Source organism: Natrix helvetica (assembly GCF_964273705.1).
Source record: "Natrix helvetica genome assembly, chromosome: 11".
Lineage (NCBI taxonomy): Eukaryota > Metazoa > Chordata > Lepidosauria > Squamata > Natricidae > Natrix > Natrix helvetica.
In genome coordinates, this window is record NC_138562.1 from 121,094 (window position 1) to 409,451 (window position 288,358).

Below are 288,358 nucleotides of genomic sequence, written 5' to 3' on the forward strand. Positions count from 1 at the left end.
AGTGGCTAAGACGCTGAGCTTCTTGATCAGATAGTTCGGCAGTTTGAATCCCTAGCACTGCGTAATGGAATGAGCTCCCGTGACTTTTCCCAGCTTCTGTCAATCTAGCAATCCGAAAGCACGTAAAAAATGCAAGTAGAAAAATAGGAACCACCTTTGGTGGCTGGGGAATTCTGGGAGTTCTTACAGGTCTTAAAAGGGCAGAGATTGGGGGCAGAGAATTCTGGGACTTGAAGTCCACAGGTCTTAAAGGGGCAGAGAATTCTGGGAGTTGAAGTCCACAGGTCTTAAAGGGGCAAAGACTGAGAAACACTGATTTAACTCAAAACAAAAACAAAAGGATTCTTATAAAAAGAAAAAAAAAGGAAGAATGAAAGAAATTGCAATACCTTTGTCTCCAGGCAGGATGGAGCGATAAAAACGATCTCTCCTTTTCTTTTCTTCTGGGTTAGGAGGCAGGGGTTTCGAGCCATGGTTGAGGGTACCGACATCTTTGCTGCTGGAGCAGATCATGGTGCTTCTATTCCGCATGGGAGGGGCCGGCCGCTTGTCTTCTGGGTTGAGGCCACTGTTGGACATCTTCAGCGGCACCAACAGCTAGGATGGAGAAGAAAGGACGTAAAACGAGGACCAAGCCAGGCAAATGCTGTACTTCCAACCGGCAGCAAAATTGGACAAAATGGGGAAGGAATTGGCGTTTCTCACACCCCCACAGGGTCTAAAAATATTTAAGTGTGACTAACAGGTATTTCATTTTAACTTTGGGCGCTGGTGTTGTGGCCCGCCAGCAACAAGCGGATCTGGCAGCAGATTCGACAGTGAGGAGGTTGGGGGGGAAGATGCACCAGTCCTGGAGTCTGGGGAAGGCTCTGATGAGGGCTCTGTGCCGGAGGCAGAGAAGGAGCCAAGGCCGTCCGACAGTTATCAGCTGCCTTCGGAGTCGGAGATCAGTGGGGCAGAAGAACAGCTGGAGCCTGTTTCCATTGGGCGCTTGTGCAGAGCTGCCGGGAGCTAAGGAACAGGGGTCGACTCGGGAGTAAAGGCACAGGTGGACAGTGAATGGCCCCTCCCATAGGGAACAAAGAGGAGCAAAAGGGGACTGGAGTTTGCAGGAGTTCAGTTCATGAGGGTGAAGAGCTGTTCCTGACTTCTTGCCAAGGAATTGCTGCTACAGCATGGCATTTAGAAGATATCGGCCTGGCAGCTCTCCAAGCCTGATCAAGGTCTGTAGTTGTGAAATCTCACGAAAGAGACTTTGCTGGAGAGGAATTCCCTTTAACCTAAATAAAAGAGGTTTTATCGGGACGAGGAGTCAGCTTTATGAACTTGGGAAGCCTTGGTCAGAATAGCTTGGCAATTGACTCACACTTATGACGGTTGCAGTGTCCCAGGGTCATGTAATCCTCTTTTGTGACCTTCTGACAAACAAGTCAGCAGGGAAGGCAGATTCATTTAACAACTGCCTTGCCTTACATAAAAACAACAATGATTTGCTTAACAACTGTGGCAAGAATTTAACAGTTGTTAAACTAGTAACCCAGTTGTTAAGTGAATCTGGTTTTCCCAATCACTTTGCTTGTCAGAAGATAGAAATAGGGGATCACCTGACCCTGGGACACTGCAACCGTCATAAATACCAGTCAGTTGTCAAGCATCCAAATAGTAAATCATGTGACCGTGGGGATGCTGCAATGGTCGTTAAGTGTGAAAAACAGTCATTGGCGACTTTTTGCCATGGGGTGGTAACTTTGAACGGTCACCAAATGGACCGTTGTCACTCGAGGACTATCTGTATCTGCTGCGAACTCCAGGTAAGTGACAGGAAGGGCATCCGGCCAGTAAATGCTCAGCTCCATCCAGTCATCCCGACTCCACCACAAGTTAAGGAGAGATTACAGAAAAAAAATTGAATCCATTCTTTGCACTGGCTTTTTTTGTAGAAAGTAAAACCCATTTTCTGGCAAAAATATATATCCCAAATTAAAGGCACGGTCGCCGGTAGCTGAATGGCCGTAAATACTTGACACACACCGAAACAACACCTAATCAGTGGAACGCCTTGCCTCCAGAAATTGTGGGTGCGTCACCACTGGAGGTTTTTAAGAATAAACTGAACAATCATTTGTTCGAAGTGGTATACGGTTTCCTGCTTCAACAGGGGGTTGGACTAGAAGACCTCCAAGGTCCCCTCCAGCTCTGTTATTCTTAAAGTGGCTAATGGTTAGGGCAGTGATAGCAAACCTATGGCACGCATGCCAGAGGTGGCACGCAGCCATTTCTGTGAGAACACACACGGTTGCCAGCTACTCTCCACGGGCACTGGAGCACCAGAAAATGGCCTGAAAACGGCTCAAAAACGCCCAAAAATCAGGTCATTTCAGGGCCATTTTCAGGCTGTTTTTCATGCCGTTTTCAGGTACCAAATTTTTTGGAGTATAAGACGCACCTTTTTTCCTCAAAAAAGAGGCTGAAAATCTGGGTGCGTCTTATACACCGAATACAGCATTTTTTGCCTCCCGAAACCAAGCCCCCTTCACCAAAATGGCTGTGCATACCCTTATGGAGGCTTTCAGAGAGCTCCCGGGGGCTGGGCAGGGCAGAAATGAGCAAGAAACGAGCCGTTTTTGCCTCCCCCCCCGCAGCACTCTATAACCCTCCATAAGGCTATGCATGCATTTTGTGGGACAAAAAACAGCTCCGTTTTTGTGAAAAACGGGCTGTTTTTTGCCCCCCCCCACTTCAAGGCTATTCATGCCTTTTACCGGCCCGTTTTCGGGAGGTTTGCAGAGTGCAAAACCTTTTTTTCCCCCTTTTGGAAAGCTCTTTAACTGATTGATGAGAATTAGATTGATCAAGTGCTGTGCCAGCAGAAACACCTACCTATTTACTGTATTTCTCTCTCTCTCTATTTCTCTCTCTCTATCCCTCTACCTACCTACTCTCTCTCTCTCTCCCCCACCTACCTACTGGATTTCTCTTTCACTCACTAGTTCGCTCTCTCTCTACCCCTTTATCTACCTACCTAACTAACTACTCTCTCCCTATCTACTGTATTTCTCTCTCTCTATCCCTCTACCTACCTACCTACACACACTCTCTCTCCCTATCTACCTACTGTATTTCTCTCTCTCTTTCTCTCTCTATTCCTTTCTCTACCTAACTACCTCACTACTCTCTCCCCCCTACCTATCTACTGTGTGATTGTGGCTGGCTGCCACACTGCGACCTCGTCTGCTTTGGGTGTGGACCTTTGCAAAGGTGAGCCAGAGCTAGGCATCGGGACCCCCACAGGGGTGAGCCTGAGGCAGGCTATGGCTAAGCTCGGCTATGGGACCTCCGCTGGGGTGCGCCTAGGTTAGGCGGGTCTGGTACTGCCAAGGAAGAACGGACTCCATGGTGTGTTGCAACGCACCAACCAGCTCAGCGAGATCAAAAGACCTCGACCGGCTGATTGAGACGGTATTTATTGAAAACATACAAAAGGTTTCTATCTTACAGCGTGTTATTGCATGATTGGTTAAAATACTTGTTACTGGGCAGGCTTTGTTCACTTGTTACGTATACTTATTACTGAGCAAGCTTATTCACTTGTTACAAAAAGATGTTACAGAAGAATGTTGCATAGAAATGTTGCAAAGCGAAGAATGTTGCATAGAAATGTTGCAAAGCAAAACCTTGAGCAGGCTTTGTGCCGGCTCAACAAGAATGTGATGCAGCTAGCAACTTTAAACATGATCGCTACATCTCTGTTTTTACTTTATTAAAGCTGAAAACATGGAGCTTTTACGTCCATGGAGGTGAGTGCTATTTCAGGTCGCGTGTTGCCCTCCGACCCCAGGCTTCCTGTGTCCGCACCTACCATTCTGTCAGCGTCATCTTCCGAATCGTTATCCGAGGAGAAATGTAGCAAGGGTTGCTTACTTTCATCTGTTGGTACCAACATATACGCATTATTCTCAAGCATCATATTAATTTGTGCAGTAGTTTTTGCTTCAGCAATGGCATTCAAACTACGCTTTATCATGAATACAAAAATAGGCAATAAGCAGGGTAATAATATGCATCCCATAGCAATCATTGCAACAAATATAAAAACAGCTTTTAAACCTGGGAATTTGGGTAAAATACCATCGAACATACCTCCAAAATCAAATCCATTCCATGTTTGCACAGGAACATGGGCAATTTTCATCATTTTGTCAGTAATTTCCTTAATTACTTTACCACTTTCATCAATTTCAATACAACAATTAGTTAAATTGAATTTTCCACATACTCCTCCTTCTTTAGCAAGCAGGTAGTCTAGTGCAAGTCTATTTTGCATTATGTATGTTCTAGATTTTACACTTTCTTTGGCTAATTGTGTCAGGCCTTTGACAGTCTCATTTGTTATTATTTCTACTACAGCTTGTAAACGAATAAGTCGGTTTAATAAGTAGATGGGTGTGCGGTATCCATACATACCATCTTCGGCCCATGTGGCAGGGCCGTATACTTGTATGATACGTTCAGCTGGCCATTCATCATTTCCCCATGTGCCTTGGTTCCCTCCCACGACAACTTTACATATTGAGGAAACAACGTCCTCGCGCTTTCTGCGGTGGTTCCCTATTTCGTCGTAAACGGGGACCCCTAAGACTTGTCGTGTGTTTAGTGGGAGGAGAAAAAACCCAGGTCTAATAATGCCCAAGACACATGTTCCGCACCAATTAGCTGGGAGGTGTCCATAGACCATTTTTCCACATATCCAATACAGCCCATCGGGTGCTAACCATGTGAGTGATTGATTGTTTGGGTTTGTCAAGAACTTTTTCATGTTTATAGAATAATTCAGTTCTTGGGCTTCCCAGGGCCATTTTCCCCCTATGTTGGTTCCCCCATATACAAAACAATTAATAACATTCAATGTGTTAGCAATGTCCTCTGCTAGTTGGACAAAGGTGTTAATAACATGTTGTGGTATTTCGGGGATATTCAATTTCTCAATTTCCTGATAAAATGACCAAAAAGGTCCTTTAGTTGTTCGCAGTTGCCTAGTTTGCTTGGTTACTGTCCAGCGTAACGCAATGTGTGGGTCTCTAATGTCCCACAAGTTGATTTCCAACAGTTGCGATTGATTGCTAAACAAGCGTCAAAGCTGAGGCGGACTTGTGTGTTGAGGGATTTAAACTCAGTTTTGTTGAGTAATTCTTGTCTACCGCATTCAATGGTGTAAATGGACATTACATATGCAGTGATGGTTTTCGCTTCTTTTGGGTCGTAACATTGAATCTTGTTGTTAAGGGTACACATGTGATAAACAGTATTATTAACTCTACAAATTGATGGACTAGTGATTTGACAATTTGATGGTATGATATATCATTGTCTTAGAGACCTTGCCACTGTGTATTGTGGTGGTGATGCAATCACTACAACTTTGATTGTTAGATGCAAGTGAAGCAGTACGCCGGATTCGTGGGGAATAAGAGGATCGTTTCTGAAACAACAATAAGGTCAATCTGGCAGAAGTGGCAAGTCCTTTGATCATTTTGGTAATTTTACACTGATATAGTCCCAAATCTATTGCCTTAGGATTTTTGACAGTCAATTGAGTAGTACGGAAATGAAACGTTTGTGAATAATGTTCTGAATCTTCAGGAAGCCATGTGTTGTTAAAAAACCATCGCCAAAAAGTACCTTTTTTCTTGATAGGAGATCGTTGTCGACAAGACATGGTGGGAGCATATGGCACTCCTTGTATGAAGGTGTAGCGTACCTGGTGTGTTCGTATGAGGGAATTATATTTTGGAAAGTCAGGTGCGTTTCGGCGAATCCTTGCTCCTGGGAGAGGCTCGCTTACTCCTGGTGCATCTGGAATTTCTTTGGCTTTCCACAAACAAGTATTCACATCGCATGGCTCTGGAAAACAGCATGAAAAATGGCGAAGCAAAGTTCTTGAAGAGGGGTGAGGAGAGGTGCGGACAAGAGTCATCCAAGAAAGAAAAATTGAGGATAATGGAGGATAAACCACAGAGGGTGTTGAGTAGAGATAAACAGTTTGGTTAAAATAGGTGTTATTGGACAAAAATCCGATGCACGAGTAGGAGCCAATAGTTTGAGGAGTTACTTGTAAGGAAAGACGAACTTGACAAGAGTCATGATATAAGTATTGAATTAATATAAAAGGTTTTAAAGAAGGGAAAAGAAATTGGCCCTGATGCTGCAAGGCATAGGGGCAAGCAGTGAGAAGAATGTCTTTGAACACAAAAGTCACATGAGTGTCAAGAGGTGCAAAGATCACCTGAGGGTGAGCAACAAATCGAGCAGAGGCATAAGATAACAATGAGAGAAAGAGTTTAAAGAGAAAGGAGTGATATGTCAGGGGGAGAAGAAAAGGCAGGGTCATCTTGATCTTCTTCTGGTATGCGGTGATACGGACGAACACAACGAGCAGGAACCCAGAGAGTCTTGTCATCAATTTGTACCGCTGCGTAGCCTTTTCCCCAAGTGATCAATTGTGCCGGACCTTTCCACTGTGGATCCGGCAATTGCCTGTAGTAAACAAGAGGTCGGGAGGCAGGGAGAGGAGGTTTAGAAAAGTGACGAGAGGCTGCAGAGGAGGCAGGTGTGCCAGTGAGGTTGAGAAAGTTGATAGTATAAAGGCAAGTATTTAGAATGTTTTGCAACATCGGGAGATTGGGGGGGTGTAACCCTTTTGACCCCATATGCCGATCAAGAGCTATTTTCAAGGTTTTATTTGCTCGTTCTACTATTGCTTGTCCTTTTGAATTAAAAGGAATTCCAAATTTGTGAGTAATGGACCACCTATAACAAAATTCAGCAAAGGCAGAGGAGGTATAGGCAGGACCATTATCAGTTTTTAAAATTTTTGGACACTCCAATGTTGCGAAGGATCGAATACAGTGATTAATTGTTTGTTTGGTATTTTCACCCTTTTGCGGGGTTACCATAATAAAACCTGAAAAAGTGTCCACAGAAACGTGAAGGTATTTCCATGGGGCAAAGGGAGAATACTGAGTGACATCCATTTGCCAAGTTTCACAAGCCTCAGTACCCCTTGGATTTACTCCTTGCGGGATACTATTAGCTTGGAGACTACACGTGGGGCATTGTTGAATAATGGCAGTTGCTTCTGCCATTGATATGCCAAATTGCTTCATCAAGGCTTTTTTATTTTGATGAAAAAAGGTGTGACTTTCACCTGCTGTCAATGGGGCAGGCTGAGGTGAAACAATAGTTAGAGGCATCATTTTGCAGGCCTCATCTGCCATGTGATTTCCTTCAGATAGGAACCCAGGCAGATGCTGATGACTACGAATGTGTGCTACAAACAAAGGTTTAGTCCTTGCGTGTAGTACTGTTTGCAATTGTGTAAACAACATCAAAAGGGAAGGTGTTAAAGAGGGTGAGATATAGGCATCAAAAATGTGCAAAGTTAATTGAGCAACATACAGACTGTCTGTGATGATATTTAGAGGTTCGGAAGAAAATAATTCCAAAGCCAGAATAAAAGCTGCCAGCTCAGCCTGTTGTGCAGATGTTTGTGTATCAGTCAATTTCTTATGCCATATCTGTTGTGTATTCCAAGTACATGCACCATGATTTTTGGACCCATCTGTGAATACGGTTAACGCATCTTTAATGGGTTGTGATGTTATTGGTGTATAAAATTGTATCGGAATGGTCTTAATAACTTGTAGCCTTGGGTCAGCTGGCAGATGACATGAAATTTGACCAGGCCATTCCGTAAGTGCATCTTGGAGAAGAATAGAATTTTGAAAAAGAGGTTCCCATTGAGATAACTTGAAAGGGAGGTAAAGCGTAACAAAATCCATTCCCATTAAGGCACGGGTTCTTCTTCGTGCCTTTTCAATGAGCAAAGCCATTTGGGCTGCTCTGGGTGTGAGTGAGTTACGAGGTGTATGTGCTTGATGTAACCATTCTAAAATATAAAGTTTAGGTTTTGGGATCAGCACTACTTGTATGTCAAAAGTTGAGGAGTTGTAAGAAGAGCTAATGAAAGGGGATTGAATCATCCATATGCCAGAGTTCACAAGTCCTCACATACACAAGTCCTCACATATTCATTTTCATGTTCCGTCTTCAAAAACATATCTCTGAAAAAACATATCTCTAACTTTCTTTCACTTACTGAAATCCTGTCTTGCAATGACCAGTTGCTGTACAAAATGCACATTGATTTGGTCCCAAAATGACCTCACCAACTGCCAAGCTTCAACTGTCCTTAGCGACTTGCCTTTTTCCTCTCTTTTGTTTCTGCAACATCTCCAGTACCTTCCATTCAACAAAGCACATATTGTTCCTTTTCCCACGTTCATCCTGACTTCCAATTTAGGTCAGATGCCTTTTACAACATTCTCTTCCCATCTATATACAAAGTAACCCTTTTCTGGCTCCAATATCTGATCGTCCCTCTAAATGTCCGTGTGAAACTGATCTGGATTCTAGCAAAAATGTTCTTTCTAACTGCATTTTGTATTTTTTAGGTCATCTCTGTTAAAATTCTAAAGGGGACAGCGACCAGTGCTGCCGACAAACAAACAGACAAACAAACAACCAACAGACCAACAAACAATTAAACAAACAGACGTGACATCTATTAAGCATACAAAGTGCGCGCAAACATAAAAACATAAAAAAGAAAAAACACAGCTTCAAAAATAAAACAAACAATTAAGATAGTTTGAGTATACTCTGAAATAGAAGGCAACGTTGCATTGAAACTTCAAATGCAGGCATCAAATATCACCCTTAACCCCGCCTTTCTGAGGCTGGCAGGGAGAGGAGAGGAAAAAAAATGGTGAAAAGAACACAGCCCCCCTCCTCCTGCCTTCTCACCAGAGGCAAAGAGGGGGGTGAGAGGAAAGGAAAAAATGTTTTGTTAAAACGACAGGCTCCCTTTTCCTGGGAAGACAGGGAGAAAATAACACAACACGCTCTGCTTTTTCAGCCAACAAACCTTACATTTCAAGCATCCAATACTGACTACATACACACCCATTCACACCTGTAGTTACATTTCTTTTGCAATAAATCAGTCATTAAATTTATTTCAATGAACTAGCTTACCCCCAAAGCAGTGAAAACCCAGGCAGTAGTTTTAATCACAAAAGTGATAGGACTCTTTAACGACCGCCTGTGTTGGCCTGCCTCAAGGAAAAAGCACATTCATTTTGCTGGCCAGCAATTAATTAATTAAATCACATTAATTTTACACACTATCATTATAGATGCAAAGAACGGTAAGTCAAAGGAAATTAAATGCACAGTGGGGGAGGATTGCAAAAGCAAAAGTCAGGAAAGGGGAAGCGAGAGTTGTATCTTTATTCCAAGGCAATTTACAATCCATAGACACATAAATCATTTTGTACTAGGGTTTTGATCCCTGATGAAAGAGAGGGCAAGATGTTACAGACATGCCCCTCCTTGGATTTTTACACTCCCTTTTAAAATAAGACTTTCCTTGAGGTTTGCTGCCTTGTAATAAAGCAGCTACTAACAAATTAGTTTTATAAAAAGATATTCTTATGTCCTGACACACTTTAATCATATCTACCAAATATATTTTAAAAGGTAAATCAAATTCTTTTTTGATATCACAGGCAGGACTTTCCCATTATTTTTAAAATCAGCCAATTGTTTTTGTTTATTGGTGAGTTTGCCATGATTAAGAAAGAAGGCCAATTAATTCCTTGTTTTTCAAATGGGGAAGTGTTTTTCCGCCATTAGAAGAGATTTTAAGGCAGGAGGCGGTTAACTCTCTCATTACCTTTAGGTGCGAGACCAGATAGTGAGAGAGTTTTCCACCTATACTCACGATTATCCAACCGTGTTTCAGGCAGGACGAAGTGCACATGCTCGTAGATTCTTTTAAAACACGCAGTTCAATGTTGGTAAGGACAGGGGGGCCGGGGGCGCCCGGCACAAAGGTGAGAGGATAGGCGGCAGGGAGATCGGAGGAGTCAAGGGAGAAGGAACGGGAATGGAGAAGGGAGGAAACGTGACCGCCCTGGGAGGGAGAGGGGAGGCAAGGGGCAGAAGAAGGAGAAGGGGGAGGAGGAGGGTAATCGGGAGCCGTAGGTGAAGGATGGGGGGGGGGAGAATCAACAGTTACAGGGGCATACAAAGAGTGTTTATCAGAAGAAGAAACAGAAGGGGGGGTGTGGGAGAAGGAAATGAATCCTTGGGATAGACAGTATTGAGAGCTGCCATAACGGCGCGCCAAGAGGACATAACACCAAAGGGGGCACGAGGAGGAGAGTGAAAGTAAGAGCCGAGGCGTTCCCATGTGGAACGTTTGAAAGTTCCAGTGTCGGGATAACCCAGGCAGTGTTGATAGACATAAAAAAGAAGATGATCAATATCAGATTTAGAAAGAGGGTAGACAGTAGTGCCGTTAAGTTTTTGCAAACTATAGGCCTTCTTGATTAAAAGTGAAAGTTCATCCCTATGCCCAGAATGAGACTTTGAATGTGAGGAGCCCATAACTTACGATGCGCTTGCCCGCCAGGTGCGTAAGATGGGAATCAAGGCACCGAACACGTAGACACGGGACTCGGCATGGGACGTCCAAAAGGCAGTTCGGCACGTCGGGGTCACCAGTTGTGATTGTGGCTGGCTGCCACACTGCGACCTCATCTGCTTTGGGTGTGGACCTTTGCAAAGGTGAGCCGGAGCTAGGCATCGGGACCCCCCCGGGGGTGAGCCTGAGGCAGGCTATGGCTAAGCTCGGCTATGGGACCTCCGCAGAGGTGCGCCTAGGCTAGGCGGGTCTGGAACTGCCAAGGAAGAACGGACTCCATGGTGTGTTGCAATGCACCAACCAGCTCAGCGAGATCAAAAGACCCCGGCTGGCCGATTGAGACGGTATTTATTGAAAACATACAAAAGGTTTCTATCTTACAGCGTGTTATTGCATGATTGGTTAAAATACTTGTTACTGGGCAGGCTTTGTTCACTTGTTACGTATACTTATTACTGAGCAAGCTTATTCACTTGTTACAAAAAGATGTTACAGAAGAATGTTGCATAGAAATGTTGCAAAGCGAAGAATGTTGCATAGAAATGTTGCAAAGCAAAACCTTGAGCAGGCTTTGTGCCGGCTCAACAAGAATGTGATGCAGCTAGCAACTTTAAACATGATCGCTACACTACTGTATTTCTCTCTCTATCTCTTTCTCCCTCTCTCTCTATCCCTTTCTCTACCTACCTACCTAATTACTCTTTCTCTCCCTATCTACTGTATTTCTCTCTATCCCTCTACCTACCTACACACTCACTCACTCTCCCTCCCTACCTACTGTATTTCTCTCTCTCTCTCTCTATTTCTCTCTCTCTCTATCCCTTTATCTACCTCCCTACCTCCCTAATTACTTTCTCTCCCTACCTAGCTATCTACTGTATTTCTCTCTCTCTCTCCCTCTCCCTTTATCTACCTACTTAACTACTCTCTCTCTCCCTACCTACCTACTGTATTTCTCTCTCTTTCTGTCCCGGTCTATCCCTCTATCTACCTACCTACTTTTTTAAAAAAATGCCTCTTCAAAACCTTGGTGCGTCTTATACTCCAAAAAAGATGGTAGTTTTCAGACTATGTTTGGCCCAAAAATGGCCCCCAAAGTGCCCAAAAAACCAGGCATGCGTGCACCGGCCAGCTGGTCTCTGGGTTTCCGGCATACGCACGCACGCATATGCAAATATATTCCGATTTGGGCACTTGGTGCCAAAAAGGTTCGCCATCAGTGGGTTAAGATAATCCTGGCTTAGGGCGTCCCTGCGTCATCCCTGAATGTAAATATTAATGGTGGCTTTGGCGCAATGCCATCCTTGTGCCCGTGCCAACATTGTGCGTGGTTGACTGCCTGGCCAAACCGCAGGATTTCTGACAAGCATCGCTGCCTCGGTTTACCTGCCTTTTTAGCCTGAGTGAAGATCCGACCAATAAAACGTCCAGAATCCCCCTTTCATATCTGCCTATCCTGGCAAGGGCTTCCGTGCCTCAGTTTCTCTTTTTCTCTTTTATTGTCAAGGTTGGAAAGATGGATGCGCATGTAGCCCCTCCCTCAGAGAGGGTCTGCTGTTTGTGGCCTCATATGGCAGCCATGCCTTCTCAAGACAAAATTTTAAATTAAGGAAATGTGCACAGCATGCCAATTTCCTTGTATTTCCTTAACTGGAATATTTATCTTTCTGGGCTCAACAAGCAGATCCTGTTTCTTGTCTCTCTTCCTTCCTTCCCTCTCCTTTCTTTTCCTTTTCCTTCTTTCCATTTTAGTAATTGCTCTGTTTTCTGGGTTTATTTAAAAAGGTGTTCCTTTACCTTCTTTTCCTTTCCTTTCCTCCTTTCCTTTCTTTTCCTTTCCTTTCCTCCTTTCCTTTCTTTTCCTTCCCTCCTTTTCTTTCCTTTCTTTTCCTTTCCTTTTCCTTCTTTCCATTCTAGTCGTTGCTCTGTTTTCTGGGTTTATTTAAAAAAGTGTTACCTTCCTACCTTCCTTTCCTTTCCTCCTTTCCTTCCCTCCTTTCCTTTCCTTTCTTTTCCTTTTCCTTCCTTCCATTTTTTATTCCTTCTGATATTATCTAGCTTGTTTTTTTTTTAAAAATACTTTCAGTCATTGCTATTTTATGGGTAGATGACAAAGCAATTTTAAAAAAATAGAAACATTCCATCGTCATACAATGTACGCACAGTAACTTTAATTCAGAAAGCACTCTTTTACATCACACTAAAGTTCGTGGTGTGGCAGGGAAAGTCCTGCGCTGGCCCCAGGAGATCCAGGTTCGAGTTCTCCCTCAACTATGGAACTGTCCTACCTTGCAGGGTTTTCTGGGGGCGGGCAGGGGGGAGGGAGAGATAGGATGCTACAAACATTGGTCAACTGGAGTTCCTGAACAAGAAATGTGAATAAGAATATCACAAATTGATAAGTAAAATTAATGGTGTTGAGGGGTATTTTTTTTTATCTATCTATCATCTATCATCTATCTATCTGTCTATCTATCATCTATCAATCTATGTATCTATTTATTTCTCCTCATCTCTCCAACTCTCCTCTCTCTTATCTCTCCATCTATCATCTATCATCCATTTATCTATCTATCTATCTATCTATCATCTATCTATCTATCTATCTATCTATCTATCTATCTATCTATCTATCTATCTATCTATCTATGTATCATCCTATCTATCTATTTCTCTTCATCTCTCCAACTCTCTATCTCTCCTCTCTCTTATCTTTCCATCTATCATCTATCCTCGATTTCTTCTATCATCTATCTATCTATCCATCTATCTATCATCTATCTATCTATCTATCTATCTATCTATCTATCTATCTATCTATCTATCTATCTATCATCTATCTATCTATCTATCATCTATTTATCTATCTATCTATCTATCTATCTATCTATCTATCTATCTATCTATCTATCTCTGCTCATCCATCTATACAATAATACAATAACACAATAATACAATAGTAGAGTTGGAAAGGTCCTTGAAGGTCTTCTAGTCCAACCCCCTGCCTAGGCAGGAAACCCTATACCATTTCAGACAGATGGCTATCCAACATTTTCTTAAAGACTTCCAGTGTTGGGGCATTCACAACTTCTGGAGGCAACTTCTGTTCCACTGATTAATTGTTCTAACTGTCAGGAAGTTTCTCCTCAGTTCTAAGTTGCTTCTCTCCTTGATTAGTTTCCACCCATTGCTTCTTGTTCTACCCTCAGGTGCCTTGGAGAATAGTTTGACTCCCTCTTCTTTGTGGCAACCCCTGAGATATTGGAACACTGCTATCATGTCTCCCCTAGTCCTTCTTTCTCTTAAGCTAGACATACCTAGTTCCTGCAACCGTTCTTCATATGTTTTAGTCTCCAGTCCCCTAATCATCTTTGCTGCTCTTCTCTGCACTCTTTCTAGGGTCTCCACATCATTTTTACATCGTGGCGACCAGAACTGAATGCAGTATTCCAAGTGTGGCCTTACCAAGGCATTATAAAGTGGTATTAACCCTTCACGTGATCTTGATTCTATCCCTCTGTTGATGCAGCCTAGAACTGTGTTGGCTTTTTTGGCAGCTGCTGCACACGGCTGGCTCCTATTTAAATGGTTGTCCACTAGGACTCCAAGATCCTTCTCACAGTTACTACTATTGAGCACGGTACCACCTATACCTCTATCATCTATCTATCTATCTATCTATCTATCTATCTATCTATCTATCTATCATCTATCTATCTATCATCCTACCTACCTACCTACCTATCTATCATCTATCATCTATATCTATATCTATCTACCTATCTACCTACCTATCTATCTCTATAGTCCTCGACCTACCACCACATCTGAGCCCCAACGTTTCAGTATTTTCTTTCTTGCCACACTGCAGTGAATCACTGCAATTCTTAAGCGAATCTGGTTTCCCACATTGATTTTACTTTTTCGAAAGCCAGCTGGGTAGGTCGTGCCAATCACATGATCCCAAGACAGTGTAACCATCATAAATATGAGTCGGCTGCCAAGTGTCCGAATGGCGATCACATGACCATGGGAGAATGCTACGACGGTCGTAAGTGTGAAAAGTAGTCCTAACTCCTTTTTTTTCAGCGTCATTGTAAGTACAAACAATCTCTCAACAAAAGATTTTAAGTCAAGGAACACCTGTATAAAAGGTAAAGATTCCCCTAGCACATCTGTGCTACTCATTCCCGACTCTAGGGGGCGGTGCTCATCTCCGTTTCAAAGTCAAAGAGCCAGCGCTGTCCGAAGACGTTGCCATGGTCATGTCGCCGGCATGACTCAATGCTGAAAGGTGCACAGAACGCAGTTTACCTGCCCACCAAAGGTGGTTCCTATTTTTCTACTTGCATTTTTTACGTGCTTTCGAACTGCTAGGTTGGCAGAAGCTGGGACAAGTCATGGGAACTCACTCCGTTATGCTGCGCTGGGGATTCGAACCGCCAAACTGCCAACCTACTGATCAACAAACTCACCGTCTTAGCCACTGAGCCCCTTTTACTACCTGTATACGTTCTGCAATTTTACTACTTGTCTACTTTTTGCAATTCCCTTGATCTTCTATCTTATTTTTCCTTCCAAATTTCTTTCAATTTCCCTCAGAGTTGAGCGAAATAAGGGAAAGCAGAGGCCGCAGACGGCTGGTGGTAAAATGCAGGAATTTTTTCAACCTTGCACAAACGGACACGACACTAAAAGGAACAAAAAAACAGGGCAGAAATGCTACACATTCCACCTACGTAAAATTCATCCAAATTTCCCCTTTTCCTTATGGGTGGGAGAGGGAAAATCTCAAAAAGTAGATGGGCTTTGATGAAACCGAACGAGGTAGGGAAGAAAATGCCTGAGTGTTGCAGTAGTATCTGATCCACCATTAAGGGCTAAACAAAAAACATGTGCTCAGAAGAACTATCTCTGGTAATTTTCCACTACGTGTAGGCCTCTGGAAGGAGGCTGAACCACGTTAGGAGGAAAAACAAAAGAGACAAAAGGATCTCATCACCACAATGCCAGGATGAGCAGCCAATGTAAACATGACCAAATATGGTAGTAAACCTATTACAGGAAGCATGACCAAATATGGTAGTGTTAAACCTATTACAGGAAGTATGACCAAATATGGTAGTGTTAAACCTATTACAGGAAGTGTGACCAAATATGGTAGTGTTAAACCTATTACAGGAAGTGTGACCAAATATGGTAGTGTTAAACCTATGTATGTACCCTTTACTCCGCCCTTCCTTGTTTACCAATAAAAGAGGTCCCCAGAGGCAACTCTGGGTGCGGCTTCATCCCGAGGAACCCTGCGTGGTGTGTCTTTACTCTCCATCTCATGAAATCGCCCCCCGGAGAAGGCCTCTGGCCCAACCGGGAAGATTGAGCCCCGGTTTTCCACAACTGGTGACCCCGACGTGATTCCGCGGAATACGTCTCGGACTGCCCACGCTTACCCGCCTGGAAGAGGCCTGCGCATTTGACCTGTCTGAAACACGACGTGGTTACTCCGTGAGTATGGGTAGAAAATTCCCTCAGCCGCAAGTTGAACATTTGCATGAACTAAGGGAATTAACTGAATCTTCTATAAAAATAGCTTCTCAAGGGGGTAAAACTCTTCCCCAATTAAAAAAGGAATTAAAAATTCTTTCTCCAAAATTATCTTCAATTGGTCTCATGGAGAGGTTAATTTTTCTTCTCCTCCACGGTTAGAGGAACAATTAGCAAAAGAGGCGGGGAATAAACATATGTTTTCTGTCTCTCCACCTAAATTGATTCCACAAGATCATGAAGTAATTAGTTTAAAGGATTGCTTTTTTTCTATCCTCCCTTACCCTGCTTTGCAAGAAAAGTCCACTTTCTGTGTGTCTGCTTCTTATCTCTTCCCCCCTCCCCCCCTCCGGGATGTCTGTTGCTTCCCCCCCACGCCCCTCCCTTACCTCTAATCCTCCAACAATGCCTTTTCTGTGGGGGAGGGAACCTTGTTCTCATGTGTTTCAGCCCTAGAAGATCTTCAGGTGAGTATAGATTTGTTTTTCCCTTTTGGGGGGAGGAGGAGAGTATTGCCTTGTGTGTGCATGTATGAAATGAAGGAAATTCCTACTAAAGGTTTGCCTTCAACCTGAGTAAAAACCCTTTGCACATTTTTCTGACCAACCTACTCTATTAGTCCTAAAGTAAAAACCTGGCCTCCAGAAGGCAGTTTTGATTTAGATTTTGTCAACAAATTTGCTGATTTCTGGCCACCATCTTTTATTTATTTATTTATTTATTTATTTATTATTCATATTTATAGACCGCCCCCTCTCCCGAAAGGGACTCGGGGCGGTGTACAGTCACTAAAATACGTTATAAAATACATACAAAACAATTAAATTAAATAATTAAATACGTTAAATACATTAAATCTAATGAATCAAGGGCCCCACCCAAATGCAAACGATGTGTTAATGAAAGTCTCCATACATCTTGGTCTTTAAAACTATGCCATAAATTGCTGGGAGATCAAGATAGGGTTTGGATCTTTAAAAATATGCCAGCGTGTGCTGGGAGCGCCAACCTAGAACCCTGGCTGAATGCAAACAATGTGTGGACAAACATGTCTGTACATTGTTTCTATACATCTTGATATTTAAAAATGCCAGCGCGTGCTGGGATATCAAGATAGAATTTGGATCTTTAAAAATTAGCCAGCACAGCTGGCAGGTCCAAATTAGAAACGAACACCCCAGGGCAGAGACAGGCATTAACAATCTAGTGCTTAAGGAAATAGAACAACGGGGTAACTTCAAGCAAAAGTAAGAAATTTAGCAGGTAATAAGGTAAAACCTGTCTGAATGGAAGACCTAGGTAATTGGACTTGATTAATTTGATGTAATGTCTGTTAAGAAATTCTTAGGTGTGCATCTAGGTGTGCATCTCCCCCAGGCCTGAAAGTGTTGTTCCATGGTATTTGTGCATGTATGTGTGTGTGTGTGTGTGATCATTTCCAGACCTGGAGGGAAGTTGAGATCCTTTAATAATAGAAAATGGAGCTCATTGGCTTATGTACAGCTCCCTGAAATAATTGTAATAACTGCTTTGCATGAAGAAAGAATGAAATGGGATTTTTGTATGTGAAATTAATGATTGCTGTGCAAATGGGAGTAGGTTGATGGTAAAAGTTGGTATGAATGTCGTTTGATTCCCTTTCATATAAAGAAGCAGTAAGTTACAAGGTTGTTTAATGGTATGTGTGTGTATGCATGTGTGTTATCATTTCCAAACCTGAAGGGAGGGTGAGATCCTCTAATAAAAGAAAATGAAGCTTGGTGGCTTGTGGGGGAAAAAAAAGCTTCCTGAAATACCTATGATTGTTTGGCATGAGCAAGCATGAAGGTCTGATTGCAGTATGAATGTGAGTATATGTCCCCCATGCCCCAGGGAGTGATAAGTGAATGGATCCAGAGATCCACGTGATTGCCTGTGTGAATTTCCCCCTCCCCCCCACTCTTCCTTCTGGGTCATTCTTTGGAGGGAAGCAGGAAAAGCGGGGAGAATGAGTGTCTGCTCATTTTTACCATGAGTGTGTGTATGAAACGCCCCAGTGATACCTGTGAATGCCTCTGGGCATTCCCCCCCCACACACACACTTTTTTTTCTATACATTTACTTAGTTCCTTTTTTTGATTTAGATTTATGTTGTAGAATTGAATTCTTTGTATAAGTGCTATTCATTGGCTTTGGTAAATCATTATATGGATGATATTTTGATTGGAGCCCCAAGATATAACCTACCGTGTTTCCCCGAAAATACAACCTGTCCCGAAACTAAACCCATGCCACATTTTTCGCGTGGGCAAAAATATAAGCCCACCCCCAAAAATAAACCCCCCCTCCGGCCAGGCAGAGCACCGCTCACTGACCTAGCGTTATTCCGAAAGCGCCAAGTCGCAGGGGGGGGGAGCGCTCACGTTGCTTGCTGCCTTCGGGATACCGCTAGGTTGGGGAGTGGCGTTCTGCCTGGCCGAAGGGGAGAGTTGCCGGGCGGCTGCTCCCTTGTGAACTGGCTCCCGAAGAGCCGGGCACAGCCTCAGGGGCGAAGCAGCCATGAGGTAATCATGCCCACGAGCAGCCGCCTGGCAAATCCCCTCTCCAGCCGGGAAGAGCGCCATTCACTGACCTAGGGGGTAATCCCCAAAGTGCCAAGCCATGTGGCGCTCTGCCCGCTCCCCAGCTCCTGCGGCTTGGCACATTCAGGATACCCCCTAGGTCAGTGCATGGAGCTCTGCCCGGCTGGAGAAGGGGGTTGCGCGAGCGCCTGTTCCGCTCGCAGCTTCACCAAGCCCTTGCCAGGCTCTCCAGGCCACCGCCGCTGGCTGCTGCTGCCCGCCGCCGCCGCCGCCCCGCTCCGCTCCGCGCAACTTCAAAACTCGGGCCGAGTCTTTCAGCATCGGCCGCTCTAGGAGTGCTCTCTATGGTGGGCCGGCTGCTGGAAAACTCCCTGTCCGGCAGCCAGCCCACCATAGAGAGCACTCCTGGAGCGGCCGATGCTGAAAGACTCGGCCCGAGTTTTGAAGTTGCGCGGAGCGGAGTGGAGCGGGGCGGCGGCGGCGGCAGCGGCGGGCAGCAGCAGCAGCCAGCAGCGGTGGCCTGGGAGAGCCTGGCAAGGGCTTGGTGAAGCTGCGAGCGGAACAGGCGCTCGCGCAACCCCCTTCTCCAGCCGGGCAGAGCTCCATGCACTGACCTAGGGGGTATCCCGAATGTGCAAAGCCGCAGGAGCTGGGGAGCGGGCAGAGCGCCACATGGCTTGGCACCTTAGGGATTACCTCCTAGGTCAGTGAATGGCGCTCTTCCCGGCTGGAGAGGGGATTTGCCGGGCGGCAGCTCGTGAGCATGGTTACCTCATGGCTGCTTTGCCCCTGAGGCTGTGCCCGGCACTTCGGGAGCCGGTTCACAAGGGAGCAGCCGCCCGGCAGCCCCAAAACAATAAGCCCTCCCTGATAATAAACCCAAGGGCATATTTCGTGGGGCAAAAGAAAATAAGCCCCTGGCGTATTTTCGGGGAAACACGGTAATTGGCTTTCAAAAATAAAAAAATGATTTTTTTTACTGGAAGGAGTGCAGAAAAGGGCAACAAAAGTGATTGCTGGAGACTAGAGCATGTGAGGAACGGTTGCAGGAACTGGGTAAGAGAAAGAAGGAGTAGGGGAGACATGATAGCATTGTTCCAATGTCTCAGGGATTGCCACGAAGAAGAGATAATCAGGCTGTTCTCCAAGGCACCTGAGGGTGGAACAAGAGGCGATGGGTAGAGGCTGATTAAGGAGAGAAATGGCTTGGAGCTGGGAAGAGATTTCCTGGCAGTTAAGAGCAGTTGGTCAATGGAACGGCTTGCCTCCAGGGGTTGTGAATGCCCCAACACTGGAGGTCTTTGAGAGGATGTTGAATGGTTATTTGTCTAAAACGGTATAGGGTTTCCTGCCTAGGCAGGAGGGTTGGACTAGAGGACCTCCAGGGTCCCTTCCAACTCTGCTATTGTATTGTATTGTATTGTATTGCAGATTGTTCCAGAAAAAAAGCATAACTGCATGAAATGTTACAATCTTTTTTTTTGTTTAAATGTACATGGAGGTATTTTGCTAATTAATTTATGGCAGCTATTGGGGAACCTTTATTTGGGTTCGTCCATCTGTGTCTGCCGCTACTTAAAGTTTTTTATTTGATTTATTATTATTTTTTCTTTTTCTGCCCTTGCCACAGTTGAAATGATTAATGAGATTTTGAGCATTCCATTTGTGGTTTGCGTAACTTGTCAGCTAATTCTTTTGATGTTTTTTTTTTAAGACAACAGACTCCATTTTAAAATGTTTGCCATTATTGTTTTTTTTAGGCAGTTGTTGAATTAATAACCTTGGGTTTGTTGTAGAAATTGGACTGATTTACTTAATATTATTTTTCCTATTCCAAAATTTACCTTTCAATTTTATTTTCAGAAAAACTTATCTTTCTTCAGTGTGCTTTAACTGACTATGTGATCTGTATTTCATATCATTTGCTTAAAGATCCTTGGCTTGCGTGTTTAATGAATCTTCTTTTCCTACCTTGCAATACTGTTGTTCTTGCAACACTAAAATTGTCTGTTGCTACTTTAACTTTTCACATCTTTTCTTAACAAGCTTTTTAACTACATTTCTGACTTTCATTATGTGTGTCAACTTATTTTTAATTTTCTAGGTATTTTTTTAACTACCTTTTTTCTTCAGATTAATTTTTTTTGATAATTTTTTCATCAAAATGCCTGGGGACTGGCACAATATTGCCATATGCCACTCAACCAGGTCAAGCAAATTGTTTCATCTTGCCCCCAGTGTTCTGGGGCATCCCCCTTTGGGGACACGGAAGTTAATCCCCATGATCTGGCCTCTAATCACTAGGGCAAATGGATGTCGCCCATGGTTTTTTTTGGCTCCTTAGAAGTAAATTCATTTATCTAAATTTTTTTGGCCACATTTTAATGAGAAGAAACAGCTAATCATGTTTTTTTCTCACCTTTTTTCAGCCTTTACTGCCTTGGGCAAACTTTTCTTTCTAAAGACTGATAATGGCCTGGCCTATTTTTCATTGGCCTTTTTGTAATCTTGTACTAATTGGCACATTGTTTTAATTTTTGGGTTTTTTTCCTTACAATTCCACAGGTTAAGCCATCGTGGAACGTGTTAATTGGTCCTTTAAGGACTGTTTTCTCAAACAAATAAAAAAGGAGGGATTTTGGGTACCTAACAATTTGGTGTACCCCAATTTGGCTAATTTGGCATAGGTAACATCATAGATTTAAAAAGTTTGTTTGCCTCCCCCGCAAGGGGGACGAGGACATGCTGTGCTTGCTTCTACAGATCTTTGTGGATTCTAGCATGTGATGCTTGTCCAGCCAAAAATATTGTCGTACCAGTTCCCAAATCCAGTTCCAGAGATGACCAAGATGACTTTACAGACAGCACAGTGGCCAATACGATCTTGCCAAAACAGCTGTCCAGTGATGTGAAAAACCAAAAACCACCAAAGCAGTGCTGAAACAACGACATGTGGAACTAATGCGCTGCCATTTTTGCCAATTCCCTAGTCATCATTTGTTTATGTTTACTTGTTCTGTCATCTCACCCAAAAACTCATTTGAACAGTGACTGAAGTAAAAATCTATGGGTGCAACTAACATCACACACACTGATTTGAACTGTACATGAAACATTTACTTTCTACATGTTTGGCTCCTGCTTGAATCTTGCCTGCAGTAATTCAACACTTCATTGGTTCGAACTATAAGACTATCTTTTATTGGGGATTAATTGCTTATGATCCTCGCCCTGATGGCAATCTGGACTGCAGAACACAATCAACATGTGACGGCCGCCGTGATCAACCAGCCACCACCTCCACTGATGTTGATGCCGCGGATTGCCACCGCTCCAGTTAATGGGACCACGTCTCTCACCTGCATCCTTACCATGAATGACCCTGGACCAATGATTTTAACGTGGGCCCGGAAAGGCAAGGAGGAACATCAGCTGTCCAACTCTTCTACCATCACAATTACCTCTCGTGTCAACCCTACCTCATCCACGCTGACATTTCATCACGCCCGACTCTCAGACTCTGGTGTTTATCGGTGCCAGCTTCTTCGTACCTGCCTTCCCACTCGCCAAGTCATTTCTTCACTTGACGCTTTTCTTAAAGTTTCTCACCTGCCAAGACGAAAGCGAGCAACCACCCTTTCTCAGGATTGTGCGGAATGCATCCAGACCACAAAATCAGGCACTCGCACTCGTCAGACATTAATCTACCACACACTGAAGCCTGTACAAAAGACCTAGGCTCTTGCACCCAAAACAACACTGTGTATGCCCGCTGCACCACTTCATCAGGAACTCAGTGTTATCACCCGCACGCCCTGGGCCCTGTTTATGCTTCTATTCACATATACGGGTATAAAGGGGGTAGTTGGCATCCGAATGCCAAATTTCAAATACCCTCAACTCTCTTTTCCCTTACCCAACAACGATCAGGGTATGTTGCTCACAATACCTCCCGGAATCGCCCCTCAAATAACCAAAAGGGCTCAGTTTCTGTTTGTTTTGACGCTTGCACAGCCATAACTAAGGGGCAGGGTGATGGGGCTATGGGGGTCACCTGTGGCTCCTTTTCATGGGAGCAATCATACTTAACTGTACAAAAATATCTTTTTATTCTTCGCAAGGTACAATCCACTGGGCACGTTAGTCTTCAAGAGGCTTATAACTATTGGTACACAGGACCGATTGGAACCATCCAATCTGGCCCTGGGGGTTTTAACTTTACCTTAGGCCCGGCTGCCACCACGTGTTCCACTGGCCACTGCAACACTGTTTGTTTATCAGCCCCTACTACGCACTCCCCTTCAACCCATTATTATGGATTTGGTCTTGGTATTGATGTCACTGGAAAGGACCCTTACGGGTACATTGTGGTATGGGTTCAAACCCACATACTCTCCTCTTCCTCCCTTTCGGTGTTTTGGGAATATGAGGAAGAAATTTCAAAACTCAAATCAACTCCCCGCTCCCCCTAAAGCCCATAATATGTTTATTAGTTTGGCCGAAACTATTGCGAAAGAGTTGGTTGTAAAAAATTGTTTTGTGTGTGGTGTGACTAATATGGGAGATCAGTGGCCATGGCATGCCAGAGAGGCCAATTATACTGAACTCGCAATATGGAAAGCAAACTATACCTATCTCCAACGAGCTAATGAAACTTGGCTATTAAGTTCTAATCTCGTTGGACGGGTATGCTACCAAAGAAATAATGCTTCTGACAGAGTCCCAGTGGGAAATCTGTTGTGTCTCTCCACCTGGAATAATAACACATGGTGGTCTTCTACCAATGCCACTGCCCCCCATCAATTCACTCGCATCCATAGAACACCTATCATATTTACAGGACCCTGAAAATGACCTTTTACCATGGTTTTCACCTGACGGGTTATACTGGATTTGTGGCGCTTACGCATATAATGTCCTTCCCAAGGGATGGTATGGCTCTTGTGTTTTAGGTGTCATTCAACCCTCCTTTTTCCTTCTTCCTCTTAAACGACGCCAAATACTTGGCATACCTTTATATGATGAAATAGGCCGCATACAAAAACGTGACATTTCTAGAATTTCAAACAATATTAACATTGGCAACTGGAAAGATAATGATTGGCCCCCCGAGTGCATTATCAATTATTATGACCCTGCTACATGGGCCCAAGATGGCACTTGGGGCTATCGCACACCCATTTATATGCTTAATCGCATCATAAGACTCCAAGCAGTGGTAGAAATCATTACCAACAAAACAGCTCTTGCCTTAAAACAACTCGCCAAAGAAAGTGCTCTTTCCCGCACATACATTATGCAGAATCGTCTTGCCTTAGACTATTTATTAGCCAAAGAAGGGGGAGTATGTGGAAAGTTTAATCTATCCAATTGTTGCATCCAGATAGACAACAGTGGAAAAGTAATTGAACAAATAACATCGGATATGGTAAGAATTGCCCATGTTCCCATCCAGACATGGTCTGGGTTAGATTTCAGAGATATGTTTGGTTCATGGTTCCCCAAATTGCCTGGCCTTCAGGCCATTGTTGCACTCATTGGTATGACTGCTTTAGGATGTATTGTATTGCCTTGTGTCTTACCAATTTTTGTAAAAACTATTTCCAATAGTCTATCACTGATTGCTGAAAAGCGTGCTGTCGCTCAGGTGAATGCATTATGGCACAACAAGGGATATTCCTTGGTACCTCAAGATGAATCTATCCAAAGCGAGCTCCCGGATGCCTTTAAAGGCAGCGAGGAAGAAACAGACAATGATATCATCACCATTAACTATGATAAAAAACCTCCCATCACCCTCAGTAGTGATGAGGAGACCATTTCAACATCTCCCACTTTTTAGCAACAAGTCTAAATATTCTGCCTTTTAAAACAAAAAACAGAGGAGATGTTGCAGTAGTATCTGATCCAACATTAAGGGCTAAACAAAAAACATGTGCTCAGAAGAACTATCTCTGGTAATTTTCCACTACGTGTAGGCCTCTGGAAGGAGGCTGAACCACGTTAGGAGGAAAAACAAAGGAGACAAAAGGATCTCATCACCACAATGCCAGGATGAGCAGCCAATGTAAACATGACCAAATATGGTAGTAAACCTATTACAGGAAGCATGACCAAATATGGTAGAGTTAAACCTATTACAGGAAGCATGACCAAATATGGTAGTAAACCTATTACAGGAAGTATGACCAAATATGGTAGTGTTAAACCTATTACAGGAAGTGTGACCAAATATGGTAGTGTTAAACCTATGTATGTACCCTTTACTCCGCCCTTCCTTGTTTACCAATAAAAGAGGTCCCTAGAGGCAACTCTGGGTGCGGCTTCATCCCGAGGAACCCTGCGTGGTGTGTCTTTACTCTCCATCTCATGAAATCGCCCCCCGGAGAAGGCCTCTGGCCCAACTGGGAAGATTGAGCCCCGGTTTTCAACACCTGAGCCAGCACTGAGGCCGAGCCTCCCGCTTTCCAATTATCTGCATTTCCCCCAGAAGACCGCGTAAAAAGGTGAGCATTTATAATTCATGGGAGTCTCGGAAAGCAGGCCTTTGTAGGATTAAGTCGGTATAAATTTCAAGGGAGGAAAAAGAACCAGGCCGCCTGTTAAGGAAGGAGTCAAGAAACCTTACAGAACAGAATACGGAATAACAAGAGTTGGAAGGGACTTGGAGGTCATCCAGTCCAACCCCCTGCTCAGGCAGGAGACCCTGCACCATTCCAGACAAATGGCTGTCTTCTTAAAAACACTTTGGTGATCGGCAAGATGTCGGCAAGGAAATAAAAGAGAAGCGAACGGGGAATGGAGTTTGCAGGAGACCATTAGTTCACTTCATTGGTTCGTGACTCTCCGAGACTCCTTGCCAAGTTCTGCAGATATTGCCCTGGAAGCTCTCCCAGCCAGATAAGGTCTGTGACTTGGAGATCATCCAGTCCAACCCCCTGCTCAGGTGGGAGACCCTGTACTATTCCAGACAAATGGCTGTTTTCTTGAAAACACTTAGGTGATCAGCAAGAAAATAAAAGAGGAGCGAAAGGGGAGTGGAGTTTGCAGGAGACGATTAGTTCACTTCATTGGTTCGTGACTCTCCGAAACTCCTTGCCAAGTTCTGCAGATATCGGTCTGGCCACTCTCCAAGCCAGAGAAGGTCTGTGACTTGGAGGTCATCCAGTCCAGCCCCCTGCTCAGGCAGGAGATCCTGTACCATTCCAGACAAATTGCTGTCTTCTTAAAAACACCAGTGATCAGCAAGATGTCGGCAAGGAAATAAAAGAGGAGCAAAAGGGGAGTGGAGTTTGCAGGAAACCATTAGTTCACTTAATTGGTTCGTGATTCTCCGAAACTCCTTGCCAAGTTCTGCAGATATCGGCCTGGCCGCTCTCCAAGCCAGAGAAGGTCTGTGACTTGGAGGTCATCTAGTCCAACCCCCTGCTCAGGCAGGAGACCCTGTACCATTCGAGACAAACGGCTGCCTTCTTAAAAGCACTTCGGTGATTGGCAAGATGTCAGACACTGCCCTATAGGCTGGCCTCGACTTACGACCGAAACTGAGCCCAAAATTGAAAGTCAGAGAGCCAGTCTAGTAATTAAATCACCGGGCTAGAAAGCAGGGAGATGGTGAGTTCTAGTCCCGCCTTAGGCATGAAAGATGACTTTGGGCCAATCGCTCTCCCTCAACCTAACCTACCTAACAGAGTTGTTGTTGTGGGGAAAATAGAAGGTGTGCTGCATATGTTCGCCCCTTTGAGTTATTTGTAAAAATAGGCAGGATGTAAATCAATAAAATAAGAATTCAGTTCTTTCCCTTCTTGCATTCTCAGCTCAGAAAGTGTTGTTGCCCGCCAGGATGCAGTGGCAGACAGTGAGGAGGTTGGGGAGGAACCTGGGCCAGTCCTGGAGTCTGGGGAAGGATCGGACGAGGGCTCTGTGTCACGAGGCAGAGAGGGGGCCAGGGCCGTCAGACAGTTATCAGCTGCCTTCGGAGTCAGACATCAGTGAGGCAGAAGAAGAGCTGGAGCCTGTTTCCAGTGTGCGCATGCACAGAGCTGCCAGACAAAGGAAATTGCTAAAGAACAGGAGTAAGGCCACAGGTGGACGATGAATGGCCCCTCCCTGAGGGAATAAAAGAGGAGCGACAGGGGAGGGGAGTTTGCAGGAGTCAATTAGTTCCCTTCATTGGTTTGTGACTCTCCGAGACTCCTTGCCAAGTTTTGCAGAGATCGGCCTGGCAGCTCTCCAAGCCAGAGAAGGTCTGTGACTGTAAATCTTCCCTCTAAAGATTTTGCTGGAAGTGAATGAGCAGAATTCGCAGTCAATTAATAAAAGGGGTTTTTGTTGGGACAAGGAGTTTGCTTCATGCTCTTGGGAAGCCTCAGTCAGAACAGAAAGGGCCCAGTTTCTCTAAACCTCAAAAAGATCTAATATCTATAATATAAAAATAATTCGGCTTATTTTTCATTCCCTTTGAGTGTTTCTCAAACTTGGCAACTTTCAGAATGGGGTGGACTTCAACTCCTAGAATTCCCTTGCCGGTATGCTGGCTGGGGAATTCTGGGAGTTGAAGTCTTCCCATCTCAAAGCTACCAATATTGGACACCAGGGATCTAAATTAATCAACCAAAGAAAAAGCATGTGCACTAAAAATCAGTCGCTTGATCAAAATTCGGACACTCGGTGATGAACTCATATTTACGATGGTGGCCATGTCCCCGATCTCCTTTTGTGACCGTCCGACAAGCGAAGTCAGTGGGAGAGCCCAATTCACTTAGCCATCGTGTGACTAACTTAATGACTGCAATGATTCACTTAAGAACGGTGACAAGAAATGGGGCCAAACTCGCATAACGAACATCTCGCTTAGCAACAGAAATGTTGGGTTTAATTGTGGTCATAAGCCGAGGACTACCTGTTGGTGAATTCTCCTCAGTCCCTATGTGTCAATTCTTCCAAACAACACACAAAGAATGTGAGACTCAGCAAAAAATAAACTTAAAAAATCAACCCCCTCTTTATTTTCCCCCATCCCAACTCCAAAAACCCGCCCATTTAGCAGAAAAGCAAGTTTCTAGTCCCTCCCACCAGAGAGGTATGCTTGAGTGCCTCTGGACAATGGCACCCAAAATCCAGAGGGAGAAGTGACCGCAGGCGAATGTCAGCCGCTACCAGCAACTTCTCATCTCGGGGGATCTCGGGGGATTAAAATTAGGGGCGTGAGGGGTTTGCAAAGTCACTGCGGATGCAAAATACATCCAATTAAAGACTTGTGGTAGCGCCGAAAGAACTCTGCTAAAACAACACTGTTCAAAGTTTTTCAGACCGTGGAATTTGTTAGTTTAAAAAAAAAATTATGGAATTTCTGATCCATTGTTTTTATGATTGAAAATTAACTACATTTGAGCGAACTTTTTTTTTTTTTTAAAGGAGATTATTTCAGAATAGGATGGAGTGGAGTAGAGCAGAATCTACAATAGGACAGAATAGAGTAGAGTAGAGTAGAATATGGAAATAAGAATAGAGTAAGATGTATATGTGGTTCGGAACCGAGCTCTGGGTCAAAAGTTACGTTTTCTGGCTGAATTGTTCCTTTGCCAATTGGGAGATGAGCTTTGGTCTAAGTCCTCAGGGAAAGCTCAGATCAGCGAATGGAGTGGTTCTTTAGCTTCCCCGACCCAGGACACAACTAAGATGTGTATGTGGTTCGGAACCAAGCTCTGGGTCAAAAGTTACATTTTCTGGCTGAATTGAGTTCCTTTGCCAATTGAGAGATGAGCTTTGGTCTAACTCCTCAAGGAAAGCTCAGATCAGCGAATGGAGTGGTTTTTTAGCTTCCCCGACCCAGGACACCACTAAGATGTGTATGTGGTACGGAACCGAGCTCTGGGTCAAAAGTTTACGTTTTCTGGCTGAATTGAGTTCCTTTGTCAATTGGGAGATGAGCTTTGGTCTAAGTCCTCAGGGTAAGCTCAGATCAGCGAATGGAGTGGTTCTTTAGCTTCCCCGACCCAGGACACCAAGATGTGTATGTGGTTCGGAACCGAGCTCTCTGTCAAAAGTTACGTTTCTGGCTGAATTGAGTTCCTTTGCCAATTGGGAGATGAGCTTTGGTCTAACTCCTCAGGGAAAGCTCAGATCAGCAAATGGAGCGGTTTTGTAGCTTCCCCGATCCAGGACACCACTAAGATGTGTATGTTGTTTGGAACCGAGTTCTGGGTCAAAAATTACGTTTTGTGGCTGAATTGAGTTCCTTTGCCAATTGGGAGATAAGCTTTGGTCTAACTCCTCAGGGAAAGCTCAGATCAGCGAATGGGGTAGTTAGTTGTTTAGCTTCCCCGATTCAGGACACCACTAAGATGTGTATGTGGTACGGAACCGAGCTCTGGGTCAAAAGTATCGTTTCTGGCTGAATTGAGTTATTTTGCCAATTCTGAGATAAGCTTTGGTCTATCTCCTCAGGGAAAGCTCAGATCAGCGAATGGAGTGGTTTTTTTTTAACTTCCCCGACTCATGACACCAATAATATGTGTATGTTGTTCGAAACTGAGCTGTGGGTCAAAAGTTTACGTTTGAGTTCTTTTGTCAATTCTGAGATACGCTTTGGTCTAACTGCTCAGGCAAAGCTCAGATCACCGAATGGAGTGGTTTTTTAGCTTTCCTGTCATGGGACATAACCAATATGTGTTTCGTGTTCGAAACTGAGCTCTGGGTCAAAAGTAACGTTTTCTGGCTGAATTCAGTTTTTTTTGCCAATTCTGGGAAACGATTTAGTCTAACTCCTCAGGGAAAGTTCAGATCAACGAATGGAGTGTTATTTTAGCTTTCCTGATGCAGGACACCACTAAGATGTGTTTCTTGAATGAAACTGAGCTCTGGGTCAAAAGTTTTTGTTTTCTGGCTAAATTGAATTCTTTTGTCAATTCTGAGATACAATTTAGTCTAACAGGGATAGCTCAGATCAACAAATGGTTTTTTAGCTTTCCCGAGTCACGACATCACTAATATGTGTTTCTTGTACGAAATTGAGCTCTGGATCAAAAGTAACGTTTTTCTTGCTGAATTGAGTCCTTTTGTCAATTCTGATATACACTTTGCTCTACCTCCTCAGGGAAAGCTCAGATCACCGAATGGAGTGGTTTTTTAGCTTTCCTGTCATGGGACACAACCAATTTGTGTTTCTTGTTCGAAACTGAGCTCTGGGTAAAAGTTACATTTTCTGCCTGAATTGAGTTCTTTTGTCAATTCTGAGATACGCTTTGGTCTACCTCCTCAGGGAAAGCTCAGATCACCGAATGGAGTGTTTTTTTTAGCTTTCCTGTCATGGGACACAACCAATATGTGCTTCTTGTTCGAAATTGTGCTCTGGGTCAAAAGAAACGTTTTCTGGCTAAATTGACTTTGTCAATTCTGAGATACAGGACAGAACCCTACCAAATGCTGCTGACTACAGAAACAGCTGTAAAGGTTGCAGAAAAGGACTCCTGGATTCATTGGACTCACGTCAAGCCCGCAGTTATAGACCACAGTGCTGACATCCCACCGATTAAGGTAAAAAAGAACCCAGAAACTCAACAGTGGGCTTTGGAGGCTTTCTTCCATGAGGAGGAACAGGAAACTGACCTAAAAGACTCATTGGTTAAATCTTTTAACTCCCCCCCCCAAAAGAGGGCGCTTAGCTTAGAATGGGAAAAGAAAATATTGTGATAAATATTGTGATGGCAGAGACAACACATGAGGGCTCCTATGACACAGACTGCGATGATTCCTGCCAGGAGTATTTTAAGCCAATGGATGTCTGGAGCCAGGAATAAATCCATGACCAGTCTATAGAGGGTTCGTCCTGGCCTATATTCTGAGCCAATTGTTTTAAGTGGTGATGTCCTTCTCTACAATTTCAGAGCTTTGATCTAGATCCGTGATGGCGAACCTATGGCATGCGTGCCACAGGCGGCACGCGGAGCCATTTCTGAGGGCACGCGAGGCATTGCCCTGTCAGCTCCAGTGCGCATGCATCCGCTGGCCAGCTGATTTTCGATAGTTTTTTTTTAATCTCCGGAGGATTCCCTGAAGCCTCCAAAGGGCGAAAAACAGCCCAATGCAAACCACAAATGAGGAGAGAGCTGCCGGAACGGGGGAAAGACAAGCGGCAAGAAAAGAGGCTTCTTTCACTTGTGCTGGCTGCTCTGTCCCCCTGCTACTAAAAAGGATCCTGCCCGATCGCTTGAATCCACAGGGAAATGAGAGAGCTGCCAGCACGGGGGAAAGACAAGCGGCAAGGAAAGAGGCTTCTTTCACTCGTGCTGGCTGCTCTGTTCCCCCTCCCCCCTGCTACTAAAAAGGATCCTGCCCGATCACTGGAATCCACAGGGAAATGAGGAGAGCTACCAGCAGGGGGGAAAGACAAGCAGTAAGGAAAGAAGAAAAGACGCTTCTTTCACTCAGTGTGGCTGCTGTTGCCCTTTTCTCCATTTCAGTTCTACGGCATTGAGGTTTCCCCACCCACCATCGCCCAGGTCCTCGCTTCTCCCAAACATTTCTTTGCCTACCTGATTTCCAGCTCCATCGCGTTTCTTGCCATTGTGTACTGAGAAACAAAGTTTGTGGGACTAAAACAAAACAATCAATTACAACTTGGGGGGGGGGGGGCGGAGAGATCTCGCAAAGTTGGAATTGATTGATTGAAAGGAGTTTTTTTTAGTCCCACAAACTTTGTTTTCCTGTCCAAAACGGCAAGAAACACAATGGAAAAATGCTACGGAGGGGAAATTAAATAGGAAAAGAAATGCTTGGGAGAAGCGAGGACCTGGGCGATGGGGGGTGGGTCAGGCTCCATGGAGTGGTGCTGAAATGGAGAAAAGGGCAACAGAGCAGCCACCTTGAGGGGAAAAAAGCTGCCTTTCCTTATTTCCTTGCTGCTTGTCTTTCCCTCATGCAGATAGCTCTCTTCCTCATTTCCCTTTGGATTGCAGTGACCAGGCAGGATCCTCTGTGCTAGCACGGGGGAGGGGGGGGAAACAGAGCAGCCACCTTGAGGGGAAAAAGCTGCTTTTCCTTATTTCCTTGCTGCTTGTCTTTCCCCCATGCAGATAGCTCTCTTCCTCATTTCTCTTTGGATTGCAGCAACCAGGCAGGAACCTCTATGCTAGCACGGGGGAGGGGGGAAACAGAGCAGCCACCTCGAGGGAAAAAAGCTGCTTTTTCTTCTTTTCTTGCTGCCTTTCTTTCCCCTGTGCCAGCAGCTCCCTTTCTCATTTGTCTATTGACTGTAGTGCCCAGGATCCTCTTTAATAGAAGGGGAGAATTTAGCAACTGGACTCACACCTGCCATTGTAAAAAGGGCCCAACCTTTACACAGGAGAATGATAAGGGAAGGTTTTTTGACACAGGAGCACACTTGAGCATCCCCCCACCCCCACCCCAATCTCTGCCTGTTAGTGGCAGAGCAACTTCTCCCCTCACTGGGTGTTATCCAAGGGGAAGCAGCCAGAGCAGGGAGTGGCGAGGAAGCCTTGTGCAAAAATGCACGGTCCACACAGGTGAGGGGGGACATTAATTTATGTGGGTGGGCACTTGAGTTTGTGTGATAGCGCGCACGTATGTGCTTTTGGCACTCGAGGCGAAAAAGGTTCGCCATCACTGATCTAGATTGAAGCAGCACAACCCTCTGAATTCTGCGCATCCATAGTTATATTTATGTTGTTGTATAATGTTAACTGTAACTCAAGTAACTGCATTTTTAGAACCAAATCTCATCCCAGAGAAAGGAAACATCTGGGAATACTTAGCAAGGGAAGTGCTTAACACCACAGACTTCTGCCTAGAGGGTGGGAGATCAGTAAAAGATATTTTAAAAACATGCCTCATGAGGGTGGCAGTGGGACCCCAAGCCATTCACAACGACACTAAGATTGGAGACATCCCCATCACCCCATCATATTCAACCATTTATGATTGGGGAAACGTCACCAAGACTAAAAAACTTAGACATGTACACTCTACACATAATAGCCGTCTCATCTTCACCCTGGTGTTTTAGGGTTGAGCACAAAGAGGGGTAGGCTGCACTAGCATCAACAATACCAACCTCAAATGCAACCATACAGAAAACATTCCCCACTCCTATAGCTACATGAGGCTAACCCACAGATGGTTTATACTATGTGGATTACAAGCCTATTCATATATACCGGCCAACTCCACAGGGTGGCCGTGCACCCTGATAAAGTTAACCATGCTCATGCCTTCCTTAGAGAGGCGACACAGAAGGGCCTTTCACTCGCGAGATTCAGACTGCGAATCTAAAGTATCCCTACTGACAAAAGCTGAATATGTTTCATTGGCGGTATCACTAGTGGGAGTGCCAGGGCTAGCAGTGCGAAACTCCAGAAATTTGAATAGCCTGGCATGTACCCTAGCAAATGGTTTAAATTCGACTTCCCATGCGCTAGATGCTTTGAACAGAGAGCTGCAACAAGTTAGAGAGGCCACCTTGGAGAATCGCGCAGCAATAGACTTCCTATTATTGAAAGATAACTATGGATGCGTGGAATTCAGAGGGTTGTGCTGCTTCAATCTAGATCAAAGCTCTGAAATTGTAGAGGACATCCACCACTTAAAAGAACTGGCTCAGAATATAGGCCAGGACCTACCCTCTATAGACTGGTCATGGATTTATTCCTGGCTTCCAGACTTCCATTGGCTAAAAATACTCCTGGCAGGAATCATCACAGTCTGGGTCATAGGAGCCCTCATGTGTTGTCTCTGCCATTGTATTCCCCCTTGTCTAGCCTGCTTAAGGACCTGCCAACCCACTCAAACCCCACAAAGAACAACCAAACATCGCCAAGCAGCCCTCATGATGATCCAGATATACCGGGACTTTCAAGTATACCCAGATGAGGCACCAAACGATACTGAGGGGTGAAAATAATTAACATCAATTATTTTGCCCCAGTTCAGAATGAGGGATTGTAGTAAGGTAACAGAAATAACACAGAGCTGTGTTTCATCCTTCCTGTCCCCTTTTCTCTTCAATAAAACTCATAACTTCCAGGCAGCTGTCTTCACGAAACTTTCTTTTAGCGTCGGTGGTGACTCCCGGCTGGGAACTGACCGGAAATCTTTGCCTTCCAACAAAACAATGTTGCTTTTCCCAAATGCTGGAATAAAACAGCTACCTTGCTTCTCCCTTTTTTTATTTTATACAGCTGTTGTCTGTCTTTTTTAATATATTCAGCCAATAACTTTGTCATAGTTTCCCTTAAATCTTCATCATCAGCCTCAATTACATTTTGAAATCTAAGGAAAAAAGACATCCTTTCAAACTCCATTTTTATCTGATGGTTCTCAAGTTCTTGGTTTCCTCTCTGGACCCCCCTCACCTCCCCCCTCATCTCGGCCGTCCCCTCCTCCAAAACTTCCAGTCTTTGCGTATTTTGAGCCATACGGTTTTGATTTTCTCTGAGCTGTTCATTCATTTCTTTTAGTTGATTCTTCAATTCCTCCTGCCACTTTAAGATCTTTTGTAGGCATCGAGGAGCAGTCTTGGAGGGCGCGCGTGCGTCTCGCTTAAGGCTGATCGGACGATGCAAAATTGAAGGAAGCAGCGGCGGTGTGGTGAGGTGCTTCCTCTCTTCATTCCCTTTCTTTTGACTTGATGGACTTTTCAGCAATTTAAATCGTTAAACTCTCGGATTTCTTTGGAGGTGCGGCTGGAGGGAGGGGGATTTCCCCCCCCTTGGACAAGCAGCTTGGAAAAATTCTGCTTTCGCCCTCAGGGGAAGGAGGAGGGGGGAGAGCCAACCAATGATGCCTCACCCCTGTAAAAGTGATTTTCACTGGACTTAGCTCCATAGCTTATTGATGACCTGAGAACTTTGTCAACTTTTAAAACTTTAATATGCCTCTGAGCCCTAAGCTGGCAGGGCAAGATGGCACACTTCCGTTGTCTTCATGAACTGTGAAACCTGACTCCACCTTTAAAACTCAGGCTTCCGGTCTTTGTCTCCGTGTCACCCAGAAGAATCTCTTGTGGATTGTTATTTTCTTGAACTCCCTGGGGGAAAAATTTCTCTCTATTGCCAGACTGACTAAAGAATCTCCCCTCTGCTTGGATTTTCTGCCTCCTGGACTCATCTGTCTGCCCTACTTCTCCAGCTGTCCATTCTCTATACTGACTGATTTCTCTACTTTATAAACTATGTCTCCAAAAAGACCACCCCCTGGAAAACCTGGCTTTGCTACTTCTGCCCGACATCTGCAACATCCAGTCCTGCCACACAGTCAAAGATCACAGAAGTGATGCAACCTAAGAGTACAGAGATGGATTTGCAACAAATGCTTCAGCAACTCATACAGGGCCAGGAAGAAATTAAGAAACAATTAAAGGAAATGAAGGAAGAAATTAAAGAGAATCAAGTCCAAATTTATAAGAACTCACAGAGACTGGACCTTGTGGAGGGAGGGGTGGCGGAGGTGAGAGTGGGGGTAGAAGCAGTGCAGAAGGGAAACATAGAACTTGATATCCAGCAAATGAAAACAGAATTTGAGAGAATGTCCTTTTATCTTAGATTTCAAAATGTTATAGAAGCAGATGGGGAAAATATAAGGGACATTATGACTAACATTCTAGCTGAATACATACATAAAGAAAAACAACAGATGGAATGGGAGATAGATCTGGTCTACAGAGTGAATTCAGCTTATGCCAGAACACACAATGTACCTAGGGAGGTCCATATTAAGTTTCTTAGAAAAAGCACAAGAGACGAAATTCTGGGTGTACAAAGGGGGCAAGCATTGACATATCACGACAGGGAGATAACCATCTTGAAGCAGATCCCCCAAAAAATTAGGGAAAAAAGGAAAAATTATTCGTAATTGGCGAATAAATTATACCAGAAGGGGGTGTGGTTTAGATGGTTGATGCCTGAAGGTATGCTGATATTCTGGGAGGAGACAAGAATTAGAATCAATACACCCATAGAGGCACAGGCCTTTATGGAAAAAAACAAAGCAAACCTAGAAAAAACAGAAGACTCTACAACGGTTATGCAGGACACGGGAGGGGCCGGAGCTCTGCCAGCGGGGGGAGAAGGGGCAATACCAAGAAAGCTCAGATCACAAAAATGAATAAGAAAACCACATTGTTATAAACAGACCGAAAGTAGTAATGAAATTATATGTAGATTATATATTATAATATATAAACTGATTGAAAAATTTTTTTAGAATTAATATGCTGATTTTATATGATTATGTACTAATGTTTTATATTTAGATGTATTTTATGAGTTTGGAGGGAGGGGGCGCCTGCCACACTTGCAACTGCCAAAATTTGTACACCCTTCCATTTACCCTTTTCCCTATAAATGTTTAAAAAACCAATAAATTTTTTTGGGAAAAAAAAAGATCTTTTGTAGCATCTGTTGGGTTAGATCCTCCTCCAGGGGCTTGGGTTGTAACAGAGATGTTAGTGTCTGTTGCCCGCTGGGGCTGGATGTTGAGGATGTTGGAGCAGAACCCGCAAAGCCTGGTTTCCCAGGTGGTGGTCTTTTTGGTGCCATTTTGATAAAGAGAGCTCAGAGATGTCTGTGTCAATACAGTAAGAAGGCAACTGTAAAGGTGGATAGCCAAGAGAGATCACGAGGCAGGCAGTCCAGGCAAATAAAGACCTTTTCTATAGTTCAAATCCAGACAATAAAATCCATTGTTCCAAGTCCAGAGTATAGTATATCAAGAAATATCTCTAAGTGTCACGGAGACAAAGACAAAATGCCAGCAGTTTCTGTGGTTGGAGTCAAATTTCAGAGTACATGAAGACAGCGGAAGTGTGCCATCTTGCCTTGCCAGCACCGGGATCAGAAGGCAACAAACCAAACATTTTTAAAGTTTTCAAAAAAAAGTCAGATCATCACCTCATTTTCACAATTGCAGCAAAGTATTCATCTGCTGTTTGCTATGAGTGTGATTTCATTCCAGAGCTCTCCCCCCCTCCTCCTTCGGGGGTAGAAAGCAATTTAAAGCCACTTTTCCAAGGGGGGGGAAATCCCCCTCCCTCCAGTCACACTTCCCAGGAACAGATTGAGCGTTTTAAAAAGCTGGCAATTCTTTTTTTTAACAGTCAAAAGAGGGAACGGGGGGGATTTCCACCTCACCACATTGCAGCTGCAGCCTTCCAATCGTCGAATTCGCCCAGCTGCCTCGACGCGAAAGCGCAGAGGAGCATAGGAGCTCCTCGCGCCTCCCCTTTTGCCTCCTGGTGCCTAGGGCAATGCAGGAAGCCCCCCCGTGGCCACCGCCGACGCAGAGGACCCCCCGCTAGCTGCCCCTTCGGCAGGGGCCCCTACAAGGCTCCCTGTGCCCCCCCGATCAGGGGGGAGCCCACCAAGAGCATGCGGGGCAAGCAAAGCACGCCTGTCGCGATCCACAGCCGGAACCGGAAATCCCCTTGCTTCTCCCTTAATGTAAAATCCCCCCAATCCCCAAGTCTACAACAAGTGCCCCCTTTTTACTGAGCCAAAGCGGCTGGCTGGATCAATTCAACTCATTTCGATGCTTTGAAGTGAAGCAGAGCAATTCAGGCCCATCTCTAATCCAGGCAGCATGACGATCCAGATGAGAGAGAATAATACTTTTGTTGAAAGAAATGTCCTTCTGGTTTGGCTCCAAGTGGGGAAAAAGACACTGAAGACATGGAGGCTGCTTGGAAAGATGGTTTTAATGGTGGACAGGACCACATGGCTTGAGTCCTGAACAGAAAAGGTGATCACATGCTTCAATGTTGGTGGAGAAGAAGAGAGAAGGAAAGGGAAGCGGCTTAAGAAGGGCTTGCAGGGCTTTTTATAATCTGTTCGGCCCCACCTATCTGTTTCCTGTTCCTGTGTAAGAAATGTATTCTGATTGGTTGTCAGACTCACCTGGGCCCATGCAAGGGCAACCCTCTAGGCTAAATTTTGAATCCAGGTTTGGTTGAGTTCTCAGATGCCATGTGGTGAGTTGGGTAAAAGGCAATATTATCCTGCCTTAATCCCATCACCCTGGAGCTGAAGAGGACAACTCTTTATTATGTAAAGTGGTCTAGCTTGGCCTTTAATGGCTCATGGACAAAAGGTGGGGGCAGGAAGCTGCAGAGAGAGTTACCTTGTCTTTTTGAAACATGTTTCTTTTCACATCCAGAGAAATATTCTGCCTTTTCAATATTTCCTAGGATATTTCATTTTTCTGGGGGAGGGCTGGGTGATAACTTCCTACAATCACTCCTTTTCTTTTCAAAATATGTGAGTGGAACGCACATGTTCTTGACTAAAGATAAAAATTGGTCAAATTAGGGAGGCTTAATTTTTCTGATGGAATTGAGAGAGACAGCAGAAGGATCCCTTCAGTGGCTCCCAGAGAGCTTTCAACCATGAAGGTCTAACAACCAGGGCACAATTTCTGGAAAGAAATTTACAATATCCAATTTACCATGCCAATTATTTTCAGATGTTTGATATCACTTTCTGTGAGCTTCCAGACAGGTTACAAGCAAGGAGAAGTCCCAAAATTCTTCACAGCCATGCTTTTCCTTTAAGTTACAGACTGCCCATTTCAAAGGGAAGGTTCTTGAACCTGCCCTAGCTCTTATTCAGGGCTCAGGTTTTGAAGATCTTTTCTGCTACTCTTCAAGTGGGGGAATTGCCTGAGAGGAATTCCCCCATGGGATTAAAAGGGAGCTATCACTGTTTAGGCTTTTGTGCAAGGGCAAAAATCAACCTAGGAAAAACTTTGTGTGGAGTTAAGTCAAGGAGATAGTTTCAATCTAATTCTGAATGCCCCCCCTCTCTCTTTCTCTCTCTCTCTCTCTCTGTGTATGTATGTGTGTGTAGCTGCTTCTACAATATAGAAAATACAGACATTTTGGACAAATTTTCCCTCTCACTAGATAGAAATCTAAGGTATTCAGAACTTGCTGTGCTAGCCATTCTCAAATACAATTCTTACATGAATACATTCAACTGATTACAATATAAATGAGACAGGAAACAAAACCTTCTGTGAAGGAGGCAAAGAAAGAAAACTTTACAATCAATTTCCACCCTCCCGATAGTCTTTACAGCTGTCTTCTGGGGATAGAAGAGAGTCTTTTGGTCTTTACTTCTTCATCTCCTTCAGGGTTCTTTCATGTCTGCTAGGGTGGCATGCTTGGTTTGGTGGTAAGGCTGGTGAGTTAGGCTTCACTCTGGTTGCTGGACATTCAGTGGAGGACTAGATCCAAACCCAATTCCTGGCTCAAATGGATGGCGGGTCTCCTCTAGAGGCATCTGGATCCATGTGCTCTGCTCATCTGTGCAGGGCTGAAAGACATGAGAACAAGGTCCCCTCCCCCACAGAAAATACATTGTTGGAGCATTAGAGGTAAGGGAGGGGCGTGGGGGGGGGGTAGATAGCTTGCAGGCAGAGTTTGAAAAATAAAACCATCAGTTACTAAACAGATAAACTGGTAACATTATGAGAATATCACAGATGAGAAATGGGGTCTGGATTCACATGCTTCAGGAAAGAAATGAACAGGTAAAATAATTTAAACACACAATAAATGCAAGGATGAAACCTTTCTTGCAAATGAACTTAAAACATTTCCTGGGTTGTTACTTTAAGGTATAGGAAAGAAAGGAAGAAAAAAAACTTCTCTTTACTCTGTTTCTGCTGGCCAAACAGACACAAAGTAAAGACTCCCCCATCTTCACTTAGTTTTCTGGGCCCAACAAACTGAGTGAAGGCAATTTCTGCCAGTTTACTCTTTTCTTTCTTTGAACACTTTAAAATTCTTGTCTTTTGGATTGGAGACATCTTAGTTACAATTACCTTGAGGTTGCACAAAGACTTAGACACACATTTACAGAAGGACAAGGAGAAAATAAAAGGGGGGAAAAGAGAATTCTCAGGTTTACACATCCTAGTCATTCCCAGCACAAATCTGTTAAATTAGGGAAGGCACAAATCTTAACAAACAAACCACGTGGTTGCATAGAAGACAGAGAAAGAGACAGAAAAGAGAAAAAAAGAAAGAAACCCCAACATTTTCTTTTAAGTACCTTTTATGTAGCCAAATTAGTTTTTCCTGTATCATCTTTCAGCAAAGCCCATTTTTCTACATATCTGTTTTGCTTTCCTTTTCATTCCGGCCAGGACAGGCACCTGCTTTTCGTCCCAGGCCCCCAACAGCTCCCCTAGGGGGGTTTTTGTGGCCACCCGTGAGCTACTGCTTCCCATGATCCCGCTCAGATGTGGGGCTCACGTCGTCCTAGCCGGGCTTGCCACTTCGTATTCCCCACTTTGCGTCCTTAGAGGACCTTTCGTGCCCTTTTAAAGGGACTTTTTTCTTGCCCTTCGGAGGGACTATTCACACCCTTCGGAGGGACTTTTCTTCGTCCCCTTTGGAGGATCTTTTCGCGTTCCTCAACGCAGGAACCTTCTTTCGCGCCCTTACACGCAGAGACTTTTCTAACAGTTTTCAAGTCTTGGGGAGAAACTCGGGAGGACCAGCTGCACAGCTATCCATGAGGGGTCCTGTCATCAGCGGGTATGCGCACCTCCTCTTTTCCTCTCTCTACGCACAATGGGCATTTGCTTTTTTTCTCTCCCAGGACAAAAACAGCAACAACAAAAAATAAAAAAAATCATTCACTTTTCCATCCATTTTCACACACACTAGTCACACACATTCAGGCATACACACATTTCCCACGCTTTAAAATTAATTTTTTTAGAGAATTAAAATTTAGAGGTACTCACCTTCTTTCCAGGAAGCCTTTGAGTTCAAACTCAAAACCCCTTTAAAACGTAGATCCAAATGGCTAAGGCCAAGATAAAGTCCACCCACAGACTCAATGGGGTCTGTGCCGGCATGGGAGGCTTACCTGGGCCATATCCATTGGTTAGGCTAGCTTGGAGTCCCATCTGGGGGGTGCCAATTGTTGAAAGAAATGTCCTTCTGGGTTCGGCTCCAAGTGGGGAAAAAGACACTGAAGACATGGAGGCTGCTTGGAAAGATGGTTTTAATGGTGGACAGGACCACATGGCATGAGTCCTGAACAGAAAAGATGATCACATGCTTCAATGTTGGTGGAGAAGAAGAGAGAAGGAAAGGGAAGCGGCTTAAGAAGGGCTTGCAGGGCTTTTTATAATCTGTTCGGCCCCACCTATCTGTTCTCTGTTCCTGTGTAAGAAATGTATTCTCATTGGTTGTCAGACTCACATGGGCCCATGCAAGGGCAACTGTTAGATATTAACACAGGCCACTGTGGTTTCCACTCCAGTCCTCTGTTTAGGCAGGAACAGAGGTTCAATCTGATTGGTTGAGAGGTCGGACAGCTCCCTATAAAAGGAGAGCTGTCAGACCTAACAGTTGCTGGATTGTACATACTTGACTGTTGAAATAAAGATCTGTTGTTGCGTTAAACCTGAGTCTGCCTTCTCATTGCCCTATCTAACACTGGCGACGAAGTTGGGATTGAGAGGCAGATAAGATGAAGAACGAGCAACGAGTCAATCCAGCAAGTGAATCCAGCCCGGAGCATCAAGCAGCCATTTTAAGCGGCAAATCGCTCCACGTCAAAATGGCCATGCATGCCTCGCCAACTCCGTACGACCCAGTGGCCGAACACTGGGAATCCTACATGCTGAGGTTCGAATGTTTTTTCGAGGCAAACGACCTCATGGGGGTTCCAGACTCCCGAAAGAAAAATCTCTTCCTGGGCTACTGCGGCCGAGATGTCTTTGAGACGGCAAAGGACCTATCAGAGCCAACGCCGATCCAAGCAGTTACGTGGGCGGCCCTGCACAGACCCTAAGAACGCACTACGTGCCCAAGCCTTCACGACATATTTGCTGCCACGAATTCAACATGCGGAACCAGAAAGAAGGTGAATCCATCAACCAGTACGTTGCGGCTCTGCGAAAGGCAGCAACGCACTGTGACTTCCGTGACCTGGATGACCAAATCTTAGATCGCCTGATCTGCGTCGTGCGGGACATCCATCTGCAGAGACGCCTGCTCACAAAATCTAACATGTCTCTGCAGATCACACTCGACGAAGCCAGAGCGTCGGAATCGGCCGACAAGACCACGGAAGCCTTGCAGCGCCAGCACAACGCACCACAAACCAATTTGAAGCATGCGCCCGTCCATCACAAGGCCGCAGACCAAGGAACCTCTGACAGCGAATGCGATGACAGCTACCGCATGCGCAGTAGTCGCACAAGGCCGGCGCAAAAATTTAACTCCCATTTGCCACCCTGTGCAAGCTGCGGAGGGAACCATGCCCCGTCTATCTGCAGATTCCGGAATGCAACCTGTCAGCGTTGTGATAAAAAGGGTCACATCACAAAAGTGTGCCGGAGCGAAGTCCCTGCCACCACTTGGCAGCCAAATTCAAACCGCCAACAGAGGCCCAACCCAGGGGCCTGGCGAAAATACCAAGGGCACCCAGAGAGAGAACCCAGGGAGAGAGCCCAGAGAGAGTACACACAGAGAGAGTACACACAGAGAGAACCGTTGATAACCTATCAAACCACAATAGGGCAAGTCCACACAAGGCGGCCAAAAAAGCTGAAAGTCACGGTCCTCATTGAGGACGCTCCCTGTGAGCTTGAAGTCGACACTGGATCGTCACTCATGATCATCTCCTGGTCGACCCTGAAGCAGGCCATCCCAAGCCTAAAAAAGCGGCAGCTTCCCACGCCAGACATCATGCTGCGCGACTACCAGGGGAACCGAGTCCCCATCGTGGGCCAGGGCACCTTCCGAGTCCAGTTCAAGGGCATCACCACCAAGCTGCCCATGACTATGGCCAGTGCACCACTACAAAGCCTCCTGGGGCTAGACTGGTTTGGAGCCCTGGGCTTGGAAGTCACCGGCATCAACGCCATTGCGAATGGCGGCGCCGAGCCGATATTTAAGGAGTTCGAGGACGTCTTCAGCTCCAGCCTCGGTAAGTATGTGGGGACGCCAATTTCCTTTGTTTTGGACCCCAACATCGCGCCTATCAGGCTAAAACCCAGGAGAGTGCCTTTCGCCCTCCGCCCTAAAATTAATAGGGAAATTGACAAACTGGTGAGCCAGGGGATCCTAGAATCAGTCGACCATGCTCGTTGGGAGACCTCTATAGTGACCCCGGTCAAGCCGGATGGGTCATTCCGCATCTGCACGGACTATAAATGTACAATTAATAACGTGCTGCAACAAAGCGCCTACCCTGTGCCCATGGTACAGCACCTACTACATTCGCTAGGGCCAGGAATTTTTTTTGCAAAATTAGATATGGCACAGGCATACCAGCAGTTCCTGTAGATGGTGCCACAGTGGAGGCCCAAACCATTGTGATGCACAGGGGTGCATTCAAATGCAACCGCCTGCAATTCGGAGTTAGTATCACCCCTGGACTGTTCCAAAGTGTCATGGAACGGCTTTTGCAGGGGATACCAGGGGTCGTCCCCTATTTCGACGACATTTTGGTATCGGCTGCAAAGGAGGCGCAACTTTTAAAAAGAGTCAGGGCTGTTTTGACCAGAATTCGCGAAAAGGGCCTCTGACTTAAAAAAGAAAAATGCAAAATTAATGTGCCCAGGGTAGAATTCCTAGGGTACATGATTGATGGTTCTGGGATCCACTCAACATCCCAAAAAGTTAAAGCAATCCAGGACGCCCCTACACCTCGCAATCAGACCGAGCTGCAAGCCTTCCTCACACTCCTTAACTTCTACAGCGTTTTTCTCAGACAGAAAGCGACCGTCGCTGAGCCCTTGCATCGCCTCCTGGCTAAAAACGCCAAATGGACCTGGGGACAAGCTGAGGCCACCGCATTCACCGGAGTGAAATGCCTGCTCATGGCCGACTCCCTGCTGGTCCAGTACAGCCAAACCCTACCGCTGGTTTTGACATGCGACGCTTCTCCCTTTGGCGTCGGCGCTGTCCTCAGCCACTGCATGTCCAACGGCGCGGAAGCCCCCATTGCTTTCTACTTGCGAACCTTGTCTCCCGCTTAATGGAACTATAGCCAACTGGACAGAGAGGCTTTGGCTACAGTAGCGGGAGTCAAGCATTTTCAAGAGTACCTCTAAGGACGCGATTTTGAACTTGTGACGGACCAAAAACCATTGCTGGGGCTGCTGGCTGGGGACCGACCCACCCCGCTTTCCCTGTCTCCGTGCATGACCAGGTGGACTGTTTTCCTGGCTGCCTACACGTACAAGCTCGTCCACTGCCCCAGCTCCACGTTGGGACACGCCAACGCTTTAAGCCGTTGTCCCCTACCAGAACTGTTGGCCGACCCCACTCGAGAGACACCGGCACTTCTGATTGACTGCCTGGACACTGGACCTGTCTCTTCCGCTGACGTTGCCCGCTTTACCGCAAAGGACAATTTAATCAAGCAGGTTCTTAACTGGGTGTGGAGGGGGTGGCCCAAGGGGCCTGTTGGGGCCGATTTTAAAATGTTTTTTATGAAACGTGATGAGCTGTCAGTTATCAAGGGCTGTTTACTGTGGGGGGACCTGGTGGTTGTTCCAAACAAACTGCGACAGGCAGTATTGGAGGCATTACATGTGGGGCATCCTGGCATCGTCAGGATGAAGGCATTGGCTAGGAGCTACGTCTGGTGGCCTAACATGGACAGGGAGATAGAAGAATGGGTGGCTACCTGCGCTCCATGTCAGGAATCCAGACCAGCTCCCCCAGAGGAGCCCGCTAAGGAGTGGGAGCGCCCTCAGGCACCCTGGTCTATGGTGCACATAGATTTTGCAGGCCCCGTTCATGGCCAAACGTTCCTAATAGTTGTGAACGCATATTCGAAATGGCTAGAGGTAGTCCTGATGACCTCTACCACGGCAGAGGCGGTCATCAAGGTGCTACAGAGACTTTTCTCCACGCATGGCCTGCCTGACGTCTTGGTCTCCGACAACAGGCCTCAATTCACGACCATGCAATTCGAGACCTACTTTAGCTAGCCAGGGAATTCTGCATGCCCTAGTCATGCCATTCCATCCGGCCTCGAATGGACAGGCGGAATTAATGGTGTGATCAGCAAAAGAGGCCCTCGCCAGGATGGGCCCAGGCGATTGGCAAACATGGGTTGATCACTATTTGCTAATCCAACATATTACACCTAGCGCCACCACCGGGAGAAGCCCCTCCGAGCTTCTCATGGGTCGCCGTCTAAGGTCCCACCTAGACTGTCTACACCCAAACTACTCTGCCACATCGCCCCCAGACTCCACAAGCAAGATTCAGAACTTTAGCATAGGGGATTCAGTATACGCCCACAACTATGCCGGGGGAACTCTATGGATTCCTGCTACGGTGATAGGCATCAACGGGCCTTGCTCTTACTTACTAGAGCTGGAGGATGGTAGAAATTGGAGGAGGCACATTGACCAATTCCGTGATCGCCTCTCCCACTCCAATCTTAGAGTAAGAGACGAAACTCTAAAACCAAACGGCCAAGGCCCTACCCAAAAGGAGCAAACATTCACTCCTTTTCACAGACTACTCAAACCCGAGATATCCGGCACACTTATCTGAGTTTGTTGCAAGCCCACAGCGAACCCCGAGCGAGCAAACTCAAAGGACTCCAGCCGCGGCCTGGGGTAAGTTCCAGCAGCTTCCACAAAGCGGAGCTGGAGAGCACACAGGTCCATCTGACCTGCCTGAAGAGCCGTTTCCAAATGAATTGCGCAGGTCTGTCAGGGTAAAACAAAGACCCGCCTACTTAAAAGACTATGTCACAAATTGGAACACTCAAACCAAGAGGGGAGGGGTGTTAGATATTAACACAGGCCACTGTGGTTTCCACTCCAGTCCTCTGTTTAGGCGGGAACAGAGGTTCAATCTGATTGTTGAGAGGTCTGACAGCTCCCTATTAAAGGAGAGCTATCAGACCTAACAGTTGCTGGATTGTACATACTTGACTGTTGAAATAAAGAGCTGTTGTTGCGTTAAACCTGAGTCTGCCTTCTCATTGCCCTATCTAACAGCAACCCTCTTGGCTGAGTTTTGAATCCAGGTTTGGTTGAGTTTATTTATTTTATTTATTTAATTAAATTTTTAAACCGCGCCCTTTCCTAAACAGGACTTCTCAGATGCCATGTGGTGAGTTGTGTAAAAGGCAATATTATCCTGCCTTAATCCCATCACTCTGGAGCTGAAGAGGAGAACTTTTTATTGTGTAAAGTTGTTGGAAGAAATGTCCTGGGTTCGCCCCCAAGTGGGAAAAATACACTGGAGGCATGGAGGCTGCTTACAAAGATGGTTTAATGTTTTAATGGAGGACAGGACCGCATGGTTGGAGGTCCTGGGGAAAAAGGTGATCACATGATTCCAGGTGTTGGGTGATGAAGAAGGGTCGAAGAAGGGCTTGCAGGGCTTTTTATAATCTGTTCGGCCCCACCTATCTGTTTCCTGTTCCTGTGTAAGAAATGTATTCTGATTGGTTTCAGACTCACATGCGCCCATGCAAGGGCAATCCTCTAGGCTGAGTTTTGAATCCAGGTTTGGTTGAATTCAGATGCCATGTGGTCAGTTGAGGCTTATATTATCCTGCCTTCATTCCCATTCCCCTGGAGCTGAAGGGGAGAAGTCTTTTATTATGTAAAGTGGACTAGCTCAGGCTTTAATGGCTCATGGGGGCAGGAAGCTGCAGGGAGAGTTACCTTGTCTTTTTGAAACATGTTTTTTTTCACATCCAGAGAAATATTCTGCCTTTTCAATATTTCCTAGGATATTTCATTTTTCTGGGAGAGGGCTGGGTGATAACTTCCTACAAAGTGATCTAGCTTGGCCTTTAATGGCTCATGGACAAAAGATGGGGGCAGGAAGCTGCAGGGAGAGTTACGTTGTATTTTTGAAACATGTTTTTTTTTCACATCCAGAGAAATATTCTGCCTTTTCAATATTTCCTAGGATATTTCATTTTTCTGTGGGAGGGCTGGGTGATATCTTCCTACACTTCTTTGCACAGGACCAGATTCACGAGTATGTTTATTGCTACCAACGTGATTCACTAGTGTACAGAAAGAGTTCCTCTGAGTTCTTTAGATTAGAATAGAGCTGGAAGTCTTCTAGTGCAACCGCCCCACCTCAAGCAGGAGACTCTATTTCATTTCAGTAGCTGTCCAGTCTTTTAAAAAAAAAACCTCCAGTGATGAAGCCCCACAACTTCTGAAAGTAATCTGTTCTACTTTGTGTTTTTTGTACTAAGGTGTGTGTATGTGTGTGTTATATTACATTATTGCCTCTGCGTGCGTGAGTGTCTCATGTGTTATATAATATGTAATACTGTATACAATATAATATATACAATACCTGCAAAATATTATATAGATATAAGATTGTAACGTAAGACATTATACTTAGCTTCGTTTTGCCTTTAGGCTACAGGGGACGCTCGCTCGGCGTGAAACAGCCGGAAGCTCCTCTCCCGAGGACTATCTAGGCACCGCACTAACCGTCACCAACTTCCGCTTCCACTCCTGCACACGCCGCCTCGAGTCCTCCCCGATTGGTTTCTTCTCTCCGCCCCCTACCGGGATTGGCTACCTTTCCTATCCCTCCGCCTCTTCCTGCGCTGCCTCTGCGCCGCCTCCTTCCCACAGTTTTCTGCTGTCGCTGGGTCGACCCTTTTCCGGCTCTGGTGCGGGGTCGCCAGGCGCTCTTTGTGCGGAAAAGGCCAACAGGCGGCGAGTGCGGGTGATCGGGCTGGTGCCCACGCGTGGCAGTGGACGGAAGGGGTATCTGCCGAAACAGGCACGTGCGAAATGGGCAGATGGGTGTATGTGACATGAGAGGGTTTTTGTAAGGAGAGGGGTGTTGGCACTTGTGACGTTGGTCCCTGTGCAGTTTCGACACGGGGTTTTGGACTCAATTATGGTTGTATGTTTTGGGTTGTATGTTTTGTATCTGTAGTGTTTTCCAAATCTGGCCACTTTAAGATGGGCAGACTCCATTCCCAGAATTCTTCAATCAGTTTTGCTTTGCTGGCTGGGGAATTATGGGAGTTGAAGTTGGCCCATCTTAAAAGTGGCCAGATTTGAAAGAAGACTGATATTATTGAATACGTCTTTTGGTTATTCTGCAACCTGGTGCCTTTCAGATTGGCTGGGCTACCGTTTTTGTCCATCCATCCATTTGTTTGTTAATTTGATTATGCCACGGATTTCCCCTATAAGGTGAGTTTGGGTGGCTTACAGGTTACAGATCCATGAGCAGGAAGAGGAGAGCAAAACCTGTGTAGCTGGAGCAGGAAAAAGGCTTGTCAGGGGCAAGTGGGGAGAAAAGATGGTTACAGTGTGTTTCACTGTTGCATACTTTGAAGAATGTTCCATTGCTTCTTGTCTTGCCTTCTGGAGCTTTGGCAAATAGGTTGACTGCCACAAAGAAGAGTGGGAGGAACTATTCTTCAAAGCACCAGGAGGCAAGACAAGAAGCAACGGGTGGAAACTAATCAAGGAGAGAAGCAACTAAGAAATTTCCTGACAGAACAATTAACCAGTGGAAAAGCTTGCCTTCAGAAGTTGTGAGTTTTCCGTCCCTGGAGGTTTTTAAGAAGAGATTGGACAGCATTTGTCTGAAACGATATATAGGATCTCCTGCTTGAGAAGGTGGACTAGAATACCTCCAAGGTCCCTTCCAATTCTGTTATTCTGTTGATGGTGTGCCAGAAGAGTTTTGCAGAGGGGGCCTGGAGACCCCAGGGTGATACAGCACCCATCAAATGGTTGGTTTGAATGTCATCACCAGGTTGGTGAGGGTTTACTGGATTTTGTATTGGGGTTTTAGTTCTGTAAACCGCCCAGAGTCACCATCTCATTATTTTTATAAATAAGGCAGTGAACATACCTTCCTCCTATTTTTCCCACAACATCAATCTTGTGAGGTGGATTTGGCTGAGAGGGAGGGACTGGCCCAACATATTTTCTCAGTGAGAAATAAATAAGTATGAGAACATTTTGTTGGGAAAGATGAGGGCACTGATCTTCAACAAAATAGAGCATGAGGAGATCTTACTTGGTTTTATTTAAAGATTGATCTTGAAGTGTGTTCAGGATTTAAATACAGGTAGTCCTCAACTTATGACCACAACTGAGCCTAAAATTTCCACTGCTAAGCAAGACAGTTGTTAAATGAGTTTTGCCCCATTTTACAACCTTTCTTGCCATAGTTCTTAAGTGAATTACTGCTGTTGTTAAGCTAGTAACATGGTTATTAAGTGAATTTGACTTTCCCTTTGACTTTGCTTGTTGGAAGGTCAAAGAAGACAATCATATAACCCCAGGACCCTGCAACCATACATGCCAGTTGCCAAGCATCTGAATTTTGATCTTATTATCATGGAGATGCTGCAACGGTCGTAGTTGTGAAAAATGATCATAGGTCAATTTTTTCAGATCTATTGTAAGTTCAAACATTAAATGAATGTAAGTTGAGGACAATTTGTAGAGCACTTGGGAATTAGTTGGTGGAGGTTCATTTGTGGCTGGTTTGCTTTCTTTACATCTGTAGCACCAGATTCTGGAAGCTTGAAGAAGGGCAGAGCTATAACAACATGGCTAGCAAGGCCAGAAACCAAAAGCCAGGATGGAAACTGGCAGCCAAGGCATCTCAGTTGAAGAGACCACAGAATGTTGTTCCTTGGCAGAGCAAGGCTGAATGGGACCAAGTGATGGTGGGGCTGTATTGTGAAGACTGCCAGACACAACGAGATGCACTGGACAGAGTGTCTGTCTGGAAGAGCAGGTGAGAAGAACATTTTTCCTTCAGCTGCATCAGTATAGGCCTTTATCTCAGGTAGTCCTTGACTTACCGCAACATTTTGTTTCTGAGTGAGACTTGTTAAGTGAGTTTTGCCCTGTTTTATTACCTGTCCTGCCACAGTTGTTACCGCAGTTGTTAAATTAGTCACCTGGCTATTAAGTGAATCTGGCTTCCCCATTGACTGCTCGTCAGAAAGTCACAAAAGGTGATCACGGGACCCCGGGTCACTACGCCCATCATAAATATGAGCCAGTTGTCAAGCATTTAAATTTTGATCAAATGATCTTGGGGATGCTGCAATGGTGGTAATCATTTTTTTCAGTGCTATTGTAACCATGAATGATCATGAAATGAAAAGTTGTAAGTCAGGGATTATCCATAATAGGTATTCAAGGGTTCCATGTCTAGGTCATTTATTTGCCAGATGTATTCAACTTTATAAATATTTCCCCTTAGAAGTTCTTTACATATTAACTTTGGTACAGAGAAATCCAGTGAATTCCTAATCATTGCAGAGAAGTTTGGGGTTTTCTGGTTGCTGTTCAGCAGTATTGTGGACCGCTGGCTCCCAAAATGAGTTCAGTATGTCTAAGAAAGCCCTTCATTTCTGCTGCAGAGAGAAACTCTATCAGAACACTGAACTTCCACAGTTGATGTTTGTAATCTCAAAAGGTGTTCTAAGTTTGCCGTAGAAGGACATACCGGTAAATCACTGCAGAAAATCACTGCAGAAAATCATAATGTTACTGTGTTTCATTCTGAAATTAGGTTTGGGTCCAAGATGCCTTTAGCTGTGGAATGCACTGCAGATCTGATCCGCTGTAAGCTCCTAGATGCCTCTGGAGTTCTGAAATCCCATGAACTGATTCTGACCTATGGCCTGGCTCTGGTGAGGTAAGAAAGAGGGAACAAGCTTCTTACAGGAGTTGCTGTGTAAGGTTTATTGGAGAGTCTAGGAAAGAGATAGTTACATTTTTACAGAAAACTTTTTTCTACCTCTAATGAAAGCAGCTTCTGAATTCTGAAGGTTTTTCTTTAAAGACACTCTTAAAAACTTTTGAGCAAAGAATATATTGAAAAACAACAGGAATCTACGTGGGTTCTTCAAAAAGTCCCAGTCTTTTTTCAGCTAGTAAATATTGACAATGAACTTATATTGGTAGATGTTCAATAAATCTATTCAATGTCTTCTGCAACTAACCAAACTTAGTTTATTTAGTCTCTCTTCTTCAGATATCAAATGTTCTCTTTATTAATAGCCTTGTCCTAATCTGAAATGGCAACAAACTCTTTTCCAAAAATGTCTTTAGTTCTGTAAAAAAAAAAAGATCTTATCGCCAAGGATTAGAACAGCGGTTCTCAACCTGTGGGTTCGACTCCTTTGGGGGTCGAACGACCTTTTCACGGGTCGCCTAAGACCATCGGGACTCTTAAATCTTTCGACTCTGAAGTGTGCTGTGTCGCACACTCTCACATGCGTGCGCACCCACCCATAAATACACACGCAGGGAAGTAGGAGAAATGCAAATGTAAAACAAAAACAAAACAGGGAGTCTATATGTGTGTGTGGGGAGGGGAAGTAGAAATCTCAGTTGCACTTCTGGCCCTTTTAAAAAGTTTGTGTAAATTGGAATGAGGTCAGATTTGGAGCTTCTCATTGCACACGGTTATTGGGTTCCAAGCCATCAGAGCCAAGTGCATCTACAGGTGAGCAAGATGGGACTCTATGCATTTACTGCACCAGTCACTGTTTTTCCTATTGGGTAGCATTATAATAACCGAGTAGCATTAATAACCCGGTTATTAATGCTACTCGGTTGCACGAGTGGGGCTTTTTACCCCCAGCTAACTCCCTGGCAGCCGCTGAACAATCATAGAAAAAGCTCTTGTTTTCCAGTAGAGTAGAGGGAGGGGTCGCACAAGGGTTTAACACAGCCTGATTGGTCCATTAGACTGAGACAAAACCTCTTAACCTTCTGTCTCTCCTATTGGTTCCCAGTTTCCTCTTAGTCTTTTGGTCCAAGCACTGTGTTTTGGTTCTCTAGACAGGAAAATTTGGCTTGTTTCGATTAAATCTATTAGATAAGGTAAATTTGAACTTCTAATTTGATCAATTGGTTATTCTAAACTTTAAATTTGGTGACTGTGCCCAGACGGACGGTCTCGTGCCTGTCCTCAGCGGCCAGGGAGAGCCCCGTGGGGCGTTTCTTCTCCTTCCCCGCAGGCCGGGTGCCCGGACATATTCCTGGTTTCGCGGGCATGCCGGGCAACCACTACAACTCCAGGAGCCGAAAAACCGCCGCCCGCAATGTTTCGGTCGAGATCGAGCTGAATTTGCAGCGTAGCGCCGCTGAAGAGTGTTGACAGACCGTTCGGCTAAACGCGGCCCTCTGACCGAGTATTTTTGCGCCAGCCTCCCTTCCGGAGCCGTGCGCGCTCTGCAAAGGCTCCAGCATTCCGACAAGGCGCGAGAGCGGGCCACGGCCCCCAAAAGACAAGCCACGACTGCCGAAGACTTTAAATATCGGGCGCGAGGCTCCAGCGGCCATTTTTGAAGCTACCATGTGCGACGGGCCGAAGATTTTAACAGAGGCTCCGCGCGCTCGAGGCGAGGAAAAGGAGTGATCTGAAGGCCACGCCAGAGACAGGGCCTACCTCCCCGTTGACTGACGACCTCCACGACGCCCAGGGCGGCTGACACGTAAGTGGGACGATGGCGGTGTGTGCAGAGCCGGCGCAGGCTACCTCTGCCCAGGCCCCAGAAGACAGGGAGGCTCATCCTGATCAACCTGGGGCCAGGTCCTCTTCCTCTAGGCCTCAGGCAGCACAGAGGCCATCTAGGGCAACAGAGAGGGACGAACAGAGGCGCCAGAGGGCGCTGGAAAGGACCATCACCAGGACGGAGAAACAGGCCTTGGCAGCTAGGCCCAGGTCCCGATCCAGGTCTCCAGTTGGCTCAACACCAATCCTTCCCCCTCCCCTCGGAGGGGATTCAGTCCCTCTTCTCCCTCGGGGTCCCCTTCCAGGTCATGCCAGAGCCCCAGGAGGTCTGATTCTCCTTCCATGCCAGAGTCTCCTGACCTGGTTGAGGCAGAGATGGCGGACCCTCTGGAAGGTTCTTCCAGGCACTTTCACTCAACTAAGGGTCCGGCCCCTCGGGGCCCGGATCGTTACCAGGAGGACCTGGAAGATCTAGAACACCTCCCTGAAAACATTAGGAGGCTTATTTTGGCAGCTATCTCCCGGGGCATTGCTCAGAGGGACAGGGCGCCTTACCACAGCAGGCCCTATTCCTATCATAGGTCTTGCTCGAGAGCCACCTCCCCCTCCCTGGTTAGCGAGGGCTCCACCAGGGGGGAGGACAGCCGTAATGACTTGGGATTCTCGGAAAACGAGGACTCCGACCCCCCCGGACTCCCCATCTTCATCAACTCTGCTGCCCCCGGCCATGTTCAAACCCTTGTTGCATAAGGCCAGGAAGACCACCAAAATTGGAACCGGGGACCCTACGGTCCCGCCTCCAAGGCATCCAGACTTGGCTATGTTCTCCAACACTGCTACGAACAAGGAGGAGATTCCAGCCATTCCCCTTGTTCCTGGAGGTGTTGAAGAATCAGTGGACCCGTCCTTCCAACTTTTCCACCCCGGGCAGCAACGACCGTCACGTTTATAATGTAGAACAGGCCTTTGCCCAAGAACTCCAGCTCCCTATCATTGACACTCCAATAGCAGCTCTCGTCTCCTCCTCCCCCGTAGTGTCCGGGGACGCAGCAGACAAGATGAAGCTGGAGGGTAAGCGGGCTGAATTAATTCTACGCAAAAACTTCAACGCCTCCGCATGGGCGGTTAGAGCGGCAGCCGCAGCGTCATATTTTAACCGTACCACGGTGATGTGGCTCCACCAGCTCCAGGATCGAATTCCGATCCAGGACGACCACCTCCACCAGGACATTACAAAGATCCTAGCTGCTTCGCAGTATTCGGCTGACGCGACTCTGGACGCGCTTAAGTTCGCCTCCGGTGCCTTAGCCACATCTGTCTCCTCCCGTCGCCTCCTGTGGCTTCGCAGTTGGCAGATGGACAATAAGGCAATGGAACTTAGCCGCGGCCCCCTATGCAGGACCCAACCTTTTTGGGGCGGCTCTGGATCCCATCTTGGTGGAAAACAAAGATAAAAAGAAAGTTATGCCGTCCACCGCCAAGAAACCGGAATCCCGTCCCCACCCTTACCGTAGGCCCTCCTTCAGGGCCCCTGACCACGAGCAGCCGCAACGATATTCTTCTTACAGGCAGGACAGGCATTATTCACAACCTCCTTACCAGGACCGTAACAGGTTCCAGTCCCAGTCCAAACGGCTCTTTTGTGGGGGAGGCGGCCGCTCCTTCCGCAGGGAGAAATAACTCGAACCCGAGCCCTCCCATCGGCGGCCATCTGGCAATGTTAGCGGACCACTGGGATGGGATCACCACAGACGCTTGGGTCAGGGCCACCGTCCGGTTTGGCCTGAGGCTAGAGTTCCTCATCGAACCCCTGAGATTCTTCAGAACCTTCCCCACCTCCAGAAACCCGGAGCGATGCCGTCTGATGGATCTCGCCGTAAAACATCTGCTAGAGATCCGAGCGGTGGAGGCGGTTCCGGCCGCGGAATGCGGGTGGGGTTACTACTCCAACCTGTTCGTGGTTCCGAAGAGCTTGGGGGGTTGGAGGGCAATTCTGGACCTCAAGCGATTGAACCGGTTCCTTGTATACAGACGTTTCAAGATGTCTTCCCTGAAATCCATCCTTCAGGGCATTCGGCGGGGGGATTATCTGGCCTCGGTGGATCTGACGGAGGCTTACCTCCACATCCCCATCCTCCAGCCCCACCGCAAGTACCTTCGATTCTCCCACAGAGGGTGTCATTATCAATACCGGGCCCTCCCATTTGGCCTGGCCTCCGCCCCCCGCACCTTTGCAAAAGTCCTGGCGGCATTGGCAGCTCACCTGCGCTTGGTGCTGGTGAGACTCCAATACTACCTGGATGATGTCCTTGTTCAGGCAGATTCCCTCTCCAGGGCGAAGTCGGATCTTCGCCTCACTGTTCGTTGCCTCCAGTCCTTGGGGTTTTCTGTCAACTTCCCCAAAAGCCATCTGTCCCCTTCCAATCAGATCCTTCACCTAGGGACGGACATAAACTCGATCACAGGGATAATGTCTCTTTCCCCGGACTGACTTGCCAGCCTTCGCCAACTTGTAACCAAGGTCAGGGCGAGGAGGTCAGTTTCCATCCTGACCTTATCACAACTTCTGGGCAAGATGGTGTCCTGCATAGGGATAGGCCTCTGGGCCCGACTACACCTGCGTCCACTGCAGTGGGCCCTGATCCCGTTCCAGAAGAAGAGGATGAGCAAGTCCCTAAGGCCCCTACGCCTACCTGCGGACATACGAGCATCTCTTCGGTGGTGGATATCATCGGTGGTGCAGAAGGGGGGCTCGTTCTGGGAGCCAGAAAGAGTGACAGTGACGACGGACACAAGCCTTTTCGGCTGGGGGGCGGTGATGTCCTCCAACATGGCTCAGGGACAATGGACGGCCTCGGATTTCAGCCACAATATAAACTGGCTGGAACTCAAGGCTGCGAGACTGGCTCTGCGATACTTCAGTCAACACCTTCGGGGTCAGCATGTCCTTCTCCTGACGGACAATGTCGCCACGAAGGTGCATGTGAATCGACAGGTGGGAACTCACTCCTGGGCTCTCTGGCAGGAAGCGCAGACACTTGAGGACGGAGAGACATTTGGCCTCTTTGGTGGCGGAACACATCTCGGGAGTGTCCAACCACCAGGCGGATTGGCTGAGCCGGGCGACTCTAGACAATGGCGAGTGGCAGCTAGCGCCCGAACTGTTCCAGAAGATCTGTCGGAAATTCAGCACTCCTCTAGTGGACTTGTTTGCCACCCCCAGCAATTCGCAGCTGCCTCGCTTCTTTTCCCGATTCCGGATGCCAATGGTGGAGGGCACAGATGCCCTCAGGAGCAGATGGCCTCCAAGCCTGCTTTATGCTTTCCCTCCCCTTCCCCTCATTCCAGGGACCGTCAGAAAGATAGTGGCAGAGAGGGCCCTCGTCATCTTACTCGCCCCCTATTGGCCCAGTAGACCGTGGTTTGCGGACTTAGTCCAACTGTCAGTGTCCGATCCTTGGAGAATCCCTCAGGGGGAAATCGCCTTGTGTCAGGGGCTCCTGAATCATCCGGAGCCCCAGTGGCTCCACTTAACCGCCTGGCACTTGAGCGCCGCCGCTTGAGGAAGGCGAAGCTTTCCTCGGGTCATAGCTACAATTGAGGCATCCAGACGACCTTCCACCACCAGAATCTATAACTCTACCTGGGCGGTGTTTGCCAAGTGATGCTCTCCCCTCGGCCTCAATCCCTCCAGGGCCACGGTTCCAAATGTCTTGGAGTTCTTGCAGAAGGGCTTAGAGGAAGGTTTGTCCCACAATGCGCTGCGGCGCCAAGTGGCGGCCCTGGCCACGGTGCTAGGGGGGAGGGTTCCCACACGCTCTCACATTCCCCCCTTGTAAAGCGATTCCTCAAAGGGGCAGCGAATATCAGGCCGCCGCCGATCCACAGATTCCCGACCTGGGACCTTCCCCTGGTCCTTAAGGCCCTGACGGGAGCTCTGTTCGAACACCTGCGAATGGTTCATATGTGTTTGCTCACCCTTAAGGTCGTTTTTCTGGTGGCCGTTACCTCGGCTAGACGCATATCGGAGTTGGGGGCGCTATCATCCCGGGATGATCTCTGTCTTTTCCACCAGGACAGGGTAGTCCTTCGCCTCGACCCGACCCTTCTCCCGAAGGTGAACACACCTTTCCATAGGGCCCAAGAGATCATCTTACCTAACTTCTGCCCTAATCCATCGCACGAGAGGGAGCGTCTATGGCACAAGCTAGATTTCCGCCGTGCTCTCTGTATTTATCTGAGGCGGACGGAGGGGACCCGCAAGACAGAGGCACTCTTCGTGTCTTTCCAACCGGCGGCGCTTGGGACTAAGATTTCCTCCACCATTATTGGCAGGTGGCTGCGACAGGCCATTGTCGCGGCCTATGAGGCTTCTGGTCAGGTTCCCCCTTTGGGTATTACGGCACACTCCACCTGTAGTGCCTCTACGACTGCGGCTTGGGCTACCAGGGCTCCGTTCGAGGACATCTGTCGGGCGGCCACCTGGGCTTCCCGACCCTTTTTATAATAATAATAATAATAATAATAAATAAATTTGAATTTATTAGCCGCTCCCTTTCCAGACAGGACTCGGGGCGGCGTACAATGGAGCATATAAAACACGAAACATATGTACAAACACATAAACATACACATATACAAAGACTTACATGCATGGAGGAGGTAACAAATTACATCACATTAGACAGTTAAAAATCACCATTAAAATACCCCAATTGTAAAACACAATTTAAAATTTAAAAATTTAAAAGAACTGTCAGGAGGAGTAAGAAAAATTTACGGTTGAGCCAGGCCAGATAATTGAAAGAGGTGGGTCTTCAGCTGTACACGGAAGGAGCGGAGATCGGAAGTAATCCTGATGTCACGGGTTATCCGCCATTACCAGCTGGATCTCAACGCCCTTTGGCTGGAGGGTCCTTCACCGGGTGGCAACCGTTCCTCTGGGCCCCAGTCTTCCCTCCCTGGGATATAGCTTAGGTATGTCCCTCGCGTGACCCCTCCCTCTACTCTACTGAAAAAAGAATGTTGGTCTTACCTGAATGTGTCTTTTAAGTAGAGTAGATGGAGGGGTCACATCCCACCCTAGTGAGTTAGACAGGGACTGAACGGGGGAGGAACGGGTGGCCCCGGGGGCTTGTCCCTTGTTTGACTTTCAGATGCAGACTTTCGATATCAAGGAAACTGGGAACCAATAGGAGAGACAGAAGTTTAAGAAGTTTTCTCTCAGTCTAATGGACCAATCAGGCTGTGTTAAACCCTCACCTGACCCCTCCCTCTACTCTACTTAAAAGACACGTTCAGGTAAGACCAATGTTCTATCCCTCTAATTACGAGTTCTTTGGATGAAGATATTTTTTAAATTATTATTACCAGTTTTGCTTGGCGATGTGGGCATTTTCATTTTTTAGTGGGTTATAATTACATATTGTTTTTGTGATTAATCACTATGCTTTAATTATGTTCAATTTATAACAATAAAAATACATGCTGCATATCAGATATTTACATTACGATTCATAACAGTAGCAAAATTATATTATAGAGTAGCAACGAAAACAATGTTATGGTTGGGGGTCACCACAACATGAGAAACTGTATTAAAGGGTCGCAGCATTAGAAAGGTTGAGAACCTTTGGATTAGAAGGACCAATGGGCAGTTTAAGAGATACTAGCAAACCATTGAACATTACCAGTTACTTAGCTGCAGTGAAATTATTTTATAGTCTGAGCTGTTATAGTTATGCTTTCTTGAATTAATAGATGTTAAGTAGTTATTTCATGTGCATTGTTAAGTCATATAACTGAAAACATGTAAGTTTTGTTTCATGAGCGTTATTGCTTCGAGTGGTAGCTGAATTGATATTCTGCATTGTTCTGAATATTATATTGCTTGTCTCTGGGCTCACAAAACTGTTTTAAAACATACATGAAAAGGAAGACCCAAAGATGACAAGAACTGAACAAAAAAGAAACAAACCCACACTATCCCACTGTAAGGGGCTTCATTCTTGCTAAGCCCTGAATAAAGAATCAGATCTTCAAGCCCTTTCAAAACAACAAAGAATGGGACCATCAGATCTTGGGGAGGAAACCTCATTCTAGAGGGCAGACCTGCTTCTGGGGTCCCCAAGAATTGACATTGTTTAATTGAAGAAACCTGGAGCATGCCAGCACTGCCAATTCAAATTGGCAAAGCAAATACTATGGGAGGCAGACAACCCCTCAAATAACCAGCTCCTCTGCCATGGGTCATAATGAACAATTAATGTTAAGATAGTGGCTGAAGGATGGGAGGATTCGTCTTTCTGGGTTTGATTCAGATTCAAATGATATTCTCAAACACAAGTAGTTTCCCTGAAATCATTCAACACTTCTATCACCCACAGGTTTGTGAATCTCATCACCGAGCGGAAGCAGAAGATGGTTACCATTCCACTGAGGCACCTAGCAAAAGAGGTAAAAGAGGTTTGAATTGATTAAGTTCTGGGAGCTGTGAAATAATTGCATTGCTTCCATCTCTGATTTTAATAATCATTTGGTTCTTGTCCAAGTTGAACATCCCAACCTGGATTGTGGATCTACGTCATGACCTAACACACGGCGCCCTTCCCCAGCTGGTAACTTGCCGAAAAGGTAAAGGATTATTTTTTATTCTAATGAAGTTACCATGGTGGTGGAGTGGTTAGAATGCAGTTATTGCAGGCTAACTCTGCCCACTACCAAGAGTTCGATCCTGACCTGCTCAAGATTGACTCAGACTTCCATCCTTTTCAGGTCGGTAAAATGAGGACCCAGCTTGTTGGGGGCAATATGCTGACATTATACACTGCTCAGAGAGTGCTGTAAAGCACTATGGAGTGGTGTATAAGTCTAAATGCTATTGCTAGTACTATGCCATTAGTAATTGCAAACAGCCAAGCACAAAGAGCACCAAGGACACCACTGTTCAACATGGAGCTGCATATAGGTGGTCCTTGACTTACGACCACAATTGAGCCCAAAATTTCTATTGCCCCAATGTACAGCCTTTCTTGCTACAGTTGTTAAGTGAATCACTGCAATTGTTAAATTAGTAACATGGTTATTAAATGAATCTGGATTCCCCATTGACTTCACAAGACCCTGGGACACTGCAACCGTCATAAATATGAGTCAGTTGCCAAGTGTCAAATTTTTGATTACATGACCATGGGGCTGCTGCAACGGTTGTAAGTATGAAAAACAGTCAAGTCACTTTTTTCAGTGCCACTGTAACTTCAAATAGTCACTAAATGAATGATTGTAAGTCAATCGGTCTGCTCTGAACATTCTTTTTGTATTTTGAGCCTAAACTTCCAAAAATAATTAAAACAGTACTATCTGCTTTTAAAACGTGGCTGTTCCAGCTCTGAAGCAGCTGCAACTTGAAATATTTCAACGCATTCACTCCTTTCCTCTTAGAATATTCACTTAAAAACAATAAACGCAGAAACAAAAGCAATGTTCCCTTGCTTAGCCATGAAAGCCAGCTCACTCTCAGCCCAACCCATCTCACAGAGTTATTGTTGTATGGAAAATAGGAGGAGGAGGAAAGTGTGTTGGATATGTTTGCCACCTTGAGTTACGGAAGGTAGGAAGGAAGGAAGGAAGGAAGGCCAAAAGGATCAGCTAAAGGCAGTTTATTCCTAGAGTAGCTTTCCTGTACAGCTACCTGAGTAAACATGCATGAAATCAGTACATTTTTAAAAATAAGATGAGGTCAGCTCCAAGTTCCTGTATACCAGGGGTATCAAACTTGCGTCGTTATGGTGGCGTCACGTGACATATCAGGACTTTTACCTCCTTTTCTAAATAGGGTGTGTCCGTAGCCAGCGCGTGACGCATCTGGCCTGTGGGCAGCAAGTTTGACAGCCCTGCTGTATACATTTGTTATTGGATGCTATCCTTAGTGCTTCCTCCAGATGGTGATGTTGCAGTGCAGGGAGAAAATACTACTGTCCCCAGAGGATAGTTAAGTTTCAATCTGCTCTGTAAGTGGTGACTTGTTTGGAAAAGGTTTTAAGCATATAGTAAGGGAATAGAAATGTCTCACTCTTCAGGGTAGAAGGAAAATGCAGAATGTTCTTTCTGCTCCAGATAAGATTTCTCCTCTAGAAGTATGGAATTGTACCTTTCAGCATGTTCCTGGAGGACACCGATCTGGAGAAAACTGTTCCAGATCGTTTGCAGATATCCAGTATTTTTTCTTACATTTCCAAAAGTGGGGTCTTTGCAAACACTCTTTTTTTATCTGATTATTTTATCCTGCCTTTATTATTTTATAAGTTGCACAGAGCAGCAAACACATACACTACTTTCCTCTGGGCTGAAAGATTGGCTGTGCCAGCTTTCATACCATGAAAGGATTAGAATTCACAGTCTCCTGGTTTCTAGGCTAGCACCTTCACCACTACACCAAACTGTCTCTCTCTTTTCTTTTCTTCCCTGTCAAAGGGAAGAGCAAATGGTGTGCAGCCTTCTTGGCTGCTGGATGTTTTCTGCCCTGTGTCCTTTCACCGTTGAAGACAGGCGCAGGCTGCTGGGGATGAGTCCATGTTGTTTGCATCTCAAACTGAAGTGCAAATGGTTCCTTCTTGACTCTCTATAAGAATGCAAATGACCAGCTGTCTGCAAGGAATATAAATTCTTTCATTCCCCAAGAAGCTGCTTGGATGAGAAGTGAAATGTTTTCAGAGAAAAAGCAAAGTCCAGTTTCCTCCTGAAAAAGTACCATTGGGTTTATCTTGGCAACTTGTCAAATGCATAGAATTCTGGGAGTTGAAGTCCACACAATGAAGCTTCTTGGATGAGAAGCGAAATTTCATCTTCTTCCTCAAGGAAAAAAAAGTCCAGTTGCCTTTTGAAAAAGCATATTTGAGACAACTATTACCATATTTTTCAGAGTATAAGACGCACTGGAGTATAAGACACGCCAAGGTTTTGAAGAGGCATTTTTTTTAAAAAAAGAAGGTAGGTAGATAGAGGGATAGAGAGGGAGAGAAAGAGAGAGAAATACAGTAGGTAGGTAGGGAGAGAGAGTGAGTAGTTAGCTAGGTAGGTAGATAAAGGGATAGAGAAAGAGAAATAGAGAGAGAGAGAGAAATACAGTAGGTAGGCAGGGGGAGAGAGTAGGTAGGTAGGTAGATGTTTCCAGGTGTATTTATCCATGTGCTGGAGAAGGAAATCACTGACAATCTGCAGCACCTAAGACTGTTTCTGATGGCACAGCACTTGATCAATCTAATTCTCATTAATAGGTTAAAGAGCTTTCCAAAAGGGGGGGAAAAGTTTTTGCACTCTGCAAACCTTCCAAAAATGGCCGGTTTCCCCCCCCCCCCCAAGGCATGAATAGCCTTGGGGGGGCTTGCAGAGTGCTCCTTGGGGGGATGGGGAGCAAAAACGAGCGAAAAATGGTCCGTTTTTTTGTCAAAAGAATTGCATGCATAGCCTTATGGAGGCTTATAGAGTGCTGCTGGGGGCTGGGGGGGGGGCAAAAAACGGCCCATTTATTGCTCATTACGGCTCTCCCCAGCCCTCAGGAGCTCTCTGAAAGCCTCCATAAGGGTATGCACGGCCATTTTGGTGAAGGGGGCGAGGCTTCAGGAGGCAAAAAAATTGCTGTATTTGGTGTATAAGACGCACCCAGATTTTCAGCCTCTTTTTTGAGGAAAAAAGGTGTGTCTTATACTCCAAAAAATACAGTATGTTGTCTATTTTTAATGGTGCCATCCTTTCTTCTCTGCAGGTTGTGATACTGTGCTGGACTGGCTGAGGCGCTCATATTGGAGTTGCCAACTTGGTAATAATTTAGTTGAAGAAGGTGAGGAAAGCGAAGAATCATCAGAAGTGGATGGCGAAGATGAGATGGCCAGCAGTCAAGAAGATTTGGAGAAGACGCCAGATGAGCAGAAACAACAGGAACTCCGTGGTAGGTGTATTCAGATACATTGTTTCTTCTTTCTGCACTTAAATGTTTTTTTAAAGGATTCTTTTTTTTTGAATCTCTCCCCCAGGAAAAGTCAGAGATGTTTTGACTTCGTTTAAAAATCAACAGCTTGAGGTAAGCTCTGTAGATTCTTAATCAGACTAGCAATTTTTGTTTCCTTTGAAAATTCTTCAAATGATAAAAATGTAAATGAAAAAAATAAAGTATTAATTCTAGGTGTTTTGCTTTGATTAAAATGTTATAGTTTGGACTTTCAGATGCAAAGACAAAGCAAAGTGTCCTGATTCATTACATGTAGTCCTCAACTTGCAGCTGGTTGCTTAGCAACCATTCAAAGTTCCAACCAACCTGGGGTGTCAAACTGGTGGCCCACATGCGTCACTTGCAGGCCATGCCCACCCCAGCTCTGCAAAGGGGAAAAAAGATTGTGATATATCACAATATGTCACATGACGTGATTGAGTTTGATAGCCATGACCTATACAGTCATTTGCAATATCCCATATTTTTTATGCTAAAAAACAACACTTCCACTTTTGGGCAAAACTACATTTACGGCAAACAAGGGGATCACACTTAAACCGCATCACACGCTTAATGATCGCCACAGGAAAAAGGTAAAATCAGATTGTCACATGACCATCATGAATATGACTGTAATGGCAAGCTCTCATGGTTGTATGTCGAGGACTACCTGATACTTTTTCCAAATGAATTGTATCTGCATCTTCCAATGTTTCCTGGGATTGGAAAAAGTGAGTTCAGAGAATGGCCCAAAGGTGCTTTTTTCAGGAGGCAACTGGACTTTCTTGTTTTTTTCTTTGAAGACATTTTGCTTCTCATCTAAGAGAAGTGGGGAAGCAATCCTGTCAGAACTGATGAAGCTTCTTGGATGAGAAGCGAAACATCTTCAAAGAAAAAAAGTCCAGGTGCCTCCTGAAAAAAGCATCTCTGGGACAACCATGACCTGGATGACTGAGAATCTCTAGAGAAGTTTGGAGAATGAATTTCTTGTTCAGGAAGCCACAGTGGAGATTCTAAGTCATCCAGGTCATGGTTGTCCCAAAGGCATGCTTTCAAAAGGCAACTGGACTTTCTTTGTTTTTCCTTGAAGATACTTATATTATAATTTATATTCCTTGCTGCTAATGATCAGATAACCTCAAGGGATATAAATCCTTCCATTCTCCCCCATTTAGTCAGAATTGAAGAAGTTTCTTTGAGAAATGAAACCTTTTCAAGGAAAAACAAGGAAAGTTCAGTTATCCTTGGTTAGAATGTCATATAGTGCAGCTAAAGGGTTCAAAATTGGAAGAGGGGTGTGCATATTGTCCCACTGTCCATTTAACATATGCAGAATATACCAAAAAAGGTGCTGGATTAAAAGAAATTGGAATTAACATTGCTAGGAGTAATATCAACAATCTGATACCGTATTTTTCAGAGTATACGATGCACCTTTCCCCCCCCCCCAAAAGAGGGTGAAAATTTGAGTGCGTCTTATACACTGAATGTAGCCCCAACCCTTTGGCCTCTGCCTCCCAGCAATTAACTCCTTGCAGAAAATGGGGAAAATGGGGTTTACGGGGGTGGCAATAGGTTATGGCAATCCCTGCAGCCTGAAACAACTGATGATCGGGAGGCCTATGCTGAAATTGAAATTGAAAGTTGCTGTACTGCACGGAGGCAAATTGCTGGGAGGCAGAGGCAGATTTTTTTTGTGCTAATTTTGTGTTTGCTGCAAGGAGGTAAGTCATTAACTATAAATGCCTATAGAATGTTCAAATTATTACATTTTTTAAAAGACTGCTTTATTATTGTTCTAGACAACTTAACAAAATGAAGAAGCTTTTTAAGATAAATGCTTGATTTGAAGTGCTATTGTATCTTCTTTTAAACAGCAGAGAATAATATATACTTCCAGAAAGCCACATCAATTTTAACAGTTTCTGTACAAGTATAGTCTGAAATGTAGCACTATCCTATTGTTTAATCAGACTCTGACTTAGTTATGTTTGGAGTATATCTATTTAAATAATTGGGAGGAGCTAGTGTGACTATATTTAAGAAAACTTTCTGGCATTAGTATACTGCCATAATGTACATTTCTCCAATTCTTTCCTATTTCTATGGGTCAGGCACACATGTACAGAAATACACCACAAACGTGTATATTGTCTGTACTGTTTGCTGTTTGTTGCAAGGAGCTAAATTGCTGGGAGGCAGAGGCAGATTTTTTCCCCTTGTTTTCCTCCCCAAAAGCTAGGTGCATCTTATACTTTATACTTTGGAGTGTCTTATACTCTGAAAAATACGGTATATGTTGTTGGACACACAGAAAAGGAATCTCTTGAAGGTGAAAGAAATGAGTGTAAACATCAAGCTGCTGCTCAATAGGTTTTTTTTTAAAGAAAACCTTAAATTCATGTCAATAGGCAATGCCAACCTAATGTAGAGAGTCATTGAAATAATAAGTTCAAAAATTCTTAGTAATGGTGGCTAGAACTATGAAATAAAGAGATGTTCTTTCTTGAGATAAAAGCTACAACAGATCTAGATTGAAAATTAAGGTACATGGACATTAGACCAAAACAAATGTATATAAGGTTTTCCCCAGAAATGAAGGCAAATATGCATGTCCCAGGATAATGTTGCAGGATCCAATCATGGTCGGTCACTGGGACCAGACGTTTATTCTTCCAAGCTTTCAGACTCATGCTGGAGCCCATCCTCAGGGAATTTCTCTCTAGCAGAATGTGTGCTTTGGGCTCTTCTATGTTCCTTGATGATGCGCTCCAGCAAGAGACCAAAGGCTTAGAAGACTAAACCTCTGGTCCCAGTGACTGACCGAGATTGGATTCTGCAAGGTTTTCCCCAGCTACAAATGTAGCTTTAAAAGCTGGGCCATCAGAAAAACTGAAAAAACCCCATGTTGCTCTTGAAGTACGGTGCTGGTTGAGAATATCTTGGACCTGGAGAACATGAGATGCTAACCACACTGCTTGTTGGAAGCACTTTTTGCAAAACTAAAGCATGCATCAGATAAAGGCATGGGTCCCTGGAAAACATCCTTATGCTTGCAGAAATGGAAGGCTAGATGCAGAGATGCCATCATAAAGCAGTGTTTTCAAAAAATCAAAGTGACTGACAGTCCTGGTAATTAAGTTTCTTGGACACAAAGAGAAGTGGCAACAAAAGTAATGTAGGGAATTAAACTAATATAGATAGTCCTCAAGCTATGACCATAATTGACTCCCAAATTTCTGTTGCTAAGACAGAGAGTTGTTAAGTGAATTTCCCCCCATTTTATGACTTTTCTTGCCACAGTTGTAAAGTGAATCACATATGGTAGTTATGTGGTTGTTAAGTGAACCCAGCTTACCCATTGATTTTGCTTGTCAGAAGATCGCAAAAAGTAATCACCTGATCCCGAGACACTGCAACCGTTATAAATAAGAGTCAGTTGCCAACCATCTGAATATTGATTATGTGACCACGAGGATGCTGCCACGGTTATAACTTTGAAAAACTGTCATTTGTCACTTTTTTCAGTGCTATTGTAACTTTGAACGGTCACAGAACGAATTGTTGTAAGTCAAGGGCTACTTTTATTTGAATTTTAAATGGACCGTCGTGTTATAAATATGCACACCTAATTTGTACGGTCTATTTTTATTCTCTTTGAACCAGATTTATATTCATTTTGAATAGTTATGAATACAGATGTTTTATCTTTTCCTATTTCTTCCCGTTGTCTTTTCTATTCCTAACCTGGTTGATTGTTGGAATCAATAGTTTTTCCAAGTTGGTTGTCATAATGACTTACCATATTTTTTGCCATATAAGACGCACCTTTTTCCCTCAAAAAAGAGGCTGAAAATCTGGGTGCATCTTAAACACTAAATACAGCATTTTTTGCCTCCAGAAACTCCGCCCCCTTCATCAAAATGGCCATGCAGAGCCTTTAGGAGGCTTTCAGAGAACTCCAGGCGGCTGGGGAGGGCAGAAATGAGCAAACAACGGGCCATTTTTTGCCGCCCCCAGCCCCCAGCAGCACTCTATAAGCCTCTTAAAGGCTATCCATGCCCTTTTTTGACAGAAAATGGGCCCATTTTTGCAAAAAACGGGTCGTTTGGGGGAGGTTTACAGAGTGCAAAACCTTTTTTTTAAAAAAATTGCCTCTTCAAAACCTTGGTGCATTTTCTACTCTGGTGCGTCTTATACTCTGAAAAATAGGATACATCACGTCCGTAAGGCAGTTGACTCAATTCACGTATAACACTAGGCTCCAAGCAAACTTGTATTTTATCATGCTTTAACCCAGTGCTTCTCAATTATTTTCTGTCATGCCCCCACTAGGAAGAAGAAAACATTTCGCGCCCCCCGCGCGACTGTAAATAGTATCATTTGTCTATAAAATTGTTATAAGTACACCTCTGTATAACACTGTATCCTTATTAATGTATAAGAGAATTAAAAAAGAAAGAAATGTGGATCAATTTACAACAAAGAATAGCTTTATTAACTGTAGCAGAAAAGAGAGAGAGAGAGAGAGAGAGAGATATTATATCTCTCTGAATAAATATTCAGAAGATTCTATCCACTATAGATGATTGCTCTTTGCAGAATTACTATAGCTTTGTGTCCAAGCGTAGTTAGTTTAGCACTGTTTTGATAAGGCCTAAAAAGTGGAACTTGAATACGCTTAGAATTGTAGATATAAAACAAAGGGAAAAGAATGAACTTTCAGTTTTGTTCAAATAGTTACATATGTTCTGATAGAAAGACATTACCACTTTCAAGGACAAAGTTCTCTGGCTTCCAAACTCCAAAACTCGGCTGCAGAGAGTCTTCCAGCAGCGGTGGCTCTAGGAGGGTGCTTTATGGTTGTGGGCTGGCTGCTGGAAGACTCTCTGTCTGGAAGACTCTATATCCAAAAGACTCTCTGTCCAGCAGCCAGCCCACAACCATAGAGTGCACTCCTAGAGCAGCCACTGCTGGAAGACTCGGCAGCCGAGTTTTGAAGTTTGGAAGGCGGAGAAGAAGTTATGCTCGTGAGCGTGGTCACCTCATGGCAGCTTCGCTCCTGACAGTCAAACGAGGTCGAACGAGCCCCCCTTTACGGAGCCTCGGGCCCCCCCAGGGGGGGCGCGCCCCACTATTTGAGAAACACTGCTTTAACCCAACCTGTGAATCCCGTCCATTAGTTGATGTACTGCTTCTTCATTCTTGCCTTAGATTCTCAGGCAGCAGCCAGATGTCAACCAAGCCTGCAAAATTTGGAGCATAGCTACTTCAGAGGTGGAGTGGGTTGTGGCCCAAATGAAAGATTTATTACAAGAGAACAGGTAGGTGGATTTCAACTGTCAGAATTTCTGAGTCAGTCATAACAATCTCCCTTGTGGTTTTTAAAAACATCTCTGCAAGTAAAAATCTTACTGAAGTAAGAAGAAACTGTCTTGTCTTCTTTGGTGCAGCTTCCCCCTCTTTTTTTTTGTTTAAAAAATGGGATTCAGAGAGTGCTGACTGAAGCAGTAGATTAGAGGTTGTTTTATCCTCAAAGCCTGGATGTCGTTATAGGAAGAGGTAGATTCCTATTTAAGGCTAGGTTTTTAGAAGTCCGCTTTCTCTGAGGTGCTAATGCTCTCTGAAGGTCAGACAAGGAATAATGGATGTAAACTGAACAAGGAGAGATTCAACCTAGAAATAAGGAGAAATTTTCTGACAGTGGGAAAAATCAACTGAAGAAGAGACTGGACTGCCATCTGACAGAAATGATGTAGGGCAGGGGTGTCAAACTGGATTTCTTCGAGGATCAGCATTGTAGTTCCCCTCCGCGGGCTGGTGGAGGGAGCGGTGGCGGGGGGAAACAGATGCCTCTTACAGCACAGTGCACACCCCCTTCTGCCCCGTTTTCAGCTTGAACAGCCTCCTGCAACACTTTACTGGCCAAAACAGGGCACTGGGGGCTGAGTGTGGCTCCCCTGTGCCTCGTTTTCACCCTCCATGGCCTCCTGCAGCACTCTGTAGTCCCAAAACGGGGGCCCTGCACAGCCAGTTTTCGGCTGGTAGAGGCACCGTGGGCCAGTCCTTTGATATTCCCAGGCTGGCCCCTTGGGCCGGATTTAAGCACCCCACAGTCCGAATCCAGCCCATGGGCCTTGAGTTTGACACCCATGGTGTAGGGCAGCGATGGCGAACCTTTTTTGGCTCGTGTGCCACAAGTGGGGGAGCGCAGGGGGGTCGTGTGCAGGCGTGCCGCACCCATAATGCAATGTGCGACCCCCCAGTGCGCATGCATGCACAACAGGCGCGACCCCCCCATTTTTACATGTTTTTTTCACCCTCCCCAGGCTCCAGAGGCTTTATAGGACCCTGGGGAGGGCGAAAAGAGCCTCCCCCGCCCCCCCGGAGGCCCTGCGGAGGCTTCAGGGACCGTCCAGAGGCTTCCCTGAAGCCTTCGGAATGCTTAAAATGACCCTCCGAGACCCTCCGGTTTGCTCGGAGGGTCATTTTAAGCGTTCCGAAGGCTTCAGGAATGGTCCGGAGGCTTCCCTGATGCCTTCGGAGCATTTAAAACGACCCTCCGAGCAAACCGGAAGTCATTTCTGGTTTGCTCGGAGGGTCATTTTAAGCGTTCAGGGAAGCCTCCGGACGGTCCCTGAAGCCTCCGGAGCGCCTCCGGGGGGGGGGGGAGCCTCTTTTTGCTGTCCCCAGGCCTCTGGAGCCTGGGGAGGGCGAAAAAATGGCTTTTAAAAACAGTGAACTCAGGGAGCCTCGCGTGCCCTGACAAATGGCTACGCGTGCCACAGGTTTGCCATCACTGGTATGCTGGGCAGGGGGTTGGACTACAGGACCTACAAGATCCCTTCCAACTCTGTTATTTTGTTCTGTTCTGTTCCATTCCATTTTTGTCATTTTGCCTCATAAATACAGATTTCAGATTTTAAGTTCAGTTAGAATGCACTTACGAACATTTCTCTGTGCAGCCAATGTGCAGGGTTACATCAATGAAATGGAAGCCAGCAGAGTTGGCAGTAGAAATCTGGCATTTAAGATTGAACATTTCAGTGAGTTGCACCTGATTTTAAAACCTTTTCTGCTGCGGTCATTAAACAAATCACAGTTGTTAAGTGAAACATTTGGTCATTAAGTGAAACAGGCTTCACTCATTGACTTTGTTTGTCGGAAGCCTGCTAGAAAGGTTGCAAATGGTGATCACATGATCCCAGAATGCTGCAGCCATCATATTCCATGCCAGTGAGGTCCCAAATTTTGACTATGTGTCCACAGAAATGCTACAATAGTCATAAGTCTGAGAACCAATCAGAACATTTATCAGTATCATTGTAACTTCAAACAACTTAGTTGTAAGTCTGAGGGCTGCCTTGAGTGACTTAAAACGCATTATAGGTACTCTTGAACTTACAACCATAGTTGAGCCCAACATTTCTGTTGCCAAGTGAAACATTTGTTAAGTGAGTTTTGCCCCATTTTTTGAGTTTTCTAGCCCCCATTATTAATAACATGGTTATTAGATGAATCTGTCTTCCCCGTTGACTTTGCTTGTCAGAAGGTCACAAAATCAGATCATATGACCCCGGGACATTGCAGCTGTCATAAATACAAGTCAGTTGCCAAGTGTCTGAATTTTGATCATATCACCATGGAGATGCTGCAACTATTGTAAGTGTGAAAAATGGTTATAAGTCACTTTTTTCAGTGCTATTGTAACTTTGAATGATCACAAAATGAACTGTTGTAAATCGAGGACTACCTTTATGACTGTCCCAACAATGTTTTTGGAGATCAGGAAACACACTTTGGGATGGAATATTATCTCCCTGGTTTTCTAAACAACCATTTCACTTTACATCGGGGGTATCCAGCCTTAGCAACTTTAACACTTGTGGAGTTCAACTCCCAAAATTGTTGGAGTTAAGTCCACAAGTCCTAACAGTTGCCAAGATTGGACACCCTTGCTTTAGATAAAAATGGCCTTGTAAAAAGTAATTCATTCTTTTCATTTGGATAAAGGAGCAGGCTACAATCTATGCAAAAGATTTCTGCAGTTTACACAGCAGATTTGCTGACAAGCACGGTAAGACCATGTGTGTTTTGGTCAGCCAAGCTCATCTTCCTAGCTACTCCAGGATCGATACTTTCTGTTTGCATGCAAAGGAAGGAGGAAGGAAATCCTCAGGGTTTTTAAAACTTCTTGCATCAGCCTGTGGTTTTGCAATACATAGCTGGATTTCCTGGTTGAGGGACTTTCCAAAGTGTGAACTTCCTCAAGTCCTGGAAGTGTAAGGGGAAACATCCACTTCGGGTAGTATCCATTCTTTGTGCAGTGGTTTTGGAAGTTAGCAGGTTTTAAATTGCTTATGAGGAATTTTCCCAACCCTGGCTGTTGTGATGTAGACCAGAGTAATGTCAGGGTTCCAAATAGCATCCAAAAGTAAATCAGAGTCCAAGGCAAATTATTGCTCAAAGTTCCAGTTTATAAAGAGAGCCATGTTGGCACATCTGGGAAAACCCATATTTTTCGGAGTATGAGACGCACCTTTTTCCCTCAAAAAAGAGGGTGAAAATCGGGTGCATTTATACACTGAATACAGCATTTTTGGCCTCCCGAAACCCCGCCTCCTTTGCAAAAATGGCCGTGCATAGCCTTTAGGAGGCTTCCAGAGTGCTGCTGGGGGCTGGGGAGTGCTAAAATGAGTGAAAAACAACCGCTTTTGCTAGATTTTGCCCCCCCTCACCCAGCCCCAGGAGCACTTTATAAGCCTCCTAAAGGCTATGCATGCCCTTTTTTGAGAAAAGTGGGCGCGTTTTTCGTGAAAAACGGGCCATTTTTGGGAGGTTTGCAGAGTGCAAAACTTTTTTTAAAAATTAGCCTCTTCAAAATCTTGGTGCGTCTTATGCTCCAGTGCGTCTTATGCTCCCAAAAATATGGTACATAGTATGTGACTCCCTACAATCCCCTATGCTATATAAAATGCTATGCATTTTCTATTGTGGGAAAATGGGAGCATTTGGTAGACAGGAAAACTTTATCCCCCACGTGGAAGGGTGGTTGGAGCGAGCAGTGCTTATCAGCTTGTTTCTTGTACTCTTCTGCTTCTGCCAGAGCTTTTTTTTTTGTATTTTCCCATGCTTTTTAAAGAGTGTCTATCCATTCAGTCAGAGACATGGAGGAGAGCGGCTCTCTGGGCAGTTCAGGCATGAGAACAACTTCCATGCCACTGGTAACTTGAAAAGGAGTTAATCCAGTGCTGCTGTACACAGCGTTGTTATATGTGACTTTGGCGAATGGTAGCAAATCCGACTAGTTGTCCTGCTGGTAATCCACATAACAACTGATTTATTGTTCCACCATCATGTTAGCCTTTTCTGCTGCTCTGTTTGTGGGCAGATGGAAAGCCGAACTAAGTCCTTGCATAGACCCAATGGACCTCAGGAACTCCCTCCAGAACCTGGCAGTAAACTGAACTCTATGGTAGGAGATGATCCTCCTGGGTACTCCATGCAGTCGGTAAATGTGTTTAACAAACGTCTTCGCTAGCTTCTTTGCAGGTAATCCTGAGCAAGCAATGAAATGAGCTTGGAAAATAAGTCAATGACTGTCCAAATTACTTTATTCCCGCCACTGTCTGAGAGCTCTACGATGAAATCCATCGCGATATCTTCCCATGGTCGGCTAGGGCTGGCCACGTTGCAGTGATCCAGGGGGCTTCCCCGGCCATATTTTCAGGGATGTGCAGGTTTTCACATAGTCTTTCACTTCTGCTTTCATTTTTTTTGAGATTTTTTATTTATTTTCTTACATAGCATTTTAAATATACATTCACATAGTTGTTATTCTTCTATATATTTATCATTTTTATATATTTATTATTTCATTTAATGGGTTATAATATACAATTTGGGTTGCTTTATTTACCATCTCTTCTTCCTGTTGTAATTTGACCTCATTTTCCCTTTCTTTTCTCCTTCCCTCCCTCTTTCTTCCTTCTTCCTCTCCTTCCCCTTACTTCTTCCCTTGCCTTTTTCCCGCTCCTTCTCATCCTCTTCCCCTTCCTACCATCTCTCCTTCTCTTCTTCTCCCTTCCATCCTCCTCTCCTTGCCTTTCTTCTTTTCCCCATCTTCCTTTCACGTTCTCCTTTCTCTCTTTCTTTTCTATTATTGTAGGTGTCTCTTTCTGGCCTCAGTTTATATTTCCTTGGGAAGGTATTTCTGCAGACCCAAATATAATTTGATATCATTTCTTATTCCCTTGTCTTCACTAATCTATCCAACCTATATTTTCCTCCCCTTTATATCTCGCTTTTGGCTGTATAGTTATATATTTAATATTTTCTTTTCTGTTTTCCCCTTCTCCCCCCCCCCCCCTTTTCCATTTAACAGTGCCTTGTCTGGGTTCTATATCTTCTCCCTATTTTCTTTTCTAGTTTCCTTGCTCTAGCCAATCATAGAATCTTCCCCATGTCTTGAAGTATTCCAATTCCTCTTTATCCTTTATTTCATTGTCAACCTATTCATCTCTGCACAATTTTATTATCTCTTCATCTGTTGGTAGCTTATTTGATTTCCAATTTTGGGCAAATAGAATTCTTGCTGCTGTAGTTACATGTATAATCAAATAGGTATCCTCTATCTTGAATTTCTCTGGAATAATACCTAATAAGAATATCTCTGGTCTAAATTCTATTTCTTGTAACATTTTCTTTAACCATACTCTTATCTTAGTCCAATATTCCCTTGCTTTTGCACATGTGATAGTATGAGCCTATTGCTTGTTGACACTTCCAACAATTCGCTGATTTGTTTTAAACATTTTTGCTAATTTTCCGGGTGTCATGTGCCATCTGTAGAACATTTTGTATAAGTTTTCTTTATAGGCTGTTGACATGGTTAATTTGTAGTTTCTTTCCCATAGTTGTTGCCACTTTTCTAGCTCAATTGTGTGGCCAAAATTCTCTGCCCAAGTTAAAATTTTATCTTTAACCACTTCTTCTAAGCTAGTTCTTAATAGGTAGCTACCATATTTTTCGGAGTATAAGATGCACCTTTTTTCCTCAAAAAAGAGGCTGAAAATCTGGGTGTGTCTTATACATCGAATGCACCATTTTTGCCTCCTGAAGCCCCGCCCCTTCACCAAAATGGCCTTGCATATCCTTATGGAGGCTTTCAGAGAACTACTGGGGGTTGGGGAGAGCAGATATGAGCAAAAAACGAGCCGTTTTTTGCCCCCCCAGCCCCCAGCAGCACTCTATAAGCCTCCATAAGGCTATGCATGCAATTTCTTTTGACAAAAAATGACCCAGTTTTCATGAAAAACGGGCCATTTTTTGCTTGTTTTTGCCCACCCCCCAAGGAGCACTCTGCAAACCCCCACCCCCAAGGCTATTCGTGCCTCGGGAGGTTTGCAGAGTGCAAAAACTTTTTTTTCCTTTTGGAAAGCTCTTTAACTGATTGATGAGAATTACATTGATCAAGTGCTGTGCCAGCAGAAACACCTACCTATCTCCTGTATTTCTCTCCCTCTATTTCTCTCTCTCTATCCCTCTACCTACCTATCTACACTCTCTCCCTCCCTCCTGTATGTATGTATGTATGTATGTATGTATGTATGTATGTATGTATATATATATCTTCTATCCCTTTATCTACCTACCTACTTACCTACCTAACTACTCTCTCTCCTACCTATCTACTGTAGTTCTCTCTCTATTTCTCTCTCTATCCCTTTACCTACCATCTTGTCTACTCTCTCTCTCCCTCCCTCCCTATCTACTGTATTTCTCTCTCTCTTTCTATTTCTCTCTCTCTATCTACCTACACACACACTCTCTCTCTTTTTCTCTCTCTCTCCCTTTATCAACCTACCCGCCTAACTACTCTCTCTCCCTAGAGCTACCTACTGTATTTCTCTCTTTCTCTCCCTCTCTATCCCTCTATCTACCTACCTACTTTTTTTTAAAAAAAAAAGCCTCTTCAAAACCTTTGTGCGTCTTATACTCCAGTGTGTCTTGTACTCCGAAAAATACGATATATAGTTTCTTAATTTTTTTTTCTTCCGTTCCCATAAATATCTTATCCAGCTCCGAAGTTCCTAAGTTAAAACTGTATTTCCTTTCATCTTTTTCATATCTTACTTGTATTTGCAATTGTGGAAACCATCCTATATCAATCCCTTGTCTTTCTAATTCTTGTTTTTGTTTTAATTTCCCTTCTGTTAAAATATCTTTCCAAATATATTTCTATTTGTTTTCTCACCTTATAATAGTTATCCTCCTTTAGTGTTACACACCTTGATGTCAGTTGAATACCCAAATATTTCACTTTTTTCACCACCTGTATATCCAGTTTCCCCATCAACTCTCTTTTCTGTTTTTCTGTCATATTTTTCACCAAAATTTTTGTTTTATTTTTATTGACCTTCACGCCGGCTACTCCTCCATATTCTTCTATTATTTCAACTAGTTTTGGCCCTGATTCTATTGGATCTTCCATAATAAACACCAATCATCTGCAAATGCTTGAAGCGTATATTCTTCTGTCCTAACCCTCATCCCTTTTACCTCTTTATTTTGTTGTATTTCTCTGTTCAAAATCTCTAGTGTCAGTATAAATAACAATGGTGATAGTGGACAACCTTGTCTAGCTGCCTTCGTGATCTCTATCTTTCCTGTCATCTCACCATTTACCATTACCTTTGCCGATTGGTTATTGTATATCATTTTAATCATATTTATAAATCCCTCACCAAATCCCATCATTTGAAATTGCATTATCCTAAATTGCCAGTTCACATTATCAAAGGCCTTTTGTGCGTCCAGAAATAGCAATGCCATTTGCTTCTCTGAAATTGGACATTATATGCTTACAGGAAGTACATATTAGAAAGAAACACAGAAAACTGTTGGAACAGGTAAAACTAGGTAATTTATACATAACTCTGACTGACCAAAGTAAAAAAGGGAATAGCATTATGTATTAGAAAGACAATCCAATCAAATATAATTTTTGAAGATGGAGAGGGAGAATACTGATGGTGGAGACAATGATGAATCTGAGAAAGTTATTTCTTGTTGCATATCTTGTATGTACTCTAAATGATTCATCCATTCCACCTAAAATGTGTTCCTTACTCCTTTCTGTGACCCCTGAAAGGATTTCTGCAATCTTCTCTGCTAAATTCGCTCCTTTCTCTTCTTCAATGTTCTGAAATCTTAAGTAGAATTTGGATCTTTCCACCCAGAGTTTGGAGGATTTATCTTGCTTTTTATCAATTGTTATCAATTTATAATCCATCTCCACTTTTTTCTCTGTTATTTCTGCTCTTTCTTCCACCTTCTGCAATCTCTGCTCGTTTTTCCCCATCATTTCCTTAACTTCTTTCAATTCATCTTCCACCTTGCCCACTTTCTCTTCTACTTTTACTTGCTAGTTGAGATCCGCGTGTATGGCTTGCAACATACTTTTCAGCTCCGAGGTAGCACTTCAAATTGGTATTGATGTATTTCCTTAATTCCGCCATCTCTTTAGGAGCCATGGAGTACATTTTTGGCTTTGGTAGGGTTGCCCCAGGCATGAACTCTATCGCACAATCGATGGGTCGGTGAGGGGGGAGGTAATTGCAATCTTCCTCACTGAAAACCCATGCCAGATCCCAATATTCTTTTGGTATTTGCTGGATATCTGAGAGTTTAGTGTCTGTTGCCGGGGCTGCAGGCTCTGGATGGTCTGCTTTAAAGGGTTTGATGGTTCCCTGGGTGGCCTGGCTTTACGGAGCGTAGCGGTCCAATGCCTAGGGTCAATTTTTGAACATTGTCCTCCCATTTTATAGTAGGTGCCCATTTGTCCAACCATGCAAACCTCAAGATGATTGATTCATTCATTTTTTGTTAGTTAGTTAGTTAGTTTATTAGACTTCTAGACCGCCCCCTCTCCCCGAAGGGACTCGGGGCGGTGTACAGGTACAAAATTAAAACCGTACAATCGATAATAAATATAATTAAAATTGGATTAAATAGACCCCTGTACAAGTTGATAAAAATTAAAAACTTAACCTTAAAACCAAACCGTAAAATTTAAAAATACAAACTGAGGTGGGAAAGCTGGAATTAGGCCAGGCCGGCTAGCTGAAACAAGTGGGTTTTGAGCTTCTGATGGAAGGAGCGGAGGTCTGTGGTCGTTCTAATGTCAGGGGGAAGGTCATTTCAGGGGGTCGGGCCCATCACAGAGAAGGCCCTTCCCCTGGGCATCGCCCGCTGGAGTCCCTCTCTGTGTGAGCGAATCGGCCGAAAGGATGTGTGGGGCAGGATACGATCCCACAAATAACTAGGCCCTGTGCCATGGAGCGCTTTGAAGATGATAATCAACACCTTGAAACGCACCCGAAAAGCCACAGGCAGCCAGTGCAGCCCGCGCAGGAGAGGTGTTACGTGGGAGTATCTAACGACTCCCGAAACTGCCCGCGCGGCCGCATTCTGAACCAACTGCAGTCTTCGGGTGCATCTCAAGGGGAGCCCCATGTAGAGAGCGTTGCAGTAGTCTAGCCGGGATGTCACAAGTGCATGGGTGACTGTGCGAAGGGCGTTCCGGTCCAATAGGGGACGCAATTGGAGCACCAGGCGAACCTGGTGAAACGCCCCCCTAGCCACAGCTGTCACATGGTCGTCCATTGACAGCGGGGCATCTAGGAGGACCCCCAAATTGTGTACCCGATCCACGGGGGCCAGATGTTCGCCCCCAATGCCCAGTGATGGAATCAGCTGGTTGAACCGGGGTGCCGGTAGCCACAGCATTTATCATGCTATGATGAATCTGAAATGTTCATAATGGTGCTCTATCTGCAACTTCACCAAGTCGGTAATTAGCTTGGCAGGGCCCCCTCCAATTAGTGTCCTGTCCACTTGCTCAATCCGAATGGGATTGGCTAAGGGTCTTGTGCATATGCCCAGCTGCTCCCCGATGGACATGTTGATTAAGCACCAGGTGCAGCCTGCTGTCCACAACTGCCCCTTCTACCCCCATCTTGGGCACTATGACTTTGGCTTTGATGGCAAAAGGGTGGATGGGTGCACTTACCATCGGGTTGTGTTTGCTGCTTTTTTCTTCCTCTGAACTGGGAAGGGTTTCCCCATCTGGCGGAGTCTCCATCTCTTCAGGCTGGGGATCAGATCCTTCTGTTTATTGGGCAAGACGACTCTTTTTGGGTGGTTTGGGGGGGGCTTTTTTTGTCCCACTAGCGGCTTGGGTGCATGCTTATGGGATTGGGGCCGGGGCCAAGCATTCCAATGCTCTGTGCCCATGTTGACTATACCGGTAACATTTTATTGCTCTTGTGGGGTGGCATTTTGGCTTGCTTCATTTGTGTTCAGCAGCCCAAAGTTCTTCTAGCCAGCTTTTCAGCAGTGGGTTTTTGATGGGGGTGACGTTTGTGATCCAGAATAACTGCGGTATTGTACACAAGGAGTTGTTCTGGCCAGTCCCTTAGTTTTCCAGCCGCCCTTCTAAACTTCCAAACTCCCTTGGCTAGGTTGATTTCCTCATCCTGGTTGATGGGCTGTCTGTGCCCCAGGGCAAAGGGGCACTGTTGTTGGTCTTATTCCAGTGGTGAGGTTTTGTGCTGACCCGCTTGTCACTGTATGGAAAGAATATAAATCCCCACTCCATTGCTTTGCAGAGTCTTGACCCAGGAAAGCAAATGTTAGCTGGGCCATGGTCCACCTGGGTGGTTTAGAGCTAAGGCTTGATTTCATTCATGTTAAACTTGTCCGAATTGGTCTGGGAGGCTGGTCAGAGACTAACTACATGAGGCTGGCTGGGATCCCCAATCATCGGAGCGCCTGGTTGGCATCTGCTTTGATCCCCTCCACTCATGGGTCGGGGCTGATCCTGCAACCCCCCCCCCCCCCCGTGGCTCCAATAGCAACTCCTTAGTCCCCTGGCCCAGCCAACATTCACCTTCCCGGGCCGTGACCCCATACCACCATGGAGTGGAGATTCTGTCTCCTTCCATTCAGTGGAAAGCAGATCAGCCCACAGCGGGAGGCCAACTGCAGCCCCTATTAACCCTGGGTTGCAAATGCCCCAACAACTGGATTGGATGAATCAGTATGGAGAGCTGATGACAAGCCTGCAGCAGAGCTTTTGGGGGATTCCGACCCCAAATCAGCAGTCGGCATTTGAGTTACCGCCAGCGAGCCAGATCTCACCATGGTGGGCTTTCTACCTGGGCCAAGGATGGGTGCAGTATCAATGGATGCCAGCTCCCATCCCACAACCTGCGCCGGTGCAGCTGCTTGGGATGTTCCACAAGCGATCCTGGTCTCGCTGCAACCCAAATGCAGCCGCAAGCTGCCATTCCTCAACAAATCATGGCCCAACAGCAGCTGCCGGTAGTATTGCTGCAACATGCCTGCCCAACCGCCCACACAAATCCAGCCACAAGCCCCACCGGCTCCCGCGCCTCCCCGATTCCAGACGATGTTTGATGGGACACCTGGAAAGCTAATATATTTTATGAATCTAGTTTGGGCACATATTGATCAATCTGGGGATCAATACCCTTCCGAACGGGATTTGGTTTCAGTCATATCGGGTGGGATGAGTAAGGGGAGGCATTGGAATAGATAGCTGAGCTCCACAATGAAGTGGCTTCTGAGCTAGATGCTGCCGCCAGATTTGTCCAATTGATTTGGACTGAATCAAACTTAACAATGTCGCCCATCAAGTGGAGGCGGAAGCGCAAATTCAAGAGTTGAAGCAAGCCGCCCGACTGACAAAGAGCTAGTTTGGGAGGTTTGGAGACTGGCTGGGAAATTACAAGACTGGTCAGAACCTCCTTGTACACACCTACGAACTCAGAAAGGCATGTGGCATCCCGGTGGTTCCGGAGAGTATCCAGAATTGGTACAATGCCACAGTCATCTTGGAGCTCCACCCCCACCGAAAGCCAACCACCAAAAAGCCAGCCAGGAGACACCGAGCACAAACAAAACAAGCTGAAAGGCATATCCCAAAATTGGCGGGAGCCATAAAGTGCTATCGGTGTCAGCATTATTATTTATTTTCCAAGCAAGCCCACTTTATCACTTGTGCAGGGTTACTGTCAGCGAAGAAGCTAGTGAAGATGTTTGTTAAACACATCTATCGCCTTCATGGTTTGCCCTAGAGAATCATCTCAGACTGAGGAGTCCAGTTCACTGCTAAGTTCTGGAGGGAGTTCTTGAGGTCCATTGGGTCCACGCAAGGACTCAGCTTGGCTTTCCATCCGAGTACAAACGGAGCAGCAGAACAGACTAACGCATTGGTGGAACAATATATCCATTGTTATGTAGACTAACAGGACAATTGGTCAGACCTGCTACTGTTCGCCAAAGTAGCATATAATGCTGTCCACAGCAGCACTGAATTAACTCCTTTTTAAGTTACCAGTGGCATGGAATTTGTCCTCATGCCTGAGCTGCCCAGAGAGCCTCCCTCCTCAATGTCCTTAACTGAATGGATGGACACTCTAAAAAAGGGAGTGATACAAAAGAATACAGAATAAGAATACAACAAAAAGCTCTGGGAGACGTAGTGGAAGACTTACAAAAAACAAACTTCAACACACCCCTTTCATGTGGGAGATAAAGTTTTCATGTCTACCAAATACATACAGCTAAGGATGCCTAGCAAGAAATTAGGGCCAAAGTTTTTATGTCCCTTCCCAATTGTCAAAGTAATTAACCAGTAAACGGGTCAGCTCAGTCTGCCTACAATTCTAGGGAAGATACACTCAGTCTTTCATTGTAGCCTGCTGAAACCTGTGATTGGGTCTAATTTAAGACTGCAGAGCCAACTCCTCCTTTAGTAATACAGGGAGAAACACATTACAAGTGAAAAAATATTAGATTCTAGATTGCATAGAGGTCGTTTACAATATTTAGTGCATTGGAAAGGGTATCCATTGTCTGAAGCCACGTGGGTGAAAAGTTGGAATGTGAAAGCTGACAAATTAGTGAAGCAATTTCATGACAAATTTCCAGATAAGCTGAAGGGGTCTCCTGGTGAGGCGGAGAGGTGGTTAGTTAGTAAATATTAACCCCCTGCATTATTCTTTTTCCAAGACACACTTTTCTTCTGAGAGGAGGCTGCCTGTCAGATCTGCAAGCCATCTTTTTTTTTAGGTTTCAAACTTGCCACACTTTCTACTTTGGGAAAAGGGAGGGGGATTATACAGAGCTGGGTGATGTGTAGCCATAACAACATTCTTCTTAGAAAGTCAAGGTCGCATTTGTCTCTGCAGTTGGCTGGAATGTGTTGGGAGGAATCTGTCTTCGTGGCACTGGAAGATTGGACCAAGTGATGGACTTGTGGGTGTTGGGACAGGATCTTGAACTTTCAACTGGGTGGGAAAACACGAATCTGAAAGCTTCCAGGTTTTCCAAGATGTGCCAACATGACATCTCTAACAAAATGGAACTTTCAGGAAACTCAGGCCTTGGAGTTTTATTTCGTTGGAGGTGTTTTTTGGAACCCTGATACGCACTTTTCCAACAACCCAAGACGACTCTACACATGGACATCACCAGATGGTCAACACAGACATCAGATTGACTGTGTGCTCTGCAGCCAAAGATGGAGAAGCTCTATACAGTCAGTAAAAATAAGACCAGGAGCTAAATGTGGCTCAGATCATGAGCTTCTCTTTGCAAAATGTAGGCTTAAATTGAAGAAAGTATAGAAAAGCATTAGGCCACTCAGGTATGAACTAAATCATATCCCTGATGAATATATGAATAACAGTAGAGGTGACAAATAGATTTAAGGAATTAGATCTGATAGACAGAGTGCCTGAAATACGGAGGTTCGCAACATTGTACAAGAGGTAGCAACTAAAACCATCCCAAAGAAAAAGAAATGCAAGAAAGCAAAATGGTGTCTGAGGAAGCTTTGCAAATAGCTGAGGAAAGAAGGGAAGTGAAAGGCAAGGGAGAAAGAGAAAGATACACCCAATTGAATGCAGAATTCCAGAGAATAGCTAGAAGAGATAAGAATGACTTCTTAAATGAAAAGTGCAAAGAAATAGAAGAAAACAATAGAATAGGGAGGACTAGAGATCTCTTCAAGAAAATTGGAGACATGAAGGGAACGTTTCATGCAAAGGTGGGCATGATAAAGGACCAAAATGGTAGGGACATAATAGAGGTAGAAGAGATTAAGATGGAAAAATTACACAGAACTATACAAGAATGAATTTACTGTCCCTGGTAACCAAGATGGGGTGGTCACTGACCTCGAGCCAGACATCCTATAATGTGAAGTCACATGGGCCTTAGGGACTCTGAGCTTGTGCAGGGGACAGTATTCCAGCTGAGCTATTCAAAATCTTAAAAGACAATGCAGTAAAAGTGCTGGACCCAATTTGCCAGGAAATTTGGAAAACTCAACAGTGGCCACAGGATTGGAAAAGGTAAGTTTACATTCCAAATCAAAAGAAGGCAATGCCAGAGAATGTTCAAACTATCACACCATTGCACTCATTTCACACGCTAGTAAAGTTTTGCTCAAAATCCTACAAGCTAGGTTCCAGCAGTATGTGGATCAAGAACTACCAGAAGTACAGGCAGGATTTCGAAGAGGCAGAGGAACTAGAGATCAAATTGCCAACATACGCTAGATCATGGAGAGTTCCAGAAAAACATGTACTTCTTCATTGACTATCCTAAACCTTTGACTGTGTGGATCATAACAAATTGTGGCAAGTTTTTAAATAGATGGGAGTACCAGACCATCTTATTTGTCTCTTGAGGTACCTATATGTGGGTCAAGAACAGGACATGGAACCACTGATTGTTTCAAAATCGGCAAATGAGTCCAGCAAGGCTGTATACTGTTTCCCTGCCTATTTAACTTGTATGCAGAGCACATCATGAGAAAGGCGGGGCTAGATGAATCAAAAGTTGGAATTAAGATTGCCGGGAGAAATATCAACAACCTCAGATATGCAGACGATACCACTCTAATGGCAGAAAGTGAAGAGGAACTAAAGAGCCTCTTGATGCGGGTGAAGAAGGAGACTGCAAAAGTTGGCATTCAACATTAAGAAAACTAAGATCATGGCATCTGGCCCTCTCAATTTCTAGCAAATAGATGGGGCAGAAATGGAGGTAGTGACAGATTTTATTTTCCTGGGCTCCAAGATCACCGCAGATGGGGACTGCAGCCAAGAAATTAAAAGACGCTTGCTCCTGGGTAGGAAAACCGTGGCAAATCTAGAAAGCCTACTAAAAAGCAGAGACATCACCCTGCCAACAAAAGTGCATATAGTCAAGGCTAATTCCCAGTTGCAATGTATGGCTGTGAACGTTGGACCATAAGAAAGGCTGAGAGCCTTTGAACTCTGGTGCTGGAGAAGACTCCTGCAAGTCCCTTGGACTACAAGGCAATCAAACCGGTCAGTCCTAGAGGAGATCAACCCTGACTGCTCTTTAGAAGGCCAGATCCTGAAGATGAAACTCAAATACTTTGGCCTAATGAAAAGGAAGGTCTCACTGGAGAAGAGCCTCATGCTGGGAAAGATTGAGGGCAAAAGAAGAAAGGGACGACAGAGAATGAGGTGGCTGGATGGAGTCACCGAAGCAGTCGGCGTGTGGTTAAATGGAGTCCAGAGGATGGTAGAGGACAGGAAGGCCTCTGTAGGAACGTTGTCCATGGGGTCGCGATGGGTCGGACATGACTTCGCAACTAACAACAACAACAACGAAGTAAATCCCTTTTAAAATACAAGTCCTCGACCTATGGCCACAATTGAACCCAAAATGTCTATTGTTAAGCATAAATATGAGTCAGCTGCCAAGCATCCAAATTTTGATCACAGGAGTATGGGGATGCTGCATCTGTCATAAGTGTGAAAAACAGTCATAAGACATTTTTCAGGTCCATCGTAACTTTGAACAGTCACTAAATGAACTGTTGCAAGTGGAGGACTACCTATAGAGGAGGGGTGAAGAAAATCAGCAGAAACGAATACCAATTTACCAAATGCATCCCAGACTTAACAATTATCAATAAAAATTTCAAAATGTCTGGATAGAGGATGTGGCAGTCATCTAGAGACAGCAAAATAGAAGAGACAGAACTGGACAAGATAACAAAATAGAAAAACCTGCAACTAGAAAGAGAACAACTGTGGCCAAAGAAAGCAAAGGTGATACTAACATTGATAGGCATCTTGGGTGCAATCCCAAAACAACTGGAACACCACTGGCACTGACCAATAGTCTTGGCATTGACAAAATCACCATCAGTCAAAAGGCAGCTTACATCCTGTGAGGCTACCTTTGATATTATTAAACAATGACATCCACTATCCCAGATCCCTGAGAAGGATTTGGGGTGGGGGGTGGGTGCCAAATCCAGTCTGAATATCTGGGTGAATGAGCAACCAACCATAATTAATAATGTTGGGAGTAAAAGGACGTTTGTAGTTGGAAGATCCTGGAAAATACTCACTGGGCTTTAAATTCCTATAGGGAAGTTGTGGCTGAGACGTTGCTTGAAGATGGCTTTCTCATTCCAACTGCTGACACTGCGCAGATCTTAAATATTCCTCAAGGTTGGTATATCAAGTTGCTTTTTTTCCTTGGTTAAACAAGCAAAGTTCTTCAACCATTGGCTGTTCAAAATCTGTGCAGATAACCTGCACTGGAGCCTGGCAATCAATTTAGTTGTCTGTGCAGTATGGCCATTCCAAACACTCAAAGGGATTATTAGGACCGGTTTGTTAAGATAAAAACCAAAGCTATGAAAATTCAAATTGGTAGGATTTTCAGGGCTAAAAAGAGATTTTGACTGATTGTCTAGGTTTTAATTTTAATTTAATCATCTGAAACTACCAAACACTCTTTACCATAATCCAGATCAGCAGGACTCTGATAGTTCAGAAAAGTTTATCCTGCAGGTTCAAACTTTTGGGCTTTGTGCCGGCAGGCTAGGAAGTGAGCAGGTCAGGTGGTGCTGGCTGGCTGGTTGGAAAGGGGGCAATCATGGCTGCTTAGGTGGCTGCCACCACCAGCAGCTTGAATGCCCCGACTGAAGCTGGAATTCATCTCACCAGGGGAGAAATGAGAAGGCTTGCTGTCCCGCAGAGACCGCTGCTGCTTGAGTGGGGCAGACAGGGAAAAAAAGGCTGCTCAGATGGCTCTTGCCCACCCCAACCCCTGCCGCCACTGCCAGCAGTTTGAATGCCCCAACTGAAGGAGAGATAGCTCTCTCTCTCATTCAGACACATAAACAGAGTTTGGAGAGTGCCCCCCCCCCCCCCCCCCGGTCTGTCTTGCTGCGGCAGCAATCGCGGCACTTCAGTGCCTGGCTGGTGGGGAGCTCAGGTAAGCTGGTGCGGGGCATGGGGTGGCAGCTCTGCACTCTCTCCTGCCTTGCTTTGTGGCTGTCGTACCAGTGAGCTGCTCAGCCTCCTACTAGGTTACAGCAGCGAGCAAGGAAAAGTGTTGAAGAATGAAGCAAAGCAGAGGATGAAGGAAGGAGGATGAAGCAATCAGGGTGCAGAGCTGCCCAACCCGCCCTGCTTACTTGAGGGCCCTTCAGCCAGGCCAAACCCTCATCCCTGCCACCCAGGGCAGCCACTTCCCTTCACTAACCTTCCAAGCTCCTTTTGCCACTGCCACATGCAAAGCAACTAAAGTAGTCTGTGAGTAAAAAAAAATAGTTCACATCTTTTTTTGTGTCTGTGAGAAGTTGGAAGGTCTGAACTATTTTTTATACCATAGTCCCACAGACTAGTTGCTCTGTACGTGACAATGGAGAACTGGGTTTGTGCGAGCACACATACGCCGGGATGGCGTGGGCCGGGCCAAAATGATGTAGGCCAAATCCTTACAATTTCCAGGATGACCCAAGGGCCTTGAGTTTGACACCCCTGATGTAGATCATGATTTCTTTCTCCTATTTGACATGTTACTCAAGGGACCATCATTCTTCTCCTCCTTGTTCTCGTCCTCCCCTCCCAAGTGGCAGCGGGACAGGGTCTCATTCCTGCAGCAAACTCTGGCAAACTGGACATGGGTGTGAAGACCCTGGCCCTGCAGTGCTTTCTTGCTCCGTTGAAGTTTTCGTTCAGCCTTCAAACAGTAAGGACGGCTGTGGAATTTGAATTGGACTGGTACAGGAACCAACGCTGTACATGGCCCTCGTGCGCTGCTAGCTTACGTGGGCCAGCTTTACTGTTTGAAGGCTGAATGAAGCCTTCAACTGAGGCAGCACTGTGGGGCCAGGCCCTTCACAGCCGCGTCCAGCCAGGAGTTGGCTGCAGCGTGGCAGGAATGAGACCCTATCCCGCTGCCACTTGGGCAGGGAGGACGACCAGGAGGAGGAGGAGAATGGCAAGACTTTGCGCCAGCTGGCCAGGCAGAGAGCAGGTCAGGCGGGACTGGCTGGCTGGTTGGGGAGGGGGCAATCATGCTGCTTAGGTGGTTGCCACCAGCAGCTTGAATGCCCCGACTGAAGCTGGAGTTTACCATGCCAGGGGAGAAATGAGAAGCCCTGCTGTCCCGCAGAGCCAACCGCTAGTTGAGTGGGGAGGATCGGGAGAAAAAGGGTGCTCAGGTGGCTTCACCCCACCCCCCCTGCTACCAGCAGCTTGAATACCTCACACACACACACACACACGACTGAAGCAGGGATCGTTCTCTCTCTCTTTCATACTTACACACAAACAAAGTTTGGAGAGGGCCCCCTCCTCTCTTTCTGTCTCCTGCAGCTGCAGTTGTAATGCTTCAGTGCCTGGCTGGTGGGGAACTCAGGTAAGCCAGTGCGGAGGGGGGGCTCCACACCCCGCCTTGCTTCGTTCTCCACCCCACCTACCTTGCTGCTCGGGTGCCCTGGCTGAAGACTTCTTTCTCATTCCCCGCCCCCCCCCTCACACACACACACACGTTGATTGCTCTCATACTCCCCCCCCCCCCCCATATTTGCATGGACAATGGAGGACAACAACACTTTTCGCACCGAGAATGAAAGTTCCTGGGTCCCTGCCTCTCTGCAAAACAGGATATTATAGCACCCAGGATCATCCATTCTTGGCACAAAAAGCATTTCCAAACAAATCTCCTCTCCTTTCTCAGAGGCAAAGAAAGAGAGAAACAAAGAGAGCACAGCAGCAGTGGGAACTGGCCACGCCCACCATGGCCACACCAACCCCAGTACCCGAAAGTCAACCACAATCCTGATGCGGCCCTCAATGAAATTAGTTTGACCCCCCCTGATCTACATAGTGAAAAATGAGTTCATACTAGTGAAGAATTCAAAAATTCAAGGAAAGAGTAACTGTTTTGCCCAAGGGCCTCATCTTATTTTTCTTGCCCTTTTTAAAATAGTAGCCACGTATTTGATGGTGTTTGTCCTTATACTTCTTTCTCTCTTTAAAACTGGGAATATTGATTATGGTTATATTTCCTTGGGCTCCAAGGAATTAATATCAAAAATTAATTTTGTAACTTTTAAGGGCACTGAGGATTAAGTATTGTTCATATATAATATTCAGTTCTATTTTTCTTCCCTGCCCCTCTTTTGCCTTGTTGTTTGGAGTGTAGAAACTCACAAGTTGGATTTTAAGATCCCTCAAGCATTTCTTAGTTTCTGGCAGCCCCTGCTGAGAGGTTTGCACTCCAAACATTTCACTCAGACTCTGCTGGAGAAAATGTTTGATGATTTGAAGCCCCACGCAAGGATCACGTCGCTTCGGTCTCAGTACCTCAACAGCTGGATCACAAAAATTCTGAAGGCTAACTTGCGACTTAGTAAGTATTGGGAGGCGTTCAGACAAGATTTAAGTTTTTCACTTGCCATTATTCTCTTTATCAGTGTGGGGGCTGATGAAAAACATAATTAGGGGACAAGAAAAATTATTAGCAGAAAAACAGGTTGCGTGAAGCTCTTGTGGAGGCTTTTGTGTTCTGCAAAAATATATCCTCACCTATAAAATGCTTGAAAATACTAAAAGATGTAATTTAGCAAAGGCATAAGATACCAGTCTCCGAAGAGGGGCGTGGGAGGAGTCACACATGGGTATTATCACAGCCCTTTTGCCACACCTCCATACCTCCTCTGACTTCCCTGATTAACCTCAGCCTTCGGCCCAGAAGGAGTGTTTTTTCCTGACTCTCCCTCTCTTCGAAGACTTCTAGGTTTTTTCCCACTAGATTTAGGTAGCTTACCTTCGGATTGCCTTTTTCACCCCTCCTCATCCGTGCTCACGGCAGTTAGCTCCAAAGCTCCTCTGCTTGCTAGCGCGAGCCCCAGGTGGCCGGATGGCCGCGTAAGAGGAGAGGAAGCCTCTGCGCTGCGAGGACCGCCGAGGCGGCTGCGCGCCTTCCAGGATGCCTCCGCTGGACATCGTTGGAGCCAAGAACCGAAGGATCTGTTCCCAATGCTCCCGAGCTGCGGAGAATCAGGCCGCAGGTCAGCGGCCGCCATCTTAGCATCCCCGCCATCTTGGAAAGAGCATGTGGGAGAGCGCGTGACCAGCGATCCTCCTATGGACGCCGAGAACGCTCAGAAGACTCCACCGAAGCCGGAAGAGGCTTCAAAGGCCTGAACTCCGCTGGTGATCCGGGGAGGGCTGGAACGTGGTGGTGAGCCGGCGATTGGGCCACGGATCGGCGGCAGGGACTGCGAAGAAGAGCGCAGAGTTTAGAAGAAGCACGCACACAGCAGAGGCCGGCAGAAAGAGGAGGTGGTGAACAATGTAACCGTGAGTACTATGGCGGAGGCGGTGAGGAGCAGGGGGGCCAGGCCTAGATCCCCATGGGACTCAGATCCGGGAGAGGGGACCTCCAAAGGGCCCCCAGTCACCAGAGGGAGGTCCTCCTCTAGGCAAGGCCACCCCAGAGCCGCTAGGAAGGAGACCTCCTCTAAAGAGGTGCGGGTAACCAGGGCCTCTAGAAGAGGATTCAGGGCCACCATCAGCCCTTCTCCCTCCAGATCCTGCTCTCCTCGCAGAATCCCTGCTCTGGAAGAGGCCAGGCCTGGACCCCCAGGCTCCCCTAGGGGCTCAGGCAGAGGGCCTAGCTCCCTATCGCCCCCCCCTATCACCTGCCCACCCATCGGAGACATGGGGAGACCCCTTTGGGCGCAGGGCACCCAGCCCCACTAGGCACCATTTGGCCCCTCTATCACCTGATCCAGGGGAGGGGTTACAACCCCCAGATCTACACCCTGCCCTCCCAGAGCTTCATGAAAGCTTCCAGGAGGTTTTAGCCAGGGCTATAGCTCAGGGGATAGCCTCTGGGATGAAACATCAATCCCAGAGCTCCAGAAGAAGGTCTTCCCGACTTCCTGCCAGGGGTCATCAGGATTGCCCCAGGTCTTCTGCCCCCAGGGAATCCAGGTCTCCCTCCCCCTCCACTGCCAGTGAAGCCTCGGAGCTGGAGGAAGGAGAGTTGAAAGAGATGGGGTTTTCGGAGGATGAGGACGCCCAGGCCCCTGAGGCACCCAATATTACCGGGCTGTTCCCTCCTTCTTTGTTTAGTTCCTTACTGCGTAAGGCCAGAGCCACGGCAGACCTGGACTCTCCTACAGAGAGCGACTGCTACCCCTGGCATAGGCGGGGGGGGACAAAAAGGGACTCTTTCACAGGCCCCAGGTAGAGAGGGAAGAGATCCCTATTCCAGACATGTTTTTAGAGGTGCTTAAATCCCAGTGGGTTAAGCCAGGATCTTTTCCTAACCCAGGGGGCAATGAACGTAAATTTTATAATCTCAACGCTACATTTGCTCAAGGTCTGCAGGTACCGCCAGTGGACACTCCGGTCGCTAGCTTGGCTTCATCCTCCACGGTGGTGACTGGAGACATCTCTAACTGTCTCAAAGCAGAAGACAACAGAGCGGAGATGGTAATGCGCAAGTCATTTCAGGCGATAACCTGGGCTATTAGAGCGTCCGTGTCCGCCTCCTTTTTTAACAGGTCACAGTCCTATGTTGGAGCAACTAAGAGACAGGACCCCGGCCACAGAAGTACGCCTATTTCAGGACATCTCCAAGGTGTTGGCAGCCACCCAGTTTTCGGCAGCCACCACCTTGGACGCGGTAAAGTATGCCTCGAGAGCTTTATCATCCTCTGTAGCATCCAGGCACCTGCTGTGGCTGCGCCACTGGCAAGCAGAATCTCACACAAAGTGGCACCTGGCAGGAGCTGACTACACCAGAGACAAGCTGTTCGGCTCTTCGTTGGACCCCATTCTTGTGAAAGACAAGAATAAGCGTAAGGTCTTCCCAGCCACGACCAGCCGTTCAGAGCATCGTCAGGCTCCCTATCCCAGGAGAGCACCCTATCGCCTACTGGATTTCCAGAATCAGAGCTACACGGCTTCCAGGTTTCCCAGTCAGGGGGATAGGCAGTTCCCCAGGGACAGATTCAGGAGCCAGCAGCAGGGCAAACGGCCCTTTTGAGGAGGGGGGGGGGGCGGCCGTCCTTTCCGCAGGTTCAAGTGAACCGGCCCGGGATCTCCCCATTGGCAGTCGCCTCTCCTTATTTGCGGATGCCTGGGATCGCGTTACCTCGGACGAGTGGGTCCTCCAAACCGTTAGGCTCAGGCTTCAGCTGGAGTTCTGCTCGCAGCCCCCGAATAGATTCCGAACCTTCACCTCCTCTTCAGATCCGGCCAAACAGGCCCTACTGGGCTAGGCCATCAAGCACCTGCTGGACATCAGGGCAGTAGAGAGGGTCCCAAAGGGGGAGAAGGGTTCTGGCTTTTATTCTAACCTGTTCCTGGTTCCCAAGAGTTCAGGGGGGTGGAGAGCCATCTTGGACCTCAAGCTGCTCAATTCCAGGGTGGTCTACCGTAGATTTAAGATGGCCTCTCTTAAATCCATCCTAGAGTGTATCCGACAAGGGGACTTCCTGGCTTCCATAGACCTCACGGAGGCCTACCTTCACATTAGAATCGCCCCTGAGCATCGTAGATTATTGAGGTTTTCCCATGAGGACAACCACTTCCAGTATAGGGCCGTTCCCTTTGGGTTGGCCTCAGCCCCCAGGACCTTTACCAAGGTACTGGCCGCAGCTGCGGGTCACCTTCGTTCCCTCCTGGTCCGGCTCCACTGCTACCTTGACGATATCCTCGGCTTAGCCAGGTCCCCAGCCAGTGCCGAGAAGGACCTGGGTCTCACCATCGACACCCTAAGGTCCCTGGGGTTCTCGATCAATCTCGAGAAGAGCCACTTAGAGCCATCTACCAGGCTACAACACCTAGGGGCCATTATAGATTCGGTGTCTCCCTCTCCCGGGAGCGTAGGGACAGCATTGTTCAGCTGGTGCAGGAGCATTGTTCAGCTGGTGCAGGAGCTCCGTAAGTCATGCTCTGTCCCTGTAGTTCTTCTTTCCAGGCTCCTCAGGAAGTTCATCTCTTGCATAGGGATTGTACCCTGGGCTCACCTTCATGCCAGAGAGCTCCAGTGGTTCCGGCAGAGAGCCGGGACAAGCGAAGCCAACTTCAAGGTTCTCGTGACACCCCAGGTGCACCTCTCATTTCGTTGGTGGATGACTCCAGCTCTGGACAAGGGATCACTATTCAGGGAGCCAGCGAGGATGGTCCTCACGACAGACGCAAGCCTGTCCGGCTGGGGAGCGCACCTGGAATCCCAGATAGCCCAGGGCCACTGGACGCCAACAGACCTGCACAACAACATCAACTGGCTGGAACTCAGAGCCATCCACCTGGTTCTGCGCCACTTCAAGTCTGCAGTGACCGACCACCATGTCCTGGTCTTGACCGACAACGTGGCAGCCAAGGCCCACGTGAACAAGCAGGGAGGCACCCATTCCAAGGCCATACGCAACGAGGCCCTCCAGCTGGGGAACTGGGTGGAGAAGAACGTCTGATCGATCAGAACCGAGCACATCTCTGGGATAGAGAATCAACAGGCGGACTGGCTCAGCAGGGAGACAGTCGACAACGGAGAGTGGCAACTCCATCCCACTGTCTTCCAACAGATCTGCAGGAGATTCGGCCGTCCAACAGTGGACCTCTTCGCAACTCCAGTGAACGCCCAGCTGCCAAGCTTCATATCGAGGTTCCCATCTAGAGGCGCCATGGACACGGATGCGCTTCGCTGCGGTTGGCCGTCCGGTCTCCTCTATGCTTCCTCCCCCCCTTTCCCTCATTGCTGGGGTCCTGGGGAAGTTGGTGACAGAGGGAGCAGAGATGGGTCTAGTGGCCCCATTCTGGCCACGCCGCCGCTGGCTAGCAGACCTGGTGGATCTGTCCTCAGCCCCCCATTGGAAGATCCCGCAGGGGGAGGTGACCCTGCTCCAGGGGTCTCTGGAGCATCCGGACCCAGAGTGGCTCCATCTGACCGTCTGGCGAAAGAGCAGGAACAATTAAGAGGGGCCCAATTCTCCACGAAGGTCATTAAGACCATCGAGGCGTCCAGGAGACAGTCCACAACTTGCATCTACAATGCCTCCTGGGTCGCCTTCACGGACTGGTGCCGAGCGAGGGACATCGTCGCAGGTGCGGCATCCGTGCCCCAAGTGCTGGACTTTCTACAGGAAGGTCTAGAGAAGGGTCTGGCCCCTAGCACTCTGAGGAGGCAGGTCTCTGCCCTTTCCATGGTCCTGGGGGGAGTGGTCGCCCCGCCTTTATCCCAGCACCCTGTCCTAAAGCGCTTCCTCAAGGGGGTGGCGAATCTGAAGCCCCCTTTGGTCCATCGATTCCCGACCTAGGACCTACCCACGGTCCTCCAGGCACTGACCGAGGCGCCCTTCGAGCCCTTGAGGGAGGTTTCCCTCCAGTTCCTGACCCTTAAGGTAGTCTTCCTAGTCGCCATCACGTCGGCCAGGAGGGTATCAGAGCTTAATGCTCTCTCCAGCAGAAGGGACCTCTGCTCATTCCTAGACAACCGGGTCGTCCTCAGACTGGACCCCGCGTTCATGCCCAAAGTCAACTCTCCCTTCCACAGAGGCCTAGAGATAGTTCTGCCGGACTTCTGTCCGCAACCTTCCAGGGATAGAGAAAGATCTTGGTATCGCCTAGACGTCAGAAGAGCCTTGCGCATCTACCTGAAGCGCACGGCGCCCTTTAGGCGCTCTGAGGCCCTCTTCGTCTCCTTTCAGACGTCCACCAAGGGAGCCAAGGTATCCCCAGCTTCCATCAGCAAGTGGATCAGATCGGCCATCTCCAAGGCCTACGAGGCAGGAGGACTCCAGGTGCCCGAAAGCATCACCGCGCACTCCAACAGACGTGCTGCCACCTCAGCGGTCTGGGCCACCCAGGCTCCTGTCGAGGAGATCTGCAGGGCTGCCGCCTGGTCCTCCCCCTCACTGTTCATCAGGCACTACCGGCTAGACACTTGCGCCTCCGCGGAGGCAGCCTTCGGGAGGAGGGTTCTTCAGGGAGTCCTAGGCTCTCGTGGGGCTCAGGCCCAGTGATCCCTCCCATGGACATCTAGCTTTGGTATGTCCCATGTGTGACTCCTCCCGTGCCCCTCTTCCGAGACTTTCAGTTGGTCTTAATTGAACTGCACTTCCCCCCATTAGGGCGCCAGGGGCCTGAGTTAGTTCAGCGGTCAGTCAGGGACCAGGCAGGAAGGATGTGTATGTGTTATCTGTTCCTTCCTTTTCCAGGTTCTCTGCTACGACCATCAGTTAATCTGGGAGGTCAGAGGAGGTACGGAGGTGTGGCCTCAAGATTTACCTCAGCCTTCAGGGCAAAAGGGCTGTGATAATACCCATGTGTGACTACTCCCATGCCATCTTCGAGACGTGCAGTTCAGGTAAGACCAACTGCAGTGATCTTTACCAGGACAGGAATCAAGCAAAGGGTGCATTAAACACCAGTACATTTTGTGAATGTTTGTGGTGTTTTTTATCACATTTGTGAAGCAGGCTGTGTTCTGAAAGTTTGTCTTGAAGAGGCAAATCAAGTCAACAACAACTTTCCAGATTCTGTTGTGACCAGCAACCAAGTGTGTCCTTTGGCTGCAGATTAAACATGTTGAGAGAACAAAGAAATGGGTGAGTCTAATGGTCAACAATATGCTTTGCAGTGTATCATTATCATTGTTTGGGTTCCAGATAACTTTGCAGAACAAAAAAGCCATCACTGCAGCATCGCACAACCTGTTTTACTTCTAATGATCTTTCTAAATTAATTGCTGTGCTTTTAAAAATAAAACTATGGTATTAATGCTTCAATTACAATTGTATTAGTTAGCTCAGCAGCTTCCTGATTGCTGCTTTAGCAATATTATACAGGTAGTCCTCGATTTACAACAGTTCACTTAGTGATTGTTTTGAAGTTACAACAGCACTGAAAAAAGTGACTGTTTTTCACACTTACAACCTTTGCAACATCCCCATGATCACGTGATCAAAATTCAGACACACTGCAACTGATTCATATTTATGAACGTTCATGTGATCCTCTTTTACGACCTAATAAGCAAAGGCCATGGGAAAGCCAGATTCACTTAACAACAGGGTTACTGACCTAACAACTGCAGTGATTCACTTAACAATTGTAGCAAGAAAGGTTGTAAAATGGGGCAAAACTCATTTAACAAATGTCTCCTTTGGCAACATAAATTTTGGGCTCAATTGTGGTCATACTTGAGGACTACCTGTATACATCGAAAGAGAGCAGGCTGAACACTAAACATGCTTTGGAAAGCCTCCACTATTGTTCAGTTTAAGCTCCCAAACCATAAAATGGTGATCAGCTGTTTGTACCAAATTGAAAGTTGGACATTCACAGCTCTAGACTGAAGTGTTGAAGTCTAGTTGGTAGTTCAGCATTTGCCTGCACTCACCCCAGTGTAGTTGTGTTGTGTGAACCATGATTAACTGAACAAATCCTTACTGAAACACAAAAGTAAATTTCTATGGAGATTCTCAATCATCCAGGTCATGGTTGTCCCAAAGGTGCTTTTTCAAAAGGCAACTGGACTTTGTTTTTCCTTGAAGACATTTCGCTTCTCATCCAAGAAGCTTCTTAAGTGCACAGTATAAATGCCAGACTGGACATGGTTCCAGTGCACCAGCTTTGGTCAATGGACATGCTTCTGTCTCCTTCCCATGCTTCCATTTTATAGACGGAACTGGGGTTCAAATGTGGGAAGTGACCCCATGCAACACACCAGTGCAACTGATGTTCTCCTGTGCGCTGCTTGGAGAGTCCAAGCATGGGTTAACACAGTCTAACTGCCCTAGGACTGAGTGAGTTTTTCTTGACCACGCCTCCCTTTGCCTCATGTAATTCAGTTTTAAAACTTTGTCCGCCCGTTTGGAGTGTGGCTGGGGAGTTCCTCCGTTCTAGAGCTGTTAGATTGGACTCCCCAACACAAGCACAAAAGAAATTGGTTCAAAAAATATAGTATTAGGAAGCAGTCAGTTCGGACAAGTAATTCCTTCAGAGAACACCGAATCACTGATTGAGAGATCTGCCGGAACCCCGTCTCCAGCTAGTCGCAAGCGGAGCGCGCGGGGGTGAGTTGCTTGTCCGGCGGCTGCTGGTGAGCAAGGGGGTGGCGGGAGGCTTCCCAACTGTGTTAAAGCCCCAACCGCTGTGGTTGGACACCGGGAGGAGCACCTGAATGCTCTGGTGGCGGCGGCGCTCTGATCTACCCGGCAACAGTGGTGGCCATTTTGAACGGTTTTGTGCGCTTTTTGCTGCAAGCCAACTGCTGCGACAGTAGGAGACTGCGCGCGCAGCGGTGGCTATTTTAAGGTGCCAACGCGGCATTTTGTGAGCGTCGGAGCCGCAAAGAGGATCCCTGCAGCGCTCAGACCCTCAGCAACTGCGAATCGCCGCCGGGAAGCGTGGGCCTTGTCCGGGGCTCCGGCAAGGTCCGAACTTGAGCCACAACTCGGTTCTTGGAGGCGGCCAAAGAGTGAGAGGGGTTCTGTCTTTCGGGCGTCCCTTATCTCACCACCGGAGCTGCGGGTGTTTTCTGACTGGCTTCCTCACGCCCTTTGACCATCTACCAATCGCTCCGCATTGCTAAGTCTGTCCCTACTGAGTCCTGCAGGCCAGTATGGCGGATGAAGGTTTGGGGGCACAGGAGATGCAGGCAGGGCTCTCCTACAAACGTAGCAGGCTAGACCCTCCCCTGCAAGGGGGAATGGGAGGAAAGGGCACCTCTAGAAGGCCATTCCCGGGGCCGTCAGGGAGTTCTGACAAGCACAAGGAAGGGCCCTGTAAACAAAAGACCCCACAACCCCACAGACAGGATAAGTTACCTGATCATGTGGAGCCATTGCAAGAGCCACCCTCAGACCAGAGGGAGGATTGGGAGCCTAGTTCTCCTCAGTGGAAAAGGTCACCCCTATCAGTTGGAGAAATCTCTAGAGAATCTTCCCCTGATGCATCCTGGGGTTATCCAGATTCTCCCAGTTCGTCTATCAGGGAGGAGCTGGAACCCTTCCAGGGCATCCTCCCAGCGGAGGAGGGGAACAATTCGGGGGGAGGCAGGAGACGATCTGCTCGGCTACATCCCGCCCCAGGGAAGACAAGGGCCCAGCCCTGTTGGCAGAGATGAGGAAGATAATTGCGCAAGCCATCTCCCAGGGCATTGCCGAGGACATCAAGCAGAAGGAGACCCGAACAACTGGTACTCCTAAACCTAGGCCCCCTATGGCCCAGGTAAGGGATCAGGCCCCACCCTCTCCTGGCACCTCAGTGGCCACTGAAGAGTCAGTCTGGGAAGAAGGGGAGATTGAAGATTTCGAATTATCGGAGGATGAGGATCTGCATCCTGATAAACCGGCCGTCACGGAATTGTTCAAGCCCTCTCTCTCTAAATCGATCCTTCACAAGGCCAAAGCGGCTACCGAACTGGGGTCCACTCCTAAGAGTGCGACCGCCCCTTTAGCTTCCACTAAGGACCACAAGGAGGGCCTGTTTAAAGAAACAGCCCTACCCAAGAGTTAATTCCAGTTCCAGATTTCTTCATGGACGTAGTTCAAAGACAGTGGGTTCAGCCAGGTACCCTGACCACCCCAGCGAAGGGGATAAATCCCTTTACTCGGTAGAAGGTGGGATGGAGGATGTGCTAAAGTTGCTCGAGGTGGATGCCCCGGTGGTCTCCTTGACTTCCAATTCGAACTTGCCAGCAGACCTTCTGGAAGGTCTCAAAGTTGGAAGACAAGAGATCCGAGAAAGCATGTCATAAGATGCACCAGGCGGCTGCCTGGGCCATCAGGGCATCCACCTCCGCCTCCTTTTTCACCAGAGCATCCCTCCTCTGGCTGAGGCAACTGAGATCCAAACCCCCTTCTGGGGGATCTTGGTGGCAGCGTGATATCAACAAAATTATTACCGCTGTTGAATACTCAGCGGATGCTTCATTGAATGCAGCAAAATTCGCATCCAGGGCACTGGTATCCGATGTAACCTCTTGCCGCCTGCTGTGGCTTTGCCACTGGCAGGCGGACATGAAGGCAAAGTGGAAGCTTGCTTCCGCCCCCTTCAAAGGGGGGCAGCTTTTTGGGGACGCTCTGGACAAGTTTGTCATCGAAATGAAGGACAAACGGAAGATCTCCTGGCCACCCTGAAAAAGAACGAGCGTAAAAGCTCAGGTACCTTTAGGAAGCAGGCGTTTCGAGCGCAGGACCCCTCCCAGGCATCCAGCTCCTCCCCCTATCAGAGTTTCTACCCACAGGCAGGGGATAGGGGTCAAGACAGAAACTCCTTCGGGTCACATGGTAGGCCACAACAACAGCAGCATTCCTTTCGGAAGCAATTTCGTGGTGGCGCAACCTCCTGCCAATTTAGACGAGGAAAGTCACCATCAAAGGGTTCCTCCCATAGGGGGTCGGCTTCAGTTATACGGCGACAGGTGGGAGGAGATCACCTCAGACACCTGGGTCCTCAACACAATCAGGAGGGGCCTAGTGTTGGAATTCCTATCCTTTCCCCAAAGGACATTCATTCGTTGTCCAACTCCCAAGAACCCCCTGAAAAGAGACCTCATACAGAAGGAGATCCTCCATCTGCTCCAGATAAGGGCCATAGAACCCGTGCTAAAGGATCAGGAAAAGCAGGGATTCTATTCCCTTCTTTTCCTGGTTCCGAAGGCTCGGGGGGTGGGGGGGGGGTGGAGGGCCATCTTGGATCTGAAGCGCCTAAATCAGCATCTGGCCTACAAACGATTCAAGATGCAATCCCTCCACTCCATCCTGGATTGCATCAGACAGGGAGACCTGCTCACCTCAATAGACTTGAAGGAGGCCTACCTGCACATTCCCATCCATGCAGCTCACAGGCGGTTCCTGAGGTTCCATTACGACAGGAGGTACTACCAGTACAGGGCTCTACCCTTCTGCCTCTCATCTGCACCAAGAACCTTCACAAAGATCCTGGCAGTGGTGGCAGCCTATCTCCGGACCCGTCCGATTCATCTAGAATGCTATCTAGACGGACATCATCATTCACTCCCCTAGCCACAACCAGGTCAGACTGGACGTTCAGGTGACCATACGGGCCCTTCAGCACCACAGCTTCTCGGTGAACCGGACGAAGAGCCACCTCGAGCCAACCACTCGCATCCAACATCTCGGCACCATCATAGGCTCCACCTCTTGCCCGGTATTCCTGTTTCCAGACAGGTTGAAAAATCTTCGAAGCAGGGTACATCTATGCCAGCTGCCCAGGTCAGTGCCGATCATCCAACTTTCACAACTCCTAGGCATCATGATATCATGCCTGAAGGTAGTTCCCTGGGCACATCTCCATGCCAGAGAACTACAGTGGTTCCTCCTGCCAATGCAGAGGGCAAAGGCCAGCAACTCAGCATGGCATGTAACCTAACCTGGTGGCGAACAGCGGCGGTTCATAAGGGGTGCCTATTCAAGGAACCCGAAAGAATTGTGGTGACAACCGATGCCAGCCTACAAGGATGGGGGGCACAGTGCCAGGGCCAGCTCGCTCAGGGAAAGTGGAACCAGGGAGAGGCCACCCACAGCCTAAACTGGCTAGAGCTGAGAGCGGCCCACCTCACCCCGCGTCACTTTGCATCACAGATTGTGGGCCATCATGTACTGTTACTAACAGACAACGTAGCAACAAAGGCCCACATAAACAGGCAAGGCGGTACACACTCCAGGAGTCTCATGGGGAGGCGGAGAGAGCGGACTGCATATCAGGGACCAACAACCAGGAAGCAGATTGGCTGAGTCGGCAGATGATCGACATTCCGAGTGGCGGCTGCACCCGGACCTCTTCAAGCAGATTGTGAGGAGATTCGGCAAACCGCAAGTAGGCTCTTTGCCACTCACACCAACACACATCTGCCCCGCTTCTTTTCTCGTTACCACTCGCCTCTGGTGGAGGGGACGGATGCGCTCAGGTGCAAATGGCCCTCAGGACTTCTATACGCATTCCCCCCCCTTTCCACTCATCCCACAAGCAGTGACCAATCTGCTGGCGGAGGAGGCCGGAATAATCCTTGTAGCGCCTCACTGGCCCAGGAGGTCCTGGTACGCGGACCTTGTCAGCCTCTCGGAAACCATGGAGAAATTCCTCAGGAGCAAATCTCCCTCAGCCAGGGGTCTATCTGTTATCCGGATCCCCAGTGGCTACAACTAGCCGTCTGGCACTTGAGGGGGAACTCCTGAGGAAACAAGCTTTCTGACAAGGTCATCCAAACTATCCAAGCGTCCAGAAGACCTTCCACTACTAGGATATATGAAGCCACATGGGCCGCCTTTATGAACTGGTGTCAAAAGAGTGGTATAAGAGACATTTCTGCTTCAGTCTCACATTTACTTGACTTTATCCAGGAGGGACTGGATAGGAGACTGGCGCCAAATACGGTCCGGCAGCCGGTCGCAGCACTGTCCACCGTTCTCACTTGTAACTCTTCTAAACCCTGAGTCAACATCCACAAGTCAAGAGCTTCCTGAGGGGCGCGGTGAATGTCTGCCCTCAGGTGGTTCATCGTTACCCATCTTGGAACCTGCCATTCATTCTAAGGCCCTTAATGGGGGCACCCTTCGAACCCATGCGGAAGGCAAGCCTCCATCACTTGACTCTTAAGACTGCCTTTCTAGTAGCCATCACCTCGGTGCGCAGAATATTGGAATTGGCTGCGCTGTCCGTCAGGGAAGAGCTTTGTATTATGCATCGGGATAGGGTCATACTGAGACTTGACCCCACCTTCATCCCTAAAATCAACACTCACTTTCACAGATCCCAGGAAGTGATTCTTCCCAACTTTTGCCCCAATCCTGCGCATCACAAGGAAAAGGACTGGCATAAGTTGGATGTAAGGAGGGCAGTCCGTATTTACATCAAGAGAAGCAAGGACTTTTGACGTTCTGAATCATTTTTTGTCTCATTCCATCCCGGGTCGCTGGGTCGCAAAGCATCATCCCACAAGATTGGGCGTTGGTTGCAGGCCTGCATCAAACTTGCCTACGAGCATCAGGGCAAGGTTGCACCGCGGCATGTGACAGCGCACTCAACAAGGAGTGCTGCTACTTCAGCAGCATGGACGACCCAAGCGTCCATCATCGATATTTGTAGAGCGGCCACGTGGGCTTCAACCATGGCATTTATCAAGAATTACAAAATTGTTACCTTTGCCTCGGTCGAAGCCTCTTTTGGAAGAAGGATTTTGCAAAAGGTTGTAGAGGCTATGGACAATCTGGACTCTACCCACCCTGGGACACAATAGCTTGGGTATGTCCCATGCTTGGACTCTCCAAGCAGCGCACAGGAGAAAGACCGTTGGCTTACCTGAACGGTCGTTCTCTGGGTGCTGCGGGAGAGTCCAAACCCACCCAGGGTCTGCTGAAAGGTCAGGACTATGATCTTGGAAGGACTAAGGAACGGCCGTCCAGTATGGCTATTTCTTCGTTTTTAAACTGAATTACACGAGGCAAAGGGAGGCGTGGTCAATAAAAACTCACTCAGTCCTAGGGCAGTTAGACTGTGTTAACCCATCCATGCTTGGACTCTCCCGCAGTGCCCAGAGAACGACCGTTCAGGTAAGCCAACGGTCTTTTGTAACATCTGAACTTCAACTTGTATCTTTTTCACCTCTAATCTTTTCTTGAGTTGGGAAGTGAGAGCCTTCCTTCCTGTTTTTTCTTTTCTTTCCATGATTCTGGGTTTAGAAAAGAAGTTAAAGTCTTCCAAAGCCAAGAAGAAACAAAGCTGCTTGAGATTGTTCCATCACCATATTTCATTACAGTGGCTGAAGCTTCTCAGATATTGCCTAGATGCGCCTTGCTGGGCCAGTCCTCACCTCTTGCATCTGTAAGTACATCAATGGAGTGGATCTGGGGCCACAAAGTGGCTTTCGTGGTTCTACGGCAGGGGAGAGGAGCAGGAAGGCAAGTTTTTGATCTTCTCATTTTGGCTTTCATCGTTTCAAGATCTAAATTAAATTCTGGAAGGTCTTAGAAAGAGGCTCATTTCAGAGAATCCATCAGCAGAGTTTCACTCAATCAGTACTTTCCAATTTTTTTTTTCAGTCATTGAGAAGGGTTTGGAAAGTGCCAGAACCATCAGTCAATGCAAAGTTCCCCTCACTGCACTTTCCTCTTCAAGAACACAAGAGCTTATGTTTTCTAGCGAAGAAGAGAGCATCATGTAGGCCTTCTCCAGTCTCCAGCATTTTTAAAGGCCCCCTATTTGCCATTGACTTAAAACGGTAATGGTTCCCCACACATGCATGCTAGTTGTTCCCGACTCTAATGGGTGGTGCTCATCTCCGTTTCAAAGCCCAAGAGCCAGCGCTGTCCGAAGACGTCTCTGTAGTCATGTGGCCGGCATGACTAAATGCCAAAGGTGCACGGAACGCAGTTACCTTCCCACCAAAGGTGGCTCCTATTTTTCTACTTGCATTTTTAATGTGCTTTCGAACTGCTAGGTTGGCAGAAGCTGGGACAAGTAACGGGAGCTCACTCCGTTACGTGGCACTAGGGATTCGAACCGCCGAACTGCCAACCTTTCTGATCGACAAGCTCAGCATCATAGTCACTGAGCCACTGCATCCCTATTGCCTTACCCATACCATAATAACAATTCTTAAGACATATTCATTTTGCAAGAATGTTCTTGAACACTTACAACCATTCATTTAATGATCATTTAAAGTTACAACAGCGGTTGAAAAAGTGACTTATGACTGTTTTCCTCATGACCATTGCAATATCCCCATGGTCAAATGGTCAAAATTTGGCCGCTTGGCATCTGATTCAAATTTAAGATTGTTGCAGTGTCCTGAGGTCATGTAATAATCTTTTGTGACCTTCTGACAAGCAAAGTCAATGGGGAAGACAGTCATTTAACAATCATTGTTAAACCTAACCTAACAACTGCAGTAGTTCACTTAACAATTGTGGCAAGAAATGTCTTAAAATGGGGTGAAACTCACTTAACATGTCTTGCTTAGTAACAGAAATTTTGGGCTCAATGTTGGTCGTACGTTGAGGACTACCTGTAGAGATTGCTGACTGGTAAAGGATCAGAAGGCACAGATGACCAATGCAAGGAACCTCCTTTAAGATAGTAATCATTGAGTTTCCTTTTCTTTGTGAACTGCATATGTGAGGTCACATTTTATGAATTTTAGCACAGGTAGTCCTCGACTTATAACAGTTCATTAAGTGACTGTTCAAAGCTACAACAGCACTGAAAAAACTTATGACCAGTTTTCACACTTGCCAACAATTGCAGCATCCCCATGGTCACATGATCAAAATTCAGCTGCTTGGCAACTGATTCATATTTATGATGGTTGCAGGGTCCCGGGATCACCTGAACCCTTTTGGCCACCTTCTGGCAACCAAAGTCAATGGAGAAGCCAGATTCAATTAACAACCGTGTTACTAACTTTACACTTGATTCACTTAACAACTGTGGCAAAAAAGACGGTAAAATGGGGCAAAACTCACTGAGCAACTGTTTCACTTAGCACCTTAATTGTGATCATAACCTGAGGACTACCTGTACAAATCTGGTTTTGCTTGCCAGGATTCTGTTGAGTATGGAGCCTCCATTGCCAGCTGAGGCTCAAGAGAAGCTCCTCTACCTGACTTCTATTTACACCCAAGAAGATGGCGCCTTCCCCAATTCTGGCACTACACTGGACATTTGTAAGCAGCCCATTTACACCGTGGAGAGCTTGCTGGAGCTCAATGCTCCTGCTTCTGCCCACAAATTCTTGAAGAGAGCAGGGCGGACAGAGGTGTTGCCAGGAATGGTTAAAGAGAAAGGGTTGGCTGAGGAAGAGGAGGAGGAGGAAGAAGAAGAGATGGACACTCAGTCACCATCACAGCAAGAACCTCTTTTCCTGGAAGACCCAGCAGCTTTGGCTGAGAAAAGAAAAGTTCTTCAGGGGGGAATCTGGCAAGTTGGCTCAGGTAAAACCTGCTTCTAATCTGTTGGGAGTTTGCATGTTTGGCATGTTAAGGGCAAAAAATGGGCCTGAGAGCTTCATAGTTTATCTCTGAATGTCTTGTATAAATAAGCCTGTGGTTGGAAGGTGCGAAAGCGGAGAATGGTAAAAGCAGGAGGAAAGGAACATAGAGTTTAGATAAACGATGCCCCATAATTGCCTTTGTTTAATGGGATACCCCTTTTAGTAGCACCTGTCTATAATCCAGAGCAAGCATATGCAGTTCATGGGCTCCATCTGGCCCTGGACAGCTAGAAATATGGCCCCATAAGATACTATAAAAAGTTTGGACATGTTTGGTCTAGAGCAGGGGTGGGGAATTATGGCCCTTTCTGAGGTTAGGAATTCTGGGAGTTGAAGTTCGCAAGTCATAAAGGGGCCATTGTTCCCCACCTCTGGTCTAGAGGAAGAGGCTATATGTCTTTTAAGCTTGATCCCTGGAATTTCCATGTGGCATTTGGAACCTGCCTAAAACCTTGGAGAGCTGCTGCTAAGAAAAAAACAAAACAAAGGTGGGACCTTCTGAACAATTGCTAAACCATAAATCACCATTGTTAGTTGAACTGAACAAAGTAACGGGTGTGAAGTTAGATTCCCATCTACCCCAATTAGATTACTTGTAGGACCTCCTGTCTCCAACTATTTGCTTTTTTTTTGTAATATCCAGCAGAGTTGGCATGCTTTGGATTCCTCTCTCTCAAAGAAGTCACCTAGTGGGACCAAGGGGGTGTGGCTTCTCTGCTGAGGACCTGTCATATGGAACATCATGTTCAGATGGCTGTGACTCTTTCTGTCCTTCCTCACTGGGCCAGACCACGGATTAGATTGAAAAGGTTTGGTTCCAAGATGGGACCGTTTTTGAAAGAGCAGAAGACCAAGGTGCTTTCAAGCAGCCTTTCCCAATTTCCCAATATCAGAGCATTCTGGGAGTTGAAGTTCACAGGTCTAAAAGTTGCCAAGGTTGGATATTCCTGCTGTAGATTGTTCCCTTTTGGCTCAGTGCAGTGTTTGAACTCAGCTTCTGTGACTTCCTGGGTGAGCTCTATCCATCATTGGCTGTGCTTGATTTTGCTAAGGTCTAGCCATTTCCCTCCCCCCCCCCCCCCCCCCCAGATGAACTGAAATGGAAAAATTTTCCTCTGGGAAAACTACCAGGCCAAACGGATGATCCCGATGCCCTGCTAGTGGATAACTATACTATGATGTCGGCTCTTGACCAACTGGAGAATGGAGACAGGAAAATTTCTCCCAACAATGTGTGAGTATTTTCCTAGAGATTGGGGAAACGTCTATTGTTGGAGAAGAGTTAATGTTACCTCTTGGAAAAAGGAAGAGGGAGGCTTGTTCAGTCTTGGCTGAATAATGATTAATGAGGAAGGCTTTGAGGTGGTGGGCCTCTCCTCTCCTCTCAATTTGAGATGTCTCTAAGGGCTACTGTTAAAATAAAATGAGGAGAATATGTGCTGAGCTCCTCAGTCAGAAGCATAGATAGTCCTTGACTTACAACAGTTCATTTAGTGACCCTTCAAAGTTACAATGGCACTAAAAAATGACTCATAACCCCTTTTCACACTTTGCCCATTGCAGTAGCCCCATGGTCACACAATCAAAATTCAGACACTTGACATATATTTATGACAATTGCAGTTTCCCAAGGTCACCTTTTGAGACTTTCTGACAAAGTCAATGGGGAAGTCAGGTTCATAGCAACCTCTTAAGGTAAAGGTTCCCTCGCACATATGTGCTCATTATTCCCAACTCTAGCGGCAGTGCTAATCTCCATTTCAAAGCCAAAGAGCCAGCGCTGTCCAAAAACGTCTCCATGGTCCGTGGCCAGCATGACTCAATGCCAAAGGCGCATGGAACACTGTTACCTTCCCACCAAAGTGGTCCCTATTTTTCTACTTGCCTTTTTACATGCTTTTGAACTGCTAGGTTGGCAGAAGCTGGGACAAGTAATGGGAGCTCACTCAGTTACGCGGTGCTAGGGATTTGAACTTCCAACCGGTCAATGTTTCTTATTGACAAGCTCAGTGTCTTACCACGGAGCCACCGCCCTAACCCTTATAAAACCTCTTAAGTGTTACTAACTTAAGAACCTCAGTTATTCACTTAACAATTGTAGCAAGGAAGATCGTAAAATCAAGCAAAACTTACTTAACAAATGTCTTACTTAACAGAAATTTTGGGCTCCATTGTGATCGTAAGTCGAGGACTCCCTATATAAACCTTAATGCTATTGCTATATATAAAAACTTGTAAGAAAAGGAGGTTTTTCTGACTTGGAAATCATGCTTGGAGAGCAGCTTTCCTCTTAGCAGGCATGTGTGTGTGTTTCCTGTCAGATGTCACTCCTGGAGTTTGCACCTGTTGCTGAAGGGCAGAGAGAGAAACTGATGGGGGTTAGCGTCTGTTTTCCCCGTCTGCTTTTGCAAGCCAGAGGAAGAACCTGATTGACATACAGGATGCACCTGCTTTCTGCGAGAAATTGAGGTCGGACAGCGAAATTTTTAGAATAGGCATAAACATTTCTTTCATAAGGCTTTGCCCATTCTAAAGTTCAGAGCAGGGCCATTGTAAATATTACCTGTTTTTCTCTACACCACCTATTCTCCAGAGTATGAATTCCATTTTGTGTAATATCTAGTGTGGTTATATCAAGATAAGCAAAGTCAATGGGGAAGCTAGATTCACTTAACAACCAGGTTACCAACATATCAACGGCAGTGATTCACTTAACAACTATGGCAAGAAAGATTGTAAAATGGGGCAAAATTCACTTAACAAATGTCTCACATAACATAAATTTTGAGCTCCATTGTGGTCGTAAGTCAAGGACTACCTGTACCAAGTTAATGTAGACAACTGTTTTATGGGACAATAAATTATCCTCTGTAGAATTTACATGTATGACCAGCTGCTAAAATCTCAGAATCTGGAAGGAATTGTGGGGGGAAGTGAATCTAATAATTAGAAGAAAAAGCTTCTGTAATTACATTGCTGGTTGTTTTGTTCTTGCGCTATTCCATGAATAAGTTGCTAAACTGTCTCCCAGGGTGCCAAGCCACAAATTACTTAATTTCTCCAGTTCAATTTCTCTGGATTCCAATGTGATTTGAATGATGGGTGGATTGATTACAAACATCTATAGTTCTCCAGCTGATGGCGCAGGATGGTCCAGAAGTGGGTTGTTCAATCCTTATTTGCCCAAGAGATTGAGTCATAACTGAAGCCACGCCTCCAGCTCCTTCCTGCTTGGCTCCAATTCTGACTCAGTCTTGCCCGTAAAGAGACGCACTTTTGGTTTGCTCGTGAGTTGGGTATTTGGTTAAGTGTTTGTTTTATTGGTTGTTTTTTGGTTTTCTCCTGGTTTGGTGGCTGACTTGACTCTTTGAGTCGTTCTGCCCTGTTTAGTTTGATAAGTTAGTTTCTGTTGTTAGAGGCTCCCTGGGCATTGGGGGGAGCACCACTGGCTGCGCCAGTTATCGGACGCTTGTTGCGGTTTCCTGCCTGTTGCCATGTTGCTGGGCTGCTGCTGGACCGGTTGGGAGCTCCTGCGATTGCCTCCTGGATATCAGAGGCAGAGCAGACTGTTTCGGCGGCGCTGCGGGGACGCTTCAGGAGACCGTCGGCACCTCCTCATGGTAGTGGCTGTGTTTGGCGAAGCCGGGGTGCTATCAGCCCCGGCTTGTGGAGCGGCAGCGTTTCTTTGGCTCATGGAGCTGTTTTTCTGCCTTGCCAATCATCCTGTGGAAAATGGCTGCCGGTGAGTACTACGGTCCCTGGGGGTATCTTGAAGTTTCCCGGGCAGTGGCCATATTGGTGAGGCCATGAGGTGGTGGCCGTTTTGGGTCACCTTGTTGTTGAGTAACGAGGCGATAGCCATCTTGTTTGCACTTTCTGCTGGCACAGAGCTCATTTCGGCTGCTAGCATCTGCAAGCACGGTCGCAAGGTTGAGAGTGGCAGCGGGGCCTTATTTCTCCAAGCAGGTTTTGGGCCTTGAGTGTGCGGTCTGTGGGGGTGGGGATGCAGCAAGGGCTGATTCCCCTGGTGAAAGTACTTCTAAAGCTGCCTCTTCCTCTAACAAGAAAGGCTCAAGGAAGAGGAAGGCTTCCTCGGCTGATCCTCCAGCCTGTTCTAAGCAGGGTGGCCCCACACATGGCGGCAAGGAGCATGGGGGGGGGGGGGCAGAGAAGTCCAGGCAGAATGGTGGAGACAAGGCCTCTTTGTCCCTTCCGAGGTCCCCTCCTGTGTTGAGGACGGTGCAACTCTGCCCCTCTCCATCTCCACACAGGCTCTCTGACTCTCTGAGGGCTATTTCCATTTCTCCTCTTTTGGAGGTGGACGAAGAGGGTAGTGCTTGTCACTCTTTTGCATGCTTAGAACCTACTTCGAGACCATCACAGAAGCAGAGACTGGCACCCGGGCTGGGCCCCAGCCAATTTGAGGGTGAATTTGATAATTTGCCTGATAACATTCAATCTCTTATTCATCGGGCCATAGCTCATGGCATAGGTCTTCGGGGGTGGTCTTCTGACCAGGCAGATGTGGAGCTGATGGTGGCCAGGCGTAAACAAGCCCAGGCACCGGCCTCTCAGTCAGGCAGGGCGCAGAGGGCTGTGTCTCCTTCGCTGAGGAGTGAGATACCCATCCAGGAGGATGAGGAGCAAAAGGAACTGGAGTTCTCTGATGACGAAGATTTGGCGCCCAATTGTCCCGCTTTTTCAGGTTTGTTTTCCCCGGGTTTGTTTCGTTCTCTGCTGTTCAAGGCCAGGACAGAGGCGGAGAAGCAGAAGGAGAAGGATCCGGCAGTCGAGGCTTCAGCGTCCAAAAAGGCCCCTAGGAAATGGGGGTTCTTTGCGGAACCTGCTGAAAAGAAGGAGGAGATTCAGGCACCGAAATTGTTTCTGGATGTGGTTCAAAAGCAGTGGGCTAAACCAGGTATTTTCCCCACCCCAGGTGGGAATGATAGGCGCTTCTATAGTATGGAGCCTGATTTCTCTCAAGCACTGGAGGTCCCGGCAGTGGATGCCCCTGTGGCTGCCTTGGCATCCCTGGCTTCCCTGGTCGCGAGTGATGTGATGGACAACTTGAAAGTGGAGGATAAGAGGACTGAAGTGGCCTTATGTAAGGCCTTCCTGGCTGCGACATGGGTGATTAAGGCTGCCTCCTCAGCATCCTTCTTCAACCGCGTCACATTGATGTGGCTGGAACTAATGCAGGAGTGGGTGCCTTCGCATGATGTGAGGTTGCTGCAAAACATCAGCAAGGTCATCGCTGCGACCCAATTCTCGCCGGACGCCACTTTGAACGCTAAATTTGCCTCCAGGGCTCTTTCTTTCTCTGTTTCAGCTAGGAGAATGATGTGGCTCCGGAACTGGCAGGCGGACGCTAAAGCGAAGTGGAAGTTGGTGGCAGCCCCGTATATGGGGAAGAACCTGTTTGGCAAGGTCCTGGATCTGATTCTTATTGAGGATAAGAACAAACGTAAGGTTTTGCCATCTGCGGCCAAGAAACAGCAACACCGGTTTACACCTTACACACATAGGCCTAACTATAGGGTCTCAGATAATGAATATAATTAGCAGTCCAGGGGGTTTCAGTCATGCCAGGACAGGGGGCAGGATAGATTGTCCTACAGGGACAGATCCTGTTTCAAGCCTCAGAATAAGCGGCCCTTTTGGGGGGCGAGTGGATGCCCTTTCCGCAGAAACAAATAGATTGGCATCGGCTCCCATTGGAGGCCGGCTGGTGTTGTTTGCCGACCAGTGGGAGTGTATTACTTCTGACCTTTGGGTCCTAAATACGGTTAGATTTGGCCTGCAGCTGGAATTTCTTTCCATCCCCCAGAACTCCTTCAGAACGTTCACATCTTCCAAATGTGAAATGAAGAGGGAACTCATGCGTCAGGCTATTGCCCACCTGGTGGAGATCCAAGTGATTGAGGTGGTCCTGCAGGATTGAGCAGGGGGTTCTACTCAAACCTTTTTGTAGTTCCAAAGTCTTCAGGGAGGTGGAGAGCGATTTTAGACCTTAAAAGATTGAATCGCTATTTGGTATATAAAAGGTTCAAGATGGCTTCCCTTCTGGAAGGTATCAGAGATGGTGATTTCTTGGCCTCCATTGATTTAAAGGGGGAATATTTGCATATACTAATTTTTCACCAACATAGGAGGTTCCTTAGATTTTCCTACGCTGGCGTTCACTACCACTATAGGGCTCTCCCCTTTGGGCTAGCGTCGCCCCACAAAACTTTTACAAAGGTGCTAGCAGCTCATCTCAGGTCCATCCCGGTCAGATTACAATGCTAACTGGATGAATCATCCTCCAGGCAGAGTCACTGGAGCAGTTTCTTCAGGACATTGGCCTGACTGTGGAGACTTTGCAACTGTATGGATTCTCTGTTAATTTTCAGAAGAGTCACCTGAAACCCACTACCAGATTGCTCCACCTGGGGACGATCATAGATACTGCCACAGGGATGGTTTTTCTATCTCAAGATCACAGGGCTAGTCTGGTGAAGCTAGTTCACCAGGTGCAGAAGGAGCAGCGGGTTCCCACTGTTACCTTGTCTCAGTTGTTAGGAAAAATGATCTCATGTATAGATCTTGTACCCTGGACAAGGCTTTATGCCAGGACCCTGCAATGGTTCTTACTCCCGTATCAGAGGAACAAGCATAGTGTTTCCACATTCCTGGTTAGGGTTTCTCCTCAAGTGTCGCTCTCCCTGAAGTGGTGGGCTTCCCCAGCCTTGTATAAAGGGGTGTGTGTTCAAGGAACCACAGAGGCTCACGCTGACCATCGATGCGAGTATTTATGGCTGGGGGGCCTTACTGGGGACCCAGCTGGCCCAGGGCCACTGGTCTTCTTTGGATCTTGCACATAACATCAACTGGCTGGAATTGCGGGCTGCTCATCTGGCCCTTTGATTTTCAGGCCTGTGTTCCGCACAGTCACGTCCTGCTGCTGACAAACAACGTGGCCGCAAAGGCACATGTGAACAGACAGCAACAGATGCATTCCAGGGCTCTCTGGGAGGAGTCTCAGAAGCTAGGCCATTGGGCAGAGAGGCACCTATTGCCCATCAAGGTGGAGCACATCTCCGGGGAGGTGAGCCATCAGGCAGAGTGGCTCAACAGAGCCATGGTGGACCAGACGGAATGGCAACTGGATCCGGAGCTGTTCGAGGAGACTTGCTGGAGGTTCGGATGGCCAGAGATGGACCTCTTCACGTCTCCGGAGAACGCCCAGCTTCCCAGGTTTTTCACGTGGTTCCCAACTTGGGGAGCACTGCCCTGCGCAGCAGGTGGCCTCGGGGGTTGCTTTATACATTTCCCCCTCTTCCTCTCATCCCAGGGTGCTGGAGAAGATAGTGGCGGAAGGGGCGGAGGTAATCATGGTCGCTCCATACTGGCTGCGCAAGCCTTGGTTCACGCACCTAGTAGGTCTGTCCACTGCCAAACCCTGGAGGATCCCATAGGAGGGGCTCTCCCTCTGCCAGGGATCCTGGTCCATCCGGAGCCTCAGTGGCTCCAGCTGAGCGCCTGCTGTTTGAAAGAGAGCTCTTGAGGGAGGCAAACTTCTCCTCAAGGGTGATCCAGACCATCATCGCATCCAGACGCCCCTCCACAACCAGAATCTACGCCACATGGTCTGCTTTTTGTAAATGGTGCCGTGCGACACACGTGGATCCCAAAGGCCTGTCTCTGCTGCACATCCTGGAATTCCTCCAGGATGGACTGGAGAAGGGTCTGTCCCATAATACGCCTCGTAGACAGGTGGCAGCCCTGTCCTGGTGCTGGACGGTAGTATGAGTCTAGGCCGCCATGTTTCTCCAGGGGGCGGCCAACCTTAGGCCCCCGGTGGTTCACAGGGTCCCATCCTGGGATTTGTCCACGGTTTTCTTGGCTCTCGTTAATGACCCCTTTGAGTCACTGAGAACTGCTTCCTTGCAGTTTCTCACTTTGAATGTGGCCTTCCCGGTCACCATCATCTCTGCACGAAGGATCTCTGAGCTGGGGGCTCTGTCAGTGAGGGAGGACCTTTGTGCCTTCCATCCCAACACGGTTGTGCTGCGACTTGATCCTACTTTCATTCCCAAGGTTAATTCTTACTTTCATAGGGCTCAGGAAATAGTTCTCCTGGATTTTCGCCCCAATCCCTCTCATGATAGGGAGAAAGGCTGGCATAAGTTAGATGTGCGGAGGGCTCTTCGTATCTACATTAAGCAGATGGTGTCCACTAGGAAGATGGAGGCATTGTTTGTCTAGATTCAGCCTTCCGCTGTGGGCTCCAGGGTGTCACCTTCCACTATTGGGCGTTGGCTGTGAGGTTGCATTGCTCGGGCCTACACCTGTACCCCAGGGGATCACTGTGCATTCGACTAGGAGCGCTGCCACAACGGCTGTGTGGAACACTCAGGCACTGATTGGGGATATTTGCAGGGCGGCTACGTGGGCTTCTCCATCGCCTTTCATAAAGCACTATCGGTTGGATGCTTTTGCGTCCTCCGAGGCGTCCTTCAGACGATGGATGCTTCAGAGAGTGTATAACCCTCTCTGGGAACTATGGACAAGTGAGTTCCCCTCCCTGCCGCTTTGATATGTCCCACTTCTGGACCGTCCTGTGCTGGAGAAGAAATGTTGGTCCTACCTGAACGTTTTTCTCATTGTGGCGCAGGACAGTCCAGACCCACCCACCCCCGATCGGTTAGGTCCGTAGTCCCCTGGACTGGGTGTGCTGCAGGGCAGGGCCTGCTCTTCTTTTGTTCTTTAGTTGGAGCTGCATCTTGTCGGAATTGGAGCCAAACAGGAAGGAGCTGGAGGTGTGGCTTCAATTATGACTCAGTCTCTTGGGCAAATAAGGATTGAACAACCCACTTCTGGACCGTCCTGTGCCACACTGAGAAGAACGTTCAGGTAGGACCAACGTTCCATCTGTCCAACTCAAACACGACTTTGGCAGCATAAAAAAAAAAGAAACAAAGGAATCATTATTAAAAATAACCTGTGTGTAAATTGGCTCTGATAAATTATTCATTTTTATGTAAAATATGTATGTAGCTAACCATTTGGAATTCACAATGCCAAAATAAACTGTCTATTTGCAATCAATTGTTGTCCAGTCAAATTCAGGCCTTGATCAGGCTTGGGTAGCTCCCTTTGTTTCAGTCTGAACTAAATAAACCAGGACCCAGATAAATTTCCCTATTCCCTGCCTTGCTTTTTGATTGAAATTCTCTTAATTGTGCAAAAACTTCCTAAAGAAGCTCGGAATGAGTCAATTCCATTATATTTCATGTGCCCCACGATTTCCTGGAGGAGATGATGTACCCCAACCCTTCCCCCAGTTTTTGTCACATGATGTAACCACACTTGGTGAAGAAATTGTGTGCCGTGGTTCTTTCACCTCACTGTTGTCCTGTTCTTTTTTCCTACAGCTCATCCGAATGGTCTGGTTTCCTTAAGGCAGGACTCTTATGGACCCAGAGCGAGCTTCATAAATTGAAGAGTGGGATTCAGCTTTTTTGAGCGGGAGATTCTATGCCAATGATGTAACACAATGGGAAGTTTCTCTTGCCACCTGCCTGCTCTTTGAAAATTCTTTTGGGTGCAAGTTTCCATCGTAGATATTCCTCCTGGACATTTAAAGGCTGTGGAGAAGCAGGCACACAATCCACTCAACAGATCTGCCCATTGCTTAAATTCATTTTTTTATTTTAAAAAAATAATTAAATGTTTTAATATGTTTAATAGATGTGTGCTTTTTATTTAAAAAAGCACGTGAGTCATAAATTTGTATGGTATATCATTGTGGCTATGTTAGATTCTTTTAAGGTTTTTTTTAAAAAAAAACAACTTTAAAATATATACACTTGTTCTTTACTTGTCCCGGATCTGGACCTCAGAACATATATAAGCTTATTGTGAAGCCATCTATGAAACTGCAAGTGTGTTTTGTTTTTTACAAAGAGGAAAGAAACAAGCTGTTTCAGAGCCTGCATCAGTGGATCATTTATTGAATACACATTAATTACTGGATATAAAGCATCTCTACAAATGGTGTTACACAGAAATTGGAACTATTCCAACAACAGTAGAGAAAAGTCCTAAGATAATAATAAACATTCTTACCCAGACTGTTCCCTAGAAACCAAAGGTTCAAGCAGGCTAGAATGATAAGCGGGTTAAGTGATTGTTAGCATCCTCGAAGACTCTGCAAGAACAAAGTGCATCAATGGAGAAGTGGCAGCCTATGAAAGAGGATAAAAAAAAGAGATGCCATCCAACAACAAACAGCTGTTTGTCTAAGATTGGTTATGGCTCTTGCAAAGCCACACAAGGTAGTTTAACTTATTAACTAATTGGAGGGCACCAATGGGCAAGTCTTGTAACAATGTCGAATGTGCTAAGCATTCAGTAATAAGTATTTATACTGTTTTCTCGCACTTATTTGGCGGCCCAGACTGCAGCAATGAGTCAAGATGGGTGTCCAACAGTGGCACAAAAAGTGTTCCTCTTTCAAGTAGGCCTGTACAAAGATGGATGCTACTGGTAGAGGGGAGAGGCATTTAACACAATAAGTATATTTTCTCTGTAGCCAGTGACCATCAGAAAGCAAACAAGATAACTAAAGGCCAAGCTAAGAACATCTCTGGTTTGATAAAGCGATATTTGCAACCAACCACATGCAAAATATATGTCAATGCAATATGCAAAAGCGTGAATTGTCTCAGAAAGGGGAAAAATGGGGGTCTCTCCCAGAAGCTGACCTTTGGAGCTTGGCCATTTCAGTTAAAGAGCATGCTTTCTTAAAAAGAAAGGCCTTGCCCATTAATGCTTACATGCAGCTACAGATAAAACCACTGCAGTTTATAGTATTTACAAAACATGCATGCCAGCCCTGACCCAGAGCTAGTGACCTTCTCTGGTGCCTACGTTCCTTTTCCCTTATTCTGCTATCCAAAGAAGTGGTTGAGGCTACCACTTGCGATGTACACTCTGCTCCTTGCGTTTATAAAAGACATTGTCACACCTCTTATTGCATGGATGGGCAACTTTATGACCTGTGGACTTTAACTCCCAGAATTCCTAATCCAGGCTGGATTAGGAATTCTGGGAGTTAAAGTCCACAGGTCATAAAGTTGCTATAGTTGTTCACCCCTGTGTTATTGGATCAGGGCAATTAAAGTCTATCTTTATTCTTTGTCATTGAGACTTACCTTATATTTGGGTCAACAGAAAAAAACCCAAATTTATTTACACACACACACACACACACAGACACAAACACACACACACACATACACACATTTTTTTGAACAATTGAAGAGTAATGTTTAATTCTATCAATGAAAAACGTAAACTATAAATACTACAAAGGGACTAACAGTAGTTAGAAGCTATACAAGCAAAAAAGGATTACTAAATATTTACATAATCACTGTGTGTATTGATTTAACAGTATATTACAAAAAATTCAAATGCGAACTTTATAGGATGGGGTTTTCAGGGTTTTCAAGATAGACAAGAGATATTATAGCCTTCTGATAAATAAATACATAAATAAATAAATACTCTGCTCTCAAAAAGAGCATTTAAAAGCAAAATGTATTTACAGTATAAGCAGTTGTGATTTTTTATATATACCATCCCTTCTATATAAGAAGAAATTCAGCAATGAGAGATGAAGGCAGTGAAATGTCAGTTTGGAACTGGTATTGAAAGAATCCAGACAGAAAGAAGTAAATTGGTTTAACAAATGTTACAACAGTTTCAGAGAAAAATAATTAGCAAAAAAACCACAGACACTATTTTAAAATTGCCATTCTCTCCTTGCTTTTACAGATTAGATTTTGAAATCATTTTTTTACAAAAAGGGAATTTCTACCTTGAGGAAAAGAGGTGCTACAGATAGTATACAACTTCCTCTCCATAGCATTACTTCCCAAAAAGCACACAAGAGACTGGTAACATTTTTAATATATTGCTAACAATATATAGTATATAATATATAGCTTTTACTGACAGTAAAATATTTTCATCCTTACATTTTTTTTTAAAAAACCCATGCAGTAGCTTTTGTTTTCAGCATTCAGTGTGCTGAAAGATTCTGCTAGAATTGTCTACAAGATTATCTTACAATAGGGATCAAATGGAAAACACCTACTGGTATTTTATACATACAGAAACTGGATTCCATGCAAAATGTGAACACACAAAATGTTAACATTGAACTGAAAAGCCATACTTCTATAATGATCCTTTTAAAAACAAAAGCAGGATGTATAGTACTTTTACTGTCAATAGCCATGTATAAATATGAACATAAGCCTTATTAACACGAGTATTTTACAAAAAAAAATTCTCTGCAAGAATGTATTAATAAATATACAATATATAATTTATGCAGCATAATGCTCTTAAATGCACACATGCTAGCAGTGTACATTATAGAAATAAAATGGAATTCAAAATTTGCCTGTTATTTTTTTTCCTATAAACTGTTAAGTGCCCATTTTAAATAAAAAGATTTATAATCCTCCATGAGCTACTCCCCTTTGACACACAGTGTCACAAACATAGTGATGAAAGTACAATATTGAGCTAATCTAGAGATGGCTTTTATACATTTTTATACAATCAAGAAAGATACAATTTGTATCAACAAACAAAAGGTCGTTTCTGATTATTTGAGGTGTTGCTTTCAGCTACTTTTAAAAGAAGAAATCTCAAAAAAAAGTGGAGTTTTGTCCTCATTGATAAAAGGGTCTAGATAACTCAAGGATTTTCTTTGTTTTGTTTTTACAGCTAAAAGGCCAAATATTGCGAAGACTATTCAGGGCACAGCTTAAACCAAAGGGAAAATCTGCATTTTTATTTGGCACTTCATAAAACACTGGATAAAACTGGGAATGCTGGGGTCTGCAATGCAGTAAGCTCAGCATAGTGCACCATCCAAACTCAATCCAATCAGCAACCACCACAGAAAAAGCCACCCGTGTGCCAGCAGCAATTTGAAAAAAGCTGTACCATGACAAATGCAGGGGTCATGTGATCCACTGCCATTTTCCTACAGGGAAATAAAGCTTGTCTTTAAAATCAGAAGACAGCTTTGTGGAAGAGCAAATATGCTTCAGGCAGATGATATCCACATCTTTTGTGGTTAGAAAGTTGTTAGATGAATTACTGTCATTGTTCTCTCTAGAGCAGTGTTTCTCAGACTTAGCAATTTTAAGATAAGTGGATTCCAACTCTCAAAATTCATATTGGCTGGAGAATTCTCAGAGTTGAAGTCCACACTCCTTAAAAGTTGCCCAGGTTGAAGGCAACTGGAGAGATGCTACCTCTAGGTAGTCTTCTTTACTATGTTCAACAGACTCTCAATAACCTAAACAAGTTCTTTCTTGTTAGTATCAATGTACAATTATGCTTTTGTGGACACTGAAATAGAATCATCACCCTGCCAGTTAGTCTAGATCCCTGTCTAGATCCACCTCGAATATCCTACTTGATGCCAAACAAAAATAAATTAGGCAGCCATTCTGGGCATCGCTGGGAATTATTCCAGCAACATGAAACACCCTTTGGACTATTCCTCACAACCCCAATCCCCTGGATCTGAAAACAAAAATTCAGAAAGCAGCTTGGAAGCCATTCTCAAAACACCAGAAACAACCCTGACGGCAGCCTCACATTCCATGTGTTTCCTAGTCAGAAACATTTAGGCAGTGTCACACCTTCTCATGAAGAAACCAAAGGCCAGTAACTCGGCCTTCTCGACTTTCATGAAAAAAAACTACAGTAGAAGTCAACAAGTCCTAGCTCGAGACATATCGAGTTAGTAATGGTTCAAAATGTTCAAAGACATGTTTGGATTTAAAAAGGGTGTCCACTGAGTGCAGCTTTAAAAAAAGAAAATGGAAAAGCTACTACACCTGGATAAATGTCTCTTAAGGGAGACATTTAGCTACAAAAGTTGCCCGCTCTTGAGCAAAAATACCCAAGCATTTGCTGAGATGCTTTGAGTCAGTCAAACAGCTCCAAAGAAGCAAATGCATACCTTTGCATGGATCCGAAAGTGAAAAATTGAAACAAGTTTATCAATTCTGTAGCATCCTTTAAAAAACAACTCCATCTTCTATCATGGACATTTAATCCTTTTAAAAAATGTGTTTACTCATTTTGTACTTAGTTGTACTTGTGCTAAGCTGAAATGTAAAATTTGATTTGGGATGCTACAATTATACCACCTTTGGATTGCAAAGAATTGAATTGTACAATTAATTGTATTTTAAAAGCCACGCCTGCCAATTTTAACAAGATTTATGTGGAAATGAGACAGTTAAGGTTTAGCTGAGAATTGTCCTTGCTTTCATGTCATCTGTTTGACACGGATGGCCTCGTCCCAAAGGGCATGACCTAAAGCCCCCCACCCCGTCTAAAACACCCCACTAGGTGTATCCATGTAATGAGTCTCCCCCCCACCAATGTGCCTTTCCATTTTCCTCACTTGGAGAGCAAAGATTGTGTGCACAAACTGAATTTGCCAGAGAACTGAGAGTTGTTCAGATCAGAAATGCTCACCATGTACCACTAAGACACAGCAGATGAGGGCCTCGGAGATGCTCTTTGAAAGAGATGGACCAGAACAGGCAACCTTGTGTGTGTGGATGTTCAAATGCACACAGCGCATTTTTCTTGGAGCAGCTTGTCAATTAATGCTGCAAATTACAAAACTTATTCATGCAATATAATTGCTAATAGGTTTGAGGGAATTATTTCAAACATAGGACCTTTTGGATTCAAGAAACAGTATATATCCATGCAAAAAGTATGCACTTCCTGCAAAATACACCTTTAAAAAAAAAGAACCCCAGCTTTAAAAAAATTACTTAATACTTACTTATAATACAATCTTTTTACAGAATTCTTCACCCACATATTCAATGGAATTTCCAAAACAATCTACAGAGTGGTATACCAGAGCGGGAAACTATTCCCCAAACAGAGAATATCTCTATAGAATCACGGGTACCTTCTGCAGGATGTTGGTTTGGTGCAGTCAGTATTTCTCTCCAGGAATTCAAAAGGATACCATGCTAACGCCCTGTTCTCAATTTGGCAACAATCATAGCTGCCAACTGTTGTGCATCAGTCATGTGTGGATTCTTCTCCATCACAGACAAGACAACGCCAGCAGGAAAAATATTACAGAGGTTCTTATAGGTCTGGTACTGATGCTCTGGGATAACACGTGGTTCATGGGGCTCCCCACAAACCCCAATCCAAGGGTTACGCCAGAGTTGCTCCATCTTCTCAGGCATGCTCCTCACCATGACAGGCTCGTAACACGGCTGCATGAGGTTGTTGCTCAAGGGATAGGAATGGTAAGAGTAGGCATCGGTTGCACATGGCAATGGATCCCAGCTGGCATGTTGCTCTCGACAGAGGGGGGGCCTCCTCTGGCGAGTAGGGTTACTTTCATAAAGCCTTGAATCAGAAACACTATCCATCCTTGTCATAACCAGTGCACGGCTTGGTTGGGCTGTGGCTGATGACTGGTGAACATTTGCAGGCCCTGGGTAGTCCCCTGGGCAACTGGATCGTGCCCCAACAAGAGGGTGTTGGACGTGTAGTGCTAAATGGGAAGCTGAATGCTTGCGTGGAGTATGTTTGGGCCTTTCAGTTCCATAACTCTGAACTCTAGTTAAGCTCTCGTGATAGCCATGAGAAAAAGGCTGAAGTCTGTTTTGCGGTGGAATTGGAGGAACTTTAGCGTGATCCTCTGAACCCACATCTCCTACACCCAGGTACAGGTCGGTATACGAAGAAGAGTAAGAGTCATTACTTGCATGGCTTAAGCAACTGTCAGGACACGGGCTTGAATTTCTTGAGTAGACACCTTGGTCTAGATCGACTCCATAGTAATCTGTGTTATGGATATTGCTAAGGTTCAAACTGGAAAAGTCATTGAGCATAGAATAATAGCCGTGGTCTCCCAAAGATTCATATTTGGCGTATGGGTCCGTGTAGTTGATTGAAGCCCCGTGGCTGTTGGTGACCAGGATTGGAGGGTAGTGCATGCTGGCCATGTGTTCTAGAGAGGATTTCTGATGGGTGAACTGAGAAGAAGACCCAGGCACGGGGCTACTCGCTGACCGAGCATTTAAGGCCCCAACTGCATGGCTTTTAGGAGGTGGAAGCGTTGGGACACTTAACGCTGTAACAAGAGACGGGACAGAGCTGGCCTCTGGCTTCCGCATCATCGACAGCCGGTCCTCCGGTTCCACCACTACAGACCGGATGCTTGGATCAGACTGGCGTTTCGGAGGATTGCGCTTCACTTCTGAAATGTTCTCCCCCCCTTTGCAAAGGGCTGGCCCTGAACCACATTTGGCTAAGGCACCTTCACTCATGGTTTTCACCGCAGATAATTTTGCACTGATGCGAAGCTCATCTGCGACAGATCTCAAGGGCTGGTTTGTCCGTTCAGGGTGGTAATATTTACATTTGTGCCCATACGTGCATTTTTTCCCTAAGGGAGGGGAAAAATCCTCTCTGATTAGGCATATTCTCTGCCAACTATATGTCTTAACTTGATAACCCAAGCAAAATGCTTTGTTCTTACCACAAAAACATAAAATAAGACATTGGTATTTTCTTACATCATGATAAAAGGTCCACAATTTTCCTTATTAAAAGATCAAAATTCTTGTCAAGGTTTTAATCTGAGTGACAATGCTCCATGAAGGCAGCTAGAGCAAGTCCCACAAATAAATATATTCATTTAAATGTTCACTCAAAATGAGATGCAGCTAAATTAGAGCACAATTTTGTTATGAGAATATTATTCTAAGTAATCAAAGAGAATTATTAGGATCTATTCCTAAAAACAAAATGAATGAAGGCAAATATACCTATTCCAGGATAATGATACAGGGTCTAATCTGGCTCGGTCATCAGGACCAGAGGCTTTGTCTTCCAAGCCTAACAAATACTTACAAGGCGAGGACTGGGCAGCACAAGGAAACAACAGCCAACGACTTAAAAGCCAGCCATGAACACACCCCAATCTACATCCAAAAAGCCACTTACAACAGGCACAATAAATACCACACACAGAACAGCACATACTCTGCTCCAGCATGAGTCTGAAAGCTCAAAAGACAAAACCTCTAATCCTGGTGACCAAGTCAGATTAGATCCTAAACAAAATGAATTTCTTGGCTGTAGATATAATTGAAACTCCACAGGCAAGAGAGAGCAGAAAACTAAGGCTTTACTCTCAAAGATCATGTTAAATGGATCACGTGGCATAAACTAGAGAAATAGTATTTCTATGCTGCCTCCCAATTTTAAACATTCAGAATAAATTCTTGATTAGCCAATAAATTTAAATTGCATTTTCTTCAAAGCTGTACTACTTTACTACCATTATGAGATGGAAAATAATAATATAATTATTCAATATGTTGATTGCTTATTTTAATCATCCCCAACCCGGAATCTTCCAGAGATTTAGGGAACTACAAATTTCCAATTTAAAAAAATGTTGGCTATGCAGTCTGAAAGTATTCCTCAAATTTTCAGAGCAGGGGGTCTCTAAACCTGGTAACTTAAAGACTTATGGATTTCAACTCCTAGAATTTCCCAGCCAACAACGAGAGAACGTACATTTCTCCAAATCCCTCCAATAACCTACTCACCATAAGGGCACGGTTGCTTTTTGTGTTCTGGAATAACTGGCTTTTTCCTTAAGAAGTTTTCAAGACTAGGGCCATGGCGTCCCAATGGATCATCAGGTGGCATAAACCTAGAAAAATGAAATATAGTCAAATTTAACTGCCTAGCATTAATATCTCTTTGACGAGCTTTTATTTATTACTTCTTGTCCTGCCTGCAGGTGCTTTGGAGAATGAAAGACACGACAGTCTTCCAATATTTGAGGAGCTGTGACAGAGAAGTGGGGGGGTCAACCTATTCTCCAAAGCATTTGAGGGCAGGAAAAGAAGTTGGGAGATAATTGATGAGATCCAGGCTAGAACTCAGGAGAAATTTCCTGTCAGTGAGAATCAATGGCTTGCTTTCAAAATTTGTGGGTGCATCATTATTGAAGGTTTTAAGAGATTGATTGTATCCATTTGTCCAGAATTATATAGGGCCTCCTGATTTAAGCAGGGGGTTGGACTAGAAGACCTCCAAGCTCCCTTCCAATTCTGTTATTCTGCAATATATAAAGTAACCAATATCTAGTGGGTAAGGTCACACAAGGGTCTTACATTAAAACTGGCTATGACACAGATTTATTTACTGTAGTTATATAGTGTATACTGAACACAGACTGATGGTGATTTAAAATATTGTTTCTGAGTCTCAAAGCAGCAACCTTTACTAGCAAGCCAAGATCACAACCACTTTTGTAGTTTAGCAGTAGTGAATTCAGATAGCAGCTTGTGCCAATCAATCTTTACTTTCTATGTAAAAGTAAAAGATACCTGAAGAACAAGCAAAAAGTGCTAACCAAAAAGTTAACAGGATTGCAGCGTTTTCTCACTAAAGAGGAAAAGAACGTTATTCTAGCTTAGAACAAAATCTATGGAGAGAAGAAGAACTGAAGAATGTAGGAAAACATTGAGAACAAATGCCTAAATCAGTTAACTACTACTTCCGTTGTTCACAGACATTAATTCTTGGCCATGCTATTTTCAAATACAGGTAGTCCTCTAATTACAAAGTTTATTTAGTGACCGTTTGAAGTTACAACGGCACTGAAAAAAGTGATTTATGACTGTTTTCAAACAACCATTGTAGCATCCCCTGATCAAAATTCAGATGCATGGCAAGTAGTTCATATTTATGACAGTTGTAGGGTTCCGGGGGTCACATGATCCCATTTTGTGACTTTCTGACAAGCAAGCAGAGGCTAGATTCACCTAATGACCATGTTACTAACTTAATAACTGCAGTGATTTACTGTGACAAGAAAGGTTGTAAACTGTGGTGGGTTGCAGGTGGTACGTCCTGGTATGGGTACCGTTCCGGTACGGTGCTCCAGAGGGCCCACCCGCCCATCTTACCTGTCCTTTAAGCCTTTGGTGCTTACACACATGCGCATGACGTGTACGGTGCCTGCGGACGCTCCGCCGAGCAGCTGGAGAGTCACGGAGGCTTGTGGAGGCGTCGCAGGCAAGTACGACGCATGCACGCACCGCACGCGTCCATGGGGCCAACGCCGTACTGGTTGGAACAGGATCCGGAACCCACCACTGGTCGTAAAATGGGGCAAAACTCACTTAACCACTGCCTGGCTTAGCAACATACATTTTGGGCTCAATTATGGTCGCAAGCCGAGGTCTATCTGTAATGAGAATTGGACCCATGCTAAAAGAAGAGGACATCTCTCTAAGGAAGATTTGTGCACAGCAGATGAGGGGAAATAGCGTACTTGTCGTTTACAAAGGAATACATAAGCAGCCGTTCCTCTATGAATTTCTTCCATTCTGGTTTCTCATTCTGAAGGTCCCGGTAATTGTCATTGGACACAATGATGCCATCAGAATCATAGGCCAACTTCACTATAAAGCGGTCATCGTAACAGACAACTCGTCTTCCTTGCACTCTCCGCGATGGGGTGAAAACAAGAATTTTTTCCTTCTCCAATCTGTGCAAGAGTTCTTGGTCTGAAAAATTAGATTTACATAAGATTAAGATCAAGGTACTTGGATAAAGAGCATTCATTATGGTTTTTCACTGTTGGCAGTTATATAACTATAGGATTAATGTGACCCATTTGGTTCATTGAGTATATTTAATTCTTTTAGTTCAAGATTCCATACCTTTTTTTCAAGTTCTAGGCGACACTTGGCTTTAAAACAGTGGTGGGTTCCTCCTGGTTCAGGCTGATTCAACCAAACCGGTAGCGGTTTGACAGCCTGGGCTGCTGGAACCGGCAGCGACTCAGGCCTGCCACATCCCCGAACCGGTTCTCCCAGCGGTGCCATAGGTGCCACCATCTTCTTTATTGCTTCTGCGCATATGCAGAGCAATTGTAGTTGTACTGTGCATGCACGCAGAGCGCACACAATCGCACCAGCAGTAGTGCCGGCCAGAACCCACGCCTGCTTTAAAAGTAAAAAGTAGGCTTGAATTGATTGATATTTAAATGACCGTTGTCTTACCTGAACGGTCGTTCTCATGGCGCTGCGGAGAGTCCAAGGATGGGTTAACACAGCCTGTTTGCCCAAGGACTGAGTAGATTTTTCCCCTCTGGCCACGCCTCCTTTGCCTCTTCCGGCTCAGTTTTAAAAACGAGGTCTTGTCCGACGAAGACGTCCTCAGCTCACACCTGTGTAAAGATACAATCTCGGAGCTAAACAATTACCCTGGGTGGACTCTCCGCAGCGCCATGAGAACGACCGTTCAGGTAAGACAACGGTCATTCTCCATAGCGCTGCTTGGAGAGTCCAAGGATGGGACATGCCCAAGCTATGGTGTCCCAGGGCGGGAAGAAGTGACATTGTCCGGGGCCTCAATAACCTTCTGTAACACTCTACGGCCAAAAGAGGCTTCGGCAGAGGCAAAGGAATCGATCTTGTAGTTTCTAATGAAAGCCGTGGGAGATGCCCACGTGGCCGCTCTGCAAATGTCCAGAATAGATGCTTGAGTCGCCCAGGCCGCGGTCGTGGCCGCATTTCTGGTGGAGTGTGCCGTTACACGAGGTGGAACCGGCTTGCCCTGAAGGTCATATGTCATCTTAATGCAAGCCCACAGCCACCGACCTATGGTTGAAGATGACACCTTGCGACCCAGCGAGCCTGGTTGAAAAGACACAAAGAAGGCCTCGGAGTGCCTGATGTCCTTAGTTCGTTTCAGATAAATGCGGACTGCCCTTCGCACGTCCAATTTGTGCCACCTGCGCTCCTTGGAGTGTTGAGGGCTGGGACAGAAATTCGGGAGGATCACCTCCTGAGACCTGTGAAAATGAGAATTCACCTTCGGCATGAAGGCGGGGTCTAACCGTAGGATGACCCTGTCTGGGTGTATGATGCACAATTCTTCCTTGGCCGAGAAGGCCGCAATCTCAGATACCCTTCTGGCTGAAGTAATGGCTATGAGGAAGGCGGTCTTAAGGGTCAGATGTCGAAGAGAAGCCTTCCTCAAAGGTTTGAAGGGAGCCGCTGTCAATGCCTGCAGGACAAAGGGTAGGTTCCAGGTCGGGTACCTGTGCACCACCTGGGGTCGGATGTTGTAAGCCCCCTTCAAAAAACTCTTGACCTGAGGATGGTGACTCAGGGATTGAAGTTGGTGACTGGCTAAGATGGTGGATAATGCAGCAACCTGGCGCCTGAGTGTGGCTGGCGCCAGTCCTTTGTCCAAGCCCTCTTGTAGGAAGTCCAACAACTGAGGGATGGACGCTTCCACACTGTCAATGCCCCGTTGGCTGCACCAGGTAGAAAAGGCAGCCCAAGTTGCGTCATAAATACGAGTAGTGGCCGGACGTTTGGAAGCTTGGATAATCTTAATGACGCTGTCTGAGAGGCTCTGGTCCTTCAGAAGCTGCCCCTCAAGCGCCAGACGGCTAACTGCAACCACTGGGGCTCTGGATGGTTGATGGCCCCCTGACGCAAGGATACCTGGTCTGGAGGAATTTTCCACGGTTGTTCCACAGACAGATCGACCAAGTCCGCGAACCAGGATCTCCTGGGCCAATGTGGAGCCACCAGAATGAGTTCCGCCCCCTCCTTCAGCAGCTTGTAGATCACCTGCGGGATCAGAGGGAGGGGCGGGAACGCGTAAAGCAGACCTGGAGGCCAGTTGGACCTCAGGGCATCCGTCCCCTCCGCTTGTGCTGACTTGTAGCGGGAGAAGAACCGCTGGAGCTGTGTATTTGCCGCTGTTGCAAACAGGTCGACCTGTGGGAGACCAAACCTCCTTACCACCTGTGCGAACAGGTCCGGATGAAGTTGCCACTCCGAGTTGTCGATGGTCTGACGGCTCAACCAATCCGCACTCACGTTGCTGGTTCCGGAGATGTGATCCGCCCTCAGCGATGCTAAGTGGATCTCTGCCCATCGTCCTATGGCCTCCGCCTCTGACATGAGCCTTTTGGAGTGGGTCCCTCCTTGCCGGTTCACGTGAGCCTTTGTGGCCACATTGTCGGTCAGTAGCAGAACGTGGTGCCCCTTCAGCTGTTCTGCAAATCTCCTCAGCGCAAGCCGGGCTGCCCTGAGTTCTAGCCAATTGATGTTCCGGGCTGCCTCCGCGCTGGACCACCTGCCTTGCGCCAACTGACCCTGGCAATGCGCCCCCCAACCGTAGAGACTGGCGTCGGTCGTTACCACGATCCTGTCGGGTTCTCTGAATAGGCAGCCCTTCTCCACTGCTCGAGACTGCCACCAACTCAGAGACCGAGTCACTCTTGGTGGGATGCGAACTTTCCTGGTGGAGTTGCTGATCTTTGCTCTTTGCGTGTGGCAGGAGTCAAGTTGCTTTTTTCCATGTTTACGGAAAACCCGTGCTCCTGTAAGGTGTGAACTGTGATGTTTACATCTCTCACCGCTTGTTGATGAGTCCTTGAGTGGATGATGATGTCGTCCAGATAGCACTCCAGGTGGACTGGAAGCTTGCGCAGGTGGGCCGCCACAGCTGCAAGAAGCTTCGTGAACGTTCTGGGTGCAGAAGAAAGTCCGAACGGAAGCGCCCTGTATTGGAAGTGCTTTCCGTTGTAACACAGGCGCAGGAACTTCCTGTGTGCGGGATGGATGGGCACATGCAGATACGCCTCCTTGAGATCGATGGAGGTGAGCAGATCCCCTTGTCGCATGCAGCTTAGGATCGACTGAAGAGACTGCATTTTGAAGCGCTTGTAGGCCACATGTCTGTTCAGGCGCTTCAGATCTAAAATGGCCCTCCACCCCCCTGAACTCTTGGGGACCAGGAAGAGAATGGAATAGAACCCCCTCCCTTCCTGTTCTGGAGGAACTGACTCTATTGCGTTGATCTGCAGAAGATGATCTATTTCTGCCTGCATGAGAGCCCTCTTTACAGGGTTCCTGGATAGTGGGCAGCGAACAAAGGTCCGTGGAGGGGAGGATAGAAACTCCAAGGTTAGACCCCTCCTGATGGTATTTAAGACCCACTTGTCCGAGGTTGTTTCCTCCCAACGGTCTGCATAGAATTGCAGGCGGCCCCCGATGGGAGGAGACCCCAGACGGTCACTTCCCACGTCTAAACTGACGGTTGTGGGAGCCCCCACGAAAGGGCTTCCGAAAGGACCCTTGATTGGATTGTCTGCCCCTGGAAGAAAAGCTGTTTCGTTCCTGGGACCTGTCAGAGGACTGGTTAAACTGTCTCTGGGAGGAATAGGAAGAGGTGGAGGCCTGGGCACCTTCCTGTGCCCGAAAGGCCTGTTTCCTGAACGAGCCCTGACCTTTTTTGTCATGCTTCCTGAAGGTGGAAGGAAGGACCTTCCTCTTATCCTTTGTCTCAATTAGGAATTTCTCTAGGGAATCCCCAAAGAGATTGTCCCCTTTGAATGGAGCTGAAGCCAGCTTCCACTTCGCCTTCATGTCCGCCTGCCAGTGCCGGAGCCAAAGCAGGCGGCGAGAAGTGATGTTAGACGCTAGTGCCCTGGAGGCGAATTTCGCTGCATGCAGGGATGCATCAGCGGCATATTCCACAGCCGTAATGATCTTGTTAAGATCATGTCGCCAACGAGATGCTTCAGATGGGGGCTGAGATCTGAGTTGGCGCAGCCATAATAGGGATGCTCTCGTAAAGAACGAGGCAGAAGTGGAGGTTTTGATCGCCCAGGCAGCCGCCTGGTGCGTTTTGAGACAAGCCTTTTCTGCCCTCTTATCCTCTGCCTTTAACCCTTCTAATAGCTCGGCCGGGAGATTAGAATTAGAGGTCAGAGAGACCACAGGGGCATCCACTTCTGGAGGTTTCAAAACATCCTCCAGCCTAGGCTCTAAGGGGTAGAGTGTTTTGTCTGCGCCACTGGGGTTGGCCAGGGTACCTGGCTGCGCCCATTGGCGCTGGATAACTTCCATGAACATATCAGGGACTGGTATCAGTTCTGGGTCAGGGGTTGTTTCGCTGAACAGCCCTGCCATGAGGTCCTGGGATGTAGAGGGGACTGCCTTGTCCTTAGGTTTGGCACCAAGCTCAGTAGAGGCTCTGGCCTTGTGTAAAATGGCCTTGAACAAGGATGGCTTGAAGAGACCAGTGAAGGAGGGCTTGTCTGGAGGCATATCCTCATCCTCCGAGAGAGCAAATTCCTCAGCAGTCTCCTCCTCCCACGTAGACACCTCTGTGGTGATAGAAGTGCCCGGGGAATCGAGGACTCTGGTCCGCTTTCCCCCCAGGGGGCGAACAGGCCTAGAGGCCTTGCCATCCCTGCCTTCCTGTAGCCTCATGGCCTCTACCACACCCTGGGAAATAGCCTGCGTGATGAGATCCCTCATTTCTGCTGACATAGCTGGGCCCTTGTCCTCTACAGGCCTGGATTGGTCATAGGCCTGTCCCCTGGCACCCCTGGGAGGATCTCTCTGATCCTCTGCATGAAAACAACATTGAAAGGAGGGGATATCCTCCCTGACTGAAGAGCTAGGAGAACCTGGGTAACCCAGAGAGGCTGCAGGGGATCCTGACATGGAATCCCTATCACAGAAGGATGGAGATCTATCCCCCATTTCCTCCCCCTGCTCTATCTCCCTCTGAATGGGTGGGGAAGGAACTGGCCCAGCCTCACTTGGTAAGGGTGCAGAGGGAACCTGGGGCCTAGCAGACTTGTCCTTTAGGGAGTCCTGCCCCTTGTCCCCTTGAATTTTGGGGGCCTTGCTCCCAGCTGAAGAGTGGGAAGCTTTCCCCCCAGTGCCCTTGTTTCCCTTTCTTCCTTGGCCTGAGGGATCTGGCCTACTGCACTTTGCAGATGGCCCTGCCAGCTCCTCCCTTCGCTCCAAACCTTCATCAGCCATCCTTGGGTTGATCTTGAGTCGAAGAGGTCGCTGCTGAGGGAAGGGCAGTGGACGCTGGCCCGACGGCTCCAGAAGCGTCTGCAGATTCAGTTGGGAGGCTGGATCAGGCACCAGGACACTCCTTGCCGCTTCCCCTTAGGTGGCTGGGGAACTTCAAGCTTGCTGGAGACCCAGGCAAGCCCTCGCAATCCTCCGCGGCTGTCTGCTTGAGGCGGAGAGGCTCTGCTGCTTGCTGCTGCTGTCCGGTAGGCAAAAACGCTTCAAAAAAATGGCCGCCGGCTCTTCTGCGCGCCAAAAGCCTCACTTAAGGTCCAGGCGCTCCCTATTGGCTGCAGCCGAAAAGCGCGCCAAAGCAGCGCTTTTCAAAATGGCCGCCGCTCTCCCGATCGGCAAAAGACGCCGTTTGGAAAAGCAAGGGCTTTTTTAAAAGCCTCTTCTCCAAAGCGACCAGGGAAACACGGGGATTGCCGTCCTTCCCTGCGCTCGCCAGCAGACGCCGGACGAGCGGCCTCGCTTGTTCCCCCAGCTGCGACTAAGCAGCTGTGGAACCGATCGCTGCCTCAGCCTTACTTTTGTAAAATCTTCTTCTTGGTAAAAATTGAAAAAGGAAAATAAAAAGCCAAAATAATAACATCTGGGGAAAAATCCTAATAACAACTTAATATTAACACATAAAATACTCTAAAATTACTATTGGAGAACCCAGTCTATTTACTCAAAAACTGAGAGTTCCCCAAAACTAGTCCTATCGGGCGGACTGAGTTTTTAAAACTGAGCCGGAAGAGGCAAAGGAGGCGTGGCCAGAGGGGAAAAATCTACTCAGTCCTTGGGCAAACAGGCTGTGTTAACCCATCCTTCGACTCTCCAAGCAGCGCTATGGAGAACTTAGTTAATTCTTCTACATTACATATGCAATCGTGTTTTGTTTTCTCACTTCAAAAAAAGGACTTTTTGATAAGATCGTTTTCTCTGGGGCCATACCCAAAGTTTGGCAGACCAGTGGCTTACTTGCTATAGAATCTAAGCTACATTTAAGGATCCCAAAAGAGTTTTACAGAATTTACATACATATACTTAACATTTCCACACTTCATATTGCAGTCATCATTTCCCCATGCTATTAAGTTTTTGTCATAACTTATAGGATAATTTTAAAGAACATATTAAGGGTGATAAAATAGTATCTTGCCTAGTGTGAATTTCCCATGAAACCACTTACTCTAGAGTGATTTAAACCTGTAATTAGATTTCCTCTGGCCTTTAGCCATCAAGTATTTGTCTACATTTCTTTTCAAATATTTAAGGAGCTTTGAAAAGGTAGAAAGTAAAATAAGAACATGGAAAAGTATGAAAAAAGTTGTTACTTAAGGCAGGGTAAATAATCTGTCGTTCACGTATCACTCCAACTTTTTTTAAAAAAGAATTTTATTGGTTTTTAAACATTTATAGGGAAAGGTAAAAAAGGTACATAGAAAATTTTGGCAGCTCCCGTGCTAGTGGTAGAAATCCCTCCAAATCCCTCATAATTTCCTGAAACATTTGGGTAACAGATAGTTCTTTTGAGCTCTCTCCAGTCCCTTCTTGTTGTAACAATGAAGTAATTTTCGTCTGCTGCATGCTTGGACTGAAGGTGGCAGAAGCAGGAGCCGAGAATGACTTGCCCGTTGGTGGTTTTTTGGGCCCCATTTGTCTGCGTTCAGGGATGATAAGGCGTCAGTGGAGCGCGCAGCTGTGCCAGTCCAAGGCGGCAGGCAAATCCAAAAGTGAAAAGTTAGTTCTCCTTCACAGTTCCAAGGCACGTAGGTACACCAGAAAGGGGAAAAGTCAAATAATCAAAATTAATCAGGAAGACCACGTAACAGGAGAGGTCCAGAGCACCTTCAGAGGGGGCATTAAGACAATACCAGAGATTTTTTCCCCCCAAAGGTAGTTTCAAAAGGCAGGCTTCATTTATAAGTACAAAAACGAAGACGGAGAGGCGCCATCTTGGCTCCTCCTTTCGCAGGGAGAAGAACAAGGAATTCCATAAAGTTTTTTCCTTTTAAGAAAACAACTCAGCAATCACCTCTTGCAGCTGTGATATCAATCTTTCTCACGTAGTTAGTACAAGTGGCAAGTTAGCCTTTATTCTCTCTCCATCCCAATAGAGAGAGAGATAGTTCAAATGACGCTTTGTCCGAGGGGGGGGTGTAAAGAGAAAGAAACACCCCCCCTCTAATCTTCCAGTTTCAAATAGATTGAACAGAAACTTACAATAGTCTGCTGCTTATCTGTTAACGATGATTAAGAAGATTAGGACGGATCTCTCCCCACTTCAGATGCTCTTCTTTCGCTTAACTCTTTCCTCCGGGAGCCCATTCGGCGAAAGGGCAGACAGCCAGAAACTGTTTCATGCCCCGCCCCTCTGCTCCCCGGCTCCTGGGGCGAGGCTGAAAACACCCCCGCCGGCTGCCACCGAGTCTGGGGGATTCCAGCAAGCCGCCCTGCGGCAGGAGACCCCTCCAGGGCCCCCTGTGCTCCTGAAAGGAGCCCACCAGGGAGACGAGCAGTGGACAACACGTGCGTCACCTACAGGAACCGGAAGTGATCACTCCAACTTCTGAGGAGCTCACTGAGAGCATGCCAATGAAATTCAGTGCAAATCATCTACTTTGGAGAGTGTGATTATTGCCAAGTTCTTATATTCATCCATTCTAAAATAAGTGTTTATATCTCCAGTAGAATAAATGGACTTGATTCTTCCTTTAAATCTGACAACAAAATTAACTATTTCCCTTAATATCGCCTGGAGTTCTTTGGGGCTGATCATCTTCTCCATCATCATCATCATCATCATCATCATCATCATCATCATCATCATCATCATCATCGTAAAAAAATGTTTACTCACTCGTGCTTTAGGTGTGCACAAACTTAGATAGGTGCAAACTTCTATAGTTCAACCATAAGCTACAAATATTCTATTGCTACAAGCCTGTTTGCAAACAGGGATAGATGCACAACTAAAATACTGCTTGTGCCTAACGTATTAGTTCTGCTTTTAATAATAAACGGTTTTCCATGTCCAATCATTTCCACCTCTAGGGGGTGCTGCTCATCTCAGTTTCTTAGCCAAGGGAACCAGTGTTGTCTGAAGACTGCTAATGGTCATGTAGCCAGCACACAGAATGCTGTTACCTTCCCACCAATGATGCTACATTTGTGTTAATTTATATCCTGCTATTGACAGCACTTGCAATATATTAAAAGTGAGTACAGGTAGTCCTTGACTTACAACAGTTCATTTAGTGACTGTTCAAATTACAATGGCACTGGAAAAAATGAGTTATGACCATTTTTCACACTCACAATGATTGTAGCATCCCATGGTCACATGATCTAAATTCAGATGCTTGGCAACTGGTTCATATTTATGACTGTTGCTGACTCCTGGATTCGTGTGATCCGCCTTTGCAACCCTCTGACAAGCAAAATCAATTGGGAAGCCAGATTCACTTAACAACCTTATTACTAACTTAACATTTGCAACGATTCATTTAACAACAGTGGCAAGAAACTCATAAAATTGGGCAAAACTCATTTAACAAATGTTTTACTTAGCAACATAACTTTTGGGCTCAATTGTGGTCATAAGTTGAGGACTACTTGTATAAAGTAGAAACGATCTTAAGCATTCAATAAGCTAGAATACAAAATAAGTACCAACTAACTCATGTGGTTCAAAACGTTCCACAATGCAAGCATTAATATAGCCCATTAGATTTAAATGGTCATGCAATTTTTTTCTATTCTATTATGGAAAAACAGTATGTAATTATAATAGACAGAGTAACTGAGTCATCCTATTGGAAAAATGTTCACAGTTATTCCAGTCCCCGAAATGGTTACCTGTAATTGGTGCATCTGGTCGACTCTGTTCTTTCCTCCATGTTGGCACAAATACTGTTATATCTTTGTGACCTTTTTCCAGAAACCAATCAACAGCTAGTTGAATCCCTCGACAGGAAAATCCTTCTTTATTTCCATGGCTGAAAATGAGCAAAAATAATTCAGAGAATTCTGATGTATCTTGATAAAAATGGCTGAGATAAAAATGCAATACTTAAGGGAAAGGCGTTTATTAAAGTTTAGGAGACAGTATTAAAAAGATCTAGGGGGGGAAAAAACTTCTCTCTCGCAAATGAAGGCAAATATATGTATCCCAGGATAATGTTGCAGGATCCAGTCTGAGTTGGTCATCGGGACCAGAGGTTTATTCTTCCAACCTTTCAGACTCGTGCTGGAGCCCATCCTCAGGGAACTTCTCTGTCTCTAGAATATATGTCCATTCTGGAGAGAGAATGGCACACAATCTGGAGAGAGATAATTTTCCTGAGGATGAGCTGTAGATGAGCCCGAAAGTTTGGAAGAATAAATGTTTGGTCCACTCAAAATTGGACCCTGCAAACTTCACTCTGTTTTCTTGCTGGCTGGGGAATTCTGTTGAAGTCCACAAGCCTTAAAAATTGTCAAGGTTGGAGATCCATGATGAGATGTCATAAGATCCATATAGTTCCCTGCCTGATGACATATCGTGCTGTCTAGATTTGGCTTCTTACCCAGGCCGTCAGGTAGGGTGGATGGGACAACAGCACCACTACCTGTTTGTAAGATTTTATGTCTTCTGTGTTGCTGAGTTGCTACCTTGTGTTAATGTCAGAGTTCCAAGAAACACCCCCAACAAAAGAAAACTCCAAGGCCTGAGTTTCCTCAAAGTTCCATTTTATTAGAGATGTCATGCTAGTACATCTGGGAAAACCCGAATCTGAAAGCTTCCAGGTTTTCCAACCCAGTTGAAAGACCCTTCCCCAACACCCACAAGTCTATCACATAGTCCAATCCTTCATTTCCATGAAGAAAGATTTCTCCCATACACATCCGTCCAAGTGCAGGGACAAAGCGACCTTGACTTTCTGAGAAAGAATATTATTATGGCTACACATCACCCATACTCTGTATAATCCCCCCTCCCATTTTCCCACAGTAGAAAGTATGGCAGGCTTGAAATCTAAAAAGTAAAAGATGGCTTCCAGGTCTGACCGTCTATTTTCCAGGTTTTTTTTTAAAAAAAATCTGGTTTGATTCATTCTCTATATCTGTTGTTTTTGCTATTTTATTGTTGTGAGTCACCCAGAGTCAGCTGGAGTCGAGCAGCATCCAAACAGAGTAAATTTGTTTTTATAGCATGCCTGAATCAGAAGACTCTGGGCAGAAACAGTCTAAGATGCACTAGCTCTAAATGTCTCTCCCAAAATGGACCCCTCCAACAATCAACTAGGGCAGGGGTCCCCAACTCCTGGGCCATGGACTGGCACTGGTGCGCCACAGCACCCGAAATGGGGCTGCACAAACAAGCGAAGTCCCACCTGTGGGATGCAGGAAGTGCGTGAAACCACGCCCCCTCTGGTCCACGGAAAAGCTTCTCTCCACAGAACCAGTAAAGAACTGATACATGTCCCAAGTACATAAAAAGTTGGGAGCTGCTGAACTAGGGGTAACAATTGAATGGGACAGGGCCATAGGAGGGGGCTGCATAGACCTCCAGGAATAGAAAGTTCAATGTACAGGGATACAATAGAAATGGACTCACAGATGGTCCACATCTCCCTAATCCCCAGTGTGGAGGGACACTTTGTGGGCATTTTAGGATGTTCTCAGTGGATGGGCAGATTCAAACCTTGAAGGTAGTATAGATAGTCCCTGACTTACAACAGTTCATTTAGTTAACTATTCAAAGTTACAACGGTACTGAAAAAATGACTTATTGCCATTTTTCACACTTACAACCATTGCAAGATCCCCATGGGCATGTGATCAAAATTCAAATGCTTGCCAACTGACTCGTATTTATGACGGTTGCAGTGTCCCAGGGGTCATATTGCGACCTTCTGACAAGCGAAGTCAATGAGGAAGCCCGATTCACTTAACAATCATGTTACTAATATAACAGCTGCAGTGATTTGTTGAACAACCATGGCAAGAAAGGTTATAAATGGAGCAAAACTCACTTAACAACTGTCTCACTTAGCAACAGAAATTTGGGGCTCAAATGTGGTTCAGGACTACCTGTATCTGATGTACCTGGGTATAGAATTCAAGGATCTCTGCAAAATTTGCCATTTGAATTCATTGTTATACTCTTATCCACATTAGAAATAAACATTTATCTGGATGCTGAGTTCCTTCAAGGGTTTTTATGCAAGAGGGGAGCAAGTGCAACAAAAACAGCACAAAATTATGAACTACCTCATTGCCACATTACTTCCATCAATTACGATCGGCCTCAAGTTGTCAGAACTGTCCACAACATCCTCCTCCAGGGACAGTTCGGGGCTGGTCACCTCCTTGGCAGCTATTCCACTCATGGGAGCAGTGCTACTTCCCAGGCTAGCTGGCCCTTCATTCTCAGCCTTGTTGCCAAGCCTCACAAGTTCAGCCAAAATATCATTGATGAGAGCATCCACCCCCAACTTGTTCAACACAGCTTGAATCTGATCCCCCGCGTAGCCCAGTTTTAAAGCGAAATCAATTTTCGCTTGATATTCTTTGTCCGAGTTTGTTTTACCATCTTCCAGTTTTAAATCCTGAAGAAGGCTGTTCTGGGAGAAGCTGGGCTGGTCCAAGCAAGGAGAGCGGCAAAGCTGCCGGTGAGGCTTGTGGGGGGGAATGTCCTTCTCCCTAGGCAGGGGGTTGTGGGAGCTGTTCTTGACACAAGGCTCCTCATGTTCACTCTCGGAGCTTGTCCATTCTTCAGATTCAGTGCTGCAATCCCTGCCGTCTTGCTCAACAGTCCTCTCATCTTGGGAATGCCTCTTCTCCATTCTCAGCCTTTCCACCATAGACCAGGCCGTCATCACGTTGACCTTCTGGTGAGATACCCTCAAATTGCTCTCAGTGCCAAAAGTGCTTGGAATGTACGCACCGCTGCATCATCTTGTGGCTTGCTTCTTAAATCTGTCTTGATTTGTGAGAGTCACAAAAACAATTGCACAACTTTTTGGCAGAGAGGAAAGAAAAATAAAAGGGGAAAAAACGAAATTAGTGACAAGTAGCAGTCTGCCACAATAAGAAAAGTAAATTAGGTCTCAAATCCAGATAAACTAAAAGAACTGCTCATCTGGAAAGGATTTGTGAGGGATGCAAAGTTAGAAGCCCGTTTATGATTCTCTGCTTGAGAAATCAATACTTCTTGGGACAATACTGTAACAGATCAGACAATGGGATCTAAAATTAGTTAAATGTAGGCCAGATTCACACCTCATATAAAGCAGAAGTGCAGGTTTAGTAGCAGCAAAAGCCACACCAGTTTTTAAACAGTGCATTTGATACCATGCTACAAAGACAAGAAGAAGCATTAAAAGTCGTTCCCTCAAATAAAAACTACAAATTTTTCTTGTACACTTATAGAGGTAGTCCTTGACTTGCACCCATTCAATTAGTGGCCACTCAAAGTTACAATGGAAATAAAAACAGTGACTTACAACTGATCCTCACACTAATGAACGTTGCAGCATCCTCACAATCATGTGATCAAAAACCAGATGTTTGGCAAACAGCACATCGATACAATGGCTGCAGCATCTGGAGGCCATGCAATTGCCATTTCTGACCTTCCCAGCCAGTTTCCAACAAGCAAAATCAATGGGTGAAGCTGGGTTCACTTAATGACCACATGATTTACTAACAACTACAGTGATTCACTTAACAATTGTGGAAAAAATTGTCATAAAATTGGATGCAATTCATTCAACAACCAATTTGCTCAACAGTGGAAATTATGATCCTAATTGTTGTAAGTCAAGGACTACCTGTACACACAGAAAACTGACACCCACAGATTAAAAAGAGGTGAAATGAAACTTAGAAACATGGGAGAGGGAATGGGATTTGTTACTGAGGGACAATAAAATCAATATAAGGAGTTGTGATGTGATGTACTACATGCGCTCTCCGAGCCATGCTGTCAATCAAGGCACTAAACCATGACTTCATTAGTTATCCTTTACTGAACAAATCGTAACTGGCATGGTTCTACAGCAGCAGATATGAGCAAGTAATCTAATGAATTAAATAGTAGAAAAGTATCTGTTAGTTAGCATATTCTCCCACCCCTTCTTAAAATCCAGTTAATTTTTAACAGTGTCAATAACATATTGGGACCAAACCCTCCTCCCCATATTTCATGTATCAGCTGAAGGTGTCTAAGCTGAAACTTACTGAAGGAGAAATGGATCATTGTTTTCTTGAACAGCTCTAAGAAACTGCTCAGCCAGTATTCAGCAGCTGCAAAAAGGGAAATTATATGTTAGAGATCATTAGAAAAGGGATAAAACAAAACAAAACTATTAATACTGTAATACTTTTATGCAAGTATACAGTATGACCACATGAAATACTATGTGCCGCTTTGTTTGTGATAACTCAAATAAAATGTAGAACAAGAAAGCTTTAGCCAATATTAAAGGAGAAATTCCTTCAAAGAAACATAAGGTTTTGATTTCAGGAAACAGATTATTAAGGTAGGTCACCACATGGACCACATCCCTGCGGCCAATTCGCTCACACAGAGAGGGACTTCTCCTGGTGCCGTCCACTAGGCAATGCCAACGGGCGACACCAAGGAGTAGGGCCTTCTCTGTGATGGGCCCAACCCTCTGGAATGACCTCCCCTCCGACATTAGAACCACTACTGACCTCCGCTCCTTCCGGCAAAAATTGAAGACTCACCTGTTCCGATTAGCAGGCCTGGCATAATTACAACTGTCCCTCCTGGCAAATGTATTAACTGGTTATTTTAGGGGTATTGTTTTTAACTTATTGTGTGTGTTTTAGGGGTTCAAAATCCTATATTTATATATATTGCTTTGTACAGTTCTTTTAATTCCATTTTTAACCTCCTCCATTCCAACTGTACATATTCAATTTTTATTGTATTTTGATATATTTTGCATGGACTGTACACCGCCCCGAGTCCCTTTTTGGGAGAGGGGGCGGTCTAGAAGCATGAATAATAAATAAATGGAGATATGAGAAACAATGCACAATGTGGAAAAAGCAGAGATTTATCTCCATCCTCTGTAATATTAATATCAGGAACTGTCAAATGGTACTTCTAGAAGAGTCAAGGTAACCAGCCCAAAGCTAACCAGTAGAATGGCCATAATCTCTGATTTAAACTTTTTGAAAAGTTATTAGACAAATTCATCTGAAACTATCAATGAGTACTAATCATTACCAGGGCTCTCCAAACTTGGCAACTTTTAAGACTTGTGGATTTAACTCCCAGAATTCCTCAGCAGCCATGCTGGCTGGGGAATTCTGGGAGTTGAAGTACACAAGTTTTAAAGTTGCCAAATTTGGAGAGCCCTGAATTATCCTATTACACAAGTATTGTATTGTGATTGGAAACTGGATTGAGAGACTCAGATTCAGGTTTCTGCACATGGAAATGTGCTGGGTATGATTTTCCAGCCTAACGTTCCTTATAAGGAGTACTGTGAGATTTGCCCTGAACTCCAGGAGGTAATCTGAGGTACCAATAGGACTGACTATATCATACAATGAATGTCAAAGGGAACTAGGTTATATTTAGCCTAATGAAGGCTGAGAAGGCTCAGGGAGACCCAATAAGTCTTCTAATACTTAAGGGCCTGTAACGGAGAAGAGGGGATCGATTTATTCTCCGTAGCACCTGAGAGCAGGACAAGAAGCAATGGGCTCACCAGAGGGAGATTCAACCTGGAAATAAGGAGGAACTTTGGACAGTGAAAGCAATTAATGAATGGAACAGCTTACATCCCAAAATTGTGGTGGTTCCATCACTGGAGATTTTAACAAAAAGATTGGACAACCGTTTGTCCAGGATGGTATAAGGACTCCTGCCTTGAGTAGGGGGTTGGACTAAAATACCTCCAATGTCCCTTCCTCATCTATGAGTCTATGATTAAAAGTTCAGTATGTTTTAAATCATCACCTTCAGAAAAACATGAACAAAAATTGATACTCAATTGTTATTTTACTTGTGATCTTTAAAGAGAGAGCTGGCCATAAACTGATTAAACCTTTAATGACAGTTTCACAAAGCGTTCAGCAAAAATGGAAAATGAACTCTACTGAATCTCTAGCATGTCACATTAACTGACATAAAGCTTCTTTTGAAATTCTTCTGTCATTTGAAAGACTTAATTCCAACCACTGTTCTCAAAGAAGTAAGCAATATCATGCCCCCCCAATGTGTTAAAAAGAATTCTCAGGCACCTAGGCTAGCACAAATGCTGGTGACTGATTCTGGAAGTTGTAATTCAAAATACGTAAAAGCATCAAATTGCTCACATGAAAGGGCAACTTTTGGTGGCCAGCAGATACATCCCTCTTTTCTTTGGGATGTGTTGTCATAGCTGGGAGCAATTTTCACATGCTGACTAGACTATCAGTTCATCCATCAATTGCCAGAGGTATATACTGCACTGTTCTCAGAGAACACCATCTGAAAAAGGAGAATATGTGTACCTCAGGGTTGAGCTTGGATGTTTCCTTTCCCAAGCTAGGTAACATTATCAGTGATAGTAAGGAGTGGGGTTTGCTCTCAGTTTATATTCCAATGGTTTGCCCTGTCAGTGTGGATGGTTTTGGAGGTTCTTTGCTTGGGCTGTTTACTGTTAGCTTGTTTGGCAGTTCCTTGATTGGGGTATTGTTTACTTCTTGATTGTTGTTCTAATGTTAATCTTGGTGTTGTACCTTCCCTAGCCTATGACTTGTAGGAGATGACCAGGCTGACTCTCGAGGGAGGGGCTGACTCTCACGTCATCAGTCTGGAGCCCCTTACTGCCCACAAGAGACCTAAGACCAACCCACCTTGAATTCCATTGACTCTTATCTACTGTCAATTTGCCTTGACTGTTAGTAGTTTAGATTCTTGCGGTGAGCTAGTTTGGAATGAACATGAACTCATTTGAAAAAACTTGGTTCCTGGTTTCTCGCATCTGACATGACTGCTTTCATGTTATACATGACTGGCCTATTGACCTATCACCCAGGATCAGGAAATCATATATGAAACCACAAACCTATCTTATGCATATATTACACACAGATTCAGAGATAAATTCCACTGAATTCAATGGTAGGTATTCCTAGAACAAATATAGGACTGTGTCAAAAGGTAGAGAGTATAGAGTGCCTAAACGTATGAAGAATTTAAACTGGAATGAGGCAGGAAGAGACAGGAAGATGTTTTGTTATGCAAACACAGGTTATACATGAGATATCCCTCATTAATTAATTCATGATGTTTTTCCTCAATTAAGAACTGTAATGTGTAAAAGCCAATAGTATTTGCCGAGAGCTTGTGCAATAGCCTGAAACCTTTTGATGTATGTAAGTTCAGCAACTTCTCACCCCATAGCAGAGTGTTTAAAAATCCACTTTTCCCAAACTGTCCACTTTGAGGTCTACTAAATAGTATCCTGGAAGGTTAAAATGTTAAGTAGAAACTAAGAAGGCTTCATCACAAATCTCCATATATGAACTGGAGGTGGTCTTTTGGGAAACTTCATTAGAAAGGAACTGCTGTTACAATGATTTAGGTATCCCCCCCCCCCCCCCAAATAGAGAAACTGGTATGTTTACTGAAATCTGTTTTGCAATCTGGGAATTATTTTGCAATGTGAAATCTGCTCACTTTAAAGTTATGATAGCCCACGTGCTTTCTGAAACCGAAAACTAAAACTAAAGTTTAGCCCTTGTCTTGCACTCTAGCCCAACTCTGCAAATGAAGGGGAATTCTCAGCTTAGAATTTCCATATGAGTTACAGAAAGGAATGGTCTCTCTTCCACCCTTTTTGTTTTTGTTTTACTTTAAGGGGTGGAGGGAAAGACACCAGTGTTGGAAATCCTCATTCTAACTCAGATCAACAAGAAACCTAACATTTCAGCACTGAAATTTAATATAAAAAATAAATAGTAACTACAGATGTTTTACTAGCAATTAAAGATCAAAACTGATTTACTGACATATAAGCGCAAACCAGTTTGAAGCATAAATCAACTACCCCCCCCCCCAAAAAAACCTGAGAAATGTGGGGTTCTTTTGTTTTTCCCAATTATTAAGGCTTATTTTGCTGCCCATTAACATCAAGGCCTAGCTATAGAACTCACTGCCAAGAATTGGAGGAATTTGGAACTCAGATCTTCAGCAGCAGAAAACAGAGGAATACCTTGAGGATTTTAAAAAAAACACTTAAGGGAAAAAGTTAAAAATAAGGTGAGGAAAAATCTTCTACCTTCCCAGATAGTTCCAGAACATGTCCTCATAAACAACTTGAGTTGCCAGTGGTCTGGAAATAGCATGAACTTGGTCTGAATCCAAAAAAGATCACAAATATGACCTAAGACTACAAATATAAATTTATATTTTTACAAATATAAAAAGGCAACATTAAAAATAAAAATATGGGTTTCTGCCTGGATGGTCCGCTGTAATGAGCCGAAGGACAGAAAGAGTGAGTAGTGAGCTCCCTCCCATATTTGGGCATACCAGGGGTTGTAACACAAATACATACCTATTTCCTTGGCCTAGCTGATAAGGAAGAGAGCCTGTGGTTTAGTGGCAATTACATCGGCCTAATATGCAATACAGCCCTGGTTCGATTCCCAGTAAGGGTACGGCTAGCTGATGAGAGCTAAATAGCTTGAAATAGATCTATACTAGTCTCCCTTTATTTATTTATCAGCACAAATACTATATATATATATATATATATATATATATATATATATATATATATATATATATATATATATATATATATATATATATATATATATATATATATATATATATATATATATATATATATATATATATATATATATATATATATATCATCTATATCTATATCTATATCTATATCTATATCTATCTCTATCTCTATCTCTATCTATATCTCTATATCTCTATATCTATATATCTATTCAAACCTTCCTGGATGGCTTTTTAAATTTTATATTGGGGTTTTAACGGGTTTTAAAATTGTTCTTAATATTTAAATTGGTTTTGGGATTTTATAACAGACCGTGTGTATGAGTTGTTTATGTTTCATGTCTTATGTCTTATGTCATTTTTATTGTTTTGATTATGAATGGTCTGTACACCGCCCCGAGTCCCTACGGGGAGAGGGGGCGGTCTATAAATTAAATAAACTAAACTAAACTAAACTAAACCTAGGATCATCTACCCTTTGGACCATCTCTCCTCCACCCAGACCACCATTTGGACATCTAAGATCTCTTCCCCCCCCCCTTTTTCTATGACTGACCATTTACCATCTATAATACCTTTGACCCCATCGTGTTTTTAAGATTCTGAAGATTATTTATACGAGGCTTGACCTGCTCCACCTGCGGGAGACCCCCCTCTTGCAGGCATGGCCCTTGACGCTTGCAAGGGCCCGCCTTGATGACGGGTTTATAGACCCCGAGAGGTGGAAGAAACGGAGGCTTAGGGGGTTTTTAACTAAATGTTTTTTATCCTTTTTAGGGGGCTCCAGGGAGGGTTTTAGGGTAGGAGGGGAGGGAAATCTGTCCAGGAGGAGGTCCAGTGCCAGGCGAACAGGTGAGTCCAGGAGGGAAGTGAGTGTGGTGGGGGGGGGGGAGGGGAAAGAACGTTCCAATAGAGGGTTGCCTTATTACATCGGTCGTGGGGAGGGGGGGATGCGAGGACAGGAGAAGACAACAGCGTCGGTTGGGAGACCGTGGTTGTTGGTTACACCCGGTCGTTTGTACCAACCCCCGCAACCTAGGTGGTCAGGAACTACAGAGCCAAGGCCTGAGGCTGATGCTCTGCAATGCAAGGTCCGTGACCAACAAGGCCCCCCTCATTAATGAGTTGATCTCAGAGGGGGAGCTGGACCTTGCAGGGATAACGGAGACCTGGTTGGGCCACGAGGGTGGTTTACCCCTTGTGGAAATGCGCCCGCCGGGTTTCCGTGCATTTCATCAGCCTCGAGCCTTGGGTAAGGGTGGTGGGGTGGCGGTAGTGATACGGGAATGTCTAGAGCCGAGAGAGCTCACTGTACCTCAGATACCCGGATGTGAGTCCCTTGGTGTGAAATGGGGCCCAGGGAGGCAGTGGGGCTTGCTGATTGTATACTTGGCTCCTCGCTATACGTCAGCAGCCCTGCCCGAGCTCCTCGAGCTGATCTCAGAGACGGCAGTTGAGACCCCCAAGCTTGTGGTTATGGGGGATTTCAACTTGCCGTCGACGGGGGAAGCATCTGAGGTAGCTCGGGAGTTCATGGCTTCCATGACAGCCATGGACCTGACCCAATTAATTCAGGGCCCCACACACGAAGGTGGCCACACTCTGGACCTTGTTTTTGTATCTGAACAGTGGGCGAGTGATCTGGGAAGAGGGGATGTAACCATTACTCCCCTGTCATGGTCAGATCACTCATGTCTCTGGCTGGACTTCCCTGGCGCTACCCCCCACCGCGAGGAGGCGGAACCAAACTGTCCAAGTTGGTACCGCCCCAGGCGCCTGATGGAACTGGATAGGTTCCAGACAGAGCTTGGGCCATTCCCTGTAGCCCTGACCCGCGCTCGCTCCGAGAACCTAGTGGCCGCCTGGAATAGGGCGGCCGCTGGGGCCCTGGACCGAGTTGCGCCTTTGTGGCCTCTCCTGCGGCGACGACCCACCCGGGCACCTTGGTTCACCGAGGACCTGAGGGTGATGAAGCGCCATAGGAGACGCCTAGAGGACAGGTGGAGGTCTTCACGCTCCGAATCTGACCGAACACAAGTAAGAGCCTATTTACGGACTTACCTTGTGGCATTAAGAGTGGCCAAACGCAGACATTGTGCCACTCTTATTGCGTCCGCAGATAACCGCCCTGCCGCCCTGTTTCGGGTGACCCGCTCTCTCTTATCACAGAGGACGCGGGAAGCCCCTCTACAGGGCAGAGCAGAGGAGTTTGGGGAATATCTGCAGGACAAAATCGCTCAGATCCGGAGCGGATGGACCCCCTTCAGTGGACCAGAAGATCCGCCAACAGTGAGTCTTGTGAGACCACTCTGGGAGGAGTTTGCGTCTGTTGCCCCCGAGGATTTGGATAGGTTGCGTGGACGGCTGCGACTGACCACATGTTTAATGGACCCGTGTCCCTCCTGGTTGGTACTGGCATCCTGGGAAGCGACACGAGGCTGGCTACTGGGCCTGGTGAACGCCTCTTTGAGCGAGGGGTCCTTTCCTGCCGCCTTGAAAGAGGCGGTGGTGATGCCCTTACTCAAGAGGCCTTCCCTTGACCCGATGGAGCTAGCTAATTATCGTCCAGTCTCCAACCTTCCCTTTTTAGCGAAGGTTGTAGAGAATGTGGTGGCACAGCAGTTTCCACGACACCTTGAGGAATCCGAATATCTAGACCCACGCCAGTCCGGCTTCCGGCCCGGACACAGCACGGAGATGGCCTTGGTCGCGTTGGTCGATGATCTCTGGAGGGCCAGAGATAGGGGTTGTTCCTCTATCCTGGTCCTATTAGATCTCTCGGCAGCTTTTGATACCATCGACCATGGTATCCTATTGCGCCGGCTGGGGGGGATGGGAGTTGGAGGCACCGTTTTGCGGTGGTTCGGCTCCTACCTCTCCGACCGGATGCAATGTGTGTTGGCAGGGGGGCAGAGGTCGACTCCGAGGCCACTCACTTGTGGGGTGCCTCAGGGGTCGGTCCTCTCACCCCTTCTGTTCAACGCATATGTGAAGCCGCTGGGGGAGATCATCCGTGGTTTTGGGGTGGAGAATCATCTGTACGCTGACGATACGCAGCTGTACATTTCCACCCCAGACCACCCCAACGAGGCTGTCGAGGTGATGACCCGGTGTTTGGAAGCCGTCGGGGTCTGGATGGGGGACAACAGACTCAAGCTCAACCCCTCCAAGACTGAGTGGCTGTGGCTACCGGCAACCCGGTTCAGTCAGTTGATTCCATCGCTGACCATAGGGGGCGAGCAATTGCCCCCTGTGGAACGGGCGCGCAATTTGGGCGTCCTCCTAGATGCCCGGCTGTCAATGGATGACCATGTGGCAGCCGTGGCAAGGGGGGCGTTCCACCAGGTTCGCCTGGTGCGCCAATTGCGCCCCCTACTGGACCGGGATGCCCTACGCACGGTCACTCATGCACTGGTGACGTCTCGGCTGGACTACTGCAATGCCCTCTACATGGGGCTTCCCTTGGGACGCGCTCGAAGACTGCAGCTAGTCCAGAACGCAGCCGCGCGGGCTATTTTTGGGAGTACTAGGTACTCCCACGTAACACCGCTCCTGCGCGAGCTGCACTGGCTGCCTGTGGTCTTTCGGGTGCGTTTCAAGGTGTTAATCACCATCTTTAAAGCGCTCCATGGCTCAGGACCTAGGTACTTGCGGGATCGCATCCTACCACACACTTCCCTGCGACCGATTCACTCTCACAGGGAGGGGCTCCTCCGGGTGCCGTCCACTAGGCAGTGCCAACGGGCGACACCTAGGAGTAGAGCCTTCTCTGTGATGGGCCCAACCCTCTGGAATGACCTCCCCCCCGATATCAGAACCACCACCGACTTTCTCTCCTTTCGACGAAAAGTGAAGACTCACCTGTTCCGTTTAGCCGGCCTGGACCATTCATAACCTCATAATACCTCTTGGCAGATATATTTTTAACTGGGTAATTTTAATTGGGTATTTTTTAGGATTGTTTATATACTGTTTTTTATCTGCTTTACCTGTACAGTGTTGTATTGCCTCCTCTTCTATGTTTTTATGTTTCCATGTTTGTAGTCTATTTTATCTATTTCACTTGACTGTACACCGCCCCGAGTCCCTTTGGGGAGAGGGGGCGATATAAAAATCGAAATAAAAGGTAAAGGTAAAAGATTTCCCTGGCTCAACTGATAAGGAAGAGAGCCCGTGGCTTAGTGGCTAAGACTCCTGCCTAAGATATATACAAGCCCGGGTTCAAATCCCAGTAAGGGTATGGCTAGCTGCTGAGAGCTAATTAGCTCGAAATAGATCTATACTAGTCTCCCTTTATTTATTTATCAGTACAAATACAACACACACACACACACACACACACTTTACTTTACTTTACTTTATTTCAAACTTTTATACCGCCCCCTCTCCCAAAAGGGACTCGGGGCGGTGTACAGTCAGATTAAAACACATAAATACATGGGAATAAATACAAACATAAATAAATACTAAATACTTAAAAGAGGAGGCTGTAAAAAACTGTACCTAAAGTAAAGCAATTAAAACAATGTTTAAAAATAACCCCTAAAAATACCCAATTAAAAATATCTGCCAGGAGGTAAGATAAGACTATGAATGGGCCAAGCCGGCTAAACGGAACAGGTGAATCTTCAGTTTTTGTCGGAAGGAGCGGAAGTCGGTGGTGGTTCTGATATCGGGGGGGAGGTCATTCCAGAGGGTTGGGCCCATCACAGAGAAGGCTCTACTCCTAGGCGCCGCCCGTTGGCATTGCTTAGTGGACGGCACCAGGAGGAGTCCCTCTCTGTGAGAGCGAATTGGTCGCAGGGAAGTATGCGGTAGGATGCGATCCCGCAAGTAGCTAGGTCCTGTGCCATGGAGCGCTTTAAAGATGGTAATTAACACCTTGAAACGCACCCGAAAGACCACAGGCAGCCAGTGCAGCTCGCGCAGGAAAGGTGTTACGTGGGAGTACCTAGCACTCCCCATAATGGCCCGCGCGGCTGCGTTCTGGACTAGCTGCAGTCTTCGGGCGCGTCCCAAGGGAAGCCCCATGTAGAGGGCGTTGCAGTAGTCCAGCCGAGACGTCACCAGTGCATGAGTGACCGTGCGTAGGGCATCCCGGTCCAGTAGGGGGCGCAATTGGCACACCAGGCGAACCTGGTGGAACGCCCCCCTTGCCACGGCTGCCACATGGTCGTCCATTGACAGCTGGGCATCTAGGAGGACGCCCAAATTGCGCGCCTGTTCCACAGGGGGCAATTGCTCGCCCCCTATGGCCAGTAATGGTATCAACTGGCTGAACCGGGGTGCCGGTAGCCATAGCCATAGTAAGAAAGTAAAGTAAAGTATACTAGTCTCCCTTTATTTATTTATCAGTACAAATACAACACACACACACACACACACACACACACACACATATAATTATTCAGAACTTAGCACAGTTCTGCAACAGGTTGAAAAGGTCACATCTTTTCTAAGGTTTGAAAAAAGTTGTGTCTCTTTTAGTGAATAGCAGAGAGGAATTGTGTTTCTGCCATTCAAAATCCTTTCCAAATCTCTCTAGCAGAGTGAAAAATGTAACTGAACAGGCAATGAAGGTTTCCAACAACATATATACACATATATATGAGGTCTCTGTGGGAGTGGTTAGATCTGGTTAGTGCTCTAATTCTTGGCATTTTCCTATAAACTAAAACTAACATTGTTAAATAGATTATGACATTTTCATATGCAAACTATAATATCGCTGCATATACATACAGATTGGAGTGTACAATAGTTTCTCACAACTCAGAATAACAGAGTTAGAAGGGACATTGGAAGGGACCTTCTATTCCAGCCCCCTGCTCAGATAGGAAACCCTGTACCCGGGATGGCAAACCTATGGCACACATGCTGGAAGTGGCACACAGAGCCATCTCTCTGGGCACATGAGCTGTTGCCTGTTGCTCTTCCGGGTTCCGACGCTCCATCCAACTGGTCTTCACATGCACAGGAGCGGCCAAAACTGGAAGAGCAGTCATCCAGAGCGCATGTGCATGCCTGCTCTTCTGGTTTCTAGTTTCTGGCGTGCATGCACACACGAAAATATGCGCACCGGAATCCGGAAGATTATCTTCCCTGTGTGCACACGTGCACTGAGCAGGTGCTCTTCTGGTTTCTGGCGTGCGCGCATGCACGCTCCCGCTTTGGCACTTGGTGCCGAAAAGGTTCACCAACACTGCCCTATACTATTTCAGACAACTGGTTGTCCAATCTCTTTAAAACCTCCAGTATTGGAGCACCCACAATTTCTGAGGGCAAGCTCTTCCACTGGTTAATTTTCTAACTGTCAGGAAGTCTTCTTAGTTCTAGACTAGTTTCCATCCATTGCTTCTTGTCCTGCCCTCAAGTGCTTTGGAGAATAAGCTGACCCCCTCTTCTCTGTGGCAGTCCCTTAGATATTGGAACACTGCTATCATATCACTCTAGTCCTTCTTTTCATTAAACTAGGTACACCCAATTCCTGCAAAGGTTCTTCATATGTTTTAGCCTCCAACCCCGTCATCTTTGTTGCTCTTCTCTGCACTCTTCCTAGAGCCTCAACATCTTTTTTATATCATGGCAACCAAAACTGGATACAATATTCCAACTGTGGTCTTCCCAAGGCCTTATAAAGTGGTACTAGAACTTCACATGATCTTGATTCTATCCCTCTGTTAATGCAGCCCAGAACTGTGTTGGCTTTTTTGGCAGCTACAGCACAATGATAGCTCCTATTTAAGTGATTGTTCACTACGACTCCAAAATCCCTTTCACTGCTGTTGAGCCAGGTATCACCTAGTCTATTCCTGTGCATTTGGTTTTTCTTGCCTAAATGTAAAACCTTACTTTTCTCTACATTGAATTTCATTTTGTTATGTAGAGCCCAGTGTTCAAGTCTGTCAAGATCCTTCTGTATCTTGAATTTATCTGCTGGAGTATTGGCTATTCCTGCCAGCTTAGTGTTGATTGCAAATTTGATGAGTTCCAGCAAAATCCTGGTACTGGTCTCTGCCAATTATTGTCTTTGTTTAATATTACTGGATTTCTTCCCTTAAGAAACAAAACCCTATTTGTGCAAGCCTATCCTTTCAGTATCCTCTGAAAGTATATTTTGACAGAAATAAACTTCACAAGTCTCCTAATATTTGAGACTCTGTATTATTGGTGCCATTTCTAAACTTTATTTGAATATCAAGGGAGCTAATTATAAACAAAAGGTATCCTACAAAAGGAAGTACCTAATTGAAAAATGTAAAACCAACAGATCAATCTGCATTGTATGCATTATGTTACTTTTATATGGCTATAAAAATATTCTGTCTAAAAACTTGCAGTCACAATTCTAAGCCCAGGAAATATAAAAAGCACAAAATAACAAAACAAAACAGATTAAAAGCAATAAAAGAGAACCTGTGTAGATTACTATGTATGAAATATGTCACAGAGAACCTTGAATCTATTGAATAGGTATTATCGAATCATCTGCCCAGCCATTTTTTAAAAATAAGCAACTGTAGTCAAAATTATGAGTTCTTACTGGTGAACTTTGCATGTGCCCTTATTTGCTATAAGGATAAAGAGTTGCACAACCTAAAAAAGCAACTCCTTAAAACTTAACAAAGTGGAAAACTTGTTTCTTTAATGCAAAACAATCTAAACAAGAGGCACTTAATTTTGTTACTTACCTGTTCTTTTCCCATGAATATCTTTTCTGATAGTATCTGTTTTCCGACCCAATGTACTCATTGGAATAAAAGCAACTGGCACCATCAGAGGAGCACATCTTTGAAAGATGAAGGGTTAAATATTTTCTCCTCCCACCTTTCCTTTTTTGCAAACTACTTTCATAGCTATAACCTAAACTTTTCTAAAAGGCATAGCAGAGGCAAATGTATACACTTTTAAAAGAAATATTTCTTTCTTCAAAATCAACCTCAGAACATTAAAATGTACACATTTTTCCAAAATCCTTTTTTCCTGCTTCATTCAGATCTCTAACAAATTATATCATTGATGGACCCAAAATCTCATGAGATCATGGGGGGTGGGAATTACACCCATCCTTACAGTATAAAGAAGAGGCACCTAAAAGAACTGTCACAAATCCCCCCAAAAAAGTTCAAAAGCCAACAAAGTAAATTTAAAAATGGATCTCCAAAAGCACTGCGGCTAGATACTCTCTTTAGAAGAAGCAGGCGGCTTACCTGTCATCAACACCCCTAATACAGATGATACGTTCTCGGCAAAAATAGTGTGTATAGCAGTTTTCTACTCTTTGGACTCTGCTAAGGGACTGGGTGAGTTATGAAAGCTGCTCTCTGCAGAAACACACCCACTTCCATGACTCACAGGAGTTTCTATCTCCTTTATTTAAAAAAGTAGTTGTCAACTCTGAAAGCTATTAAGAAAATTCAGCTGTGTCATTTTCATTTAAAAACCACCAGGACTGAGGGGTACTTTCATGAGAAAATCACCACTGCTTCTAAACACATGGCTATGAGGAAATAATCCTAAATAATAATCATTCTAAGGTGGTTTACATTTTGAGAGAAATCACAACCAGTCCTCTTTGAGACAGTATTCCTTAGTCATTGGAGTGGCTGGGGAGTTCCCCATATTAGGGACTCCCCCCCCCCTTGAAGGTTGTATATGTGCCTTTTTACATTTGTGTTAACCATAGTTTTCCCATACATTCTAATGCCTCTCTTTTGAGTAACAACGTAATAGTTTGGCAACACAATCAATGGTGCTGACATCCAAATATCAAAAGTTAAAGGTTATTACTACATGAGGAAGAGATTATCAATTCAGTGGTGGGATTCAAAAAGGATACTGCGAAATCCTCATTCCCTCCCGATCAGCTGGGACTCGGGAGACAGAGAATAGATGGGGGCGGGGCTAGTCAGACATGGCATTTGCTGGTTCTCCGAACTACTCAACATTGTGATTGTTTGTTGAAAATAATAACTTTCTCCTTACTAAAAATTCTGAAAAGATTTTTCCTGTTCTGAACAGAAAGAAAGTAATGAAAAAAATACATTACCCAGAAATGTATTATCTTGTTAAAACAAAAGATGTCCTTTTTCTCTTGTCTGAAACTATGGCTGGATTCAATGGGAGACTATGATTGGATTCTTATGCTATCTGAGCAGAAAAATCTGTAAATAATGCTAATTTGTCAAGTGGTGTAGTAAAATTTCAAAATTTTAAATTGATATTACCTGGTTTGGTAATGAAACATCTGCAAGAACACCACCAAGCTCAGAGAGAATCAAGGACACCCCCCCCCCCTGCGCATTTTAAACTTCATTATAGTACAGCAGTGCCGATGTAAATACAACACACACTGACATACAGACACAGATACACACAAAGCAATTTAAGGAGAAAACCATCCAGTACTATCAGCTTCTCATTTGTAATCTACAAAAAATGTCATCATCTGAAGTGAAAACTTTGCACTATAGCTTTAAGTGTTTAAGCCTTTGCTGCCCGTTGCTTAGCAACCAGGCATCCTTACCTAAACATTGCTTTTCAGCAGTCACGACTGACTAGTGGGGCTGCTAATGCAATTCAGAGAAAACATGTATTTTAGAATGGTCTGAGTTCTGGTCACATAGCTTAATGAAGTTTCTACACAAGCTTTTTAAGAAGATCTTCTATGATTCATTTATTGCAACTTAAGAGCAAGTGAGGGATCACAACAACTGCCTGATTATTCCTTCCAGTTTTATCAGCAATATTTTCAGAAGTCTTTTGCCTTGCTGTCTTCTTAGGATTGAAAAAGAGTCACCCAGCTGACTTCTAAGCCTAAAATAGAACTAAAACTGTCTTCCACATGTCTAGCCTGGTGCCTTAACTACCACACCAAACTGGCACTCCTGCCAGCAATTATGCACCATGAAATAACAAAATCAAAAATTAAGAAACAGTATGTTTTTCACTTCAGTTTTTTTAAAATGTTAAGACATAACAGCTGATCATTGCGATTCTACACACTATTCTATTCTGGTTCTATATCAAGAAATGGTCCCACCAATCCACCTAATTTACAAACAGCACAGATTAAAGGGTGCTTCAAAGCTCTCTTATTCGTTCAGAGACATGGACAAGAATTTTCTCGTGATGAGTTCGAAAACCAAGATTTGACTCCCAAACAACAGCAATGAAAAGAAATTTCCTAAAGTTCATCAGAAGCAAGGGATCTCGTTTAACTTCCTGCAGGGATCAACAATCAGAACCAAATATTTCACTGGAACAGGTAGAACTCATATTATTTCAGTGGCATGTGAAGCATCAAATACATGGAACAAGGCATTATCTGTCTTAGAGCCACAATAGGCACGGGGGTAGTATCAACAGCAAGAACATGAATCCACTTTTCAAAATGTTATGGGGATTATAGGAAATTTAAACATTGAGCTAATCACTTTTGAAGGGACAAAAAAATTCTAAATTGCAGGGTCATTAAAAAAGAAGTGTGTTATCAGTTGCCTACAATATAACTTCCAAAAGCAAGGAAGGCATTTAAAGCTCTTTTTGTCATCCCTAAAATTTATAAACATTGTCAAAACAACAGTATTAGTTTATTAGCTGTAAACTTCATTATAATGTTATATGCCGTTTGGTATGTACAATGTAGGCACACTCTCCTTTATAACATTCATCAATGATGTTCAAGAGAAAAAAGCTTAATACAAGAAAAATCACCTTGGCTTGGTATAATTTACATAATTAATCAAAGAAGTATTGATTTATGTTGATACAAGTGAACCAAGCATTACAATAAGCATGGGAAATTTCAGCTCCCAAGGCCAGAGGGGTCCATACCCCTTTTCTTTCATATCAAAGCTCTTCTAGCCACTTTGCTAAACATTTGCAGCACATTTTTCCAAATTGGAAAATGCATGATGTAGCAAAAAAAAAGCTAAAACAGGAAGATTCTAAAGAAAAAAACAAGGCCATATTCCCCCATCCTGTAAAACACCACCACACTGCATAACACTACTGCATGGTATGTCGTTTCTCCATGGATTAGTCTCAGACTTTCAACCATTGCACTCTGACTACGGCACTATGTGTGGCCACCATTGCTTTTATAGCAGGTGTCTGTGAACTTGACAACTTTAAGACTTGCAGACTTCAACTCCCAGAATTCTTAGCCTTTATTATTTTTACAAATAACAAATAATGATAAGGTGTCTCCACAACAACTATGTGAGGTGGGTTGGGCTGAACAACTCAGTCTTCCGCTTTTTAGCTTGGTGCCTTAACCATTAGAGACTAGACCAAACTGGATCAGTCTCTATCTTATACTGATTCTGGTTCAGTTTATCAATCTTCATCCACTCCATCATCAAATTTAGGCAAAGGTTTGGCACATAGTTTAACATTCCTATTAGAGCAGGGATCCCCAAATCCTGGTCCGTGGACTGGCAACAGTCCACAGCATGCCAATAGCAGGCCACGCAAACAAACGAAGCCCCATCCGCAGGATGCAGACACCACGCAAACCATGCCCTCTCTGGTCCGTGAAAAATCCTTTCTCTACAGAACCGGTCCCTGGTGCCCAAAAGGTTGGAGGCTGCTGTATTAGAGTATGTAGCAGAAACTCTTACTGAAGCTCCCCAACAATAACCCCAAAAGTAATTTGAGTTGCCATTTTGTTAATCCAAGTAAAGAAATTGTAAACAGAATGTTCCTCCCACTCTCATCACCCCCAACAATGGAAAAAAAGCAACCCAGAACCTGCCGTCTCCAGAACAAGGATCAGTTCCAGATCCTTGTTCTAGTTTCAGTTCTCGGCATCCCTAAAGAAACTAAAGTGACGCTGACTATTTTTCTAACGTTTTCTTGGTGGAAACCAAGCCAGCATTTAATATATTAATTAAAAAAAAAACAACCTTGCCCCCCTGGTGGTCAACAGGGAGAAAATCTACAATGTATGAACCACAGAATACACTAAATTTAATTGACATAGAACATAGAATAATAGACTTGGAAGGGACTTTGGAGGTCCTCCATATGTATCAGTGAACAAATTCCCCTCAAACCACAGCATCTCATCTTGAATGCTATTCCAACTCATAATCCTTCTTGTATTAATAATATGAACTTATTTTTAATAACTGATTTCCCATGATTATATTTCCATAATTTCAGTCAAATTCATAGTTGAATAAAACATATTTTAAACGAAAAAATCATACTGATATTCTAACAAAATACTTTGGATGATGGGAAATATGTTGAAGCAATGCTCTGCAATTAGAACAAATTTTCAAGTTAAGAAAACCATCAAACCATGTTTGATGGCTATGAAGCATGGACCTCCACTGCTCCATGCTTAATAGATTTGAGCTACTATTTTGAAGAATAATATATTGAAAAGAAATGGAAGACTTTAACTTACCATTAAATGATTTTCTTTTCTTTTCTAAAATGCCCCAATAATTTCTTGTATCTGTTACAGCCTCACATGGTAGGTACAGGAATTCCTAGTAAAAAATCACAATAGAACAGATTACAATAATATTTGACTAATTTATGTAAAGAGCATTTCAATCCATGGAAATTGAAACCATTAAACAAAATATCGTTGTACGCAAGAATTTTCTTTATTTTTATTAAAAATATTTTTGAACAGTTTTTTCCAATTTTAACACAATTATCAACTTTGCAACATTTCCACATTGGTATACCTTCATTATGCTATTTTTATCCATACATGTATACAGCTGTGTGAAAAAGTCCTGCACATTTTCAGTTTTAAGCTGTATTTACATGTTTAATCAACTTTTCACTCATAGAAACCATGCAAAATTAGTACTTTGATGAAAATTTCTGTAGTCGGATTGAGATGCATAATTTTTATTAATATAACCAAAGTCTTTTTAAGGTTTTGAGTGAGTTTATGTGCTAAAACAAACACGAATTTTTAAGAATGTTAGGATCGAAAGTAGCCAATCAGCAGCGAGCTTTGGCTGACCAATCAAAATGCACAGAGGCTAAATCTATAAGCCAATCAATATTGTCATACTGACTATAAAAGCATAGAGAAATTTAATTTAGCTCTGGCTGCAGGCAAGGTTGAAGGCCTTTCACCAGTACTGAGCAGCGGCATCGCATCATTGTGCTTCATGAAGAGGGCTACTCCTGTACAGAAATAGCCAAGAGAGTGAAATGCCATTGCAGCACAGTGAGCAGAGTGATTGAAAAATACCAAATAAGTGGTTCAGTTGATGACAGGCTCTGCTCTGGAAGACCAAGAAAGTCGACAAAACGGCAAGATGGGGCTCTGCAATGCATTTCAATGGCTGACAGGAAGTTCACCTCACTTCAGATTAAAAGAATTTGGGGTGAAATATGTGATGTAAAAGTGTGCACAAGCACAGTGGGTTGCAGACTGCTTGCCAGAGGGCTCAAAGACTGCAGGGCTCGAAGTAAATCTTTGCTCACAGACGCTCACCACTCTCGTCGATGTGCAGGAGACACATCCATACAAAACCTATGGGATACAACTAAGGCATTTATAAGAGGGGTCACAATATTGGTTACAGCTAGGAAGAAAAAAAAATGAGAATCAAAAAATAAGAGAGTTGAAAGAAAGGTATAGAAATTTAGAGTGAACTTCAACAGAAACCACAAAATAGAAGTATAAAAGGAAATATGGAATTGATTAAACATGAATTGGCTATATTTGAAAAAGCAAAATTGGCACAGTCTATAAAAAATGCAAAACAAAATTTCTTTGAGAATGATAATAAACCAGGGCGGTGGCTATCCTATAGGCTAAAGAAGCAGAAGCAAGAGAATTGGATCAATAAATTACAAGATGAAAAGGGCAAGTTCTGCTATCAACTAGAGGAAAAGAAAAGGATTACCTAAGAGTTCTATGAACAATTATATAGAGAAAACTGAGACTATACAAAGGAAGGAATACTACAATATCTGGAAAAGTCAGATCTGCCAAAGATATCAGAGGAAATAAAAGATATGCTCAATGAAGAAATTAAAACATCAGAGATAATTGAGGCCATACAAAGACAAAAGAATAATAAAGTTGCAGGGCCGGATGGACTGCCAGCGGAAATATATAAAGAATTCCAAGATATGCTTGTTCCAATGCTGTTGGAAGTTTATAATGCTGTGTTGAAAGAGGCGAAGACACCGCTATCATGGACGGAGGCTAATATTGTATTATTACCTAAGGTGGACACAGACCAGATGTTTATACAAAATTACAGACCAAACTCACTGCTAAATACAGACTACAAAATTTTTGCTCTAATAATAGCAGAACAGTTGAAAAAAATCCTTACATCGTTCATCCACAAAGATCAAAATGGATTCCCAGAAGACTCCCCAGAAGACAAACTAAAAACAATATGAGAATTATGCTGAACATTCTCAAATATTATGAAGTGCATAATGAAAAACAGGTTGCACTATTTTTTCTCGATGCCCAAAAGGCATTTGATAATGTGAACTGGGAATTTTTGCATCATCAATTGGAACACATGGAATTTGGGGATAAATTTATAAACACAATTAGCAAAAAAGCCAAAGTAATAATTAATGGTGAACGCAAATATAGCAAACCAGAAAAGTACAAGACAAGGTTGTCCCCTATCCCCGCTGCTGTTTATATTAACATTAGAAGTTTTAGCCAGGAATGTACGTAAAGAGGAACAGATAAAGGGACTAGAAATTAAAAAGGAACAATTTAAGTTACAGGCTTTTGCAGACAATCTACTGTTTGTGTTAGAGGATCCTATAAAGTCTGGTATGAAACTTATTGAGGAATTGACAGAGTATGGGAAAGTAGCGGGTTTAAAGATAAATATGACAAAGAATAAAATGCTGGTTAAAAATATGACATCAAAATCCAAACAGGATTTAAAGAAGAAATTGGGTATCCAAACTGTCAAAAAAGTCAAATATCTAGGTATACATTTATCTGTGAGGTGTGTGTCCATCAAAGAAGATAACTATAACAATTTGATCAATAAGACTAAAAAAAGAAAGGTGGAAAAATCTACAATTGTCCCTGATGGGTAGGATCGCAGTCATAAAAATGAATGTATTACCAAAATTTCTTTTCCTATTTCAGAATATTCCCATTAAATTAGAAAAAGGTTTTTTTAAGGATTTGAATCCATTGGTTTTGAAATTTATTTGGCAGGGAAAAAAGACAAGAATAAAACTCAAGCCTATGCAAGACACTAAGGAAAAAGGAAGATTTGGTGTACCAGATTGGGAACTTTATTATACTGCGGCCACTCTAACATGATTAAGAATGGATAATGTTGAGAAATAAAAGATTACTCAAATTGGAAGGTCATGACCTCTAAGTAGGATGGCATGCCTTCCTTTGGTATGAAAAAGGATCTTCACACAAATATTTCAATAGACCCTACATCAGACAGTCCCTGTTATTAATATGGAACAAAATTAAACACGACCACTATACCAGAACACCCATTTGGCTATCTACGATGGAAGCATATATACACCCAAATTTAATTAATATGGAAAATATAGTTACATATAAAGAGTTATTGAACAGACAGGGGGAGATCAAAACTAGATTAGAATTGGCATCACAAGGGGTAGAATGGTGGTCCTACTTAGAGATACAATCAAGGTTTGCACAGGATAGGAGGAAAGAAAGTATTGCCAAAGATTACACAATATTAGATAAACTTTTGATACAGACAGAAAGCAGGCTGATCAAAGTGTTGTATAGATTTTTGTTGGAATATAATTTAGAGAAGGAACATGTCAAAGAAACTATGGTTGCCTGGGCGAAAAATTTTGGTTATAATGTGGAATTGGCTAAGTGGGAAAAACTTTGGATACTTAATCAGAAACTAACAATGGCTACGGCGTATAAAGAAAATCTTTATCATATGTTCTACAGATGGCATCTCCCCCCAGCACGGCTCTCCAAAATGTTTAAAAATCTGGCCCCAAATTGTTGGAAGTGTAAAAAAACACCAGGCAATTTTTATCATATGTGGTGGACATGCAATGAGGCAAAAATATTGGAAAATGATTCAATCATGGTTAGAACAAATGGTGGGAGACCAAATCTTATTTAAACCAGATTTTTTTTCCCTAGATATAATACCGGAGGGGTTTAAGAAAGATACACTTTATCTAATTATACATGTAATAACTGCGGCGTGCATAACTTATGCACAATATTGGAAAAAAGAAAATACACCATCAGAGCTAGATATAATCAGAAAAGTGTTGGCCTGTGCGGAAGCAGATAGGCTCACTCTTGAACTTAAAAATAAAGGGGAATCAGAATATTTTGAAGTCTGGAACAGATTTTATGATTGGTATAAGACAAGGTGATAAGACTGGAACAAACTGTATATATTGTGATTGGACAGAAGGATAGACAATGTATTAAGTAGGCTAATAGTTAATGATTGAGACTAGCTGTATATAATATGAATGTATGGTCATTTCGACTTCGGGTTACTGCATTGTTTTAAATGTAAAAATAATAAAAATATATTCAAAAGAAAAAGAAAAAAAGGATAAAGTTTGGCTTCTTATATCTCTGGAAGGAAAGGTATGACAAACGTGAAACTTTGTGCATAATAACTTAGCAACACACGGTTTTTGAATATAACATTTCATTCTCCTGCTTTCCAATAGTTCACAAAGGGAGTGTAAAATTGATGGTTTTTGTAAAAATGCCAAAAATAGGGTATTTTCAGTCTTTTACAAAAAAAGACCTTCTGGAAACTCTGTTAAATCAATCTCATTAGAAAGTGCATCTTTCAAACCTCCTAAAAAAGTAGACTTGGTGTTTCATTGCTGATGTATAAAACCCTAAAAATAGGGACAAAGTGGAGGACATTGTATGGCAGCGTCACATGCATTCTATTATTGTTTCGTCTTGTTTTATATAGACATCATTACTACTATTTTATTGCATTGGCCCATGGTGACATTGTCATTACCAGTTCAGGCACTTGACCCAGCAACCCCATCACCATAAGGGGCACGTTCAATAGCCGTGCAATACCAGCCACAGGTGGGTTTCTTGGTTCAGGATCCCAAGCCTGCAGTTTGGCTTCTTCCTCAAGGTTCCCAAGCCGTGTGGGTAACTGTCCGGTTCCCAAGCTGACAATTAGGCAGCTTATCCTAGGTTCCCAAGCCTAAAGTGGGTATCTTATATGGTTCCCAAGCTGAAGTCCGTACTGTTTGTATGAACTGCCAAATTCCAATCGAATTTGAATCAACTGGCACAAAATGGTGATGATCTCTTGTGCCAGCTATTGTGCTGCTAACTTTCCATCTTTGTTCTTGCAGCATCCTGCTTTCTTCGATTTCTTCCTTTGGAACGTATATATAGTTTAAGTCTCTGAATGTTTATGTTGCAAAAGTTGAACAGATCTGTTGGCATCAGTATTTGGTCGGTTGATGGTCGCTGGAGGCTGGCTCAAGCAGCTAAATGTTTAGTCATGCTGCCAACTCCATTGCATGGTGATTTGGTGAAACAAAATCACATGGTAAAACATTCACAGAATTAAATATATATATGTTCTGAATTAAGAAATTGAAAAAAGCAGGATGCTGCAAGAAGATGGAAAGTTAGCAGCACAATAGCTGGGACAAGAGATCATCACCAGTTTGTGCCAGTTGATTCAAATTCAATTTCTGTCAGCAAAGTTTCAAATGACATGACTAACTTTGTGGCCAAAATGTCCAATACCGTTGATCCGAATTTAAAATTGGCTGATATATTTCCCAGTTGTTAAGTTGCCTGCATTTGTGACAAAAAATGGTGGGTAGGCAACATCGTGACATTTCGTTCAAACAAAATGATGCATTGGTAAGATTTATGCATCCACCAGGTCCTGCTCATTCATTTTATTGGCCTGAAAGGCAATGTTGTGGCCCGCCAGTGGCCAGCAGAGCTGGTGGCAGATTCAGACAGTGAGGAGGTTGGGGAGGAACATGGGCCAATCCGGGAGTCTGGGGAAGGCTCTGAGGAGTGCTCTGTGTCAGAGGCAGACATGGGGCCAGGGCCATCCAGCAGTTATCAGCTTTAACTTAACTTTAACTTTTATTTGATTTCTAAACCGCACCCTCTCCAGAAGGGACTCGGGGCGGTGTACAGTCATATTAAAAACAATAAATATACACAATATAAATATAAAATAGATATAGGTGTGGCTGGAGGAGGTAACATATAATTTACTGTACAATAATAGTTAAAGCTAGATTTAAAATTTAAAAATTTAAAAATACATTAAAAAACTACCCCTAAAAACTATCCCGGGATAAAATGTTTGCCAGGAGGTATAAATGGGACTATAAGTGGGCCAGGCCAGCTAATTGGAACAGGTGGGTCTTAAGTTTCTGTCGGAAGGAGCGGAGGTCGGTAGTAGTTCTGATATCGGGGGGGGGGGAGGTCATTCCAGAGGGTTGGGCCCATCACAGAGAAGGCTCTACTCCTGGGCGCCGCCCATTGAGTGGAATTCACATTAGCCTAATAAAAAGGGGTTTTGTCAGGACAAGGAGTCTGCTTTGTGATTTTGTGAAGCCTAGGTCAGAACAGGACAAGATGTTTGTTGGTTCCAGAACCACATTTTATTTGTGTACTTCCAGCGCCTTCAGTTACATTGTCAGGTTGACAGTATCAATTCCCAGAAGTGACACTAAAGAATGTGGGGCGTAAATTCAATAATAAATAAGTGATCATTGGAATTTGGCAATTCATATGAACAGTACGGACTTCAGCTTGGGAACCATATAAGATACCTGCACAAGGCTTTGGAATTCGAGGAAGAAGCCAAACTGCAGGCTTGGGATCCTGAACCAAGAAACCCACCCGTGGCTGGTATTGCACGGCATGTCCCTTATGGCGATGGGGTTGCTGGGTCAAGTGCCTGAACTGGTAAGTGACAATGTCACCATGGATGTCTATATAAAACAAACAAGACGAAACAATAATAGAATGCATGTGACGCTGCCATACAATGTCCTCCACTTTGTCCCTATTTTTAGGGTTTTATACATCAGCAATAAAACACCAACTCTACTGTTTTAGGGGGTTTGAAAGATGCTTTTTCTAATGAGAAACAAAGTTTCCAGAAAGTCTTGCCTCTTCCACTGGTTTACTCCGAGCCATTAACCAGACCATCCTGACTCTGGGCTCACTTCTACCGCCTACCATAAATTACATCTTGGCGCCATCTACTGACCAGCTGGCAATCCAACACCCCATCCTTTCCATCAGGGATGGTCAACTTCCCCCTTTTGTAGGAAATCCGGCTTTACAAAACATCAGAAGAAACAACCACAGAAAACAACCTCAGCACCTGAAAACACATGCGGCCCTGTGTATAACAAGACAATATTTATTCGAGGTTAGATCTACTGCGGCTGCGAGAGTCCCCCCTTTCGCAGATATGGCCCTCTGCCCTTTCGAGGGCCCACCTTAATGACGGGTTTGTTAACCCAGAGAGGTGGAGGAAACGGAAGCTCAGGTTTTTTTTAATCAAAAGCTTTTTAATAGTTTTAAGGGGTTTTAAGGGGGAGGGGAGGGTTGAACCGACCAGGAATGGGATTAGTGCCAGGCGAACAGGTGTGGTCAAGAGGGGAGTGAGCGGAGCGAGGGAGAGGGGGGGAAATAACATTCCTACAGAGGGCTGTGTTATACCAACGGTCGTAGGGAGGGGTAGGTGCGAGGACAGACATAATACCTGCAGTCGGTTGGGAGACCGTGGTTGCTGGACACGCCCGGTCATTTGTACCAACCCCCGCATACTAGGTGGCCAGGATCGACAGAGCCCGGGCCTAAGGCTGATGCTGTGTAATGCGAGGTCTGTTGTTAATAAGGCCCCCCTCATAAAAGACCTGATTTCTGAGGGGGAGCCTGACCTCGCAGGAATAACGGAGACCTGGTTGGGCCACGAGGGTGGCTTGCCCCTCGTGGAAATGTGCCCACCAGGCTACCGTGTATTCCACCAGCCACGGGCCCAGGGGAGGGGTGGTGGGGTAGCGGTGATCATACGGGAGAGTCTGGAACCGAGAGAACTCACTGTGCCACAGACATCCGGGTGTGAGTCTCTGAGTGTGAGGTGGGGCCCAGGGAGACAGTTGGGCCTGCTGATTGTATACTTGGCTCCTCGCTATACATCAGCGGCCCTGCCCGAACTCCTCGAGCTGATCGCAGAGATGGCAGTTGAGATCCCCAGACTGTTAGTTATGGGGGATTTCAACTTGCCGTTGATGGGAGAAGCTTCCGAGGCGGTTCGCGAGTTCATGGCTTCCATGACAGCCATGGACCTGACTCAAGTAATTCAGGGCCCCACACACGAGGGAGGTCACACACTGGATCTTATTTTTGTCTCTGGCCAGTGGGGGAGTGATTTGGGAATAGGGAATTTAGCCATCACACCCCTGTCATGGTCAGATCACTCACTTCTCCGGCTTGACTTCCCTGGTACTACCCCCCACTGCGGGGAGGCGGAACCAAAATGTCCGAGATAGTTCCGCCCCAGGTGCCTGATGGAACCAGAAAGGTTTCAGACGGAGCTTGGGCCACTTCCTGTCGACCTGACCCGCTCCCGGACGGAGGACCTGGTGGCCGCATGGAATAGTGCGGCCGCCGGGGCCCTGGACCGGGTTGCGCCTTTGCGGCCTCTCCTACGGCAAAGAACCACCCTGGCCCCTTGGTTTACCGAGGAGCTGAGGGTGATGAAACGCCATAAGAGACGCCTAGAGAGCAGATGGAGATCTTCTCGTTCCGAATCTGACCGAACACAGGTAAGAGCCTATTTAAGGACATACCTTGTGGCATTGAGGGTGGCCAAACGTCGATATTGTGCCACTCTCATTGCATCCGCAGATAACCGCCCTGCCGCCCTGTTTCGGGTGACCCGCTCTCTTCTATCACAGAGGCCGCGGGAAGCCCCTCTGCAGGGCAGGGCAGAGGAATTTGGGGAATATCTGTAGGATAAAATCGCTCAGATCCGGAGGGAATGGACCTCCCTCAGTGTTCCAGGGGAGACGTCCGAGGCCAGTCTTGAGAGACCGTTCTGGGAGGAGTTTGACTCTGTTGCCCCCGATGATTTGGACAGGTTGCGTGGGCGACTGCGAGCCACCACATGTTTATTGGACCCATGTCCCTCCTAGCTTGTACTGGCATCCTGGGAGGTCACACGAGGCTGGCTCTTGGGAATGGTGAACGCTTCGTTGAGTGAGGGGTTCCTACCAGCCGCCTTGAAAGAGGCGGTTGTGAGGCCCTTACTCAAGAAGCCTTTGCTGGACCCAACTGAGCTAGCTAATTATCGTCCGGTCTCCAACCTTCCCTTTTTAGCGAAGGTTGTAGAAAGTGTGGTGGCTACGCAGTTCCCACGCCACCTGGAGGAAAATGACTATCTAGACCTGCGCCAGTCCGGTTTCCGACCCGGACACAGCACGGAGACGGCCTTGGTCGCGTTGGTTGATGATCTCTGGAGAGCCAAGGGGTTGTTCCTCTATCCTGGTTCTGTTAGACCTCTCAGCGGCTTTCGATACCATCGACCATGGTATCCTATTGCGCCGGCTGGAGGGGCTGGGAGTAAGGGGCACTGTTTTACGGTGGTTCTGCTCCTACCTCTCTGACCGGACGCAATGTGTGTTGGCAGGGGAGCAGCGGTCGACCCTGAGGCCACTCACTTGTGGGGTGCCACAGGGGTCGGTCCTCTCGCCTCTCCTGTTCAACACATATATGAAACCGCTGGGCGAGATCATCCGTGGCTTTAGGGTGGGATACCATCTGTACGCTGACGATACTCAGCTGTACATTTCCACCCCGAACCACCCCAACGAGGCCGTTGACGTGATGTCCCGGTGTCTGGAAGCCGTACGGGTCTGGATGGGAGACAACAGACTTAAACTCAACCCCTCCAAGACGGAGTGGCTGTGGCTACCAGCCTCTCGGTTCAACCAGCTGACCCCATCGCTGGCCATTGGGGACAACCAACTGGCCCCTGTGGAACGGGCGTGCAACTTGGGCGTCCTCCTAGATGCCCGGCTGTCTATGGATGACCATGTGGCAGCCGTGGCAAGGGGGGCGTTCCACCAGGTTCGCCTGGTGCGCCAATTGCGCCCCCTATTGGACCGGGATGCCCTTCGCAAAGTCACTCATGCGCTGGTGACGTCTCGGCTGGATCACTGCAATGCTCTTTACATGGGGCTTCCCTTGAGATGCACCCGAGGACTGCAGTTGGTCCAGAACGCGGCCGCGCAGGCAGTGATGGGGAGTACGAGGTACTCCCACGTGACACCTCTCCTGCGCGAGCTGCACTGGCTCCCTGTAGTCTTTCGGGTGCGTTTCAAGGTCTTGATTACTATCTTTAAAGCGCTCCATGGCACAGGACCTAGCTACTTGCGGGATCGTATTCTGCCCCATACATCCCTGCGACCAATTCACTCTCACAGGGAGGGACTTCTCTGGGTGCCGTCCACCAAGCAATGCCAGAGGGTGGCGCCGAGGGGCAGGGCCTTCTCTGTGATGGGCCCAGCCCTCTGGAATGACCTCCCCCCCGACATTAGGACAACAACCGATCTCTGCTCCTTCCGCACGAAACTCAAGACCCACCTGTTCCAACTAGCCGGCCTGGCCTGAATTATAGCTATTCTAATCCCTCTGGATAAAATTTTAAATTAGGTTTGACTTTGGGTGTTTTAATTGTTTTTAATTGCTTTTTGCTGTTTTTAATTAATTGATTATTTATTTATTATGTGTTGTATAATGCTTTTTGTATATCTCCTCCTTGTTATTTATTGTTGTGTAGTAAATTGTACGCCGCCCCGAGTCCCTTGGTGGAAAGGGTGCGGCATATAAAATGGATTAAAAAAAAATTAATTGAAAAGAAGCTAATGATGAATTGCTTCTCTGAAGTTCTTCCGAATGCAAAAAAATTGTGTGGGAGGAAATTTTCATCTTTACAGCATCTGGGAAGATGCACGCACAGCTGGAGGAGGATGGCTGGAGGGGACTCTCAGAACAACTTCTTCAGCCAAACGTCAATCTTTCCCCCCTTCACTAGTGAAAGCAATGGACTGGAAGACTGGAGTGGAAATAATTACTCCTTCCAAACAGCGATAAATGAAATGACCCATTACCCTGCAACTGAGATGAAGACAGATTCCCTATCAAAATGTGAAGTTCAACCCAGCCAGCAAGAAGGGATTTGGCCAGCATCTTTCACTTGCCAGCCACCGGAAATTGGCTGCAGCTTGTGAATGAAGCACCACCAAATTGGGCTTTCTTCCCAGAGTATGGAAGGAAAAGATGCCAGTGGGCACCTGTTGGCCATCAGCATGGGAAAATCCTCCAAACCAGCAGAAGGGGCCCATAACTCCTCCAAGCCAGCAGAGGGGTCCTTGGCCCCCTGCAAGCCATTGTTGATTGAACTGCAACCTGTGAATCAGGAAGCCCCGGGATGGGTCTTAACCCCAGGTCATGATGTCAATGGGCACCTACTCTCCCTCAGCAGATGGCACCATGGCAGCAGATAACTGGGCAGTGGCCAAACCAGAGATTGAACACCCCACTGGTTCCAGTCTCACCTGCAATGCCCCAACAGGTTCTTACCCGAGCTTCCTACAGAGAACAGTTCTCAACAGTGGAAGAAGAGGTGAATGAGGGGATTACTGCAGGATGGGTAGCAGAACAATGTGATGAGGCAGTTCCTAAGGTAAGAGATGCAACTAGGCTCTGTCCCTCAGGGAAGCCAATAAAATGCCAGTGTTGCTGTCAATTTGGCCACAGAGTGTCAGAGTGCTTGGCTCCAGCCGCAATATCACAAATGTGTGCACCAACTGCCAGAGCGATAAAGAGAAGGCTCCAGAAGCTACCACAGAAGAGTCATCTGGGCCAACAATCTCCAGAAGAGGATCCCTAACCTAAGGTGACAAAGAGTCCTATTGAGGGGAAGGCCTCGGAGGAGGGAAATGCCAAAGACGACCCAATGATTAGTGCACCCATCCGCCCCTTTACAATAAAATGCAACCACCAAGTGCCAGAAACTGGAGTGGAAGGGGAAGTTGGGGCAATTGTGGACACCGGCTGCACCCGATGCTTAATCAGCATGTCAACTGTGGAGCAACTAGGTATATGTACAAGACCCCTAAATCCTCCCATTCGGTTCAAGCAAGTGGATGGAACACTGATTGGAGGGGCCCCAGCCACTAAAATTACCGAGTTGATAAAGTTGATGATAGGCCGCCACTATGAATTCCTCAGATTCATTGTAGGTCCAAGAATGCAGGAATCAATTATGTTGGGGCTTGCATGGGTGGACAAGTGGACACCTACAATAAAGTGGGAGGACGGCGTTAGAAAATTGATTATTGGCTTTGGGCTGCTCGCACTAACCCCCCTTTCATGTGGGGGACAAAGTTTTTGTACCTACCAAATACATAAGATTAAGAATGCCTAGTAAGAAATCGGGCCCAAAATTTCTAGGTCCATTTCCAATAGAAAAGATAATTAACACAGTTACAGTTCGACTCAGTCATACCCAGAATTCTAGGGAAAATTCACCCAGTATTTCATTGTAGCTTGTTGAAACCAGTAATTGAGTCCAGCATAAGACCATCTGCCCAAGCTCCCCCTCCTCCTGTAGTGGTAGAAGGGGAAACACATTATGAGGTGAAAAAAATATTAGACTCGAGGCTATTACAGTACTTAGTGCACTGGAAGGGGTACCTTTGTCCAAAGCCACTTGAAAAGTTGGGACTTAAAGGCGGACAGGTTAATAAACCAATTCCATGAGAAGTTTCCTGATAAGCCAAAGGGTCCCCCTGGGGGGGGTGCGGGAAGAAGTGGTTACTTTTTTTATTATTGCTAACTTTGATGTTCTCTTTTCAGAAAACGTTTTTCTTCTGAGGAGTGGCCGCGTGTCAGGCCTGTAGTTATGTTCCTTTTAAGATCTTTGGCCTGCCACACTTTCTATTATTTCACTATGCTGTTTCATCAGTTACAGTAATTGGGAGGGGGGAATAGAAAGGAATAAAGTTGTGGAATGTGTTGTTGTCATTCCTTTATAGAAGCCAATCTCATCTTTTGTCTCCGCACCTCTGCACCTGACCGGAACCAGCTGGGTGGAGATGCCAGCGTGGCTGAGGAAGATTGGACCATGTAATGGATTTATGGGTGTGGGGAAAAGATCATGAACTTTCAACTGGGTGGAATACCAGGAAGTTTTCAGGTTTGGGATTCCACAGATGTGCCAACATGTCTGTCTTATTAAATTGGAACTTTAAGGATAGCTCTGCCTTGGACTCTGATTTAATTCTGCATGATATTTGGAACGCTGACAATAGCATCCTCTATGAAATAATACCTCAAGGCAAGAAGTTCCTCAAAACAGCAATTTATTAGAAAAGCCATATTGGCACATCTGGGAAAACCCAAATCTGAAAGCTTCCAGTTTTCCCCACCCAGTTGAAAGTTCAAGATCTTGCCCCAACAGCCACAAGTCCATCAAATGGACCAATCAGTTACTACTTTGGATTAAGATTCCTCCCATCCACATCTGGATGGGAGGAATCTTGCAGGGATAAGGCAATCTTGACTTTCTGAGAAGGAATGTTATTATGGCTACATATCTCCCAAGCTCCATATTATCCCCACTCCCAGTTTCCCATAGTAATTATATTTGAATATGTGGCAGGCTTGAGGCCCTATCACCAATGGCTTCCAAGCCTGACAGGTTGCCCCCTCACCTTGACAGAAGACCGTGACCGGTAACGAAAGTAACACAGGAGGTTAATCAGGTACCTAACCACCTCTCCCCCACCCAGGGGAACCCTTTGGCTTGTCTGGGTAATTGTTATGGAATTGCTTAACTAGAGTATCTGCGCTTACATTCCAGCTTTTTACCCATGTGACTTCTGACAAAGGGTACCCTTTACAGTGGATTAAGTATTGTAATTGATTGATTTAGTCTAGAATCTTCTTCACTTTATAGTGGGTTTCCTCTTGCACTACTATAGGTGGAGCTGGGGTCTGGACCTAGACCCCAGGACAGGTTTCAATAGGCTACAATGGAACACAGGATGTATTTCTCCTAAAATACAGGAGAGATTGAGCTGGACTGTCACTGGATTGATTACTTTCACTATCGGGAATGGGCCTAAGTACTTAGGTCCCAATTTCTTGCTAGGTAATCTTAGCTGTATATATTTAGTAGACAGGAATACTTTGTCTCCCACTTGGAAGGGGGGCTGAAGGAAACGATGTTTGTCAGCCTGTTTTTTATAATCATCTGTGGTGCTTTTCTCGTATTCTCCCAGCCCCTCCCCTTCATCCACTCTGTCAAAGTCATCGAGGATGGCCCCCTGGGTAATTCTGGCATGGGGAAGAACTCAATGCTTGGAAGGGGGTCAGTCCTGTACTGCTAGGTATGGCGTTATTGTAAGCCACTTTTGCAAACAGCAATAAGACTGCCCAGTTCTCTTGTTTGTAATCCACATAGCATCATATATATTATTCCACCATGACGTAAGCCCTCTCTGCAACTCCGTTAGTACCGTGTTTCCCCGAAAATACGCCAGGGGCTTATATTTTTTTGACCCACGAAATATGGCCTTGGGCTTATTAAAGGGGAGGGCTTATTATTTTTGGGTTGCCGGGCGGCTGCTCCCCTGTGACTGGGTTCCCGAAGAGCCGGGCACAGCCTCAGGGTCGAATGGCTGTGTTGCGCTGTCGCAGCAGCAACACAGCAGCCATGAGGTGACCAAGCTTATGAGCAGCCGCCCGGCAACCCCCCTTTCCAGCCGTGCATAGTGCCACTGACCGACCTAGCAGTACCCGGAAGGCACCAAGCAACGCGAGCGCCTGTTCGCCGCCCTCCGCCTCCCGTGGCTCGGTGCCTTCGGAATGCCCCTAGATGAGTGAATGGGGCTCTGCATGGCTGGAGGGGAGTTTCGCAGCGGCTTTTCCGCTCCCCGCTCGCGCGAAGGGCATCTGCGCTGCTGGCGCCGTCCGCCACTTGGGTTTTTTTTTTTTCAAAGCACGGAGGATGGATGCCGCTCTGGAAGTACGCTCTATGTTTGTGGGCTGCAGATTGTACAACCATAGAGCGTACTTCCAGAGCGGCATCCATCCTCCGTGCTTTGAAAAAAAAAACCCAAGCGGCGGACGGCGCCAGCAGCGCAGATGCCCTTCGCGCGAGCGGGGAGTGGAAAAGCCGCTGCGAAACTCCCCTCCAGCCATGAAGAGCCCCATTCACTCACCTAGGGGCATTCCGAAGGCACCGAGCCACGGGAGGCGGAGGGCGGCGAACAGGCGCTCGCATTGCTTGGTGCCTTCTGGGTACTGCTAGGTCGGTCAGTGGCACTATGCACGGCTGGAAAGGGAGGTTGCCGGGCGGCTGCTCATAAGCTTGGTCACCTCATGGCTGCTGCGTTGCTGCTGCGACAGCGCAACACAGCCATTCGACCCTGAGGCTGTGCCCGGCTCTTCGGAAGCCCGCTTGCAAGAGAGCAGCTGCCCAGCAACCCCCCCCCCTCTTCAGCTGGACACAGCGCCGCTGATTGACCTAGCGGTACCCCGAAAGTACCAAACAACGCAAGCGCCTTTGCCCCCACCTTATTCCCGTGGCTTGGTGCCTTCGGGATACCGCTAGGTCGGCGAGCGGTGCTCTGCCTGGTCGGAGGGGAGGGATTGTCCAGAGGGTTTATTTTCGAGGGTGGGCTTATATTTTTGCGCACGCGAAAAATGTCGCAAGGGTTTAGTTTCAGGACATGTTGTATTTTCGGGGAAACACGGTACTCAGATGAAAAGCTGAGCTAAGTCCTTGTGTGGATTCAACGGATCTCAGGAACTCTCTCCAAAATTTGACCACGAACTGGACCCCTCAATCCAAGATGATTCGGTAGGGAATTCCATGCAGTCGGTAGATGTGTTTGATGAACAGCTTAGTTAGCTTCTTTGCAGACAGCAGTCCAGAGCAAGCAATGAAATGTGCTTGTTTGGAAAACAAGTGAATCACTGTCCAAATAACTCTGTTCCCCCCACTCTCTGGGAGTTCAACTATAAAATCCATTGCTATTTCTTCCCAAGGCCTGCTGGGGCTTTCTACATGTTGGAGGAGGCTAGGGGGTTTCTCTGGTCTCGTATTCATGGCTGCACAGGTGGCCCAGCTCCTTACATACTCTTCCACGTCTGCTTTCATCTTTGGCCACCAAAACTGTCTTCTAGTGAGGTGTAGGGTTTTCAGGAATCCAAAGTGACCGACTAGTTTCAAGTCGTGGCTGTGTTGAAGCACCTCTAATCTCAAACTCACGGGGATATATAGCTTGGATCCTTTCCAGGCTAGTCCCTCCCTCATAGTCAATAGGTCTTTATTGTCTGTTAGCCAGGGGTCATCTGGTATTGCGTTCTTTAACGCATCAGTCAATTTGTCCCAGTTGGGATCCGGTGACCATCAGGTCTGTGCCTGGGTGGTAACTTGCACTGCTAGCTGTGAGGGAGTAAGGACTGTGTGGACTACTACTTCCCGGCGGCTGTCAAACTGCGGTTTTCTTGACAGGACGTCAGCTAGCAAGTTTTTTCCTGCTGTGATATACTTCAGTTCAGAATTGAACCGTCTGAAGTATTGTGCCCAGCGGACATGTTTGGGAGCTAACTTCCTAGGGGTCTATAGGGCTTCAAGGTTTTTATGATCAGTCCAGAACTCGAAAGGCACTTTCCCCCCTCCAGGAAATATCTCCATGAAAGAAGGGTCCACCTGATTGCATAGACCTCCTTCTCCCAAATTCCCCATTTCTTCTCGGTGTTGGTGAGCTTCTTTGACACGTAAGTGCATGGCAGGAGTGGTCCTTTTGGGTTTTGTTGCAGTAGTACTACCATTATTGCTACATCACTTGCATTGGTTTGGACGAAGAATGGCCACTCTGAATCGGGATGCGGCAGGATCAGTTCCTCGGCAAAGAGGTTCTTCAACTTTTCGAAGGCTTTTTGGCAATCATTGTCCAAGCAAGAGGTTGAGTTGGTTTTTGCTTTGTTGGAGAGGACCCCGTTTTGAACAGCTGTTAAGGGGAGGGCAACTTCTGCTAACGCCGGGACAAACTGCCTGTAAATGTTAGCAAACTCCAAAAAGCTTTGAAGTTGCCTGCAAGTGAGTGGCAATTGCCAGTCAAGGACTGCTTTAACCTTTCCTGGATCCATTCCCACCTTTCCGCTAAATATCCGGTAGCCCAGGTAGTCCAGAGAGGTTTTGTGGAATTCACACTTTGACACCTTAGCTTACCTTTTGGTGGCGAAAAGCTTCTTCAATACTTGCCACACTAGCTTTATGTGCTCCTCTAAAGTCTCACTGAATATGAGAATGTCATCAAGGTAGACTAGAACCACTTGGTACAAGCATTCATGCAGCACTTCGTTGATTAGTTGCATGAATACCGCAGGGGCTCCCTGTAAGCCGAATGGCATGACTTTGAATTGGAAATTACCAAGGGGCAGTTGAATGATCCACTCACCCCCTTCCCTAATTTGGATGCGGTAGTAGGCTTCTGTCAGGTCTAACTTCATGAAGATTTTACCCTTGGACAAGTGGTTCAGCATATCCTTCATGAGGAGTAAGGGGTAGGTGTTCTCTACACTAAAGTCAACACAGAGCCTCATCCTCCTTTTCTTTAAAGAATACTGGGGCTGCTACTTTGGACTTTGCAGGTTGAATAAACCCTCTTGCTAAGTTGTCATCAATGTATCTCCTTAGTTCCTCCATCTCTCTTGGAGTCATAGAGTACATCTTTGGCTTTGGTAGCTTGGCCCCTGGTACGAACTCTATCATGCAGTCGGTGAAGTGATGAGGAGGGAGAAGGTTGCAATCTTCTTCGCTAAAGACCCCTGCTGGTATACTCCCCACGGTATTCCTTCAGTATTTGGGGGCAACCAGGCAGGGCCTCTGTGGCAGGGGAGGCAGCCTATGGCTTGTTATTGGTGACATGTCTTACAGAGACTTGGCCTGGGTCTGACTTTACAGGAGGCAGTGGCCCAAGGTCTATAGTCAGCGTTCTATAGCTGCCTTCCCAAGTGATGGTTGGTCCCCACTTGTCTAGCCAGGTGAGATCCAGTATGATGACTCAATCATTTTGGGGGCTATGATCACAGTTCCCAATGATGCCCCATTTCTAATGCGACCAACTCCATGACTAAGGTGGCTGGTACTCTGCCGATCAGTGTGCCATTGATCTGCTCAAAGTGGATGGGTCACTTGAAGGGCCTTGTGTGAATGCCCAGCTGCTCAACTATGGGGAGGCCGATTAGGCATCTGGTGCAGACGGTGTTTCCAATTCACCTTGGGCTCCAGTTTCCGGTACTACTATCTGGGTTTTGATAGTAAAGGGAGGGGTGGCTACACTGATCATTGGGTCATCCCACCGACTGCTTCCTTCAACCAGGTTTGGTAAGCCTTCCTCCACTGGAGCATCCTCAACTCTTGGAGGCTGGAGGGGAACCTCCACAGCCTGCTTATCAAACCTCCCCTTTTCCGCTCTCACACGTGGCTCTTGACTTTGGCTGGTTGGGGGGGGGGTTGCCTTTGCTACAGGTGGAGAGGCTGGTGAGGCTGCTCAGTTGAGGGTGGGAAAGCTTCTGGCTTCTTGCCTCTAGAGACCCACTCCGTTAAAGCCCTGATGGTGGGGGCTTTCGGTGTCTCAACTGGCCCGCCTCACGGCTGGGACGGGACCTTCTCCGTGCTGTAGTGGAAAGCGCCGGCCAAGCCGTTGCTTTGGTTGTGGGCTTGGTTGGATCGCAGGGGTTGCAATCGCCAAGTAAGGAGGCTAAGTTAGCTCCAGCTGCTGTGGGGCAGATGGTCCTGGTGAGCCAATCTAGCCATAGCCAGCATTGCAGCTCCTTCCAGATGGCACTGGAGAATGAAAATCCCTGGTGGACCTAGACAGACGTAACCCTGCAGCCTGCATTGGCAGCAGCGGCTGAGGGACAGGGAGCTCCAGTGAGCCAAGCCAGTTGCAGCCCACTCCATAGCTCATTCCCGATGGCATCTGCCCCGGCGGCCGCAGTAGGTAGGTAGTATGCCAATGGGGTCCCATGGGAGGAGTCCCAGGTCTCAGCTGTGAGCAAGCATCAGGGGATTAAGTGGTCTCAACTCACACATGGCTGTCGAGCATCACTCAGCAACCCGATTGGCAGCAGCCATTTGCGGGCTTCCTGCCGATCCCCGGGATGAGCCACGGAGCGGGGTCTCTCCCTTCGTTTGGCCTGGGGTTTCTTCTACTAGGCCTAGATTGCCAGGTGCCCTTGCTTGCTAATCTGTCCCGCTGCCAGGAATCTGTAGGACCTACCCACTCACTCCTGCTCGTAGCTACCATCTGGTGTGGCCTCACACTCCATCTTCCCTGAGTCTTCACACCGCCCAGTGTTGGGTCGGTATTGGGGCTCAGGATCCCGGACAGCACCCCAGAATTCAGGGGAGCTGGCAGGGTTAATAGAGATTTGGGTTAAAGTCAGGGTTCCAAATAGCATCCTCTATGAAATAATAGCTCGAGGCAAGAAGTTCCTCAAAACACCAATATATTAGAAGAGCCATGTTGGCACATCTGGGAAAACCCAAATCTGAATGTTTCCAGGTTTTTTCCCACCCAGTTGAAAGTTCAAGACCCTGCCCCAACACCCACAAGTCCATCAAATGGTTCAATCAGTTACTGCTGTGGTTCATCCTATCCACATCTGTCCAGGTGCAGGGATGTGACCTTGACTTTCTGAGAAGGAATATTATGGCTACACATTTCCCAAGCTCCATATCATCCCCACTCCCAGTTTTCCATAGTAACTATATTTGAATATGTGCCATACTTGAGGCCCTATCACCCGATGGCTTCCAAGCCTGATATTACAATGATAACTGAGCCCAACATTTGTTAAGTGAGACAGTTGTGAAATGAGGTTTATCCCATTTTACAATCTTTCTTGCCACACTTGTTATGTGAATCAGTGCAGTTGAAAGTTAGTAAAGTGTTGTTAAGTGAATCTGGTTTCCCCATTGACTTTGCTTGTCAGAAGTTTGGAAAAGGGGATCACATGACCTTGGGACACAGCAAGTCATAAACCAGTTGCCAAGCATTTGAATTTTGATCACATGATCATGGGGATGCTGCAAAGGTCGTAACTATGAAAAACGGTGATAAGTCACATTTTTCAATGTTGTAACTTTGAAGTCACTAAACTAACTGTTGTAAATCAAAGACTACCTGTACATTGGTGCATTTTCTACAGAGAGCATTCAACAGCTTTGATTGAGGCAAAATGTAACACTTACGCAGCTATCTAAAGATGATACTGAGATCATAATACTTCTGGTTTTTGTTTTTATAAAAACATACTGATTACCAAATTTCCAAGCTCAATTTGAGTATGGATCAAGTCTGCTCATGTGTGCATCACTACTATTCACAGCTTCTCAATTATGGGATGACCTTCCTGAAGATTCAAGATTGACCAGATTATTGATCAATTGATTCTTCCAACTTCCAGGCTGCCTCATTTTGGGAAACTCTGAATTATTAATGAAACTCATATCATATTCTTTGCTACAAGATAGAATTAGCTTCCAAAGTTGGCTAGTGGAAATTAACATTTCCATATCAACTCCAGAATAATTTGGAGTTTCTTGCACCCTGTAGGTCATACAAATATTTTGAAGCTAACCTATGCCCAGATTTTCTTCCTTCAATAGAAAAACCAATCCATAAATGTCTAGCCCCTCCCACCTTGAACTTGTCATATCAGAAAGGAAGAATGTTAAACCTTATATTTACTTTTTTTTAAAGCATCTCTTATTCACTCAGATCTAGTACTGTTGTGCGTTCTGTGACAGAGACAAACCATTTAGTTTATGCGCATCCTTTGTGAAAAAGGTAATTCCTCAGGTAATGTTTCCTCCTAGCAATTTTTATTCAACTTTATTCAGTTTTATTTAATTAAGAGATATTTATGCTTTAATAGGATTCAGCTTCATGCAGTTATTAAGATGCTTGGCTTTAGCTGATTGCTGCCTTGGCTGCTGCTTCTTACTCTCCTACATCCACCTACACAGCAAAACAATAAAAATACGTAACTTAATGCTGGCTAGAACTTCAGCATAGAGTATGACTCAGGTGTTGTTAAGAGGGTTACATAAAATACATCAAGAGATAGAGACAATTGGACAGAAGTAGTTCCACAGAGAAAGTCTGCTTACTAAAATAATTGCTATGACAAGGCTTAAAGTCATTAGAATCTCCCACAAAGCTTGCCACGTGAATGATGTCCACATAGATGCATTTCAATGGGTATCTTCCCACTACAAGCAAGAAAAATATATTTGTTTCATGCCCTCACGGCACTAGGCCTATTGCTTCAGTAAGCTACTACTTCATTAAATGGTAAAACTTAACCAAGGAAAAAAGTCTTCCACATACAGAGAGGTCAGACAACCAGCATTTCCCCCCCAAATCATTGCATCTTAGAGAACTGACTGAACTAAATGTTTCCATAAATCTGTTTACCTCATTATCCTTTTTTCACTGTAACATTGCTCACAATTTCATATAAAATTGACCATCATCCTTAAAAGATGCTAATGTCTAAGGATGTCTTCACATTGTTCTTTAACAAGTGGAAAATAAATCACCAGCATGGCTTTTAGTATAGGACTCGTGAAATAAATGAGAATCATATGATTATCCTTTTGTACAATTCTTCTTCATTCCAATCTGGATGGTATATAAAAATTTCATATAGAATTGGGCCCAAACATTCTAAAATAAAACATCTTAAAGTTTAAAGACGAATATGTAGAAGATAAATACAATGTGCAATCTTAAATAGGTCACTCGTTAAATGGAAGCAATTTTATTCAAATTACACACACAGAGGAATGTTCTTGTCAGAGAGACTGCATCTTTAGTCTCCCTTATACAATAACAATCATTGCCATAGTGGAAAGCCAAAGAGAACAAGCCTTAGTTTCTATAATCTTATAGGGCAGCGGTTCTCAATCTGTGGGTCGCAACCATTTCACAGGGGTCGCTGAGACCAGCGCAACTCTAAAGTTTAGACTCCACCTCGCGCTCCTTGAAATCCCTGCAGATGGGCTCCGGAATGGCTGCACAGAGCCTCGCCGTGGCTCCACGCCTTAAAAAACATAGGTTCGCGCACACACCCTGTACAATAAGCCTCAGAGACTTCGTAATGGAGGGAAAGTGTTCCTGCAAGGGAGGAAGGGGCTTAGGTCCTGCTCCGGGCTGTAATTGTGCGGGGCGTGCGCGCAGCTATGTTTTCCATGCCGCTGCCAGGTACTTTTAACTATATCTAAATCCACAACCAGAGCTGTCATCAAGAGCCAAGCTCAGGAGCCAGAATTGGCCACATTCACACAATGAAAACCTGCTTACTAAAAGTACCACAAACCATGCACAAAGGAAAAGAGCAAAAAAAATGCAATGCAAGATAATTTTAAAAATAATACAAGTGGAATTATTACTAGAAATAAAATGTAACAGAGAAATGATATGTATGAAAATATAAAGTTGGGTTCTCGGGGTGGCATTTCCTGAAATGCCACCCCGAGAACCCATCAGAGAAAGTAAATAAGCAAGGGCAACAACGGAAAGGAGGAAAGATGAGGAGGGAAAGGAAGAAAGGGTAAAGCAGAGGAAGCAAAGGAGGGGAAGTAAGAGTAGGAGAGAGGGGTAAGAAGGAGGGAGAAAGGAGAAGGAGAGAAAGGAAGAAAGGGTAAAAGCAGAGGAAGTAAGGGAGGGGAATTAAGAGTAGGAGAGAGGGGAAGAGGGAGGAGAAGAGAGGAGGCGGGGAGGAAAGAGGGGAAGAAGAAGGGAGGAAGGAGGAGGGAAAGGAAGAAAGGGTAAAGCAGAGGAAGCAGAGGGGAAGTAAGAGTAGGAGAGAGGGGTAAGAAGGAGGAGAAGAGGAGGAGGGCAGGAAAGAGAGGGGAAGAAGAAGGGAGAAAGGAGGAGGAGAGAAAGGAAGAAAGGGTAAAAGCAGAGGAAGTAATGGAGGGGAATTAAGAGTAGGAGAGAGGGTAAGAGGGAGGAGGGGAGGAGAGGAGGGGAGGAAAGAGGGGAAGAAGAAGGGAGGAAGGAGGAGGAGGGAAAGGAAGAAAGAGTGAAGCAGAGGAAGCAAAGGAGGGGAAGTAAGAGTAGGAGAGGGGGTAAGAAGGAGGAGAAGAGGAGGAGGGGAGGAAAGAGAGGGGAAGAAGAAGGGAGAAAGGAGAGGAGGAAAGAAGAAGGCAGAGAAGGGAGGTAGAGAGATAGGCGCAAGGTTGTTGCAAATAAAATGGGGTGGCAAAAAAGGGACCCAAACTGTATTCTGCATATTTGTAAGAAAATAATGATTAATGATAATGATATAATTAATGGTAATTATAAGTGCATATTTGTGAATGAACTTGAAAGAGAAAATAAAGGTTTTTTTAAAAAAAAATTAAAATTAAAAATAAACCATGCACGACATTTGCCCAATAAATTAAGGTTAAGCTTACCACCACCACCAAGATTGCACTCCAGCAAACAACCCCAAACCAGATTGAAGATCCATCCAGGCAGGGTAAGCAAGTTTGTGAATGCAGCTGCAGGCAACTTAGTTAAGGAGGCTGTGGGAATAAAGCCACTGTGTGTCTCTGTGTATGTGTGTGTATGATTGTACAGCAGCCGAGGTTGTCCAGCCTCCAGGATGTGATTCTTTTCAGACCCAAAATTTAGGAGCAGACAAGATGTTGGCTGCCTCTATAAAAAAGACGTGGAGATTAGTCTAGAAAAAGTGCAAAGAAGAGCAACCAAGAGGATTAGGGGACTGGAAGCTCAAACATATGAAGAACAGTTGCGGGAACTGGGTATGTCTGGTTGAATGAAAAGAAGGACTTAAGGGTGATATGATAGCAGTCTTCCAATATCAATATCTACATTATGATTCATAACAGTAGCAAAAGTAGTTATAGAGTAGCAATGAAAAAAATTATGGTTGGGGGTCACCACCACATGAAGAAATGTATTAAAGGGTCGCGGCATTAGGAAGGCTGAGAACCATTGTATGTCAAGGTATTTGGACAGTTCTACTAAACTATATTATTCAAAACAATATAGCAGAAAGATTTTCTATGATTTCATATACTTGTAGTAAAATCTACTACTTGGAAAAACTGACCAAGTAATATATTGTTTTATGAATGCACAATTCAGGCTCAAGCCATGTGACTTAGAAAATATACATGTTGCTTCATTTATACCTTTTCCTAAGGCTGCAGTCCTAATGAGAAATGATTCCAAATGTTTGGAATCATTGATACAGTAATACAGGGAGATATAATGTAAACAAGCTAAATAAAGGAAAGAAAATAGACAATGCCAATCAATTCTGCTGTGTAGTCACAGAGAACAAATTGATGAGATATTTCTTTTTTAAAAAAAGAAAATTATTTTTAAACAAACCTAAAACAAACAATAGACACACACAATACATAAAAATCATCCTCCAGTTACATACAGTATGTTGACTGGTTACAAAGCTTTGTGCTTTCTCACAATAGTCCCCGCTTGTAATTTACCCAAAAACTCATATCAGCAATCGTATGTATGTATGTATGATGTATGTATGTATGTATGTATGTATGTATGTATGTATGTATGTCGTGTAAGATTGAGATTGTCTTTACAACGTTTTGGCAGGATCTCACCTGCCATCTTCAAGCTTGGGCTCAAAATGGGAACGGAGCTGCCGTCTTTCTGTAAATCTTGGTGGGAAGGGATGGGGTGCTGACTTTGTTTCAGTAAGTGGAGTGATTGGTTGTGTGGTTGTATCATGATTGGTAGATTGGTGCTGATTGGTGCTAGCTGTATGTGCATTGTTGTTTTGTATTGTAACAGCTTGGGTGGTGGGTGGTGTTCGTTTGTTGGCCAGGGCTGGTTTCCAGATGTTTGGTAGGCGGGAGGTATCATCACGTTTCTCTATTTCGATGGCTTCCATAATTATTCTCTTGTTGAGGTGTTCTGTTTTGGAGATTAACTTGGCTCCTTCAAAGTTGATTTCATGTCCTGTAGCTTTAAGGTGCTGGAAAAGGGAGGACGTTTTTTCTTTTTTTCTTACTGCGTTCTTGTGTTCTGTGATGCGTGCATTTACCCTCCTGTTTGTTTGTCCTATATATATTGCCGGGCAGATTTTGCATGGTATTTTGTAGACTCCTTGGTTTTCCAGTGGATTTTGTCTTTGGGGTTTCTTAAGATGTTGGCTATTTTTTGGTCAGTGGTGAAGGCTGTCCTGATATTGTGTTTGTGGAGAATTTTGCTGATTTTATCTGTGGTGCCTTTGATGTAAGGGAGGAGGGCGATGCCATTGTCCTGTTCTGTGTCTTGGTTTTTGGGGGGAGTCTCCTTTTGGATTAGGTTGGTGATTGTTTTTCTTTGGAATCCATTGGAGATTAATACATTTGTGAGTTTGTGTAATTCCGTTTTCAGGTGGTCTTTGTCGGCTAGGCGTTTGGTTCTGGAGATGAGGGTCTTGGCTACAGTGTTGATCTGTGCAGGATGGTGGTGGGATTGTGCATTTAAGTAGCGGTTGGTGTGTGTTTTCTTCTGGTAGATGGTGTGTCCTAGGGAGCCATTGTTTTGTTTTCATTCTTTCTAGAAGCTCAAGGTCATCTTTTGTCTCCGCACCTCGACACCTGACCGGAAGCAGAGGGGTGTAGATGCCAGCATGGAAGATGAAGATTGGACCATGTGATGGATTATGGGTGTGGGGATAAGATCATGAACTTTCAACTGAGTGGAATCCCAGGAAGCAAATCAGATTTGGGATTTCATAGCACAATGCCAACATGTCTGTCTTATTAAATTGGAGTTTTAAGGATAATTTTGCCTTGGACTTTGATTTAATTCTGCATATTTGAAACGCTGACATTCGAACCCATCTGTTCCCTCCATCAGCTTGCCTTTGGTTATCACCGATGTTTCTACCAAAATTTCTGTCAAATTTTCTCCCTTTTCTTCTTCTATACTTTGAGGTCTGAGTTAGAGTTCCATTCAGTCAATCTCCCTTTCCATATTCCACTCTTGCCATTTCCAACCACGCTCAGTTTACTGTCAATATCAACAATTTTCTTATCTCTTTGTTCATCTTTTTCTTTAATTTTTAGAACTCTGTCCTCAACTTTCACCATCATTTGATAAGTATCCTCAATTTTTTCATCTATTTTTCCTGTTCTGTGTTCTATATTCTCTATTCTCTTCTCTATATTCTCTGTTATTACTAGTATTTTTTGAATTTCTAGCATAATCATTTGCAATGTTAATGTTTCTTTTTCATGTTGCGCCATTCTTCCAACTTATAAACACTGCCACTATAACATCCAAGGCTTTTTTGTTAAATTTCAAGCAAGTTCATTATAATCTTTCAAGTCAAGGCTTTCTCTTCACTCGTTAGGCTACTGATAGTACTCCAAAAGAGCACCTGTATAAACAACCCATGCTCTTTCCACTATCACTTTCAATAAACAAACTGAGAAGCTTTGAAATATGTCAAATGTTCAAAGAGAAATGAGAAAAACAATGTTTCCAAGCCTCCAGCCTCTAAGTGGCAGTGTTACTTCTTTTTCCTCTGCTTTTACATCCCTCTTTGTGTTCCAAACTTAAGGAGAAAAGTTCTTAAAAGAAAAACAATCCAATCAAGCATTGTAAAAAAAAGAGAAATTTTTAATTCATAAATATGAAAAAAGAAAAAAAATAGAAGAAAAATTAACCAATCCAATTTAAAAAGTAGGAAACATTTGTAAAGATTCCATCCATAAAAATAAAAAAATAAAAAAGATAACACACTAAGTTTAATTCTGGCTTAATCTTGCTGCTTACTCTCTTCTGTCTTCAATTTTAATTTAACTTTTGTATTTTGGGGGGTGATCTCTTCTCTAATAATAAAATTTTTCTCACCAATTCGACACACTTTCTCTCCCGCTTTCCTTCCGTTCTGGAGCTGTCTCAATTTCAGCAGCTTCAATGGCTGCGTCTCTGTCGCTGGAAAAAAGAGTTTCCCCTGAATCAATCAGGGACTTTGCGATGTCCCTGAGATCAGCAGGATATGCCCTTCTCTATCACCGTCTCCTAGGGACGGTTTAGGTCCAAAAGGACCGTCCAGCAGCAGAGATATCGACAGCGATCTTGGAGCTTCAAGATCACACATCATCACGACTTCAGCTCCGTCCTCACCAAAAATTGATGAAATTTTTCATTGCATGTTCAAATTCTTGCTTCTCTAAATCTGCTGACTACGGGCTCAGTAGTTTAGAATTACAATTTCTTCTTGTAACAAAAAGTCTATAAATAGTTCACAACATGCAGAATTCAAACAGATGAACCTTATAAAGAAAAAGTGCCAGCTCTGTATTATACATACCTATAAATAAAGTAATTAGGTCATATTTTGAGTTAGGCAAGTAGGTAAGTGCTTTCCCCCCCCTCCTGCCACACTTTCTTATAATTTTCTATATGTTTCATTAGTGTAGTAGTTGGGAGGGGGGAATAGAAATGAGTAGGATTGTGGAATGCGTTGTTCTCATTCTTTTCTAGAAGCCAAGGTCATCTTTTGTCTCCGCACCTTGACACCTGACCGGAACCAGCTGGGTGGAGATGCCAGCGTGGAAGAAGAAGATTGGACTATGTGATGGATTTATGGGTGTGAGGATAAGATCATGAACTTTCAATTGGGTGTGCCTTCAGGTGTCTCGACAACTGGCAATTATATGGACAAATCCTTGTAGTTTTCCTGACAATGTTTTCATAAATGATTTGCACCACCTTTTTCCTACGCCTTAGAAAGAGGGACTGGCCTAAAGTCGTTCAGCTGGCCTTATATCTAAGGCAGGATTAGAACTCATCTCTAGACTTCTCATCCAGGACTTAAACCACTAGACCAGCTGGCTCTTATAGGCAGTATAATATCATTGAATTTCTTTGTATATGTATTCTTTGTTCTTCATATGAACCAGCCACATTTAAGACTTTGAGGGAAAATTACAAGTAGTCCTTAAATTTATGATCACAATTGAGCTCAAAATTTTTGTTACTGAGTTTTGCCACATTTGACAACTTTTCGCACCACGCACTTGTTAAGTGAATCATTGCCAAGGTGGCTGCCCGTATAGTTGCAATTTTTATATCTCCTTGAACTGGTAGATAACTACATTTTCTATTTCTATGCTTTGGGCTCTTAAATAATCTGTTAAACAATTGCCAATCTTTCTCTTTTTTTAGATTTATTTTTATGCTTTAATAAGTTTGCACTTTATTTTATATATTTTCACTGACAACTGCATGAGGTATTCTCTGAAATAGAAAAGTGAGATGAAAATTATAAATAACAAACAAAAGTATAATTACTACATTTTCAAATTGAATAAAACTATATTTTTAGGTTTTATATTAAGAACTAAACTCAATTAGATATCTTTCCGAATACCCATCATACAATAAAATGGAGCAGGTGTTCAATACTAATATACAACTCATTAGAGTGAAATTTAAATATAGCAGAATGAGGATTTTATTAATTATACCTGGCTGAAACAAATGCTGTACCCTGATAAAGGGATTAGTAACAGTCATAGATAAACACAATGCCTTATCATAAATTTATAATATAAATTCTCTTCTTTTTTCTCTGTCAATATGATATAGTGTTACATTTTAGCTACCAAAAGTCAAGTTTAACTTTAACCTTTGCTTGCATATCAACACATTAAGTATAAATTTTACTTAATACTAATCCTGATCAACATAGCTAATACTGTAAAGATAAAATACCTTCCGACAGGAGTGCCCAAAATCGTAAATGTTGATTTACGATTTTGAACTGCAATTACATAATATCCATGAATTATCATTACATCAATGTTCATTGCTTAAAACGTATCTGTAACTTATTTTCTAAAGTGCAAGAATTTTCCCACCTGGAAATAAAGTAAACACAATACGGTAACTGTACATATTTTGATTTTATTATATTCTCAATCATATAAACCTTTTAACACATATATGTAGTATGTGGGGAGCAAACTCTCTCTCTCTCTCTCTCTCTCTCTCTCTCTCTCCCTCCCTCCCTCCCTCCCTCCCTCCCTCCAAATCCATCTGAAGGTATAAATTGGTCTTCATGATGCCATAAAAATCTTCCACTTTTCAGTACAACTAAAACAGTTACAAATTAGCAGCCACATAAATATTTCTTAGCAGTCTGCAAAGATTAAGTTCTTACCATAGTGTAATTTGTCTTGAGCAAGGGTCTTCAAACCATGGCCTGAGAGAGAGGGAGGGAGGGACAGAGAGAAAGGGGGAGGAGAGAAAGAAGGATTTTAGTGGCATTTGCTTCAAGCGAGCAACCTTAAATGCTGCTCAGCCACTAATTCCTTTCTTATTTCTGCAGAAGATTGCATTTGTGATTTCTTCGTCCTACTTTATCCTAACAGAAATATTGTGATCGTATTGCACATATTGTGATCTTTGAATTGTATATGAAAGCTTACTCAAAACTAAATATAGTGAAAATTAATTATCAGGAAAGGATTATGATGGTCAGCATGATGAAGGAACTGAAAACAAAATGGAAGGTATCACCCAGCCCACCAGCTCATCAGCACTTAAATAATGTATATAGATCCAATCTCACAAAAGCCACTGTATCATTTGAAAGATGGTCATGAACAGGACCACAGGTGATGACACATCTGTTGGCTATCTATCTAAGTTAGACATCATTTCTTGACCAAACATGACATTGTAAATAAACAATATTATTTCTTCAGAAGAAAGCAGTTCTGCACAACCAAGCTATATACTCGTTAATTCAGTCCACTTCTTACAGAAAGTCAGAGCAAAGAGACATGGTCTTGGGAAGACCACAAGTATAAATTCATGTTTCTCTTCCTTAGAGAAATGGTCCCTATGAAATAGAGTCACTATCAAATGCTCATGAAAACGTGTCCAAACTGCAAAGCTTATCAGAAGCCCAACCTGAGGGCAAATATTAAGATCCATTAAAATGGTAGGCACTAAACACAGGAATTCTTAGTAAAACTCTTCCCATGGAGTGAGGAAATCTATTGTTTTTGCTTTCAATTACAGTTCTAAAGAATTGTCAGACTTCCAGTTGTACTTCTGCCACCTTTGGAAGCCTGATCCGCAAGCTCTGCGGTCAGTTCTGACCTCTCCCTGTCAGAGGGTCCAAATTCGGACCATAACCATCCTGAAGGGGTGGTGAAGTAAAGGGAAACCTCCTGGCAGATAGAGAGCTGCATCTTTCTCCCTGACTTGGAAAGCCCCCTCATCTGAAGATGAGCAGCAGCAGCAGCAGCAGCAGCAGCAGCCGCCGCCAATATGACAGCCTGAAAATCCAAGACTGTGCTGGAGTGGAGAAAGTGAATGGAGTATGATCCTGGTGAGAAAATATTTTTATTGGAAGTTGACCCCAGAAAAACAAGGGGGAATTATATTTAAAGATATTTGTTGAAGCGTCGAATGAGCACACAGGAAAATATCAAAGAATTGAAGAAGGAAAAGACGGTTGGTCTTACCTGAACGGTAGTTCTCTGTACGCTGTGGGAGACTCCATGCATGGGTTATAACTTCTGCCTATTAGCCCAGGGACTGAATTTGAATTGTTTGGACATGCCTCCTTGGCTTGATTGGATCCAGTTCTTAACAAAGGGGTAGGTTGAAGATACTTGTGTTGAACTTTTCAGAATCTGATGTGGATCCTGGACTGGTGTGAATCCAAGCTGTAATGTTTTATAAACGGCGATGGTGAAGCCCAAGTTGCCGCCCTGCAAATGTCTTCTACTGATCCCTGCGTCGTCCAGGCGACAGTGGTGGGTGCGCTACACGTCAAATGGGCCGTGATGTGGTGTGGTATGGGTCTGGAGTGCAGCTCGTAGGCCAGGCTATGCCGGACCTCAACCATCTACCGATTGTGGATGGTAAGAGCTTCTTGCCCATTGCGGCAGGCTGGAAGGACACGAATAAGGCCTCAGTTCACCACTGTCCTCTTTATATATTGACAAACTGCTTGCCTGACATCTAGCTTATGCCGGGTGAATAGCTCCTCTGGGTGAATAGCTCAGGGGCAAAAATCCGGCACAATGATCTCCTGTCCCCTGTGAAACCATATATTCACTTTTGGAAAAAAGGACGGATCGAGCCTGAGGATGATTCTGTCAGGTCTGCATGAACTGATAGCACTGCCAATTCTGAGATTCTCCTGGTCGATGTTATGGCCACGAGAAAGACTACTTGATGGTCAGGAGCCTGAGACTTGTAGACTTCAACGGTTTGAAGGGAGGCGACATGAGGACTTATAGAACAAGGGAAAGATTCCAGGAGGGGTATCTATGTATTACAGGGGGGCAGAGATTGATAGCTCCCCTGACGAAGCTCCTTACCTGGAGATGCTGGGAAAGAGAGCTGGAGCCCTCGACTGAGAGAATGGTGGATAGGGCAGCCACCTGATGTCTGAGAGTGCTAGGCGACAGACCCCTACTTAGGCCTTGCTATAAAAAGTCCAGAACATGAGGTACAGAGGCAGATGAGGCTTCGATGTGAGCTCTCACACACCAGCTGCTAAAGGCCCTCCAGGATGCCTTATAGTTACAGGTGGTAGAAGCCCACCTGGATGCCTGGATAGTCAAGATTACATTCCCAAAGAGGTTGCACCACGCTAAGCACCAGGTGGTTAACTTGAGCCACTGAGGATCTGGATGCTCTGGTTCCCCCTGGCTGAGAGACTCTGTTCTCCGGTATCCTCCATGGCAGGGACATGGACAGGCTGAGTAAGTCTGCGAACCACAGCTGTCTTGGCCAGTGCGGGGTGATGAGGATGAGTCCCGCCCCTTCTGTGATTACCTTTCTGATGACCTTCAATAGGAGGGGGAAGGGAGGGGAGGTGTACAGAAGACCTGGTGGCCAGCGGCTGCATAGAGTGTCTGTGCCCTCTGCTCCCGGGGTATGGAACCATGAAAAGAACCTTAACAGGTAAGTGCTTTGTGGTGGCATATAGGTCCACAGTTGGTTGACTGAATCTCCAGGAGATGTGGAATAATTCAGGCGAATGCAGGCACCACTCCACATGGTTGATCATGGCCCTGCTCAGCCAGTCTGCCTGGATATTGGCTGTGCCTGATATATGCTCTACCCGCAGGGAGAGAATGTTGGTCTCCGCCCAGAGGGACAGTTGTTCGGCCTTGTGCATCAATGCCCTGGAATAAGTGCCACCCTGTTGGGTCACATTTGCCTTGGTGGCAATGTTGTCTGTCAGCAAGAGGACATGGCATCTGGATATGCCCCTGTGGAGCCGATGGAGAGCAAGATGGGCAGCCCTGAGTTCCAGCCAATTGACTAACGACCTTGGGCCAACTGAGTCTGGAGATGGGTCCCCCAGCCGAACAGGCTGGCGTCTGAGGTGACAGTGACCCGGTTGGGTTCCCTGAACAAGGTTCCCTTCTGTACTGACCGGGATGTTCACCATTGAGAGGATCAAAGGACTCTGTGTAGCACTTGGATTGCCGCAAGAGATGTAGAGGTGCCTACTCTTTGGTGCATAAGAAGGAACCATTACAACGGTTTGATGTAAAGTCGTGCCCACGGAACTATGTTAGTGCATGATATTAGCTTCCTTCAGAGTCGGGACAACAGAATCAGAAGCACTTTGCGACAAGTGACGGTGTCCACGAGGGCTCGTAAGCTGTTGCAACACTCCTGCAAGAGGAAGACCATGGATACTTCGGTGCCGATTACCACCCCTATCTGGAGAAGGCAGGTGCTGGGAACCAGGTGGCTTTTCTCCGTATTTACAAGGGACCGGAGTGTAATGCGAAGATCCTGATGGGCTTGGCGTAGGGAAGATGACTGGATCAGGATGTCATCCAGTTAGCATTGCAGACAATTTGGGACTTACCTGAGTTGGGCTGCAACCGCTGCCAGGAGCTTGGTAAATGTCCTGGGGCTGATGAAATGCCGAAGGGAAGAGTCCTGTAACTGGAAATGCTGGTTTGCATAACAGAATCTCAGGAATCTCCTGTGGGGGGTTCGTATGGGCACATGTAAATAGGCCTCCTTGAGGTCGATAAGACATCAAGAGGTCTCCCTTGCGAATGCAGGTGAGAATGGACCACAGAGATTACATCTTGTACGCTATATGCCTGTTGAGCCTCTTTAAGTTCAGAATGGCTCGCCACCCACCCAAGATGAAATAGAAACTGGTTCCCTCGTGGCCCGGTGGCACTGGCTCTATGGCTTTGATGTCCATCAAGTGGCAAATCTCTGCTTTCATGAACCTCTTCTGGCGTGAGTTGTTTGGAGTGGAACAACGAATAAAGTGAGGAGGGGGAGGAGATACAAATTCCAGGGTGAGTCCTAGATGGATGGTTTGCAGAACCCACACATCTATGGTGGTTGCCTCCCACTGAGTCCTGAAGAACTGCAGACGACCACCAATGGGAGTGTTTAGGGACTCACCTGGACTTCCTAAAGGGCCTATTGCTGGATCCTCTGAAGGATCTCCTGAAATAGGGCTGCTGCTGCTACCTGCCCTTATCCCTGAAGGACCGTCTATCATGGTAGCAATCAATTCCCTGGGAATAGCTTCGCTGATACTGGTGAGCCGGGTCAGACTTCTTGGTCTTCTTGGTGCTAGAGGGCAAGACTTTCTTTGGGCCTTTGTTTCCACAAGGACTCGATCTAGTGCCTCTCCAAATAAATTGTCTCCCTTAAAGGGAGCCAATGCCAGCCTCCATTTAGATCTCATGTCAGCTTGCCAGTGTCTTAATCAAGCCAACCGACGGGAAGTGACATTAGCGGCCAAAGCCCGAGAAACGAACTTGGCCCTGTGGTGTCAGCTGAGAACTCAGCGGCTGCAGCCAGCTTGTTAAGATCTTGGTGTAGCCTGGTGGAATTCTGCCCAAAATATAATGTAGCCACATCAAGGATGCCCTATTAAAGAATGAGGCGGCAGTAGTCGCCCTGATCGCCCAAGCTGAAGTTAGATGGGCTTTGCGAAAAGATGTTTTCGCCTTTTTATCCTCCACTTTCAAATCCTCCATCACATCGGAGGGAACGAGAGCCGAGGCAGCTACTGGGGCATTTACCTTTGGCCACTGATATCCTCCAATTCTGGAGCTACAGTATAAAAATGCCTATGTGTACCACTGGGAGCAGCAGAAGAGCTAGGCTCAGCCCATTGATGCTGGATAACATCAATGAACAATTTAGGGGATGGAATGGATTCTTGTGTGGCTGCAGGCTCAGTGAACAGCCAGCCGCTCACCTGGGTCCTGTGGCTCCTTGCAGAATGTAGTGGAATCCTGCATTCCCCTCAAATTAGTGATGGCCCTAGCTTTGAATAGGAGACTTAAAGAGAGTCGGGTTGAACAAGCCCTAGAATGCTGGCTTGACAGGCTCCAAACCAGCTCTTGATCCTTGACTTCTCCTTCCTCCAAGATGGAATCATCACTGTGGTCAGACTGTTGGGCAGTGTCACGATTCTCCACCAATGGTGGTTCCTGTCTGTTGGCAGTCATGGTAGAAGAATAAGCAGTGCGCTTGGACCTGAGATGAAAGGCAGCCTCTATGCCTTGGAGAATGGCCTCAGCAATGTAATCTCACATTTCTTGTGTGAATAGAGAACTGGCGTGTCCAGAAGGATGGACTGCAACAGCAGGAGAGGGAATGGACGTAAAAGGAATTGGCTGCAGATGAGAATCAGTAGACATCCCTTCCATAGCAGGAAAGCAGTCAAAGGGAGCAAAGGACTCCTCAAAGTAGGCTGGTTGCACAGGTGGAAGATTGGGTGCATCAGGTGATAAATCATGATTATGTCTGACTGGCACTGGTGAAGATGTCTGCATAGTCGTAGACTTGCTGGCCAGCAACGCGGCTGCTTTTTGGGCCTTGGCAACTGTTTTTCAAGTGCCTTTTGGCGTCTGGAGGAAAGCTTATCTGCAGAATATGAGGACTTGGATGACGACAAAGGCCAGGTCTTAGCCTTGGCCTTGCCGGGCTCAGGCTTGTTATCAGCCATATGTACTCGAGCAAGATGAAAAGGCCAAATTAAAGACAGCAGCCAGATGGTGCAATGTATAACATCCTAGAGCCCCGGGATGTGACAAGTACTTGGACAGTAACCCCGGGGATAGGATATATAATGGCTTTGCCTACAGATGAAAAGGCCCTCAGGAGCAAACAGCACCCCAGTCGACGAAGGGCTGTCAGGTAGGCTGCAAGAGGGAGTAGTTGGATAGAAAGGCCAATTAGGGAGCCAAGCGATGGAACTAATCAAAAGTCATTGTTAGGCTCTATGCAAGCAAACATGAGGGCCCAGAATAGATTCCCCTATGCAAGCAGATTGCTGGAATGAAGGAACCCTGAAAAAGACCGTTGGCTTACCTGAACGGTCGTTCTCTGGGCGCTGCGGGAGAGTCCAAGCATGGATGGGTTAACACAGTCTAACTGCCCTAGGATTGAGTGAGTTTTTGTTGACCACGCCTCCCTTTGCCTCTGCAATTCAGTTTAAAAATGAAGAAACCGCCATACAGGACGGCCATTCCTCAGTTCACTTAAGATCAATCTTGATCAATCAACAGACCCTGGACGGGGTTGGACTCTCCCGCAGCGCCCAGAGAAGGACCGTTCAGGTAAGCCAACGGTTTTTCTCCTGTGCGCTGCTTGGAGAGTCCAAGCATGGGACATACCCAAGCTATTGTGTCCGAGGGCGGTTAGAGTCCAGAGTGTCCGTAGCCTCAGCAACTTTTTGTAAAATCCGTTTTCCGAAAGAGGCTTCGGCAGAGGCAAAGGTGTCAATCTTGTAATTCTTAATAAATGCCATGGGTGACGACCACGTGGCTGCTCTGCAAATGTCAATAACAGATGCCTGGGTCACCCAAGCAGCTGAAGTAGCAGCACTTCTCATTGAATGCGCAGTCACTCCTCACGGCGCAACTTTGCCCTGATGCTCGTAGGCGAGTTTGATGGAAGCCCGCAGCCAGCGCCCAATCGTATGGGATGATACCTTGCGGCCCAGCAACCCAGGGTGGAATGAAATGAACAACGACTCAGAGCGCCGAAAGTCCTTGGTTCTTTTGACCTAGATACGGACTGCCCTCCGTACATCCAACATATGCCAGGCCTTTTCCTTTGGATGAACAGGTTTAGGACAAAAGTTGGGAAGTATCACTTCCTGAGATCTGTGAAAATGAGAGTTGATTTTCAGAATAAAGGCGGGATCTAGCCTCAGTATGACCCTATCAGGATGTATAATGCATAGATCTTCCCTGACTGAAAGTGCAGCCAGCTCTGAAATCCGATGCGCCGAGGTGATGGCGACTAGGAAGGCAGTCTTAAGTGTCAGGTGATGGAGGCTAGCCTGCCTCAAGGGCTTGAAGGGCGCTCCTGTTAGAGCCCTTAGGATGAACGGCAAGTTCCAAGACAGGTAACGATGAACCACCTGAAGGCAGATATTCACCGCGCCCCTCAGGAAGCTCTTAATCTGTGGATGTTGGCTCAAAGATCTAGAAAAGCTACAGGTAAGGACGGTTGATAGGGCCACGACCTGACGCCGGAGCGTATTGGGCGCGAGCCCCCTGTCCAGACCTTCTTGAAGAAAGTCAAGTATTTATGGAATGGAAGCAGAAATGTCCTTTATACCGTTCTTCTGACACCAATCAGAGAAGGCAGTCCATGTGGCTTCGTATATCCTAGCGGTGGAAGGTCTCCTGGACGCTTGTATAGTTCGAATGACCTTGTCAGAAATTTTTTGTTTCCTCAGAAGGTCCCCCTCAAGTGCCAGATGGCTAGTTGCAGCCACTGGGGGTCTGGATGAGAGATGGCCCCTTGGCTGAGGGAGATTTGCTCCTGAGGAATTCTCCATGGTTTCTAGATGGAGAGGCTGACAAGGTCCACGTACCAGGACCGTCTGGGCCAGTGAGGCGCTACTAGTATTATCTCCACCTCCTCTGCCAACAGCTTGGTCACCACTTGTGTAATGAGAGGAAGAGGAGGAAATGCATATAGAAGTCCTGAGCGCCATCTGCACCTCAGCGCATCCGTCCCCTCGGCCAGAGGGGAGTGGTATCGTGAAAAGAAACAGGGCAGATGTGTGTTGGAATGAGTGGCAAAGAGGTCTACTTGCGGTTTGCCGAATCTCCTCACGATCTGCCTGAACAGGTCCGGGTGCAGCCGCCATTCGGAATGGTCAATCGTCTGCCGACTCAGCCAATCCGCTTCCTGGTTGTTGGTCCCTGAGATGTGGTCCGCTCTGATGGATGCAAGATGGCGTTCTGCCCACCTTCCCAGGGAGTCTCCACCATGAGACTCTTGGAGTGAGTGCCGCCTTGCCTGTTTATGTGGGCCTTTGTTGCCACGTTGTCTGTTAGTAACAGTACATGATGGCCCACAATCCGGGATGCGAATCGGCGCAAAGCAAGACTTCGCTCACAGTTCCAGCCAGTTTATGCTGTGCGCAGCTTCGCTCTGGCTCCACTTGCCCTGTGCGAGCTGGCCCTGGCAACGTGCTCCCCCATCCTTGTAGGCTGGCATCTGTTGTCACCACGGTTCTTTCGGGGTCTTTGAATAGGCACCCCTTCTATACTGCCGTGGTCCGCCACCAATGTAGCGAGCGGATCACCTTTGGCGGTAACTGAACACGGCGTGGTGAGTTGCTGGCCCTCGCCCTTTGCATAGGCAGGAGGAACCACTGCAGCTCCCTGGCATGGAGACGCGCCCAGGAAACTACCTTCAGGCATGAGATCATGATGCCCAGAAGTTGGGAGAGCTTGGTGATCGGCACTGACCTGGACAGGCAGCACTGACGCACTCTGTGTCGTAGATTTTTCAACCTGTCTGGCGACAGGAACACCTGGCAACAGGTGGAGTCTATTATGGTGCCGCAATGTTGAATGTGGGTGGTCGGTTCGAGGTGGCTCTTCGTCCGGTTCACCGAGAAGCCGTGGCGCTGTAGAGCCCTTATGGTCATCTGAACGTCCTGTCGGCCTGGTCGTGACTGGAGGAATGGATGATGATGTCGTCTAGATAGCATTCCAGATGAATCGGCCGGGTTCGGAGATGAGCCGCCACCACTGCCAAGATCTTTGTGAAGGTCCTGGGTGCGGACGAGAGGCCGAAGGGCAGGGCCCTGTACTGATAGTGCCTCCCGTCGTAGTGGAACCTCAGGAACCGTCTGTGAGCTGCATGGATGGGAATGTGCAGGTAGGTCTCCTTCAAATCTATGGATGTGAGCAGATCCCCCTACCTTATGCATTCTAGTATGTAGTGGACAGACTGCATCTTGAATCGCTTGTAGGCCAGATACTGGTTCAAGCGTTTCAGATCCAAGATGGCTCTCCACCCCCCTGAGGCCTTTGGAACCAGAAAAAGGATGAAATAAAATCCCTGCTTCTCCTGATCCTTGGGCACTGGCTCTATGGCCCTTATGTGATACAGATGGAGGATCTCCTTCTGCATGAGGTCCCTTTTTAGGGGGTTCTTGGGAGTCGGACAATGAATAAATGTCCTTTGGGGAAAGGATAGGAAGTCTAAGACTAGGCCCCTCCTGATCGTGTTGAGGACCCACGAGTCTCATGTGATCTCCTCCCACCTGTCGGCATATAACTGAAGCCGACCCCCTATGGGAGGAACCCTTTGATGGTCACTTTCCTCGCCAGAAGTGGCGGGAACTGGCACCGCCACGAAAGGGCTTCCGAAAGGAATTTTGATGTTGTTGTCTCCCTCGTGACCCGTAGGAGCCTCTATCGTACCCTATCTGTCGCCTGTGAGTAGGATCTCTGATAGTTAGAGGAAATGGACGCCTGAGGGGCCTCCCGTGCCCTGAAGGATTGCTTCCGAAAGGAACCTGAGCCCTTGCGTTCGTTTTTCTTGAGGGTGGCTGGGAGGACCTTCCGTTTGTCCTTTGTCTCGATGACAAACTTATCCAGGGCCTCCCCAAAGAGCTGCCCCCCTTTGAAGGGGGCGGAAGCGAGCTTCCACTTCGCCTTCATGTCTGCATGCCAATGGCGAAGCCACAGGAGGCGACGAGAGGTGACATTGGATGCCAGTGCCCTGGATGCAAATTTGGCCGCGTTCAAAGAGGCATCTGCTGAATATTCAACTGCGGTAATTATTTTGTTGATGTCATGCTTCTACCGAGATCCCCCAGAAGGGGGTTTGGATCTCAATTGACGCAAGCTTAGGAGAGACGCCCTAGTGGAAAAAGAGGCAGAGGTAGATGCCCTGATGGCCCAGGCCGCCGCCTGGTGTGTTTTGTGACAAGCCTTCTCGGATCTCTTGTCTTCGGCTTTGAGACCTTCTAAAAGATCGGCAGGTAAGTTCGAATTGGAGGTCAAGGAGACCACAGGTGCGTCCACCTCTGGCAATTTTAACACCTCCTCCATCTTACTTTCTACAGCATAGACTTATCTCCATCGCTGGGATTGGTAAGGGTACCCGGCTGAACCCACTGTCTTTGGACTACATCCATGAATAGATCCGGCACTGGTACTAAATCTAGGGTAGGCGCTGGTTCTTTAAACAGGCCCTCCTCATGGTCCTTAGCCGAAACTAGAGAAGTGGCCGCAGTCTTGGGAGAGGAACCCAAGTCAGTGGCGGCCTTGGCCTTATGAAGTATAGATTTGAATAGAGAGGGCTTGAATAACCCCGTGAAGGCTGGCTTATCAGGGGGAAGATCCTCATCTTCCGATAACTCAAACTCATCAATTTCTCCTTCTTCCCAGACCGACTCCTCAGTAGCCACTGAGGTGCCTGGAGAGGGAGGCGCCTGGTCCTTGGCTTGCGCCGAGGTAGGCCTAGACTTTGGAGTGCCAGCAGGTCAGGCCTCCTTCTGTTTGATGCCCTCGGCTATGCCCTAGGAAATGGCCTGAGCAATCACTTCTTTCATTTCAGCTGACAGGGCTGGGCTCTTGTCCTCCCTGGGGCGGGCCGATGAAGGAGCAGGACGCTTCCTGCTCCCCCTGGTATAGGTACTCTCTTCCTCTAGAATGATATCCTGAAAGGGTACCAGCTCCTCCCTGATGGACGAGCTGGGAGAATCAGGATAACCCCAGGATGCGTCAGGGGAGGAATCTCTGGATATTTCACCCACAGACAGGGGAGACCTGTCTCCTTGGGGGGAGTCAGGCTCCCGCTCTCCCCTCTGGTCTGATATAGGCTCAGGCAATGCCTCGGGAAACCTATCACTTCTATGGGGCTGTGAGGCCTTCTGCCTGCGGGGCCCTTCCTTGCTTTTATCAGTGCCCCCGGAGGGCCCAGGGGATGCCTTCCTGGAGGTGGCCTTGCCTCCCTTTCCTCCGTTGGGGGGGGGGGGATCAAGCCTGCTCCGCTTGGAGGAAAGCCCTGCCTGCACTTCTTGTGTCCCCAAACTTTTGTCCGCCATACTGGCCAGCCGGTCGCAGTAGGAACAGACAGGAGAGTTAGATGCAGGGTAAGACGGTGCAAGGGCGTGGGCCAGCCGGCCAGAAGAACGTCGTGCTATCTGCAAATGAGGGGAAGGACGTCGAAGGGCGGAACCTTCTTCTCCCCCCCTTTTTTTATAAACAAAGTTTTATTGGTTTTTTAAAAAATAACAAGAAAAAAGGTAGTGGAAAGGTTACAAATTTTGGCAGTTGCGATGTGTGGCAGGTGCCCCCTCCCTCCATACTCATGGTATACATTTACACAAAGTTCAATACTAAATAGCAATATATAGTCAGCATATAAATTCAGTTAATGATTTCAATCAATTTATGTCAAGCAGATTTTCTTATTCATTTTTGTGATCTGAGTTTTCTCGGTATTGCCCCTTCTCCCCCCGCCAGCAGAGCTCCAGCCCCTCCCGTGTCCTGTGTGTCTGTTGTGAGATCATCTGGTTTATCTAGGAGTGCTTAATTTTTTTCCATAAAGGCCTGTGCTTCTATGGTTGTATTAATTCTAACTCTTGTGTCCTCCCAGAATATTAACATACCTTCAGGCATCAGCCATCTGAACCACACCCCCTTCTGGTAAAGTTTCTTCGCTAATTGCGAATAATTTTTCCTTTTCTCCCTCACTTTCTTGGGGATCTGTTTCAGAATAGTTATTTCCCTATCTTGGTATTTCAAAGCTTGCCCCCTTTGTGCACTCAGGATTTCATCTCTTGTGGTTTTTCTGAGAAATTTAATGTGAACCTCCCTGGGTACATTGTGTGTTTTAGCATATGCTGAATTCACCCTATAGACCAGATCTAATTCCCACCCCATCTGTTGCTTCTCTTTCTGAATGTATTCGGCCAAAATGTTTGTCATAATGTCCCTTATGTCTTCATCATCTGCCTCTACCACATTTTGAAATCTAAGGTAAAAGGACATTCTCTCAAATTCTGTTTTCATCTGTTGGGTCTCAAGTTCTTTGTTCCCCTTCTGCACCCCTTCCATCCCCTCCCTCATCTCAGCTGTCCCACCCTCCAAAAGATCCAGTCTCTGTGAGTTTTTATTAATTTGTTCCTGGTTCTCTTTAATTTCTTCTTTCATCTCTTTTAATTGTCTTTTTATCTCTTCTTGTCCCTGTAAGATTTGTTGAAACATTTGTTGAAATTCAGTCTCAGTAGTTCTGGGTTGCATCAGGGCTGTTATCGTTGATTGTGTACTGGGACTGGATGTTGTAGATGTCGGGGCAGAGGCAGCAAAGCCAGGCTTCCCAGGAGGTGGTTTTTTACGTGACATTGTTTATGCAATAAAGAGTTCAGTCAATGCAGAGGGTGATCAGTCAGTGAGGCAGAACAGCCAAGAGAGTCCAGGAGATTAAAGGTCCAAGCAGAAGGTGGTTTTTCTAATCACACTGGCAGTAGGGTAAGGTTTTTCACCCCAGGGAGTCCAAAAAGTCACAATCAACAAGAGATTTATCTGAGTAGCACGGAGACAAAGACCGGAAGCCTGAAGTTTTAAAGGTGGAGTCAGTTTTCACTGTTCATAAAGACAACGGAAGTGTGGCATCTTGCCCTGCCAGCTTCGGGTTTAGAGGCATAACAAAGGTTTCAAAGTTTCCAAAGTTTCCAGATCATCATTGCATTGTGAGGTTAAATCCAAAATTCGCCTTTAGTAAGAGCGTGGCGTCATTAGTTGGCTCTCTCCCTCCTCCTCCCCTAGGGCTGAGAGCAAAATAGTTTCCAGCCGCCAGGGAATCCCCCTCCCTCCAGCCGCGCTTCTCAGAACCAAGCCGAAGGAAAGTTTTAAATAGCTGGCAATTTCTCCAAACAAGCAAAGGGAATGGAAAGAAGTTTCCGCCTCACCGCACCACAGCTGCGTCCTTCTGATCGCTCATTCTTCCAGCAGCCTCGCTGCGAAGACGCCGGAGCATCTCCCCATCATGCTCCCCGATGCCTAGGGCGATGCGGGCCCCCCCGGCCGCCGCCGATCCAGGGGATCCCCCGCGGTGCCGCCCCTTCGGCAGGAGCCTCTACAGGGTGTCCTGTGCCCCCCAAGGAGTGAGGGGCCCACCGGGAAAGCGCAGGGCGAGCAAAGCCTGCCCGTCGCGGTCAGCCACCGGAACCGGAAGTCCTCCTTGTGCAAGGGCGTGGGCCAGCCGGCCAGAAGAACGCCCTGCTATCCGCAAATGAGGGGAAGGACGCCGAAGGACGGAAACTTCTTCTCCCTTGATGGCCGCCTCCTGGGCTGAGCGCCTCCCGATTTGGGTGCCAGCTTTCCGGACAAGACTCACGCACAGATGGCTACGCTGCTGCTGCTGAGGCTCGATCTGCCTTCTTGCGGCTCCGACGATCAAAATGGCGCTCGCCGCTTCAAAATGTCTGCCGCTGCGCGCGCAGCTTTCCCCATGCAAAACGGCCGGGCTTGTGCCAAAAAGCGTGCAAAGCCTGTCAAAATGGCCGCCGCTGTTGCCGGGCAGATTAAACGGCTTTTTCCTCCAGAGAGTTCAACGGATCCTCCAGAGCTACACAGACGAAGGCAGCGGGGACAAATACTGCCGGGGATTGTTATAGATGTTCTCCTGTTTGCTTGAGACTTCAGCATAGATTTAGTCCAAACCTTTGTCTGTTAACCTAGAGAGTGAGTGAAAATACATCTCTTTGGGCTTAGAGTTAAGAACTGGATCCAGTCAAGCCAAGGAGACATGTCCAAACAATTCAAACTCAGTCTCTGGGCTAATAGGCAGAAGTTATAACCCATGCATGGAGTCTCCAAGCAGCGCACTGGAGAAAGATCTGTTTTTTAAATGATAAATAAAAAAATGGTTCTCAAAGTTAAAAGACATGATATTGAGAGCATTTTAAAATGCTGGAATGAAAGTCCCAAATTTCTTTTTACAAATATTGCTCAATTATTGGATTTATAATTTTAAAATAATTGATACTGGAACTGACAACAATATTGCAGAGAGATTGAAGCAGACAGAAGCAAGAGCATCAGCTGCTGATGAAAAGGGAAATATGCAAGCTTGAAAATAACAATTCAAAATGACTGAAAATATGTATTGGAAACAGACCTACTCTAAGACCACGAGAGAATTGATTATTAACTAAGGACTTCAGTTAAGAGCCCCTGAACATCATTGAATATTATTGAACACATAAAGTAATTTGAAGAAGTGTGGATAACCTCCTGGTGAATTTGAATTGTTTGGACTGACTATTGATGAGACATTTAAAATGACTTGGAAATTTGGCTTTTTGAATTAATGAACTCTGGATAGTGGACTAAAAAAAGAGATTGACTAAACACAGACGCAACACAAGATGGAAGTGAGGGGAACCTAAATAGAATGGAGCTTTTTCAAAGCATTGAGAAAATATTTGACTGAATTGGGAAATTGGAATTGGAAAATTGGGAAATTTAATACAAAGAATAATGGGCAAGGATCAGGACCAGGAAAAAAGAATGGAGCCACCAGAAGAAACAGAGGGGAAAGCAGAAAGAAACCAACAAGAAGATAACAAGGAGAATATGTTACCAAAACTAATAGCGATTAAGGAATTAAAAAAGAAGGGAAATAATGTAAAAGACCTAAAAAGGGAATGGGAGAAACAGTAAGAGAACTGGGGAAAAGAGATAGGAGGTGGAATGGATAGTTCTGGAATTAGACAGTGGGAAAGGATAGAGTTGGGAGGAAAAGCTAGATTGCATAGTCAAATAGAGGGAATAAAATACCTAAGGGACAAATACGGGAGGAAAACTAAAACGAAAATAAGATAGGATATGGGAAAGGGATGATGGATAAGGCAAAAAAGAGTAAAATAATATTTTTATGAATATATTTCAATAATGTGTATTAATATTAGAACTTTAAAGGTTGGATTATTATTTTAGCAGTGTGACAGATATCAGGATAATATTTTAACATAAATGGATACGAAGAATTGGAAAAATAGATTTGAATGACTGTACTACTAAATATGTATAAAAATTTGAAGAAAAGTGGATATCTATATCTATATCTATCTATCTATCTATCATATATATCATATCTATATATCTATCTATCATCTATCTATCTATCTATCTATCTATCTATCTATCTATCTATCTATCTATCTATCTATCATCTATTCGTATTTTTCACCCTATAAGACGCTCCGGAATATAAGACGCACCCAATTTTAAAGGAGGAAAATCTAGAAAAAAAAGATTCTGAACCAAATACTGTAGTAAAATATTTTATATCAACTGTATAAAGTTAACAGCAGTTTAAGAACAATTTTATGTCCCCCATTTTTAGATGACCCAGGCAATGTTCCCTCTAATTTTTTTTCAGTGTGAGCAGAAAAGTATAGTATTTGAGCGGCACATTTTTATGCCTGAGCAGCACCTGAATTTTTTTCACAGGTGTCACCTAAGACAACAACAAAATCAGTATTATTTGAAACTCAAAGTTATGTTTATTCAAGGTACCCGCTTAATTAAAAGTGTTATATAGTATCACTTAACAACGCTCCTGCTTAGTAACCAAAATGTTGGGTCAGGAACTCTGGCATTGAAGCACGCAAGTCTTAAAGCTGTCAAGTTACAAGATCCTTGCATCCCTAACCCTTTAGGAAAAAAACCCCCAAGGGGTCTTCAAACTTGACAGCTTTAGACTTGTGGACCTCAACTCCCAGAATTCCTCCTCCAGTCATGTTGGCTCACGAACTCTGGCATTGAAGCATGCAAGTCTTAAAGCTGTCAAGTTACAAGACCCTTGCACCCTTAACCCTTTAGAAAAAAAAAAACAACCCAGGGTCTTCAAACCTGACAGCTTGAAGACTTGTGGACTTCAACTCCCAGAGTTCCTCCTCCAGTCATGTTAGCTCAGGAACTCTGGCATTGAAACATGCAAGTCTTAAAGCTGTCAAGTTGTAAGACCCTTGCACCCTTAAAAAAAAACCCAGGGTCTTCAAACCTGACAGCTTGAAGACTTGTGGACTTCAACTCCCAGAATTCCTCCTCCAGTCATGTTGCGGCGACGTCATCTGCGTGGATCTGCTCCATCTTTGGTTTTTTTCACAGGGGGCAGGGCTGCTGCTGAAGATGCCGATGACGAGCCCTTGCCGCCACCAGAATAACAGCTGCCTCCTCTTCCTCCTCCAACAGCACCACCACATTTGGAGTGAAGCCGCCAAAGCTCTCGCTGGCGCCCCCGCCCATAGCAGCGGCGGCGGCGCGTCCCCCTCCACTCGGAGCATCTGAGCTGGGCACCGCGTTACCCTGCTGCCCCCTCCTCCTCCGCCGTGCTTTTGAGAAGCCATGAGGCTTTTTTCCCCCTGCTGCCCTCCGCCGCCTTCCTACTGGCTCCCGCCCGTGGCAGCAGCGGCGCGTCCCCCTCCACTCGGAGCATCTGAGCTGGGCACCGCGTTACCCTGCTGCCCCCTCCTCCTCCGCCGTGCTTTTGAGAAGCCATGAGGCTTTTTCCCCCCTGCTGCCCTCCGCCGCCTTCCTACTGGCTCCCGCCCATGGCAGTGGCGGCGGCGCGTCCCCCTCCACTCGGAGCATCTGAGCTGGGCACCGCGTTACCCTGCTGCCCCCTCCTCCTCTGCCGTGCTTTTGAGAAGCCATGAGGCTTTTTTTCCCCCTGCTGCCCTCGCCGCCTTCCTACTGGCTCCCGCGGCTCATGGCTCCTCAAAAGCACAGCAGAGGAGGATGGGGCAGGGGTAACGGGGCTCAGCTCAGATGCTCCAAACAGAGGGGGAGGCGCTGCTGCCATGGGCGGGGGCGCCGGCGGGAGCTTTGGCGGGAGCTTTGGCGGCTTCACTTCTCACTGTCAGGTAATCTGCCGCAGCGTCGGGCAGCAAATGTGGTGCTGTTAGAGGAGGAGGAGGTGGCAGCAGATATTCCAGTAGCGGCAGGGGCTTTGAGGGTTTATTTTAGCCGCAGCGCCGGGCGCAAGCAGCTAGGATTGGCCGCCCACAAAGGACCTCCCCGGGCTTGCTTTGCTGAACTAGAGTCAGTCACCCCGCGCTCACCAAAACAAGTCCGGGGAGGTCCTTTGCGGGCGGCCAGTTCTAGCCGTCTGCAAAGGACCTCCCCAGCCTCCGGCGCCTGTGACAGTACAAAACACCGTGCGGCAGTTGGAAACTGCTGCGCGGTGTTTTGTTGCCGCGCACCTTAGAGGGAACAGTGGACCCAGGTGGCTACATTCGGCTTATAAGACGCACTCAGATTTTCACCCTCTTTTTTGGAGTTAAAAAGTGCGTCTTATAGGGCGAAAAATACGGTATATATATATATATATATATATATATATATATATATATATATATATATATATATATATATATATATATATATATATATATATATATATATATATATATATATATATATATTTGTGTTACAACCCCTGGTATGCTTAAATATGGGAGGAAGGTCACTACTCCCTCTTTCTGTCCTTCGGCTTCATCACAGAAGACCATGCAGGCAGAAAACCATATTTTTATTTTTAATGTTGCCTTTTATATTTGTGTTATATTTGTACTGATAAATAAATAAAGCTCTCATCAGCTAGTTCAAATCCCAGTAAGGGTATGGCTAGCTGATGAGAGCTAATTAGCTCGAAATAGATCTATACTAGTCTCCCTTTATTTATTTATCAGTACAAATACAACATATATACATATACATATACATATACATATACATATACATATACATATACATATACATATACATATACATATATATATATATATATATATATATATATATATATATATAATTTTAAACATGTGTATTAATAGTAGAATTATAAGGTTTGAAGAACTGGAAAGAATATGAATTGAAGTACCTTAAATGAATACATGATTGTGATTGATACTAAAACTATATAAGGAGATATTGAATAATAGAAGAATGAAGGATGGAACTTTGATTTAATTAAGGAAATATGAACAACAAAATAGGTGGTAAACATGTCTTTGAATATTATAGCAATATGAAAGGGGGGGGGTTAAAACAGGATGGAAAAGAATAATAATTATATATTAATATGTGGGCAATAATAATAATTATATATTAATATGTTAAGATGTACAAAAGGACAAAAAGATGGTTCAGAAATGAAAGGTGATTATAAAAGGCATATATAAACGATATGAAATAATGGAAATGAAATGTAATATTTAGGAATAATAAGACTATATTTATGAAATGTATGTTACCCAGTTACCACACCATTCATGCACTGATATATATAGAGATTATAAAAAATAAAAATTTGATTGGGGAAAAAAAAGAATTGTCTTTAGACAATTAAAATGAATATTAGATGAGATAATTTTATTGATTATATTGCTCACTCAGTGAAGTTTGGTTATTGTTACACTGTTTTATCTTTTATTGTAAACAGATTCAGTTAGGAACTACAGGAAGTCCTTGACTTGCAACAGTTCATTTAGTGACTGTTCAAAGTTAGAACAGCACTGAAAAGTGACTTACAATATTTTTTCACACTTATGACTGTTGCAATATCCGCATCGTCATGTGATCAAAATTCAGATACTTGGCAACTGTCTCATATTTATGACAGTTGCGGTCAACGGGGAAACCACATTCACTTAACAACTGTGGCAAGGAAGGTGGGGCAAAATGGGGCAAATTCACTTAACTGTTTTACTTAGCAACATAAATTTTGGGATCAATTGTGGTCATAAGTTGAGGGCTACCTGTGTTTCCTTTTTTCTGGTTGAAAAGTTGTGGTTTTATAGTTTACATTTATGAGAGTAATTAAATTTATATGTTGCCTGACTCCCAGCAATTCTGGATAGTTAGGCCACTTTACAAAGATTCTATTTTGAAAAGGCAATCTATCAGGAAAGTTGTGGTATAACCACTATAATTAATACTTGTTAATAAACCTATTTTCACTTTTGTCTGTTCAAACCATTTTATAGCCAAAGAAGCTGCTAATTTCAGAATTCAATGCCTTTAAGCAAAGATGCCATGGAATAATTATGCAAGAATGCCCAATGCTGAGAAATAACTTTCTAGGAGTCATGCTACATATCCAGGGAACATCTTCTTACAAAAGGCACTCTCCACCAACCTATGGTTTCTTTTGTGTTCTTGGCCTGCTGCTGTTACTACCCTGCACTTCCTAACCACTGTTTTTATAACAATAATAGAGTTGGAAGGGACCTTGTAGGTCATCTAATCAAAACCCTAATCCTAACCCTAATCCAACACCCCTCACCTGAAGCTATACAAACTGATAATGGTCATTTGGTAACACTAGCGGCTTTTAATCCTGGTTGTAAGCCATCCTAGGGATGAAAGCTCTGCACAAATGAAATAAAGATAAATACATGTAGTCCTCGACTTACAACCACAACTGAGTCCAACATTTCTGTTGCTAAGTAAGATATTTGTTAAAAGAGTTTTTCCCCATTGGTAAGTGAATCTTGCTTCCACATTGACTTTGCTTGTTAGAAGGTGGCAAAAGGTAATCATATAACCTTCACATCAACAGTCGTAAGTATGAACCAGTTGCCAATCGTCTGAATTTTGATCCCATGATCAGGGGGATGCTTCAAAGTCATAACGACGAAAAATTATCGTAAGTCATTTTTTCTCAATGCTGTTGTAACTTTGAATGGTCACTAAATGAACTGTTGTAAGTCAAGGACTAGTTGCATCTGGTTGCTCCTTTTTATCTCTTATTCTAGATATGGTTTTTGATGGAAGCTAGTACTAGTATCTTCGAGCCCAAAATTTCTGTTGCTAAGTGAGACATTTATTAAGAGAGTTTTGCCCTATTTTACAACCTTTCTTGCCAGTTGTTAAGTGAATCACTGCAGTTGTTAAATTAGTACATGGTTGTTAAGCGAATCTGACTGCCCCATTGACTTTGCTTGTGAGAATGCGGCAAAAGGTGATCACATGACCCCAAGATACTGCAACCGTCATAAATATGAGTCAGTTGCCAGGTGACTGAATTTTGATCACATGGAGATGCTGCAATGGTTGTGAGTGTGGAAAAAATGGTCATTATTTTCAGTGTAACTTTGAATGGTCACTAAATGAACTGTTGTAAGTTGAGGACTACCTATATTTTTTAAATTGCTTAAATTGTGATTTTTTAAAACTTGTTGTGAGCCGCCCAGTGTTACTTTTGCAATAAGGGAGGCTATATAACGTATTTTTCAGAGTATAAGACACACCAGAGTATAAAACGCATCAAGATTTTGAAGAGGCAAATTAAAAAAAAAGGTTTTGCACTCTGCAGACCTCCCCAAAACAGCCTTTTTTTCGCAAAAATGGCTCCATTTTTTGTCAAAAAAGGGCATTGTCAAAAAAGGGCAACCCTTTAAGAGGCTTGCAGAGTGCTATTGGGGGCTGGGGGGGCAAAAATGAGCAAAAACGGCCTATTTTCTGTCAAAAAAAGGGCATGCATACCTTTAGGAGGCTTATAGAATACTGCTGGGGGGGGGAAGCAAAAAATGGCCCATTTTTTGCTCATTTTTGCCCTCCCCAGCCCCCAGGAGCCCTCTGGAAGCCTCCTGTATGCACATTTTGGTGAAGGGGGCGGGGCTTCGGGAGGCAAAAAATGCTGTATACAGTGTATAAGATGCACCCAGATTTTCACCCTCTTTTTTGAGGGACAAAGGTGCATCGTATAATCTAAAAAATATGGTAAATCAAATCAATGCAATGCAATCAACCAACACAATGCATACAACTAAACCAGACATACCAAGGCAAGGTTTCAATCCAATAAAGGAGAATACAAACTGACAGCAAATCACATTCCTTACTAGCACTGATGTTGTAACCTAGTTTGGGTAATGAAATGTCTGCACGAAAACAAACAAGCTCAGAGAGCACCGAGAACGCCTCCTTTCAACCTTGAGTTACAAATATTCTCCTTTATGGGTACCATATATGGGCGTCAAATGCTTCAGACAGCAGCAAATGGAATCTTAATCCATCAATGCAATCAGTGGATATATGAATGCAATCAATCAATGTCCAAGGAAGACCCACCAAAGGCTAGGTCTCATTTTGGGACCCTGGGTTTCCTCCTGACAGTTCCCCCACCAGGGATTGAAGCTACTTCATGCCCTCCATCCTAAGCCAGACGTTGAAAACCTGGACTTCAAACCCAACATTGGTTTCTTTTATGAGGAGCTCCTCTCTGGCTTTCAAAATTTTTATATATATTTTTCAGAGACATAAAGTACAGGAAGTCTTAGACACAATTGAGCCCCAAATTTGCTAAGTGAGACATTTCCTAAGTGAGCTTTGCCCCATCTTAAAACCTTTCTTGCCAAAGTTGTTAAAAAAATCATGGCAGTTACATGTTAGTTAAGTTACATGTTTGTTAAGTGAATCTGATTTATCTATTGACTTTGCTTGTAAGAAAGTTGCAAATCACATGATCCTGGAACCCTACAACCGTCATAAATGGGAGTCAGTTGCCAACTGTCCGAATTTGGATCATGTGACCATAAGGATCGGTTGTAAGTGTGAAAATGGTCATGTTACTTTTTTCAGCGATGTTGTTACTTTGAACGGTCACTAAATTAACTGTTGTAACTCGAGGACTACCTATACTGATAAAAAATTGGTCACCTGGGGCCTCCCCTGGAGGAAAACCAGGATACCAACTCAATTCTCTGAAGGGGAAGGGAAAAAAAGAGGGGGTGAACCACCACCTCCCCCTTCTTCCACGAAGACAACACTGCGATCCCAGCCAGATCCGGAAGAGCCCCCCCCCCCCCTCCGCTGTTTTAAATCCCTGGGACTCTATAAGGTAGACTGCCCCTGCATTGGGAAACCTTCCCGGCCTGGGCCATGAGAGCTTAGAAGAACAGCAACACCCGCTTCCTCCAGCCACAGAGCCCCCTGCCCTCCTCACCGGGCCTCCTCGCCGATGCAGCTGCCCGCTCAGGGTCTGCCGGCGGCGGCGGCGGCGGCGTCTTCGCTTGGGGGGCCTCGTGGTGGCCGCTCCCGCTCAGCGGCATCCAAAGCATGAGGACGGCCGCAGAAGAGATTTAGCAGCCGGAAGGCGAATCTGAGAAGAGGCGCCGCCGCCGGCGGTCTCCAACTGAGGCGGCTTGGAGACTAGGCCGCCCGGGCGCCGTCGCTAGGCAACCGCGGCCCCGCCCTCCCCGACGGAGTTGCTGAGGCTGCCGGGCCGAAGGAGGCTGGCCCTGGCCGCGCATGAGCGCTGGGGAGCTCGGCTTTTGCTCTGCCCGCCAGCTGGAGCGGGTGGTCGGTGGGTTTGGGGAACTTGGGTAGAGCCTACGCGGGTCGCGGTGGTGCTGGAGAAGTTGGCCTGGTTAAAGGGTGTAGCCTATGATCAATGCTCTTGATAGTCGGCAAGTGATTTATTTGCTTTCATAGGATTGGTTTCCATTTTTCTTTTAATGTTTATAATTTTAATGCTTATAATTTATAATTTTTTTATCTTTGGTGATATTCCCTCCCCCCCCATGTGTCTTGGTTTTTTTTAAATAAAGTAGTGAAATATAACAACAGAAAATATGATAAAGTGTAACCCATGAAATGCTGATAAAATCAAAAGAAAATATACAAAATGGGGATGAAAAGTGATTGAAATGAAGAAAATAAAAATTTATCCATAAAGGATCAAGATAGAGTCCTTTATACGACTCACTCTAGTCGTATAGACCAACAGTTTGTGATTTTTTAAAATATCATTGTCAGCTATTTGGAGTGTTGACATACACAAGGATGGTGGCACATTTCTTTATATTGTTGACATACATAAGGATGGTGGCACATTTCTTTATATTGCAAAGTTCATGTGCTTTTTTGCAAGACGTTTTATCAATAATTATGGCTTTTAGAAATCGCCTGATATTTCATGTTACTCATCTCAAGTCCATATGGCACTTTAATACAAACATATATTTTACATGGTGTATTTGTAAACCATTGGACTGTAAATATGTAAACTTCCAATCATATCTTTTATATGTTGCATTTTTATCTATCTCTTAGCCTAAACCACCTCACAGTTGTTTGACTTCAGCAGTAGAATGGTCAAAACCTAGAATGTTCTCCCCGACTCCGTCATCCTCAAACCCTCACAGCTTCAATCTCAAACTCTCTACTGTGGACCTCAAGAGGTCCATAAGGGGTGTGTGCATAAGTGCACCAGTGTGCGGTCCCTGTCTTACTGTCGCCATTTGTCTGTATTTACTTCCTTTATTCATGTTTATGTTCATACCTATACTTGCTATCTATATGTTTGACAAATAAATAAAATAATAAATAAATAAATAGTATTTTCTCTCAGGGATAAAACTAAGATAAAGCCATCCAGAGTCACCTAGTTGAGTTGGGCAATAATAGAAATCAAACAAACAAGCAAATATAAAATCAACAAAAATAAGATGAAATTAATAAAACCAAATATAAATAACATTCTTGGTTTGAGCTGACTCAAAGTCACTGGGACCTCTGTGGTTAGCGACTGAATTTAGGTTTTTTCCAAACCTAACTTTTTTAGCTGTTACATTTAATTATAATAGTCCTTGACTTATGAATCTGTCTCTGGCCATTTGAAGTTATAATAAACTTTCCCCAAAAGATACTTAACCCACTTCCAAAATTCTGACTGCTGCCCTCCCCTGAAGTCACAACCTCCAGCCAGCATTTAAAGCTGTTTGCAGCTTCCCACAGCCACATGACTGATTTATATTTTTGTTGAAATTTGTACTTTCACTTTTCAGCAAAACATAGCGAACAGTGAATTCACTTAACAATTGTAGCATGTGCATTACGCCACTGCAAAAAAAGGTAAAATTGGGTCGTCCCCTGGATGACCTGCTTTGCGACCATTATAGGTAGTTTCCATTATGGTCATGAATCAAGGACTCTTGATTACAGAGACTAAACAAACAGGTTTGCCTTTTTTTTGCATTTGTTTAGGAAGTTAAAACCTATCCTTCTAGAAAAATGAAGTATCCTGGGAAATATTGAAAAGGCAGAATTATATTTTCCTGGATAAGAAATGGAGAAACATGTTTTAGGTAGGAAACTCTTAATAGCCCCCACCTTTGTCACTGGGCCATTAAAATGCCTGAGCCAGTCTATTCTACATAACAAAGATCCCCCCTCCAGCTCCAGAGTGATGGGATTAAGACATAATAGTATTAGCCCTTTACCCATCTCACCACATGTCACCTGGGAGGATTGCATCAGCCAGCAGGACAAACAGGCTTGGGTCTCAGCACAGCCTACAAAGTTGCCCCTGCACGGCCCCCTGGGAGTCTCACCACCAATCAGAATGCATTTCTTACCCAGGAATGGGAAGCTCTGGGGTGGGGCCCAACAGCGGGCATGCAACCAGGAACTTTCAGCATCTTGCTCTCTTTTCTTCTTCACCCAACATTTGGAAGCATGTGATTCCCCTTTTCTGTTCAGGAGCTCAAGCCATGTGATGATCCTGTCCACCATTAAACCATCTTTCCAAGCAGCCTCCATGTTTCCAGTGTCTTTCTCCCCACTTGGAACTGAACTCAGAAGGACATTTCTTCCAACAATTATAAATGCACAAGTGCTCTGAAATACCAAATACACAGGAAATACAGCAGGTCCACATATGGACAAATGTTGAGGACTGTAATGCTGATAGAATCTCAACATCATGAGAGGAGGGAGCCCCTATGCTACACAACAGAACCTAGCAACCAGCCACACATCGATTAATGATCCATTTATTATCCTGCACATTTATATGCAATAGTTATTTATTCAAATGTTTTAGGTGACTGAAAATTGCCAGGGAAGCTGATTCAAATCAGATTAATCAGCAGCCACAATTCATGATCACAATTCATTCAAGTTTAATCAATGACAACTTTAAATTTGTTGTGTATGTCTTATGGTATTTTACAAACTGCATAGATGGGACAGCTATTGAACAATGCAAAAAACAACAATTTGGGCAATAAATACCTACACCGCCATTAGATGAGGCAACGGAACAAAAAAATTGAAGAGAACAGAGAAAAGATTTCTATTACTAAAAAAACAAGGTAGATTTATTGATTGGTTGTAAACTGCTATGGAGAATCAGTTTGATATAGTGTTTAAGACACTAGGCTAGAACTCAGGAGACTGAATTTTAGTCCTACCTTAGGCACAAAACCATCCTCGTGACCTTGTTGGGCAGTCACTCTCCCTTAGCCCTAAGAAGGAGGCAATGGCAAACCATTTCTGAAAAACGTTGATAAGAAAAATGCAGGGACTTTTCCAAGCCATCTCCAAGAATCAAACACTATTGAATGGAAGGGGGGAAAACATAGGACTCTATATTAAGGGAATATCATGGTAATACCAGTTTATTTGTATTTTGGCCTGCACTGATTGCCCCTGAAACCGTAGAATGAATCCGCTGTTTTGTGATCCTTCAGCCTTCACAAGAGTCAATTCTTTAATACTTTGCTTGTTTTTTAATGTGCATGTTTCAGTAAATGAGGTAGAAACCACAAAAGCTTTTAGAAGTATCATGTCTTCACTGCACACATGACATTTTGCATCATTGAACTGATGACATGATGGGATTTGAGGCAGCACTTGCTTCCCCTGTGGCCAGAAATATCTTTTCTATATTTTGTTGTATTCCAGTAAAGAGCTGTTTGGATTATTTATGTTGCAAATGGTTGGTCTTTAGGAAAACAACAGACACACTGATTAGGATCCTTACTGGAATTAATGAATTAAAGCAGTTGGTGTTTAGCTCCAGTTTAAAGAACATTTGGATCAACAGCATCTGATTCTCCTTCATCCAGTCACCATTGAAAAGGAGAAATTAAGACCACAACATGGAGTATACTAACAAACCTTGTTCCCCAGGATGGTTTGTTATCTTGGTCAAAAATACAGAGAATCTTCATCTTAACAATCATTCATTTAGTGACCATTTGAAGTTACTTCAGCACTGAAAACAGTGGCATTACTGTTTTTCACACGGCTGTAGCAACATCCCTGTGATCTCATGATCAAAATTCAAACACTTGGCAACTGTCTCATATTTTGTGACCTTCTGACGAGCAAAGTCGATGGTTATCACTTAATAAACACATTACTAATTTAACAACTATGGTGATTCACTTAAGAACTGTGACAAGAAAGATTGTAAAGAGGACACAAATTCACCTTTTTTTGCTTGTCAAGAGAAATTTTGGCCTCAGTTGTGGTCATAAGTTGAGGACTACCTGTAATGATGAAAACCTATTGCTATTGTGGAAAGTAGCTATAATTCATCTCCTGCCACTCACAGCTTGCAAATATTCTGCCCAACCTTTTTGCAGTTCTCCAATCTGTCTCTTTTGCTCTTCCAAAGCCTTAGCAACTGGATTCTCAGTTCCTCTGAAACCACCCCATTTATTTTCTCAAATTAAGTCATCCCCCGAGAAAACACACCTACTCCAAACATACAGCTTGCAACTGATTCAATTTCTGCTTAACCCATGACAAAAACCAAGGAGCCTCACTAACTGAGTTTAATGGCACTTTCCTTATCATTCTGGAGATGGTTATTTGCAAAGCAGTTAATCATTGGGTGACACAGAAAGCTTTTCTCCATCCATCAGTGTCAAAAATTCTGCAATGGTTTGGTCTGTCAATTTAATAACATTTTTTTTCCCAGGGGATCTGACTACTCTTAGATTCTGCAGTGTCCTGGGATTGTACCATTCTTGATTGGCACAGTTTTACCATGCTAGCTGTGGAGTATGGAACTTGTAGTCTGATGTTGGGGAAGGATTATATTACACTGAGCAGCCAACATGTGCATTGCAGGTTATTGCCATGTTTGGAAAAGGAGAGTGAACTATAATCAAGCCTAAGGAACCATTGCATAGCTTCCTTTATGTGATCTATTCATCACATAAACCACAACCCCCCCCACCCCCTATTTTATTACATACAATAAAGATCACACAATTTTTCCTCAGGAAGCATTTATTGGGTTCAGCTTCCCCAAGTGAAAAATCCATATTATTGCGTTTGTGAATAAACATTCACTCCTTTATCTCCCTTTTACTAGGATAACAACCATAGCACCATTGCTGGAACCCCAAATCTAATAAGAAAATAATTCCATGGGTGTCTGTAAATAATAAATCCACACTGAGAGCAAATCAGCTAGAACTTATTCCATAGTTTTCTTGTGCTTGGTGGCAATTACGTTCTAGCTGATTTGCTCTCAGTATGGATTTATTATTTACAAATCGCTTGAACTGTTTTTGTATTAGATCTAAATGTAAGGGCTCTTCTTCTAACTTAAGAAAGTGAAGACTTGTCAGCCTCTGCTTTGCTGCTTGCTTTCGGCTGCCATTGGAATGGGGAGGGGAGATAACATGGTATTTGGGAGGGGAAGCTACAGCACAGGAGTGAATGAAGAAGGGAGTGGTTTTCTCACCATCTACTGCGCATGCTGCAGATAGTGGAACTGCCGCCAAGGCCAACCGTCCGGCATACCAACCTGATGATGTTTTTTGAAGATGCAACCCACATGACACCTGTGGGGTGTGCGGATTGGACTGGGGGATGGGGTTGCCAGGGGGAGGAAGTTGGGTCACATATTGATATCTATGATTACGCGTGCTTTTGCCTCAGATCTTGCTTTGCCTAGCTGCTATCTACTCATAACCAGTAAAAATACTCTTAATTCTGAAAAATGGAGTTGAGTGGTTTCTTTCTTGGTTACTGAGGGAGGCTGCCCTGACATTAAGCAAGATCTCAGTTTCGCATTCAACCCGTAGTTAACACCTTCCGAGGGGAGTGCAACAAAATCCCAAACTTCAAAAGAATGTCTCACCCAGGCAGCGACCAGGAGGATGACATGGGAGTGGCTGCATCGTTGTGCCTTCTGGAAACGGAGCGAATGGCTGGACTACACTTGGAAGAACAATCCGTTCGCCCCAGATGGACATTGGGAGTGGAACAGAAGTATGATCCCGAGGAAACTCCGTTTGGGGTCACCACAAGGAGACAGAGGCGACCAGCCGCTACTTGGCAGGAGGTCAAGGAGGAGAACCTTATGATGTCCCAGGCCATGAAACTCTTCGAAGAGGCTTGGGAGAGGCGACGTTTACGTGAGAGTGGTCCTGAAAGAGAAAATATTCTCCCAGAAACAGAGGAGAGAGCTGCAGAGGGTCTGTTCTGCCCGAGAGAGACTGGGGAGGGTGCAGATGGTGGTGATTATCAGGATGAACGAGCCCCAACCCCAGTAGCAGCGGCCGCCAGAGCCATCCCAAGAGGGGAAGGGGCCCTCCGCAGACGCCGGATGGGCAAAGTTCCTCCACTTGGCATGAAATTTGGTGGAGAATCAAAGAATCTTGGATTTTTCCTCATTCAAGTCTAGAACTATATGCATCAATTTGGCGAAGACCTACCTACAAAAGAAGCCAAGGTAAGAGTCGTTACCATGGCATTAGAAGATAAAGCCACGGCTTGGATGGTTGCCCTGCATAACGCTAACTCCCCCCTACTGAGAGACTATAATATGGCCGCCTGAGGAAACGCTCTGATGATCCACTCAGAGAGCGAAAAGCTAGAACTAAATTTAAAATCCTTACCCAGGGGAACAGGCCAGTTGCTGAATATATACAAGAATTTTGTGAATTGTCTGTTGATATGCGGGGTTGGTCCGAACAGGCCCTGTTGGATGGCTTTGTGGATGGTTTAAAAAAAGATATATATCAGAACTGTGTAAACAGCCCCCCCACACACATTGTAGCCCTGGTATGAATTGGCAGCAGATGTGGAAATCGATTTAGCCTGAGACAAGTACCGTGATGACAGTGAAAAAGAGAAGGCTACTCCCCCCCAATACCCCCCAAGGAGCTCCAAAAGGAGGGAAAAGTTGGTCTACTAGCAAGCCCCAGGCCATCATCTGTTTCCGTTGCGGGAAGGAGGGGCACAGAGCAGCAAACTGCCACACCAAGATGGGACAAAGCCTTCTGCTGGGGGGGGAGAGAAAACCAGACAAACAGCCTGGGAAAAGAAGGGAGACCACCATGAAAGGGGTGGACCCTACTGCACAGTTCCGTCCTACTCCAGGGGAGGAGGAACCATCCTCCTCATCGGAGGAAAGTGAAACCGAATCTGACGACGAACGTCTGGTAAGTAGAACTTAAAGTGCCCTCTATTAGAGCGCAAGAAAAAATGCTGGCCCTTTTAGATTCGGGGTGCACACGTTGCATTGTTAGCCCTGAGGTGGTGGAAAAACTGGGACTGAAATTGAAAACTTTAAAAGTCCCCATTGCTTTTTGCCAGCTGGATGGTTCAATAGCTGGGGGGAGCCCTGCTCATTTTGTAACTGAACCAATAGACATGTGGATGGGAACTCACCAAGAGACTATAAGTTTTATTGTCACGCCAGGAATGAATCAGCCTCTCATACTAGGTTTACCCTGGTTACGGAAGTGGAACCCACATATCAATTGGAGAAAAGGGTGGTGTGCATCCGATCCGCTACACCCCCTGAGGAAGAGGGGGGGCTCCAAAGCTTGTTAACGCTAAATCTAACCTAGCAGCTACAGGGCAAGAAAAAATTGAGGGGGAGGAGAAAATCCCAAAAGAATATTGGGACCTAAAGGATGTTTTCAGTGAGAAATCTTCTGATAAATTATCCTCTCACCATGCAACAGATTGCAGTATTAATATCCTCCCTGGGGTAAAACTTCCAAAACCCCAAATCTACTCAATGACCCCCCGTGAAATGGATGAATTACATAAGTTTAGTGACAAAAATTTACAAAGGGGGTTTATTGAACCTGCCAGGCCCCGAGTGGCTGCTCCAGTGTTGTTTAGAGAAAAGAAAGATGTAGGTTTCAGAAATCCATCACACAGTTTGTGTCCAAAATATCTGTCTGCCTCTTGCAGAGTTTATTTGGCTTTTATAAAGTTTTTACAAGCAAAGCACAGAGCAACAACACATTGCTATAATAGGTTCACTCCCCCAAAACTTGGTCAAAAACCAATGAAGTGTTGAATTACTGCAGACAGGATTCAAACAGGATCCAAGCATGTAGAAAGTAAATGTTCCATGTACAATTCAGATAAGCAAGATACGTCCATGTGTGTGATGTTACCTAGCTGCACCCATAGATTTTTACTTCAGTCATTTGTTCAAATGAGTTTTTGGTTGAGATGACAGAACAAGTAAACATAAACAAATGATGACAAAGGACTTGGCAAAAATGGCAGCGCATAAGTTCTCGGGGATTTGTTCCACGTGTCGTTGTTACAGCACTGCTTGCGCTTTGGTGGTCACTGGACAGCTGGTCCGACAAGATCGTATTGGCCACTGTGCTGTCTGTAAAGTCAACTTGGTCATCTCTAGAACTGGATTTGGGAACTGGTACCACGATATTCTTGGCTGGACAAACACCATGTGCGGGAATCCACAAAAACCTGTAGAAGCAAGCACAACATATCCTCGTCCCTCTAGAGGGGGAGGCAAACAAACTTTTAAAATCTATTATGTTACCTATGCCAAATTAGCCAAATTGGGGTACACCAAATTGTTAGGTACCCGAGATCCCTCCTTTTTTATTAGTTTGAGAAGACAGTCCTTAAAGGACCAATTAACACATTCCACAATGGCTTGACCTGTGGAATTGTACAAAAAAAAAAACCATGAATTAGAAAAATGTTTCAATTTGTACAAAATTGCAAAAAGGCCAATGAAAAATAGGCTATGATCAGTTTTTTAAGAAAAGGGTTTACCCAAGACAGTAAAGGCTGGAAAAAAAAGAAATATAACATGATTAGTTGTTTCTCCTCATTGAAACGTGGCCAACAAATAAAATAAATAAATGAATTTACGTCTAGGGAGCCAGAGAGGGAACATAAGTGACATCCATTTGCCATAATTTATTAGAGGCTAAACCACAGGGATTAACACCCGTGCCCCCCACAGGGGGATGCCCCAAAACACTGGGGGCAAGATGAAACAATCTGCTTGGCCTGGTCAATTGGAATATGGCAAGATTGTGCTAGCCCTGTGGCATTCTGATGAAAAAAAGTAATCAAAAAAATAAATCTGAAAAAAAACATAGTTGAAACATGAACAGCTGCATCTAAATTGCATACCTGTTGCTTTAAGAAAAAGATCCTAGAAAAAACAAATAACTGCGTATATGAGCATAATAATTACTGCAAAGTTAAAAACAAAGCCACAAGGTTAAGATCCATCCTGGATGTAATGCAAATACCTAGAAAATTCAAAATGACACACATAATGAAAGTCAGAAATATAGTTAAAAAGCTTGTTGAGAAAAGATGTAAAAAGCTAAAATAGCAACAAACAATTTTAAGAAAATGTTGCAGGAACAACTGCATTGCAGGGTAGGAAACTTTCATGAGAGTCCTTATAAGCAATTACTCCTCTCCTTCACCCTCCACTTGAAAAACAGTGTTGCAAAAACAGAGAAATGAAAGCAATAGACGAGTAGGAAATGAAAAGTCATTAAACATGCAAGCCGAAGATCTTTAGGCAAATGATAGGCAATATGACCCACATAGTCAGTTAAAGCACACTGAAGAGATAAATTATACTGAAAATAAAATTGAAAATCAAATTTTGGAATAGGAAAAATAATATTAATTAAATCAGTCTAATTTCTATGACAAACCCAAGGTTATTAAATCAGCAACTGCTTGTAAAAATGGCAAAACATTTTGAAACGGAATCTTTTGTCTTAAAAGCATCAAAAGAGTTAGCTGACAATTTCTATGAGGGATGCAATCCACACATTGAATGCTCAAAAGATCATTAATGTCCTTAACTGCGGCAAATGCAGCTGAGGAAATCATGATAACATCTCCAGGTTGTTTTCCTTTGGTCAGTAATTCAAACAATAAATGTGTCAGCAAAGAAAAATATGGCCTTACCCAATTAAGAGTACCCAATAACTTTTGTAAGTTAACTAGTGACATAACGTTAGGCAATTTCAAACAAGGAAATGCCGGGGCAGAATAGGAATGCAACATCTTATGACCCAAATACAGATAAGGAGCATGTAGTTGTACTTTTTTCTAGGGAAATTTGCAACCCATAAACAGTCAAATCATTTTGCATTTCTGAAAGCCAATTAGGTGGTATCTTTGGGGCTCCAATTAAAATATCATCCATATAATGATTTACCAAAGCCAATGGATGACGCTTACGAAAAGGATTCAATTCTGCAACATAAATCTGATATTTTGGGGATTTTGCTTTTAGCTTCTGCCCTTGGAGGAAAGGGCTGGGGGAAGTTGCAGGCATTTCCCCCCTTAACTTTCGACAATCCCTTTTAAAACATTTTCCTTGAGGTTTGCTGCCTTGTGAGAAAGCGGCTGCCAATAAATTAGCCTGATGAGAGGCTGTTCCTATATCTTGACATGCTTTAATCATTTCTGCCAACTCAGGATCATTCCCAAAGCCAATGATTGCCTTTTGGCATTCAAAAGTGGCGTTTTCCTTTGCTAATTTCACCAAAAACTTCATCTGAGCCTCAGAATTATCTATTTGTTGTTTTAAACCATCCTGCAATCTGTTCACAGACTCTTCCTGAAGAGGGGGAGAAAGGGGGCGGCCAGGGAGGGAAGCAGACACACAGAAAACAGACTTTTCCTGACCGGCAGTAAAGTCAAACTTTTCTTGCAAAGCAGGGCAAAGAATAGAAGAAAAACAATCCTTTAAACCAATTACTTCATGATCTTGTGGAATCAATTTAGGTGGACAGACAAAAAACATATAATAATAATAATAATAATAATAATAATAATAATAATAATAATAATAATAATAATAATAATAATTTTATTTGATTAGCCGCAACCCTCTCCCGAAGGACTCGGGGCGGCGTACAATCAAAACAAATAAAATACAGATAGAGACAACATACATACATAAGAAACAAAGACATATACATGTGCATGGAGGAGGTAGTGAAGACAATTAAAAACACAATTTAAAATCCCATTAAATAAAATTACCGAATTTAAAAACCCGTCAGGAGCGTTATGCAGTTATGGTTGAGCCAGGCCAGCTATTTGGAATAGGTGGGTCTTGAGCTTTATATGGAAGGAGCGGAGGTCAGTGGTGGTCCTAATATCCGGAGGGAGGTCATTCCACAGGGCTGGAGAAGGGCCACAGAGAAGGCTCTGCTCCTAGGCGCCGCCCCTCGGCACTGTCTGGTGGACGGCACCTGGAGAAGTCCCTCTCTGTGCGAGCGGATGGGTCGCAGGGATGTATGGGGCAGAATACGATCCCGCAGGTAACTAGGTCCTGAGCCATGGAGCGCTTTAAAGATCGTAATCAAGACCTTAAAACGCACCCGATAGACCACAGGAAGCCAGTGTAGCTCGCGCAGGAGAGGTGTCACATGGGAGTACCTAGTACTCCCCATAATCACCTGCGCGGCCGCATTCTGGACCAACTGCAGTCTCCGAGTGCATTTCAAGGGAAGCCCCATGTAGAGAGCGTTGCAGTAGTCCAGGCGAGACGTCACCAGCGCATGGGTGACTGTGCGTAGGGCGTCCCGGTCCAATAGGGGGCGCAATTGGCGCACCAGGCGAACCTGGTGGAACGCCCCCCTGGCCACGGCTGTCACATGGTCATCCATGGACAGCCTGGCATCCAGGAGGATGCCCAAATTGCGCGCCCGCTCCACGAGGGTGAGTTGAATGCCCCCAATGGCCAGAGATGGAATTAACTGGTTGAACCGGGGGGCCGGAACCCACAGCCACTCCGTCTTGGAAGGGTTGAGCTTGAGTCGGTTGTCATCCATCCAGACCCGTACGGCTTCCAAGGTCCAAGGTGTGACCTCCCTCGTGTGTCGGGCCCTGAATCACTTGAGTCAGGTCCATGGCTATCATGGAAGCCATGAACTCCCGAACCCCCTCTGATGCTTCTCCCACCGATGGCAGGTTAAAATCCCCCATCACTAGAAGTTTGGGGGTCTCAACCGCCACCGATGCGATCAGCTCGTGGAGCTCAGGCAGGGTCGCTGATGTATGGCGGGGAGCCAGGTATACTATCAGCAGGCCCAACTGCCTCCCAGGGCCCCATATCTTCTTTCTTCCCCTCCTCTTTTGCTAATTGCTCCTCTGACTGTGGAGAAGCAGAAGAATTAACCTCTCCGTCAGGAGCTGAAAGTCCAACTAAAGATGATTTTGGGGGAAGAATTTTTACTTGCTCACAATTAGGTGGAGGCTCTGTGGTCAATTGTTGTTTTGCCAAAACCTTAGAGCCAAATTTTTCCACTGCATGACGGCACTGAAACCATAGTTGTAATGTCTTTACTGGGGCTCTGGGTTCAAGATGTAAAGTTTGCCCTATTTTTTCCCAGTCACATAAACGAAGTGTTCCCCTTTCAGGGTACCAAAAACAATGTTTCCCTATCTCACCAACTAGCTTCCTTATGTCTGCCTCAGGTGTGGTAACACCTGACTTCTGTAACAAGAACTTAAGTTCTTGAACATGATTTTGCTGCTGGTGAGACAGATTGCAACCCATATTTACTTCTGAGGGGTCCCGTAGGACGAAGCGCGCTTTGGGGTCTGTTCCAGACGGGAGGTAATTATGTTGGCTGTTGCTCCCCCGAAGGGTGTCTTTGATCCTGAAGGGTGCAAGAGGTCCTGGGTTTCGGCACCAGATGTAGGTTTCAGAAATCCATCACGCAGTTTGTGTCCAAAATATCTGCCTGCCTCTTGCAGAGTTTATTTGGCTTTTATAAAGTTTTTACAAGCAAAGCACAGAGCAACAACACATTGCTATAACAGGTTCACTCCCCCAAATCTTCCCTAGAGTATCAAGAATACTATTCAGGCTAAGGTTAACTCATGCCTTTGCTCTGGTGAATTAATGAGCTAAAGATAACAGAATATGCATCACCTTTCCCTTATTCCTGCATTTGGTTCTGCTAATTAGGTGAGCTTATAGGTTTCCAAGATAAACAGCCACTGAGACCATGGTAGTTTCTACGCATGTCTGTACATAAGCCTTACCTCTCATTCCTACAGAAAGATGGCTCCTTTCGTCTCTGTGTGAACTATAAGAACCTAAATGCAGTGTCTGTACATGTTTACCCCCTCCCTCTGATGAAGGACATGTTGGCCCAATTGGGTAAAGGGAAGATTTTCACGAAATTGGACCTAAGGGAGGGTTATTACAGAGTCAGGATTAAAAAGGGAGATGAATGGAAAACTGCTTTCAACTGCCCACTTGGTTGTTTTCAATTCCGAGTACTCCCTTTTGGCCTACAGGGGGCACCAGCGGTTTTCATGCAACTAATAAATGAAGTTTTGCATGACCACCTGTACAAGGGCGTGAAGGTCTATCTCAGCGATGGCGAACCTTTTTGGGCTTCCGTGCCAAAAGCGGGGGGAGCGCAAGGGGGTCGTACGCAGGTGTGCCATACCCATAATGCTATGCGTGCGCCCCCCGTTGCGCATGCACGCAAACACGCCCTGCGCATGCGTGTGACTCCTCCCTTTTGGCCCGCGATAGACCCGTTTTTCACCCTCCCCAGGCTCGAGAAGCTTTCAAGGAGCTTGAGGAGGGTGAAAACAGCCTCCCCCACCCTCCCGAGGCTCTTTGCTGTCTCTCGAACTGCACTGGGGGAGAAGCATTTGCAATCGGTGTCTGCCCCACCCACCTCCCCCACGGCAGCTTCTCCTTCTTCTGGCTGCTCCAGCATCCCAGCCAGAAGCAGCACTGTGACAGCCGCTGGGGGTGAGGGGGCGGCGGTGGCAAGCATGGGCAAGGGTTTCCCTCCTTCCCCACATGAGCGGGCTGCTTGCACGGCTCTAGCCCGCAGCTCTAATGAAGATCTGCAGTCTGGAGCATTGCTACTTCCAGCCGGGGTATATTCTGCCAGACCCTTGACGGCGTCTTTATGTGGGTAGCTTGCCTCCCTGCCAGCAGCTCATCCAGCGTCTCAGCTGGAAGCAGCAGCGCAACAGTTGCTGTTACCAGGGGCGAAGGGGTGGCAGTGCAGAGAACGGGCGACCACTGCCCCTTCATCCTCTCCCCAACAGTGGCTGTTGCACTTCTGCTTCTAGCCAGGATGCTGGCGGAGGAGCTGCTGGTGGAGAGGTGAGCTACCCGCATAAAGACACCACCGAGGGTCTGGCAGAATGTATCCCGGCTGGAAGAAGCAGCACAACCACAAAGGAGTAGCAATGGCAAGGAAGGGCGGTCCCAGGCGTCCCTCCCTCCCCCCCTGCCTGAGCAGACTTCTTCAGAGCTCCAGCCTGCAGCTCTGATGAGGATCCACAGTCCGGAGGGCTGCCGCTTCCAGCCGGAATATATTCTGCCAGACCCTCAGCGGCATCTTTATGAGGGTAGCTCATCTCCCTGCCAGCAGCTCATCCAGTGTCCCAGCTGGAAGCAGCAGCACAACAGTCACCGTTACCAGGGGCGAAGGGGTGGCAGTGGAGAGAACGGGCGACCACCGTCCCTTCATCCTCTCCCCAACAGCGGCTGTTGCGCTTCTGCTTCCAGCCGGGATGCTGGCGGAGGAGCTGCTGGCGGAGAGGTGAGCTACCTGCATAAAGACACCACCGAGGGTCTGGCAGAATATATCCCGGCTGAAAGAAGCAGCACAACAACAAAGGAGTAGCGGTGGCAAGGACGGGCAGTCCCAGGCGTCCCTCCCCCCCGCCTTGTCAGGGGAAAAAAAACACCCTGTTAGAGATCGATGAACCGTGGCTGATTCCCTTCAGCATATCTTTTGAGATATTTAGAAAAGAAATACTCTTTAAGAAAATATTCTAATTAATAAACAAACTTTAATAATAAAATAAAACAGAAAATAACTAATTGGTTACATTTTGATAATGAAAGCTTCGTCAGCCAAAAGTTGGCTGCCGAACAAAGAAGAGAGGAATTTTGGAATGTGTAACGCGTGCGCAATAAATCACTTTCAGATAAGAACCTTTTTTTTGTTTTATGACCTGCGCAATAAAGCTTTCTTAGTTTAACTCTTGAGTGTCAATTCAGGCAGTTCAGGCCTAGCAAACTTTTTAACATCGTGACACCCCTTCTTTTGCTAGTCTGGGCTGACGTCATCAAATCATCAATTAAGGCACATCTTCTTTCGCAGATATTCGTGTTGATTTGCGGCAAGTGGTTTGTTAAGCATGTCTGCGATCTGATCATGTGTAGAAACATATTGCAATTTAACAAAACCTTGCTTAACTAATTGCTTTGTGTTTTGATAACGAATGTCAATGTGTCTGGACCTAGAACCTGTGAAATGTGACTCAGAAATATAAACAACAGATACATTATCTTCCATCACGGTGATTGGTCGAATCGGACGTGTCCAGATATCTGTGATCAAAGCATCAAACCACGTTAGAGAATTACAAGCATCTGAAACACAAGCATATTCAGCTTCAGTAGATGAACATGAAACAAAACTCTGTTTTCTCACTTGCCAGTAAACAGGACAACCATTTAGGAACATCATGTAACCAGAAGTGCTTTTGCGTGACTTCTTGTCGCTCGCCCAGTCGGCGTCGGCAAAACAAATCAACTTTGGTTGATCAGTGTGTGTTGGTTCTAGCAATAACTTCATGTGCTTAGTGTGTTTCAGGTATTTCAACAACTTCTTAATGCATGACCAATGAAATTGTGTTGCCTTACCTACGTGTCGTGATAAAAGATTAACACTAAGTGCGATGTCAGGTCTGGTCCAACTACTAATGTATAATAGTGAACCAATGACTGAACGATAGAGTGTTTGATCCTCGAACTCAGGACTTGGTTCATGTGTTAAGTTGTGAAAATCTGTTTGCATGGGTGTCTTTGTTGTGCTAGCATCTTTCATGTTGCAATGATGTAGAATGTGGTCAATTTTCTCTTCTTGTGAAAGACTAAACCCCTTCTGTGTCTTTTCAATTTGAACACCTAAATAAGTGCTAATGTGTCCTAAAGATTTTAGTGTGAAGTATCTCTGCAAACTTTTAGCAAAAATCTCACTCATTTTCTTATTTGGACCAATATAAACAATATCATCAACATAAACAAGAATTATCTCATATGCATTGTTAGATCTTTTTGTGAACACGCACTCATCAGTTTCGGACTTAATAAAGCCCATTGAATTTAGTTTGTCAGTAAGACATAAATACCACATTAAACCTGACTGTTTCAGACCATAAAGACTTTTGTTCAGGAACCAGGTATCCCCTTCTTGCTTTCGGAATCCTGGAGGGCTTCTCACGTAGATCTCTTCATCTAGGTCTGCATGTAGATAAGCTGTGTCCACATCAAATTGAAAAACTTCTAAACCAAGAATAGTTGCAGTGGTTAAAGCAATTTTTACACTTTCAGTTCTGACTGTTGGTGAGTAAGTGTTTGTGTAGTCCTCAGGATAACGTTGAGCGAAACCCTGAGCTACCAGTCTGGCTTTGTATAAAGACTCACCATTCGGTTTCTTCTTGATTCTGTAGACCCATCGGGTGCCAATGACTTTCTTGTTTGCTGGAGGTTTTGCAGGTGTGAATACATTAAGTTTTCTTCAAACTGTCCATTTCATCCTGCATTGCATCATACCACTTGTCTTGTTCTGAATCAGGAAGCTGTTTGATTTGTGTGAATGTCTCTGGAGGAAGAGTAACGTTGCAAATCAAAGGTTCTGGTGTTTTTGTCAGTTGCCATGAATAACGTTGTGGAGGGATTCCTTTTGTGGCCCTCTTGGAGCGTCTAGGAACATCAGTCCAGTCTTCTTCTTCTTCATCATCATCCTCGTCCTCACGTTCGTCGCTAGCATCAGCATCCGCGGCTTGAGAAGACGGAACATCAGGTTGTGAAGAACTGGTAGAAGGAACATCTGCCTGCGAATTGTCATCAGGCTGCGTGGCATCTGGAACACCATCTCTAGGAAAATAAACTTCAGGATCATTGGAATGAATCCTGGACCAGTCAATGTCTTCCTCAAAATTAGCAGATTGTGAAATGACAATCACGTGTTTAGTATCAATGAATTTGTACCATTTTGAATTATCATCAATACCCATAAATCTTAGTCTCTTTGCTACTGCACCTCCCTTTCTTCTTTGACTTAAGGGAGTGTTCACCATAGCATATGAACCAAAAATATGGAGGTTCTTGAGATTAGGCTTGTAGCCATATAGCATGTAGAAAGGAGTTTGATTGATTACACTGCTCCAAGTACGGTTGACAATGTAATTTGCATATTTGATTGCTTCACCCCAGTATGCGTTACTGAGATTGGCATCTTCTAGAAGACAACGCATCATGGTTTGTAGAACCCCTTGTCTTCTTTCTACGACTCCGTTATGAGCCGGTGTATATGGAGCAGATGTCTGATGAAGAATTCCATTCTTACGCATCCAGTCCTGGAAACGCTGAGACATGAATTCTGCACCACGGTCACTTTGGATTCTAGCGATGCGAACTTGGTATTGTGTAGAAACAAACGCTGCAAAGTCTTTAAAGATCTGAAAGGTCTCAGATTTCTCTCTCATAGGATATACAAATCCATACCTAGAATGATTATCTACAATTGTTAAAAAATACTTTCTGCCACCAAGTGTTGGTGGTAAAGGACCCACTATGTCAGTGTGTACCAAATCAAAAATGCGTGTTGACCGGCGTGTAGCGTGTTTGGGAATTGCAGCCGCCTTGGATTTAGCCTTTTTGCAAACCGCACAATCCAAAAACACCTTACACCCCTTTAGATCCAAACCTTTTGCGAACTCCGGCATCTTTCTAAGAACACGGAAACTGGCATGCCCCAATCTTCTGTGCCACTTGTGAATACACCTGGAATGCAAAGGTTTACCAGTTAGTGAATTCTCAACATTAACAGTTTCATGAGGACCCTCAGGCTTGCTTTGAGCAATCTGTTTCTGTTTTCTTTGTTTGTTGGCTTTAGGAGCCTTTGGCACAGTAACGCTTTCTCTCTCTGGGACAACTCTCTCTGGGTTTGCGTTGTGCCTTTTTGGAGTTTGCATACTTGCCTGTGCTTGCCCTTTAGGCTTTGGCTTTAAGTAATAAACACCACCAATCAGCATGGTTTCAGCAACAATATCACCATCTTTAACTAAGTAACTTGCTTTTTCGAGGTGGTGAACCTGGAACTTTAACTCTCTAGACAAGTGACTTTGACTAAGCAAATTACTGGTTGCTGAAGGTATGTAATAAACATCAGGGATGTGTGTATCGAGCTCTTCAATGTAAACAGTTCCTTTTCCCATAACCTTGCAAGTGTGGTTGGTGAAGGAATACAGTTCTCGATACTCGGGCTCTGGTTCGCCCATCTCTGTGAAAAGTTCCCTTCTGTGGGTAACGTGCACAGCTGCTCCACTATCTAAAGTCCACAAAAGACGTCTGTCGAACTTTGGATCAGGTTGTGGAACGTTGGTTATGGCCAGTGTTGCAAGTGGAGCTTGTGGATCACGCCTTGGACCACGACGACCTTGTCTTCCGCCTCTACCTCTGCCTCTGGAATCTGTTCCTCTGGGCTGGTACGTGGCGGGAGCTGGAACTCGTTGGGGACAATCCCGGGTGTCATGTCCCACACGGTTGCAGGTGTAGCATTTTGGCATCCTTGGAGCGTAGCCTCTTCCTCGGAAGGGACGTCTGGCTGGAGCCTTCGACGTTGGAGGCCGTTGCAGATGTGGGGTAGCTAACCTGATAGCTTCGTCTTCCACTAAAAGTCTGCAAACGTGGTTAACTGTGCGTTGAGCAATAGGCACGTAGTTAATCTTTGCAACAGCATCTTTCCATTCATAATTCAATGAGTTAATGATGATGCTAATCATTTGGATATCATCGATTACATGGCCATTTTGTCTCAATTCACTTCTCATTCTTTTCAGTTTGGTCAAATGTCCACCAATTCGTTCACCAGGTTTCAACTTCGAACCATGGAACTCAGACATGAGCAAACATGAGGATTCAATTGAAACGGGCCTGTAGCAATCTTCCAAAATAGCCCAAATTTCTTGGGCAGTTGCATCAGGTGGAAAGATACCTTGGATCTCAATTTCCATTGACATGAGTAAAGTCGTGATTGCTCTGTTTTCAAGGTTTCTTATTGCAGGCGTCCAGGGTTGACGGGGAGGATCAAAAACCATGGAATATGTGCCTTCTCTTCGAAGCAAGAGCGCAATTTCACTGACCCAGGCTTTATAATTCTCTCCTGACTCCTTTAATTTGGACTCACCAGTCAAGGGGGTGACTGTGAATACCTGCTGAGGAATAATTTGTTGCTCTGGTTGCAAATCTGGTTGTTGAACCAGGGGATGCTGGGGTTGCATCATTGGCCTTTGCGTGGCAACATCAAATTGGCTTCCTCGAATTTGCCTCTGGCTTTGCCTTATTCCATCTAGGGAGAATTCCACACCGCCAGGAGGTGTTGAAGACTTAACCTCTGGAGACAAAGTTTTGGCTTCTAAAGGACTCATAGACATATCTCTGAAAATCTGGTCCAATTGCTTAATCTTTTGCTGTAATAATTTTTCTCCGCCAGCAGATGGCAGTGCAGCTTCACTTTTTGGCTGCCTCTCCTTTCTATACGTATGCTGAAGTTCAATGGGCTCAAAGGGACCACGTGACCTCGGTGACGTGTACATGTCTCTTTGTTCTAATTGACCAGTGAACTCTGTGGGGTGTGTCTTAGGCTGTTGTTTTGAAGAAGACAAGATGGCGTCCTCAGACATTTTGGGAGTGGGGGAGCTTCTTCTACTTCGCCTTATTTCGTTAAAACACACTCTCGCCTCCCTAACATATCTTTCTAAACGTTCTATTTGATATAGATAGCTTTGCATTTCTTGCTCATCTGGGGAGATGTTATAAAATTTGCTTTCTGCGTGGGAGGATTTTAACTCTGCCGGCAGTTGCCATTCATCAATCGTTTGATAATCTGCGAGGGTCTGGGAATGGAGTGGCTCTGGCAGAGTGGGAAGTTTTGGCTTGGCCCCCAAAAATTCATAATCTCCTGGAGATATTTTAGAAGGAGGAACCACTGACCTCGTTTCGTGGATGTCGCGTCCTGTAGCTCCTTCTCCCATATTTGGCTCGGCACCTGAAGGAATTTGTTGTTCCTGAAGCACGTTTTGATCTTGCTTCTCTGTGTCCGAGGGAGCCTCCTTGTCAGAGGAAGCTGATCCATCTGTGCTCGCCCCATCTTTCTTTTTCTTTTTTTTCTTTTTCTCCGACATTGCTAATTAGGCTTAGTCGGTTATCTTTAGATAGCATGAAGGGAAAATACAGCCATAAATTGTAACCATCTCAGCTGGTATCATCAAAAGCCAAAACTCTGCTACCAAGTTGTCAACCAAACCTCTGCTACCAAGTTGTCAGGGGAAAAAAAACACCCTGTTAGAGATCGATGAACCGTGGCTGATTCCCTTCAGCATATCTTTTGAGATATTTAGAAAAGAAATACTCTTTAAGAAAATATTCTAATTAATAAACAAACTTTAATAATAAAATAAAACAGAAAATAACTAATTGGTTACATTTTGATAATGAAAGCTTCGTCAGCCAAAAGTTGGCTGCCGAACAAAGAAGAGAGGAATTTTGGAATGTGTAACGCGTGCGCAATAAATCACTTTCAGATAAGAACCTTTTTTTTGTTTTATGACCTGCGCAATAAAGCTTTCTTAGTTTAACTCTTGAGTGTCAATTCAGGCAGTTCAGGCCTAGCAAACTTTTTAACATCGTGACACGCCTGAACAGACTTCTTCAGAGCTCTAGCCTGCAGCTCTGATGAGGATCCGCGGTCCGGAGCACTGCCGCTTCCAGCCAGAATATATTCTGCCAGACCCTTGGCGGCCTCTTGATGCAGGTAGCTCGCCTCCCCGCCAGCAGCTCCTCCCCGGAAGCGCAACAGCCGCTGTTGGCGAAGAGACAAAGGGGTGGCGGTTGCCCGTTCTCGCCACTGCCACCCCTTCGCCCCTGGTAACGGCGACTGCTGCACTGCTGCTTCCAGCTGGTGGCTGCCCGGTTGCTTCTATGCAAGAAGCCCACTCAGGCGGGGGAGGGAGGGAAGCCCCGACCATAGTTCTACTAAGAAGCGATGGCCAGCAACCCCTCTCTGTGTCTTTTGGCACGTGCGGCCATTGCTCTTCCTGTTGCTGGTTTTTGGTGTGCATGCGTGCCAGGAACCAGATCACCAAATGGCCGACATGCATGTGCACCCTGGAAACAAAAAGATCATTTTCCTAGCGTGCGCATGCGCACCGGGAGGCTCCACTTCTGCTTTCTGGCACACCAATGCGTGTCAAGACCAGCTGGCTGCTGCGCCTGAACCCGGAAGAGGAGCTGGTGATGGCTCTACGTGCCAGGAGAAATGGCTCTGCGTGCCACTTCTGGCACGCGTGCCATAGGTTCGCCATCACGGGTCTATCTTGAAGACATCCTTATTTACACCAAAACACATGATGAACACTTGACATTGGTGCGTTCAGTTCTCAAAAAACTCCGCGCTGCGGAGCTTTATGCCAAATTGTCTAAATGTGAATTTCATCAGGAAAAATTTGACTACCTTGGTTATTGCATCTCGCACAATGGCATCGAAATGGACCCAGCTAAAGTCTAAGCCGTCACCGAATGGGCACCCCCCGCACCCACAAACAATTACAAAGTTTTTTGGGATTTGCGAATTTTTATCGTCAATTTATTCCCTCATTCGCCAGCATTGTGCTACCCATTACAAATCTCCTAAAGTCAAAAGGGGAGGCCAAACCCAAACCGGGGAAGCCATTGAAATGGACTATGGAATGTCAGGTCACATTCGAAAAACTGAAGCGACTCTTTGCAGCTGAACCCGTTTTGAAACACCCGGACATGGATGCACCATTTATCGTTCAAGCTGACGCTAGTGATGTAGCGGTGGGGGCAGTGTTACTTCAAACGAACACTGACGCGAACCTGCAGCCTTGCGCTTATACCTCCCGAAAATTGACAGAGATGGAGAGACAATGGGATATATGGGAAAAAGAAGCTTTTGCTGTCAGGTGGGCTTTGGTGACCTGGCGACATTTCCTTGAGGGAACTAAACACCCTTTTGAGGTGTGGACTGATCACAAAAATCTGGAGGCGTTAAAGACCCCTCGAAAGCTGTCTCCTAAACAAATTCATTGGGCGCAACATTTCAAGCGATTCAATTTCACCCTAAAGTACATCCCTGGAGGGAAGAATTTCATGGTTGATGCATTATCCAGACTCCCACAATACAACAGTTCGAAGCTAAGCGTGATTCTTCCAGTCATCCCAGCGAAAAGTCTTGCTGCCCCAATGGTTACCAGAAGCCAAAGCAACTCTAATTTGGAGGTCACAACAGACCTCATCTGCAAACTCAAGGAAGGCCTTGAGTCTGATGACTGGTTTAAGGAACATTCAAATGAATGCACCATGAAAGATGGACTGGCTTGGATAGGCGCTAAATTGTATGTTCCTGCAAGCATGAAGTCTTTTGTGGTACAACGTGCTCATGACTCCCGTATGGCAGGCCATTTTAGGTTTGTGAAAACTCTGCAATTTTGGTGGCGGTCTTTGAAAAAATCGTATGTGGCTGGTTGCCCCATATGTGCTGCTGCTAAGCGGCCACCAGGAAAGCCCCAAGGCCTGCTTCAAGGTGTAGCCCGTCCTGAATCCCGGTGGAAAGAAATATCAATGGATTTCATTGTCGAATTACCAGAGAGTCAAGGAAATACCGTGGTCTGGGTCATCACAGACTTGTTCTCTAAACAGGTTCATTTTGTGCCTTGTTCCAAGATCCCTTCAACTAAATCTTTAGCTAAATTGTTTTTACACATATATACCGTTTGCATGGGGTGCCGGAATGCATAATTTCAGATAGAGGGGTACAGTTCACCTCCCTCTTCTGGAAGAAGTTTTTGAAGTTGATTGGCTCCATCCAGGGGTTAAGCTCCGCCCACCATCCTCAGACTAATGGGGCTTGTGAAAGGACTAACTCTGTTTTGGAGCAGTACCTCCGGTGTTTTATCAATTATCAGCAGGATAATTGGAATGAATTGCTACCACATACTGAAGTAGCGTACAACTCTGTGCACAGCAGCTCCAGTTTCACCCCTTTTAGAGTTGTGTTTGGGCAGGACTTTGTACCTATTCCAGAATTACCTTGTGAAAAGCCGCAAGTTTTGTCCCTCTCCAAGTGGAGTGACCAGCTCCAACAAGTCTGGCCCATAGCCCAAAAGGCATTGGAAGCTGCTCATCGGGCACACAAGAAACAAGCTGACAAAAAGAGGGTGAAGGAAAGGGAGTACAAGATTGGGGATCAAGTTTTTCTGTCTTCCAAGTTTCTCCAAACCACCCAGAAGTCAAAGAAATTGGAGCCTATATATGTTGGTCCGTTTCCTATTGTGCAGATCATTAATCCTGTTTCTGTACGGTTGGAATTGCCAAAGTATCTCAACCGTATTTACCCCGTGTTTCATGTTAACCTTTTGAAACCAGTGCACACTTCCTCTGTTCAAACACCCATACCTCCGCCTCCTGCCCCTCTGAGGGAGAGCAGCATTTTGAGATCAAAGAGATTTTGGACTCCAGGAAATGTAGGAATCAGATTCAATATCTGGTTTCCTGGAAACATTTTCCCCCATCCCAAGCTGAATGGGTTGATAAGTCCCATGTTAGTCCCATGTTAGGGCTCCTAGACTTTTGCGGGAATTTTATTCTACCTATCCCGAAGGGAGTGTTTGTCTCACCATCTACTGCGCATGCTGCATATAGTGAATTGCCGCCAAGGCCAACTGTCCGGCATACCAATCTGATGATGTTTTTGAAGATGCAACCCACATGACACCTGTGGGGTGTGCGGATTGGACTGTGGGATGGGGTTACCAGGGGGAGGGAGTTGGGTCACGTATTGATACCTATGATTGCGCACGCTTTTGCCTCAGATCTTGCTTTGCCTAGCTGCTATCTACTCATAACCAGTAAAAGTACTCTTAATTCTGAAAATGGAGTTGAGTGGTTTCTCCTGATGGAGGCTGCCCTGACAAGACTCTTGAAATGGATTATTTCAAAAGGAACCTTTAATTAAGAAGAATGGAAGCCGTTAAAGGCAAAGCAACATTTGAATCCCCTTAGGCAATGCAAGTAGAATTAAAGTAGTAGTGACCCCTCCGCTTTGTTAGAATGCAGATTCTAGCCAATACACAAGTGTGAAAATATTTCCTTTATCAACTGCCCTGAGAGCTGAATAAACATACATTCCCATGGCTATCTTCCATTAGACATTAAAGTAAAACATCCCACATGGCCAATTGAATGGCAGTATCATTTTTAAGGATCTGACAGACTATTCTTTCAGTTACATTAGTATTACCCAATTTTGGCAATGTCTATGGAGCTTCTCAATCATCCAGGTCATGGTTGTGCCAAAGGTTCTTTTTTCCAAAAGGCAATTGGACTTGCTTGTTTTTTCTTTGAAAACATTTCGCTTCTCATCCAAGAAACTTCTTCTGACCGAATATAAATCCTTCCATTTTCCACCATTTGGCCAGAAAAAGCTTCTTGGACGAGACACAGTCATCTGATTGTTAGCACTCTGAGGTTGGTGGAGATCAGAGGTGAGATTCACTTACCTTCGGTTCACAAATGTGAGCATGCTTGCGCTTCCATGTGCCTCATCTGCACATGTGCACTGCCTTCTCTGCATGCGCAGTGCTTGCGCAATACCCGAATGCGCCCGAACAGGAGAGAACCGGCTGAATACCACCTCTGGTGGAGATGACTGCAAAGAATATAAATCCTTCCATTCCAGTCAGTTAGAACTAGAGAAGCTTGGTCGACGTGAAGTTCTCCAGCTGGACAGACGTGGGGGATGTGAGTTCTGAAGAGTCTCACATGAACCCTGTCTGACAAACTGTCTCCGAGATCCGTTTTTGGATCAGAACCCCACTATTGGGGGGGAGGTGAAGAAGGGGCAGCATCTCATCACACCCAGAGGGAGTGCAACAGATCCCTCGTAGGTCAGAGATTTGCCCTCTGAATCGGAGCCAGGACGGCAGCATGGCAACATGATGCACAAGAGCTGGCTCCAAGGCCAAAGCAGCTGAACATGAGTGTGCAGAGGCGAGATGAAAGCCTAGTAAGATCTATTAACCCACAGTTATAAATCAGAATTTGAAAAAGGCAAAGAACCTTGAGAGCATAAATAATATTGATGGACAGATCGTGATTTTTGCGAAAAGAAAGAAGGGGAAAAATGAGGGTTCAATTACCGCCCCGAGTCCTGCCCGGAAAGGGAGCGGCTAATAAATCCAAATTTATTATTATTATTATTAATCCCAAAAAGAGATATTTGCTTGAAATAATTTGGACAGAAAGGAGAAAGAAAAGAAATGACAAACCCACTTAAACACAACCCACTTAAACACAAACTCTAAATTTGGTTTTGGACTTGAAAGGTTTGTGTTTTTAAAGGAGTCTGGGAGCGTAAAGATTTGCTTCGTCTGAGTGTCTTTTAACTAACATATCTTAAGCAACTCCAATTAATGAGAACTGAAATGCAACAAGGGAGAAAGATCAAGAAGAAAGCACCACCTCCTTACTGACAACTGATAACCTAATCTTGCCTGTGTGGGAAATTTTAATTAACCAACTGCCATAAATCAGAACTTGGAAATGCAGGAGGGAAGAGAAACATACTCGAATTTGGCTGTATGCAAGTTTGTTCCAATTAATATATTTTGAGCAATTATAACCAATGGGAAGCAGAAAGTACCAAGGAAAAAATAATAATAAAATCAAGAACTGGGGAAATACGAAGTCTTTTTTTCTTTTTTGTCTACAAAAGATCAAGATGGCTCCAACTTCTCTTCCGTCTTCATAGTAGTTGAATTAACTAAATTTAAGGTGGACCAGAATTTCGAAATAAGATTGGAATTACTAACTGCAATTTTGGAACTGGACATTAAGGAAGAACAAAAGACCAAGGTGTCTCCCGTTGCTCTTTCCCACAGCAACTGAAGTAGATAAATTTAAGGTGGAGCAGAACTCTGAAATAAGAATTGTATAACTAACTGTAACTTTGGGACTGGACATTATGGAAAGGTGGGAGTTTGAAGAACTACGTGAAATTATAAAAAATATGCATAAATCATTAAAATCAAGCCTAAATAGAATCCTGAATTCAGAGAAGCAAGCTGTCAGGCCTGTAGTTCTGTCCTTTTAGGATCTTTGGCCTGCCACACTTTTTATTAATTTCTTATGCTGTTTCATTAGTGTAGTAGTTGGGAGGGGGGAATAGAAAGGAGTAGGATTGTGGAATGTATTGTTATGGTTCTTCTTAGAAGCTCAAGGTCGTCTTTTGTCTCCGTACCTCGACACCTGACTGGAAGCAGAGGGATGTACATGCGAGTGTGGAAGATGAAGATTGGACCATGTGATGAATTATGGGGTGTGGGGATAGATAATGAACTTTCAACTGGGTGAACCCACAGGATGTACATTAGAGTTGAAATTTCACAGCATAATGCCAACATGTCTGTCTTATTAAATTGGAGTTTTAAGGATAACTTTGCCTTGGACAATGATTTAATTCTGCATGATATTTGGAACGCTGACATTATTTCAACTCTCACATAATTTTTTTTTTTACTTTCATAGGGGTACTGAATCCCAGTTCTGACCCAATCCTGGGCAGGATGAAATTTCAGTGAAGATGGAGGAAGGAAAGAATGCAGCAGAGAAGGCTAAGGATAACGGATCACTTATTTTTGTCGAAACTATCTATGCACCTTCTAAAGAAATAGTTCAACTTGCAGAGGCGAGGGAAAGGGAACTTCAGCTGGGCGCCCGGCGAAAGGAACCGAAACCAAGATTTTCCTCACAGACGAAATTAGACCTGCGAGATGAAGCTTTGGGATTTATAGCTTCTCAGGAATGCCTGCTAGAAGGAGAGAGCCCCCCCAAGGGAACTCCGACAGACGACTGGAGGATGGGGAGAAGAGCTAATGAATGGAGGTCTCAGCCGCTCTCATGCAGCCATTCTTTGATGGGCCTTCAAGATCAATTCAGACACCTAAATGTGAGTGAAAAAAAAACCCTGGGGCCCCCAGAACCACCCGGGTGGAGCCTAGCAAAGCCCACATTATCCTTTCCCAGCAGAGAAACTGCTGCGCAGTGGAGTGGAGACCTTGGTTCTTTCCACACAGCCACCAGCGAATCAGCACACCCCCCTCCTGGAGTGCAACAAAGTTGGGAAGTAATAACTAACCAGCTGAAAGGGGCCTGGAGCACTTTCACCTCCCCCCCCCTCTGCAAAGTGGTGGCTCTGAACCCATGAATCAAGCCAATCCAGGTTGGGCTTTCTTCCCGGGTCATGGATGGGCTCAATGCCAGTGGACGCCTGCCCCTTCCCAACAAATGGCACCACCCCAAATAGCTGCCCCTAGGCAGAACCAGGGACTAGGACCACCACCGGGTCCAGCCCCCCCCCCCAATGCCTCAGCAGGCTTTTGCCCAACTGATGGGTGTGGCCCAACAAAGGGGCTTACCACCCCAAGCAGCAGGCCAACAGGTTGCTCCGGTTCAACCACCAGCACCCTCTCCTCCTCCAACACCCCCAAGGTTCCGTGCAACCTGCAATGGAAGCCGAGACAAGCTAGCTTACTTTATGAATCAAGTATTGGCATACGTTGACCAACTAGGCCCACAATACCTGACGGATCGAGAACTGATCCAAGAAATAGCAGAGGGGATGAATGAAGGAGAGGCTGCACAATGGATAGCGGAACTCCATGAAGAAGCAGCTCCTAAGTTAGATGACATAACGGAGTTCATCCAACTGATGCGTGCCCGATTTTACGATGTGGCCCAACAGGTAGATGCTGAAGACCAGATCCAGGAATTACGACAGGGGGGTTGGCCGGTCAAAGAATTAGTTTGGGAATTCCGGAGAATAGCTGGGAGACTACGATACTGGCCAGAAAGACTATTGGTCTATACGTTCAAAAAGGCCTTAGATCCCAAACTGAAAGACGCTTGTGCCGTAAGGGGGACCCCAGATCGTCTCCAAGAATGGTACACCACTGCAATCATACTGGACCACGAGATTAATACCTATCCAAAGCCGGGTACCAGAACCTCTGCCAAAAAACCGTTAGCCCACCGAACGCAGAGGCAGCAAACTGAAAAGCCCCCACCAACCCCTCGTTCCTGGGGCCCCAAAATAAAGTTGTGGTCAGCTTGGGCACCGGGCATCTACATGCCGGGCTCCAGCCCGAGTTCCACAACCACGCCAACCACCTGCCAGCACAATCAAGAAAACCCCCAGAAAACCACCAGAAAAAAGTTGTCTGGCACAACAGCCAGCAGGGGCAGAGAGCAAAGCCACTGAAAACACCCCGGCCACCTCAGAGGAGGAAGAGGAAGGAAACCCGGAAGACGACCCAATGGTGAGTTCACCTATCTGCCCCTTCCAGATAAAAGCCAAACTCCACATACCAAAAACGGGGGTAGAAGGGGAAGTTGGGGTGATTATAGATACCGGCTGCACCCGATGCTTAATCAGCATGTCAATAGTGTAGCAACTAGGTATACGCACCAGACCCCTAAAACATCCCATTCCGTTTGAGCAAGTGGATGGAACCCTAATTGGGGGAGCAAAGATCACTGAATTAGTAAAGCTGGCGATAGGATGCCACTAGGAGTTCCTCAGATTCATCGTGGCCCCTGGAATGCAGGAGTCAATCATTCTAGGGCTTGCATAGTTGGATAAGTGGGAACCTACTATAAAGTGGGAGGATGGCGTTAGAAAGGTGACTATTGGACTTGGGCCGTTACCACCGGTGGAACCAAAAGGCCACCCAGGAACGTTGGAACCTAACAGCCCAACCCATCCACAACCTGCAGCAACTGCAGCAGACACTAAACCTTCGGGAATCCAACGAGTCCCAAAGATCTATTGGGATCTAACGGAGGTGTTCAGTGAGGAAGACGGAAACTACCTTCCACCTCACCGCGCCACAGATTGTGCAATAGAGTTCAAACCTGGGGTAACTTTACCAAAGCCCAAAATGTACTCTATGACGCCTAAGGAGATGATAGAATTGAGGAAGTACATCGATACCAATTTGAAAAGAGGGTTTATTGAACCAGCAAAATCAAAAGTAGCGGCCCCAGTGCTCTTCAGAGAAAAGAAAAATGGGGGGGTTCGCCTCTGTGTGGACTTACGAGCTTTGAATGCGGTATGTGAAAAGAATACCTATCCCCTCCCTCTCATGAAAGATGTTGAACCACTTGGCTAAGGGCAAGATCTTCACCAAGCTGGATTTGAGAGAGGCGTATTACCGTATACGAATCCGGAAAGGGGATGAGTGGAAGACCACTTTTAACACTCCCTTAGGCAGCTTCCAATATATAGTCATGCCTTTTGGACTACAACGAGCACCCGCAGTATTCATGCAGTACATAAATGAAGTGCTACACGACCACCTGTACCGCGGAGTACTCGTTTATTTAGATGACATCTTGATCTTCTCTGAGACCATGGAAGAACATGTGAAACTGGTACGGCAAGTCCTGAAAAAACTTCTAGCTGCCAAACTACATGCAAAATTGTCAAAGTGTGAATTCCACAAGACCTCGCTAGAATCCCTGGGGTATCGGATTTCCAATGAAGGAGTAGAAATGGATCCAGGAAAAGTGAAAGCGGTGTTAGATTGGAAATCTCCAAGCACTCGCAAACAATTACAAAGCTTCCTTGGATTTGCAAACTTTTATAGGCAGTTTATTCCAACATTTGCTGAAATTGCCCTACCATTGACTGAACTATTAAAAATGGGGCCTTCCCCTACTAAACCAAACCAACCATTAAAATGGACAATGGGCTGTCAAAAGGCTTTTGAGAATTTAAAACGGCTCTTGGCTCGAGAACCCATATTGCAACACCCCAATCCAGAGCGATCTTTCATAATCCAAACGGATGCCAGTGATGTCGTGATAGCTGCGGTGCTACTGCAAAAGAATAAAGAAGGCCACCTCTTACCATGTGCTTACATCTCCAAGAAACTCACCACTACGGAAAGAAGGTGGCCCATTCGGGAGAAGGAGGCATTCACGATCAGGTGCAGCATGCTCACCTGGAGACATCTCCTGGAAGGGGGGGATATACCGTTCGAGGTATGGACTGATCATAAAAACCTCAAAACTCTCCTTGCCCATCGGAAATTATCCCCCAAATAAGTTCGTTGGGCCCAATATTTCCAAAGGTTCAAATTTGAAATTAAACACATCCCCGCAGGGAAGAACTTGTTAGCAGATGCACTGTCGAGAAAACCCCAGTTTGACAGTAAGAAGGAAGAAATTTTCCACCCCATCATATCTCCTTCTCACCAAAAGGCAGCTCAAGTCACCAGTCGAAGCCAAGATAAGCTGAAAACCAAACTGAAAGCAGCCCTCCAGACAGACCCATGGTTCAACAACAACAAGGACATCCTAACGATTAATGATGGCATAGCCTGGAAGGGATCCAAACTGTACGTCCCTGCAGAGATGAGATTGCAAGTGCTACAGCGGAGTCATGATGCGAAACTAGGAGGTCATTTCGGATTCCTGAAAACTCCCCACCTCACTAGACGTCAATTTTGGAGGCCAAAGATGAGGTCGGAGGTGGAAGATTATGTAAAAAGCTGTGCTACTTGTGCAACAATGAAAACCCGTCCGGGAAAGCTCCCTGGACTACTACAACAAGTGGCCAACCCTAGCCGACCATGGGAAGAGATAGCAATGGACTTCATCGTCAAGCTTCCAGATAGCAGTGGTAATAAAGTAATCTGGACAGTTATTGATTTGTTTTCCAAGCAAGCACACTTTATCGCTTGTTCAGGCCTATCATCCGCAAAGAAATTAGCGAAAATGTTTGTGAAACACATTTATCGCCTACATGGGGTACCAAAAAGGATCATTTCAGATCGCGGAGTTCAATTCACTGCCAAGTTCTGGAGAGAATTCCTAAAATTGATCGGGTCCACGCAGGGACTCAGCTCAGCATTTCATCCCAGCACAAATGGGGCAGCAGAGAGGGCCAATGCGATGGTGGAACAGTACATCCGGTGTTATGTGGACTATCAGCAAGACAATTGGTCGGACTTGCTACCCTTCGCCGAAGTAGCATATAATGAAGCGGTCCACAGCAGTACAGGATTAACTCCTTTCCAGATTATCAGTGGCATGGAATTCGTTCCCATGCCTGAACTACCTAAAGAACCTCCCTCCTCCATGTCCCTGAATGAATGGCTGGAGGCACTAAAGAAGGGATGGGAGAAAAAGGCGCTAACAGATGCGGCAGAAGCCTACAAGAAGCAAGCTGATAAACATCGTTCCCTACAACCCCCCTTTCAAGTGGGGGACAAAGTTTTTGTGTCTACTAAATACATAAGATTAAAGATGCCTAGTAAGAAATTAGGTCCAAAATTTCTAGGTCCTTTTACCAATAGAAAAGATAATTAACCCAGTTACAGTTCGACTCAGCCTACCCAGACTCTTAGGGAAAATTTACCCGGTATTCTATTGTAGCTTATCGAAGCCGGTAAGGGGGTCTAGCATAAGACCATCCACCCAAACTCCACCTCCTCCCGTAGTGGTAGAAGGGGAAACACATTATGAGGTGAAAAAAATATTAGATTCCAGGCTGTATAGAGGTCGCTCACACCCAGGGCCTGAGGCTGTTGCTGTGCAATGCGAGGTCCGTTGTTAATAAGGCCCCCTCATTTACGATCTAATCTTGGAGGGGGAGCCGGACCTCGCGGGAATAACGGAGACCTGGTTGAGCCACGAGGGAGGTTTACCCCTCGTGGAAATGTGCCCACCAGGTTACCGAGCATTTCACCAGCCCTGGGCCCAGGGAAGGGGCGGTGGGGTAGCAGCGATCATTCGGGAGGATTTAGAGCCGAGGGAGTCCACTGTGCCACAGACATCTGGGTGTGAATCCCTTGTCGTGAAATGGGGCCCTGGGAGACAATTGGGCCTGCTGATAGTATACCTGGCTCCTCGCCCTGCCTGAACTCCTCGAGCTGATCGCATCGGTGGCGGTTGAGACCCCCAAACTCTTAGTGATGGGGGATTTTAACCTGCCATCAATGGGAGAAGCATCTGAGGGGGTTCGGGAGTTCATGGCTTCCATGACAGCCATGGACCTGACTCAATTGATTCAGGGCCCGACACACGAGGGAGGTCACACCTTGGACCTTGTTTTTGTCTCTGGCCAGTGGTTGAGTGATCTGGGAGGAGGGGACTTAACCATCACTCCCCTGTCATGGTCAGATCACTTACTCCTCCGACTTGACTTCCCTGGTGCTACCCCCCGCTGCGGGGAGGCGGAACCGGAAAACACTAGATGGTTCCGCCCCAGGCGCCTAATGGAACCAGAGAGGTTCCAGATGGAGCTTGGGCCACCTTCTGTACCCCTGACCCGCCCTCGGGTAGAGGACCTGGTGGTCGCGTGGAACAATGCGACTACCGGGGCCTTGAACCGGGTGGCGCCTTTGCGGCCTCTCCAGCAGCAACGATCCACCCTGGCCCCTTGGTTTACCGAGGAGCTAAGGGTGATGAAGCACCGCAAGAGATGCCTAGAGAGTCGTTGGAGATCCTCCCGTTCCGAATTTGACCGGACACAGGTACGAGCCCATTTAAGGACGTACCTTGTGGCACTGAGAGCGGCCAAACGTCAATATTGTGCCGCTCTCATTGCATCCGCAGAAAACCGCCCTGCCACCCTGTTTTGGGTGTCCCGTTCCCTCCTGTTTCAGAGGCCGCGGGAGGCCCCTTTACAGGGTAGGGCAGAGGAATTTGGGAAATACCTGCAGGATAAAATCGCTCAAATCCGGAAGGATTGGGTCCCTTTCAGTGGCCCAGTGGAGACATCCGTGGCGAGTCTTGAGAAATCAATCTGGGAGGAGTTTGACTTGGTTGCCATCGAGGATTTGGACAGAATGCATGGACGACTGCGACCTACCACATGTTTACTGGACCAGTGCCCCTCCTGGCTTGTACTGGCATCCTGGGAGGTTACACGTGAATGGCTCCTGGGCCCAGTGAACGCTTCATTGAGCGAGGGGTCTCTTCCGGCCGCCTTGAAAGAGGTGGTGGTGAGGCCCTTGCTCAAGAAGCCTTCCCTGGACCCTACGGAGCTGGCCAATTATCGTCCTGTCTCCAACCTTCCCTTTTTGGCGAAGGTTGTAGAGAGTGTGGTGGCTTATCAGTTTCCACGACATCTGGAGGAGAATGATTATCTAGACCCGCGCCAGTCCGGCTTTCGCCCCGGGCACAGCATGGAGACGGCCTTGGTCGCGTTGGTGGATGATCTCTGGAGGGCCAGAGATAGGGGTTGTTCCTCTATCCTGGTCCTATTAGACCTCTCGGCGGCTTTTGATACCATCGACCATGGTATCCTGTTGCACCGGCTGGAGGGGTTGGGGGTCCGGGGCACCGTTTTGCGGTGGTTCGGCTCCTACCTTTCCGGCTGGACGCAACGTGTGTTGGCAGGGGAGCAGAGGTCGACCCTAAGCCCCCTTACTTGTGGGGTGCCACAGGGGTCGGTCCTCTCGCCACTCCTGTTCAACACATACATGAAGCCGCTGGGTGAGATCATCCGTGGGTTCGGGGTGGGATACCATCTGTACGCTGATGATACCCAGCTGTACATTTCCACCCCGAACCACCCCAACGAGGCCGTCGAAGTGATGTCCTGGTGTGTGGAAGCCGTACGGGTCTGGATGGATGACAACCGACTCAAGCTCAACCCCTCCAAGACTGAGTGGCTGTGGGTTCTGGCCCCCCAGTTCAACCAGTTAATTCCATCCCTGGCCATTGGGGGCGTACAACTTGCCCCCGTGGAGCGGGCGCGCAATTTGGGCATCCTCCTGGATGCCCGGCTGTCCATGGATGACCATGTGACAGCCGTGGCAAGGGGGGCGTTCCACCAGGTTCGCCTGGTGCACCAATTGCGCCCCCTACTGGACCGGGACGCCTTGCGCACAGTCACTTATGCACTGGTGACGTCTCGCCTGGACTACTGTAACGCTCTCTACATGGGGCTTCCCTTGAAATGCACTCGGAGACTGCAGTTGGTCCAGAATGCGGCCGCGCGGGTAATTATGGGGAGTACACGGTACTCCCATGTGACACCTCTCCTGCGCGAGCTGCACTGGCTTCCTGTGGTCTATCGGGTGCGTTTCAAGGTCTTGATAACGATCTTTAAAGCGCTCCATGGCTCAGGACCTAGATACCTGCGGGATCGTATTCGGGGCAGAATACATCCCTGCCACCAATTCGCTCACACAGAGAGGGACTTCTCCAGGTGCCGTCCACCAGACAGTGCCGGGGGGCGGCGCCTAGGAGCAGAGCCTTCTCTGTGGCGGGCCCAGCCCTGTGGAATGACCTCCCCCCGGATATTAGGATTACCTCTGACCTCCGCGCCTTCCGTGTAAAGCTCAAGACCCACCTATTCCAAGTTGCTGGCCTGGCTCAACCATAGTTTGATGATATCGCTCCTGACGGGTTTTTTAATTTTGTGATTGTATTTAGGGGATTTTAAACTGTGATTTTAATTGTTTCCATCCATCTGTCTACCTCCTCCACGTATATGTCTATTTTGTGTTTGCATTGTCCATATTTGTATTTTATATGTTTTTATTGTACGCCGCCCCGAGTCCTTCGGGAGAGGGTGTGGCTAACAAATAAAATTTTATTATTTATTATTATTATTAATATTTAGTGCATTGGAAGGGATACCCTTTGTCCGAAGCTATGTGGGTGAAAAGTTGGGATCTGAAAGCAGATAAATTAGTGAAACAATTCCATGAGAAGTTCCCTGATAAGCCAATGGGTCCCCCTGGGGGAGGAAGAGGTGGTTAAATTTTAATTTGTTAACTTTTATGTTATTCTCTTTTCAGGAAACGTTTTTCTCCTGAGGAGAGGCTGCCTGTCAGGCCTGTAGTTCTGTTCCTTTTAGGATCTTTGGCCTGCCACACTTTTTATTAATTTCTTATGCTGTTTCATTAGTGTAGTAGTTGGGAGGGGGAATAGAAAGGAGTAGGATTGTGGAATGTATTGTTATGGTTCTTCTTAGAAGCACAAGGTCGTCTTTTGTCTCCGTACCTCGACACCTGTACACAGGATGTACATTAGAGTTGAAATTTCACAGCATAATGCAAACATGTCTGTCTTATTAAATTGGAGTTTTAAGGATAACTTTGCCTTGGACAATGATTTAATTCTGCATGATATTTGGAACGCTGACACAAGTATTTAAGGAAGAAGGGAAGGAAACAGGGGGTGAGTGATAATGAAAGGGTAGGTAGGAAATAAAAAGTAGACAAAAAACTCCATCGGGCTTGGCAGTGGCATAGGGAAAATTGTAAAGGGGGGATCTGTCCCAACAAAAGGGAATAAAAAGCAGACAAAAGGTGTTTTGTAGGTTGATTGTGGCATAAGGAAAATTGAAATAGGAGGTTACACCCCAACAAAGGGGAATATAAAAGATCTTTTTGACGGAGGCTTGGGGAAAATTGAAGAGGATGGACATGTCAAAAGAAAGAAAAGGGAGAAGGCAGGAATAGAGAAGTGGGACAAAAGACTTACTAGGAAAAAATCAGACAACTGAGAATTGTTATGTGGGAAAATATAAAGCTAAGATAAGGGCTTTGTTTATTCTTAAATATGACAATAAAATGTATTTGCTAACTGACTGAATAGGATAATGGAAAGATAATTAAATAAAGGTTAAAACATATGGAATATGGCCAAATATGAAACTGATATGGGGAGATTGTAAAGCAGAGGTTTGTGATTCACTTTTATACATGATAATTAAACTGAATTACTAATTGATTGAATATGACAATAGAATAAGGTGACCAGACTTTAACATTAGTAAAGCGGGACACCATTGACCGAGGGGGGTGTTTCTTGATTAAAAATTTGGTCTATATCCTTGCACCCTTAACCCTTTAGGGAAAAAAACCCAGGGGTCTTCAAACATGACAGCTTTAAGACTTGTGGACTTCAACTCCCAGAATTCCTCCTCCAGTCATGTTGCGGCGACATCATCTGCATGGATCTGCTCCATCTTTGGTTTTTTTCACCGGGGGCAGGGCTGCCGCTGAAGATGCTGACGAGCCTCTGCCCTCACCAGAATAACTGCTGCCGCCTCCTCCTCCTCCTCCCCCAACAGCACCACCACATTTGCTGCCCGGCGCTGCGGCTGAGGTGAAGGTGCCAAAGCTCCTGCTGGCGTCTCCGCCCGTGCCAGTGGTGGCGGCGCCACTCCCTCCTTTCGGAGCACCTGAGCTGGGCCCCGCATTACCCCTGCCGCCTCCTCCTCCTCCTCCACCGTGCTTTTGAGAAGCCATGAGGCATTTTTTCCTGCTCCCGCCCCCTCCACCGCCTTCCTACTGGCTCCCGCGGCCTCATGGCTCCTCAAAAGCATGGCAGAGGAGGAGGGGGCAGGGGTAAGGCGGGACCCAGCTCAGGTGCTCCAAGTGGAGGGGGAGGTGCCGCTGCCACGGGTAGGGGCGCCAGTGGGAGCTTTGGCGGCTTCACCTCAGCCGCAGCGTCAGGCAGCAAATGTGGTGGTGCTGTTGGAGGCGGAGGAGGAGGAGGAGGTGGCAGCAGCAGTTATTCTACTGGCAGTGGGGGCTTTGGGGGTTCACTTCAGCCATGGCACCAGGTGCAAGCGGCTAGGACTGGCTACCCACAAAAGACCTCCCCAGGCTTGCTTTGCTGAACACGGGGCGACTGACAATAGTTTGTGCGGGCGTGGCCGGCACAAACTACCATCAGTCACCTCGCGCTCATCAAAACAAGTGCGGGGAGGTCCTTTGCAGGCAGCCAGTTCTAGCCACCTGCAAAGGTCCTCCCCTGCTTCCAGAGCTTGTGACAGTAGAAATCACAGCGCGGCAGTTGCAAACTGCTGCACGGTGTTTTCTTGCCACATGTGCAGCCGCGCAGCCACACACTTTAGAGGGAACATTGATCCTGGCTAAATAGCCACATGGCCGCTGAAAACCGTATATTCCCTTCCCATTCTCCCGCCTTTCCCTAGCTTGTCATGCATTCTTTCAAAAAATCGGGACTTTTTAAAAATGCCGCGGGACACGGGACAAATTGTTAAAAATTGGGACTGTCCCACCCAAAGCGGGACGTCTGGTCACTTTATAATAGAAGGACAATTAAGCATGGGTTAAAATATATGAAACATGGACATATAGAACTTTTAAAATGATGAACAAAGTGTGATGTGTGTCGCTTGTTATTCTATATAGTAGATTAAGGCCTTGTTCCCCAAACCCCGGGCCGCGGACCGGTGCCGGTCCATGGATCAATCGGCACCGGGCCGCCCGAGGAACTTCCGCTTCCTGATTGGCCAAAAGGCAAACCTCACGCCATTGGCCGAGGAGGAGGCGCCACCGGAGGACTGAGGACTCGAGGTCGGAGACGCGGGGACTGAAGAGAAGCTGCCGTAAGATAAGTGCACGGAGGGGGGGGGGACTCAGCCGCATTGCTAAGGCTAAAAAGCCATTTACTATTGGTGAAGAATTGATCTTGCCCTCCACTAAAGACATTTGCCGTGAACTTCTAGGAGAGGCTGCTGTGGAAAAGATAGCACATGTGCCTTTGTCAGCTAGCACTATGACTAGGCGCATTGAGGAAATAGCCGAAGACATTGAGGCACAATTGTTGGAGAGGATTAATACATCACCGTGGTATGCACTCCAGGTTGACGAATCTACAGATATCGACAACAAGGCACTACTACTTGTTTATGTGCGATATCTATATCAGGAGGATGTGCATGAGGATTTGTCATGTGCACTATCTTTGCCAACCAACACCACAGGAGCAGAACTGTTCAAGTCACTGGATGGTTATATATCAGAAAAACTGAAATGGTCCTTTTGTGTCAGCATATGCACAGACGGAGCTGCTGCCATGACTGGATGACTGTCTGGTTTAACTGCTCGGATTAAGGAGGTTGCACCTGAGAGTGAATCTACGCATTGTCTCATTCACAGGGAAATGCTGGCAAGCTGAAAAATGTCACCAGAATTTAACAGCGTATTGATGGATGTCGCTAAAGTTATTAACCACATCAAAGCACACGCACTTAACTCGCGCCTGTTTGAGCAGCTTTGTGAGGAGATGGACGCAGAGTACAGATGCCTTCTCTCATACACAGAAATAAGATGGTTATCCAGAGGAAAATCGCTAACCAGAGTATTTGAATTACGAGAGCCATTGCAAAGATTTCTCTCAGAAAAGAAGTCACCGCTGGCAGCACATTTCAGTGACAAGGTATGGGTCGCAAAACTGGCTTACCTGTGTGACATATTCAGCCTGCTCAATGAACTCAATCTGGGCCTTCAGGGGAAAATGACAACTGTTTTCAAGTTGTCAGACAAAGTAGCTGCATTTAAAGCCAAACTGGAGTTGTGGGGACGGCGCGTGAACAGAGGCATTTTGGACATGTTTCAGACATTAGCAGGGATTGTAGGCGAGACTGAGCTTGAACATTCATGCTGCCAGTTGGTGCACGATCACCTGTCTTTGCTTTTAAAAGAGTTTGAGCGCTACTTCCCAACCACAAAAGACCCACGAACTGGTAAGGAATGGATCCGCGACCCATTTGCCAACAAATCAGGCGAATATAGCATGTCTATGCAAGAAGAAGAACAACTGCTGGAGATTGCAAATGACGGTGGCCTTAAAACTACGTTCGAGACAACAACTCTGCCGGTGTTCTGGATTAAAGTCATGGCGGAATACCCTGAGATTGCCACCACAGCACTTAAATCCCTATTGCCATTTCCGACATCCTATCTGTGTGAAGTGGGGTTTTCTGCAGTGACAGCAACCAAAACAAAACAACGGAATAAACTGGACATAAGCAACACACTTCGGGTGTCATTGTCTCCTATTACCCCCAGATGGAACCATCTCGTTGCAAAGAAACAAGCTCAGGGTTCTCATTGATTTGGCATTCTAGTGAGTTAAATAAAATAAATCACTTTATATTCATTTTTTGGTGTAGCTGTATTTTATTTTGAAGGCATGTTTAAATACAATTAAATTAAAATTATTAAATCAAAACAAGCGGGCCACGGAAAAATTATCAAACATTTACCGGTCCGCGGCGATAAAAAGGTTGGGGAGCACTGGATTAAGGGAATTGTAACAAACACTGAACAGTAGGGATTGCCATTTATAGCTAATTAAGGGTAATCTAAACCAAGATATGGAAAAATGGAGAGGGAACATGAAATATACTTACAATGGGAAAAGATTGAGATTTAAAGACAGAACTACAAAGTGGGGGCATTTAAGGATATATAATTACATAAACATAATGATGAGAATAGCTGGGATTTGTAACCAGGTCTACATCTCGGCCAAAATTAGGGGGGGGGGAGTTTAAAAGTATAATGACTACATATGTATACCTTTTTGTTCGCTCTTTAAAAAAAAGAAATAGGAAGATATATGTTAAAATTAAATATGTATACTGAAAAGGAATTATAAATACCATCAAAATAAAATGGAGCTCGCTCAGAAGCTGGAATACACCAAACAAATGAGGTGAAGAGCGTGAAGTAGAGAAGTAGGGGAAGAAGAGAGGGATAGGAGGGAGGGCGGGGGGGAGGAGGAGAGAAAGGAGGAGTGGAAAGGGGAGAGAGGAGAAGGAGAGAGGAAGGGGAAGTAGAGAAGAGAAGGGTGACAGAGGGAAGAAAGGAGGTAGGGAGGAGGAGAGAGGGAGAAGAAAGTGATGGATAAGGTACAAATATGGTGTATGGAGTGCAGAAGAGCCAATAATTGTTTTTGAGAGTTGATGGTAAGATGAATTGATGTAAACATTTCATAATACAATACAATGTTGGCTATGCAATAGTATACATGTGGTTATATGTTATGAAAATGAAAAAATAAAAAAACTTATATATGTATATATGAACTGAAGAAGCTTCTTGGATGAGAAGTGAAACGTTTTCAAAGAAAAACCAAGAAAATGCAGTTGCCTTTTGGAAAACAGAGCCTTTAGGTGAATCTTGACAACTTTAAGATGTGTGGACTTCAACTCCCAGAAGTCCCCAGCCACTCATGAATTCTGGGAGTTAAGGTTTATATGTCTTAATGTTGCCAGAATTGAGAGACATTGGGCTCATTTGAGTTGCAAAAGCAGAGGAGGTCGGCATGCTAATTTTTCTCTCTTTCCTTCGCCTCTAACGTTGTTTGGGGGGGGGGAAATCTTTCCCTCCTGCAACGACCTATCACCCTCACCTGCACAAATGCAAAATGAAACAGGACAGATCCATTTTTTTTTAAAAAAAAGAAATAGTTGCCGGAAGACAGCTGGCAGAAGCTACGCGCTTTGCATGGCGGGAAATGTAGTCTCGACTCCCCGTGAGAGCCTGGCCGGCTACAGTGGCTGGAACTGCAAGTCCCGAGAGGTTTTGCTCTCCGCAGCTGCACTCCGCCCCCAGGAGCCCGGCACGGGCGGTGCACCGGGGTCTATTGTCTTGGCATCTCCCCCTTCCCTCCTTCCTCCCTTTTCCCCGACGGGGTTTTACATCTTTCGCGCGAGGGGCTCGCATTGTGAACGCAGCAGAATGGCTGATGAGCAGGAAATCATGTGCAAACTCGAAAGCATCAAAGAAATCAGGTAAGGAGGTGCAGAGAGGGGGTCGCATCGCTTCACCCCCTCCCTTTGGTCCCATTTTCGGGGGGGTCTTTATGCAAGAGAACGGACCACGGGGGGGGATGTCTTCTAGCCAGCCGAGGGTCTCTTCTTCCTCCCCAGGAATACACCTGGATTTCTCTTCCCCAGCGTTCATACGCCGGCTGATTTTGCACAAAACACACTCAGCTGCAAATTCTCTTTTCTCGGAAGAATCCAGTTTTGGAGGACTCGCAACCCATTGAACGAATTGCCCCGGCTGGGTTTCATACAACCATAGGGTTGGAAAGAACCTTGAAGCTCTTCCAGAGACACGGAGCTAACATAGTTCAAGCTAATCAGGGGGGCTGTGTCCAAAATATGGTTTTTCAACTTGACTTTCTTGTTTTCTTTGAAGATATGCTTCTCATCCAAGAAGCTTCTTCCGTTTTGACTGGGTGGTGGAGAATATAAATCTTAACATTCACCATTCGGTCAGAACAGAAGAAGCTTCTTGTATGAGAAGTGAAACTCATCAAGAAAAAACAAAGAAAGTCCAATTGCCTTTTAGAAAAATCAACTTTGGGACAACCATGACCTGGATGACTGTGAATCTCCATAGATAAGGGGGCTGTTTGTGAACAGAGCAGGGGAGGTGCTGAGCTTAACGCCCCTGGCGAAGAGCTGCTGGGAAAAACAGGCAGGAAACAGATCTATTCCAAAATTGTCAAAGAACACATTGGAGTTGTAGAAGGAGGCTTTGGGTCATTTGAAGCTTGATAAGGAGGTTGTGGTCAACATATGACCACAATGGAGCCCAAAATTTCTATTGCTAAGAGAGACATTTGTTAAGTGAGTTTTGATCCATTTTATGACCTTTCCTGCCATAGTTGTTAAGTGAATCACTATACTTGTGAAATTAATCACACAGTTGTTAAGTGAATCTGGCTTCCCAACTGAGTTTGCTTTGCTCAGAAGGTCGCTAAAAGTGATCACATGACCTCAGGACACTGCAACTGTCACAAATATGAGCCAGTTCCCAATCGTCTGAATTTTGATAATGTGACCATGTGAATGTTGCAATGGTCGTAAGTGTGAAAGATGGTCATATGTCATTTTTTTCAGCACCGTTGTAACTTGAAGCAGTCACTAAACAAACTGTTGAAAGTCGAGGACTACCTGTACTGTTGTGGTTTGGCCCTCCATTTGTGACTGAAGTTTGGAGGCATGGATCTTGGGGTGAAGATCTTTCTCTCTGTTTGCAAAGAGAAAGAGAACCTTTGATACATTCTGTTTGGACAAGTATCTGGGAGGAAACCTCTCAATGCATGGATGAACAAGATGTGGGTTTACTCATTTACTGTGTCCTATTATAGGTAGTCCTTGACTTACAACAGCTTATTTAGTGACCATTCAAAGTTAAAATGACACGCAAAATGGCCATGCACGCCCCACTGACTCCATATGACCCAGTCACTGAGCATTGGGATTTGTACATGCTACGATTTGACTGCTTCCTCGAGGCAAACGACCTCATGGGCCTTTCTGAAGCCGCAAGAAGAACATGTCCCTCGGGTACAATGGCCGGGAAGTGTTCGAGACAGCAAAAGACCTCTCCGAGCCGACACCGCTCCAATCAGTCTCCTGGTCTGTGCTCCAGCACAGGACTCATTACACTCCCAAGCCATCCAAGCATGTTTGCCGGCATGAATTCAATATCAGGAACTAAAAGGAGGGCGAGTCGATTAGCGAATATGTTGCCGCACTCCGTAAAGCCGCAGCGTAGTGTGAATTCAGAGACTTAGAAGAGCTGATTCTGGACCACATTATATGCGGCATTTCGGGACATTAATTTGAAGAGGTTGCTCGCAAAATCAAACCTCACTCTGCAAATTGCCCTAGACAAAGCCAGGGCGTCAGAATTAGCTGTCAAATCGACTGAAACCCTGCAGCGTCAGAGTGCGCCCCAAGAAGTGCGGAAAAGCACACGCATTCATCGCGAGGCCGCAGAGCCTGAGAGTTCTGAAGAAGATGACAGCTGCCGCATGCGCAGTAACCACGCCCCACCAGTGCGCAATTTCAAACAGCGTCTCCCGCCTTGCCCGAGCTGCAGAGGAGACCATGTCAGATTGGCTTGCCGGTTCCGCGACGCAACCTGCCAGCGCTGCGAGCGAAAGGGGCACATCGCAAAGGTGTGCCGGAGCAAATTCCCTGCCACTGCCTGGCAGCCTAGAAGCGCACCAAGCCGCCAAACGAGGCCCAGCCAAGGGGCCTGGAAGAAGCCACCACGGCGCTCAGAGGGCGACGACAGAGTCACCCACGACACATCGATCGGACAAGACCGCACCAGGTGGCCAAAAATGCTGAAGGTCACAGTCCTCATCGAGGACTCTCCATGTGAGATGGAGATTGACACTGGGTCATCACTAACCATCATACCATGGTCTACCCTGAAACAGGCTATCCCTAGCCTCAAGAAGCAACACCTTTGCACCCCTGACATCCGCCTACGTGATTACCAGGGAAACCGGGTCCCCATCGTGGGCGAAGGCACCTTCCAGGTGAACTTCAAGCAGTTCAGCGGAAAACTCCCAGTGACAGTGGTCAGCGGCAACCTGCAGAGCCTTCTAGGGCTAGTGCTTCCAAGCCCTGGGCCTAGAGGTGACCAGTACCAACACCTTGAATGACGACGGTGTTGAAGCCATCTTTAAGGAGTTCAAGGATGTCTTCAGCACCGGTCTGGGTAAGTATGTGGGGACCCCAATTTCATTTAATTTGGACCCCAACATAGCCCCAATAAGGCTAAAACCCAGGATAGTGCCTTTTGCTCTGCCCAAAAATTGACAGGGAAATTGACAAGCTCGTAGGCCAGGGAATCCTAGAGCCGGTCGACCATGCATGCTGGGGACCCTATAGTGACATCTGTCAAATCTGACGGGTCAGTTTACATCTGCGCAGACTACAAATACACAATTAATAAAGCACTACAAAAAAGTGCCTACCCTGTACCCATTGTACAGCACCTCCTCCATTCGCTAGGCCCTGGAAAATTTTTCGCTAAATTGGACATGGCGCAGGCATATCAACAGTTGCCTGTAGATGGCGCTACGACAAAGGCCCAAACCATTGTGACGCACAGGGGTGTATTCAAATATCACCGCCTGCAATTCGGCGTTAGTATCGCCCCTGGACTGTTCCAAAGCGTCATGGAACGGCTTTTGCAGGGGATTCCAGGAGTCGTCCCCTATTTGGAGGACATCTTGGTATCGCCTGCCAATGAGGCGCAACTTTTAAAATGAGTACGAGCACTTTTGGCTAGAAGTAGAGACAAGGGCCTCTGTCTCAAAAAAGAGAAATGCCAAATTAATGTGCCAAGGGTTGAATTCCTAGGGTACCTGATCGATGGCTCTGGGATTCACCCAACCTCACAAAAAATGAAAGCAATTCAGGACGCCCCCACACCTCTCAATCAAACTGAGCTGCAGGCGTTCTTTGGGCTCCTTAATTTCTACAGCGTCTTTCTGAAACAGAAAGCCACCATTGCTGAGCCCCTGCATCGTCTACTGGCCAAGCACACGAAATGGTCCTGGGGAAAAGCCGAGGCTGCCGCATTTGCTGCAGTAAAATGACTCCTGTCAGTGGATTCGTTCCTCGTCCAATACAGCCAGACCCTGCCATTGGTGCTGACCTGCGACGCTTCACCATTCGGCGTTGGCGCCATCCTCAGCCACTGTATGCCCAATGGAACCGAAGCCCCTATTGCCTTTTACTCCAGGACCCTATCTGTCGCAGAACGGAACTACAGCCAGTTGGACCGCGAGGCTTTGGCTGCTGTGGCAGCAGTAAAAAGGTTCCACGAGTACCTTTACGGACGGGACTTCGAACTAATTACAGACCACAAGCCCTTGTTGGGTCTACTGGCTGGTGACTGTCCTACCCCAGTGTCGTTATCACCCCGCATAACCGGATGGACTATTTTCCTGGCTGCCTACTCCTACCGCCTTATCCACCAACCGGGCTCCACTTTGGGGCATGCCGATGCTCTCAGCTGCTGCCCACTGCCTGAACTTCTTGTTGACCCTACCCCTGAGATGCCAGTCCTTCTCATTGACTGCCTGGAGACTGGGCCTGTCTCGTCCACTAACGTTGCCCGTCACTGCAAAGGACTCCACCATCAAACAAGTTTTTTATTTTTATTTTAAACAAGTTTTATTGATTTTTGCAAATTTTCCAGGGAAAAAGGGTTAAAAGGGTGTGATAACATTTTGACAGCTACATCGTGCGGGGGAGAGCAGTCCCCCCAAGTCTCACAACTTTTACAAACAAGAGTTAAAAAGAAAAACTTCAATATTTGAATAGATATTAGCAGTTTTGAGTTTAACACTAAATCATCAGTATGTTTCAATCATTTTGTTTTGTATCACTTCCCTAAAGGTACATTGTAACAACAATTGCAATAATGTTTCAAATCACTTTTGTGACCTGAGTCTTCTGGTTGTTGCATCCTCCCCACACACCCCGTCTACTGGCAGAGCCTCAGCCCCTCCCTTGTCTCTTGTGTACCATCCCCCATTTCATCTAGGAGAGCATTATGTTTTTTAGTGAAAGCCTCCGCCTCCACAACTGTGTTGATTCTTATTCTGCTGCCCTCCCAGAAAATCAGCATGCCTTCTGGTAATAGCCACCTGAACCAGACCCCTTTGTTATATAATTTTTTTGCTAAAGAGGAATATTTCTTCCTCCTATCTCTTACTTTCTTTGGGATCTGCTTAAGAATGGTTATTTCTTTATCTTTATATTTTAGTGGTCCTCCCCTTTGAGCTCCTAGGACCTCATCTTTTTTTTTTTAATAAATTTTTGTTATTTTTACATTTAAAACAATGCAATACCGTGGAGTCGGAGTGATCATACATTCACATTATGTACAGCTAGTTTCAACCATTCACAGTTAATCTACTTAATACATTGTCTGTCCTTCTATCCAATCACAATATATACATTTGTTCCAGTCTTGTCATCTTGTCTTATACCAATCATAAAATCTGTTCCATACTTCAAAATATTCTGAGTCCCCTTTATTTTTAAGTTCAAGAGTGAGCCTATCTGCTTCTGCACAGGCCAACACTTTTCTGATTGTATCAAGCTCTGATGGTGTATTTTCTTTTTTCCAATACTGTGCATAGGTTATGCGCGCTGCAGTTAGTATATGTATAATTAAATAAAGTGTATCTTTCTTAAACCCCTCCGGTATTATGCCTAGGAGAAAAGTTTCTGGTTTAAACATAATTTGTTCTCCCACCATTTGTTCTAACCATGATTGAATCATTTTCCAATATTTTTTTGCCTCATTGCACATCCACCACATGATAGAAAGTGCCTGGTGTTTTTTTACACTTCCAACAATTTGGGGCCAGATTTTTGAACATTTTGGAAAGCTGTGCTGGGGGGAGATGCCATCTGTAGTACATCTTATAAAGATTTTCTTTATACGCCATAGCCAATGTTAGTTTCTGATTAAATATCCAAAGTTTTTCCCACTTAGCCAATTCCACATTGTAACCGAAATTTTTCGCCCAGGCGACCATGGTTTCTTTGACATGTTCCTCCTCTAGTTTATATTCCAACAAGAACCTATACAGCACTTTGATCAGTCTGTTTTGTGTCTGTATCAAAAGTTTATCTAATATTGTGTAGTCTTTGGCAATACCTTCGTTCTTCCTATCCTGTGCATACCTTGATTGTATCTGTAAATAAGACCACCATTCTACTTATACTCCTTGTGATGTCAATTCTGATCTGGTTTTGATCTCCCCCTGCCTGTTCAATAACTCTTTATATGTGACTATATTTTCCATGTTGATTAAATTTGGGTGTATGTATGCTTCCATCGTAGATAGCCAAATAGGTATTTTGGTAAAATATTTGTGTGCAGATCCTTTTTCATACCAGAGGAAGGCATGCCAGCCTGCTTGGAGGTCATGGCCTTCCAATTTGAGTAATGTTTTATTTCTCAGCATTATCCATTCCCTTAGCCATGTTAGTATGGCCGCAGTATAATAGAGTTCCCAATCTGGTACACCAAATCCTCCCTTTTCCTTAGTGTCTTGCATAGCCTTAAGTTTTATTCTTGGTTTTCTTCCCTGCCAAATAAATTTCAAAACCAATTGATTCAAATCCTTGAAGACACCTTTTTCTAATTTAATGGGAATATTCTGAAATAGGAAAAGAAATTTTGGTAATATATTCATTTTTATAACTGCGATCCTGCCCATCAGGGACAGTTGTAGGTTTTTCCATCTTTCTAGATCTTTCTTAGTTTTATTAATCAAATTAGTATAATTATCTTCTCTGATGGTCACACACCTCGCAGATAAATGTATACCAAGATATTAAACTTTTTTGACAATTTGGATGCCCAATTTCTTCGTTAACTCCTCTTTTGCTTTTGATGTCATATTTTTAGTCAGCATTTTGATTTTTGTTATATTTATCTTTAGACCTGCTATTTTCCCATACTCTGTCAATTCCTCAATGAGTTTCGTACCAGACTTTATAGGATCTTCTAGCACAAACACTAGATCATCCGCAAAGGCCTGTAACTTAAATTGCTCCTTTTTGATTTCTAGTCCCTTTATCTGTATCTCTTTACATACATTCCTGGCTAGTACTTCTAGGGTTAGTATAAACAGCAGGGGGGATAGGGGGCAACCTTGTCTTGTACCTTTCTGGATTACAATACTTTGTGTTAATTCACCATTGATTATTACTTTGGCTTTTTGGTTTGTATAAATTGCTCTGATCGTGTTTATAAATTTATCCCCACAATACATGTATTCTAATTGTTGGTGCAAAAATTCCCAGCTGACATTATCAAATGCCTTTTGGGCATCGAGAAAGATTAGTGTTTTTCATTGTGCACTTCATAATATTCAAGAATGTTCAACATAATTCTCATATTGTTTTTAATTTGTCTTCTGGGGGGGAATCCGTTTTGATCTGTATGGATGAATGATGTAAGAATTTTTTTCAACCTTTCTGCTATTATTGAGGCAAAGATTTTGTAATCTGCATTTAGCAGTGAGATTGGTCTGTAGTTTTGTATAAACACCTGGTCTGTGGCCGCCTTAGGTAATAATACAATATTAGCCTCCGTCCATGATAACGGTGACTTCGCCTCTTTCAACACAGCGCTATAGACTTCCAACAACGTTGGGACAAGTATATCCTGGAATTCTTTATATATTTCCGCTGGCAACCCATCCGGCCCTGCAGCTTTATTATTCTTTTGTCTTTGTATGGCCTCGATTATCTCTGATGTTTTATTGTCCTCATTGAGCATGTCCTTAATCTCCTCTGGTACCTTTGGCAGATCTGACTTTTCCAAGTACTGTAATATTCCTTCCTTTGTATGGTCTTGGTTTTCTCTATATAATTGTTCATAGAACTCTTAGGTAATCCTTTTCTTTTCCTCTAGTTGATAGCAGAACTCGCCCTTTTCATCTTGTAATTTATTGATCCAATTCTCTTGCTTTTGCTTCCTCAACCTATAGGATAGCCACCGCCCCAGTTTATTTGCATTCTCAAAGAAGTTTTGTTTTGCTTTTTTTATAGATTGCCCCAATTTTGCTTTTTCAAATATAGCCAATTCATGTTTAATCAATTCCATATTTCCTTTTATACTTCTGTTCTGCGGTTTCTTTTGCAGTTCACTCTTTAAATTTCTATACCTTTCTTTCAGCTCTCTTATTTTTAGATTCTCAGTTTTTTTCTTCCTGGCTGTGGCTGATATTGTGACCCCTCTTATAAATGCCTTAGTTGTATCCCATAAGTTATGTATGGATGTATCTCCTGGCCCGTTTTCTTTGAAGAAAAATCTTAATTCTTGGTTAACTCTTTTAATATATTCCTGATCTTTTAGAATTGATCTATTGAGTAACCAACGATAACTGCCCTTTTGTTTTTTCCAAATAATCCTCATGGGATTGTGGTCATCCCATAGGTTGGGTTCTATATCTATCTCCTTCACTTCTGAAATTAACTCCATCGACAGCCAGACCATATCTATCCTCGACCAGGATTCGTGTCTATTCGAGTACAAGGTATATTGCTTTCCCTCTGGACATCTTTCTCGCCATACATCATACAGATTAAGTTCTTCAGCCATTTGGAAGACTGACCTTGGCAAAGTTCTCCTAGCTCCTTTTCTCTTCTTTCCACTTTTATAGTCACGTTTCGGGTCAACTATAGCATTGAAGTCACCCAGTAAACAAACATTTTCATTTCCCATCTCTCGAATAATGCTATGTAGTCTATGATAGAAATTTTCCTGGCCTTCATTAGGTGCATATATTACAACCAGTGACACCTTTTTTTGGTTTAACATTATTTCTATGATTAATATTCTCCCTTCCTCATCATGATAAATTAGTTTAGTCTGGATTGTGTCTTTGACATATAATGCTATTCCTCTTTTCTTTTGGTCAGCTAGTGCCATGTAAAGTTTACCCAATCTAGGACATTCTAAGATCTGGACTGTCTTTTAGTCATATGGACCTCTTGCATTGCAATTATATCGTAGTTCAAATGTTTTAATTTATTAAATATTGTTTTCTTCTTCTGGGGTAAGTTTAGACCATTAATATTCAATGATAGAATCTTGATTTATCCCGACATACTTCTATGTGTATTTAGGTCGTGTGCTTCTTGTTGCCCTTATTTCTCTCACTTCCTTTGGTTCTTGTGGTCTTTCTAAGAAATTTAACATGAACTTCCCTTGGAACATTGTGTGTTCTTGCATAGGCTGAGTTAATCCTATAGATCAGGTCAATGTCCCACCAAAGCTGTTGTTTATCTCTATTAATGTATTCTGCTAATATTGTGGTCATAATCTCCTTAAGATCTTCATTCTCAACTTCTGGCAGGTTTTGGAACCTAAGGAAAAAGGACATCCTTTCAAATTCCATTTTTATCATGTGGTTTTCAAATTCTACATTCCCCCTTTGAACTGTCTTCACCTCGTCCCTCATCCCAACCGCACCCTCTTCCAGTACACCTATTCTCTGTTCATTCCGTGTGGCTTGTTATTTCGTTTCTCTGAGCTGATCATTTAAGTCTTGTAGTTGTTTTTTTATTTCGTCCTGTCCCTTTAAGATAGATTGAAGCATCTGGTGAGTAGACAAATCCCTTGCACTCTCTTCAGGGGCTTTAGGTTGTAGAAATGACCCCAGTTGTGACTGCTGCGCAATCAGACTTGACTTAGAAGATGTCCAATGAAGCCTTGCCAGGTGGTAGCTTTTTTGGACCCATCATGAAGCTCAGAAATAGTTATTAATCTGTGCAAAGAAATGGCATCTGTAGGGAAGCACAGCCGGTAGAGATCACAAGGCAGGCAAATCCAAGAGAGAAGAAATCTTTTAATACAGGAATAGATCAAATATGTAGATCAAAATATTCCAAATCCAAGGGAAAAGTGCATTTAGTGAGGCTCCTGGAGATCTCTGGGGTGGAAACTAGTTCAGAGCCATGAAATCTTCCAAAGGAGGAGTCTCATTCATAAAGACAAAGAAGAAAGAGGAAGTTGGCCATCTTGGCTCAGCCTTTACAGGTGGTCAGGAAACAAGTCCAAAGTTTCCATACATAGTTTAAAGAAGAGTCAGTTCAGCCATCCTTTCTCTCGCAATTGTGGTCAAAAATTTTTCCCCCCATTGTTTAAGGGAAGTGAAAGTAAGTTTTTAACTCTCTCTCTCTCTCTCCTATGAGAGGGAGAGATTTTCCAAGTGCCGCTTTTCCGAGAGGGGTGGGAATTCCCCCCCCTCCAATCTTAACTCTTCCAAAAGTTGAAACAGAGTCCCAGGAAAACTGCAGTTCAGTCAATTGAATAAAGCAATAAAAGACTTGGGGAGACCTCCCACCTCACCGCACTTCAGCTGCATCTTTCAAATTGCTCGTTTCCTTCCAGGCTCCGTTCCAGGCTCCGTTCCAGGCTCCGTTGGGCTGTCAGACTCTTAAACACAGCCACAATCACTCCATGCACACACGGAAACTTATGACTAGTTTTTCCTTTTTCTTTCTTTTTCTTTTTTCTTTTCCGCTATAATTTTGCACCAGTGAAGCTAAAACCAATTTTGTTGTATTTATTTTGTACAATGACAATAAAGACTATACCCAGGATGGCGAACCTATGGCATGGGTGCCACAGGTGGCACATGAGCCATTTGTCAGGGCATGCAAGGGCACGCAGCTGACTTTAGCCTTTTTTGAGGCCATTTTTGGCACTCCCCAGGCTCCAGAGGCTTTATAGGAGCCTGAGGAGGGCGAAAACAGCCTCCCCTGCCCCCCCCAGAGCCCCTTGGAGGCTTCAGGAGTTTCCCTGAAGCCTCTGGAGTGCAAAAAAGCGGCCCTACAGGCAAACTGGAGGTTCGGGAACAGACTTTGCTTTTAGGGCCGGTTTAAGTCCTCCGGAGCATTCAGGGGACCTTCCGGAGGCTTCCTTGAAGGCTCCAGAGGACGAAAAGCAGCCCTACAGACACACCAGACTGCTTTTGGTTTGCTCATAGGGTCGTTTTTTTTCCTCCGGAGCCTTCAGGGAAGCCTCCAGAAGGCCCGTGAAGGCTCCGGAGGGCTTAAACCTCCCTACGAGCAAACAAAGTCGTTTCTCGAACTTCCGGTTTGCCCGTAGGGCTGGGTTTTTTGCATCCAGAGGCTTCAGGGAAGCTCCTGAAGCCTCTGGAGGGCCTCTGGGGGGGCGGTGGAGGCTGTTTTAGCCCTCCCCAGGCTCCTATAAAGCTTCTGGAGCCTGGGCAGAGCGAAAAAAGTATGCAAAAAATGGGTGGTCGTGCCTGTCATGCGCGCATGGGTGCTGGAGGTCACGCATTGCATTATGGGTGCGGCACGCCCATGCACAACCCCCCTGCGCTCCTCCCGCTTTTGGCACGCGAGCCAAAAAAGGTTAGCCATCGCTGGACTATACTATACTAAGATGGTTGCTGTGTCCCAGGGTCACGTGATCATCTTTTGTAACCTCCTGACACGGAAAGTCAATGGGAAAGTCAGATTCATTTAAAGGCGATGTTAATAATTTAACAACTGCAGTGATTCACTTAACAAAGAAAGGTAAGAAAGGTCATTAAATGGGGCATAACTCACTTAACAGAGAGTTTAGACCCAAAGTTCTGCTAAGCAAAGCAGTTTTGCTTAATAGAAGCAAAATGGAAAATCGAGTAAAATGGAAAATCCAGTTTTCTAAAATACAGGCAAATAATTGTTTCCCTAGCGCCGCATAATAGAGTGAGCTCCCGTTCCTTGTCCCAACTTCTGCTAACCTAGCAGTTTGAAAGCACGTAAAAAATGCAAGTAGAAAAATAGGTGGGAAGGGAACAGCGTTCCGTGCGCCTTTGGTGTTTTGTCATGCTGGCCACATGACCACAGAGACATCTTCGGACAGCGCTGGCTCTTGGGCTTTGAAAGTGAGACATAATCCAAAACCAAGCAAATTAAATGAATAACCTATTAACCAATACCCAGATTCATTAAATGAATCTGGGTATTGGGGGGGGGGGGTGTCACACATTGCTCTAAACCAGTGTTTCTCAAACTTGGTGACTTTAAGTCCTGTGGAATTGTGGGAGTTGAAGTCCACAGGACTTAAAGTCGCCAAGTTTGAGAAACACTGCTCTAAACCATGGATGGTTTAACTGTAGCTTAATGGAGAAACCTCATTTGTGCTGCTTTTGCACAAAATCCAAGCTACAAAATGCCAGCAATCATGAGTTGAACAGAATGTGGTTAAAACAGTGAACATGGTTGTCCCAAAGGTGCTGTTTTCCAAGAGGCAGTTGGACTTTCTTGGTTTTCTTTGAAGACGTTTTGCTTCTCATTCAAGAAGCTTCTGACTGAATATAAATCCTTCCATTTTCCACCATTCAGCCAGAAGAAGCTGCTTGGATGAGAAACGAAATGTCTTCAAAGAAAACCAAGAAAGTCCAGGTGTCTTTTGGGAAACAGCACCTTTGGGCCAACCATGACCTGGATGACCGAGAACCTCCATAGACAGTCAACATGGTACGTTGCAAATATGTAGAGCTTTAGTCCATCATCGCAATGACTATCCTGACATCACAACCACACCCTGCAGACCTTGTGGTTTGGAAACTAGGCTTCCATTTCTCTCTCATTGCCAGACTCTTCTCTTTGCAGTGGGACACGATCAAATACCTTCTGGCGACCCTGAAAATGTCACCCAGCTTCTCTGTCTTCTCCATCTCTCCCTCCCCCCTCCCCCCCCAGAAATAAAACGCTGCAGATGGAAAAGATAAAAGCTCGCTTGAAGGCAGAATTTGAGGCTCTGGAATCCGAGGAGAGGCACCTGAAGGAGTACAAGCAGGAGATGGATCTCTTGCTGCAGGAAAAGATGGCTCACGTGGAGGAACTGAGACTCATCCATGCTGACATCAATGTTGTAAGTGGAGGGAGGGAAGAGATTTCGTTTGAAACTTTCTGGGCGCTGATACAGTCAGAGGAGCCCATGCTGCGGGTTTTCATCAGTGGGCAAAGGGGAAAAGGCTTGAGGATCTAAAGCCCCATCTTGCAGCAAATGGTTGCTATCAATTTTTATACAGATAGTCATCAATTTACAACCATAACGTAGCCCAAAACGTCTGGCATTAAGTGAGTCAGTTGTTACGTGAATTTTGCTCCATTTTATGACCTTCCTTGCCACAGTTGTTAGGTGAATCACTGCAACAGTTAAGTAAGTAATACAGTTTAAGTGTCTCTGGGTTCCCCATTGACTTTGCTTGTTAGAAGATCGCAAAAGGGGATCACGTGATCTCAGGACACTAAGCCATTCACAAATATGAACCAGTTGCCAAGCATCTGAATTCTGATCAATGGCAATAGTAATAGCACTTAGACTTATATACCGCTTCATAGTGTTTAACAGCCCTCTCTAAGCAGTTTGCAACAATCTGGGTTCTCATTTTAGTGACCTCAGAAGGATGGAAGGCTGAGTCAACCTTGAGCTGGTCAGGATTGAACACTACGGGGTATTGCAGAGATAGCCTGCAATACTCCATCAAGTGACCATGGGGATGCTGCAACAGTTGTATGTGTGAAACACAGTCATGTCACTTTTTTCAGTGCCATTGTGACTTCAAATGGTCACTAAATGAGCTGTTGTAAATCGAGGATTACCTATATTCTCAAGATGATCTTGCTATATTTTCCAGAGTTTCCTGCCAAACTGCTGTGGTTGGTTGAAAACTCTGGAGGTTGCAGTTCTAAAGCACACCAACCTGGGGGGGGGGGGGGGGGGAGATATGAAATAAGATAATCCTCTTTCCTGTTTTTTGCTGTCTCGAACATTTTACACGAGAAAAGAAAGCCTAGCATTAGAGGGAGGCCACCACTATCACCCTCAGTGACCTCAAGTTGGAGGATTGGGACCAGTCATTAAGCTATGAAAGATAGCTCTGCTCAAAGACTGGACCTCCTGCTTCTCTTCCAGATGGAGAACACAATCAAACAGTCCGAGAATGACCTGAACAAGCTCCTGGAATCAACACGCCGTCTCCATGAGGAATACAAGCCTCTCAAAGAACATGTGGATGCTCTGAGAATGACTTTGGGTTTGCAAAGGTTGCCTGATTTGTGTGAAGAGGAAGAAAAACTTTCTCTTGAGTAAGTTGAGAAGATACTGACCTTAATCTAAAGTCTATTCTAGGTCTGGAGGGGAAAGTGAAGAAGTCCATGGATGTATGAAAGAGTATATTGGGAGTACTGATAGAGGGGAGTATTTGTAGCTCAGAGTTGAAATGAGGGGTCCTTGGTGCTGTCTGAGTTTGGTTGTTTTCTTGCACATGTTTCATTATCAAAGTAGGTAAAAATGCTGGACTGTCTAGCACACTTATGATATTACCTAGTTTCGTAATGAAAAGTCTGCAAGAAAACAACCAAGGACACCTCAGTCCTCCTCCTCTAACTGACAGTGTTACCTAGTTGGGTAATGAAATATCTGCAAGAAAACAACCAACCTCGGAGAGCACCAAGGACCCCTAATTTCAATACTGAGCTACTAATATTTTTCCTTATTGAGACTAAAAAATGGATTTAGCTGTTGTGGGTGATTCTGTAATTATAACCCTCCCCCCAACACCCCCCCCCCCCAATTCCTTCATATTTCATAGAGAGAGACAGGATGCTCCAGGGAGAAAACTAGATCCTAGAGATAGCTTATTCCATTTGCTCTTCAAAAATAGAAGTGAAATGAAAGAGCTGGTTGGTTTTTAAATCTTTCAGCCCTAATTGGATGGTTTTTTTTTTTTTGGCTTTATGATCTGTCTAGTTACTTTGAAAAGCAGAAAGCTGAATGGCAGACTGAGCCACAGGAACCTCCAATTCCAGAATCCTTGGCTGCAGCGGCAGCAGCTGCTCAACAGTTGCAGGTGGCCCGGAAACAGGATACGAGGCAGACGGCCACTTTCAGACAACAGCCACCTCCAATGAAGGTAAGTAGGCACAAGTTCAGTGTTAAAAGTTTTGGTATATACTGTATTTTTCGAAGTATAAGTATGCACCTTAGTTTTGGGGGAAAAACATAGGAAAAAAAACCTCTGTCTACCAGGTATTCATCTGACTAGCGTCCTTAGTGTGGTCAGCTTCAGCAAACAGGTTTGCTGGTTTTGAGCTCATGCGCTTTTTATCCCTTAGACTATGTGTTCCAAGTGAGGCCACACTGATTAACAATCACTTACAATCATTACAAACAATCATTATTGAGGGCAAGTGAGAAGTCTATTTGGACCAAAGATGAATACCCTTTCCTATCTAAACTCTATCTGAAATCATCAACCAGCATGATCGGTGCTATTTCTATTCTGGAAACTTGGAGCAGTAGTACTAGCAAATTATCTGCTCCACAGAAAAGTTGAAGGGCATACTTCAATGATAAAATTCAAAGAAGATAGCCACAATTTGCAAAAGAAATTGTTTTTGAAGCACAGACTCAATTTTGTCTGTCTCTACTCTTCCAAGCCTCACTTAGATGTACTGGTATCTAAAGGGGTGAGTATGATGCAGTAAAAATATTCAAAGCTTTTTTCAGCCCTAATGACGTGCTAACCAGTGACCCGATCTTCCATGCCTGCCCTAATGAGGCACTAACGTGGAAGAGAGCAGCAATGAGAAAAGCAGGCAAAGCATGGAACATCACTTCACTCGTTATCACCTCATTAAGGCTGAAAAAAAGATTCAAAAAAGCTACATTTGGAATATAAGATGCAACCAAATTTTCAGCCTCTTTTAAGGGGGGGGGGAGTGTGTCATACTCCGAAAAATACGGTAGATCATTGTTTTTCAGCCTTGGCAACTTGAGGATGTGTGGACTTCAATTCTCAGAATTCTCTGGCCAGCATGGCTGTCTGGGGAATTCTGGGAGTTGAAGTCCATACTTCTTCGAGTAACCCAGGTTGAAAAACACTAATATAGATGAATTAGTTGTAAAACGAGACATTGTGAGGTCTTTACTTTTTTCCATGCACCCCCAAATCTGAGACTCCACCAGCTATTTCAACTAGAGCAACCTTTTATTTTCCTTGAACTTCAGGTTCTTAGACTTGGTCCAAAACTCTGGAGCATCAGAAAATGAGCTTCTCCCTTTTGGATCATGAATGTTCTGTATTTCTTTTCTGTTCTTTGTGATCTTAGATTTTTCACAGGTTCATATTTTTTTACTAATGCTCATACCTCTGAATTCAGGAACCATGACATAGGAAAAGTTTTCATAGAAAGATTGTGGGGAGAAGTAGTCCACAGAAGGGAATGGAGGGAAGAGGAGAGGAAGGAAAGGGAGCTATATATGATCAAAAGACAGGAGGCAAGGCAGTTGCTAGCTTATCTTGTAAACAGCAAATCAGTCCAGGTGGTGAACAACTGGGAAAAAATACCATATTTTTCAGAGTATAACACGCACCTTTTCCCCTCAAAAAGGAGGCAGAAAATCTGGGTGCATCTTATACACTGAATACAGCATTTTTTGCCTCCCGAAGCCCCGCCCCCTTCACCAAAATGTCCATACAGGAGGCTTTCAGAGGGCTCCTGGGGGCTGGGGAGGGCAGAAATGAGGGGAAAACAGGCCGTTTTTTTGCTCAATTTTGCCCCCTCCCCAACCCCCAAGAGCACTCGATAAGCCTCCTAAAGGCTATGGATGCAATTGTTTTGACAAAAAGATGGGCTGATTTTTGCTCATTTTTGCCCTCCCACCCACCCAGGAGCACTCTATAAGCCTCCTAAAGGCTATCCATGCCCTTTTTTTTGAAAAAAATCCCGGGCCTGTTTTGCAAAAAATGGACCGTTTTTGGGAGGTCTGCAGATTGCAAAAAAAAAAAAAAAAAAAAAGTTTTTAATTTGCCTCTTCAAAACCTTGGTGCGTTTTATACTCTGGTGCATCTTATACTCTGGTGCATCTTATACTTCGAAAAATATGGTATTTCAGATCATTCAAAGAAATTTCCACTGAAATGAATATGGTCTGAACCCAAACAATTATGCTCGTATGCATGGAGCAAACCTCACCCTTACTACCACTGATGATGTTACCTACCCTATTTCCCTGAAAATAAGACCTCCCCAGATAATAAGGCCAATTGGGCTTTTGAGCGCATGCGCTAAAATAATCCCTTCCCCCAAAATAATCCCTCCCCGAAAATATTGCAACACAGCAGCAGCCGTGAAGTGACCACACTCACCGCCTCCTGCACCTCAGCAATAGTAAGACCGCTCCAAAAATAAGAATAAACACTTATTTGGGGGGTCAAAAGAAAATAAGACCCTGTCTTATTTTTGGGGAAACACGGTAGTTGAGTAATGAAACTTCTGCAACCAGTCAACCAGACTCAGAGAGCATCAGGACTCCACAGCTAAAGTTTCCTAATCAACTAGTTCTCTAATTAGGTAGTTATTTAATTAAGCACTACCCTAACCAAGGAATTATCAAGGAGAAAAACCACACCCCCAATATGGGCAGTGCAAACTATTGTATAAGAAGAAGCAAACCCCACCCTCACTGATGATGTTACATAGTCGGGTAATAAAATGTCTACAACCAAACAAGCTCAGAAAGCACCAAGGACTCCACATTAATGGTTTAGTTTGTAAATTCTAGTTAAGCAAACCATCACCCAGTGCTTTGTATGATTCCAGTCTGGGTCAGTCTTCCCAAGCTGAGCATCTTTGCCTCCCACTGAAAGGGTCTCTAAACTTGGCAATTTCAAGGCTTGTGGACTTCAGGTTCTAGAATTCCTCAGCCAACTATGCTGACTCGGGAATTCTGGGACTTGAAATCCACAAGTCTTAAAGTTGCCAAGTTTGGAGAGTCCTGTTCTAGGAATTCTGGTTCCTATAGTCCTGTTGGAAAAGACCAGTCCAAGCCAAGAGGATCACAGTCTCTCCTACCTTTCCAATCCCAACACATCAACTTTGTTCTTCTCTCTAGGCATGTCTCTCCTGCCACCAACAGATCCACCGGAACGCCCCCATCTGTCCTCTCTGCAAAGCCAAAAGCCGGTCACGTAATCCAAAGAAACCCAAGAGGAAGCAAGACGAATGAAAACATCACAGAACAGTCTCGTCCAGCCACCCCATCCCAGACCAGAAGACCTTTTCCTTCTTTTGTGGTAGACCTGTCCAGATGATCTACATTTGTTGGCGTGTGAAACCTGAGTGTGACTTAAACTTTTGTTCCATTTAATGTGTCAGCACCCTTGTGCAGTCTGTTGAGTGACGCTGGTTTTCAGCAAATTTGGGAAGAGGCTGCTTTTGGTGGAGACGTGAAGAGCAGATGGTGCTACCTTTGGACCCTGCACACCCACAGGGGCTATGCCCCCCTGATGACAAACAACATTTCGTGCAGAGAACATAATGGGTGGCTTGTCTCCTCTTTAACAGCACATGCTTAAATAGCAAATGGATTTCAAGCCCCCCTTTTTATTCAACTGATCAAAGGCCCATTGTTTCCATGACCTGTTTATTTTTTTATCAGGACAGTATTTTTGTACCAAGACTCTACTTTTCCATTCAGTCTCCAATGCTCAAGAGTCTTTTCATATAGATGTCAGGATATGTAATGTTTGCTTGGTTTTGTGCTTGGTATAACTTGGTTTTGTGCCTACGTATAACTAAAGAAGATGCAATAACTCAACAGTTGAAGAAGCTGAGCTTATAGCCTGGATTTGAGACCCAAGCGCCTTGTGATGTGGTGAGCTCCCGTTCTTTACTCCAGCTCCTGTCCATCTAGAAGTTCAAAAGCATGCAAATGCAAGTCTATAAATAGATTTTACTTGGGGGAAGATAACAGTGTTTTGTGCACCTTTGGCATATAGCCATACTGGTCACATGACGAAGGAAGTGTCTGCAAACAATGCTGGCTTCCTAAGAAACAGATGAGCATCGCCCCCTAGAAGCAGACATGACCTGACAAAACTACTGAAATTCTGTTACCCAGAACTACTGAAGAACTGCGGACCAGCAGTTAAATGTTGGCTTGCCTCCGTTTTTATTTCCATGCTATCTGTACAGCATGGCTGCCTCCTATATACAAGAAGACCAACATTATTGCAATTTTGAAACCAGAGAAGGATCCAAATCTCCAAATTTACAGACCAGTTGCTCATCTCTGTCGTCACCTACAAAATTTTAGAAAGACTTGTGCTAAACAGAATAGCCCAAGCAGTAGAATCTGTAATCCAGGTAGAACAAGCTGGATTTCGTCCCAATGTGGTTGCACCAATCAGGTCCTTGCACTAATCTCTTACCTGGAGGACAGATTTCAAAGGAAAATAAAAAAGGTCTCTGTTTTTCTTGACCTCTCGGAGGCCTACAACATTATCTGGAAAGAAGGACTTTTCCTCAAACTAATTCAGGTTATACAGACATAATCTTAATTACAATTGTTACAACATTTTGTTGTTGTTTGACTTACAACAGTTCGTTTAGTGAACGTTAAAAGTTACAACAGCACTGAAAAATGTACTTATGACCATTTTGCATAGTTGCAACCTTTGCAGCCCATCCATGATCATGTGATCAAGATTCAGATGCTTAGCAACTGGTTCATATTTATGACCTTTTCTGTGTCCCAGGATCACGTGATCCCCTTTTGCAATCTTCTGGCAAGCAAAGTCAATGGGGAAGCCAGATTCCCTTAACCACCAGGTTATTAATTTATCAACTGTAATGATTCACTTAACAACTGTGGCAAGAAAAGCTGTAAAATGGAGAAAAACTCACTTAACAAATGTCTCATTTAACAGCATAAATTTTTGGCTCAATTGTGGTCATAATTTGAAGACTACCTGTACTTTGTCATAACACCATTGTTTTGCCAAGATGCTGAGTAAGAGGTTATTTCAAATTTTCACAGAATTCAATAGAAGTAAATGTCACAAGTTGAATAATGGATTACAATAATATCAGTGCTATCCCCTGCTTTTTTTAACCTGAGGATGCAGGACCTGTTGGAAACTGTTTCTTGGAAATTTACTTATGCCGGTGATATCAATCTTACAGTCCAAGGAAGCAACTTCAGTGATGCAGAGGACATCCCTTCTCAAGATCTCCAGAAATTGGATTCAAAAAATGTCGCCTCCAACGAAGCCTAACAAAAACAGAAGTAGCCACATTCCACCTCAGCAATAGGTATGCAAATTGCCAGCCTTCAGTGAAGTTATGGAACTGTATTTTACAATAACTCTCCAACGTATCTGAGGATAACACTGGACAGATCACTATCAGATCTGTCAACACCTGGAAAAAACAGCTGCAAAATTGAAAAGCAGCAATAATTTACCGAACTGACTGGCTGGAATATCCTGTGGGGTGCCGGTGCTAACACCCTACGAATACCCTTCGGTGTATTCCACAGCTGCATATTGTGCCAGTGTGTAGCTTAACAGTGTCCACACCTAAATGCTCGATTTTCAACTCTGCCAGACAATCGGTATCATCTCTGCTATGTTGCATCCCACCCCTGTACACTGCGTACCAGTACTTAGCAATATCATACCACCCCACGTTAGAAGACGACAAGGCATGGACAAGGATGCTAAACAAGGCCCTCCCTATTCACCTGGACAATGCACAGCCCACCACAACATTGAAATCCCTGTGCCAGCTTGGGAAACAGTTTTTCATTTAACATCTACCTGTTTAACCCCAAGAATGCCCGGAGAGAGGAAGGGTCCAAGGTACCTTCCTGTAGCCTGGCCTCTATCAAACCACCTGGTTTTCACCTGCCTCGCTTTGTCTGGTCAGAATGGAACAGGTGTGATACTAATTAGGTGTGATACTGGAAGAAGTGCCTCTGCCCTGTATTAGTGGGGGTAGAAAGATTCCCCTCATTGTGATTGTGGTGTTGATATGCAAACTATTAAACATATTGTGCAAGATTGCCCACAACATGCATTCCCTAGATCTGCACGAAGCAACGGCAGAATTGAATATCCAGTTATGAGGCCCCTGCCATACCCATAGAAGTTTTGTATATAATTATGTGCATTGTGTGTATATGTTTACCTCCTGTCAAGTTCTCATATACTAAATAAATAACTTGAAGAAGTGTATTGTCTTTCACACTGAAGTAATTCCATACTCATAAAAAGTACGCTAAGGTCTCCAGCCTTGGGAACTTTAAGACTTGTAGACTTCAACTCCCAGAATTCTTCAGTCTTAAAGTTGCACAGTTGGAGATCCGTGTTCTAGACTCAGAAGGTTCTCTAGAGGCCATCAGATCTCACCCTGCCAATGCAGGTCATCAAAGTGAAACACCCTAGATGGATGACTCAGAGAAGGTAGCTGTGTCCCTCACCCCTCAGAGACTGCTTCTCTTGACTGACTGATTTATGTTTAGAAGAGTTCCTAAAGTTGACTAGAAGCTTAAGAAATTATCAGTGTTTCCCAGCGAAATGGCACATTTGCCATTAAACTTTTGCCATTAAAAGGTTGCCTAGCCTTGGGTCTGAAGCTGGAGGAGATGCACTTGCCCGCCCTGGACCTCTGCAAGCACCTTCACCACATTAGGCAATTGCTTTGCAGGATCACCTGGGCTAGGGAGAGTCCAGCAGTTTCCCCTAGCTGGAAGAGGGCTACCGGAACAGATGGGGTTCTTCTTGAGGTTGGCTTCTCTGCCTAAGCTCAAGTGGGTTCCCCCAATTGCTGGAGGTCAGGAATAAAGAAGGAGGCAGCTGTAGAGGGATGCTGGACTAGGAGGAGGGAGCGCTAAGGGTGACTTCGGAGCCTGGCTACTTAGTCTCAGGCTCTTCAAGAGACAGCCCCTTGGTTGGATCATGCATCAACAGGAATAGCACTTAGGCTTATATACCACTTCACAGCGCTTTACAGCATTCTCTGACTGGTATACAATGTCAGTATATTACCCCCAACAATCTGGGTCCTCATTTTATCGACCTCGGAAGGATGGAAGGCTGAGTCAACCTTGAGCACTATCAGGATCGAACTCTTGGCAGTGGGCAGAGTTAGCCTGCAATGCTGCATTCTAACCACTACTTTACTTTACTTTTACTTTATTTCAAACTTTTATACCGCCCCCTCTCCGAAAAGGGACTCGGGGCGGTGTACAGTCAGATTAAAACACATAAATACATGGAAATAAATACAAATATAGTTAAATACTAAATACTTAAAAGAGGAGGCTGTAAAAAACTGTACCTAAAGTAAAGAAATTAAAACAATGTTTAAAAATAACCCCTAAGAATACCCAATTAAAAATATCTGCCAGGAGGTAAGATAAGACTATGAATGGGCCAAGCCGGCTAAACGGAACAGGTGAGTCTTCAGTTTTTGTCGGAAGGAGTGGAAGTCGGTGGTGGTTCTGATATCGGGGGGGGAGGTCATTCCAGAGGGTTGGGCCCATCACAGAGAAGGCCCTACTCCTAGGCGCCACCCGTTGGCATTGCTTCGTGGATGGCACCAGGAGGAGTCCCTCCCTGTGAGAGCGAATTGGTCGCAGGGAAGTATGTGGTAGGATGCGATCCCGCAAGTAGCTAGGTCCTGTGCCATGGAGCGCTTTAAAGATGGTAATTAACACCTTGAAACGCACCTGAAAGACCACAGGCAGCCAGTGCAGCTCGCGCAGGAGCGGTGTTACGTGGGAGTACCTAGTACTCCCCATAATGGCCCGCGCGGCTGCGTTCTGGACTAGCTGCAGTCTTCGGGCGCGTCCCAAGGGAAGCCCCATGTAGAGGGCGTTGCAGTAGTCCAGCCGAGATGTCACCAGTGCATGAGTGACCGTGCGTAGGGCATCCCGGTCCAGTAAGGGGCGCAATTGGCGCACCAGGTGAACCTGGTGGAACGCCCTCCTTGCCACGGCTGCCACATGGTCATCCATTGACAGCCGGGCATCTAGGAGGACGCCCAAATTGCGCACCCGTTCCACAGGGGGCAATTGCTCGCCCCCTATGGCCAGTGATGGTATCAACTGGCTGAACCGGGGTGCCGGTAGCCATAGCCACTCAGTCTTGGAGGGGTTGAGTTTGAGTCTGTTGTCCCCCATCCAGACCCCGACGGCCTCCAAACACCGGGTCATCACCTCGACAGCCTCGTTGGGGTGGTTTGGGGTGGAAATGTACAGCTGAGTATCATCAGCGTACAGATGATACTCCACCCCAAAACCACGGATGATCTCCCCCAGCGGCTTCACATATGCGTTGAACAGAAGGGGCGAGAGGACCGACCCCTGCGGCACCCCACAAGTGAGTGGCCTCAGGGTCGACCTCTGCCCCCCTGCCAACACACATTGCGTCCGGTCGGAGAGGTAGGAGCCGAACCACCTCAGGACGGTGCCTCCAACTCCCATCCCCTCCAGCCGGCGCAATAGGATACCATGGTCGATGGTATCAAAAGCCGCTGACAGATCTAATAGGACCAGGATAGAGGAACAACAACCCCTATCTCTGGCCCTCCAGAGATCATCTACCAACGCGACCAAGGCTGTCTCCATGCTGTGTCCGGGCCGGAAGCCGGACTGGCGTGGGTCTAGATATTCGGATTCCTCAAGGTGTCGTGGAAACTGCTGTGCCACCACATTCTCTACAACCTTCGCTAAAAAGGGAAGGTTGGAGACTGGACGGTAATTAGCTAGCTCCATCGGGTCAAGGGAAGGCCTCTTGAGTAAGGGCCTCACCACCGCCTCTTTCAAGGCGGTAGGTAAGGACCCCTCGCCCAATGAGGCGTTCACCAAGCCCAGTAGCCAGCTTCGTGTCACTTCCCAGGATGCCAGTACCAGCCAGGAGGGACACGGGTCCATTAAACATGTGGTCGGTCGCAGCCGTCCACGCAACCTGTCCATGACTACGGCCTCATGGCTCTTTTCAGAGCACTTCAATAGCCTTTTATGAACAAGGCAAGGATATCCAAATGCAAGTGGTTCTTGCAACCACGGGGGACAAATGCTAAGACATGCCCACCACCACCACCACCACAGGAATAAGGGTCCATGTGCCCAATCTGATAAATCTTAGGAGCAGAATGAAGGCCTAAGCCAAGAAGCTGTTGCTATGCACTGAAGCTTCTAACTTGAAAAAGTAGTGGGACACAGCAATGGTCATAAGTATGAATCACTTGTCAAGTATCTGAATTTTGATCACACGATCATGGAGATGCTTCAAAGGTCGTAACTGAAAAATAGTCATGTCACATTTTTCCGTGCCATTATAACTGAACAGTCACTAAATGAACTGTTGTAAGTTGAGGACTACCTATATTGTTGTGGTTTGTACCTCTATTTGTGACTGAGGTTTGTAGGCATGGATCTGTATTGCTTAAATTTTTACTCATTCATTTTAGCACCTTAAATGAAAAAAAATGTTAAGTCATCTGATTCTTTCAAAGAATGTTAATTCTTTGGATGCTGCTTTTCAGCTACGGAGGTCAAAATAATTACCTGAATAATTTACTCAGAAAGACCCAGGCTAAACATGAAACTGTTACCCCTTTTAGTTGTCTGCTTGGAAACTTGAATGATTTAAAAAACCATTTTTTAAAAAGTGGAAAAATAAAATAAGGAAGAAAAGTATGACCATGTAGAAAACCAACAAATTACAATTCAATTCTCAAGTTCACAATTGAAGCTTAAAATTACAATTGAAATGTAATATTTGTTTTTCTACCGGATCATACCAGTTTTCTTTATAGTTTTTAACAAATTATTCAGTTAGGTATGGAAATGTTTGCTTAGAAATTCAGGAAATGCAGGTAATCGTTGACTGACGACCACAATAGAGCCCCAAGTATATGTTCCTAAGTGTTAAGTGAATTTTGCCCCATTTCACGACCTTTTCTGCCACAATTGTTAAGTGAATCACTGCAGTTGTTAAATTAGTAACAAAGTTTTTAAGTGAATCTGGCTTCCCCATTGACTTTACTTGTCAAGCATAAAAGGTGATCACATGACCCTGGGACACTGCAACCGACATAAATATGAGTCAGTTGCCAAGTGTTTGAATTTTCATCGTGTGACGATGGGGTTGCTGCAATGGTCATAAGTGTGAAAAATGGTCATAATTCACTTTTTAAGTGGCGTAAGTTTGAACTGGCACTAAACGAACTGTTGTAAGTCAAGGATTGCTTGTATTATGCATTTGGTTAATGTTTTTTTTAAAATCCTCAGTTTTCAAATCATCCACGTTGCTTGTTGAAGTCAACAACAGCATAGGATCAATACCAATTAAAGAGTAGCCTTAGATGATATCTCTCATTTAATGTTGGGAAAAAGATAAAATTTATGGAGGACATTAAATTCCAACAACAAGAAGACAATTCCTAAAAAGAGATTGTGTCAATGATTATTCATTCCCTCTAGAGCTGTGCTGGTGAACCTAGGACACCCATGCCACAGGCGCCATGCAGGGCCCTCTTTGTGGGCATGGGAGCTGTTGCCCCAGTTCAGCTCTGCTGCACATACATCTGCCTCTCCTGCCAGCCAGCTGGTTGTCAGGTCTCTGCCGCACATGCACAGGCGGCATGTGGTGTGTGTGTGTGGGCACACATGCACAGGGGCGGGGTGCATGCGGGCGCATGCGGCATGCCTGGAGCGGGATGCATGCACGGGGGCCGTCCGCACATTGCATTTTTGGGGTTTGGGCGCACACACGCTTTGGGTGCTCAGTCTGGAAAAGGTTAGCCATCACTGCTCTAGAGACATGGTCTTAAAGTTTATTCACATGAATTTTACATAAACTAAGCATAGTCTAAAAGTAGGTTTATAGATGTTAGTCTGTTTTCCGTGTATGCCATAATGTAATACTTAATGTTATTAAAATATGACTTGAACTCTGGGACTAAAGGTTTTTAATCCTGTTGAGTAGACAAGGAATTACCACCTGACTTCCTATTTTGCTCGTGTGAGACTTGAACGAAATTAATTTGGAGTAGAGCAAGTGGGTCCATAATTTTGGGGGGTGATGTCCTTTTTTATAAAACCACAAGTGACATTTTTTGTTGCTGATGTCAGTGTGACCTATTTGAAAGACTGTGTATTAAAAACCCACCTTTTACTTACCAATTTCAGTTGCTCCTGCTCATTGATGGACCCTTTTCTACAAAGGTGTGATTCTACCAAAATATTGTAATTGTTAAGAAAAAATGCTAAACTTAGAACCATGATTTTCAGTTGCCTAATAACACAAGGATAATGAGAAGATAATAAAGGTTAACACCCAGAAAATAGAAAAGACAACCAATAAATTGTGAAACTCTAAATGGTATAGATAATTTACTTAAGTCAAAATGAAACACTTGGTTCAATTAAAAAAATGGTTTGGTAGAACTTCAATCTCACATTCAATTTGTGCCAAACTAAATTTGGAAATTCAATGGGTCTTTTGGGGCAGGGGGATGATTTGAAGGAAGGAAATCGTAGCTGTTCCTCAATTTTTACAAAAAGATCTCAGCTCTTGCATATTTTTATGGTGCCTTCCTAAAAATGGCAGGAAACCTTATATAGGTAGTCCTCAATTTACGAATGTAATTGAGCCTAAAAGTTCTGTTGCTAAGTGAAATATTTTTAAGTGAATTTTGCCCCAATTTGCAACTTTTCTTCCCACAGTTATTAAGTTAGGAACACAATTGTTAAATGATAAATGAAGAACACAAAAGGGGATCACGTGACACCAGGACACTGCAACTGAATTTTTAGGCTCAATTGCATTTGTAACTTGTAGCTTTGAAGGTCATTAAATGAACTGTTGTAAGATGAGGACTACCTATACAAGGTTTTTGGAAGGAACTGGACTTCCTCCCACAAGTGTGTATATGCATGCATGGGATGACGGGAGCATGCATGAGGAGCAGTGGTGGGTTTCCATTTTTTTTACTACCAGTTCACTTGTGCATGTGCAACACTTTTGCACATATACAGAAGCATCCGGGCAGGTGGACGGAGCCTCCTGCCACCGCCACTACCGGTTCGCCTGATCTGGGCTGAACTGGCAGAAACCCACCTCTGATGCAGAGTGGGCAGGGGGAGCACAGGGGGTTCTGCATGCATGTGTAGGGGTGGTACGAACAGGGAGTTCACAAGGACATTGCATTATGGGTGTGTGTGCATGCGTGCATGACAACTAAATGTTAGCCATCACTGACCTATAAGGGCCCTTCTAACTCTGTTAATCTGTTAAACTGGTTAGTGTTAAATATCTTAACTGAAATATGTAGTTCTTTTTTTCCCAATTTTTCAATTTTATTAACAAACATGTAAAACACACACACACAAAACTTAGACGTACAACATATTTACACAATGCAATACAAACAGGAGCTTCCTGTTCTTTCTAGTAGCAATTATCAATCGATAGGGCTCACCTTATATTATTTCCCATTCAATTGTATTTCATTTGGGTTTCACCATTCTTAACTTTCTTATTTTACTCATAACTATTATTTTTGAGTTTTGCTACATTCCTTCATTGATTCTTGTTTCTTTCCTCCATCCACCTAATAATAATAATAATATATTTATTTCTTAGCCGCACCCTCTCCCGAAGGACTCGGGGTGGCGTACAATGAAACATATGAAATAAATATGTGGACAAAACAAACATATAACAGAGACATATACTGAGACACACACAAGGAGGAGGTCGGCTGATAAATAAAAACAATTAAAATACAGTATTTAAAAACCCCTAGAAATTAAATATAATTAAAATACCCAGTTAAAAACCCGTCAGGAGCGATATGGTTAGATCAAAGTTGAGCCAGGCCAGCTGCTTGGAATAGGTGGGTCTTAAGCTTAATACGAAAGGAGCGGAGGTCAGAGGTATTCCTAATATCCGGAGGGAGGTCATTCCACAGGGCTGGGCCCGCCACAGAGAAGGCTCTACTCCTAGGCGCCGCCCCACGACACTGTCTAGTGGACGGCACCTGGAGGAGGCCCTCTCTGTGCGAGCGAATTGGTCGCAGGGATGTATGGGGCAGAATACGATCCCGCAAGTAACTAGGTCCTATACCATTTATCCCATATCTGGTAGAATTCTGATTCTTCTTTTCCCTGAATTTCTTTAGTTAGTTTGTCCATTTCAGCACAATCCATAACCTTTCTTATTATTTCATCTTCACTTGGAGTTAGTTTGTTTTTCCATTTCTGGGCAAAGGCAATCCTTGCTGCCGTAATTATATGTAGTATTAAATACTGGATTTCTTTTTTGTATTTCGCAGACATTGTTCCTAATAAAAAAATTTCAGGTTTCCATTCTATTTTAACCCCTGTTATTGCCTCCAGCCAATTTTTGATCTTTTTCCAAAAAATTTTATCCTCCTCACAGGTCCACCATAAATGGTAATATGTTCCGTGTATCGATTCACATTTCCAACATTTTGGGGAGTATTTGTTGAGATTGTAGCTAACCTTGTTGGTGCCAGGTACCATCTGTAAAACATTTTGTATTAGTTTTCCTTGTATGCAACTGATAGTGTCATTTTTAAGTTTGTTCCCCAAATTTTTTCCCATTTGTCTAATTCAATATTATCAATTGTTCTTTCACAATTTCCTCTTCCATTTTATACTTCAGGAGAAATTTATATATTCTCCCTATTTTATCCAATTCGTGTGATTCTGTTTCGATGTCATATAATTTGGTATCTTTATTGTATTTAGTTTTGATTTGAAGTTAAGTTAGCCAGTCAACTTTCATGTTCTGTTCTGCCAATTCTTCAATTGTTTTTAAGTTTCCCTGTCTATCAATTAAGTCTCTATATCTTAGCATTTTGTTCAAATCTATAAAATTTAGATGGGTCATCCTTTCTGTCGGTGATAACCAATTCGGAATTTTCACATAGTGGGTTTTTTTTAAAATTTTGAGCCATTTTTGCAATAACGGTCTTCTAATTAAATGATTTTGAAAGTATTTGTGCGTTTTATTTTTATCATCCCATAGGAATGTATGCCAGCCTGCTTGCATATCATGGCCTTCCAAGGTCAAAATTCTTTTATTCTTTAGCTCTATCCAATCCTTCACCCATGTTATTGTTACTGCTGATGCATATAGATCCCAATTTGGTAATGCTAAACCTCCCCTCTCCTTGCTGTCTTGCATTGACTTTAGTTTAATCCTCGCTTTTCGTCCCTGCCAAATAAACCTAGCGGTTATTTTGTTTAATTCTTGAAAGAATTTTTTACCCAGATTAATAGGTGCGGCTTGCAACAGGAATAAGATTCTTGGTAAAATATTCATTTTAATTGTCGCTATATGTCCCATGAGTGATAGTTGAATATTTTTCCAATTTTCTAAATCTTTCTTCATTTGTATCACTAATTTATTATAATTATCATCTTTAATTGTGGAACATTTTGCCGATCCTCAGATCCCCAAGTATTTCACTTTCTTAGTTATTTGCATTCTGGTTGTTACTTCCAGTTCCTCTTCTTGCTTTTTTGTCATGTTCTTGGTTATCATTTTTGTTTTGTTTTTATTGATCTTTAGTCCTGCCACTTCACCATATTCTTCTAATTTTTGAATTAATTTCAGGCTGGATTCTAATGGGTCCTCTAGAACAAATACTAAGTCATTGGCATAGGCTTGGCCTTATATTCTTCATTTTTGAGTCTTAAACCTTTTATTCCCTGGTCCTTCCGAATTTCATTTAATAAAATTTCCAAAATCAATATAAACAGCAAAGGAGAGAGGGGGCATCCCTGTCTGACTTCTTTTTTATTTCAAACTTCTCTGTTAATTCTCCATTCATCAGAACTTTGGCTGTCTGATTGTTAAAAAATCCTTCTATCGTTTTTATAAATTTTTCTCCAATTTCATCTCATCCAATAGTGTTATTATAAATTTCCAGATTACGTTGTCAAAGGCTTTTTGTGCATCAAGGAAAACCAGTACCATTTGTTTTTCTGGATGTGCCTCGTAGTACTCTATTATATCTAGGATGATTCTCGTATTATTTATAATGTGTCTGTGAGGTAAAAATCCGTTTTGGTCTGGGTGTATTCATTCATTTAAAACCTGTTTAATTCTTCCTGCCATAATTGCTGCAAATATTTTATAATCGGAGTTTAGTAATGAAATTGGTCTGTAGTTTTGAATTTCTTGTAGGCTGGTTTCTTCTTTTGAGATCAGCGATATTATTGCTTCTGTCCATGATTCAGGTATCTTGGCTTTTCCTAAAACTTCATTAACCATTTCCACTCCTAGCTCTTCCAATATTATTTTATTATATTTGTATAGCTCCACCGGTATTCCATCTGATCCTGGGGTTTTATTATTTTTCTGTTTTTTCAAGACTAATTCCACTTCGGTTAACGTTATTGGCCTGTTTATCGCCTCCCTTTGCTCTTTTGAGATTGGTGTTATCTTTTCTGTGTTTAAATAATGTTTTATTTTGTTTTCCTCCATACTATCTTGTGCGTATAGTTTTGTGAAGTATTTATGAATAATATGCTTCTTTTCTTCCGCTTTGTATTGAATTCTTCCCTCATCATCTTTTAATTGATATATCATCCTTTTTTCTCTTTCATTCTTCAGTCTGTATGCCAGCTGAAATCTGTAGTTCTTACTTAACAGAATAACACAGTTGGAAGGAACCTTGGGGATCTCCTAGTCCAATTCCCTGCTCAAGCAGGAGATCCTATAATATATCACTTTAAATTTCACCTTTGTTGTTCTTCTTTGCACTCTTTCTAGAATCTCAACATCTTTTACATATTGTGGCATTTTAAACTGGATGCAATATTCCAAGTGTGGTTGTACCAAGGCATTATACAGTGGTACTAACACTTAGTGTGAACTTGGTTTCTTTCCTCTGTTAATGCAGCCTAGGACTGTGTTGGCTTTGTAGGGCTTGACATCAATAAGAACATGACAAAAAAGGAAAGAATTAATACCAGCTGACAAACCAAGATTTCTTGTTGTACAGATCAGCAGAAAATTGATCTTAAATGAATTCCTCCCCTCTTGAACTCAATTGCACTTAATACAGTGAATGCAGAAACACCAATGTCTATTTTAGACTGCTTTAATTCAGTGAAGCACAATTGCCTTCAGTCTGCTGCAAATTTATATTTATAAACACAGTAGTTAAAAAAATAAGACTATTGGGCATAATGACCTCTCCACTGCAAGCCTCCTACTTCATTGCAGATTTCTAATTATCCAGATTAAGGGAAGCACCTTAAAATATAGATGGAAATTATTCATGGCCTAATTCTGGTTGTGTTTTACATAGGACATAGAATCATAGGGCTAGAAGGGACCTCGGGGATTTTCTAATCCAACTCCTTGCTCAAGGCAAGAGGCCTTATACCATCTCAGACTAATGGTTGTCCAATCTCTTCTTAAAACCTTTGGTGACAGAACACTCACAATTCCAGGATGCAGGCTGTTCCATTGCTTGATTGTTCTCACTGTCAGAAAATTGCTCCTTATTTCCAGGTTGCATCAACTCCTCTTCCAGACCACTCAGGCTTTATATCCCCTCTATAACCCCCAGCTGCCAAGGAGGGAGGACTGTTGTAGTCAATATGGATTTCCTATTTTTACACAGACTCAGAAATAGTTCCCTAGGATTGTACTGTTAAAGGAGACAGTCTAGAACAGAGAGCAGCATTAAAGGCAACATTGGCTCAGCTGAAAAAAGCTAAGCAGGATGAAATCTGGTTTGATACTTTGCTGGGAGATCAAGAAATGTAAGTAGATGGAATCTTGTTGTGCAGGGGGAAGACTTCTGTGCTGCATTTTGTGCTATTGCCAAATACATTCCCTCTTACATACAAACACACAAAACGTAGGTCTGCTTAGGTCAAGCTCAGTTCAACGGAGACTTAATTTGATGGTTTGGGTGATGCAAACTGTTTAAAGCAATGCTTTGGTTCCCACTGTATGTTACTTAGCAAACAAACCATCTTTATTGTAGTCTGTTGCAAGTGTTGTGCAAACCTAACTAGTTTGACAGCATTTTATAGGCAGTCATCAAAAGAAAAATCAGAACAGGAGCCAAGAAATCAAAGTAATCTCTGCTAAAAGCTATAATGCCACAGTACCCTGGATTACACACTGTACTATCTATTTATCCAAACTGCCACAAGATAGTTAGGTGATCAATCTTGGCTTTGATTAAAATGGATGGTCTCACATAATACAATAGGCCAAGAAAAAACCTCTATTATATTTCTTTTTTTTATTTTTATTTTTTCTTTGAAAAAGACAAAACAACACATACAGAACAAGAGCAAGGAGGGGAAAAAAAACACAATTTCATCAAGCATGTCGTTTGGTTACAAGTTTTTGTGCAACGGTTTTTACAATTAGGAATAAAGTCACTGATTATCCATTAAACATAGTTAAATATTTCAGTGAGCATTGTGTGTTCAAGTTACCATTAATATTCTTTCATTTGTGACAACCCTTATTTCTTTACCTCCATAATTATCTACTAGGTAACAATAAGTCTTTATAAAGTTATATCATCAATCTCGAAAAAATAAGGATAGAAATTAAGTCAAAAGAAAAATTAATATAAGACATTTCTACTTTCCATTAACCATAAAATTTCCAATCATCCACAACTCCGAATGTAATTTTCCATTATTGTTTGTCCATAAAACAAATCCCATACTTTATAGAATTGCTCATCCTCTAGTTCTCTAATTTCAAATGTAAGTTTACTCATTTCAGCACAGTCCATTATTTTCCGAAGAATTTCTTCCTCTGTTGGTACTTTCTCGTTTTTCCAATTTTTAGCAAATACAATTCTAGCTGCTGTTAACACTTGGAGGAGGAGCCACGCGTCGCTGCATTACCACGGATCTTCTGGTTACTCCAGATGATCCGTTGAATCCCGATCGTTTGGACGGTCCACTGGACCCAAGCTGTCCCGTAGAGACAGTGGGAGGTAAGGGGAAATTCCGGGGGATCCAGAGACACTCGCAAAGTCTCTGGAAACCCTGGGGAAACCCCTTTTTGCCGGAGATCAAGAGCCAGCCCCCAGGCTGCCGAAGTTGCTGACGGCTCCGCAAAGCAAGAGCAGGAGAGAGAAAAGCATGCCGTGTTTTGGTGAGACTATTTGAAAAAAGTTTTTTTTTCCGTTTAAACTATACAGAGGACACCCTTAAATTGGAGACTAAAGGAAAATAGAAAACAACCGGAGACTTAGCGGCGGGTTTGAATAGAGTTAATTGAAACCATTTGGGCTTCCCCCCCCCCTTTTTATCTACCGGAAGCCAGACGGGACTTTCATTACAGCTGTTACAATTGCTGTTGAAGCTCTCTCTTTATTTTTAACTTCCCTTTCTTTTTTTTTAAAGTGACTTCATTAGAGCCTTTTTTCTTTTACTTTATTCCTTTTAATGCCTAAAAGACCTTTTTTCTTTTTTTGCCGAGTTTAACTTTCCCTTTTACTAAAGGCAGCGCTTTAAGGGGCTAGGGACTGGATACATTTTAACACTGCCATCTAGCGGACTTTGAAACATTGTTACTAATTCCTACTGCTGGGACTATTTTGAGAAAACACCATCTGTTAGATTCGGGCAATGAGAGGACAGATTCCAGACGATTGTGACAACAGCTCTTTATTAGTTAGGTAGAAGTGATCCAGCTGAATACGGGGTCGTGCAGCTCCCCTTTTATGGGGATCTGGCAGACCTCCCGTCCAAACAGAACAACCCCTTGTTCCCGCCCTAGTGGCGGACCTGAATGAAGACTACAGCAGTTTATGCAAATATCTAATACCCCTCCCCTCTTAGATGGAGTGTTCCTGTTAGTTACAAAGTCCTGTAAGTATGCGGGTTTCTGCCTTGCTCGGGTGGACCTGTGTAATTCGGGTTGCGCCTGAACGGGTGCTCGATCGGAGTGTTCTTTTTGTTCCTCCGTCCTGGTTGGGGATTGTTGATTCCCTTTACTCGGGGACTGCTCCGTTCTTACGCCAGCCTCTGGTTCCACCCTTGGTTCCGCTGTGCCGTAGTCGTCTGCGATGGGTGTGTCGAGTTGTTGTGTCGGCAACCTCTCCGATGGTATAAGCTCTTCGTTTGGTGATCTTAGGTTGGAGTGTGCCAGGCAACCTCGGAGTTGGTCGATGTGTCTTTTCCAGTTCCTACCGTCTTCCAATTCTAACAAGTAGGAACGAGGCCCAGTGATGCCTATTACCTTTTCCAGAATCCACAGTGTTCCCCCTGCATAGTTGTGGGCGTATACTGAATCCCCTATGCTAAAATTCCGAATTTTGCTTGTGGAGTCTGGGGGCGATGTGGCAGAGTAATTTGGGTGTAGCCGGTCTAGGTGAGACCTTAGTCGGCAACCCATGAGGAGTTCAGCGGGACTCCTTCCTGTCGTGGCGCTAGGGGTAATATGTTGAATTAGTAGATAATGGTCAACCCGTGTTTGCCAATCACCCGGGCCCATCCTAGCGAGGGCCTCTTTTGCAGCTCGCACCATCCTTTCCGGCTGACCATTGGATGCCAGATGGAATGGTGCGACGAGGGCATGCCGAATTCCCTGACTTGCTAAATAGGATTCGAATTGCATGGCCATGAACTGGGGCCCGTTGTCAGAGACTAGAAGATCGGGCAGGCCGTGCGTGGCGAAAAGTCACCGTAGTACCTCTGCCGTGATTGAGGTCATCAGGACTACCTCTAACCATTTGGAGTATGCGTCCACAACTATTAAGAACGTCTGTCCCTGAACTGGCCCTGCGAAATCTATGTGTATTCGCGACCAGGGTGCCTGTGGTTTGTCCCACTCCGTAGCGGGCACTTCAGGGGGGGCTGGTCTGGATTCTTGGCACTGATTGCAAGTGGCCACCCATTCCTCTATCTCCTTGTCCGTGTTAGGCCACCAAACGTAGCTCCTTGCTAATGCTTTCATCCTTACGATCCCTGGATGCCCTACATGCAAAGCTTCTAATACATTCTTCCGCAGTTTGTGCGGTACAGCAACTCGATCCCCCCACAATAAACAACCTTTCAAAACCGACAGCTCATCCTGCTTAGACCAAAACAGTTTGAATTCGGGTCCCACAATCCCTTTGGGCCACCCCCTCCATACCCAAGTTTGCACTTGTCTTATTACATTGTCCTTAGCAGAAAACCTAGTAACGTCCACAGAAGATACCGGTCCTGTGTCCAAACAGTCAATCAAAAGGACCGGCATTTCTGGAGTGGGGTCAGCCAACAGTTCCGGTAACGGGCAGCGGCTGAGCGCGTCTGCGTGTCCCAACGTAGAACCCGGTTGGTGTACCAGTTTGTAGGAGTACGCAGCCAGGAAAACAGTCCACCTGGTCATGAGCGGGGAGAGGGAGACCGGTGTGGGTCGGTTTCCCGCCAGTAGACCCAGCAATGGTTTGTAGTCCATCCCAAGTTCGGCCGTAGAGATATTCGTGAAAATGCTTGACTCCCACCACAGCGGCTAACGCCTCTCTGTCCAGTTGGCTGTAGTTGCGTTCCGCCGAAGATAATGTCCTTGAGTAGAATGCGATGGGGGCTTCGTTTCCGTTTGGCATCCTGTGGCTGAGTACTGCGCCGATACCCAAAGGTGAGGCATCACAAGTTAACACCAGCGGTAGGGTTTGGCTGTACTGGATTAGCAGGGAGTCGGCCGTCAGCAGGCGCTTGACTGCGGTGAAGGCGGTCGCCTCGGAGCGTCCCCAGGTCCATTTAGCGTTCTTTGCTAGAAGTCGGTGCAACGGTTCAGCAACGGTAGCTTTCTGTCTGAGAAAGACGCTGTAGAAGTTAAGTCCGAGGAAGGCCTGCAACTCGGTCTGATTCCGTGGTGTGGGGGCGTCCTGAATTGCCTTAATTTTTTTCGATGTCGGGTGTATTCCCAGTCCATCGATCCTGTAACCCAGGAATTCTACGCTGGGCACGTTAATTTGGCATTTTTCCGTTTTCAGACGGAAACCCTTTTCTCGAATTCTGGCCAAAACAATCCTAACACGCTTTAATAGTTGCTCCTCATTTGCAGCTGATACTAAGATGTCGTCGAAATAAGGGACGACTCCTGGTATGCCCTGCAAAAGCCGTTCCATGACACTTTGGAACAATCCCGGAGCAATGCTTACGCCGAATTGTAAACGGTTGCATTTAAAAGCACCCCTGTGCGTCACTATGGTTTGGGCCTCCGCCGTGGCGCTATCCACTGGCAGCTGCTGATAAGCTTGTGCCATGTCTAGTTTTGCAAAGATTTTTCCTGGCCCCAACGAGTGCAATAGGTGCTGTACTACGGGCACAGGATAAGCGCTCTGTTGGAGGGCGACATTAATTGTGCATTTATAGTCCGCGCAGATGCGGACTGACCCATCTGGCTTAACCGGGGTCAAGATTGGGGTTTCCCAGCGAGCGTGGTCCACTGGTTCGAGGATCCCTTGTTCTACCAGCTTATCAATTTCTTTATCAATTTTGGGTCGGAGCGCAAAAGGCACTCTCCTGGGCTTGAGTCTGATAGGCACCACATTTGGATCCAGATTGAATGAGATTGGTGTCCCCACATACTTACCAAGGCCGGGGCTGAACACATTCTCGAACTCCTTAAAAATTCCCTCGGCGCTGCTGTTACTCACGGCGTTGACTTCCAGCCCCAGGGCTTCGAACCAATCCAGTCCCAGGAGGCTCTGCAGTGGCGCGCTGGCTACGGTTACAGGCAGTTGGGTCGTGATGTCTTTGAACTGGACTCGGAATGTGCCTTGACCCACGATGGGGACCCTGTTCCCCTGGTAATCACGAAGCAGGCTGTCTGGTGTCCGCAGTTGGTGCTTCTTTAGGTTGGGGATCGCCTTCTTCATCGCTGACCACGATATGATCGTCAGTGATGATCCCGTGTCGACTTCAAGCTCGCATGGAGAGTCCTCCAGGAGGACAGTGAGTTTCAGCTTTTTAGGTCACTTTGTGCGGACCTGTCCTATCGTTGTGAGATAGGTTCTTAGTGGTTCTCTCTGGGAATACTCTCTCTCGGCTCTCTGGGAATACTCTCTCTCGGCTGACTCTGTTTGTTCTCTCTCTGGGCGCCCTTTGTTTTTCCGCCAAGCCCCTGGGGTAGCCTTCTGTCGGCGATAAGTTGTAGCAGGGACTTCGCTCCGACACACCTTTGCGATGTGTCCGACCTTGTCGCAATGCTGGCAAACAACGTCTCTAAAATGGCAGGTAGACCGGGGGTGATTCCCTCCGCAGCTCGCGCAGGGCGGCAAATGGGAATTTTCGCGCCTGTTTTGTGTGGCTACTGCGCCTGCGATGGCTGTCTTTGCACTCGCTGTCCTCGGTCTCCTGATCGGTGGCCTCATGATGCACCCGGGTCTGTCTGGTTCCGGATTGGGGTGCGCTGTACCCGCATTGCAGCGTTACTGTTGATCTGTCCGCTGATTCCGAAGCTCTTGCCTCATCAAGTGCGATTTGTAGGTTTAAGTTGGGTTTGGCCAACAACCGTTTCTGCAAGGCATTGTCCTGTACTCCACATATGAGGCGTGCTAGAATGTGCTCATCCAGATCCCTGAATTCGCAATACGTTGCTGCTTTTCGGAGTGCTGCAACGTATTGGTTGATGGACTCGTCTGCCTTCTGGTTCCTTATGTTGAATTCGTGGTGGCGAACGTGGCGGGAAGGTTTTGGCGCGTAATGCGTCTGTAGTGTTTGTTGTAGCGCCGTCCATGTTACCGCCTGGATGGGGATTGGCTCCGATAGATCCCTGGCCATCTCGAAGACCTCTCGACCGCAGTAGCTCAGGAACATATTCTTTTTCCGGGAGTCTGGTACTCCCATGAGATCGTTTGCCTCGAGGAAGCATTCGAATCTCAACATGTAGGATTCCCAATGTTTGGCTACTGGGTTGTACGGGGTTGGTGGAGCGTGCATCGCCATCTTGTCTTGCGTTTGAATTTGCCGCGCTGAGATGGCTGCCGGGATTTCCGCCGAAATCCGGGGCTGGATTGAATCCGTGGATTCTTGCTAGTAGATCTTCGTCCTATCTGCCTCTCGATCCCACCTTCGTCGCCAGTGTTAGATTCGGGCAATGAGAGGACAGACTCCAGACGATTGTGACAACAGCTCTTTATTAGTTAGGTAGAAGTGATCCAGCTGAATACGGGGTCATGCAGCTCCCCTTTTATGGGGATCTGGCAGACCTCCCGTCCAATCAGAACAACCCCTTGTTCCCGCCCTAGCAGCGGACCTGAGTGAAGACTACAGCAGTTTATGCAAATATCTAACACCATCCACCCAAGGTCAAGACCTGATAAGAAGCAAGAAATACAGCTGTTTATTGCAGGCTGTTTCTTGTGGAGCTTTAAGGTCTGGAAACTTATCTTGGAAGACTTATAAGAGAAAACTGGAGTGACTTTGGAAATTACATCGAATGTTTATACTATTCTGCTGGGGATGTGATGATTTTTCCTTTTCCTGGTTGGTGCGTGTGCTGTTTGTCTCTTTTTTTCCTGAAGTCCTGAAGCCTGGAAGCGCTGAATAATTTTTTTTTCCTGGTCCTTAAATTTTTTCTTTTTTCCTTTTCTTTCTTTTTTTTTTTGAAATAACAGACACAATTTTTTTCTTTCTCTCCTCCCACTCCCTTCATCTACCCTTATCTTTCTTATACGGATTGCCTTTTTTCCCCTTTCTCTCTCTTTCTCTTTTTTCCCCTCTCCTTCTTCTACCTCTCTTTTATATCCTTTATTATATTTCCCATATTCTGTGCTCTCTACTTAAATCTTGATTTCTCCCCTTAATACTTTTATCTAACTACCATACACTCTTTTCCCCTTTTTCCTCCTCCCTTCCTCTTTTCTTCTTCCTATCTTCTCTTTCTCCTAGTGTTAATTGCAATTGGACTGAACTACAAAACGAAGAAGAAGAAGAAGAAGAGAGAATAAAATAGCAAGATGAGTAGAAAGCCAACACCAGTGGGCTCTACAACAACAACCCCTGCCTCCTCACCGCCAGGAGGACAAAGATCAATACAATCTATGATTCAACAGGAAAAAGAGAAGACCATATCTCTAGATTCAATCATGCAATCAATACAGAAACTACAAACAAGCACCGATGAAAAATTGGATACACTTATAAAGAAAACGGGCAATATGGAAATGAAGATGGAGAACATAGAAAAAAAACAGATGAAGCAGAGAGAAATATAAAAGATATACAACAGTGGGTCAAAAAACAAGAAGATGTTATGCAAAAAATTGCTGAAAGAGAGAAGCAGAGAGAGAAGAGGGATGAAGAATTTGATTCCAGATTGAGTGAAGTGGAAACAGAAAGCAGTGCAATAATTGGATGGGAGATGGTGTGTTCCGAATATTTTCTGAGGTTTCAAAATATAGTAGAAGAAAAGGGTGAAAATCTGCCACAAATAATATCTGAAATTCTCATAGAAATATTAGGGATACCTGAGGAGAAGATAATGGACGGGATAGATGAGACATTTCGAGTTAATACAAGATATGCAACGAGGAACTCCCTCCAAAGGGAGGTCCATGTAAGATTTACGAAAAAAGCATTAAAACTACAAATTCTGCAAAATACAAGAGATAAAAAACTGGAATACAAAGGCAAGGAGATTGCAATTCTAAAACAAATACCAAGAAGGGTGAGAGAGAAGAGAAGAAAATACCAATTTTTGACCACAGTTCTACTTAAAATAGGAGTTAACTATAGATGGTTGATTCCGGAAGGCCTCATGTTTTCATGGAAAGGACAGAGATACAGAATTGATACAATTGAGAAGGCAGAAGCTTTCTACACAGAACATTTGAGAGGAAAGGCAGAGAAGCCTGGAAACGAAGAGCAACTGCTGGATTTACCTATAATTGAAATTGAGAGGACAGAGGGTGCTGTAGGTGGAATTGACATTGAAGAAGGGGCTGTTGGGGGTGTAGAGATCAGAGTACAACGGGAACCAAGATCAACTAGAGCTATAAACCCTATATATAAAACATAAGGATGGAAGGAATAAAATTACTCTCAATTAATATAAATGGACTCAATTCGTCATATAAAAGAAGGAAAATATTTCATAAATTAGGAAAATTAAAATTAGACATAATTTGCTTATAAGAAGTACATATCCAGCAAAGAAACAGCCATCTATTAGTACAACCAAAAACTGGGGAAAACTTTTACTTCGTTAGCGGATTGTAAACAAAGAGGTGTGACTTTTTACATTAAAGATAAAATCCATGCGAAACAAATCTATACAGACGAAGATGGAATAATTTTAATGGTGGAAATAATGGACAATGTTAGGAAAATACTGCTAATTGGAATTTACGCACCTAATGAAAAACAAGATGAATTTTATAAAAAAATCCACAAGAAAATTTCTGATCTAGACTATGTTGATATTTGTATGATGGGAGACTTCAATGGTATTGTAGATCAGAACTTGGACTATAAAACCCACAAAACAACAAAATTAAATAGAAAAACACTCCCAAAGTCCTTCTTCAGGATGATGGATGAAATAAACCTAAAAGATGTTTGGAGAGAAAGGAACCCCACTAAAAAACAATACACCTTCTATTCAAATAGACACTCATCGCTCTCTAGAATTGACATGATTTGGGCCTCAACGGATATATCCAACAGTGCACTAGACGTGGAGATTGAGTCGAACACCTGGGCGGATCACAATCCAATGACAATAGGTTGGAGACAACAAAGAATAAGACCTAGATGGACACTAAATAACATGATATTGAAAGAGAAAGAATTTGTAAAGAAAATGGAAAAAGAATTGACTTTCTTCTTTAAAGAAAACAAAAAAGAAGACACATCCTTACAGAATCTCTGGGATACAATGAAGGCCTTTTCTAGAGGTTTGATAATAGACTATACAAGAAAGAGAAATTTAAAGAAAAGGCAAGTGTCTAAGGATCTAGAAAAAGATTACAGCACACTGGAAAAAGAACTACAGAAATTTCCACAAAAGAAAGAGATTAAAATAAAGATGGACACAATAAAACACAAAATGGACTTTTTACCAAAGAGGCAAATTAGAGACAACGTAAGGACAATTCTGGATACCTTGGAATATTATCAGGTCCACTCTGGGAAGCAAATGGCCTTGATGTTCCTGGATGCGCAGAAAGCCTTCGATAATGTGAATTGGATGTTTATGATACAACAAATGGAACAAATGAACTTTGGTAAGAACTTTATTCAAGTTATACAAACGATTTACCACAAGCAAACTGCCAAGATAATGATGAATGGAGAACTGACGGATCCAATCGAAATTAAAAGAGGTACGAGACAAGGCTGTCCACTTTCACCACTGCTTTTTGTTTTAACATTAGAAGTACTAAATAGAAAGATTAGAGAAGAGGAAGAAATAAAGGGAATGTCCATTAAAAAGGAAGAATACAAGTTGCAAGCATTTGCTGACGATTTAGTCTTCATTCTTGAGGAGCCATTTCAATCTGCACCTAAATTGATAGGAGAAATTGAGGCGTACGGAGAAGTTGCAGGTTTGAAAATAAATAAAGACAAAACAAAGATCTTGGCAAAAAATATACCCCGAAAACAAAAAGAAGAATTGGCGGAAATTTTGGAAATGCAAATTACAAATAAAGTTAAATATTTGGGGATTCACCTAACAGCCAAATGCAGCACTCTCAAAGAAGATAATTATCTTAAATTGAAGCAACAAATTGCAATAGATTTGGCGAAATGGGAGAATCTTCAATTATCAATGATTGGTAGAGTCGCAACAATCAAAATGAATATCCTACCTAGACTGTTATATTTGTTCCAGACTATTCCAATTAAGTTGGGGAAAGGCTATTTTGAAGAATTAAATAAAATGGTGTTGAAATTCATATGGCAAGGGAAAAAGCAAGAATAAAACGTAAATTGTTACAAGACGCCAAATCAAGGGGAGGGTGGGGCTTACCCGATTGGGAGTTATACTACCAGGCAGCTAGTTTGATGTGGATTAAGGAATGGATAATGCTAAGAAATGGTAGGCTTTTGAATTTAGAGGGTCATGACCTGTTGTTGGGATGGCACGCATATTTATGGTATAAGGGAACTAAAACGCATGGTTATTTCAGAAGGCATTTTATAAGAGAGGCTCTGTTATCAAATTGGGAGAAGGTTAAGAGGTTGCACTACTTGAAAATTCCAGTCTGGATATCAACTATTGAAGCTTTTTCATATCCAATAGTATATAAAAGGGAAGAAACAGTTAGATATGCTGAATTATTGAATACAGAGGGTGAACTCAAATCTATACAAGAGTTGAAACAAGAAGGTATTGAACTCAATTGGTATTCATATGTGCAAATACATTCTAGATACAATGAAGATCGAAAAATGAGGGCTTTTATGATAAAATGACTGAATTAGATAAAATCTTAACAGGTAATGATGAAAAAGTAATTTAAAATTTTTATGATTATCTATTAGAGGTGAAATTATATGAAGAACAAGTGAAAGGAACTATGTTAGCTTGGGGAAAAAACTTTGGACATGGGATTGACTTAGAAAAATGGCAAAAACTGTGGACTCAAAATTATAAAATGACAATGTCAACTGCATATAAAGAGAACTTGTATAAGATGTTTTATAGGTGGCACTTATCCCCATCGAGAATAGCAAGAATGTCGAAGAATAAGTCTGAAAAATGCTGGAAATGTCAACAGACGCCGGGCACATTCTACCACATGTGGTGGACTTGTCATGAAACTAAAAGATACTGGACTAAAATACACATGTGGTTGGAGAAAATGATACATAAACATATAGACTTGAAACCAGAACTTTTTTTATTGGGAATAATACCAGAAATATACAATAAGGACTTGAAATATCTGTGACAGCCGCTGGGGGTGAGGGGGCGGGGGTGGCAAGCATGGGCAAGGGTTTCCCTCCCTCCCCACACGAGCGGGCTGCTTGCACGGCTCTAGCCCGCGGCTCTAATGAAGATCTGCAGTCCGGAGCGCTGCTACTTCCAGTCGGGATATATTCTGCCAGACCCTTGGCGGCGTCTTTATGCGGGTAGCTTGCCTCCCTGCCAGCAGCTCATCCAGCGTCTCGGCTGGAAGCAGCAGCGCAACAGTTGCTGTTACCAGGGGCGAAGGGGTGGCAGTGGAGAGAACGGGCGACCACCACCCCTTCATCCTCTCCCCAACAGTGGCTGTTGCGCTTCTGCTTCCAGCCGGGATGCTGGCGGAGGAGCTGCTGGCGGAGAGGTGAGCTACCCGCATAAAGACACCACCAAGGGTCTGGCAGAATATATCCCGGCTGGAAGAAGCAGCACAACAACAAAGGAGTAGCGGTGGCAAGGACGGGCGGTCCCAGGCGTCCCCCCCACCTGAGCAGACTTCTTCAGAGCTCCAGCCCACAGCTCTGATGAAGATCTGCGGTCCAGAGCGCTGCCGCTTCCAGCCAGAATATATTCTGCCAGACCCTTGGTGGCATCTTGATGCGGGTAGCTCGCCTCCCCGCCAGCAGCTCCTCCACCAGCATCCCAGCTGGAAGCAGAAGCGCAACAGCCACTGTTGGGGAAGAGATAAAGGGGCGGCGGTCACCCGTTCTCGCCACTGCCACCCCTTCGCCCCTGGTAACGACGACTGTTGCGCTGCTGCTTCCAGCTGGTGGCTGCCCGGTTGCTTCTATGCAGGAAGCCCACTCAGACAGGGGAGGGAGGGAAGCCCCGACTACAGCTCTACTAAGAAGAGATGGCCAGGAACCCCTCTCTGTGTCTTTTGGCACGCGCGGCCGTTGCTCTTCCTGTTGCTGGTTTTTGGTGTGTATGCGTGCCAGGAACCAGATCACCAAATGGCCAACACGCATGTGCACCCTGGAAACAAAAATATCATTTTCCTAGCGTGCACATGTGCACCAGGCGGCTCCACTTCTGCTTTCTGGCACGCCAATGCGTGTCAAGACCAGCTGGCTGCTGCGCCCGAACCCGGAAGAGGAGCTGGTGATGGCTGCAAATGCCAGGAGAAATGGCACTGTGTGCCACTTCTGGCACGCGTGCCATAGATTCGCCATCACGGGTATAGACTCTATACTATAGAGCTTCTCCATCTTTGGCTGCAGAGCACATAGTCAATCTGATGTCTGTGTTGACCGTCTGGTGATGTCCATGTGTAGAGTTGTAACGGGTTGTTGGAAAGGAGTGCTTGCTATGACCATCGTATTCAGCCTGTGCCCTGCTTCATTTTGGACTTCAAGGCTGAACTTGCCTGTTATTCTGGTTATCTTTTGGCTACCTACTTTAGCATTCCAATCCCCCATGATGATAAAGATATTCTACACACAATAAATTAAAATAAAACCATTAAAATATTCTATACACAATAAATAAAATTTGAGATTGTGGAGATGTAATTCTAAGGCAGGTCATTGTGGAAGGTCCTAATGAGGAGATCGTGATGACCACGAGGCAGGAGGCATATAAAT

The 288,358-nt window shown here is 45.1% G+C and overlaps 3 protein-coding genes across 16 annotated transcripts; 2 read left to right on the plus strand and 1 right to left on the minus strand.

Moving 5' to 3' along the window:
* Positions 1 to 46,174: 46,174 nt before the first annotated feature.
* LAS1L (LAS1 like ribosome biogenesis factor) lies at positions 46,175 to 112,341 on the plus strand. Of its 7 annotated transcripts, XM_081963855.1 has the most exons (15): positions 47,104 to 47,426; positions 48,155 to 48,191; positions 49,178 to 49,411; positions 50,198 to 50,323; positions 58,537 to 58,606; positions 58,702 to 58,783; positions 61,914 to 62,096; positions 62,182 to 62,228; positions 67,353 to 67,462; positions 83,646 to 83,728; positions 86,721 to 86,927; positions 100,243 to 100,384; positions 102,107 to 102,495; positions 103,644 to 103,788; positions 111,971 to 112,341. In XM_081963855.1, exons 3-15 carry the CDS (start codon positions 49,221 to 49,223, stop codon positions 112,059 to 112,061), a joined length of 1,866 nt encoding a protein of 621 aa, XP_081819981.1. In that variant the 5' UTR covers positions 47,104 to 47,426; positions 48,155 to 48,191; positions 49,178 to 49,220; the 3' UTR covers positions 112,062 to 112,341. The 7 variants fall into 7 exon arrangements, with proteins under 7 accessions (XP_081819979.1, XP_081819981.1, XP_081819980.1 ...); XM_081963853.1 differs by lacking the exons at positions 47,104 to 47,426; positions 48,155 to 48,191 and adding an exon at positions 46,175 to 46,194; XM_081963854.1 differs by lacking the exon at positions 48,155 to 48,191 and having other exon boundaries at positions 47,224 to 47,422.
* Positions 112,342 to 113,805: 1,464 nt separating this feature from the next.
* On the minus strand, positions 113,806 to 203,972 carry ZC3H12B (zinc finger CCCH-type containing 12B). Of its 7 annotated transcripts, XM_081963844.1 has the most exons (9): positions 203,688 to 203,972; positions 181,597 to 181,638; positions 152,728 to 152,812; positions 135,767 to 135,832; positions 133,796 to 134,507; positions 131,399 to 131,538; positions 121,978 to 122,212; positions 120,239 to 120,345; positions 113,806 to 119,067 (listed from the first exon to the last, which is right to left on the minus strand). In XM_081963844.1, the coding sequence occupies exons 5-9, from the start codon at positions 134,401 to 134,403 to the stop codon at positions 117,632 to 117,634; spliced, it is 2,526 nt and encodes an 841-aa protein (XP_081819970.1). In that variant the 5' UTR covers positions 134,404 to 134,507; positions 135,767 to 135,832; positions 152,728 to 152,812; positions 181,597 to 181,638; positions 203,688 to 203,972; the 3' UTR covers positions 113,806 to 117,631. The 7 variants fall into 7 exon arrangements, with proteins under 7 accessions (XP_081819970.1, XP_081819974.1, XP_081819969.1 ...); XM_081963848.1 differs by lacking the exon at positions 181,597 to 181,638 and having other exon boundaries at positions 133,796 to 134,503; XM_081963843.1 differs by lacking the exon at positions 181,597 to 181,638.
* A 40,295-nt stretch (positions 203,973 to 244,267) lies between these two features.
* Positions 244,268 to 262,069, plus strand: ZC4H2 (zinc finger C4H2-type containing). 2 transcript variants are annotated; one of them, XM_081963949.1, is made up of 5 exons: positions 244,268 to 244,470; positions 256,750 to 256,921; positions 257,969 to 258,141; positions 258,806 to 258,968; positions 261,953 to 262,069. In XM_081963949.1, the coding sequence occupies exons 1-5, from the start codon at positions 244,418 to 244,420 to the stop codon at positions 262,064 to 262,066; spliced, it is 675 nt and encodes a 224-aa protein (XP_081820075.1). In that variant the 5' UTR covers positions 244,268 to 244,417; the 3' UTR covers positions 262,067 to 262,069. The 2 variants fall into 2 exon arrangements, with proteins under 2 accessions (XP_081820075.1, XP_081820076.1); XM_081963950.1 differs by having other exon boundaries at positions 244,343 to 244,470; positions 256,660 to 256,921.
* The last annotated feature ends 26,289 nt before the right edge of the window (positions 262,070 to 288,358 follow it).

Coding starts and splice junctions, on each gene's coding strand:
- LAS1L (XM_081963850.1), top strand. CDS start 48,325: ATGGTGTGCCAGAAGAGTTTTGCAGAGGGGGCCTGGAGACCCCAGGGT. Junction 58,784..61,913: donor GCTGGTAACTTGCCGAAAAG/GTAAAGGATTAT, acceptor TCTTCTCTGCAG/GTTGTGATACTGTGCTGGAC. Junction 62,229..67,352: donor TTAAAAATCAACAGCTTGAG/GTAAGCTCTGTA, acceptor TTCTTGCCTTAG/ATTCTCAGGCAGCAGCCAGA.
- ZC3H12B (XM_081963848.1), bottom strand. CDS start 134,403: ATGACGGCCTGGTCTATGGTGGAAAGGCTGAGAATGGAGAAGAGGCAT. Junction 122,213..131,398: donor ACCAGATGCACCAATTACAG/GTAACCATTTCG, acceptor CTAATTTTTCAG/ACCAAGAACTCTTGCACAGA. Junction 120,346..121,977: donor TATTCCTTTGTAAACGACAA/GTACGCTATTTC, acceptor TCATTTTTCTAG/GTTTATGCCACCTGATGATC.
- ZC4H2 (XM_081963949.1), top strand. CDS start 244,418: ATGGCTGATGAGCAGGAAATCATGTGCAAACTCGAAAGCATCAAAGAA. Junction 244,471..256,749: donor GAAAGCATCAAAGAAATCAG/GTAAGGAGGTGC, acceptor CTCCCCCCCCAG/AAATAAAACGCTGCAGATGG. Junction 258,969..261,952: donor AACAGCCACCTCCAATGAAG/GTAAGTAGGCAC, acceptor TCTTCTCTCTAG/GCATGTCTCTCCTGCCACCA.